This window comes from Sorex araneus, chromosome 3, assembly GCF_027595985.1.
Source record: "Sorex araneus isolate mSorAra2 chromosome 3, mSorAra2.pri, whole genome shotgun sequence".
Lineage (NCBI taxonomy): Eukaryota > Metazoa > Chordata > Mammalia > Eulipotyphla > Soricidae > Sorex > Sorex araneus.
The window spans coordinates 189896591-190165978 of NC_073304.1; the positions used below are offsets into that span (position 1 = coordinate 189896591).

A 269388-nucleotide genomic window follows, 5' to 3' on the forward strand; every position below is an offset into this window, starting at 1 on the left:
GATCAATTCCAGGATCTTAAAACGTGCACTCACTGTACCACTGAATCACAACCTCTTGCCACAGTAAAGTTAGACTCTTTTGTTTTGTGGAGTGACATCAGGCAATGCTCAGAGGCTACTAGTAGCTTGGTGCTCAGGGTCGCTCCCAACAGCGCTTAGTGTGCAGCAGATCCTACGGGATTAGGATCAAATCCGGAGCTTCCTCATGCAAAGTTTATGCAGTCATAGCAATGCTATGACTCAAAAATTAGCTTTTATTGCAGGTTTACTGCTTAAGTCTTACCTGTGTTCTGAATCCCAGACAACATCATTCTCCTCCAACAAGCCTCGCCCCCGCCTCCTCTCGGGCCGGCTCTAGCTGTCCTCGGGTTCCTCCGGCCACCAGGGAGCGCGGCGCGGAGGACAGTTTTCTAGCCCTGGTAGGCGACGCTCTGGGTAGCAGCGGCGGCTGCTCCGTGGCCCGTGGCGGCGGCGCTCTAGCCGGCGGGAGTGCGGGGCGGGCTCTCTGTGGTGCGGCCGGCGGGCGGCGATGGCGGCCGTACGGGGCCTGCGAGTGTCGGTAAAGGCAGAGGCGCCCGCGGGGCCGGCCCTGGGGCTCCGGCCCGCAGAGGCCGACTCCGGCCTGGAGCGTGGCGAGCCGGAGCCCATGGAGGTGGAGGAGGGCGAGCTGGAGATGGTGCCGGTGCGGCGCTCGCTGAAGGAGCTGCTCCCGGTAGGGCGGGGGGCGGCGGCGCGCAGGGGGTCGCGGGTGCCCCGCGCCGCTGCGGCCCGGGGCGCGGGGCGGCGGGCGAGCCGGGGAGAGTTGGGGCCGCCTCCCCGCGCTGCGCCTCGGAAGCGGGCTGTGCACTGGGTCGCAGCGAGCGCCGGCGCTGCTGGAGATAAAGGGGAAGCCGCGGGCGGGAACTCGGGTGGCGCTCGCCGGCGGCCGGGTCCCCTGGTGCGCTCGCGGGCCCTCCCGGGAGGGCTGGACTTGTCAACAGCAGCAGCTCCGTGTTGCTTGGGACTTGAGGGTCACCGCGTCCCCGCGCAGCGCAGCTTCGCTGCCGGTTGTATCGCGCCTCCACTGAGGTCCCAGCAGCTGACACTGAAATGAAACATGAAGCAAACCCGCAGCAGTGGACCCCCCTCCCGGTCCGTCCCCATCCAAGTGGGACTGGCGACGAGGTCAAGGTTTGCATTGGTTTGGTGGTCAGGTGCCCGATTCCCGGCTTCTGGGCTTCCCGCCTGGATGGCGCCTTAATTTCGCACTCTAATATAAACTGCTAGCTCTAAGCATAATATATCAATATGTCTGGCCTTTAAACTAAAATTGTGGGAAAAGGTTAAAGTTGGATCACTGAAGAAAGCAGACCATAGCATAGGACTTTGGTAAATTTACCATAATGACATTCCTTCTCCCTCCCCCCCCTCTCCATTTATATACCACTACAGTTGTGAAGTAGTTTTTGTCCAGGTGTTCATTTGGTTCGGCTTGTATTTATTGCATGTGCGGGGCATAGCCCTAAGCACTTGATGAAAATCAAGATCAAACTCTTCCTAGAGTTTCTGTTCCATTTGGGAGACACAAGTAAACAAAGCTTGTCTGAAAGTGTTAAATGCCATGAAGAAGGTAAAGCATGTTCCTGGGAGGGTGAATGCAGAAGGCAGGGAGTTGTGCAGAGGGGAAAACAGACTGACTGGGACAGGGAAGCTTTCAGGGATGGTGCCCTTTATACACAACCACTCCGAAATACCATTTTGTCGTTTATATCCTATAATGACAAAAAGCCAGCTACCTGCATCTTTGGAAGAGTATCTTCTCAGCAAGGGGAGCAGAAACACAGTTACTTTGTCTTAGAAACAATTCTGTTGCACAAACAGGAGGCAGCAGAAGGCCAGGAAGGCTGGCAAACACTACGGAGGAGCCTAGGCCTAAGGAATTCTACAGTTTCATGTAATGAATGACTGTCAGAAGTGTGACTTGAACCCTCGGCTTCCAAATTTCATCCATTTTTCATTGCACTATGCCACTCTCCCAAGGAGGTTTAGGTGAATCTGAACTTTTGTATGTCTTGGTATGAAGACTTACATTTGCACCTATGGCCTGGCATGGTATCCAGGGTTACATCTTGAGTATTTCCCCCAAAGCCTGTACATTTTCATTTATGTGGATACCTTCTGTAAGGGGGCTTATTTGTCAGTCACCCCCGGTAAGTGCGGGGAACAGTGTCTTCTCCCTCCTGTGCTTGCGAACAGTGGTGCTCAGAGGCTCTGGTGGTGTTGAGGATTGAACCTTTGGCTTCTGCATGCAAAGCTTGCGCTCCAGCTCCGTTGAGCTATTCCTTCAGCCCCCATATGAAATTGCTTAAGATTTTGGAGAGCTCCTGATGTAGATGGTAGAAAAGACTTTTTGTTATAGTGGTTGATTGCTAGCAGAGTCCATGAGGCAGGCCTTCTTATAAGAGGTTGCTAGGGGAAAAGATGGCTGAAAATAGCGGCTATGCTAAAGAAGTCATTTGGATCTGGGGGTGTGACTCAGTGGTTGAGTGCATGTATGAGGCCAGGAGTTTGAGAACTACTGTAAAAAGCAAGTCAAAGGAATCAACTGTTTTTTTAATCATAGCATTTCTCACTCTTCCCCTTCATGATAGGACACAAGCAGAAGATATGAAAACAAAGCTGGTAGTTTCATCACTGGAATCGATGTCACCTCCAAGGTAACATTTATTTATTTGTTTTAATATCACTGTCATGGTCATCCTGTCCCTCATTTATTTGCTCGAGCGGGCACCAGTAACGTCTCCATTGTGAGACTTGTTACTGTTTTTGGCATATTGAATACGCCCCGGGGAGCTTGCTAGGCTCTGCTGTGCGGGTGAGATACTCTCGGTAACTTGCCGGACTCTCTGAGAGGGATGGAGGAATTGAACCCAGGTCGGCCGCATGCAAGGCAAACGCCCTACCCGCTGTGCTATTGCTCCAGCGATATTTGTTTTAATAGGCAGATAAACATGATCTTGGTCTCTTGGACTTAATAGAACTGCCATTCCATGCCTCCTTTTTTCCTTGTTGTGCGATTAAAATTTCTAAGGACTGGAAAGATAGTTCAGAGGATTGAGCCCGCGCTTTGCTTGTGGGAGTCTTGGGTTTGATCTCTGGCACCACAGGGTCAAAATCTCCACAGCCCCATTGGGAGCAGTTCCCAGCACAAAACTGGGACTAGTCCCCAAGCACCCTAGGTATGCCCCCAACACTCCTCCCTCCCCCAGACACCAAGAACAACAGAACTTTTTTGGGGTGGCCCAGGGAGACTGGAGTTAAGGCAAATGTTTTGGGGCCACACTTGGCAGTGCTCAGGGAGTACTCCTGACTCTGTGCTCAGGAATCATTCCTGGCGGGCTTGGGGGAACATATGGGATACTGGTGATTGAATCTAGGTTGGCCTTGTGCAAGGGCGCCATATTTGCTATACTATCTTGTAACTAAATTTGTACTATACAGTTATGCCCTTATGCTTCTGAAAATATCTGGGCAGTATTTGTGTGTTCTAGAATCCCCTCATTTCCCATCCCAATTTACCATACCTAGTTGCCTCTGCTTAACCATATCTAAGGAAATTTCTACACTGGAAATTCTTTTTTTTTCTTTTTTGTTTTTGGGCCACATCCAATGGTGCTTGGGTCTTACTCCTAGCTCTGTATTCAGGGGGTGACTCTTGGTGGTGTTTGGGGAACGTATGAAGTTGCAAGGGTTGAATCTGAGTAGGCTTCACACAAGGCAAGTGCCTTTCCTTCCTTATTATCTCTTTAGTCCCAGAAGCGCATATTTAATGCTATGTACATTCCTGTTTTTGGTAAGGTTGGGGGGAGGAGGGTATATGGGGGCAGGCCACATCTGGTGGGGCTGATAGGCTGTTCTGATAGCTTAGTGCTCAGGGGACCATGTATGGTACTGGATTGTCGAGGTATAAGACAAGCGCCTAAACCGCTGTCCTATTTCTCTGGTCCCAATGTTATATCCATTCTTAAAAAGTTACGTATGGTGTTTCCACTGTAAATGAAACAAAGTATGGACAGTGCCTGGCCCATAGTAGGCCTTTAATAAGTGTCTTTATTCTTTTGTGGCTGGGAGCTTAGAAAAATGGGTTTCTTGAGTTTGTGACTGTAAACTTTAAAAACAGTGTAACTATTCTTAGACAGCAACTAAGTTACTGTTACTATTTTCCTGCTTTATTGTAACTCCTCATAGTCAAACCTATTACTTTTCGTAGTATAAACACTTGCTTTAATTGGTGATATCAGGTTTATATCTATTCTTTCTGTGCTATGTTTTGGGATTTGTTTTTGTTTTGGGGGCCATCCAGCAGCCTCAGGGCATACTCAGAGTTCACGGATCATTTCTGGCAGTGCTCAGGGAACCACATGGGGTGCCTAGGATAGAACCTGGGTCAGCATATGTAAGGCAAGCACACTACCTGCTGTACTGTGCTCCAGCCCTCAGAATTTTGTTGTTGGTTTGTTTTGCGTGTCTCCTAAGCAGTGTTCCGGGTGCTCTGAGGTTCTCTCCTGATGATGCTCAGCTAAGTGAGCTAGAGCTTCCATACCTGGTTTGGGGGCCTGTGGGACTGCATTCAGCATTGTGTGGGGTATCTCACATGCAGGAGATTGGACTCGAGTCATTGCACATTCCAGGGTTACTCCCCCTGACCCCAGAACTACCTCCCTGGAATAGGATTTTGAATTACAATGATAGGGTTTCCATTGGGTGTATTTGGGATAGCAAAAATAAAAATAGACCTGTCATGTTTACCTTATGTTTCATCTGGCTCTCAGTCTGGTCAGATTGCTTAAAGGTCACCAGAAAGAACTGATCACTCTATCTGTGTGGTTATATATTTATACATTTAGTGATGCTGATTGAACCCAGGGTCTCATACAAGCAAGTCATACACTCTACCACTGAACTAAATATCCTCAGTCCTGATCACCAAGAAATAGAAGAAAATGAAAATGCTTTCTTAATTGTAATGGGGGGGAGAAGGAATATATTTCTTTGTCCTCAGCAGTTTGCTCATATGAAACAAATACATGGAGGGAAAGTGTGGCACTCCCACAAAACTGGTAGCACTGTAGCACTGTAGCCCTGTTGTTCATCAATTTGCTCGAGTGGGCACCAGTAATGTCTCCATTGTGAGACTTGTTGTTACTGTTTTTGGCATATCGAATACACCACGGGTAGCTTGCCAGGCTCTGCTGAGCAGGAGGGATACTCTCAATAGCTTGCCAGGCTCTCTGAGAGGGATGGAGAATCGAACCTGGGTCAGCTGTGTGCAAGGCAAATGCCCTACCCGCTGTGCTATCACTCCAGTTATTACTCAAGGGAGGTAGATTTGTTGTTTGTGCTAATCTTGGGAAGGCCTTAATAAAGAAAATTAGCATAACTATTGGGGAATAATAGTGTTGCGGTTTACCAATCCCCATAAGGTTTCTATAGTGACTCCTTCAATTAGTGTGGTAAAGTCTGTACAATTATTAGCAAAGGGTTGCTCAGTGCCCTGAGAAACTCAATAGTGGACCTAGATTTAATTTAGCTCTTGAGAAAGAAAAACTTATGAAGCCAACTATTTTTTGTTGTTGTTGTTGTTTTTTGTTTGGGGGGGCACACCCAATGGTGCTCAGGGCAAACTCCTGGCTCAGTGCTCATGGATCACTCCTGGCAGGAGTCAGGGGACCATAGAGGGTACTAGGAATTGGACCCAGGTCTGCCATGTGCAAGGCAAGTGCCCTCCCAACTGTAGGAGGGCCGTGGCCCATTTTGTTTTTTAGTGAAGCATCAATGCTTCTTGTCACCAAAAGAGGAAAACTGGCAATTCCATGGACATGAGCCTAGAATTGAGGGGAGAGTTTCTTTCTCTCGGTGTTATTTTTAAAGCGGGAAAAAGCTTTAGGGAGTGGACTGCTCAGGCAGACATAATGTGGAAGCTGTGATGGGTGTGATTACCATACACAGAGATCATGTGAAATGGGGGTGTTAGTGGGGCTCCTAGAAATAGCACTGAGATCAGAACACCTGCCCCCTTACAAATAAAGTATTGCCACTAAATCTTTTAAATTTTTATTTTTGTGTCTCAGTTTCTGCTTCTGGAAAATTGGGATTTGGGATTATTTAGTTAGTTGTAATGTGTTCACAAAATTGCTAATAATAAATGAAATGCTTTTGATCAGAGGACCAAAGCATTATTCATTACTTAATTGAATGAACAAATAAATATTTATTAAGTTCCTACTATGCCCTGGCAACAGTGATAGTCATCATGGAGATTATTACAAATTATAGAGGTATCAGTGTACATCCTACCAGTCCTTGTTTTAATAGTCAGTTCTCGCAAAAATGGGTAGGCCAGAGAGGTAGTATGGTGGGTAGGATGCTCCCCAGGACCCCATAGGTTCCCCAAAGCCCCACCAGGAGTGATCCTTGAGAAAAAAATACCTTAGAGCCAGCAGTACACCCTGAGCATCTCCAACTGTGGCCCCCAAAACTGAAAAGGAAAAATGATTAAAGGCACAACGTTGCTCCTTTTTTCCTATTTATCTTAAGGTTTCACTAGTGCATCATGTTGTGTTTGTGATTTAACTCTCCTCTTCCATGTTTCATTCCTTTAATTTTTTCTGTACCTTCTAGGAGGCCATTGAAAAGAAAGAACAGCGAGCCAAGCGCTTTGACTTTCGATCAGAAGTTAATATTTCCCAAAGAAATGTAGCCTTGGACCGAGACATGATGAAAAAAGGTATTGTGTTTCTCTCTGCCATGGTGTGTCCTACTGACCTTTCCTTGCATGTCCAGCCCCCATGCAGATACATATCTAATCCCATCTAAGTGGACCTGTGGATTCTCCAGTCTTGAGGAGTTGCGCTGCAGGTGTGTGGTTGATGTCAGATGGCAGATGTCAGAAATGCGGGGCTGGGGATTGGCAAGACCGGTTGTCTTCTTCTTTTGTTGGTGGTCCCGCTGAGGTTTCGAACCTAGGCCCTTACTTGATGTTTGCTTTCATTACAGTGCTCACTTTTCTTTGCCTTATTAGTGGAGTATATTACAGCGAGACCTTTCAGGGGAGTCGGCAATGTTAGAATGGATGAGCGAAAGCTTTAGTACTTCTGTTGATAGAAATTTGTGATTTTATTTTTGTGTTCTCTGAGATTAAGTATTCTGTTTTTTGTTTGTTTGTTTGTTTTTGCTTTTTGGGTCACACCTGGCAATGCTCAGGGGTTACTCCTGGCTCTGAACTCAGGAATTACTCCTGGTGGTGCTCAGGGGACCATATGGGATGCTGGGAATCGAACCCGGGTTAGCCTCGTGCAAGGCAAACACCCTACCCACTGTGCTATGCTCCAGCCCCCGAGATTAAGTATTCTGTGTCCCAGAACTCACCTGGAATTAATAGATTACTCTGCCTCCACCTTCCAAAGCAATTTATAAATAAAAGGAAAAATGATTATTGTCTCTGTGTGCGTATGTGTGTGTGTGTGTGTCTGTGTCTGTGTTTGTGTCTGTGTCTCCACAGGCATATTTGTTATTCCCCTTGGGTTCCCTCTGTTGTATTAGGTGTGTGTGAAGGGTCTCATCTGCAGCCCACTGAGTGCATTTTGGAGGTCTGTGGTCTGTGTGTGGCTGTGTGGACTTCTCTTGAACTGCTTAGTTGATAAAGACATGTTGACTGAATGTATAGCTACTAGTTGTTGGAAACCTATTCTCTTTCCAGGTCCCTAATTGTTTCCTGTTCATTTCTCACTTCCCTGTAAGAAACATACTTATTCCTGTTTTACAAAGGATGAAAAAGGCTGAAAGATGTTTCATGAATTGCACGGGGTTACATATCTAATGAAAGTGGAACAAGGATTGGAATTCACATTTATCTGGCTAAAGTCCTGCACTTTGCTGCTTTGCCCTGTTGCCTTCTAGTACGTGATATCGTGATAACGTTAGCAGACTCAGACCACCTGAGCCCATCTCGGTGGCTGGAGCAGCCAGGATGCAGAGCTCCACTGTAGGTGTTGCTTTACTCTTTTCCCTGCATCAGGAATTCAGGTTGGAAATATGACCTTCCTTTCCTGGCGTGCCACTGTTTTAGTGGGTTTCTGTTTCAGGAAGAGTCCTGTGGAAGCCAGGGGCAGCTGTGCGGCCTGGCACTCCTGTTCCCGCATAGCCTGGCCCAGTTCTCTGAGGCATCTCTCCAGCTCCTCCGTTGGCTCACCATATCCGCTTCTTCTACTCCGCTGACATTCCCTGAGAAATCTTGCTTGTGATTGGGCCTGTGCCTTGCCCTCTGCTGATTTGTCCTTCTTTGTTCCAAGCTTCATCTTTTTCAAATGTCATTTCCTTTATGAAGCATCTCTGAGTTCTTCAGGATGCTAAACCCTCCTACAACCGAGTCTCAACTCCTGTGTGACTGGAGTCAGTTATTAAACTTCGCTAGGTCTCAATCTTGTTATTATAGAACAGGAATATGATACTGAATATAGTTACTTTGGGGGGGGTGTTAAACTTTTATCTGTTGTTTGTCCATTCCTTTATTAACTATAGGGCCCACTCTCAGTGGTGCTCATCACAGATGGCTGGCCTCTGCGTGCTCTCCCTCAGACTCAAACTCAGGGCCTGGCATGGCATCAGGAGTGTGTGCTCCAGGACTTAAGTTATCTTCCCTATCCCATGCTCTTAAATTTTGATGTAAAATTTATGGGGGAAAAAAAAGGTAGGAAAGCAATCCTAGTCTCACGCATCTAAAGATACTTCTTCTATGTCATTGAGGGGGTGCATATTGGCAGTGCATAGGACTTCTGGCTCTCTGCTCAGGGATCATTCCTTGTGGTGCTCAGGGAACCATATTCAGCACTGGGATGGAACCAGGCACCCTTCCTGTTGTACTATCTCTCCTATCAATAATTCTAAAAATATGCCTGATATGTCATCTTTGGGAAGCTGCTCATTTCAATTTGTTGGGTTTTGTTTTTTATTGTTTTGGGGCCACATTGGCAGTGCCCAGGGGTTATTCCTGGCTCTCTTACCCTGATGGACTCTGGGGACCAGATGGATGCTGGGATTGAACCCAGGTTGGCTGTGTGCAAGGCAAACGCCCTACCTGTGCTGTCACTCCGGCCCCTCATTATAGCCTGTTTTTCCTCGAGAAACTCCAGAGAACCCTGCTGCCTATCCCAGCTCAATTAAATTAGAATGGGGGTGGGAGGGGATAGGTCCCAGAGGTAATTACTATTTCTGTATCTACCCAAGTGGTTCAAATATGCAATATTGAGAGCCACTGCACTGTGGGTAAGAGCACTACCCATGTTCAGTTGCTGCCCATGTTCAGATACTGCCCGTGGTTTTCATCTCTGTGGCTTCAGGCAAAGTAGCCTCTAGGAACCTCAATTTCCTCATCTGGAAAGTCAGATACCAATAGTTATCTTACATGGTTGTTAGGAGGTTCTGGTTCCGGTTCTTAGAATGGTGTTTAGCACATAGTAAGTATCCTAATGAAAGTCATTATTAACATCATTGGTGTTTTCCGTGCACTGGCCCACCTCTGGGGAGAAGAGGGATATTGGAATAAGCATCTGCGCTCTTGCAACATGCCAGGTATCGAGTCTTTCTTTTTCTTGATACCAATGGCAATTATAAAATATGCCTTTTGAAAAGTGCTCACTGTGTGTTGGTCATTCTGCTGTGTCTTTCTTGTTTCCATTTTACTGATGTGCATACTATAGTGCCAAGAAACCAAGCAGCCAGAGAAGGAGCCAGGCTGGTGTGACGGACACTCACGCATGTTCTTGGCTTCCCTGTCCCCGTGGAAGCACACTTTTGGGCTCACCAGCCCATTCTGCCGTGAGTTATTTGCTCCTCTTGAGTGACTCTGCTTTAGGCAGCTTCTATCTCCCTAACCCCAAGATCAAAGTACCCATAGTTGGAAGGGATTTGAGATTTATGACTGTTTCAGGCATACAGTATTTCAACATGGTCCCTTCAGTGTGAGGCCAGCCTTCCTGCCCGTCACTGCAGGCTTGCTGGCAAAGCTCCTGACAGTCTCTTGGCCTCAGCCTGAACGTGATGGGAGACAGACTAGTTGTGTTGTTGTTTTGGTTTTGGATACTTATATTCAACAGAAACGGCTTTCTAGTAAAACCTGTTTGTTACTGTATGCTTGTCAGACAGCTTTGTTCCTTCCTTTCAAACAAACTTTTCAAGTGAGAGAATGGGCCACCTACCCATCCCATATGACTAATGAGCTCCCTTTCCTGGATTCTTTCCAGTTCCTAAGTTTCTTCAGGAATAGGCTGCAGAGTCCAGGTATGGTCAGCACATGAAGAGCAGGCAGAGGCATCACCATAGCCTTTTTTTCCAGCCATTTCATAATACTGTGCTCATTTTCTGGTCAACCAAAGTGCCAAGGTCTTTCCTCCAGAATTGTACTTAGCAAAATAGTCCCTCTTGGTTTATACTTGTCCCTTTAATTTTTTTTTAAATTTAATTTATTTTTTGGGTTGAGGCTCATACTTGGCAAGTGCTCAGGGATTGTTCCTGGCTCTGCACTCAGGGATCACTCCTGAGTGATCATATGGGATGCTGGGGATTGAACTTGGGTTGGCCGCCTTGATTGGCCATGTAGATGGCAAGTGACTATTGCTATTACTGCTTTTACTGCTCTGGCCCTTGAGTTACTTTTAAATCTCCTTATTTTTGAGATTTCTTCTGTAAGATACACACTCAGAGTGTTGGTGCAGGGAGCCTGTGGGGTGGGGGAGGAGGATTAGGGCTGGGGGAATGGCTCCAGGGACCATTCCTGGTGATGGTGGAGGTCACTAAGGCCATCTCAGCAGTTCTCAGTGGGCTGTAGGGGGTTGGGGCACCAAGGCTGTTCCAAGTGGAGCTGTGTACTAGCATCTAATGCAGGTTGTTGAGCCTGCCATGAATGTGCTCCACCCTTTGGAGCCATTGTCTCAAGCCTTTAGTTTTATTGTCGTGGGGGCTATACCAGGCAGTGCTGGGGGCCACATGATGTCAGGGACCTCACACACAAGACCTACCTTTTTTTTTTTTTATTGAATTGCTGAATTACAAAGTTACGCAGATATTTATGATTGAGTTTAAGGAGTACAGTGTTTTAATGCTAGTCCCTTCACCAGTGTCCACTACCCTACACCAATGTCCTCAGTTTCCCTCCTGCCCCAGGGGCACTTTTCCCCTCTCCCATTGTCCTAGTGTGTAAAAAATAGAAACGTGCGCACAGAAGGGTTTTGATGATGTGTGTTCGCGGGCTCTTGGGGCGTCTCTCTCTCTCTCTCTCTCTCTCTCTCTCTCTCTCTCTCTCTGTCTCTCTCTCACTGCTCGAGTTCGGTGCTCTCAAGCCGCTGTGTAGGACCAGATTGGGATGGCTCCTCCTTTGTGCTCTGCTTCTTTGTTTGCCACTGTGGTCTCTTCTGTCTGTCTCTCTATCTCTGACTCTGTCTCTATATTCTCTCCTCTGGTCCCTTCCAATCTCTCTCTCTCTCTCTCTCTCTCTCTCTCTCTCTCTCTCTCTCTCTGGAGCCCTTCTCGCCCTCACTTCTGACTCTGACTCTTACTTGTGACTCTGACCCTGATCCTGACTCTGACCCTTACTTCTGACTCCGACCCCCTCCACTCTAACAGTCTTAGTTTATATAGCAATCACATAGGGTGGTGATACGTGGGTTGAACATTAACTAATCAACAAAGAGAGGTAAGGCCACTCCTCCAGGAGATTAACTCAAGGATAAAATCTCATCTAAGGAGATTACTCCAGATTACTAGGAGATCCACTTAAGGGAGGATCCCATCCAGGGTGTGTCGCTTTCTTCTTTCCTCAGCTAGTAATCCACTTAAATAGTTGTAGTAAATCTACTTCTAATATTTCTAGCAATGTAATTCTGTATGAGCACAGTAAGCGATATATCAAACTTAAAAGTTTGGTTCTTCTTGAGGACATCTCACTGTATATTCCAGACCACAGTCCTTAGGCCAGGTGAGTCTTCCTAACCCCACCAGGGTCCTAGTCTCGTCGTTACTTTTGGATCACGACAACATTTGTCTATGACCATGCTCTCAACTTATAGTTGAGTATTGTGGTGCTTTGGCCTGGCCCATTTTGATGCCAGGGTAGCTCACAGCTTGCCCTAGGTCCATTCTGTCCCTTGTCAGGACCCTGCTTTGGGGGTGCTAGGAACTAAGGCCAACTGAGTTGAAAAAGCAGATGCTCAGGAGTAAATATTATTGGAGTCAATCAACTCCCAAGTTACAAAGCATAGTATTAACTGTCTTTCTGTGTCCATACAGAAAGGACATTGCTTTAAGGTAAACCAAGTTCCCTGTGGCAAGGCTGAAAGGACAAACTCAATGTTATCCTACACTAGTGCTCCCTTCCCTAATTTATCCCCCCCGCCCCCTCCAGCCCAGTGCCAAGCTTTCTACTGAAGACCAGTTCTCTCGCTCTTCGTTTCTGTTGCCACCTTTGGTATTTGATATTCCCCTAAGACTTTTTTTTTTGATATCTCACATATGAGAGAGAGCTCATTCTGAGTTTGTTCCACTCCTTCTGATGGATTTCACTCAGCATGACTTTACCTTTTCTTACAAGGCCTTCCTCTTGAGCCACTTGATCCTTTGAGACACTTAAAAAAAGTTTTTCAGGGAACAGAGAGATAGTAGAGCGGTGACGTGACGGTGCGTACTGATTTTTGCATGCTCCAAGCCATGGTACCATCCCTGGCACTGCTCTTTCCTAGGAGGCTGCCAAGCCCCCACCTCACAAGTAAACTGTTTTTGTTCCTTTTTAATTGAATCACCGTGAGATACAGTTACAAAGCTTTCATGTTTGAGTTTCAGTCATACAATGATTGAACACCCATCTCTCCGCCAATGCACATTTTCTGCCTCCAATGTCTCCCCAGTATCTTCCCCCTTCAATCCTAACCCTCCCTCTGCCTCTATGGTAGACATTTTCCCCCATTCTCTCTCCTTTTGGGCATTATGGTACAAGTAAACTTTTAAGTTTATCCCAATTTAACTGTTGATCTCAGGACTCCATTTTAGTCCATTGAGTTTATTTTCCTTCAACTCTCCCTTTTGGTATTTCATATATTCCTTACTTTGGTATGTATGACTGTTCAGTTGTTAAAACTTAAATGGCACAATTCTCCATTTTACCATGGAACTTACCCTAGAATCATGAATTAGAAGTCTTGTTCTATTACTAGTCCTGTATTTTATTTTACTGCCATGAGGAGCTAGATTATTTGCCTTTAATGAACTGAAATAGAATACCATCTGTGGTAAATTTTGAAATGTTTTGCTTGGTAATCCTATCAGAAAAGGAGAAGAGGTTAGCTTGGCTTCTTTTTAGTGAAATAATGTGATTTCCTATAGGAAAGACTTTTTTTTAAAGGTATCTTAGATGGTAATAGAAATTTTTGTAAGAGGTAGGTGTCCTATACTCAACAGTGCTCAGGTCTTCCTCCTGGCTGGGTGTGCAAGGCAAGTGCCCTATTCACTGTACCAGCCCTTAGAGAGATATTATGGGGTTAAAAGTGCTTGCCTTGCATGTAGCTGACTTCTGAGCACTGCCTGAGAGCAGAGCCAGGAATAGCTCCCAGCACTGCTGGGTATGGCTCAAAAACTAAAGCTCAAAACCCACCCCAAATAAATCTTTAATGTGGCTGGGATTTTCTCATTATTAAGAGAATCATTACAGGGTTTGCTCTGCTTAAAACGCTTTAGAGATTTTTACCTATCCAATTGGAGATTATTACTGCATTCTGAAATCATGTTTTTTTTTTCATTTAAGTTAGTTCAATGGAATATATTTTATGCTAGATTTATTAAAATGTATTCTTACTACTTTTCTTAGGCTTTGGTTCTTAGTAATAGCTCTATACCAATTAGTAGAAAGAAAAAGTAGATAAAAGTTTTTTCTTGCACTATCATTCAAGAGCAATGTTGTTCCAGATTCCTTACCCAAAAAAAAAAAAAAATTCCAAAAATAAAACCAGAGCCAGAGAGATAGTACAGGGGTTTAGGGCTAGCCTTGCATGTGGCAGACTTGTGTGATCTGAGCACAGCTATATGTGACCCCAAAACCGAAATGAAAAAGCAACAAGCCATAACTATTTTAAAAAGAAAGATAGTGAATTAGCATCAGCGTGATAGTACCATTATGGCAGAGCCTGGCAAGCTACTCGTGGCGCATTTGATATGCCAAAAACAGTATCAATAATGGGTCTCATTCCCCTGACCCTAAATGCGACAGGGACGAGAGGAGACGTTACTGACGCCCTCTCGAGCAAATCAGTGAACAACGGGATGACAGTGATACAATGAAGATAGTACCATGGGTAAGGTGCTTGTGTTGCCCATGACTGGCCCAGGTTCAATCCCTGGCACCCCACATTTGGTCTGCTCAGCAGTGCTAGGAGTTATCCCTGAGCAAAGAGCCAGGAGTAAGCCCAAGTATGGCTCCAAAACCAAACCAAAACATTGAATTGCACATCTTGTTTTACTTTATTTTGGGTTTTTGGCAGAGGTAGGGGCCCCATCTGCAGTGCTCTTACTCCAGGTCCTGTGCTCAGCGATCACTCCTGGCACTGCTCAGACATATGCCATGCCTGTGTGCAAGGCAAGTGCCTTTACCCTTGTACTATCTCTCTGACCCATATTTGTTAATTTTTTTTTGGGGGGGTGTGTCACACCCTGTGATGCTCTGGAGTTACTCCTGGCTCTGTGTTCAGGAATCAACTCCTTGTGGTGCTCAGGGGAACCACATTGGATATCAAGGATCGAACCTGGGTGGACCTGCTGAGTGCAAGGCAAATGCCTTACCCACACTATTATTGCTTGGCCCCTGGATTTTTTTTTTTTAAGCTACACTCCACAGTGCTTGGGGGACCATGCAGTACCCAGATCAATCAAATGGGTTGACTATTTGCAACGCAAGCTCTGTATTCCCTGTTCAAGCCCCCATTTCCTCCTCAACTTTTCAAGGTGTGGATTCATTCTTGTTTTTCCTACCATAGTCTCTTCCTTTTCACTTGACAGTCTCAGCGTCAGTATTCTTCCTATCATGCATCCTGATGTTGGGATGTTGGTGTTTCTGATGCATTTTTTACATTCTTACATTCATCATTAGTAATTTATTCCTTATCCATCCTTTATATGTAGTCTTTGGTAAGTTATGTTGCCTAAGTTTTTTTTCTATTATTATTATTAGTTTTTTTCTATTATTATTATTTTAATAGTAAATCACTGTGACGTACAGTTACATACTTTTAAACTTTAGTGTTTGTATTTCAGTCAAACGATGATCGAATATCCATCCCTCCATCAGTGCCCATTCTCCACCACCAATGATCCCAGTATCCTTCTCCCTCCATTTCCCCACCCCCACCTCGCCTCTGTGGCAGGGCATTCCCTTTTGTTCTCTCTCTCTCCTTTTGGGTGTTGTGGTTTGCAGTAGAGCATTGAGTAGACATTGTGTTCAATCGATAGTCTACTTTCGGCTTGCCTAAGTTTTGCTGCCTTCTCTCACACTACAGGTTCCTGTATTCAGTGTCTTCCAGGTTTTTGGATTTCTGAATCTCAAGCCTTGGGTTAGGCTACTTTTTCTCTGCATTCTTTAATATGCTTTCTTAAAGACTTGAGGTTGTATCCTAATACCAGTCTTTCATTTTCTTTCTTTTTTTTTCCCCCTGTTAGAAAAATCCAAGATGGAGCTCTCACCACCTTGCTCAGTAAATGTCCAGTCTTCATTTCCCAGTGATTGTGCATAAATCTAGGTGCCTTCTTCATTGTTTATTTTAAGCATTGACATTGTCAGCAAGGTGAGGAAGCATTGGGAATTCTCGTTCTTTAGGTGGGGGCGGGGTGAGGAGGCACTGGTATTTGGGCCAAGAAAACCAGCAGTGTGCAGGGCTACTCCCCGACTCTGTGCTCACTCAGGGGCCAGCTAGGAATCCAGCCACAGTCCTTCAAATTTAAGACGAATCTCTTAGGCCCTTAATCATCTCTCTGGCTCTGGACATTCTCTTTTGACAGTCTTCCATCGCATCTTGAGCTTAACACTTCCCATCTCTGAAACAGTTTGTCATTGTCAGTTTGGGTCTCTTTTGAACCAGAACTCTCTCTGCAGTGTTAAGAGTTATTCTAATGTCCACTTTCACATCTCTTTTTAATATCTTTACCAGGCTGTTTTATTTGTTTTTGTTTGGGGGAGCCACACCCAGCAGTACTCAGAGGCTGCTCCCAGGTTTAGTGCTTGGGGATGACTCCCAGTGGTGCTCAGGGAGCAGGCAGCACTGGGGGTGGGACTTGGCCTTAATGTGCAAAGCGTGTGTTCTAGCCAGCTGAGCTATCGCTCTGCCCCAAACAGCTTTTTTGAAAAGATTGTTCTTTCAAAAGCAACCGCTGTTGGAGAGGATGTGGGGAGAAAGGGACCCTTCTACACTGCTGGTGGGAATGTCGGCTAGTTCAGCCCTTTTGGAAAACAATATGGACGATTCTCAAAAAACTAGAGGTTGAGCTCCCATTTGACCCAGCAATACCACTGCTGGGAATATATCCCAGAAAAGCCAAAAAGTATAGAAGAAATGACATCTGCACTTATATGTTCATCGCAGCACTGTTTACAATAGCCAGAATCTGGAAAAAACCCGAGTGCCCTAGAACAGATGACTGGTTGAAGAAACTCTGGTACATCTATACAATGGAATACTATGCAGCTGTTAGAAAGAATGAGGTCATGACGTTTGCATATAAGTGGATCAGCATGGAAAGTATTATGCTAAGTGAAATGAGTCAGAAAGAGAGAGACAGACATAGGAAGATTGCACTCATCTGTGGACTATAGAATAACAGACTATAAGACTAACACCCAAGAATAGTAGAAATGAGTACCAGGAGGTTGTCTCCATGGCTTGGAGGCTGGTCTCTCATTCTGGGCAACTCAGAGAAGGGAACACCAAGTAAAATGTGATCGGAGGTCATGTGGGGGAAAGATGATGCGGGCCCAATATAGACTAGAGACTGAACACAATGGCCACTCAACACCTTTATTGCAAACCACAACACCCAATCAGAAAGAGAGAACAAAAGGGAACACCCTGCCATAGTGGCAGTGTGGGGTGTGGGGAGACAGGACTGGGGAGGGGGGGAGGGATGTTGGGTTTACTTTTGGTAGAGAATGGGCACTGGTGAAGGGATGGGTTATCAAACTTTGTAAGGGAGAAACATGAGCACAAAAATATATGAATCTGTAACTGTACCCTCACGTTGACTCACTAATTAAAAATGAACTATTAAATAAAAAAAATAAATAAAAGCCCCCCCCCCAAAAAAGAAAAGATTGTTCTTTGCCCAACTTTGGGTGTGTATATTCTTTTCACACTAAAATACAAATTACAACTATTTGAAGACAAAATATTTTTTCTTTCTCATTTTTTGGTCTCAGGGTTTACTTGGTTCTGCACTTAGGGATCACTCCTGATGGGGTTTTAGGGTACCATATGAGATGCTGGGGATTGAAGATGTGCAAGGTATGTGCTCTATTTACTATAACTATCTTATCCAACCCTGAGACCAGAAATTGATTCTTCATAGTCTTTTTTTATTTTTGAGACTTTTTTTTTTAATCTGTACTTTGTTTGCTTGGGGGCCACACCCACAGTGCTCAGGGGTATTCCTAGTTCTGTGGTTGGAGGAATAAAACCAAGGTCACACATGCAAAGCAAGCACTTTTAACTTTTGTACTATCTATCTTTCCAGGGGCTACTCCCCCACTGTGTGCTCACTTGGGCCAGCTGGGGTCTTTTGAATTTAAGGCAAATCTCATGTCCAACATTATTGTTACAATGTTTTCTTAGCATGATACTATGATGCTCTATATATTTATCTGTTTCTTTTGTATCTTTGTTTTTTTTGCTGTCTGCTTATAGATGAAAGTATCTCCTAGAAGGTATTTTCTCCATGATCATCTGTCTGTTCCTGTCATCTCCAGGAACTCACCCTGTTCTTGGGTCTTTTCTTCAGAATGACCCTAAAGGGTCTTTTTCTTCTGCAGTCATGGTTTTGGGGCTCGAGAAGGTACGACAGGTAGGGCGCTTGTCTTATACGCAGATGATCTGGGTTCGATCCCAACTATTCCATGTGGTTCCCTGAGCCTTACCAGGGGTGATCCCTAAGCACAGAGCCAGAAATAAGGTCTGAGCACTGCTAGGTGTGGCCAAAAAGGCGGGATGGGTGGGGGGACAAATCAATTATGACTTTTAGCTGAAAGACTGAGAAGATCACCTAGAGCAAAAACTTTTTGTTGTTGCTCTTGTTTTGTTTTGGGGCCACACCTGGTGGTGCACAGGGCCTACTCAGTGCTCAGGGATCAGTCCTTGTAGGCTCAAGGGACCATATGGGGTGCTGGGGATTGAACTCAGGTCAGTCATATGCAGAGGAAATGTATGGCCCTATCCTCTGGACTATCTCTTTGGCCCACCTTTTTCTTTTCTTTTTTTTTTTTTTTTTTTGTTTTTTGGGTCACACCCGGCGATGCACAGGGGTTACTCCTGGCTCTTCACTCAGGAATCACCCCTGGCGGTGCTCAGGGGACCATATGGGACGCTGGGATTAGAACCCGGGTCGGCCGCGTGCAAGGCAAACGCCCTACCCGCTGTGCTATCGCTCCAGCCCCCGGCCCACCTTTTTCTAAGTGGGCCTTTTTTTTAAAAAAACTTTTGTTAAAAAAAAAAATTGTGCCTTCAAGTAATGTTTAGGTGGCCTAGGTTTTGTACTGGCAATATCAGCCATGTGGGTGACTCAGTGCTTGGGCCCAGTGACATGGTGTAGGCGGCTCACAAGGGTCACTCTGGCCAAGATAAAAAAATCCTTGATCCCTTGAAAATCCCTTGAATTAGACTTGGGGCTTCTGTAGGCCTGACATGTTCTCTGACCATTTGAGCAGTCTTCCTGGCCCCTGGGCTACCTTTCTGTTTCCCAACCTGTCAATTAATTCTTGTCCACTGTAGGCTTCCGTTGCATCCAGGTTTCTGCTCACTGGTGCACTGCTGGGCACTGGACATTGTTATTGAGTTACTGAAGACAGTTTTTCTGTCTCCATCTTCACAAATCTGGCTGGCAGAAGGTTATTTATCTGATTTAATCTGGCCCCACCTAAGTGAGTTCTTGTTAAGCCATTCTTGCAGTTTAAAATGAAATAACAGAGTAACTATTAAAAGTTGTATTGATCTGAAAGTTTTCATAATTTTTTAAAGTTTATTTAACTTTATTTTAGCTAATTACTTTCTGGTTTGGGGGCTATACTTGGCGATGCTGAGGGATTACTTCTGGCTCTGCTCAGGAATTACTCCTGATGGTGCTCAGGGGACAATATGGGATGCCAGGATCGAACCCAAGTCAGCCACATGCAAGGAAAAATAGCCTACCCCCTGTACTATCATTTCAGTCTCAGTATTTTAAGTTTACTTTAAATAATAATACCTGACATTTAAACGTGCTTAGAAATAATGCACGTTGACTTCTTGGCAGAATTACTTGTGAGAGGGAGGGAAAGAAAGATGTGCAGAAATTACACAGGCTACAATTTCATTTGTGCCTTACTTCCTTCTCAGATCTTGTAGAGAATTTAAGTCTGGGCCTTACAGGTAGTACAGGGTTAAGGCATTCACCTTGCATCTAGATAACCCCAGTTCAATTTCCAGCACTGCATTGTCTCCTGAGTATTGCTGGGAGTGATTCTGAGTACCACTGAATAAGTTTGCCCCCTAAACAACTCCCACCCACCTCAAAAAGGAAATTAAGCATAAAGTTACATGAGTATGCAAAAGAAAAAAAAATGTTTGTTTGGAGTCTATACCTGGCTGTATGCAGGGCTTTCTCCTGGCTCTGTTGAGGGATCAGTCCTGGCGATGCTGGGGAACCATATGGATGGCAGGTATTGAACGGGGTTAGCCATGTGCCAAGCAAGCACCCTACCTGCACGGTAGTCTCCTTGAGGACATATGAGAGGGAGAGAGGAGAATTCTCCATGAAGAACATGGAAGGAATGCCAGTCTCTTGTTAGGGTGTAGGTAACCAAAATAGAGGATGGCATAAAGGGAAGGGTAGAGGCTCCACACAGAGCAGAAGGGAGTGTGGGCCACTCCAAGGTGAAGCACACCTACTTCAAAGTTAAATTTGTTTAATTCTTGCTTTTTGGGTCACACCTGGTGATGCTCAGTGGTTACTCCTGGCTCTGCAGTCAGGAATTACTGCTGGCAGTGTTTGGGGGACCATATGAGATACCAGGAATTGAACTCGGATCAGCCGCGTGCAAGGCAAATGCCCTACTCACTGTACTATCGCTCCGGCCCCTCGAAGTTACATTTTCTTATTGGCATACTTGCACATTTCTTTTTTTTTTTTAATTTTTTTTATTGAATCACCAAGTGGAGGGTTACATAGTTCTCAGGATTATGTCAGTTATACAATACTCAAACACCCTTCCCTTCACCAGTGCCCATCTTCCATCACCAACCCCCCCAGTATATCTGCCGCCCCCTCCCACCTCCCCAGTCCCCATCCTTGTACATGATAAGTTTCACTTCGTTTACGCTTTATCTCGATTACATTCCATGTTTCAACACACAACTCACTACCGTTGCTGGGGTTTCCCCCCAAAAAGAAAAAGACAGTCCTATTGCCAAGGAAGCATTTGATAGTTCTCCATTGCTAAGAATATAGAGATATTAAGTCCCGCTGTTTGTTACATAACTTTTGTTTTTCCCCCTTGCCCCGCGCCACCAAGTTCACACCTGTTTAGTAATCGCCACGCTGTCTGACAAAGGGAAAAAAACCGAAGAGGATGGTTATTTCCCGTCATCAGCTGGCGTGGGGCTCTGGCTTAGTTGATAGTCTAGTAGAATGTCTGCAAGCAGTTTCTGGAACCAAAGGTCTTGCGCTGGTATCGGCTCCGGCTCGAGATTCCACCAGCGTCCCGCTGTTTCCATGTACATAATTTTTCCCCTTATATCCCATTCCCACGCCACCAGGTCTGTTTGCTTAATGGACATCACACTATGTTTGACACCACACCGCGTTTCTTCCCGAGAAAGAAGGGTATTTCTTCTCAGCCAGCGTGGGGATATAGCTTAGTTCAGTCTAGAGAGATGGCTACCACTTTCATTGCCTTCAGTATTTCAGCAAAAGACTTACTATTCTTGTTAGGATCTCCCACAAAAGTCGGACCCATTAAGAAGGAACCATTACATATTGCTGATACTAAGATGACATTAGGTTGCGTGGCCGCTGCTGCGGCCGCGCGGTTTTGGATTTCTGTATAAAGTCCAGGGAAAGTACAACCAGAAATAACATCACTATAAACTTTTACCCTTTTATGGTGCTCATAAGATGGAGAAACCTAGAGAGAGGTTCTGCGTCTCCATTTTGCACTCAGAAAGCCGTGGCCCCTGCGTGCAGGTTGCTGGCGGGCTGCTGGTGTCCAAAGCAGCTCCCTTGTCCTCCTCAGTCATACTGGGGCTGCGGGCGCGGCGAAGTGGGCACTTGCACATTTCTAATTGAAAGATCATGTGAGATAATATACCCAAAGTATTCAATAAAAATATAACAATATCATAGTAAGGCCATAGTTCTTTGTTTTGGGGCCACATCTGGCTGTGCTCAAGGATCACTCCTGGTGCTGCTCAGGGGACCTTAAGTGGTTCCGGTATCAAACCCAGGTTTACTGCATGCAAAGGCAAATGCCATTTTTACTGTACTGTCGTCGCTCCAGCCCCAGATTATTTCTTGACAACATTAATTTTTCTTCGTCCCGACAGTACTTGGTGTGCTGTGAATGAAACCACACCATTTTATAGGTATTTGTATATAGAAGTATGTATCCTTAGAAATTGTATGCTTATATTAATTTTTTGTTTTTGTTTTTTGGGGTGGGAGGCCACACCTGGTGATATTAGGGGACTCTTACTCTGTGCTTGGGAATTACTCCCAGTGGTGGTTGTCAGGGGACCATATGTTACCCATGGAATCAAATACAGGGCTGGCTGCAGGTGAGACAAGCACTTTATCTCTTGTATTCTCTCTGGGTTGATTTTTTTTTTTAATCATCATTGTGCTAATTTTCAGCAGTTTGCTTATTTTTTCTTTTAACTCAAGTAATACTTGCTACTATCTTTCATGGCATATAATATATTCTGTCATTGTTTCTAACTATTCTATAATACAAATAAATCATGATTTCTTTCATATGGGAAAACTGTAATTGCTGATAGCTACTGTATTCATAGAAGTTGTGCTGGAATGGGCATTTCAATGTGGGCTACTCTGTAAATCCACAAGTGTGTAGGATTGTGGATCTCTAGGGTGTTCTAGGGTGCCAGTAAGGAGTGGTCTGGGAAGTGTGTTGGGTGACATGGTATCACACATCCCCAGTTCCCATGATCCCTGGCAGTGTGTTAGGTGACTATCAGACATCCCCAGTTCCTGTGCTCTAGGTCATGTATTAGGTGACATTGTATCAGACCGCCTCCCCTCCCCCCCCACACACCTTCCTGTGCTCTGGTGTGATAGGTGATATTGTATCAAATACCCTCAGTTCCTTTGCTCTAGGGGTATGTTAGGTGATATTTGTATCAGATACCCCGTTCCTATGCTCTAGGGCATGGGTTAGGTGACATTGTATCAGAACCCCCCCTTTGTGCTCTAGGGGTGAGTTAGGTGACATTGTATCAGACACCCCCAGTTTCTGTGCTCTAGGGCATGGGTTAAGTGACATTGTATCACACACCCCCAGTTCCTATGTTCTAGGGCGTGTGTTGGGTAACATGGTATCAGACACCCCGCCTCTGTGCTCTAGGGTGCTCTAGGGTGCTGTCTAGTGACACTGGTCTCTGTCACTGCATACTAGCTCTTCCTCAACACACTGCTGTGGTTAATCAGGAGGTTAATAAACTTTTAAAAAGATTTTTTTCCATTTATTTAAAAGATAATTTTTTTTTTACAAAACTTTTTCAGTGAGAAACTGGTATCCTGTTTACAGTAGCAAACTCTCCTTTCATGAGTCATGTGGGTATTGACTTTTGTGGGACTAGCCCTTTTCCCTTATTTTATTTTATTTTATTTTATTTTATTTTATTTTATTTTATTTTCCTTTTCCTTTTCCTTTTTTTTTTTTTTTTTTTGCCTTTTGGGTCACACTCAGTGATGCTCAGGGATTACTCAGGCTCTGTACTCAGGAATTACTCCTGGTGGTGCTTGGGGGAAAACATACAGGATACAGCCGCGGTGCAAGGCAAATGCCCTAGCTGCTGCACTATTATTCCAGCCCCTTAGTTTATTATTTTCTTACTGATTTGTAGGATTTCTTAACTCTAGCTTCATACTTTGCCTTATATCGCAGGACATTGTCTTTTTTTTTTTTTGCTTTTTGGGTCACACCCGGCGATGCACAGGGGTTACTCCTGGCTTTACACTCAGGAATTACTCCCGGCGGTGCTCAGTGGACCATATGGGATGCTGGGAATCGAACCCGGGTCGGCCGCGTGCAAGGCAAACGCCCTACCCACTGTGCTATTGCTCCAGCCCCACATTGTCATTTCTTTAATAATTATTTAATTAATTTGGTTTGGAGGCTGTACCCAGTGGGGTACAGAATGACTCAGTGTTCAGTGATGCTCAGGGGACCAGGTGGTATAGAGCATCAAACCTGGGCTGCCTGCATGTAGAGCATGCACTCCAACCTGTTTTGCTATCTTTCCAACCTTTTTTTAAAAAAATTACTTTTTTTTTTTTTTTTTTTTTTTTTGCTTTTTGGGTCACACCTGGTGATGCACAGGGGTTACTCCTGACTCTGCACTCAGGAATCACCCCTGGTGGTGCTCAGGGGACCATATGGGATGCTGGGAATCGAACCCGGGTCTGCCGCATGCAAGGCAAACACCCTACCCGCTGTGCTATTGCTCCAGCCCCTTAAATTACTTTTTAATTGCACATTTCTCTTTGACTTATATTTAGAAACTTTATAAAATCAAGGCTGAAGAGATTGTACTGGGCTTAGATGTGTCTAGCCTGCAGCTGAACCTGGTTCGATCCTCACTACCACATACGGTTCCCCATACTCTTTCAGGCATGATCCCAGAGCACAGAGCCAGGAATGAACCCTGAGCACTGCTGAGTATGTTCCCAAACCAAAAAGCCAAAACCCATGTTTCTCATGAACATGAGTACAGAAATTAAATTTTTATAATCATCTTGGTTCAATTAATAATCCTATTGAAGTCTGAGCAGATAGTGCAGAACTTTAGGTACTTACTTGCCTTGCATGTGACAGACCTGATTTCATACCTGTCCTGAGTCCCACCAAGAGTAACCTCTGATCACAGAGCCACAAGTAAGCTTGAGTATTGCTGAGTATGGCCCTAAAACAAAAATCCCATTAAATTTGATACCGCTTTAATTAGTTCAGGTTAATTGGGGGAAGACATATTATGCATTTTATCAGCATAATTTGTTTAATCTTTTCAGCCTGCTCTGCCTGTTCTAAAGTTCCATAATTAAAATCATTACCTTGTTGTCACATCTCATTTTCCTTGGAAGTAGTTGTCATCTCTTCCAGTGTCCTGCTTTCCTAAACACATTATCTGAACTGTTGTAAAGGCGTTCTAATGGAATATGCAGCAGCAAGTAGAAAAATTCATTTGTTTCTTCTGTGTCTTCTGTTTCCAGCAATCCCCAAAGTGAGACTGGAGACAATCTATATTTGCGGAGTTGATGAGATGAGCACCCAGGATATCTTTTCCTATTTTAAGGAATATCCTCCGGCTCATATTGAATGGTTGGACGATACCTCCTGTAAGTACACCCAAGTTTTCTAGTGAATTTTGTTAATGATTTTGAAAGGGTTTTTACCATGGCAGATGGTGATCGACTGACTCAGTTCACTCTGTGCTCTTAGCCCAGGAGAGAGAAGTTGGTTGGTGATGAGAATCAGAATGTCTTTCCCAGTCCGCCAGACCCTGCCCTGGGAGACTGCAGTCATTTCAGAGCCAACCAGGGCTCCGGGAGGCAGGGGCTGGCATCTGATTCTCGTGTCCATGAATAAAGTCTCTAACACTAAATTTCCTGCCAAAGGAGAGGATCCAGCTGTATTGTATAAAAGTTGGGGCTGCATTTCAGGGCTCTAGGCTTTGATTGCAACTTGGCTGCCTTGGTATCTCTGAGTCGGCACTAGACAGGAGCCCTCAGACAGACCAGGTTTCTCACCTCTGCTTGCTCTCCACTGTTCCTGGAACTTTTCCTGCTGGCCCTTGCTTTTCCTTCTTGCGCATACACGCACATACCAGGGATTGAACCCAATTTTACCACTGGTCTGTATCCCCAGTCTCCAGCTGTAAATTGTTTGGTTGTGTTTTCAGCTTATAAATTGGAAGTGGGGGGCGGGGGCTATACCCAGTGCTGCTCAGGAACTCTGGTATTGACAGTCAAGCCTGAGCTTCCCTCTCACGAAGATGTGCTCCAGCCCTTTGAGCTATCTCCTGAGCCCTTCACTCATAATTGTAGTTATTGCATTCTTAACTCTATATGTTTTCTTAAATATTTTTATTGTAGTTGCTGTATTCTTAACCATATGTATTCTTAAATATTTTTATTTGAAGCACCGTGATTTACTATATATATATATTTTTTTTAATTAAATCACAGTGCTACAAAGTTATAAACAGTTGCAAAGTTGTTTATGATTGGGTTTCAGTCATATAATGTTCCAACACCAGTGTACATTTCCCACCACTAGTGTCCCCAGTTTCCCTGTGGCAGGCACTTTTCTCCTCTCTCCCTCTTTCTCTCTCTCTCTCTCTCTCTTTCTCTCTCTCTCTCTCTGTCCCCCCTCTCTCTCCTTTCTTTTTCTCAGGGGTGGTGGCCATACCCGACAGTGCTGGGGTTCAGTGGCCATACCCAACAGTGCTCAGGACTTACTCTATGCTCAGGAATTACTTCTGGCAGACTTGGGGATCATATGGGGTTCTGGGGATCAAACCTAGGTTGAATGCATGCAAGGCAAGCTCAGTACTTGCATTACTATCTCTCCGGTCCCAGACTCTCTTTCAGTTTGTCTTGGTTACTCTGGTTTTACTTACTGCCAGCTCGCGGACCTTAAATAATAGATACAGTCAATGTTATAACAGCTGGATTTTCCTGTTGCTTGCTTGCTTTTTAAAAAATAAAATGAAATTTTAGGGGACCAGAGAGAGACATAGTACAGCAGGTAAGGCTTTTGCTTTGTATGCACCCAACCCAGGTTCAATCCCCGGCATCCCATATGGTCCCCAGAGCCTGCCAGGAGATAGTCCTGAATGCAGAGCCAAGAGTAACCCCTGAGCCCCGCTGGGTGTGGCCTCAAAAGAAAACAAGCAAAACAATAATAAAGATTTTTTTCCCCTCTTCCTCCGGGCTACAGTTTTGCATGACTAGGTGTCACACACATTCCTGGTGGGAGAGTCACCCTTTTCAAGGTGCTTCTTTCTGTTCATTTGCTTCAGACATATTTTCAGGGGGCACTGCATGATTTTTTTGGTTTGTTTGGGGCTACACCTGTCAGTGTTCAGGGCTTACTCCTGGCTCTGCACTCTGGGATCACTCCTAGCGGGGCTCAGGGGGTTCATATGGGATGTTAGGGATTGAACCCAGGTGAGCTGCATGCCAGGCAAGCCCCCTACTTTCTGTACTACTGCTCTGGGTAGCTTTTTGTTGTTGTTCTTATTGTTTTTGTTGTTGTTGTTGTTCTGAAAAGGTGGAGATAGGCCAGAGAATGTTTGGAACCTTTGGTTTAAAGGATAATTCAAATTGATTGGACAATAGTCATCAAGAACTGCTGACATTGCTGTGCCAGGCAGTTTCAATATACAGAATCGCATGGACTATTTTGTCATTATATTGTAAAATTTGGTTTTGAAAAGCAACTCCAGCCTAATTTTATCAGTGAGTTAGTTTTCAATGGGGGTGGGGGGTGGGCACAACCAGTGTTGCTCAGGGGCTACTCCTGGTGGTGCTGGGAATCCAGCCTGGGCCTCTGGCCTGCAGCACTGCCTCTCCAGCCCTCAGGAGTTTCCACCACTCTCTTGTGCCACTTTCATTGCATGGTTTATGCATTTACTGAGCCCGTCTGCAGCTAGATGATGCCTGAGTGAGAATGATGCACTCACTGCCCTCAAAAAACTTGCCATTTGGATGCAGTGTGACATTTTGTTTTACATTTGTGTTAGGTAATGTGGTTTGGCTGGATGAAATGACGGCCACACGAGCCCTTATCAACATGAGCTCCCTACCAGCCCTGGATAAGATTAGAAGCAGGGATGCCAACGAGGAGAAATCGTCGGAGAAAAGTAAAAAAGGTACTGGTGCGCTAAGGAGGAACTCTGGGCTGAGTATCTTGTTTCACATAGTTGTTGTGTCTTCACGCAGAGTGCTCTGTCATCTCTGCCTATTACTGAAGTGAGCTTTCGTGCTCAGCATCATCTACAACTCCGAGGCGAAAGTGCATTGTTGGCTTTTAGGTGCAATGAGGCGGGATTCCGTTGAAGTTGATCTTATCCCTCACTTTTCAGATAAACAGGAAGATAGTTCAGATGAGGAGGAGGCTGAAGAGGGAGAAGTTGAAGAGGAGAACACAAGTGATGTGGAGGTTAGTGAGAGGGTTGAGCTTTTAAAAAACTGCTACTGTCCTCTTTTCTCAGAGGCTTCTAGACTAAGGAAATTGTCTTCCTCTGGTGTTCACAGATTTCTGGAGAGGTCAAGGGCACCAGGCTCTTGTTTGTGAGTTCACAAAGCATGGGTGCTGGGATGCCTGCTTTCAGTGGCCGAGAACTACCTCCCTGTCTTCCCCAGGCCTCCCCAGCAGAACAAAGAGTTGGGCGAACACAGACTGACTGTGAAAATGACCTGTTTAATACAGAGCTGCTAACATAATATATAGAACATCTGAAGGAGTCAGAGATATAGGGCTGCATGTCCCTGTGATTGATCCTTTACAGAGGCAATTCCCTGGGGGAGATTAGCTCAGGAGATACCGTGTCTCCCAGGGATATCTATATTGCTTTTCTTATTCCCTCTAGTCATATATCAAACAATTAAGTCAAACAATTAATCAAACAATTAAGTCTACTTCTTATCAATACTTGGAGTTGTTTGGATAAACACATTAAGAGATAAAGATGGGGGTGGGTGGGGGGCTGGAGCAATAGTACAGCAGATAGGGCATTTGCCTTGCTTGTGATTGACCCAGTTTTGATCCCTAACATCCATATGTTCCCCCAAGCACCGCCAGAATTCCTGAGTGTAAAGCCAGGAGTATCCCCTGTGCATCGCTGGTGTGACCCAAAAAGCAAAAAAAAAAAAAGGAAAAAGAAAAAAGAGATAAAGGTCCCAAACTAAGTTCTCTGGGCTCTTAGTTCTCTGAGAGCTAGCAAGGCTTTTACTATAAATCCCAGACTAAGTCCTAAGGCCATTTCAGCTTGTCCTTACCCAAGGGGGTCCTGTCTCTTAAGTCATAATAGCTTGCATCAAAACCATGCATTTATGCTTTCTAGACTGTCCTATTTCAATGCCAGAGTGGCTTTGTCATTTGCCCCAGGTCCGTCCTAGTCCCACAATGGGACCTCATTTTTGGGATGTTAGGAATTACAGCACTGAAGCTTGAGTCAAGTAGTTATGATGGATGCACAGGAGCAGATATATTTCAGAGTCAACAAACTCCCAAATATTAGGAGCATAGCATTAACAGTCTTTTTGTGTTTAAGTAAAGAACATTGTTTCTATAGTAAAATATGAAAAAGGCTATAGGGGAGATAGAAAAGTAGGTACAAATACACAACACTACAAATACAAAGCACCACAAATACAAAGTCAAATTGCCAAAAAGTTTTGGCTCATAAGTCATCAAGATTGACTTGGGGAGTTGTGACAATGAGAGGTGAAACACAAAGGAAAGGTTAAAGATAAACTCAGGAGATTAGGGATGCTCACAAGAGCACTGTAAGCTTCTCTGGGGGAAGGAAAAGGGGCAGTTCACTGATGAAGCCTAAAACACTTAGGGTTAATATCCAACAGTGTTAGATTCATAGAGCGGTGATGAGTGATCCATCTAGGGATCTTAGAATAGTGTGCACATGGAAACCCGGAAAACAATCCCTAAGATCAATGAAACAAAGAATAGTGTGCACACTTCTGTGTAAAAGAGGACCATTTCAGTCAGAAATATTAATTGTTAAGATGAAGGAAAAGCAGGCATTGGCATGTTTCCAAATGGCTTATGTACTATTGTGGGACATATTAAATAATTTAAAAGTGACTTGAGTGCTGACTAAATATAGTCTCATGCCAGAGATAGAGTGTCAGGCCAAATTCTCTTGGAGCCTCTATTCTAGTGAGAGAGAGAGACATGGACACAGATGGGGGACCCAGAACATCATGTTTGGAGGAGGTGAGTGCTCCCAGGGAAAGTCAAGGGTCAGCGATAGGGCCTGGGAGACTGCAAACCCCTGGCTAAGAGCTAGAATTATCACCGGAAACTGTGATGCTAATGAATGTTATCAGAGGTTGAATATTTTTTTAACAGTACTTGCTACTGAAAAAAACAAGAAAAAGACTTTAAAATGATGACCATACTCTTTTTTTTCTTAAGTTGGACACATTGTCTCAGGTAGAAGAGGAGTCTCTGCTAAGAAATGATCTTCGTCCAGCTAACAAACTTGCTAAAGGAAATAGGCTATTCATGAGATTTGCTACAAAAGGTAATGTTTGTTTACATATATTTTTAAGTTTTATTGCTATAAAGTTGTTCACAATAATTCATTACATTTAATATTTGAACACCAATCCCACCACCATTGCACCTTCCCACCACCATATTTTAAATATTTCCACCCCAAATCCCAAACTGTGCCCCCCAAAGTAGAATCAAAACAATTAATTTTGTATTGCTTGTTACAAATAATCTGCTAAAAATGGTTCAGTAAGGTTTCCTTAGAGGAAATGTGTGAAGATTGTTGTATTTTATCCTGGAGCCATTAAGCCCTTGTAATAGATCGCTAACGTTTGTTAAACCATATCAAATGTTGTGTGCTTCTCTTGGTACATCAGTGGTGTAGAGTATGAGAGGTCACGAATACAGCCGTGCACCCCAGGAATTCTAAAATTTAGAATATGATTTTCAGCAGATCCACTCATGCGTGAGGCTCGTCTGAGCTGTGGAGAGCAGCTGTGAGCATGGCGGCAATTGAGTTCTGCAGGTTTTCATCTTCGGGGTCTCTGGCTGGCAGGGAGGGAAACTCACCCACCTCCCTCCAAATTGCCTCGCTTAAGACAGCCCTGGCACGGATCTGGAGGCATTTCTGCAGTGTATGGTTTTTAATTTAATCGTTCATTTATACCTTCAAAGCGGTGCTCAAGGAACCAGGGGCCACTACTGATGAGTCTAGGCCAACCAGGATGTGTGACTTTTGTGTTGAATTAGAGTGATTAATGATTGACGCCCTTCTCTTTTGAATTGTGAGTTAGATGGAGTAATCTCAAAGTCCCTCCAAACTTGAATATTCTTTGTTTATGAAATGGTAACTTGATGTCTGAGTTTTGGAGGATCTGACTTTGAAAGTCAGTACTAGCTTTTGGTGTACTTTCAAATTTCCAGCTAAAGTTATTTTCTGTTCAAGCTGGTTGACCCCATATGTTTTTTCAACGAGTTTATCATTTAAACTGAATACTGGTTTTGGTGAGGAGTTTGTGCAACACCCAGCAGTGCTCAGGGTACCAAGGCCTAACCAGGGTTGACTGCATGTAGGGCAGGCACTCTTGTACTTTCTCTCCAGACCATTGAGCCAAAACCTTTTTTTTTTTTTTGCCCCCCCTCCCCAGCCAAAAACTTTTTAAGATTACATTTTTTATACTGTGGTTAATGTGGTAACCTCCTCGACATTGTTGAAAACGTTATTCAGCTCTTGATTATCTAAGGACTTTAAGTTAAAAGGCTTATTATGCATAGTAATTTTTCGGTGTGCATCACATACATACAAGTTTTTTTTTAATCATTGAGAATTTGAGGTGACAGTGCTACTATGAAAAATAAGGAATTTGTCTTACATAGAATAATTGTCAAAATCAGAATTTTTTTTTTTTTCCTTTTGGGTCACACCCAGTGATGCACATGGGTCACTTCTGACTCTGCACTCAGGAATTACCCCTGGTAGTGCTCAGGGACCGTATGGGATGCTGGGAATCAAGCCCGGGTCGGCAAACACCCTACCCGCTGTGCAATCATTTCAGCCCCCAAAATCAGAAAATTTAACATTAACAGAATGCTATTACCTAACCCATATTGCATGCTTAGAGTTCATCAGTTATTCCAGTAAATTATCCACGCTATCACGTTAAACTGCCTGGCACACACAGCACAAGTGAGTATATATTTATGGTGATCACTGTTACCAAATTTTCGTGACTCTTTTTTACTTCTTCCCCCACTAATCTAGGACTGAGTGGTTACATATGACTTGTCTGTTTAGTCTATTTGGTCTCCTTAAATCTGGAACTAGGCCTCTGCTTTGTTTTCTGTGACTGAGGCATTTTTCAACATTGTTGGCTTTGTATTTTACAAACTGCCCCTTTGTTTGGGTTTGCCTCCTACTGATGAAATTTCTTTTGGGGCTGGAGGGATTTTTTTTTTCTTTTTGGGTCACACCCGGTGATATTCAGGAGTTACTCCTGGCTCTGCACTCAGGAATTACTCCTGGCGGTGCCATATGGGATGCTGGGAATCAAACTCGGGTCTGCTGCATGCAAGGCAAACACCTTACCCGCTGTGCCATCGCTCCAGCCCCAGGATTTTTTGTTTGATTAATTTTTTTGTTTGTTTCGGGGCAACACTCAGGGTTACTCCTGGGTCTGCGCTGCTCCTAGTGGTGCTCTGGGGACCATCTGGGATACTGGGAATTGAGCCAGGGTCAGCCTCATGCAAGGCAAGTGCCCTACCTACTGTACCATCTCTCCCGCCCCTACTATTATATTTAGATTGTTTAGGCACAGTTTCTACATAGGTGATGTGTCCTTTTCAGTGTGTCCTGTTAAGAAGCTCGGCTCGTTCTTCAAGTCCGTGTTCTCCCTTTGAATGTGCATCTTGCTTGCGTGCCTGTCTCTTTGCTTGTTAGTTTTCATTCTGGAAAAACCCATGTTCTCTCGTAAATACATACTTCTCTCTCCTCCTCCCCTCACATCTTTCTGAATAAGTTTCAGTAAAAACTATCTTGCTTCACCAAAAAAAAAAAAAAAAGTTTATGCTAACTGTACTATTCCTTGGGATGTTTGGGATGTTGGTTCACCACTTGGTTATGATGATGAGTGCTAAGTTTCCCCGCTGTAAGGTTATTACTACTTCTTCATTTGCAATAAAAAAGGGCGGGGCTGGAGTGATAGCACAGCGGGTAGGGCATTTGCCTTGCACTCTGCCAACCCGGGTTCGAATCCCAGCATCCCATAGGGTCTCCTGAGTGCAGAGCAAGGAGTAACCCCTGTGCATTGCCAGGTGTGACTCAAAAAGAAAAAAAAAAAAAAAAGAAAGAAAAAATGGGGCATACTTTGAGATTATGTAGATTGCCCGGTTGCTCATCAATTATTTGACATTAACTTTTCCAGCCATTACTGATGTTATTGACTTCATTATTTCTTCATCAGCTGACAGTCTACTTTCAGGAACAGTCTTTTCTCTTTACCCATTTATTTTTGCACTTACTCATTTTTTTCTTCTTTTTTTTCCCCCTTTTGGTTTTGGGGCCACACCCAGCTGTGTGCAGGGCTACTCTTGGCTGCATGCTCAGGGGCCAATCCTGGTGGGGTTCTGGGAACCCTTTGGGTTGCTAGGGATTGTACTTGTGTCGGCTTCATGCAAGGCCAGCACTCTGCCTACTGTGCTCTCTCTTCCTCAGTTATTTTAGATTTGAGTTATTCAGCAAATTTTTATTTTATCATTTACTTCACAGATTGTCTTGGACTTGTGGATAGAGTTTCTTCAAGCTGTGTTTTTAGAAATCTGTACGTAAGGTGCCAGAGCAGTCGTACAGCAGGGAAGGTACTTGCCTTGCAGTCAGCATGTACCTGAGGGCCTGTCAGACCTTTATATTATGATTATTTGTCTGATCACTGCCTGGCCCTCCTTCCTTTAGTCTGACTTTTTGAGAAAAAAATCATATTTTAGGCAACATGATTACAATAGTGATAATTTTTGTGGTTTTGTTGTACAAGATTATTTTCACCATCACCAAAGTGTCTTGGAAATTTCAGTTTTGTCCTCAGAAGCCAAGGGTTTGTGGCTTTTTTTTTTTCTCTTTTTCGGTCACACCTGGCGATGCACAGGGGTCACTCCTGGCTCTGCATTCAGGAATTACCCCTGGCGCTGCTCAGGGGACCATATGAGATGCTGGGAATCGAACTCGGGTTGGCCGCGTGCAAGGCAAATGCCCTACCCGCTGTGCTATCACTCCAGCCCCAGGGTTTGTGGTGTTTTAATGTAACAAATCAGATCTTTTCTACATTTACTCATTTGAGTGACAGTTTGAGTACATTCGAAATATATGGAACCATGCTGCTCTCTTTAGGCCGGTTTGAGGAATATCGGAAGAACTGGTTAACCAGTCTGTGATATTACAAAGGATAGTGGTAGTCTATTTCTTAAAATCTTAATGGAATATTATCAGTCAGAAATGAGTATCATGTTTCAGAGCTCAGCAAAACCACCTTGTCTAGAAATCCTTTTTGATTCTGAAACCTGTAATGATGGAAGTTTAGGTGCTTGTTGAAACTTTGTTTTTATCTGTTGTTTCTTTATTTTTTGATTTTTGACCCATACCTGGTAATGTTCAGGGATTACTCCTGGTTCCGCTTAGGGTTCACTCCTAGTCAGGCTTGGGGGATCATATGGATGCCGGGGGTCTAACCTGGGTTGGCTGCGTGCAAGGCAAGCACTCTACCGCTGTGCTCTCTGTCCTGCCTCTGTTGTTTGCTTGTTTGTTTGTTTGTTTGAAGTGTGAAGTCAGCTTCTTCAGAGCACCGGATCTCATTCCTCTCCAGACTTGGCCTCACTCCTCCCCACTGCTCTGCTTCACAAGCTTGCGGATTGAATGCTTACAATGCAGCTGTCTCTTTGGCTGGCTGATGGGGCTGATGTGTTTCTCACTATGGAAAACACTTGACCTAATTTTTGTTTTTGCAAGCCACTAATGTTGTCTTCACACCCACAGGAAATCCTTGGTAATGATTGTAATTAATTTTTAGATGACAAAAAGGAGCTTGGAGCAGCCAGGAGAAGTCAGTATTATATGAAATACGGGAATCCCAATTACGGAGGCATGAAAGGAATTCTTAGTAATTCTTGGTAAGTCCAAACCCTTCAAATGCAATAATTTATCGCTTGCTTAAGCTTCTGGTCATCCTTCTGTTGGTATTTTGCCTTGGAATATCAGCACCGTTTGTGAACTTGAAAGAAGACAAGAAGGAAGAATTCAAGATTCTGAACTGTGGTAAATGGTGGGAGAGGCCAAGTTTCACTTTCATGTAGAACATCTCTGTTTTGGCACCTGCCATGAAGTCAGTGTGTAATTGAGATTAATGGGTGGATTCCCTGTTGTTTTTGATTGTGTGCTTATTTTGGCAATGTTTCAGGAAGCGAAGATATCATTCCCGTCGCATTCAGCGGGATGTGATCAAGAAGAGAGCTCTGATTGGGGATGATGTTGGCTTGACGTCCTATAAACACCGACATTCCGGTAGTTGCCTGCTCAGCTCTTGGGTAGACACATGTTTGGCTCCCGAAATCATATTTTTATGCTTAATACAGTCTTTTAAGGTTCCAAACTTTATCATCCTCTCTTCCTTGCCCTCACCCTCTGCCAACATATAGGAAAGTAAGTCAAGTCACAGTTAATTTTAAATTGCCCATGCAAAGAGGTCAAATGATTTTATAAAAGCTATTCTAACCCCAAAAGTGAAATGTGAAATAAAGAGAAGTAAAATAAGACTTTCCTTAGGAGTCTTATTTTTCTACTAGTAATGTCAGAAGCTGCATGACAAAACTTTTTTACATTATTTGATTTTAATGAGCTGATTTTATTGTTCCTTTGTCTGATAATGAAAGTGGCTGCTCTGTCTACTGTTTATGCTTGTTGGCTTGTGCACATAATGCTTCAAAAAAGTGGGGTATCGTGACTTGGTTTCATCTTTTTCCTCTTTCTTCTCCTCCCTTACTTTCCCCTCTTAGACTCCCCCCCTCAGCTTCCTTTTCTTCTAATTATGTTATATAAAGATTTATTGTTAATTTGAATCTGACCTGTGGAATCTTCTCCATGCTTTATAGAACTAGCCCAGTAGCATACAAAAAATGGGATAATATGCATACCTATCTCTAAGTGTAACAGGAGTACAGAAAAGTGAACTCTGCAACTTTTATTTAATGTTCAGAATTGTTATTTGAAATCTCCATCATGAAATGTGATGTGATCTGTCACACAGTTATACTTTTTTTCCAATTTGTTACTTAATTTTTTATCATATAATTCTTATATTCATATTAAAAAGCAAATGTTACCTGATTCTAGCCCTCTGATACAGACTTCTCATATTTTGTCTCTTTTCATAAGAAGTATAATTATTATGAACCTATACTTTATATTCTGCTTCTTTCACTTAGCATAAGCATTTTGGGGAGTGAACTTAAAGTTACAGCTGAGTTTTATTATTTGTGCTTATGCTTTATAAAGTCACCATGGATTTTGATGTTATGCTGAGGACCAGAGCTCTTGTGGTCCCATTTTCTCCCCCCACCCTCCTTTTTTCTGGCCACAACCAGCAGTGCTCAGGGGCCACTCCCATCACACTTAGCAGAACTGTGTGGTATTGGGGTGGAACCTGGAGTTCCCGCATGCAAAGCATGAGCTTCAGCTCTTTGAGCCAAGTCCCCGACCTTGGTACAGTTTTCTTAAGTTGATCAATATATCACTTTGTTTGATGTGTTTCTGTTTAAAGGTATCTTATTTGACACATTGATTCATTAACATTGGGTTCTGGGCCAACAGCACTGTAACTCATGCCTGAATTAAGCTTATCTAACAAACTTTGCACTACTCTTGAGAGCCATCTTAAACACTGAAATTACCAACAAAAGCCGTTAAACCGTGGAAAACATGGCACTCAATAGACTGCAAAAAATGATACTTGTTTACGGTATGAGCCGAAACAAGAAGGCAGTGTCACCTGGTTCGGCCTCAGCTAAGATTATGCATGTCTGACTTAGATTTTGTTGCCGCTCTGCGCATGTCCACAAAGGACCATAAAAGTGCTGTGAGGATTGAATCTGGAGTTGCCAATGAATTTGGCAGAGTTTTAAGTATAGCTGCTGAATAATGATGATCAGCTATATTGTAGGTAACTTTAAAATGCTCCGTCGGGTCAATAGATCATACCTGGCCAAACTCCTGTGGCCAGTATCAGAATGGCAAGCAGATTGGGACTCTCTTGGGTAAAGGTTCCTATAAGATCTCAGGCATGGGAACCCAGTCATTTGAAAAGGTCGTAGAATAGAAGACTCACACTTGTTAGTTGTAATGCTTTTCTAATGTTATTCGGTTAAATTCCTTAGGTCTAGTGAATGTTCCCGAGGAACCCATTGAGGAGGAGGAGGAGGAGGAGGAGGAGGAAGAAGAGGAGGACCAGGACATGGACGCTGATGACAGGGTGGTGGTAGAGTACCACGAGGAGCTCCCGGTGCCCAAGCAGCCCCGGGAGCGGAGTGCCTCGAGGAGGTCCAGCGCCAGCAGCTCGGACTCTGATGAAATGGACTATGATCTAGAACTGAAAATGATTTCCACTCCTTCCCCAAAGAAAAGCTTGAAAATGACAATGTATGCTGATGAAGTGGAATCTCAGTTGAAAAGTATTAGGTAAAAAAAATCTTTTCTTTGAAAAATGTTAATACTTTCGGTCCACACTCAGCGATGTTCAGGGCTTACTCCTGGTGGTGCTTGGGAGACCATATGGGGTGCCGGGGATTGACCCTGGGTCAGCTGCTTTCAGAGCAAACTCCCAACCCGCTGTACTCTCTCCAGTACTGGTAAAAAGCTTTTTTCACAGTTATTTATTTTTTTAATGCTCCTGATTTCCTCTTGATTTCTTAATTGGATTATTTTTTTAATATACTTTTGGTAACAGATGACGGTGGTGTTGACATTTAGTCTCGTGTAAAAGTCACTGTACCTCCCACGAGAGTGCACCAGCCCTCCTCCACTGTGCTTCCATCAACTTCTGTTTGCCTCATCTTCATTTATTAACTTTGCAATCACTTTTTAAAATTTGTTATTGCATCACAACAGTTACAAAGTTGTTCATGATTAGGTTTCAGTCATAGAATGTTCTAATACCTGTCCTTTCACTAGTGTATATTTCCCATCACCAGTGTCCCCAGTTTCCCTCCCACTCCCACCCCCAGGGTCCCCAATTTCTCTCCTGTTCCCCATCCCCCGCTCCAACCTGCAGGCATTTTTTTTTCTTTCTCTCTTTCTCTTTCTTCCTGGGAATTATGGTTTGCAGTACAGGCACTGAGAGGTCATCCTGTATATCCTTTACCTATGTTGAGTACTCAGTTCTTGTCCAGAGTGATCATTTCCAACTCTTATCTTTCCAGTTATTTTTATCTGTTCTGATTTTAGTTCTTTTAAGAATTTCAATAAAAATGCCTGTTTTTTTTCACTTTAGTATGCAAAAATACCATCCTTAAAATAACTACAGATAATGTGAAGAGTGAAAAATCAGCTATTATCTTACCCTTTTTTGTTTGCGTTTTGGATCACACCTGGGGGTACTTAGGATTTAGTCCTGGCTTTGTGTTCTGGGATCACTCCTGGCAGTGCTCTGCTGTATGGGATGCCAGGGAACAAACCTGGGTTGACCGTGTGCAAGCGAGCCCCCGGCCCACTGTACTATCTCTCTGGTCCTGTCTTACCCTTTTCTAAGACAACAACTTTTAGCAGTTGGGTAATAGCCTTCCGTCTGATTTTATGAGCATATCAAACACATAGACAAATTAAAGATATACTTGTTTAAAGTGAAATGATGCTGGAGGCTGGTGAGATAGTACTGTGGGGGGAGGTTGCCTTGCATGCAGCTCACTTGAGTTCAAGCTCCAACGCTCTGTATGTGCCCCCAGGCCCACTAGGAGTTATCCTTGAGCACAGAGCAGAAGTAAACCTTGAGTGCCATGGTTGTGGCCCCAAGTCCCCCACAACCGCCCTTCTTACCCCCCCCACTAGGTATGCTCTTTTGGGGGACACAGTCTCCCAGGCAGTGCTCAGGGCCTGGGGTACTGTTCCCAGTGATACTTGACCTGGAGGCTGGCTGCTTTAGCCTAGTGCTGCAGTGCTGCTCGGAGTCAGCAGCAGAGGGGCACCAGGCACTGCTTCAGATGAAGCTCGAGACTCCACGTCCAGCATGCACTGCGGCCCTTGGATCCATGCCCCTGACTTGAGTTACTCCATCTAGATTATTTTACAAGATGCTTTTTCCATTTAATAAATTGTAAACACCTGCTGTTTTTTCATCTATATCTAGTTCAGTATTTGGAAGTATAGTGATTTAGTCAAATGATCTCTTAATGGGCCTATTCTATTTGGGTTGGGTTTTATTTATTTTTTTAGTTGTTGCACCAGGTTTATAATTCCTCAAGACCCTGAAATAGTATGCATGTTTTAAAATGTGGTAAGCTACATTACCTTTTCTTTTCCTTTTTTTTTTTTGCTTTTTGGGTCACTCCTGGCTCATGCACTCAGGAATCACCCCTGGCGGTGCTCAGGGGACCATATGGGATGCTGGGATTCGAACCTGGGTTGGCTGAGTGCAAGGCAAACGCCCTACCCACTGTGCTATCGCTCCAGCCCCTACATTACCTTTTCTTCTGGAAAGATTTTGTTCTTGCTACTCCTGTTACCTGAATTCTCAGTTTTTCCTGGTGCCACATGCAGAATAATCAGGTTCTTTCAATGCACATCTCTTTTGCTGGCTAAGTAGATTCCTGAGGATAGAGCACATATGCACATCTCAAAGGGTTGGAATCTAGGGGTATTTTTTCTAAGTGTTCTTGACGGTCTGGAGAAAGGGAAAAGTACAGCTTTGTTATTTGGAGATGTTTCTGGGGGGAAATCCAGTCAGGATAATTCTTGTTCCTAGCCAGGTAGAGATCCCATTGGCAGAGAAGTCCACCCATTTGAGGAAGACTGTCGGGCAGGGAACATAGCTCTGTGAGAGAGTGCATGTCTCACCTGGGTATGACTCTGGGTTCTAGCCCTGGCACTGAAAAGACAAATTTATATGATAGACTTCATTGCGTCTCGATGACAACCAACTCACAGCCTGGTGGGCAGAGCCTTTGCAGGTCTCTTCTTACCCTTTGTCCCGGAAGAAGGATCCCCTGGCTCTTGTGGTCATTCACAGACAGCTGTGGGGACACCCTGCAGGAACCTGCAAGCCCCCACTGGTCTAGCTGATCTCGTTAGTGCAAGTTACTAACGGTTCCCTCACCTCCCCGACACACTTGTTTAAAAGGAACTCCATGAGGGCAGATACCCTTTCTACAAGCAATATCAAAAACCGAATTGGAAGCAAATTACCCACTGAGAAGTTTGCCGACGTCCGACATCTATTAGATGAAAAACGTCAGCACACGCGCCCACGGCAGCCAGGCAGCAGCACCAAGTCAGGTATTGCCACTCAGTTGTTCGTTTCATGGGGCAGAGTTGGGTTCTGGGATAAAATGTTGCAGTCCCTGGACTGGTACAGTTCTTCTGGTTGGTCATCTCTAAATTTGAGGGCTGGCACTGAAACTTTTGGGATATGAAAAGCAGTCAGACTTTTGTAATCGTAACTATCAGTATTGTTGTTCCAAACAATTCTTCTGCTCTGTATGTTATTGTTATATTTTATGTGTAGCATAGTAGGGACAACAGACTGATTTAGTTGGGTTGTTGTATAAATATTTATAAACTCGGACTATGGGCTGGAGAGATAGTATAGCAGATAAGGTGTTTGCCTTGCATGCAGCAGACCCCAGGTTCAATCCCCAGCATCCAATATGGTCTCCAGAGCCCTGCCAGAAGTAATTCCTGAGTGCAGAGCCAGGAGTAACCCCTGAGCACTACCATGTGTGACCCCTCCTCTCCCCCCAAAAAAAGATAAGGCAGTTGGTTTTCCCTCAGAACTTACTTTCTGGTACAGTCAATTAAGGTGTTTTTTTGTTTTGTTTTGTTTTGTTTTTTGCTTTTGGGTCACACCCAGCGATGCTCAGGGGTAACTCCTGGCTCTGCACTCAGGAATTACTCCTGGCAGTGCCTGGGGGACCATATAGGGTGCCGGGGATTGAATCGGGTGCCAGGGATCAAACCTGGGTCACCGAGTGCAAGGCAAAACGCCCTACCCACTGTGCTATGGCTCTGGCCCCTAAGGTGTTTTCTTTTGAGAACATTTTCATTTTCCTAGTGGATTCAGACTCATCACTGAGGCTGCATGCAGAAGCCTGATTTCCATCAGGCCCTGAGCCCTCCCATGGGAAGGTAAGACCCCAGGTCTTTGGAGAGCTCAGGTCCAAAGCACACAGCCTCGGTCACAACAGAACCCTTTCTCTCCTTTTTTCTAGATATACGCCAGCGGTTAGGAAAAAGACCGTATTCTCCGGAAAAGTCTTCTGGCAGTGACTCAGTGGTTCGGAGAGAGGCCTTTTCAGATGTGCACAGCAGGCTTGGCATGCCCAGACAGGACATTAAAGGCCTCTACTCTGACACCCGGGAGAAGAAATCAGGTGGGTAACAGAAGAGACCTGATCAGGTGGGGAGCGGGTGAGATCAGAGGACAGTGTGTGAAGAAGCACAGAGTTGTTTCTTAGCAGAAGGCAGGAAAATAGCGCATGTCAAAAATAAATTAATCTCCTGTTCCTTTATCCTCCTCATCGTCATGACAGTAACATTATGGAGAAGTTAGAAAATAGGAAAAGACCTCACCCTCGCTTCTTTCTGCTTAGTACAGAGGAATTTTTCTTGTATGTATACTGTTTTCTATTCTTTGTCCATATATATGCAGCTTTTTTTTTTCTATACAGCTTATTTCTACATCGTTACCTTTTTAAATAAAATGTATAACAGTACTATAAAATCCTAAGTACATGGTTCTCTGTTAGATAGTAATAAAATGTATTTCAGACGTGAGTGGTTATTGGGCAGAAACCGCGCAAGTTCACAGCGTAGCAAGCCAGGGTTTGCAGCATGGGCACTGGAATGCCATGGGAATGACTGACCCCTGGTGGAGGCAGGGACACAGAGCAGGCAGGGGCCGCTGGAGTAGAAAGTCGCTTGGGTGATTTTTGTGTGGTGGGAACATGGCCCCAAGCTGACTCTAGACCCTGCAGTTTGTAAGCAGGGGGCGAGTGCCCTGCATGAACGACTTATTTCTCAGCACGGACGGCTTGAGACGCCTTCTCTCTTCCAAACAGGTAGTTTATGGACTCGCTTAGGATCTGCACCCATGACCAAAGAAAAGGGCACGAAGAAAGCGGAACACAGGGCGCTTGGCACCGAGGAAGACGACTCCGAGCTGCAAAGGGCATGGGGGGCTCTGATTAAGGAGAAAGAACAGTCTCGCCAAAAGAAGAGCCGGTTAGATAACTTACCATCTCTCCAGATTGAAGTTAGTCGGGAAAGCAGCTCTGGCTCCGAGGCGGAGTCCTGATGCCCGGGGCTCTGGTGGCAGCCGCCCCCTCCCCCCCAGCCTGCCATTCTGGCACACAGGGTTGGGCGCGCAGTAGGGACTCCCCCTCGGGACTCGGCGCCCCTCTGCTGTATCATGCAGGCACCCTCGGCTCTTGCTGCCTCAGCAAGGCATCTTAAGAATGTGATGTGTTTTGAAGGGCATCTATTATCTATCTATTGCTGCAGAATTAAGATTTCCGGGCCCTCAATCCTTTCCCCAGTACCCCACAAGCTTTTACCCTTTGAGGCAAAGGGCAACCCTCCAGATTTTATAGAGGTTTTTCTTAATATTTTAAACATTGTGTCTTTTAAAAGAAATGTTTTACACAGTTCATCCAAAGAGCAGAGAACTGAACTTCTCACTATTGCCTTGGCCCTGACAGCTGTTCCCAGCACCCCTTTCCCAAGAAAAGTCAATTCCCAGGTGCTTATTGGACAGCCTGCGAGGGGGAAGATGAGGGAAGCTGCCAGCTCACCCTTCCAGGGCCCTAGTGTGGGGGCCGGTGCTCCTGGACCCGACTTCCGAGGCACTCCAGTGCGGCCCAGGTAGACGCCAACGCAGCGGCGAGCACATCCCTTCCTCCCGGGGACCGCGTGGCGGGCCTGTCAGCTCTCAGCTCCAAGTGAAGATCAAGTTCAGTGCGGTGGGATTTTTAGGAACAAAAACAAACTGTGACTTCTGGAATTTGGGGTGGATTTTTACGCTAGGGGTGGGGTCATTGGGTTAATGTTGAACAATTTTTAAGTCTGTATTATGTTTTAAAATATTAATGATTTAAAAGTTTAAATTTTTAATTTTTATATGTGAAAGTACTTCTTTTGGCTATAAGGGAAGCTCAAGTGGTGTCTTCTTACGTGCTGTTAAATATATATTATATACTTTGGAAGAAGGCAAAGAGCGGAGTCTCATTGTTTTTTAAATGACCCTAATTGTATAGTCTGTTATACATAGAATTCGACTTGCGTCCTGGCCATCACAGGGAAGAATTCATCCGTCAGCGATGGGTTCCTGTTGCTTATCGTCACTTTAAAAGTGACGTGTTTTTATTTATTCCTCTGTCTCCCAGTTCTGGCACCCGAGGTCATCTACAAAACTGTCAGATAAGAACAGACATTTTCATTCATTGTTTTGCAATATCTTCCGACTGACCATGAGAAAGGTGGCAGGTTTTTCCCTTGTTTTTTGTTTTCTTGTCTGATTTTCGTTTTGAAATACTTAATGGTTAGTTTCTCTGTAGGCTTAAAACTTGACTAGTGTATTACTTCAGTTTGCTGGCACTCAGAGGTTCAAGATCCTACGCCTGTGTCTGTTTGGCCATGTCTGCTCGGTGGTGGCGGGAAGGGCCCTGAGGCCCTGAGCTCCACCCTCTGGTCCCTCACGGGTGGGGAGTTGGCTTCTCCCTCCCTTCCCAAAGACGGGAACCTGAGACCATATACCTTTCCCCTTCCTCACAGGGGTGTGGGAAAGAGACGGTTTTGCTGTCTCTGCCAGTTGAGACCCGAGCTTTCTGAGGTTGCTGGCATGTCTGGCCTTGTGAAGCCCAGTGCTGAGAACCAGGTTCTTAGGGAAGGGTCCGAGGTGGGGAGTTGGCAGAACAAGAAGTCTCAGGGCCTGAGCGTCAGAGACCAGCTGGATGCCAGGCCAGGGCCCGAGCACTGGGCTTGGATGGTGCATCTCAGTGGTGCATCACTCTCCCCAGAGTGATGGGTGCATGTGAGAAAAGGGTGAAGGAGACAGCTGGTAGTATGCCCGAGGCTGTAGCCCCCAGTCCATGCCGCCTCTGGGCTTACTGGTGGGTTTACGTGTCCCTGCTGACCTGGTTCTCTACAGTGCTCAGGTGTCCTTCCTTCTTACTCTTTCAGCCAAGAGCCCTTCCCACCCATGTGGTGGGCACATCTATCCCGTGTCTTTCAGTTATTGCCAGTTTCCTGTAGAAGACAGGAAGGACTTCTCCAGGGTGGTGGCATAGAGGCAAAAGTGGGTTTGAGACCAGTCGAACCAAAAACAGTACCTACTTCAGTCACCTTGCTGGATATTTTGTTTTTGTTTCTGTTTTTGTGGGCACAGCCACAGCCAGTGGTGCTCAGGGCTCACTCCTGGCGAGCTCAGTGACCATACGGGATGCCAGGAATCAAACCCAAGTAAGCCACATATAAGGCAAATGCCCTGCCTGCCATACTATTGCTCCAGCCCTGCCTTGCATTTCTTTTTACACAGGACCAGGAAAAAATATCTTGGCATTCAAAGGGCAGGGCTGGGATGTTGTTTAGCAGTAGAGCTCTTGTAGCTCTTGCCTTATAGGTGTGCTCCCCCCCTGGGTTTGATGCCCCACCCCCCCATGCCCAAATTCAAGTTTTCCCCAGTGTATTTGCTTTTTTCCTGCCTTCACTCTCCAGTCACACGTGGGTTCTTAGATCTGGCAGCCTTGTATACGGTGCCCTGGCAGGCAGCTCCAGGAACTCTTACCTAGGCCTGCGATGGGCACCATGAGTGTGCTACACATCCCACACATGCAAGGCTCTAAACAGAACCCTCTCCCAAGGGACACCAGCTTCTCAGGAGGACATGTGGCACTCACCACAAAGCCAGTTCTCCCCCACCCCCTTGTAACCTGGACCCAGAAATCCCTGCTTTCTCTTTCTCCCTGTCCATCCCTGCAGCTTCCTCACCTGCTCTCTGCCCTCTTTCTCTTGCACTCTGCACAGTGTAGCTGAGGGATGCATTCACTGTTAACAGCTTTATTGAGAAGGAATTCACACACCTTACAGCTCAGGCCTTCAGAGTATGCACATGCAGACCAGGGTGGTGGAGCTCAAGTGGTGAAGCACATTCCTGGCACTGTGGGGAGCCCCTGAGTACTGCTGGGGTGCAGCCCCGATGCCCTCCCTGCAGCACCACCAGGCCCCACTGCCCTGAATTGCCAAGCCTGCCTTGTTGAGAGTAGCCCCGGGCTCCCTAGCAGTGCCAGGTGTGGCCCCTTTAAAGTCAATGAGACGCACACTTTATTGGCTTCTAGAATATTCACTGCATACACCCATCACCATAATCAGTTTAAGAAGGAGTTTATCACATGGGGCCCACTGGCAGCCATTCTTTTCCCCACTGACCAGCCACAGCTTCTGTCCCTACAGTTTTGCCCGTTGGGAGCATTCTAGTCGTGTATGTCATGATTGTCTGTGACTGTCTTCACTGAACACGATGTCTGTGGTGTGTCAAGTGTCATGCTTTATTTCCATTACTCAGTCTGTAGTGTATTCATGAACGTTCGCGTGCCCACATTTTGGCTTCTCTGAATCATGCCACTGTGAACATTCATGTCTAGGTGTTGCGTGGCTGCACATCTTTGCCACTCTTGAATTGTATCCTCAGAGTAACAATTGTTGGGTCATATCATAGCTTGTCTTTTAAGATACAAGCAGACTGTCCCCTTTTCCCCAAGGGACGGCATCATCGTCCATTCTCCCCAGCTGTGTATGAGAGTTTCAGTTTTCCCACATCCCCACATTTGGTATTTTCCAGTGTGACTTGAATCTTATTTGAGTTTGGATTTGCATTTCTCTGGTGACCAGATGCTGGGTTTTGGTTTTTGTTTTTGTTTGTTTGTTTGTTTTGCTTTTTGGGTCACACCTGGTGATGCACAGGGGTTACTCCTGGCTTTGCACTCAGGAATTACTTCTGGTGGTGTTCAGGGGACTGTATGGAATGCTGGGAATCGAACCCAGGTCGGCCGCATGCAAGGCAAATGCCCTCCCCGGTGCTATCGCTCCAGCCCTGCTGGGTATTTTTTTAAAAATGTGTCTCAAAAGGAACTTTTTTGTGTGCTTCTTTGTGTGTCCGTTTTGGTTTTGGGCCTTCCAGGGTGGAGCTCTCAGAGATGCAGCTGTGGCAGATTCCAGGGCTCAAACTCAGGCTTGGTGCTAGTGGGCCTGTGCTCTAGCAACTTCGCACTGTCTCCCCAGGCCAGGATGGACTTCCCTAAGTTCTGCCTGCCATTCCTCTGCTTAGTCTTCCCACAGTGTCAGCAGTGTCCTACGAAGAAGTTCTGAACTCAATAATAGCAGGCCCCTCATTTCCTCCCACCTCCCCCTGCCGTCTCTTCACTATTTCTCTAGACTCCTCTTGATTTCACGACCCGCAAGGCTCTGTCCGTCCGATCCTGCCAGGCCCTCCCTTTTCCTTATCTTCAGGAACTTAGAGACCCTTCCAGAAGACTGCCTTCAGCTCCAGAGCCAGGGTCCTTGCTATGTGTCTCACGGGACTGCCCCAGTGTAGTCTTGGTTCAGCCTGAGCTTGGTTCAGCCCGAGCTAGATCTGAGAGCCAGGCCCAAGGTAAGAATCACGTGGGATCAGAATGCATCCGCCCTGAGGCAGGCGCCATGTTGGCAGGCAGTGTCCTGAGGTTCAGCCTCGCTGGCTTCTACCTGTGCGGCATCAAGCGTGGTCTCAGGGTTGAGCATTAAGTGAGCACCAGTGCCTTGGTTGGCATGCTCATCCCTGCGGGGCGACGTCGAGCAAAATGCTTATTTTCAGGTGTTGGAATCATCCTGATGTAAGCAACTCATTTGTGAAGAGGCTCTTGGTTTGCAGAGACCAGGGACGGGAGCAGCGGAGGCTCAGGCTCGCCCAGGCCCACCTGCATGACTGCCAGTGAGTGTGTGGGCAGCCGAAGTAGCTCAGGGGACTTAGAATTGTTCTCTTTCCCTTGTCTTTTCTTTTTTCTTAAAAATAAAAATAATAACAATAATTCCAGACATGTATCATTGTGTTAACCTAGGTGAAATGTGTGTGTGATGCCAAATCACTGTATCCACCCACTCCTCAGGCCAGACCCCCTGGACACTGGCCTGTGCTGGCCTGTCCCTGCTAGACTGTGAGCTGGGAGAGCCGGGACCCTGCTCCTCTTGGTGGGGAGGGGGGGGGTTCCCCAGTCCTCACACCAGGCCTGGCACTTGGCAGACTATTCAGGAATATGTATCGGATGCACGTGTCAGCAGGCTGCCTCCTGCCGAAATGGTTTCTCATCTTCCTGCCTTGTACTTATGACACTTTTTGTCATGTGTTCTAGCCTGTGAGCTCCTGATGAGCAGGTGTCTTCGTGTTTCTCTCTCTCTGTTGTCCCACCAGGCCAGCCCAGGGGCTCTCGCGCCGACAAGGTGTTGGGGTCTGTGGCTGGATTGTGATCCGACCAGCTCTGGGCACTTCTGGCCGCCGGCTTGTCTAATTCTAGCTGAGGCCACCAGACTCAAAAGGAGAAAAATCAGGCAGAAATGCATAAACTGTACTCATGTGTTTTTAAATAATCATGTTCAAGAGACCTCCATTAAGTTCCAATTTTGATGATCTGGTCATATCATACTCGTTGGCCAGAGAGTTTTGTATCTCGTCCAGTCTGTGTTTTTTAGGAAGCTGCCGTCTGCCCCAGGGGGGAGGGTGAGAGGCACTGCAGAGCCTTCTGCACTGCTGGACCTGCTGGTGTGGACAGTGCAGGCAGCCCGAAGGCCCTGGACAAACGCTCGTTCTGGGCAGTAGCTCTTTGGCTTAAAGCAGTGCCCCACCCACACGGCATTTTAAAGTCATGGCGAAGTGCTGACTGGCATTTGGGATTAAAGCTAACAGCAGATCATGACTTCACAGGTTTAATTAATTATTGCACAAATACGTTTGATGTATAAGTATTTGCTTTCAAATCTAATGCAACAAAGAAGTCAGACCGTTTCTTTTCAGAACTGAAAGGACAAAATGTTTTTGATAATTTTAAGAACACGCTTGCTTCCAAGCAGATTGTTACTGCATAACCTGACCTACCTTAATCTACAATTTTTCTTACACGTTTATAAAATAAATCTTAGAATTAAAAATATGTATATACCATGGCATTTAAATAAATAAATAAATAAAAGTTCTCTAAACACATGGATGTTCCTTGGAGCACTTCGGGGAAATACTGGTTAAAAAAATTTGTTCCAAATGGCTCTGAGGCTCTAGGTGGGCCTTTGCTCTGTGAACCATATTCAGCCCACCCACATCCATACCCAGGTTCACAGGCCTCCCCGGGGGACTGCAGGGGTCCACAGCGTTGTGGACCACAGCGTTGTGGATGTGCCCTTTGAGTGCTTACTGAGGTGATGTACCCTCTCTCCTCCTTGGCCCTCCTGGGAGGGCCCCTGAGTAGGTGTCAGCACCTCCGACAAGTGGATTGCCTGGTAGGGAGAGTCAAGGAGGCCATGATGGTGCCCAGCGGGGGAGCATTTGCTGGCATAGGTGAGCCCCGGGATTCAGTCCTAGGTATAGGCCGCACCTCTCTCTCTGAACCTCCGTTTCCTCATCTGTCAAGTGAAAGGTTCCCCTGGAATGATTTCTAGCTTTCCTTCCAGTGTTAATGTGAGTTCTACAATCTTTATTCTTATTTTTTATCGCTGTAGTCACCTGGGCTAAGGCCAGGCCTGTGATGGAGATTGGACCTTGGGCCTGAGATGTGCTGGGTGCATATTCTACACTTGAGTCCCAGGTGTTCTGGACTAGATTTCTAGAGTTTTCTGTACTCTAGCATAAGGGGTGTAAGTTGGATAGGAAGGAGGTTGCAGCAAGCCATAGCCCCCTTAGATCAGTGACTGAGTGCAGCACCCCTGCCTCAGCCCCTCACTTGTGAGAGGACAAGGAGGTTCTCCCTTTCCCCACTAAGGATCCCTTCTACCAACACACGCGCTTCATTGTTTTCTTTGGGTAACTTGATGGTGGAGAGCTGGTTTTGGTTGTCCACACTCTTGTTTTCTTGGGGTAATTTGATATGGGTGAGGAGGTAGTTTGGGCTATCTCTGACCTGTGCTCAGGGGTCACTCCTGATGATGCTTAAGGAGGGGCCATGTGCTAAGGATCCATCCGGTGTCACTCACATGCAAGGAAAATGCTTTAACCCCTGTACTGGCCCTGGTTGGTCTTTGCAGTGCCAGGAATTGTGCTCAGATCTCATTTTGAACTTGTGTTTGAAAGGTACTCCCTTTAGCACTGAGCCATAGCCAGGCCCTTATTCAATGATTTTTAGGATGTAGCCCCATATAATCAGCTTGACCTGCCGTAACAAAATACCACATATTGGGTGGTTTAAGCAGCAGAAATTTGGGAGGCCAGAATCCATTCCTAGATGAGGGTGCCTGTTTGGTGGGGTCCATGGCCTCTGTTCTAGGCTGCAGGCAGCAGCTGCCTTCTAACATGCAGCGTGAGAGAAGTGGTGCATGCACCCAGAGAGAAGTCATTCTTTCAAGAGCCCCAAGTTTGGGACTGGAGAGAGCACAGCAAGTAGGGCACTTGACTTACCCAACTTGGGTTCATATCACCCCTCTAAGCCTGCCAGGAGTGATCCCTGAGCACAGGGCCAGGAGTACCTCCTTAGCACTGCCAGGTGTGGCCTTTAAACAAAAGCTAACAAAAAATAAACCCCTTTCTGACTGTAATCATGTTGTTGCAGGCAGGAAGATAGGGGAGCCCTGGTAATGTATTTTGGGGAAACCTGTCTGGAACCTGAACCTGTTCAAAGGCATGGAGGCCTTTGACATAAAGGACTCGTCTCGTCCTCAAAGCCATTGAAATGCAGAATTCTAGGCCTGAGCAAGGGGTTCCCTGAGAGGAGAGGAGGCTGGAGCCAGGGGAGGAGAGGCTGCTACAAAGGCCACGTGAAGAATGTCAAGACCATCAGCTGCTCCCAGCTCTCCCTCTTGGCAGCCACCCTAGTAATGGACTGGGGGAAGAGGCAGTTTGGGGAAAATGTATAAACTGGGCAAAGGATGCTTGCCCACATGTGTCTGCATCCATGCCACCTCATCTCCTCCCTGGGATATGGGCTTGGGTCTCTCCCCCATCTGCAGAAGCCCATATTCTCTTTTGAGCATATAACTTAATATACCCCTTCTTACCTCCCTTTACTTTCCAACAAATGGTTCTATTTTGCTGTGCGTCTCCTACTGAAATTCTTTTTTGTGTGGGAAAAGCAATGGATCCAAAATAAAGTGATTTCCAAATAAAGCAGCTTTATCTGCTTTATCTGGAAATAATTTCAAGATTAGGGAAAGCATTAATCCTTTCTTATTTGATCACTTTTTGCTTCCCTGATCCCTAAAGCATGGGTAAGATCTAGGACTGACTTTCCCAAGAGCGGTTCCTTACTCCAGCCTGAGTCCATGGCTCTCTGAGAAATCAGGTGGCAGGGGTCCTCTCCCACACCGCACAGAACAAGTGGATATTTGGTGCAGCTTGCTGGTTACCTTGTGGGGCTGGCATGGTCTTGACTTGCAGGGGTTCACCGCAGATGTCTCCAATCCTACATTTCCCAGGAATTCTGGGGTGACTGAGGTGGGCAGAGAGAAAGCAGGTAGGTTTCCTTCTCAAAGCTACCACCTCTCCAGAACTCTCCATGACATTGAAACTAAAAGCATCTTTAAGGATGAAACAGCACTGACCATGCAAGTGGAAGCAAACATAAACAAATGGGATTACATTAAACTAAGAAGCTTCTGCACTTCAAAAGAAACAGTGACCAAAATACAGAAAGAGCCCACAGAATGGGAAAGAATATTTACCCAATACCCATCTGATAAGGGATTAATATCAAGGATATACAAAACACTAGTAGAATTGTATAAGAAAAAACCTCCAACCCCATCAAAAAATGGGGAGAAGAAATGAACAGAAGTTTCCTCAAAAAAGAAATACAAATGGCCAAAAGGCACATGAAAAAATGCTCCACATTGCTAGTTACCAGGAAATGCAAATCAAAACAAGAATGAGATATCGTCTCACACCACAGAGACTGGCGCACACATTCAAAAGAACAAAAGCAACCATTGCTGACGTGGATGTGGGGTAAAAGGGACGCTCCTTCACTGTTGGTGGGAATGCCGACTGGTCTAGCCTTTCTGGAAAACAATATGATAGTCCTTCAAAAACTAGAAGTTGAGCTTCCATATGACCCCGCAATACCACTTCTGGGAATATATCCTGAGGATGCAAAAAAGCACAGTAGAAATGACATCTGTACCTATATATTCATTGCAGTACTGTTCACAATAGCCAAAATATGGAAACAACCCGAGTGCTCTAAAACAGATGACTGGGTAAAGAAACTTTGGTACATCTACACAATGGGATACTATGCAGCTGTTAGGAGAGATGAAGTCATGAAATTTGCTTATAAATGGATAAACATGGAGAGTATCATGCGGAGTGAAATGAGTCAGAAAGAGAGGGACAGACATAGAAGAACTGCACTCATTTCTATAGAACAACATCACATGAGGCAGACACCCAAGGTCAGTAGATACAAGAGCCAGGGGGATTGCCCAATAGCTCGAAGACTGCTTCATGAGTGGAGGGGAGAAGACAGATGGAATAGAGAAGGGATCACTAAGAAAATGATGGCTGGAGGAACCAGTTGGGATGGGAGATGCATGCCAAAAGTAGATAATGGACCAAACATAATGACCTCTCAGTGTCTGTTGCAAGCTATAATGCCCCAAAGTAGAGAGAGAGTATGGGGAATATTGTCTGCCATAGAGGTAGGGGGAGGGTGGGAAAGGGGGGAATATACCCAGAATATTGGTGGTGAGGAATGTGCACTGGTGGAGAGATAGGTGTTTGATCATTGTGAGATTGTAACCCAAACATGAAACTTGTAACTTATTTCACAATGATTCAATAAAATTTTAATATATATATATGTATATATATATATATATATATATATATTTTTTAAAGGCCTCTCTCCTCTCCACTTGGCATAAGCCAGCCAGGGAATCTCCATCAGCAAAAATGTCTAAAAGTCCTGTTTCCAAATAAAGTCATAATGGGGTTGGCGGGTTAGACCTGAGTTTGTGGGCAAGGGACTTCACATAATACAACCCTTAGCATCCAGGAGTCCCAGCTGCCTGGTAGATGTTTGTGGGCAGAGGACCCTGCTTTTTAAAAAGCTCTGGAACTGGGAGGAATTCAATTCTAGGGATGTGAGGGCAGTTGGGTTTGTCATGTTTCAGATACCTCTTTCTTTAAAAATCTTTGCCTCATCTGAACCTTCCACAGTGCTGAGACAGATGCCTCAGCTGCTCGCTCTGAGCTGCATCTCTGAACTGAGATGGCTGGGTAGGTGAGGGGTAGAAGAGGGGTTTGCATGGAAAGCCCATGGCAGAGCTGGTGCTCTTTCCTAGGCTCAGCCAGGATGAGGGACCCCTGTGCCAGTCTCTCCCTGCTGCAGCCCCACTCCTCTGCGCGCTGCAGAAGCTTTCCCAGATCCTAGGACTTGCATGGGAAGGAGGAATCAGAGCTAGTCCCAGTGTAGGACAGCCCTTGGCCTCCCATGGATCGTAGTTCCTGTTGCCTGTAGCTTTATCTGCTTTATTTGGAAATCAGTTCAAGATTAGTGATAGCATGAAGAACCCTTTTCCATTTGATCACTGATTGCTTCCCTGATCCCTCCCTTGGCCACTTTTGAACCGTGAATGATTCCAGTTATTTCCCTTTACCCCCTAAATTTACTGGTGTATGATTTTTAAGAACAAAGGACTTTCTTTCATAGGATTATAGAAGTAAATGTGTCACTTGTCATGTGTCAGGAACTGTATCATTTCATCTTATCGGTACATAAAGAGCCACTCTTTAGTTCGTATTTCAGTTTTGCCAGATGTCCTGATAATTTTTGGTTTCGGGCCCACATAGGCTGTGCTCAGGGCTTACTCCTGGTTCTGCGCTCAGCATTCCCAACAGGCTCGGGAGACCATCTGGAGTGCCGGGGATCCATCCCCACCTTACCGGCTGTGCGCTCTCTCCAGACACGTTTAATTTATTTCTTTATTGGGACATAATGTGTATACTCATAAGTTATGTGTATATACAGCATTATGGTTGATATTTGTATATACTAGTTAGACCCTGTTAACACAGAGTGCTCTTTTCCCATTTTGGGGGCCCAGGGACACATAGCAGTGCTCAGGGGTCACTCCCGGCTGTGCCAGAGGACCCTAACCCTGGTTCTCTCTAGCCTTCTCCCATTTTTTTTTTTTTTGGTTTTTGGGTCACACCCGGCAATGCACAGGGGTTACTCCTGGCTCTGCACTCAGGAATTACCCCTGGCGGTGCTCAGGGGACCATATGGGATGCTGGGATTTGAACCCGGGTCGGCCGTGTGCAAGGCAAATGCCCTACCCGCTGTGCTATCACTCCAGCCCCCCTTCTCCCATTTTTTAAAAAAAACTATTGCTTTATCTCATCTAGCACCTAAACCCGCATTGTGCCACATGTTTAGTTACTTTTCTCTTCTCTCTTTCATTTGGAAATTCTTACTCTTTGTCTTTAATGATTTTAGGAGTTTTTTTTTTTTAAATCAATCTACTTGTGCTATAGAATATTCCTGTGCTAGTGGTTTGAAATGAGTTAAGAAAGCCATTTCCCCACCCTTTGGCTCCTGTGCTTGCTAGATACCCACCTTCACACCAGACGCTGGGAGGGGTCTTCACACAATGCATCTTGGTTCAGCCCTGGCATCTCAGTGAGAGGGTTTGTAAGGAGCAGTTTCAGCTGGGCCGGAAGTGGAAGGGAGCTTCTGTTCCAGCATGCTGGACTGGGAGCTGGGCTGAGATGTCAGTTGGGTGCCAGGTGCTGGAGTCACAGGCGTGGATGATAGATGGCGACCAGGCTGAAACACCTGTGTGCCAGGTTGGCATGGGCATCCACCCAGTATTCTGTGCCCGGGACCCAGCTGTCCACCGCCCCCACCGCTGGGCTAGAGCAAGGCTAATGATTTCTCTAAGCACCAAGCCCCAGCCCCCATCGCTAAGGAAGCCACGAAAGCCTGTGGGCCCGTGTCTGCCTCTGCTGCCTGCTGTCCCCGCCTCCTGCCTGCCTGTGGAGGGGAAGCTGAACCCAGGAGGTCACTGCCGCTGCCTCTGCATCTGTTAACTACCATGTGGCTCTTCTACACTCTGCTCTGCGTGACCAGTAAGTCAGCCTCACCCCACCTTGTCTGTCTGTTGAGATCTGTCTGTGCCAGCGGCCAGGAGAGCATGGAGCATGTCCAGGGACGTTCCCTGGCTCTGTGGGCTTGCAGGCAGGTTTCCAAGGCTGTTGACGGCTCAGATCCTGCACCTTCACCCTGCCCAATGCTGCCCCTTGTGCGTCCAGCTCTCCGTCCCACCTTGGGTCGGCTCCTCTGGGCAGGTCTTCAGCTTTTGGTCACCTTTGTTCTGAATGCTTTCCATTACAGACCTGGCTTCCACTGCAGAGCGGGGAACCCCTGGGAGACCACCAGGCGTTGAGACTGGAGAGGGGGCGCGTGCGTGTGGTGGAGGGGAAGGCCAGGGAAGTCATTTTCTATTCCTGCCGGTAGGGAACCTTCTGCCTGGGGAGGTGGGTGCAAGAGTTTCCTCTTACCACAATCGGGGATTCCTTCAGCCTCCGATCCCCCAGGAAGCCATGGGCACTGCTGGTCAGCCCGAGCACAGGGAAGGGACAGAACGCAGTGGGGGGCGCTGGAGAAGATCCCGTCAGGCTGAGGCTGGGCTGGGCTTGTCTGGGAAGGCTCCTCCCCACTCACAAGCCTGGGAGTGAGAAGGAGTGAGTACAGGGAGCCCCAAAGCTCCTGGGAACTGAGTGAGTGCCCGTGTCCAGTGCTCACCTGGTGCCAGGGGGAGAATGCAGGACTAGCATTCACTCTGGGCAGGCCCCAGAAGGCCTGCTGACCTGCGTAGGGCAGCTGCAAGGCAGGTTCTTTTCGTTTTCGGGTTTTCTCAGGGAAGCAAAATAATTTTCACTGAAATAAATTTAGGGAGATGTGAGGAGTGTTCAGGAGAGAAAACAGGCTTCTCTAGAGTAGAAGAAAAGTTATTTGTTTTTGAGCCACACCCAGAGGTGTTGGGGGCCACTCCCAGCTCTGTTTTCAGGGGTTGCTTCTGGCTGCACCTGGTGCTTGGGGGACTGTGGGGTGTGGGTGATTGAACCCCAATCTCCTGCCTGAAAGCATGTGCTCCAGTTCTTTGAGTCAACCTTCCAGCACCAAAGGTGCCTTTGGGACATGTTTTAATATTTGATATTTCAAGAGCATCAAAATATTTATGGGAAAGTCAAACCTTGGTTGAACTTCCTTTTCTCATTCTATAGTTTACACTCACTTTCCTATTTGTTGATCCGGGGAACAAAGAGGGTCTCACACTTTTAATGACTTGTGACTTGGATTCTCCACCACCAAGAGTGTCAGAGAAAATGCTCAGACAAGGCCCCAATCTGCCTCCTCATGGTGATGACAGAGGGACAGTGGCTGCTCAGTTTTAGAGCAAGTCCCAGCAGACAGAACTCAGCATTTGTCCTGCCTCCTGGCTCTCAAATGCCCCAGACCTGGGAACCGAACCTTGTGTCCTGGTGGGCTCCTCTTGACTCTGTCTCCCGTGGCCTCTGGAATGACCCACTATTTCCTTAGCAATTTTCTTTTTTTCTTTCTTTGGTTTTAAGCCACACTCAGCAGTGCTAAAGGGCTTACTCCTGGCTCTGTGCTCAGGGACCACTCCTGACGGGCTCAGGGGACCCTCTGTGGTGCCTGGGATTGAACCCTACCTGCTGTAACTCTGGCCCCAGCACCTTTTCTTTAGCGGATGCTGTTTCTTGAGCCCCTTCTGGTACGTGCTAAGCAGTGTGCAGCAGAGAGCAAGATGGGGCCAACTTGTGAGCAAGCCTGCTAACTTAGCCCACAGCTGGGCTAGGTGATAGGAAGTCGGGTGTGGGGAGTGAGAGGAGGGGGGAGGGTCCCAGACACTCTTGTGGGGGGGGGGGGAGAAATTAGAGCTGGGTCAACTGTCCCAAAGAGCTTCCTGGAGGAAGTGAGATTGGCTCTGAAATTTGTGGTTTTGTTTTCTTTAATTACACCCGTCTGTGCTAAGGGCTTACTCCTGGCTCTGTGCTCAAGGATGTCTCCTAGCGGGCACTGAGGGGAAGGGGCGGATAGGATACTGGGAATTAAACCTGGGTTGGCCATGTACTAGGCAAGTGTCCTACCTGCAGTGTTGTTGCTCGTGCCCTGGCTCTGAGTTTTAAGGGATGGGGAAAAAATCTAAGTGACAAGAAAACCCCAGGGAGAGACCCTCAGATCTGTGCTGGCCAGGACTCCCTCCACGAGAGACTCAAGACCCTCCTGTGCCTCCACCTTGCCCAGGCCTCCCATGATGGTGTGTCACCTCTCTTGTCCCTGTGTAGAGGGCTGTCCCCAGCGGTGTTCACCCCGACCCACTCATTCCTGGCCCTCAGGTTGCATTTGGTCCCTCTAACTCTCCTCAGCCAACTAAAGTACACAGTGGGAAGGAGCCAGAAGCCCAGGGTCTGTGCTGCCTCCCGGAGGAGGCCCCGTGGGGAGGAGATGGTGCGGTGGGGAGGAGACAGCCAGCTCTGTGTGTGAGTGCAGAGCCATCATGCTGAGTCAAGGGCGCCGCCCCGAGTACAGGGCCAATTCCCGAGTACAGGGCCAATACCCCAAGTCAGGGCCACTACCCCAAGTCAGGGCCACTACCCTGAGTCAGGGCCACTACCCCAAGTCAGGGCCACTACTCCGAGTCAGGGCGCCACCCTAAGTCAGGGCCACTACTCCGAGTACAGGGTCACTACCCCGAGTCAGGGCCGCTACCCCGAGTCAGGGCCACTACCCCGAGTCAGGGCCGCCACCCCAAGTCAGGGCCACTACCCTGAGTACAGGGTCGCTACCCTGAGTCAGGGCTGCCACCCTGAGTCAGGGCTGCCACCCTGAGTCAGGGCCGCCATCCCGAGTCAGGGCCTATACCCCGAGTCAGGGTCAATACCCCAAGTCAGGGCCACCACCCTGAATCAGGGCCAGTACCCTGAGTCCACGGTAGTCATGAGGACAGTGGAGAGTGTGGCAGCAGCATGGTGGCCTGTGCAGGACAGACAATGGCAGACACTGGTGTAGGGGGTCTGTCTACAAAGAGCTGTAAAAGGCACTCTACTCTGGCCTCGCCCATCTCTGGACAATTAGACTGCCTGGGCAAGAGGCGACACCATGGTGACAGTCCTGGGTGTCCTGTGGAGGGGAGCAGGCCACACCCTGCTGGAGGCCCACTGAGGCTATGTGGAAAGGGTGTGAGAGGCAGCGGAAATGTCAAAGAAGGAGGGTGTGAGGTGGGCTGGGTGGGTGGGGATCGGCCTGTGGGAGCCTCGCCTCTCGGCCTTTTTGGGGACAGGATGTATAGAAAGTGATGGGCCACTCAGATTGCTGGGATGGCCCAGGGTGGTGATGCAGAGAGGGGCTGAGTCCAAGGGCAGTGCTGAAGGAGCTGGGGCCTCGGTCCAAGGCAGCGAGGAACAGTGTGTGGTGCTGAGCAGAAGGGGGACCTTGAAAGGGACAAGTTGTGTGGAAAGGGGAGAGGAGGTAGGTGAGGAGTCTCTGCAGTCTAGCTGGCGGTGCTAGAAACAGACAAAACAGAACTAGCAGGGCTGGAGGCTGGGGATGTGGCCAGACTTGCTTCTCTAAGGCCCTGAGTCTGAGTCCCAGCACCACCAATAAACTTGGCCCCAGGGGCTTAGGGGGGTTTCTGTGGGGTGGGGCACATGCTTGCAGAGAGGAGCCCTGGTTCTTTTTTTGGGGGGGGAAAGGGGCCACACCCTACACTGCTCAGGGGTTGGTTACCCCTGGCTCTGCACTCACTGTACGATCGCGCTGGTCCAGGAGCCCCAGGTCCTATCTCCGGTACTACAGGGTCCTCTGAGTTCCCCCAGAAAAGGACACATGAGCACCAAGCCGGATGTGGCTGCAGAAACCAAAAATGAAGGGTATTGAGATGGGTGGGCAGGGGAGAACAAAACACTCAAGAGACACATTTTGGAAGAAGTTTGGAGAACTGAAATGCTTAGCACACGGCTTCACATAGCCAGCCACAAGCCGCAAGATCAGTGTTACTGGATGTGTTGGGGGGTTGGGTGCTAGGGTCCAGCTGCTCCTCAGCACAGACTGTTGGCAGCTCCTCTGAGGCATGACCTCTCCCCAAGGCCTTCCTGAGGGTCCTGGGTTGATTATCAGGATTCCCCCTTGTCTAGTTCTAGGGTTGGGCTTATTTTTTGCCAGTGGTCAAACCCTGGGCCTCACACATGCAAGTCCTGTGTCCTGCCCCTGATTGCATCCCCATCCCCGGCAAAGGTTAACATTTGCTTTTCTGTTTTGTTCTGTTGGGTTTCCCCAGCAATGCTCAGGGCCACCAAAGCCACACCTGGTGGTATTCGGGTGTCCATGTGGTGCTGGGGCTCAAACCCAAGCCCAGGGCCATGTGTGAGCCAGACCTCAGAGCCATAGTGTGTGAGCCAGACCTCAGAGCCATAGCAGTGCTGGTCCTAGCACTGCAGTGGTTCCCTGTCTCATTTGGGGGAGCCCCTCTCCTGCCCCACCCCTTCCCGTAGCAGGGCATAGTGTGCCACCAAGCTGGGCATGGTGCCAGAGACTAGATTTGATGCTGAGTGCAGGGAGTTGCGTGAGGGCTCGCAGTGGCTGGCAGGATGAGGTGGTCTCAGTGCAACTTAGCGGGCCCACCCATGTGTCTAGAGTGAGCCCGAGGAGAAGGCCTGTGGGCGGTGTGGTGACAGACTCTGGTTCAGTTCTGAGCTCCTGTGTGACAGTGTGGTGGGAGCCACGTGGCAGACAGGGCTGTCAGAGAGAATGTAATAGAGCGAAGCTTGTGGTTAGGACATCAGCCCCCACATACACCATGGCCTGCAGCCCCGGAGCCTTTAGTATATAAACTCAGGGCTAGACAGTGCTTCGTTCAACAAGCTAGCCACAAGCTTCAGCAACTCTGGCTAAGCAGGCCCTGTTCCTGCTCGCCTCCTTGGAAGCCTCAGCATCATGGAGGAAGGGAAAGGGGGCCTGATGGAGGGACCCGAGCACAGGTCAAAGGTCTGCAGGGAGTTCCTGCTTAGCAGACTTGCACCAGCTGTCTCGGGGTTGCCGCTGGTGACAGGAAGACTCACAGAGTGCCCACTCTGCCTGCACAGAGGCTGTCTGGCCTCATTACCAGTCCCCTAAGCTGTGCCTCCAACGACTCCTACCTGGAGTTGATAGCATCCCAGGAGCTGTGCCCAGCTTCCGGGATCACTTGTGACTCTGCTTTCTCCACTCACCTGTCCCTTGAGGCTAAAGGCTTTGGATCGGCCAACTTGGTCCCAGATACACATATTCAGTGTACTGATGGGGCAAGCACTCCTCATGGCACTGGAGATGCAGGCTGAGCAGGGGGAGGGACTATCCCCTCATCTCTTCCTGCCCATCAGGGATCTGACAGCAGGAAGCCACCTTTGGACAAAAAAGAATATGGGGTGTACTTTGGTGAGGAACAGGAATCTCTGCCCTGGCCTTGCCGTTTCCAGGATTCACTGAGGGGCTGGCCCTGAGCTGAGCCTGAGCTGAGCTGGGCTTCACAGCGGGAGACTGGGGTGAACTTGATGACTCATCCCCGTCTGCGGGAGAGAGATTTTATTGCTGATCTCTGACTCAGACAGTTTAGTCAGAGCTAGATGCAGACATCTCTGGAAGCCAAGGGCTCAGGACCTGTGTCTCGCTCTCCACTGGCTCCTGGGGACAGGGGTGACTGAGCAGGACCCCAAAGGACAAGGTGGGGGTGGGGAGCAGCAGGGGTGCAGGTTTGGCTGAGGGAAGACTTGTGTGAAGTAGAATGCATGTGGACGTCATCCAGGGAGCACATTCAAGGAGTACCTTCGAGGAGCACCTTTGGGGAGCATGTTGGAAAATCACTTTGGGGAGCACATTTGGGGAGTATTTTGGAAAGTGTGTGCAGGGAGCACAGAGCAGGAGAGCTCAGTTCCCGGGGTTCAGGGAGGGTCCCCAGGTGCCCTGTGAGCTCACTGGACTTGTTTCAGGGGTTCCTGTCAGTTATGCAGACGTTACACAGGGAGGGATATGCCCAGTGGCCCCACAGCAGCTGTGACCCTCTCATCTGCATGCCCTGTCAAGTCACTCGGCCCAGCCTCACCTCTAGGCCAGGGTCCGACTGCACAGCCCTGACCTGCCTTGTCTAAGCTCAGTACGCAGGGGCCGCCGCTCCCCTTCCCCACTTTACCCTGCACCTTCTGAGGAAGTGGCCATGACAGGCCCTGGGACCCAGGGGGTGAGGCAGATGCTGGGGGGCTCCCTGTGTGGTGAGGGGGACAGTCACAGGCCTTAAGTAAACAGTCCAGCAAGTGGTGTGAAAGGCTGCAGGGTACACAGTGGGACCTGGGGGTCTGGAAAGCCTCTTGAACGAGGGTGTCAGAGAGAAATCAGGAGGCAAGCTTGGAGCAGGCCTTTGAAGGGAGGTAAGATGAGCTTAGATACACCCTTGGGGGGTGTGTGTGTGTGTATCAGATCTGTGTGTATATGTGTGTATATGTGATTCTGTGTGTGTGTGTCCGATTCCGTGTGTGTGTGTGTGTGTTCGATTCTGTGTGTGTCTGATTCATGTGTGTGCCTGATTCTGAGTTTATCTGAATCTGTGTGTTTGATTCCATGTGTGTGTGTGTGTGTGTGGGTGTGTGTGTGTCTGATTCTCTGTGTTTTTGATTACGTGTGTGTCTGATTCTGTGTGTCTGTTTGATTCTGTGTTTGATTCTGTGTGTGTGTCTGATTCTGTGTGTATGTGATTCTGTGTGTCTAATTCAATGTGTGTGATTCTCTGTGTGTATGATTCTGCATGTCTGATTCTGTATGTATCTGATTCTGTGTGTAAGATCCTCTGTGTTGAGTTTGTGCATGTGTTTCTGATTCAGAGTGAGGCTGTTCTCTGTGTGTGAGTTTGTTGTGGTGTATTCTGTTCTCTCATTCTCACAAGCTGCCATGTCCCTAAAACGGGAAGAGCTCACTGTTTGTCACCTTTGCGAGCTGGACTAGGAATGATGGTGTGTGTGTGTGTGTGTGTGTGTGTGTGTGTGTGTGTGTGTGTGTAGACTTGAACAAAACTCCTAGTTAGTGTGGCTTTGTTAGTGTTTTTTCACAATTTTATTTTAAATCCCAACCTGCCTCCTGACTCCGTTCAGTGTTCATGCTAAGGAGCACTCAGAGGATGTTTTTATCTGTCTTTCTGGTTTGGTTTTGTTTCTTCCCTGCTTCACCAGAATAGTTTTCACAACGTCCCTTGCCCTTCTTATTTGTGTTTTGTGTGGGGGCCACACCTGGCTGTACTCAAGGTTTACTTCTGGCTCTGTGCTCAGGGATCACTTCTAGCAGGGGTTGGGGGATCAGTTGAAACAGCATTGGCTGCATTAAAGCATGAGCTCTACCCACTATGCTCTCTTTCTGGCCCCTTCCTATTGTATTTGGGGCACTCAGCTGTCATGAGGCTTACTGGCAGAGTGAGAGTCATGCCCAGCATTAAGGTGGGACTGTGCCAGGAAAGCCAAAGCCTCACCCCTACAAGGTTCTAGCACTGACCTACATACCTGGGTCAGAATAGTTTGAGGGTATTTTGTTCTCTCTCAACTTTGTGAACATTAAATGACACAACCATAACTCATCCTTGTATTGGCTTCAAGAAATTTTTAAGGCCACACATGAAAAAGTAATAAAATTTATTTATCAATGCATTTATTCGATGGTGCTTAGTGGCTGTCACATGCCAAGGCTGTGTCAGCCCAATGGTGGCCCTTTGTAGAAAGTCTGAGAATTTATTGATGCACAAGTTCACTATTTTTTTTTAATAATGTAGGAGTACTGCTATTTATTCAGCCATTGATTAAGCTGATTGAATTGGGCATGAACTCCACATTACTTTTTTAAGTTCTATTCTGAATGTTAACTTTGTTTTATTATTTTATTATTCCCCCCCCCTTTTTTTTTGATTTGCCATGAGATACAGCTACAAAGCCTTTATGTCTGAGCTTTGGTCATATAATCATCAAACACCCATCCCTTCACTGATACACAATTTCCACCACCAAAATCCCCAGTATTCCCCCCCACCTCATTCCAACCCTTCCCCTGCTTGTGTGGCAGACAATTTCCCCCATATTCTCTCTTTATTTTGGTTACATTTGATATATTTTGACACCAGTCTCATCACCACTCAAACCTGCCGAAAAGGCAATGCTAGACTATTTGTTTTGTATTGCCTGTTATGGATAGAACATAATGTCCAGGAAATCCTGTTTCATTCTCTTCCAGGAGCTTTAGTTTATAGTCTCTAAGTCTTGGCCATTGATGAGATTCCATGATGTCAGGGGCAATTTGTGGGTGTGACTGCCAAGCTTCTGGAAAACTGGGGACCTGTGGGGAGGAGGCCTAGTCCCAATCCAAGCGGGCTTGGAGATCTCAGTCATGGGTTCCCGTATATCTGAGTTTTCCTGCCGGTCCACTCTCTGGTGTGGTTCATCCCGTTTTGGTGAGGCTCGTCCGAGCATGTGGAGATTGGTCTTGGGCATGGCAGTGGTTGGGTTCTGCAGGTTTTTGGCTGCCAGGGTTCTGCTTGGGGCAGGGAGGGAAACTCAACTCACCCCCCCTCCGAGGTGCCCCTGTGAAGACAGCCTGGTTCGGGGTCAGGGCATTCTGTGGTACTCTCTTCTGGGAGCTTTAGTTTATAGTCCCTGGGTCTTGGCCATTGAGGAGATTACATGGTGCCAGGGGCAGTTTGTGGGTGTGACTGCCAAGCTACTGGAAAACTGGGGATTTGGGGGGAGGGGCCAAGTCCTGATCCAGGTGAGCCTGGGGTTTTCAGTCATGGGTTCCCACCTACCTCTTTGCTACAGACCCTAACTGCATCTTTTGATCTCTTTCAAGATTTATGGGTCTTTGAAATGAGGTCAATAAATGAGTTTATATAGCTGAGCCAGAGGTGGTTTGTGGGTGTGTTTCCCACATACCTTTTGGCCGTTTAATTCTTGGTAAACTTGACTCCAAGTTGTTGGGGTCTGGCCAAAGGCACAGCAGCAATTTTGGGGTATCTGGAAGTCTGAAGGCATCATCAAGTTGCTGATGTACTCGCTCCACAGGTACAGTTTTACCTGCTGGAGGCATGATACCCCCTTCACAAGTTCACTTTTAAACTCCTGCCAGATTAATTGTGCACCTCCTTTTTCATACCTCTTTTAAAATTTCCCCCCCATTTTTTTTATTGATTCACTGTGAGATACAGTTACAAAGCCTTCATGTTTAAACTTTGGTCATACAATCGTCAAACACCCATCCCTTCACCAGTGCACACTTTCTACCATCAAAATCCCCGGTATTTCCCCCAAACCCTCCCCTGTCTTTGTGGCAAACAATTTCCCTCATACTCTCTCTCTACTTTGGTTACATTTGATATTTCGACACCAGTCCCACCACCACTCAAACCTGCCGAAAAAGCAATGCTAGACAATTTGTTTTGTATTGCTTGTTATGGATAGAATATAATGTCCAGGAAATTCTGTGTTGTTCTCTTCCAGGAGCTGTAGTTTATAGTCTCTGGGTCTTGGCCGTTGATGAGATTAACATGGTGCCAGGGGGCAGTTTGTGGGTGTGACTGCCAAGCTACTGGAAAACTGGGGACTGGTGGTGGGGAGGCCCAGTCCCAATCCAGGTGGGCTTGGAGATCTCAGTCACAGATTCCCGCTTACCTCCGCACCTCCGGCTCTTTGTCTTTTGACCACTTTCGAGATTTATGGGTCTCTGAAATAAAGCCAATAAATGAGCTTATATAGCTGAGCCGGAGGTGGTTTGTGGGTGTGGTTCCCACATACCTAACTTTTGGCCATTTAATATCTTGGTAAATTTGGCCCCAAGTTGTTGGGCTCTGGCCAAAGGCACAGTGGCAATTTGGGGGTATCAGGAAGCCTGAAGGCACCATCAGGCTGCTGATGCACTTGCCCCACAGGTACAGGTTGGCCTGTTGGCGGCACCATACCCCCTCATGCATTTTTTTGGGGGGGGGTGTTGGGTCACACCTGGCAATGCACAGGGGTTACTCCTGGCTCATGCACTGGGGAATTACTCCTAGCTGTGCTCAGGGGACCATACGGGATACTGGAAATCAAACCCAGGTTGGCCGTGTGCAAGGCAAATGCCCTATCCACTGTGCTATCACTCCAGCCCCTCATGCCTCTTTTTTATACTATCATTCTGTCTGTGTTTTGCCAAACTCACTGTTTTCAAGCAAGTCTAATCTTAACCTAGTCTGTATTTTTATTTTTAATCATTTTGCTTTGTTTTGTTCTGTTCTGTTTTGAGAGCCACACATGATGATGCTTAGGGCTTACTTCTGACTCTGCACTCAGAATCACTCCTAGAGAGCTGAGGGTCAGTATGGGGTTCCAGGAATCAAATCCAGGTGGGCTGCGTGCAAGGCAAGTGTTCTACCTGCTATATAATCTCTCTGGCCTCAATCAATTTTGATTTGTGTGTGTATGTGTGTGTGTGTGTGTGTGTGTGTGTGTATGTGGGGCCTCAGCAGTACTGAGGGAAAGAGCTGAGTACCAGTGCTTCTGAAAAGCACTGGGAATTGAGAGCCTGAATGCACATACTCTGAGGACCCTCACCATTAACCTTTTTTCTGAGCCTTTGAAAGGTTGCTTTTAAAAATTGGTAATTCTTGGGGGACTGAAGTGATAGTACAGTGGGTAAGGCATTTTATTTGCACGTGGCTGACCTGGGCTGGATCCCTGGCATCCCATAAGGTTCCCTGAGCATAGGAGTAAGCCCTGAGGACAACCAGGTTTGCCCCCCCCCAAAAAAAATAATAAAGCAAGTGTAATTCTGCTTTCTTCCCTTCTATTGTTGTGTTTTGGTGACCATCAAAGCTCTCACACACTCAGTGGCAGTGTACAGGAGAGCACACTGTGGTACAGGCTGGTGGGGGATCTCAAGAAGCAGTGCCATAGGAGCTTGCTGGGCAGATGTTGGTGCATAGGAATCAAACCCTTAGTCTTACACTCACAAAGCAAATGGTTTTGCCACTGAGCTATGACCCCTGGGAGGGTTGCTCTTTATTATTTGTTTGTTTTGTTTTAGGAACACACCCAGCAGTGCTCGGGGATTACTCCTGGCTTGTGCTCAGGGATCATTCCTGGAGGGACTCGGAGGACCCTATGGGGTGCCGAGGATCAACCTCCAGACAGCCACATGCAAGACAAATGCCCTACCTGCTGAACTATTGCTCACTCCCAATATTTTTTGGTTTTATCTCTTTGTTTTGGGCTCATACCTGGTGGTACCCAGAGGACCATGTGGTGCTGAGGACCACACCTGGCACTCATGAATGCAGAGCTTGTGCTCATGAATCATCTCCCTGGTCCCTTTACTTAGTGTTAGAACTGTATAAAAGTAAAGAAAATAACAATAGAGCTAGGCCAGGATGATGACTCAGTGGCAGAGCACACATCTTACCTAGGCGAGACCTGAGTTGGATTCCCTTATAAGGGAAAACAAAAAAAGCCCTACAAAGCTGATGTCAATCACGTCATCCAGATGGCACAGGGAACTCATCTTTTGCCACACTTACTGTTTTTATCTCGCTGTTGCTTTTCATTGCCTTTGCCAAAGCATTTGAAATTTTGCTGACCAAGGGACTGGTTATGTAGCTCAGCAATAGAGGATACACACATTGTATCCATGTGTGACATGGATACAATTCCTGATACTGCACAACAATTTTTTTAAGTCATCACTGTCATCACCGTCATCCCGTTGCAAATCGGTGAGCAACACCGATTTGTAAATGATAATAAAAACTTGTTGATCAAATTTTTGTCTGGGGACCAGCAGTGGCATTGCTTTGATACTTGGTGGAGAAGGATCTTGGCCCTCTTCTTTTTTTTTTTTTTTTTTTTTTAATTTTATTGAATCACCATGTGGAGGATTACATAGTTCTCAGGATTATGTCAGTTATACAATACTCAAACACCCTTCCCTTCACCAGTGCCCATCTTCCATCACCAACCCCCCCAGTATACCTGCCGCCCCCTCCCACCTCCCCAGTCCCCACCCTTGTAAGTGATAAGTTTCACTTCGTTTACGCCTTATCTCGATTACATTCCATGTTTCAACACACAACTCACTACCTTTGTTGGGGTTTCCCCCAAAAAAGAAAAAGACAGTCCTATTGCCAAGGAGGCATTTGATAGTTCTCCACTGCTAAGAATATAGAGATATTAAGTCCTGCTGTTTGTTACATAACTTTTGTTTTTCCCCCTTGCCCCGCGCCACCGAGTTCACGCCTGTTTAGTAATCGCCACGCTGCCTGACAAGGGAAAAAAAACCGAAAAGGATGGTTATTTCCCGTCATCAGCAGGCGTGGCGTGGGGCTCTGGCTTAGTTGATAGACTAGTAGAGTGTCTGCAAGCAGTTTCTGGAACCGAAGGTCTTGCGCTGGTATCGGCTCCGGCTCGAGATTCCACCAGCGTCCCACTGTTCCATGTACATAATTTTTCCCCTTATATCCCATTCCCACGCCACCAGGTCTGTTTGCTTAATGGACATCACACTATAGTTGACGCCACGCCGAGTTTCTTCCTGAGAAAGAAGAAAATTTCTTCTCAGCTGGCGTGGGGATATAGCTTAGTTCAGTCTAGAGAGATGGCTACCACTTTGATTGCCTTCAATATTTCAGCAACAGACTTACTATTCTTGTTAGGATCTCCCACAAAAGTCCAACCCATTAAAAAGGAACCATTACATATTGCTGATGCTAATAACCGCGGCCGCGCGGTTTTGGGTTTCTGTATAAAGTCCAGGGAAAGTACAACCAGAAATAACATCACTACAAACTTTTACCCTTTTATGGTGCTCATAAGATGGAGAAACCTAGAGAGAGGCTCGGCGTCTCCATTTTGCGCTCAGAAAGCCGTGGACCCTGCGCTGTGCTCAGGAGGAAGGAGTTGAGAGAGAGAGGTTAAAAGAATTGGGGGATGCCCGGTTCCCACTGTTTCAGCCCGCCGTGGGGTCTCTGATCCCGTGCCGGAATTAGTTCAGTGGGCTGCTTGGAGTCCAAGGGCGCTTCCTTGGGCTCTTCCATCATGCTCGCTCCGCAGCAGGGTCCAAAGGGCTTGGCCCTCTTCTAATGGCAAGAATCTGCCTTCTGGAGTTGGAGCAATAGCACAATGGGTAGGGTGTTTGCCTTGCACGCGGTCGACCTGGGTTCAATTCCCAGCATTCCACATGGTCTCCTGAGCCAGGAGTTATTCCTGACTGCAGAGCCAGGAGTTAACCCCTGTGCATTGCTGGGTGTGACCCAAAAATTAAAAAAAAAAAGTTAAAAAAAATAGAATCTGCCTTTTAACAAGACACTTGGATGATTCATTTGCACATTAATTTCCAGAGCATTTTGTCAAAGTCCATTTCTGAAGAACATCATGTGGGAGTTTCTTTCAGTCACTATGTTCCTATCACCTAACCAACTGAGCAGTCAGTCCCTGGTGTCATCTGATACTCAGTCCATATTCAAATCTCCCTGTCTCTTTTAAACTTGTTCAAATCAGGTGTCAGACAAGTCCAGACATTCCATGTGTTTGCTCAGCCTCTCTTGCTCTACACCAGGGCTTCTGAAACTTTCCCTCTTACTACCCTTTTCCACCTAAGAAATAGCGATGTGATCCTGGGTATATAAATTAGGCATACCAATCAAACATTTCACTGTATCACTGTCATCCCATTTCTCATCGATTTGCTCGAGCGGCACCAGTAACGTCTCCATTGTGAGACTTGTCACTGTTTTTGGCATATCGAGTACTCCAGGGTAGCTTGCCAGGCTCTGCCATGTGGGTGAGATACTCTCGGTAGCTTGTCAGGCTCTCTGAGATGGGCAGAGGAATTGAACCCGGGTTGGCTGTGTGCAAGGTGAACGCCCATCCGCTGCGCTATCACTCCAGACCAATTAAACATTTACTGACATGAATTTATTTTAAAACATATTTTCGTGACCCATCCAGGTCCCACAGTTTGTTCCTTTTTTTTTAATTGAATCACTGTGAGATAAACTGTTACAAAGCTGTTCATGATCACTTTTCAGTCATACAATGTTCCAACACCCATCCCTCCACCAGTGTACATTTCCCACCTTCAATGTCCCCAGTATCCCTCCTACACTCCCCTTCCCCTTCAGCCTCTCGCCTCTCTCTATGGAAGGCACTTCTCTTCTCTTCTCTCTCCGCCCCCAACCCCTTTGGAGCATTATGGTTTTGCAATATAGATACTGAGAGGCCATCATGTTTGGTCCTTTACCTTTCAGCACACATCTCCCATCCAGAGCGATCCCTTCCAACCATCGTTGTCATCAAGTGGCCCCTTATCTATCCCAGCTGCCCTCTCCCCCAGCACTTGAGGCTGGCTTTCAGCTGTGGACCACTCCTCCTGGCCCTTATTTCTACTGTCTTTGGGTATTAGTCTCATACTATGGCCCCACAGTTTTAAAAAGCTATTAGCTTTTTTGTCACACTTGACTATGAAAGACTTCCTATCTTGATGGAACAGAATGGCTTATTTGAAAATCAAGGCAAAATGGCTAGCTATTCTAGAAATACCATGCCATGAATGCTTTTTGAGGGAATGACTGTTCTCTAGAAGAAAATGTTTGTTCTAGTTTTCAAAGTAAACGCTGTGATTTTCTGGCAAACTTAGTGACCACATCCACAGTTCTGAAGTGCTTTTTATAGTTGGGAAAACCCTAGCAAACTTGAACATGTGTCAGATTGATGACTTAGGTACAGGTAGTACCTTTTTTGGAAATGCTTTAACAATGTCTGCCTGATTTATAAGAAATTATCTCCTTCAGCTTTATTGTTTGTTTCAAAGAAAGTCAAACCTTTCTCAAGAAGTAAGCATATAACTGGAGTAAGCATAGTACAGGTGTTTAGGCATTTCACTTGCCTTGCACATGGCCAGCTTCAATTTGGTACCCAGGCACCACATGATGGTCCCTGAGCACTGCCAGGTGTGGCCCACAATAAAAAGAGAGAGAGAGATGCTTATTATACCGAATAAAATATATATCCTGAATCTAATAAAATATTTTGGCGGTCTTCTTAAAAGTGGTTATTTTATAATTTTTTCATCAACCCTCCCAAATGATTAACTTTAATAGGGCTGGAGCGATAGCACAGCAGCAGGGCATTTGCCTTGCATGCGGCTGACCTGGGTTCGATTCCTTTGCCCCTCTTGGAGAGCCCGGCAAGCTACTGAGAGTATCCCGCCCACTCAGCAGAGCCCGGCAAGCTACCCGTGGCGTATTTGATATGCCAAAAACAGTAACAAGAAGTCTCAAAATGGAGATGTTACTGGTTCCTGCCTGAGCAAATCGATGAGCAATGGGATGACAGTGACAGTGACAGTGACAGTGACAGGGACTAGAGCAGAGGATCTCAGACTCATTTGGCCTACTGTGTCCTTTTCAGGGAAAAAAAAATACAAGCTATCCCTGGAAATCTATCTTCTTTAAGTGAATAAACAGAAAGTGCTCCTGGCAGGCTCTGGGGACCATAAAGTGTGCTGGGGATCAAACCTGGGTTGGCCTCGCTATCTCTCTAAGTTCTTCTGAGATATTTGTATTACAAATGCCTTTACTCTTTGACTTGCCTTTTCACTCTCTTGATCTTATCCTTTGAAAAGCAAAATGTTTGAGGCTGAGAGTGAGAGTACAGAGGCAGGGCTCTTGTTTTGCATGTGACCGACCCAGGTTTAATCTCTGGCACCCCATATGGTCCCCTGAGCCATCCAGGCATGATTCCTCAGCACTGCCTAGTGTCTCCCCCCAAATGCTTATGTTTATTTTATTTATTTTGGGGCCATACCCTGCGATGCTCAGAGGTTACTTCTGGTTCTGCATTCAGAAATCATTACTAGCAGGGCTCAGAGGACCAAAAGGGGTGCCAGGGATCTGCTACGTGCAAAGTTAAGTGTTCTACCCACTGTACCACTGCTCCAGACCCTCAAAATTGCTTACGTTTAATGAAATTTAGTTTATCAATTCTTTCTTTATTCTTAGCATTCTTGTAATCTGTTAGAAAATGTTTGTCTACCCAATATACCCAAGGTCCTTTGTTTTCTCTTTGAAAGCTTTGTTGTCTTATTTTTTTTTTTACATTAGGTACACCGTCCACCTAAAATTACATTAAAAACTTCAGCTCATCAAGAATTGTATTTTTGTGTGTAGATATTTTTATGTTAGGAATCAAAATAAAATTTTTCCAGTATTGGTATTCAAGTGACTCTCACCATATATTTATTTTGTGTGTGCTTTGTATTTGGAGCCACACCTAGGAGTGCTAGGGCCTTCACCTGGCTCAGTGCTCAGGATCACATCTGGAGGGGCTCAGGGGACCAAATGCAGTGCTGGGATTGGAATCAGGTTATGGCAACCACAGCTGCATGTAAGGCAAGCATCTTAACTTTTGCTCCATCTTTCCAGCTCAAACCCCAACACCATTTAAGAAAATAATCATTAAAGATAAAAATAAATAAATAATAAATAAGTGAAAATACAGGTTTTTTTAAATTAGGGTCCAGAGTGATAAAACAGCAGGTCGGGAATTTGCCTTACTCACAGCCAACCCGGGTTCAATCCCTGGCATCGCATATGGTCCCCTGAGCACTGTCAGGAGTAATTCCTGAGTGCAGAGCCAGGAGTAACCCCTGAGTAAGGCAGAAATAAATAATAAACATTTTTAGATAAAAAACTAAACTTTTCTTTCATTACTGTTTTTTTTGTCATAAAGCAAGAAGGTTGGGCTAAAGAGTAGCTCAACGGACGGGAGCACTTTGCATGAGGGGATGCCTGGCTTGATGCCTGTCTCTGCCTGGCATCAAGCAGAGACAGGCATCAAATCCTACAAGTTTCTACAGTTTCTGTAAGCCTGGTGGCACTCCTTCAAGTGCTCTATGCATTGTCATGTAAATGTTCTCATTGGCTTAACATTCCCCTCCCTGTCTATAATTGGAGGGTATTTTTATTTGAATTATATTGAAACTATAAGGCAATACAGTGATAACTAATAACAATATTGAATAATGGCCATAGTACAGTGCAAACAGACAAATAATATTGAGTTACAAGCATTGTCTATCCCTTCATTTATTTACACCTTCTTTAACATCTTCTAATAAATATATTTATTTTATTTTGGTTTGTGTTTTTTTTTTTTGAGGATGGGTATAGGGCCACATCTGGTTGTGCTCAGGGCTTACTCCTGGCTTTGTGCTCAGAGATCATTCCTGGGAGGTCTTGGGGGGACCACTTGGGGTGCCAGGGATCAACATGCAAGACAAGTGCCTTACTTCCTGGACTATCTCTCAGACCCTATTCTCTCCTAATCCTTGAATTAGATTAATTACCCCATGAAAGTCCCAGGGCACAGTGGCCAGAGCCACATTGGCCAAGTCATGTGTCCATCTGTGCCAAGCTGCAAAACAAGAAGCCTGTGATTGAGGCTCTGGGCCAAGTTCAGGTTCCCGGGATGCCAGAAAATCCAACTCTAAACCCTGAGGATCACAACAAAACAAACAAATATACAAAAGAAAATTTAAAAAACCCTTTGGGTTCACATGGAACAATAAGCCCCCATGAATATTCCACTGTGTAGATGTGCCATAGTTTCTTTATCCATTCATCTTTCTTGCACATTCAGGTTGTTTCCAGGTTCTGGCTATGGAGAATAGGGGTGCTGCAATGAGCATAGGGGTGCAGATGGTGCTTCTGCTGTGCGATTTTGATCCCCCAGAGTATATTCCCAAGAAGTGGTATTGCTGGGTCAAATGGAAGTTCAATTTCTAGGGGTTTTTTTTTTGGCTAAAGCTAAAAGCAATTCTTGGGGGGAAAAGATGGGATGCATCACCTTCTCCAACTTCAAACTGTACTACAAAGCAGTAATAATTAAAACAGCATGTTATTGGAGTAAAGACAGACTTGCAGAAAATGGAATAGGGTTGAATATCCTTACACACACCCTCCAATATATGATCATTTAATCTTTGATAAGAGAGCAAGAAATATGAAGTAGAGCAAGAAAAGCCCTTTAATAAGTGGTGCTGGCAAAATTGGACAGCTACATGCAAAAATGGGGGGAGTGGGGAGGGCTCAGACCTCTACCTAACATCATGCACAAAATGTCGGATCAAAATGGATTAAAGACCTTTGGTACTGGAGCAATAGCACAGTGGGTAGGGCATTTGCCTTGCATGCAGCCAACCTGGGTTCAATTCCCAGCATCCCATATGATCCCCTGAGCACTTCCAGGAGTAATTCTTGAGTGCAGAGCCAGGAGTAACCCCTCTGCATTGCTGGGTGTGACCCAAAAAGCAAAAAAAAAATGGATTAAAGACCTCAGCATCAGACCAGAATCCATAAGTTATATTGAAGAAAAGGTTGACAAAACCTTCCATGATACTGAAGTCAATGATATCTTCAAAGATGAAACACCACTAACCAAACAAGTGGAAGTAAAGATAAACAAATGGGACTATATTAAACTAAGAAGCTTCTGTACCTCAAAAGAAACCATGACGAAGATACAAAGACAGCCTACGGAATGGGAAAGGATCTTCACCCATACGCCCCCCCCTTTTTTTTTTTTTGCTTTTTGGGTCACACCTGGAGATGCTCAGGGGTTACTCCTGGCTCATGCACTCAGGAATTACTCCTTCTGGTGCTCGGGGGACCATATGGGATGCTGAGAATTGAACTGGGGTCAGCTGTATGCAAGGTTGTATGCCCTACCTGATGTGCTATCGCTCCAGCCCCACCCATACCCTTTTGATAAGGGTTTAATATCAAATATATACAAGGCATTTGTTGAACTCCACAAGAAAAAAACATCCAACCCCATCAAGAAAATGGGATGATGAAATGAACAGAAACTTTCTCAAAGAAGAGATTTGAACGGTCAAAAGTCACATTAAAACATGCTCTTCATCGCTAATCATCAGGGAGATGCAGATTAAAAAAAACTAGATATCATTTTATACCACAGAAACTGGCACACATCCAAAAGAACAAAAGCAACCACTGTTGGCATGGATGTGAAGAGAAAGGGACTCTCCTTCATTGTTGGTGGGAATGCTGACTGGTCCTGCCTTTTGGGAACATTTCTCAAAAAACTAGAAATTGGGCTGGAGCGATACTACAGTGAGTATGGCATTTGCTTTGCATGTGGCTGACCTGGGTTAGATCCCCAGTATCCCTTATAGTTCCCTGATCACTACCAGGAGTGATTCCTGACTGCAGAGCCAGGAGTAACCCCTGAGCAACACCAGGTGTGACCCAAAAAAGCCACAAAAAATCCCCCTAGAAATTGAGCTCCCATTTGACCCAGCAATACCACTTCTTGGGAATATACCCTGGGGGACCAAAATTGCACAGCAGAAACACCATCTGCACCCCTATGCTCATTGAAGCACTATTCTCCATAGCCAGAGCCTGGAAACAACCTGAGTGTGCAAGAAAGATGAATGGATAAAGAAATTATGGCACATCTACACAATGGAATACTATGCAGCTGTCAGGAAAAATGAAGTCATGAAATTTGCCTATAAATGGATGGACATGGAGAGTATCATGCTGAGTGAAATGAATCAAAAGGAGAGGGACAGAACAGAATGACTGCATTTGTGGTATATAAAAAATATATAGTAGAAGACTAATATCCCATGGCAAGGGAAAACAGGGGTTAGGAGGACTGGTCAATGGTTGGAATTAACCATAAGTGTGTAGGGGGCTGAGGGTAGGTAAGATAGAGAAGAGACCAATATGACAATAATAGCTGGAAATGACCACATTGGACACGATCTGAGGGTTAAAAGGAGGTAAAGAGATATTCTTGTTAACCTTTTGATGTCGATATTGCAAACCACAATGCTCAAAATGAGAGACAGAGTGGGAAGAAAAGCCCCTGCCATAGAGGCAGGCTGGGGGGTGGGGTGGGGGTTGGAGGTGATGGAAGGGAACCCGGGGACTCTGATGCTGGGGAATGTATACTGGTGGAGGGATGGGTGTTAGAAAACTATGTGACTGAAATATAATCATGAACAGCTTTGTAAGGGTCTATCTCACAGTGATTCAATAATTTTTTTTGTTTTGCTTTTTGGGTCACACCTGGTGATGCACAGGGGCTACTCCTGGCTCTGAACTCAGGAATTATCTCTGGCGGTGCTCAGGGGACCATATGGATGCTGGGAATCGAACTCAGGTTGGCTGCGTGCAAGGCAAACGCCCTACCCGTTGTGCTATTGCTCCAGCCCCTCAGTAAAAAAAATTTTTTTAAAAAAACACAAAACACGTTGGTCTATTTTAACTAATTCGCAAGACACAGTATATATGTGCTATATGGGGTACTGGGACTCTTAACCTGAGATACCCATATGCAAGGCAAGTGCCCTACCTGCTGTACTATCTTCGTGGTCCTGACATTACAGGATTTGATGAAATAAAAGCCTGGTCGTGGTGCCTCTTTGGTTAAAATGTGTGTCTTGATCCTTCAGGTCTGACTCCCCTGGTCGCCTTCAATGTGGACTTGGCCCGGACATGGGTGACTTCCACGGAAGGCCCTTTCGTGCTCAGTTCCCTCCTGCACCAGGACTCCAGCACCAAGAAGACCTGGTGAGTTGGGGGCAGATAAGAGTAGGAGGGAGGGTCTCTGGGGTGTGTTAGGCCTGGAGAAGACCTTGGCACCTCATCCGCATGTCTGTGAGAGCTTTTGTTTTCACTTTCAGAAGGGAAAGCTGGATGGGCTGGAGCGAAAGTACAGTGGGGAGAGCATTTGTCTTGCACGCGGCTTACCTGGGTTTGATCCCTGGCATCCCATATGGTCCCCCGAGCACCTCCAGGAATAATTCCTGAATGCAGAGCCAAGTGTAAGAGTAACCCCCTGAGCTTCACTGCATATGACCCAAAAAGCAATAAAGAGAAAGAAAACAAAGGGAAAATTGGAGGGATGTGGAGGTGGGAAGAGAGGATGAGGGCCAATCTGCCCAGCCCCTACCCCTCTCTACCTCAGTCTCTCTCCTCAAGGAGCAGGTGGGAAATTGAAGTGTACTAAGGCTGGGGAGGTGGCCCAAAGGGCTGGGGCACATGTTTTGCATGGAGAGGCCCTGGTTTGAACCCCAGCCTCACATTGTCCCCAAGCACTGCCAGGAGGGACTCTCAGCACAAAGGCAAGAGCAGCCCCCAAGCACTGCCAGGTATGGTTCAAAATCCCCCAAATAGTTCTGATAGTACAGAGGTTTAAGTGCTTGCCTTGCATGGGTGGACCCCAGTTCCATCCCTGAAATTGCAGATGTTCCCCTGTACACCACCAGGACTGACAACAACAGAGCCAGGAGTAGCCCCTGAACACTGCTGGGTGTTCCCAATGCTGCCACCACCTCCAATACAGAAGCAGGTCGAATGAATGAATTGAGTGTAATGGTTAAACTGGATCAGTCTTGAAGCATATTGTAAGGTGAAAAGAGACAAGTTGTAGACGCCCAGGAGAGAGTCAAAGGGCTAACGGATGCACTTTGTATACGGGAAGCATGTCTGGTCCCTAGCACTGCATGGTCCCCTGAGGACAGTCAGTAGCCACCCAGGAGCACTGAGTCAGGGGTCTCCCCCAAGGACTACTGAATGTGACCTCAAAACAAAAGCAATGATACAGCGGGTAGGGCATTTCCCTTGCACACGGCTGACCTGAGTTCAATTCCTAGCATCCCATATGGTCCCCTGAACACCACCAGGAGTGATTCCTGGCATGAGCCAGGAGTGATCCCTGAGCATCACCAGGTGTGATCCAAAAAGAAAAACAAAACAAAACAAACATAAAACCAATCTTGGAACCCAGCAGCTTCTGGCAGAAATGTATCTGGACTAAGCATTAAACTATGGTGCTGTACCACCCCAGGTGGGAAAGGGTATTGTCCCTTCCGTCTTTCCCCCCACCCATGGCACGGTGGGCTCCATCTTTCAGAGCCAACTGGACAGTCATGTAGGAGCCTGGCAAGACATGTGGGGCCTCACAGGATGGGGGGTAGAACCAGCCCTTTTCCCCACGCCGACAAGACCCCGGTTGCCACCCACGAATGGCTCCTCCGGCTCCTGAACAGCCATGATCCCAGAGGCACACAAATCAATCTTGGAACCCAATGACTTTTGGCAGAAATTCCTCCAGTCTTAATTACTAAAATATCAGAAATCCAAAATTGCGCGGCCACAATAGTGTCTGTGCAACATCATATGCTCTTCATAATCAGCAATAGAAAACAAATTAATGATGCCTTTTTGGCGGTTCCGATTGTTGGAGGAAAATTCCAAATAATAATGGTGGGACTTTTGCCGAAATATTGAGTGTAATCAAAGTAGAGAGAGAGTAAAGTGGAAATCATCTGCCACACAGGCAGGGGGAGGGGAGGATGGGAGGTATACTGGGGTTCTTGGTGGTGGAAAATGTGCACTGGTGAAGGGATGGGTGTTTGATCATAGTATCACCGAGACTTGAACTTGAAAGCTTTGTAACTGTTTTCACGGTGATTCAATAATTTTTTTTAAAAATGCGAAACAAAACCAAAATGTAAAAGGAAAGCTGTAAATGGCACTTCACCATAAAGTTTCACGGTAGCAACTAGTCTGGGCCAGGCCCCGAGGAAGCAGGAGTGAGCAAAGCAGGCCAGAACGGCTCTGCAGGGAGACAGACAGTGAGGTGAAAGGCTCTGTCCAAGAGCCTGGTGGGGCTAATGGAGAGGAGTCTGGTTTTGGAAACTCTGGTATGTGTCACATTGCTGGTTGGGACCCAGAGAGCCAAAAAAGAAAAAATTAAAACTAAAGAAGTTTTGGCAAGCTCGGGGGAGTAAGGTGCTTGCCTTGCACATTGTGACCTACCCAGTGTGATCCTTGGAACCCCGAATGGTTCTGTGGGCCCCACCAGGAGTGATCCCTGAGTGCAAAACCAGGAATAAGCCCTGAGCACAGCCAGGTCCCCCCACCCCCAGTAAAAGCTTTTGGCCCTGGAAAATGAATTAAAGGTCAACATATTAATATTGATGTTTCTTTTCTTTTGGTAACATTTTCTTTTTTTAATACTATTTATTTATACTGTTCTTACAATTTAAAACCTTTTCAGTGCTAGGGAACCAAACCTGGGCCTTACATGTGCAAAGCAAGTACTCAACCACTAAAGCCACATCCCCAGCCCAAGGGCTCAACTTTATATATTTTTTCTTTTCTTTTTACCCTCAGGGCCTGGGATTGAATCCTGTGCCCCATAGTGTGGTGCCCGGAATCAAACCCAGGTTGGCCACGTGCCAGGCAAGCGCCTGACCCGCTGCTCTGCCTCACTCAGTGCCACAAGGCACCAATCACCGCTGGGAGGTTTTCAGTGTGTGACCAGTGCTGGTGGCGGGATTTGGGCAGAATCCTTGGGCTTCTATGAGTGGCACTGCTCTGCTTTTTCTTCTGGAGGGGAGGGGTGAACACATTTAGTGGTGCTGGAAGCGGGGACAGATGTGGTACTGGCATTCTAACCATGGTGGGGCCAAGGCCACATGCAAGGCAAACGCCTAGACCTCTGGACTAACTCTCCGGCCCTCTGTTTACCTTTTTCAACATTTTTGCTCACACCCACTGGTCCTTGCTAGGACACCCAGTGCTGAGGCTCAAACCTGGACCTCCCCCATGCCAAGCGCGTACTCTAGCCCTTTGGGCTACCTCCAGAGCCCTATGCATTTTTTTCCCTTTTTGGGCCACACCCGGCGATACACAGGGACTACTCCTGGCTCTGTACCCAGGAATGACTCCTGGAGGTGCTCAGGAGACCATATGGGATGCTGGGAATTGAACCTGGGTCAGCCGCGTACAAGGCAAATGCCCTACCTGCTGTGCTATCGCTCCAGCTCACATTTTTTTTTTATTCTTTTATTGAATCACCATGTGGAAAGTTACAAAGCTCCACATTTTTTTTATGATGAACTGTGCACTTCCTTTTATCAGGCATCTGCCCAGCAATGGAAATACTAGATTGGGATTTATGCTTTGGATTGATATTGTGGTCCTATCATTGCTGTGCACATGCTGTCTGATCACTTCACATACTCAGAAAAGTTGGGTTTAAGTCTGAGTTATTTGTTTTTTGGTGTTTGTTTGTTTGTTTGTTTGTTGCCTTTTTGGGTCACACCTGGCTACACTCAGGGGTTACTCCTGGCTCTGCACTCAGGAATTACTCCTGGTGGTGCTCAGGAGACCATATGGGTTGCTGGAGTTTGAACCTGGATCTGCAGCATGCAAGGCAAACACCCTATATGTTGCACTAAATCAAGTCTGAGTTATTTGCGATCCTCATTTGCCCTGTTCTCACATTAATACCTGGACAAAAGCTAGCCCAGCTCCAGGCCCCATGAACACAAACACACCACTCCCCTCCTCAGAAGCTAAGCAGTGGTGCTGGGGGCTGAGGGGGCCTCACCTTGTATATGTGAAACCCTGGGTTGAGCCCCAGCATAGCAGAACAACAATAAAAAGGTCACGCTGCACTGAAAGAGGGGTGTTGAAGGACCCCCATCCCCACCCCACCCCCATAGGAACAGCAGCTCCGAGCCCACAGAAGGTGGGGGGAAAAAACCACCAGGGTCACGAAAACCTAAATACCACCTGAAGGGGAGTGTGGAGGGGATAAAGTTTAAATGTGCCTTGGGGGAGGATGTGGTGGAGGCACGCTGGGTTCCTGTAAAGGAAGAAGTTGAGACCATGCGCCTTCAGAAAGGCAAGAAACCTAGGCCACTGGCCACCACTAGGCCTCCAGAGAGGAGCAGCTGGACGCCTGGTGCAAGGGCAGGTGGCCCTCACACTCTCCTGTGGCTTCTCCCCAAGATCAGATAAGCGTTGCTGGCAGCTACAGTGGTGGGGCAGGGGAGGCGGCACACATGATGAAGGCCTGTCTGCCAGCCCACGGGAGACTTAGAGGGGTGAGGGGACCAGAGACAGGTGAGAGCTGGGGGACTTCAGAAGTGAACAATGTGGGGCCGGAGGAATAGGACAGTGGGTAGAGCGTTTGCCTTGCACATTGGGGACCTTGACTCGATCTCTGGCATCCCACATGGTCCCTGAACACGGATAGGAGTGATTCCTGAGTGCAGAGCCAGGAGTAACCCCTGAGCAAAGCCTCGTGTGGTCCAAAAACAAACAAACAAACAAACAAACAAACAAAAAGGGAACAATGTGTCCCTGGAGTATGGGCTGCTGGTGGAGTCAGTCTTTGGTTACTTTGTCCCTCCTTCAGCCAGCAAACTTGGAGATGAGGTGGCCACGCCCCACAACAAGAGTGAGAGGAAGGACAGTTCAGACCCTGGATCCTGTGACCGTGATCAGAGCTGCAGTGGGTTCCAGGATGGGCGAGGGAGCACTATGGGGATTCACAGTCCAGTTGGAGACAAAAGCTAAGCCTGGCAGTGGCAGCCCAGCACCTGGACAGGGCTCCCTACAGGATGATGTCAGGATGACTTGGCCACCGGAAACACAGGCAAAAGTCAAGGTGAAGCAACTTGAAAAAGTCCTGACAACGGAAAGAGCCTGTACTGACCACACCTAAAGAGGGCGTGGGTGTAGCCGGGGCTGATCTGGGGAGCAGAAAACTGGGGGCCCTGCCAGAGGCGGGACTTAGGCTGGGAGGATTCTGTGGACTGAAGCTAGGTTGTTCAAGAACTGACCTAATTTGGGGGCTCAGCTGCAGAGCCCAGAGAGCTGAGCTGCACCTGACCCTCTGCATCTTAGCCCCAGATGAGCTCCTCACAGAGGCCCGGGCTGTCACTCAGCAAATGTCACTGTCTGCCAGGCCCTGCCCCAATGTCCCAGGAATAATGCGCTGAACGAGACAGACAGGAACCTGGGGGAACTTGGTGTAATTGAGGAGGATGATGTAAGCTGGTAAACAGGAACATGTAAATGAATGAGTAAGAATCTGTCTGATGGGGACAAGCCCGAAGAAGAAATTGAAAAGATGAAGTTGGGCAGAGTAATGGCCGAGAGGTGGGGCTGGGTGCAGGAAGCTCTGGGGAGGAGGCGAACGGTGGCGGGAGAATGAGCCAGGCTTAGGGAGACGAGGATGCAGGCTGAGAGCACACAGGGCAGGGGTGGAGCAGGGAGATGTAGGAGATAGAAGTTGTGTTCATGGGGGCTGGAGCGATAGCACAGCGGGTAGGGCATTTGCCTTGCACGCGGCCGACCCGGGTTCGATTCCCAGCATCCCATATGGTCCCCTGAGCACCGCCAGGAGTCATTCCTGAGTGCAAAGTCAGGAGTAACCCCTGTGCATTGCCAGGTGTGACCAAAAAAGAAAAAAAAAGAAGTTGTGTCCAGGTGGAGGTGGATGGGAGGTCCGAGAGGAAGGGGCTGGGTGGGGCCAAGTGCTGTGAGCTACAGCAGGGGGCGTGGGGCACTCGGGCCTTTAGTATCGTTATTACTGCTGTTATTGTTGTTATCTGGGTGGTCGCCGAGGCAGGGGAGTGACACAGAATGAATTGTAAGAGTAAATTTCAAAACCAAAAATTAAACAGACCAGAAGCGCCTGGTGGGGAAAGTGCAGAGAAGAGATGCTGTAGAGACAGAAATCAGGAGCAGAGCCGACAGGGTCTTCTTGTTTTGTTCTGGATTTTATTTGGGGGCCACACTCAGCAGTCCTCAGGGGTTACTCCTGTCTCTGTGCCCACAGGGCTTTCCTGATAGCTTTGATGCAGGGGTTGGGAGAAGAGATGAAGAAAGGTACACCGGGCTTTGGCTCTGGGTGCGGTGGTCACTGGAGGCAGCTGCAACGGCGGAGATGGACAGGTGCAGGCTCAGGAGCACGACACCTCCAGTTTTGGACATTCTCAGTTTGAAGTGCCTGTCAGGAAATGGGCAATAATGGTCCTGTTACTTTCCTACTGTCACTGTAACAACCATGGGGCTCACAGTGACACACACTTATCTTAGAGCTCTGGAGGTCAGAAATCCTAATGGGTCTGTTTTTTTTCTTCTTTTTGGGTCACATCCAGCGATGCACAGGGGCTACTCCTGGCTTATGCACTCAGAAATTACTCCTGGCAGTGCTTGGTGAATAATATGGAATGCTGGGCAATGAACTCAGGTCAGCTGCATGCAAGGCAAACGTCCTACCCACTGTGCTATTGCTCTAGCCCTCTATTGGGTCTTACTGAGGTAGAATTGAGATGTCAATAGGGTGGTGCTTCTCCTGTAAGCTCCTTTTTTTTCCCCTGTCCTGTTTAAGCTTCTTGATGTGTCCTGTATTTGTTGGTTTGGGGGCCCTTCCTCCCTCTTTCCAGCCAGGAGAATAGCATCTTCAAGCATCTTCAAATCTTTGTGTGTGTGTGTGTGTGTGTGTATGTGTATGTGTGAGTGTGTGGTTGTGGGGAGGCCATATTCAACGATGTTTGGGGTTTACTTCTGACTCTGCACTGAGGAATTACTTCTGGTGGTGCTTGGGAACCACATGGGATGACGAAGATCAAAACTGGGTTGGTACCTTGGGGCAGGAGTAGGGCTTTTGCCCTGCACATGGCCTGCATGGCTTCGATCCCCGACATTCCATATGGTCTCCTGAGAAGAGCCAGGAATGATGCCTGAGCATCCCTAGGTATGACCCAAAAGACACACACACACACACACACACACACACACAGTTGGCTGCATGCAAGGCTAATGCCTACCCTGCTGTACTATGGCTCCAGTCCAGCATCTTGCCTCTCTCCCCTCCGGACTGTATTTACATTATTGGGCAGGCCCAGATAATCCAGGACAGTCTCCCTATATCAAGCTCCCTCATCACATCTCTAGTTGTCCCCTTTGCCTATTCAGGCTAGCGTAATAGCTTGATGGTGGAATTAGTAGGGTATGTGCTTCCTAGGCATGGAGTCTGGGTCTGTAGCATATTCAGAGGGTAGGGGTTTCAGATAAGGTAAGTCTGGGCCTGGGGGGAGAGGGTCATTGTTTCATGTCCCATAGCTCTGCTGCTCTGAATTCCACAGTTCTTCTGAAACCACAGGTGAAAAGGTAGGAACAGAGCTTTGACAGGAGTATTGAGGCGTGGGATGGATCGCCAAGGAGAATGTGCTGGCCGGGAAAACAAAGCCCAAGGCCCAGGACTCTAGGAACCTTGAGAAGTCAGACAATGAAGGAGTCTAAGGAGTTGTGAGACAAGAAAGGAGAGACTCAAGGAGGTGATGGTGCCCTAAACGCAGGGCTGCTGAGAGGCTGAAGATGAGGACAGAAAGGTGTTCACATGGGCTAGAGAGATAGTAGAGGGCGAGGTGCTTGCTTTGCACGTCACCAGTGCAGGTTCAATTGCCAACACTGCACCCCCAGAGTGATCCCTATTCCTGAGCACAGAGCCAGGACTAAGCCCTGAGCATCCAAAAACTAACAACAACAACAACAAAAAGACCACTGATCATTCTGACCAGGTAGGATACAGAGAGCTTTATTTATTGTAGTATTCTGCAAGCCAGGGCAGTCGGCAGATGATATGCTTTATACCTTGAACAAGCAGCAGATATAGTAGTTGCCAGAACTGTGCTTTCGAGTGCTCCATGCAGCCTCCTGCCTCGGCTGCCACTGGGACCCGAGCCCCTGTTACCAAGCCCAGCCAGAAGCCCCTTCCCCATCTGCCCTACTCATCCCTGAGAATGGGGAGCGCATTCCCTTCTCATGGGGTTTCCCAGTCCTCCCAGATGGGGATGGGAGTCATGGAAAGTGAGAACATTTAGGTAGCAGATGTCCTCATAACACCTTTGGGTTCATGATGTGGCTGGGAACCGCATGTCCTGAGTCTTTTGGAGTCTGTTTGCAGTGTCCAGCTGCCAGCCTTCAGTGCTGGCTGACCCAGGGGCTGGGGGTGCCAGGCTTCTCTTCAGATAGGCTCTGGAAATGCTTCTTTTCTCCAGAATACTCACCGAGGCATGGCAGGACATGCCCCTGGTGGCCTCTGGGAAACCTTCATCCCCTTCCCCCCTGCGGTCAGCCATGCTGCAGGTGACTTCCTGCACCCCACTGTACCCCCAAGGCTGAGCAAATGTCTTCTGTAGATGAGTGTTCTCAGTTGGCCAATGACCTGCCCTGCATGCATCGTTTCCTAGTGAGCTTGTGGCCTGGGACAGAACATCCCGAGGCCAGGGAGGCGAAGGGATCACCAGCAGTTTAATGACTGCCACCTCTCCCACTCAGGCTCCTGGTCACCAGCCCCAGGACCAACAGGACGGCGCAGCTCCTGCATCGATGTTCCCTTTCCAGCAACGAGCTCCACTGCCAGACCGTGGGTAGGTCACCTCAGCAGCAGGGGTGCTTCCAGGATGATGCCCAATTTTCCAGCCCAAACCATCCCCGCCACTGTCCCTCCACCCATGACGCTATCCCCCGCCCACCAGCCCTTCCTTCTGTCCAGTCCTGACCCAAACCAACCTGAACTCACAGCACACCCTCCCTGACGACAAAATCGTTATGCCTGGTCCTCTACTAAATGCTTCCTTTACTGTCCATTCTCAGAATGAAACCAACCAAACCCAGAAACCCACACCATTTTACAGAAGGGGTGAGGGGCTGTAGTTCAGAGAAGTCCTTGGGTTATCTGTATGACTAACTCACCCTCAGTCGTCTAGTCTGGCCTACATAGTCTCTACTCAAAATCAACCCATCTCAACTTATTACACCAACAGAATCCGGCCCGAATCCCCCCCTCTCATTCATATTTACCCACCTAGTGGCTAGCACATGGCCTGGTATTTACTAGGTGCTCAATAAATGCCATTACAAAATATTTTGAAATGACTGTATTAGGGAAGAAAAAAATGTAATAGAGGACGGAGAAGAAAGAGATAGAGAAGGAGGGGGAGGGAGAGATAGAGAGAGGGGGAAAGAAGAGGGAGAGGAGGGGGAGGGAGAGAAGGATGAGGAGAAAGAAGAAGAGGAGGAGGAGAAGGAGGAGATGGAAGCCATAAAGAAGAGAAATTATGCATCCTGATGAATGACACTAACTCATTAACCAAACTCTAGCCACCCACCCAAGGCCCACATTTGTTGATGTTGTACCTGAGTTTTCAGGTCACTGCGTGAATGGACACAGAATCAGAGAGACAGTAATGCAAGTGCAAAGGAGTTTTATTCCAGTTAACTGGGGTCAACTATCTCACCCACAAAGTAGTCTCTTGATAGTGACCCCGACCTCTAAGTGCAAGCAGTGTATATAGGTTCCAAAGTTGAGCAAGCACTATGATAGCAGTGATCAAGCAACAGTCATCAACTATTAGTCAACATTTGATAACAGTCAGTTTCTGGTTGTTCCAAAAAACGGACATAGTAACAGCTAGCCAGTTTGTGGTTGTTCCAAAAAATGGACACAGTGACCAGTCAGATGAACTAGCAGTTCCTTACCAGAAATTACAAGTTCAGTTTCTGGGAAACAGAAACTTAGGCCTAGTCAAAACCTAATGTTAGATGCAGCCTGTCATGACTGCAGTCTGGCTCTAGGTCTGGCTTTGGGGTGCCTAACAGCTAATGGCCCCTCAGCTTTGTGAGAGAGGTGTGGGATTGCCTCAGTCACTGCCTCAGAAGACTACCCAGTCCAACAGGGCGCCTGGGGCCTGTGTTTCAAACATTAGAGTTTCCTGAGCCCACACTGGGAAGGAGAGGAAGAAGTTCCCACTTCTGCCTCTGGGGTTAATCCCGGGGGGCTCGGTCCATCGAGCAGTCCCTTGGCCTCTGGCAAACCTCATGGTATTGTCCACCAGCTGATACCTCTCAATGGTCCTGCACCTCAGACCAGGAGTCCCTGGAGGGAAGGAACCAGGCTCCTTACTTCTGAATCATCCTAATCCACACAAGGCTGGGCACCACACAGGCTTTAGGGGGCATGAACCAAAGAGCAAAGGCACTCCAGAAGGGCATTGGCCCTGGGTATGGCCAGACCTGTCCTTGAAGGGCCCCATTTGGCTTCTGGAGGCTCCCTGACTGCCCAGGGTGACCCTGACTCCATTCAGCAACCGCCGCCTTTACCTGGTCTTAATCATTTCAGAGCATGTTCCCATCCCAAAGGGCCAGCACCGGGGGGTGACAGTTGTCCGGAGCGACCACGGTGTTTTGGTGAGTGCATGAGGGAAGGGAGGTTGGGAGGTCTCCGGGAGGCTGGGCCAAAGCTCTAGGACTGAATCAACTTGATACCAGGGCTGCTTGGCTGATGGGCTGAGCCCAGCTCTGCTCTGTCCCTGGAGCTATCTCCAGAGCTGACTACAGATCTGACCCCCTGTACTGCTGCCAGGGCTCACCCATACTCTCCACATGACCCAGTACCCCTTGCGGGGGCTGGGGGGCTAAGCTCAGCTCTGACTCCTGACCTCTGGTCAGTTCCTGTGTTCCCAAGAGAGTTGAGGAACTTGATTCTGGGATAGGATGTTTGGTTCTGTGGCTGGGGCAGGGGTACAGATGGAGGAGAGCCAGCTTTTCACTTCCCTTTCTGTCCCTTCCCAGATCTGTATTCAAGTGCTGGTTCGGCGGGCCCATAGCCTCATCTCAGAAGTCACAGGCACCTGTGACCTACTCAGCCCAGACCTCCATTCCCAGGCCCAAGTTCACTTCTCCAACATGGGTAAGGTCCACGTACCCACTTGCCTTGGGCAGCTCGGCTGAGATTTTCCTGCATCTCAAGAGAGAGGCACCAGACCCAGGCAGATGCAGGGATCACTGAGGCCCAGCAAGGAGGCAGGCCCCGGTGCCTGTGAAGAGAATCGTGGCAGAGCTAGGTCAGGGCTTGCCTGGAGGTGAACATGGAGACTGTCTGAGCCCTTCTGTGTATGTTTATTGAAGAAAATCTCCTGAATCCGGATGTGGACCCTGGAGACTGCCTCAGGAGCCGACTAGAGCACACAGAGAATGCAGCCAGGCGGCGCCGGTCTCTGAATGCTCAAGAGGAGATGGAGGATGAGGAGGAAGCTGGTGAGGAGAGGCGGGTCTAGGGCACTACTGGAGGCTGCCAGTGCTGACCCCAAAGCTGATGACTTCTAGAGTGCTCAGGTGTGGGAGACGGGGAGTAGTAGTTGGACTCTATAGGTCTAACCTGTCCCAGCTCTGCCCTCCCTTACCCTATCTAATGAGGAAACGGAAGAGAGTCACTTAGATCTCAAGTCAGAGTCTGAGCTGCTTCTGACTCTCTCTGCATCTGAGATAAAGCATCCCGAGTGATGGGTCTTGGGGAGGCAGGGGCGCTGCAGTCCAAGATGTGTTCCCCTAACTTCCGCCCCAATTCCAGGCCCATTTCTGACCTGCTCCCTGTCTTGGTCCAGGCACTGAGATCGCCATCGTCCTAGATGGCTCTGGCAGCATTGATGCCCCCGACTTCGAGAGAGCCAAAGACTTCATCTCCAACATGATAAGGACCTTCTCAGACAAATGCTTCGAGGTGGGCTCTCCAGGGCGCTAGACGCACGTGGTCTCTCAGGTCCCTGTTGCGATTTAACAAAACACCTCAAAATAGTCAGCCACAGTCTGCGGATCTGTAATGTGGGCTGAGCTCAGCTGAGGCACTTCTACAGGTCGCGCCTGGAGTTAGTTCTGCTGCTGTAGGCAGCTGGGATGGAGCAGCTTATGAGGGCCCCACATGTTTGGGCCATGTGTCTCCAGCAGGCCAGCTCAGCTCTTTCGTGCTGCAACATTCCAAGAGGGCAAGCTCCAAAGCACTCTTCAGCGCTCTCACCAAGTCCCAATGCTGCTACCTTATTGGCTCATCCTGTAGGCGGCATGGGGCAGGGACTGCCTGGGGACATGATTTCAGGGAGAAGTCTGGGGTTCCTTGGAGCCATTCCAGTCACACCTTCAACCATTATTTGATTAGAGTTTTCCCATGTGGGGCAGCGGGGGAGCATCCCAAGAGCAGACTAGCCCTGGCCTTGGTCACTCTGCCAACCTCCTTCCCATCTTGGCCTTCTTCCCCAGTGCCGCTTTGCCGTGGTGCAGTATGGAGAAGTGATCCAGACTGAGTTTGACCTTCAGGACAGTGAGAATGTGACAGCTTCCCTAATCAAAGTCCAGAATATCACTCAAGTGAAGAAAGTCACCAAGACTGCCTCCGCCATGCAGCATGTCCTGTGAGTGTGAGGGTTGAGACCAAGGACCTGCTGGGTGCTGACTTGGGGCCCTGAGATGCTGAGGCAGCCTGCCTGGAAGAGGTGGCTAAACAAGAGGTGTGAAAGACAGAGGGTCAGGGGTTCAGCTCTTCTCCAGTCATAAGGAAAGAGGAAAGCCTTCCATACAAGTTGGCTGATAGATAGCACTGTGGGCTAACCTCTGAAAAGTCTAACAAAGACTCCTTTGGGAGCTATAAAGCCCAGTGCTTAAAGGAATGGGCTCAGGGCCCAGGCAGCTTGATTTTATTTCCCAGATCCAGTTTTAACTTGTAGGACCTGGTGTAAGCTGCCTGTCTCAGTTTAAACAATGAAAATAAGGAGCTGGAGAGATAGTACAATGAGTAGGGCATTTGTCTTGCAAATGGCCAACTTGGGTTTGATCCCCAGCAATCTATAAGATCTCCCAAGCACTGCCAGGAATAATTCCTGAGTGCAGAGCCAGGAGTAAGTCCTGAACAATGCCAAATGTGTCCCCCACTCCAAAAAATGAGAATCAGGGGCTAGAGAGATAGTATAGCAGTTAGGGCACTTGCTTTGCACTTGGCTGACTTGGGTTTGATCCCCAGCACCCCATGTGGGTCCCCTGAGCTCTTCTAGGAGTGATTTCTGAGTATAGTGCCAGGGGTAAGTCCTGGGAACAGCTGAGTGTGGACACAAAACAGAGATAGAGAGAGAGAGAGATAGAGACAGAGAGACAGAATGAGAGAATGAGAGAATAAGCAGGAAGACAGCTAGCTCAGTGGACTGAAGTGCAAACTTTACATGCAAGAGACTTGGGTTCGATCCTCAGTTCTTCATGGTCCCCCAAGTGCTACCCAGAGCACTTATCCTGGAGTAACCTTTGAGTAAACAGTACAGTCACATGAGTACCATTTGACCAAAAAAATTAAAAAAGAGAGAGAGAAGAATATTTGAACTGGAGGATTCTGAGAGGATTAAGATGGTTAAAATATGTACCAGCAGCATCTGGCACAGAAGTGCTGTGCAAATAGTAGCCATTATTAATAATATTATAATTCCTATACACAGAGAAAGAAAAGAATTATTTCCAACCTTCCTTCCTTTCATTTACTTTTTTGGTTTTCAGGCCATGCTTATGGCTATGCTTGTGCACTACTCCCAGTGGTGCTCAAAGGACCATGTTGTGCTAGGGATTCAGACCCAGGGCTCCCACATGCAAAGCATGTGATCAGCCCTTTGAGCCAACTTCATGGCCCTGTCCAGCACTTTCTGTAGGGAACAGGCTGCTAGGTCGCCACCTCTCTTTGAGTCTTTGTTCCTCTGGAAGGGCTCCTTCTTTTCCATTTTAAAGCAGCTCAGTGAATAACCTCTCCTCTGAGCTTAGTCATCCCTTTGGCCAACGTCTCTCTTCATTTCCATACCAGGGACCACATCTTCACGCCAAGCCAAGGCTCCCGGAAACAGGCATCCAAAGTCATGGTGGTGCTCACCGATGGGGACATTTTTGGAGATCCCCTTAACCTCACAACAGTCATCAACTCCCCACGCATGGAAGGCGTTGAGCGCTTTGCTATTGGGGTAAGAGTCGGAACTAGGGAGCACCTGACCCAGTGTCTGGGGTGGGGAGAGGCCAGAGGCCCTTGAGGAGCACCTCCAAGCACGTACTCAGTTCACACAAGCTCTGTTCACACACACTTACCATCTTCTATGCTGCCAGCCCCTGTGTCCTCTCCCCTCTCCTTCCTGACTTGCCCAGCGATGATAGGCGGGAAGGGACACTGAGTGATGAGAGGGAGCTGGGCATTCAGGAAATGCTTGTAGGCCAGGGCTCAGAGTGTGCCTGTGCTTGGTTGGGATGGGGATGAGGTGGGGAAACAGGAGCTGGAAAGGAGGAGGTTCAGGGCAGAGGGTCCCTATCCTCTCTCTGGGCCTGGAGAACTGGGAACTGGAGTGCCATCCAGTCCCCATAGTGCTGACCAGCAACCCAGGGCCTCTGTGCAGGTGGGAAGCGCATTTAATAACACCAAAACTGACAAGGAACTGAGATTGATTGCCTCGGACCCGGATGAGACCCACACCTTCAAGGTGACCAACTACATGGCACTGAATGGGCTCCTGGAGAAACTGCAGCAGAAGATTATTCGCATGGAAGGTGAGAGCACCAGGGCCCAGGTTATGAGGTGGCAGCCCTATCGCAGGAGGCCCAAGGCCCCAGACCTGCGCTACAGCTCCCCAACCTCACCCCCCAGCCCCTGCACCCCTCTCCCTGCATAATACTACTTCCATGTGGCACTCTGGACAACTCCTGTGACCTCTCTGGGTCTCAGCTCTTCCAGCCCTGAAAAAGCAACAATATCCCCAGTCCTCCTCACTTCTGCCAAATCCCAGAAAGGTCTGAATCAGCGGAGCTGCTGCTGGAAAAATAAGGGTGACTTGGGGTGGGCTTCTGCTCCTAGAGCTCAGGGATGAGGAAATGGGTGTGTAGAGAGAGGGAGTGAATGGCCCAAGTGACTTTTACTATGACATGGAGCAAGGGTCCCTCTGGGGGTCAGGCCGGAGGGCCCTTCCCTGGCTTGGGGGGCTCTCCTCTCCTCCCCCACAGCACTGTCCCACTGGACTTCCCGGCTTCCAGGTACCGTTGGCGATGCGCTCCATTACCAGCTGGCACAGATCGGCTTCAGTGCCCAGATCCTGGATGAGGTATGTGGTGCCCCTAGCTTGTACAGGCTCGTGGTAGCAGAGGGGCCCAGGCCACCCTGGGCCATGGAACTTCCGGCTCCCAGGGCAGGAGTGGTGACATTTCAGAAGAAGCTGTGCGAGAAAGGACAGGAGAAAGGAAAAGAAAGGAGAAAAGAAAACACTTGTTTGCTCACCCTGATTTGAACCTTTGCCATACACAGAATGACCATGTTTTTTTTTTTTTTTTTGGTCTTTTTGTTTTTTGTTTGTTTGTTTGGGGGGAGACCATCCAGCAATGCTCAGGGGTTAATCCTGGATGTGCACTCAGGGATTACTTCTGGCAGGACTCAGGGAGCCATATGGGATGCTGGAGATTAAACCCTAGTCGGCTGTGTGCAAGGCAAACGCCCTACCCTGTTTACTGTCGCTCCAGCCCAAGAAGGACAACCATGTTTTTTTACAGGAGACAATTTTGTTGTGTGTGCCTGACTGAGCAGCTCCTTAACAGAGGAGTCACATAGGCCCTGCCTGGGCGAGCCCCCAGCCCCTCACCTGGGGGCAGAGACAGGCTCAGGGAAGAAGCCTGCCTTCTGCACAGGAAAAGCAGAGTTTGCACCTGCACTGAACAGTGGCATGCAGACGGGGTGGGCATCCTGCAGGGAGCAGTGCTGCCTTCCTCAGCCCTGCTGCTAACAAAGTTCAGGCTCAGAGCCCTGCTCCGTGCTGTGCTCTAGAACTGGCCGCTGCTGCAGGGAGCTTGCCCTGCGGGACCTGGGTTGCAGGTAGGAACCCAGGGTTTGTCATCTCAGCTTCCTCTTACATCTCTGTCCAGTCGGCTACGATGAAGGCCCTCCGACACCCAACAAGGTTCACTGGGCTCCCAGTTCACTCAGGACCTGGGTCCCTCTAGCTTAGGTGTTCTCCAACCCTCACCTCCCGCAGAAGCAGGTGCTGCTCGGTGCGGTCGGCGCTTTTGACTGGTCGGGAGGCGCACTGCTCTACGACTTTAACCGCTGGGAGGGTCGCTTCCTGAACCAGACGGCCCAGGACGCCAAGGCGGCTCCGTACAGCTACCTGGGTGAGGACTGGCCCTGGTGGTTACCGGGTGGGGCAGGCCCTGGAGCAGGTGGGGGGCGGAGCCTGGAGGCTGCAGGAGGCGGGGTCTAGAGTGGTGGGAGGTGGAGCCTGGAGGCTTTCTGGGGCGGGGCTTGGAGCGGTGGGAGGCGGAGCTTGGAGGCTACCGAGTAGGGCGGGACCTGGAGTGGGTGGGGCGGGGCTTGAGGGTTACCGGGTGGGACGGGGCCTGGAGGTTACGGGTTTGGGTGGGGCTTGGGTGCTTCCTGGGTGAGGATGTGTTCGGACTCGGGCTGCATGTTAGGCTGCACTAGTTTAGTGCGAACCCTGGTGGGGTAGGGTCTGGTTAGATAACCCCGAAGTTAAGAATTAGAGTTCCCTGGATGGATGCAGAGCCTGTCAGTCCAAGCAGTAGGCGGCCCTATGTGGCTGCCTGAGAAGGCTAAGAACGAACGGGGGTAGGGGTCCTGAGCCATCTGAGCATCATCAGGTGTGGCACAAAAAACAAAAAATAGACTGGAGGCTGGTGATCCTTCACCCCCCTGTCTTCAGCTCCTGGGCGGGGCGTATGGATGACCAGGTCGGTGAATGTGACTGAGAGCCGTGTGTGTGTCCCACCTGTGTGATAGGCTCAGGTGTGTGGTTGGTGTTGGAAGGTAAGTGGGCACACTCACTGATGTGGATTTTCAGGAGGAGAAAACCTGCTCCTCCTAATGGGGCCCCCTGCCCAAGCCCCTTTAAAGGTGTCTAGAAAGATGGAGTCTGCAAGGAGTCTGAGGGGAACCTCCCCTCTCCATCCCACCAGGTTATGCAGTGGCTGTGCTGCACAAGGCCTGTGGCCTCTCCTATGTGGCAGGGGCCCCGCGGCACAAGCAGCGGGGAGCCGTGTTTGAGCTCCAGAAGAAGGCCAGGAAAACCAACTTCTTGCAAGTGCTGGCTGGCGAGCAGGTACCTGCTAGGGAAGGACCCTGTTCCCAGTAACTAGATCAGAGACCTAGAAGAGAACTGAGTAGGCTCCAGGGCACCCCCAGGGGTCGAAACCCAGCCAGAACAGAAGTCAGCATCTCTGCTGGGCTCTGAGGTTGGGTTGTGAGTGGTTTCCCCTGTGGGGGCTGTGCTAGTCACATCTCCTCCCTTGTTCTATGGACAATTGGTCTGGGCATCCAGGGAGAGCAGTGATAGGAGGGGGGTCCCCTCAGCACCAGTGTGAGCTGAGTTCCTTCTGGGTCTAGATGGGGTCCTATTTTGGCTCTGAACTGTGCCCTGTGGACATCAACATGAATGGAACCACGGACTTGTTGCTGGTGGCGGCTCCATTTTATCACGACCATGGAGAGGAAGGCAGAGTCTATGTGTACCGTCTGAATGCACAGGTGGGAGGCTCACCTCACCAGCTTGCTGGGTCCCCATCCAGCTGCTCAGGGGAGATAGCTCTGGGTGCAGCAGCTGTTTCACTCCCTTCCATACCCACAGGCTTTCTCCTGTCCCCACCCTGTCACCTCCTACCCCCATAGCTGTCGTGTTGGCAAAGTGTATTTAGTTTGTGATCTCACTTGTTTTTGAGGTCACTCTTATTCCCATTGTACAGACAGGTAAGTAGAGGGCTCGGGATGACTGGAGCTTGCCCACATTTACCCAGCAAGTGTTGATAATGCCAGGACTAGAATGCAGGTTTCAATAAACCTTTTCTTGGTCTCACTTTTAGCAGATAACAAGCAATACAAAATAAATTCTTTCCGTTCTGCTTGGGGGGGAATGGTTTGGGGTTCAGGATGGAAATATGGTGGTGGGAAAGTATAATGGTGGTGGTATTGGTGTTTGAATATTAAGTGTAATCAAATATTGTGAGCAATTTTATGAAAATAAAATAATAAATAAATAAATAAATAAATAAAATGCAGATCTCCCACATGCTACCAGCCCTCAGTGTGGGAGCAGAGGGGCCAGTTCTGGGTCCTGAATCCACTTTCCCTTGTGCTGACTGTGTGCCCCCAGGCCCGAGTCTCTGTTGGGGATGAATAAGCAGGTTTCCTGCCGTCGCCTCTGTGTTCAGCTGCCCATTTGCTTTGCAGGATGGCTCCTTCTCCTTGGCACATGTGCTGAGTGGGCACCCCGGTGCCGCTAATGCCCGTTTTGGCTTTTCCATGGCGACAGTGGGGGATATAAATCAGGATGGATTCACAGATGTGGCTATCGGGGCCCCCCTGGAGGGCCTGGGGACTGACCACAGTGCTAGCTTTGGCACTGTTTACATCTACAATGGACGTGAGGATGGTCTTGATCCCAGACACTCACAGGTGACTGCACTCTCTCCTGTTTCTGCTCTGGGGCTCTGACCTTGCCTAGGTGTGAGCCCCTAGCCCTAAGCCAGATGATTTCCAGGTGGCAGGGGGTTGGGGGATTAGGGGGTCTTGCCTGTAGGATTCCTGGCCATTGCCTTCCTTGCGGCCTTCTGGTGTGAACTGAGGCTGCCAGAACGACCTTCTACTTCCCTGACCTAGAGTTCCTCTTCCTTTGCCATTCCTGACCGCAGAACCCACTAGCTATTGCCTTTCTCTGTGTCCCTTCTCCAACCTCCCTCCCCCAGCCCAGTGCCTCTGCACCTTCTCCCTAGTTCCCCAGCACTCTGGAGCTAGGCTCTCATGTTATATCTCTTTTATAGCGGTGCTGGGGATTGAGCCCAGGGCCTGACACAGGCAAAGTTTGCACCGTGCCACTGAACCGCGCACCCAATTCACCCTCCACCTTTCCTGGGCACTGATGCCACACCTCTTAGCTCTAATCCCATATTTCCAACCTCAGCTGGATGGCCTAGCTGCCTCAGTCACCAATCTGCAGTGTCCTTCCCCGCTCAGACCTGGCCTGCTCTGGGCCCCCCAGCTGGGATAATCCTAGCGCCAGCTCTCAGCCCCCTCATCCTAATGATTCCTTTTTTGTTTGTTTGTTTGCTTTTTGGGTCACACTCAGCATTGCACAGGGGTTACTCCTGGCTTATACACTCAGGAATTACTCCTGGTGGTGCTCAGGGGACCATATGGGATGCTGGAATTGAACCCGGGTCAGCCGCGTGCAAGGCAAACGCCCTAACCACTGTACTGTCGCTCCAGCCCTCACCCTAATGATTCTTGCTCTCTCTAATTCATCCCTTCTCTTTGTGCCTCCCTGACTCGTGCCCCTACTCCCACTATCAACCTGCCCCTGGCCTGCAGCCTTGCCCAGCTCATGCCCTGCTCTGCCTCTTCTGCCCTGGTCCTTCATGGCATTTCTAAAGCACTTCTGATCAAACACAAGCACCTCCAGCCCCACTCAAGGTCTCCCAATACCCCCATCCCTCCTGTTCCAGCCACACTGGCCCCTGGCTGTTCTCTCCTCCCTTTGTTCTTCCCCAGCCACCGCCTGCCTCACTTTTCCCACCTGCCTCCTGGGCTCTATTTAAATGCCACTTCATCCAGGAGAACTTGTCCTTTCTCCCTCAGTTCCACTTGAAGACTGAGGGCTCCTTGGGGGTGGCAGTATTGGCTGATTTGAATGAGACTGAGTGGATTGTAATCTTCTTCTCTCCATTTCCTTCCACAGCGGATCCAGGCCTCAGCCGTGGACTTGGGACTCCGCTACTTCGGCGTGTCAGTGTCTGGTGGCTTTGATTTCAGTGGTGATGGCCTGGTGGACATTGCTGTGGGCACGCTGGGCCGGGCAGCTGTACTCCGGTAGGGGTTTGCCCTGCCTTCTATGGTTCTGGGTCCCAGCCTCTCCCAGTGACCCTACCTTAAGTGACCCTGTGTCACACTTCCCCAGCTGAGAGGGAGGAAGGTCAGCAGGCAAGGTCACCAGATGGGGAGTCAGCCCATGGGGGTTCCAGTGACCTTGAAAAATTCATTGAATTCTAAGGCCCCTGGAGCTGGAGATATAGTACAGTGGGTAGGGTGCTTGCCTTGCATAGCCGACCTGGACCTGGGTTCAATCCCCGGCATCACATATGGTTCCTGGAACCCCACCAGCAGTCATCCCTGAGCACTGCCAACCCCCCCCCCAAAAAAAGCAAAATAACAAAGAATTCCATCTGAATTCTAAGCCCCAGTTTTCTCATCTGTAAATGGAAGCAATAATATTTATTAATTGACTAGTGAGAATTAATCGAGAAAATAGATGTGAATTATTTAGCACAGTGCTGAGTGATGATGGCTATTATCCTTATTTTTCTGTTTCAGAGCCTCAGTGCTCCTAGTGAATGATCAAGTCCATAGCTCTATAGAAGCCGACCTTTCACTGCTCTGTCCCTGAAGGTCCACATTTGGCTGTACAGCCTCTCAGAGGCATCTCTATGTCCATCTGTTTTAGGACCCCCCTTCCTCAGCGTCCTCAATCTTGCCCTTTCTGCCCCTCCCCAGCCCCACCTCAGCAGACAGTCCATTGGGCATCCCGGAGTCCTCTTTCCTTCTCTCCTACCCTCAGCCACACATTCTTTGCCATCTCTGTCTCCCAGACTGAGTTACTCCCACTTCTTGCCTGGGCCCTGACCCCACATGCTGCTTCCTCTCTCTCTGCCCCTTCTCTGGATGGCAGCCTCCATTCCTGTGCTTAAAGCCCCATCCATGGCCCTCTTAGAGGTCTCCCTTCTCCGTGGTGGGACCTGTCTGCCTGCCCTCCCTGTCATCCTCTATTACTGCCTGTGTCTGGCTGACAAACTTATGGTGTGTGCTCCTCACACCCACTCGGGCCCTGTGGCTGGCCCTGCTCTCTGCCTGGCTTGTGGTTTCCCCAGAGTTCCTCCTAGCTGCCTCATTCTTGTTGGCAAATCTCAACCTCCACACCTCCATGTCAGTGAAGCCATCCTTCACCACCTGACCTAAATAGCCCATCTTTATTTTCTGCTCCTATTTATTTTGGTTTTGGGGTCAGACCTGACAATGTTCAGGACTTACTCCTAGCTCTGTGCTCAGGGATCAGTCCTGGCAGTGTTCAGGGGACTTCGTGGGATGCCGGGAATTGAAACCAGGTCAGCTGCAAGGCAAAGTGCCCTGACTGCTGTACTATCTGGCCCCGCCTGTTCCGGTTGTAGGAACATTATTTGCATGTGGCATTATCATCATGTGGCATGTTCCTGTTTCTCATTTGTTTCCCACCAGAGCATCTGATTTCCCACCAGAGCATCTTCCCTCCCTTGTCACTTTCCCTCCTAACTCCTGAAGATTCAGAGCAGCACTTGACTTACGAGAGATATTCAGTAAATATTCACTGAATGAATGGATCCAGCAGGCATGAGCCCAGATGTCCTCTGATCACTTCTCATGGGCATTTTTCCTGTCTTGCTTAAGCACCAGACCCGTGGTTCGTCTCTTGGTGTCCATGGCCTTCAGCCCCCCGACCCTGCCCATCGGCTTCAACAGCAGCGTACATGTGAACCTGTGCTTTGAGCTCAGCCCTGAAACTCCAGCTGCCCAGACAGGTACCCAGCCACTGAGCCTCCACACCCAGCATCTGGGCTATTCCCTCTTGACATCAGCAAGGGCCAGGGGAGAGGACTAGGCTGGGGAGTGGGTTGGGGTGCTACTACTTGAAGCCCCTCTGTTAGCTTAGCTCCTTTGATGTGCCCTTCTCATTAAGGTGAGCACCTCAGAAAAACAGTGATCTGCTAAGTGCACACCCTCACAGGAATTCTCTGCCCAGCCAGGGAGGAGGGACGTTGGAAGGCTGGCTCAGAGGGAGGTGGCGTTTCTGAAGGTGACTCAGGAAATGCTGCTGGCTCCCCACCCCAGCTATAGTGTTTCTGTTGTGAGTGGTGGGGCTCCTGGAAATGACCTTTCTCTCCCTCTGATTTGCACCTTTTCTCCTCTTCTTCCCTTGCTGTGTCTCCTGGCCTGGCTGGGGTGGCACCGCCTGCCCGAGGCCTACCTGCTCTTTCCCCTCAGCAGGCACTGACTAAGGGAACTTTTCCAGAAGGCAGAGGGTAGACATGGCTTTCCCAGCCCAGGCACATATGACAACCCAAGAGCTCCCTCTCAGAAGAATCCCTCTGCCAAGTCCCTTGAACCTTAATCTTGGCCGCACTCCTGGAGCTGTCTCTGCTTCCATAGGCCAGAAAGCTGTCTCCCAGCTGAGTGGCTCTTCCACTGAAGAAGACCGTTATCCAGCCTGGGGCTTGGAAGTGACAGGCTTGGCCTCTCCTGCAGAAGAGGCTGAAAGGGTCATGCCACAGGGCCTAGATACAGTTGCTGTGGAGCTGTGTGCCACTGGGCCAGTGTCTTTCACTCGCTGGACTCTGTGCTGACAGTAGAGGAGTCCACAAAACATGGAGCCAGCAGCCCTATTATCCTCAGGCATTACTGTCTGGTCTGTATTCTCTTGCCTGTATTCTCCTTCTCCTGAGTTCCTCCACCTCCCCCAGGCACCTGCTGCTCTTGGCTGAGTCACCCGGGGACCCAGGAGAGTGAGTGCCTTTGACATGAAGAGGAAACTCTGCCTCCATCCCCAGGGAGAGGGACGGGACTCAGGAGCATCAGGCAGGCTTCGGAGCCTCTGTCTGGGCTTTGCCCGTCTTGGGCTCATTGGCCTGGTCTGCCCTTGATTGCCAGACCTCAGAGAGACGTCTGTGAGCTTCACATTGGACGTGGATGTGGCGAAGGAGAGGAAAAGGCTTCAGTGTTTGGACAAGGGAGCTTGTCAGAACTTCCTTAGGAAGTGGGGCCCGGAGCCCTGTCTCTGTGAGTCCCTCCTGCTCACTCCCGTGGACACAGAGGTAAGTGGCACTTACAGGAGTGTGTGTATAAGAGTTGGGCAGCCACGGGAAGTGGGTAGGTCTGCACTGTTGAGAAAAGATAGGCAGCAAACCCATACATACAAATTAGACAAGTACAATAGACCAACAACAGCATAATGTCATGGTAGGAAGAGCTAATGGTGCCGGAAATCTAAAATTTCTCTCCTCTCCCTTTGTGGTGGCTGCTGCAGTGACCAGGGGTCACACACAAGCCTCATTGTAGTGCTTGCTGGATGTCACGCACTTTTAGTTGTGGTGCTCACACACGTGCTCATTGGGAATCCAAATCCTGGCTGTGGTGCCTGCACATCTTTCATCTATAGTGTTTGCCAGGTGTTATGTGATTTAGTTGCTGCTCACACATACCTGGCTATCAATGCGGATCCCACACCCTGTTGCTGCATCTGGGGTCCCAGGCAGCAGAGTTGTCAGGACTGCATTCAGTGCATGTGGGCAGCACTGAGATCCAACTCATGGCCTCATGCTCGGAAGGCAGGTGCTTCTACACCACTGAGCCATCCCCAGGCCCTCAGAAATCTAAATGAAAGAAACCGATCGCAACTTAACACGAAGTCTATCTCTGAGCTTCTAGAAGCTGCAAAATTCTGGAAGCTGGAAATGCTCTGATTGCTTTCATTTTTCTTGCTAATAAGCCAGAATAAATGGGATTCTTCACCCTTCTCCTTGTTATTTTACCACCGCTGATAAGAAATAGTAGGGCTGAGGGTCCTTATTTTAATCAATATCAGAAACATTAAATGTGGGAAAGCAGAACAGAGAGACCAAAGTTGCATTGATAAAAGTTTTCTCCTGACCAAGGTGTCAAGAGACATGATCGTAAATGTATTTATCAGGATTCAGAACCTAGAACTCTGACTATAAAGATCAGTTAATCTAAAAAGAGCACAAGTTATACCCCTGATTATACCTCTCTTCCCACATCTGCTCTGATTGTCAATTGGAACACATACCTCTAGTTATATTTTAACTACTAATTGAATTAAGAAAGAGGTATTTTCATTTTTGTTTTTGTCACACCTGGCAGTGCTCAGGGCTAACTCCTCTGCATTCAGGCATCCCTCCAGGCAGTGCTCAGGGGGCTCTTAAGTAGTGCTGGGAATTGAACCTGGTTTGGCTCCATACAAGGCAAGTACCTTAACCCCTGGACTAGCTCTCTGGCCTGAGAAAGATCTTTGTAAACACAGATGTTTACATTTTTCCCTTGGAAGAAAGTCTGAGTCATGTTTTTAACTTTGATGGTCAGAATCCCTTGGTAACTGGGGCTGAACCTCCAAGGTGCTTTCTGAGGCCTGAAGCCAGAATGGATCAAAGGAAATTCTTCCAGTGTTTTTGGTAGCTTGGTAGGAGAAGCTGCCTTTCAGAGAACACTCTCCTTGTCATCTTGTCACCCCTGCAACCCACTCAACCCTGCGCTTATGGGCTTGCAGCTCTCAGAAGAGGACCACTTCTCCAACATCAGTGTCAAGGTCAGCTACCAACTCTACACCACTGAGGACTCCGGAGACTCTGCCCACCTCATCCTGGACCTCTTTATGAAGCCTACTGCCCTCTTCCAGGTGACTACCCACAACCAGGCCCTCCTGGGGAGCCAGACTACCCCGGAAAACCTGTGCCTTAACTTCTTAGAATGGAAGTGGAGGGAGGGCCTCTGACAGCTTCGGGGTCACTCACCCTAGGAAGGAAAGGGAGCTTGGAGATAGTGGCTGTTCCCTTAAGCCCTTGGGGCTGGCCAATACAACTTTCCACCCTGTGTGTGCCATTCTGCCGATGAAGCATGCAAATGTGTCCTCTTGGCAAGGGTCTCTGATGGTGCGTGGCAGGAACTGGGCTGGAGTTCACCTGTCAGATACTCTACACCTGCACCTGAACCAGGTAGAGGGACATTTAATCAGAGGAGGAAGGACATAGTCACAGTTCCTGACTCTTAGGGGGATTCATACAAGCTGGGGAGAGTTAATATACTAAGGTTGCATCAATGCGTAGATTTTTTTTTTTCTTTTTGGGTCACACCCAGCGATGCTCAGGGTTACTCCTAGCTCTGCACTCAGGAATTACTCCTGGCGGTGCTTTGGGGACCATATGGGATGCTGGGGATCGAACCCGGGTCGGCCGCATGCAAGGCAAACACCCTAACCCCTGTGCTATCACTCCAGCCCCAATGCATAGATTATTAATTAATTAGATATATTATGTTTCTTACCAGCACTACATGGTAAGAAGCTGAGCTATCTGGCCACCCTTTATTTTGGGGTGGGTGTTTTTTAATTTTTTTTGCTTTTTAAAAAAATTTTTGTTTTGGTTCTTGATTTTTTTGGGGGGGTTGGCTGGGAGTAGGCTATGCTTGGTGGCACTCTGGGGCTATTCCTGGCTCTGTCCTCAAGAGTGGCCCCTGAAAGTGCTGGGGATGCTGGGGGAATGAGGCAGGTTCAAGGTATGCAAAGCAACCACCTTACCTCCTATACTGTCTCTCTGGCCTCACTTAATTTTTAATTATTATTATTATTATTTTTTGCTTTTTGGGTCACACCTAGTGATGCTGAGGGGTTACTCCTGCACTCAGTTACTCCTGGTGGTGCTGGGGGGACCATATGGACAGCCAGGGATGAACCCGGGTCGGCTCCATGCAAGGCAAATGCCCTACCCACTATACTATTGCTCCAGCCCTGGCCTCACTTATTTTTTTAATTGAATGACAGTGATATACACAGTTACAAAGTTGTTCATGATTGGATTTCAGTCACACAATGTTCCAACTCCTGTCCCTTCACCAGTGTACATTTCCCACCACCAGTGATGCCAGCTTCCCTTCCCACCATCCTTGCCTCTATGGCAGGCACTTTTCCCCTCTCTCTCTCTCTCTCTCTCTCTCTCTCTCTCTCTCTCTCTCTCTCTCTCTTTTCCTCCCTCCCTCCCTCCCTCCCTCCCTCCCGCCTGCCTTTCCTCTCTCTCTCTCCTTCCCTCTCTCCCTCCTTCTCTCCCTCCCTCCCTTGTCTGTTTGTTTTTGAGCCATATCTGGTGATGCTTAGGGGTTACTCCTGGCTCTGTACTCAGGGATCACTCCAGGTAGTGCTCAAAGGATTATATATGGGATGTTGAGGATCAAATCCAGCTGTGTGCAAGGCAAGGACCCTCCCCTGTAGTATCACTCTAGCCTCACATTTTTTTTTTTGGTGTGTGAGTAAAAGTATGTGTGTGTGTGTGTGTGTGTATGTGTGTGTGTGTGTGTGTGGTACTGAGCAGTGAACCCAAGGCCTCACACAGGCGAGACATTTTCCCCTCCCACTGAGCCATATCCTGGCCACATTCTCAAAAGACTTTTAATTTGGAAGTACTTGGCTTACTACAAAGTTCTAAGAATAGTTCAAGGAATTCTCATGTGTTCTTTACACTGGTTCTCCACATGTATCTATATTCCAGAACCACCTGAGAGTAACTTACAGATATGATGCTCTAATTCGGTACTGCAGTATGTTTTCTAGAGAACAAGTAAAAGGTGCTTAACAAGAACATGGTGCTCTTTTAGTTTACATCTCTTTTTGTTTGTTTTTGCTTTGGGGTCACACATGGTGGTGCTTAGAAACTACTCCTAAATGTGTTCTGGGGTCACTCCTGTCAGTGCTGAGGTGAGCAGCAGTCCTAGAGCTAAGAGCCCAGGCCTCTCCTGGGTGGCATGCTCTCAGCCTGTTGATCTGAGCTATCTCTCTGGCCCCTGTAATTAAATCTCTTAAGGGGAATTGCTTTGGGATTATTCACTTATCCTATGTATCAAGATTCTGGTCTTTTTGTTTTGTTTTTTTTTTTTGGTTTTTGGGTCACACCTGGTGATGCACAGGGGTTACTCCTGACTCATGCACTCAGGAATTACTCCTGGCGGTGCTCAGGGGACCATATGGGATGCTGGGATTTGAATCCGGGTCGGCCGCGTGCAAGGCAAACACCCTACCCGCTATGCTATCACTCCAGCCCCAAGATTCTGGTCTTAATCAAGTATTTCTTTGATAATTTGTCAAAGATCTAAAAAGAAATTCCACCAATAAAAGGGGTAAGGAGAAATTATTTTGTGTTAGGTCACTGTCACTGTCACTGTCATCCTGTTGTGCATCGATTTGCTCGAGCGGGCACCAGTAACGTCTCCATTGTGAGACTCGTTGTTACTGTTTTTGGCATATCGAATATGCCATGGGTAGTTTGCCAGGCTCTGCCGTGCGGGCGAGATACTCTTGGTAGCTTGCTGGGCTCTCCGAGAGAGGCAGAGGAATCGAATCTGGGTTGGCTGCGTGCAAGGCAAACACATAAATTTTTTTTTCCCCCCGGAGAGTTTGTTCTAGCTCAAACATATGGCCATTTCACCCCAATCCTGTTTCACTGGGTTTGGGTGAAAAAAAGCAGTAAATGATGAGGCTATATTAATAACAAAACTAAATAAAACTTCTCTAAACTGTTAACCCAATCATAGGTCATTTCTGACTTCTGAAAATTCATCTTCCTTTTCCAGCAAGTGGGGTTCCTGTCTAGCTCTGGATTCCCTTCCAACTTAAGCCATGGTAACAGTCTGTATAAATAAAGTTGCTAAGGTGATCACTGTCTGTGGGAAAGAGATGTACAGAGAATCCTCAGCTGACAAGGTGCCTGTCTATTCTTCATAATAAAAATAGACCCAGCTCCTTTCAATCCAAAGCAGATCTTTTCTACCTGGGTATTTTGGACTCAGTGTGACTTTTTTCTTTTTCTTTGGTTTTGGATCACACCCAGTGATGCTTCAGGGCTTACTCCTGGCTCTGTACTCAGGAATTATTCCTGATGGTGCTGGGGGGATGCTGGGGATAGAACCCAAGGTCTGCTGCACCCTACTTGCTGCCCTCTCTCTTCAGCCCCTCAATGTGACTTTCTGAATTTGTCTGCTTTAGTGTGGGCCCAAGTATAAGGGGAAAAGTTAGCCTAAAGCCAATGGTAACTGAGGGCTTGGCAGGCCTGTACCTGGACGATATTTCATTAGGTATCCTCCATTTATGCGCATGTGCCAAGGGGTGAGGCAGGCAGGAATGATGAGTGCCTCGGCTGATCCTGCCTTCTCTGTCTATTCACAGCTGCCTTATGAGAAGGACTGTGACAATAAGCTGTTTTGCGTCGCTGAGTTGCAGTTGGTCACCACCATATCTCAGTAAGTTGGGTCCAGTCACTACAGTTTTGGCAATTCACTTTCTCCTGGGCTTACTTAGGCAAATCCTCATCTGGCTCCATTGCTCACTTGCTCCCTTTCCCTCAATGACCCAAAAAGGGCTTTTGTACTATTTTATTAAGACAACAGACTCAGTAAGCAAGGGCCGGGAGGGGTCACGCTGGTCACCTGGTCTACCGTGCTGAGTCTTACTCCTGGCACTGGGCTCAGGGATTACTCTGCACTGGAGATGAAACCAGGGTTGGCCATGTGCAAGGCAAACACCTTATCCCCTGTACTATCTCTCTGGCCTGCTAGATCCCAGGTCTTTTAAGAACCCAGACAATACTCTTTCTCCATTTTCTTGGTTTATTTTTGGTTCTCCCAGTATTCAGGGGCCAGTCACTGCCAGCAGTACTCCACCTGGGCTGCTCAAGCCCAGCAGTGCTGGAGGACCTCAGGGCCACCCCAGTGGTGGCTTGGAGGACCATGCAGTGCTAGGAGCTGACCCATATGCCAGGCATGCGCTTCTACCCTTATAGCTTCCCCTCTGGCTACTGACAATATTCGCAGATCCCTGCTCTGATAGCTTCCTCAGAAGTTATATTTCCCCAGTTTAGCTCTTTGCCAAATGATTTATTTAATTCATGAAACATCTGCTGAATATCTACTCTGTGCCAAGCACTCTAGGTGCTAGAGATTTGTCAGCGAATAACGCAAACACACTATCTGCCCTTCCTGTGCTTTTAAGGGACAGAGATTCTAAATTCTCTGTCAATGAGATATACTCAGAAGAAAGACAAGGCAGAGAGATGGCAGGGAGGGCAGTTAAACCGAGGGCTCACGAAGGGCTTGCTGAGGTAACATTTTGGCACAAGGAAGAGAAGATAGAAGAATGAACTCTTCGGGTTTCTTTTTTCCTTTTTTAAAAACCATAATAGCCACTTAATTTAATTTTTGGTTTGGGGTTATAACTGTCAGTACTCAAGGATTACTCTTGGCTCTGTGCTCATGGCAAACTCTTGGCAAAGTTTGGAGAACCATATGTGATGCCAGGAATTGAACCCAGGTCAGCATGGGCAAGGCAAGTGCCCTACCCGATAAACTATCTCTCTGGCCCCCGCATGGGTTTCTGAAGGGAAAACAACTCCAAATTCCCTAAGATGGGCAAAGGGGGTGGAGGTGGAGGAACGATCAGTGTTTGCTGTGGGAGGCAGAGATGGGGGGAGGTGAAGCAGCCCTCCAGAAGGGCTTTTACGTGAGCTGCGAGGGCAGAGGGATGACGTGATCTTACACTGGGGCACGATTAGGGTTGTTGCTGTGTTAAGAAAAAACTGCAGGAGCTCCAGAAGAACAGGAGGAATGTAAGGAGCTGGTATGGTAACGCAGTGGAGGGGGCCAATGTGGAAGTCTTGCCTTACAAAGGCTCAATCCTCAGCACCCCATAGTGATCCTTGAGTTCAGTCAGAAGTAAGCCCTGAGCACAGTCTGGTGATCCCAAAATAAGAAACAATAATAATAATAATAATAATAATAATAATAATAATAATAATAATAATTCAGTGGGGAAGTAATGGCAACTTGGGCAAACCTGAAGGAGGTTGTATTTTGATGCATTGTAGGATGGGATGATGATTGCAAGGGGGAAGTAAAAGAAAGGGTTTCAGAAGCCTTCCGTAATGCCAACCTGTCAGAACTCTCAGGATCTAGACCTCTGAAGGGTTTTCAGTGACTTGACTCCTTTAGCAAAGATAATAACCACCATCACCAAATGCAACTACATCACATTAAAAGGGATTTTTTTATTTTTTGCATAGCAAAAGGACTTTTCTGGCTAAAAGAAAAAGACACCCTGCTGAATGGGAGAAAATATTTGCACACAAAACATCAGATAAAAGACTAATATGTATTAAGGCTAGTGGGAAAATAATTGCACACACTACATCAGTTAAAAGGCAAAAAGAGAGAGTGCTCAGAAAGTTCAACAACAACAATCTAATAAGCTCATTAAAATGGAGAAAATAGATGAACAAACACTTCCAAAGAGGACATTTGGATGGCCGGTAGGCATATGAAAGTGTTCATAGTCATTTATTATCCAGGAAATGCAAATCAAAACAATACCTCACACTAATGACAATGACATATATCAAAAAGACCAGAAACAACCAGTGTTGGTGGGGACATGGTGAAAAAGGACCCGCATTTACTGTTAGTGGGATGTCCTCTGGTTCACCCTCTATGGAAAACAATATGGAGATTCCTCATAAAAGTATATAAAAGAATAGAGGCCAGAGAGAGAATACAGTGAGTAGGGTACTTGCCTTGCATGCTGCCAAAATGTGATTCCTGGTTTCCTGGTACTCCATATGGTTCCCCAATCCCCATCCCCCTCAGAGTGATCTGGGAGAATGTGAAGAGCCAGGAGTAAGCCCAGAGTACTGCCAGTGTGGCCCCAAAATAAAAACAAACAGAAAGATAAGAACAGAGGACTAGAGAGATGTACAAATGTTAAGATGCTTCCCTAGCATGTAGCTCTGACCCAGCAGGTGTGGCCCCTTAGCACAGAGCCAGGTGTGGCCTGGGATGTGACCTAAACCTCCAACCCCACCGGAGCGATAGCACAGCGGGTAGGGCGTTTGCCTTGCACGCGGCCGACCCGGGTTCGATCCCCGGCATCCCATATGGTCCCCCAAGCACTGCCAGGAGTAATTCCTGAGTGCAAAGCCAGGAGTAACCCCTGAGCATTGCTGGGTGTGACCCAAAAAGAAAAAAAAAAAAAACCTCCAACCCCAGCTTTCATATGACCAACCCATTTGGCATCTACCTCCAAAACACAAAAACAGTAATTTGAAAAGATAGTATAGTAGGTAGGATGGCTTGCCTTGCATGCAGCTGACTGGGGGTTCATTCCCCAGAACCCCACATGGTCTTTCAAGCCTACCTGGAATGATTCCTGAGTGCAGAGCCAGGAGTAAGCACTGCCTGATGTGGTCAAAAAAATAAATAAATAAAAAGAAAGAAACCAAGCAAGGGCATGAGTGTGTGTGTGGAGGGTGAGGAGTGGGAGGGGTGAGATAGTTTCAGGGAGGGGGGTGAAGAGGTAGACTGTAACATAAGGACACTAGTAGAGGGTAGTTTGGTGGTAGTAGAATGTGATAACCATATATATCAAAATCATAAGTATTAACACTAAGCATATGATCTAAACTATAATTTTTTTAAATAATAAAAATTTTCTTTCCACATTATCTAAAACGATGCTGTCTAGTACAGCAGCACTGGCTACATGTGGCTCTTTAAGTTAATTAAAGTGAAGTAAAATGAGAAACTGTCTCCTCAATTGAACTAGGCAAATTTCAAGTGCTCAGTACTCATATATGGCTAATGATATCCAACAGCACAGATAAGACCTTTTCTGTTACTAAAAATGTCCTGTAGGACTACACTGAATTCTAGAGTTGCCAAGAACTGAGTGGGGAAAGACATCAAGGAAGAATGTTTTGCTGGCTGTCTTTTTCATTGTTTGGATTGTGGAGGGTCAAACCTGGCAGATGCTCAGGGTTTACTCCTGGCTCTGTGCTCAGAGATCACTCTTGGTGGTGCTCGGGCACCATACGTAGTGCTAGGATTTAAACCCAAGCCAGGTGGGTGCAAATCTAGTTCCCTACCCACTGTACCATCTCTTCAGCTCTGGGAAGAATAGTTTTTGGAAGGCAGTATAGGGAGGAAGAGATCTTGTTTGGCTTTGAACCCGTGCGTGTGTTTAAATGTCTTCCTAGCTACTAGCATGGAGTGTGTTAACATGGTTCTGATGGCCAATTGGCATCTGTGGGAAAGTTGACTGTTCTCTGAGTCCAGTAAATCTGCTCAGAGGCATTTGCAGCACTTGTATTTCAGTTGTGTCCAGCTTAGCACTGCTCATCTGACTCACTAAGGATCCAATTGAAGACTTCTGAGTGCTCTGGCACCCAGCCTAACAAGCAGATGCAGCTGCTTCCAACAGGGAATTAATTACAGCCCAGGAAGGCTTGCAGTCCTGTGAAACAGGTCCAGCATCCACAGCTGGCCCTCTGTCTCCCCTTAGTGGGCAAAGTATAGGTTCTTTTTTCCAAAGTATTGAGCCTGATCATTAATAACCAATAGCCTTGCTGATTTTTCACCTCTTTGTGGACATCGGTCTCCTAAGGTATTTAAGGAAAATGACAGCCCCTTCTCTGAGAACATTATACATGTATATATGAGTTTTTGCATTTGGGGCTCTCTGAAATCATGTGCAATTCTTGGGTTCAGCACCCTGTTAAATATCTGGCGATTCTCGGTGTCTTCTGCACCCTAGAACAGTACGACCCACTGACAGTGCAGATGTCTCCTCACTGACCTCTAAGCAATACTTGTCATGTCCCAAACTTAACTCATTGGCTACCCTCTGCCCTTGCTCCTGGGTCTCCTCTCTTATGAAAAGTGCTACTTGGTCACCTATGCTGGAAACTTAGCTCTCCACAAACTCCACAGTCTTTTTTTTTTTTTAGCTCTGCTAGCAAGTGCAGCTGGACCACCTCTGATGTCTCTCCTTCCTTTCCTGTCTCATCATGAATGTCTTATTTCAAGCATGTGCCATCTCGTTGATGGGTTTCACCACAGCTGACTGCTTCCTGGGCACTCTGATCAGTCTGTGTGCTTCACATCTGTGAGAAAAAACCACAACCAACTGCATCCCGTTGTTTCCCAGAGCTGCACATGCCATCTCTGAACATTTTGTAAGAATAGGAAGTAATTTGTCTGGTTAATATGCTTTCCTGTAGGGGCTGGAGCAATAGCACAGCGGGTAGGGCGTTTGCCTTGCTCGCGGCCGACCCGGGTTCGATTCCCAGCATCCCATATGGTCCCCTGAGCACCGCCAGGAGTAATTCCTGAGTGCAGAGCCAGGAGTAACCCCTGTGCATCGCCAGGTGTGACCCAAAAAGAAAAAAAAAAATGCTTTCCTGTAGATGTCAGTACTGGGAGTGCTTCTCTACTCAGGAGCCAGAGTATTAGCCTGTCCACAGAGGGTGTTTCTTCTCAGGTTTGAGCAGATTCTTTTTTTTTTTCCTTTTTGGGTCACACCCAGAGATGCATAGGGGTTACTCCTGGCTCATGCACTCAGGAATTACTACTGGTGGTTCTCAGGGGACCATATGGGATGTTGGGAATTGAACCTGGGTTGGCCGCATGCAAGGCAAACGACCTACCCACTGTGCTATCACTCCAGCCCCAAAGATTCATATTTTAAATCACAGCTTTTTTGTTTTGTTTTGTTTTGTTGTTGTTGGGGGAGTGGCTGTGTGTGCTTGGTAACACCCGGAATTGCTTAAACCAGTTTCCAAATGGAAGGGCTTGGGGCTGGAGCGATAGCACAGTGGATGGAGCATTTGACTTGCACAGGGCAGACCTGAGTTTGATCCGTGACCCCCTAGATGGCCCCTGTGTCTGCCAGGAATAATTCCTGAGTGCAGAGTCAGGAGCAATCCTAGAGTATTTCTGGGTGTTGCCCCAAACAAACAAGAAATAAGTAAAATGGAAAAGCCTGAAGTTATTTTGTGTGTTTCTGTTTGGTTTGGGGGCCTTCCCCAAGCAGTGGCCAGCAGGTCCTGGGACCTCTCACAGCAATTGGCCAACCTCAATGTAAGGGCCTGAACATGCAGTGTTACTTGGGCCTTGTGGGGGTGGGAATAATCCAGGCCACCATGGCAGTGCTTGGGGACCACCAGGGTTATACTTGGCATACTTGGGGGACCATGTGGTTCTGGGATTCAAACTAGGGTCAGTAGCCTACAAGACAAGTGCTTGAACCCTTGTACTACTCTCTGACTTGAATTTCAATGGGAATGCAGAGGTTGAGAGGGCGGGAACAGTGTCTCTCTCCTGCTCTGCTAATCTCCAGTGATAGAGAGAGCATCTGACGGAGAATGTTCCCATACATACATGTGAAATGGATAAAGGCATGTGATAAGGTACCTGATCCTGAGTGGTCATAGTGAATTGGTGGTAGAAAGAGAATTTAGTGCCCAAAGGCCATAGAAACCAAGAGCATGAGAATTGGACTTCATTAGCTTGCCACTGGAAGGGGGGGTCGAGAGAGTACAGACAGGGAATGCAACACAGGTGGAGGGAAGTGGACAACAGTGAAGGGATTGGTGTTGGAACAGTGTATGCCTGAAACTTAATCATGAATAACTTTGTAAATCATGGTGCCTCAATAAAAAAAAATAAAACAAATTGATATATTTCTTCCAACTCCTTTTTGAGGCTTCAAGACACCAAATAATAGGCTCCTCTTAACTTCTGTTTTCCTTCTCTTTGAAATGAAGAGTTGGGGGCTGGAGCAATAGCACAGCGGATAGGGCGTTTGCATTGCACAGCGACCCAGGTTCAATTCCCAGCATCCCATATGGCCCCCTGAGCACCACCAGGATTAATTCCTGAGTGCAAAGCCAGGAGGTAACCCCTGTGCATTGCCGGGTGTGACCCAAAAAGAAAAGAAAACAAAACAAAACAAATGAAATGAAGAGTAACCAGGGGCCAGAGAGATAGTACAGCGGTAGGGCACTTGCCTTGCACACAGCTGACCTGGGTCCGATCTGGCACTGCATTGATCCCCCAAGCCTGGCAGGAATCACAGAACCAGGAAGATGTGTTCTGTGAGCACAGAACCAGGAAAATGCCAGGTGTGGCCCCCAAGCCCCTTTTACTATTTATTTATTATTCCCATCAAATAAGGAATAATCATTTCAAATTATTATGATTAATTGAGCCCAAGAAGCATTTAGCATAGTCCCTGGCACACGGTAAGCATGGGGGGGGGGGCATTACTGGCATATCACATAGTAGCTAAAAGTGATAATCCAGAGGTTTGCTAAATTGAGGGGGAGAAAATCTGGGCTAAATGTGTTCTTTTAGCAATTTATTTAAGAGGTTAGTGAAGAATGGGCTATTGCTTTGCATCAAGTTTTTTTTATAGATGAAATCAAGCAGTAACATGTGTCTGTCTGTCTACTGTATGCAGGCAGAAATTGGTGGTGGGTCTCACAAAGGAGCTGATCATGAACATCAGTCTAACTAACTCTGGGGAAGATTCCTACATGACAAGCATGAATTTGAGTTATCCCACAAATTTACAGTTTAAGAGGATACAAAAGGTAACCAAGCTTTCTAGCCCCTGTCTTTTGTCTCTTATCTTTTTCTTTTCTTCCTTCCTCCTTCCTTTCTGGCAACGCTCAGGGTTACTCTTGACACTGCGCTCAGGAATCACACTTGGTGGACTTGGGGGACTATTTGGGTTGTGGGGGGTCAAACCCGGGCTAGCTGCATATAAGGCAAACATCCTACCTATTGTACTCCCTTTGCTCCCCTACCCTTGCCTTTTTAAGGTTTCCCTCCAACTGGTCTCTGCCTCCAGCCTCATTTTGGTCTGTTCAATAAATGCACATTAACTACATGAATCCCTTCCAATCCCAACTCTGCACTGTTGACCCACTTGTGCCAGTCACAGACAACTTCAGAGGGATCATTTTGCTGCAGTTATCTTCCCTGCCAAACTTTGGGACACATCCAGCTTTTCTTGGGGCACTCAGTGCCAGGGATGGAACTAAGGCCTCTTGCTTCCATGGCAAGAACTCTAGTCCGTTGAGCACTCTCTGGTACCAGTGGCCTTGTATTTAAATCCAACCTGTGAGTGCGACAGGAACCAAGTTTGATTTATTTGTGTCCCAGCAGTGTTTCTGGTGTTTAAAAAAAAAAAAAAAATCAATGAATATTTGCTGAACTGTGTGCATGAAATGCCCCCGCTCTTTTGAAGAAGTGTCTTCTTTGTTAACCACCTTCTTTGTCAGCCACCTTCTCCAGACATTCAGTGTGATGATCCTGAGCCCACTACATCTCTCCTGGTCATGAACTGCAAGATCGGTCACCCAGTACTCAAGAAGTCATCTGTGAGTGTGTATTTTATTTGGTTTTTAGGCGACATCCATGGTGCTCAGGAACTCTTCCTGACTCTGTTCGAAGTGGATCATATGTGGTGCTGGGGATTGGAACCAGGGTTGGCCACATGCAAGGCAATCACGCTAACCTCTGTGCTATCCAACCCCCGTTAGCCTACTTTGATGACCTGCTCTTCTCATTACCATGGAATCAGTGTCTTCTCCATCCATCTCACTGAATCTCGAGTTGGGGTCTTCATGTTTCCATTTACTATACAGTCACTCCATAGAACTGCCACGTGTGCCCTGCAAGTAGGGGGTGGCAGGGTGAGGAGCAGCCCCAAGCATACTGCTAGTTCCCTCCAGGGAAGCAGTGAAGTGAATGGGCGTGTGGAAGGAACATTAGATCGAGCTTTTATTCCCAAGGTGAGTCCCTAACCTGTCAGGGATGATCTCTGTGCAACAGGGCATCCCAAGTCTAAATGGGGGAAGATGCCATCTGCCCTGCTTACTTGATATGTACATCCTGACTCTTGGCATGGAATGAATGGATATGAAAGCATGCTCTTACAGAAATATCAGGAATATAAATTATGTTTCCTAGGCCCATGTAGCTAGTTAAGAAGTTTGAATTTGAAGTGGAATCAAGTGATCTTTTTTATTTTTTGTTAATAGGCAGACATCTCAGTAGTCTGGCAGTTAGAGGAAAAACCCTTTTCAAGCAGGACTACTGACATCACAGTGACAGTGACCAAGTAAGTAGTGCCTGGGTCACTACACGCCCAGACTCTGGTGGGCCTGAAATAAATCTCCCTTCTTCTGGAGGCCTGAGAAGCCTCCCTCCTGCCCTGGAAGGAGAGCACTGTTCCCTGTATTGACGTGGCTTTTCCCTTCCTGTTCTCAAAAAATCTAAAATTTCATTTACATACAACTAAAAATATGGTGAAATCTGGTAGCATTGGGCTGAAGTTGTAATTCTGATCCAATCTGTAAAAGCAGCTTTGTCATCTGCAAAAACTGTGTTTGTGGGTTAGGGGGTGGTTTTGGAAAAAGGTTCTCAAATCTTATCTCCTGGGGGCAGTGCCTAGACTCTCTAGTGGGGAGATGTTTCTGGGCCATACTAAGTGGGGCAGGGGCAGGCCACAACAGGGCTACTTTAAAGCTCAGTGCCCAGGGGCTGTTCCTGGCAGTGCTTGAAGGACAACACAATGGGGGTGGGGAGTATATGAATCCAGGGACGGGAGCTCAGCCCTTTGAGTCAACCTGGAGACCTTTGATCTTGAGACGAGCTACTAGAGGTGAGTGGGTAGATGTCAGGTGAGTTGCTAAACAGTTCACAATATAAAGTACAAAGAATTATCTGACCCTAAAGCTCTTATTGAAGCTCAAAAATCTTTTAAATTAAGACCTTTTTTTGTGATTGTTTTGGAGCCACCCCCAGAGATGTTCAGGGCTTACTTACTCTTGGCTCTGTGCTCAGGGATCACTCCTGGTAGGACTCAGTGGGCTAGGGATCAACCCCAAGGCGGGCTGCATTCCGGCAAGCACATTACAAGGCTGTACTATCTCCAGCCCTGAGAAGCCCTTTCTAAAGTCAATTATTTCTCCAAGTGTGACCTAGTAATTTTTCTGCATTCTGCTTATCTTCAAGATTCCTTTAGTATTATTTTTAAAAGATAACTTTGTTTTTAACATTTTAATTTAACAAAATAATACAATCGCCATCCAAAATCTAAATTCTGTCCATCACTATACACCCTGCCCCCACGAACAATCGTTAAAAGGTCACACCCAGTAGTGCTCAGAAGCTACTTCTAGCGCTGTGCTCAGGGGCATACTTGTAGGACCAGGTGATACCTCTCACATGCAAAGCCTGTACCCTGCCCATTGAGTTATATTTCCAGGCCCCCAGTAGTCCTTTCTCATCTGACTGCTAATGAGTCTGGCTAGCAAGTGGCTGTGCTCTGAACTGATATTCTTATTTCTCAGTTCCAACGAAAGAAGTTCTTTCGCCACAAAGACCCATAACCTTCAAGTGCAGCATGCCTTTGTTGCAGTTCTTCCCAAGTAAGTACCTTCTAGGGCAAACACCTGGGGCAGCTTCAGGCATTCTCTTCTAGGTGGAACTAGTGGTTGGGTGGATAGAACATCTCTGAGAGGAGCTTCCTATTGGTTTCTAAGCGCTATTCCCACACGGCATCCACTAAAGGAGAAATAGTGCCACCAGTCTAACTATAAAGGGGTGCTAATATGATACTAAGGCACAAGGAGAGGGGCCCAGGGACGGAAAGGAGGAAAGTAAGGCTACTCAGAGGAGTAATTATTGAACACGATAATAACCAGCCCAAGTACACAGAATTCAGATATCCCACCTGATCCCAACTGCCATTCCAACACTTTACATATTGATATTGTTCTGATTCCTCTTAAGGATCTGGTGCCTGTTCTAACGTATATAATGGACAGCGTTCAGTTTTTCTTTCTTTGGTTTTTGGGATTTACTCCTGGCTCTGCACTCAGGGATCACTACTGGCAATGCTCAGGGGATCACACAGGATGACGGGGACTAAACATAGGTCGGATCTGTGCAAACGCCCTTCCCACTAAACCATCACTCAGGCCTAACAGCACTGTTTGATTTAAAACAAAGCAGCTTTGGTCCCCAATGTGTCTTCTCAATTACAGACCAACAGTGATGTACATGAACACAAGCCAGGGGCTTTCCGAGCACAAAGAATTCCTCTTCAGTGTAAGTGCTTACTGCATGTTTTCTTTTTGGGAAGGGAGGGGGGATGGAACCACACCCAGCAGTGCTCAGGGATCACTCCTGGCGGGGCGGGGAGGGGGAACCATAAGTGGTGCCAAGAATTGAACCTGGGTCGGCTGCAAGTGAGGCAAGTGCCCTGCCTCTGTGGTATCACTGTGCCTATCAATGCAGAGGCTCCAGGTGGCAAGGCAGCAGTGACTTTGGGTTTTGGTTTTTCTTTTTGGATCCCACCCGGCAATACACAGGGGTTACTCCTGGCTCTGCACTCAGGAATTACTCCTGGCAGTGCTCAGGGGACCATATGGGATGCTGGGAATTGAACCCAGGTTGGCTGCGTGCAAGGGAAATGCTATCACTCCAGCCCCAGCAGCAGTGGCTTTGACTCCCCAATCTGATCTTATTTTGCAGATACAAGGGGAAAATCTCTTTGGGGCCCAATTCCATCTGCAAATTTGTGTTCCAATCATATTATATGGCTTCCAGATTGTAAAAGTGAAGAACCTGACAAAGACACAGGTACTTAAAGGCGTTTCTTTTTTTTTTTTCGGCATCTTTTCCCTAGATCATAATTCCCTCTTTCCAACTGACTAGATTCTCAAAAGCATAGAAAACTAACATTCTAGAAAAGCAGTAAAGGCAAGATTATTTAGAGACACATTAGAAATAAGTCACTAAGGTCATGTGTAGAAGAAATTATCAACCATCCTATATTTAAAAAAATATCAACCATTCTGTATTCAAAGCAACTTTTCCTTCCCTTTAGAAAAAAAAAGACCAACAAAGCAAAAATTCAGATCTTTTCAGCAGCCATGTAAACATTTATTTTTCCCATTGAAATTGAATATTCTGCTTCTCTCTGTGATTGGCAAATAAGCTTGATAAACACAAGGCATTTCTCCAACTTCTCCCTGTAAACTGTCTACCATCATCCTTCCCTCTCTTCCCTACAATCTACCTTGGCTTCTGCTTTGCTCTTTATTGACTCCTTGATCTCATTACCTACAGCTTCAGGCTCTAACTACTCTGACAGTTGAAGCCTTGGGCTTTATTTTTGTGAATTTTGTTAACATCACATAAATGCCAAGGCTCAAAACTGAAAATGTGTAAAGAGACTGGTGGACTGGATTCGGCAAACAGGAAGAAGGCTTAGAAGTTGTACACATTTGTTGTACCCATTTTTTTTTCCAATGTGTAACTAGTTGACTTGTTAAGAATGTGTCAACAGTTGGTTCAAACATCTTACCAAACACCTCAGTTTCCACTGGGAAGCAAAATTCTTGTTCAAAAAGAACGGGAATTCCATCCTGCTGTGGGGAGAGTGAAAGCGGGCACCTGGGCTTTGGGATGGTGTGTGCTCTTCAGTTTGTGGCAGTAGGTCCCTTCCTTATTGAAACAGGCAGTGTTGGCAGAGCAGGTCAGTGGCAGAGCTGAAGTTCAACATCGTCCTATGAAAATGCTGGATCTTCCTCTTCATTTGCTTCATAGTAGAGCTACTACTCTTGGTTTTGTAGGTCATTTCTTTCAGAATCTTGTCTGTGAGGTAATGCAGCCAGAGTACATTATTATACGGGTGATACTCACCCCAGCGGTTGTTGTTCTCCTTCCTCATTAGTCTATAGATCTCAAACTGGTAGTCACCTTGCCCTGTAAATAGGTCCTCATCCTTGGAAATGTCACAGAAAATCACAATGCCATCTCTCTCTAAGCGTGACAGGGTATAGTCAATGATGTTGACCTGCAGCCCCTGAGTGGGGATTGATCTCGTCTCCCCATTCAGGGTGTAGTGGAGTTCTTTCAGCGGGGTTTTCTTCAAAAGCACATTCCCCCAGTGTAAGTCTCGGTGTTCAAAGTGCAGTGAGGCCTCTGCCACCGCGAGGGATGCAGTGATCTGGTGGAGAATGCTCTTGGCAGTGGCCAGGGAGGATAACTTTGACTTCATTTGCTCTAAGTCTGTTCCCCCAAACTCAAATTCCAGCACAATGAAGAGCTGATCTACCTCAAAAAAGTCAGGTCGATCATTTGCAGACCCTTTGGTTGAGTTGTACTTATCCCAGGCTCTAAGGAGCAAGGGTGGGTAGGACCCTTGAACGCAGTGCACTGAGTTCAGCCCAATAAAGCCTTCCGTGCGGTTGACTAGCTCATCAGACAACAGGCTCAACTCCTTAGAGATGATGATCTCTGGCAGAATTTCCTCAAAAGTTTTCTGATGGGCCCCATTCACTAGACATGGTCCTTCAATAGCTATGATTTTCAGGGCTACCAGCGTGTGGTTAACAGTTACTTCAAACACCTCACCAAACACCCCTTCCCCAATCTTCTGACAGCATTCCAATTTTTCTGTGTAATAGCAAAAGGGGACTGGGCCTTCCTGGTTGCATTCCCTATAGACCTTTTCAGCATCGGATGCCTTTTTGTCTGCAACACACAGCATCTTGATGGGGGATAGCAAATACATGGAAGAGGAGCGCCAAGAGGCCAGAGCACTACTTCTTCCACTTGAGACAGGAGGGTTGGAGAATTCTGACAGGAGGGTGTTAGAAGAACAATTGGCAGCAGTACTGCTGCTGCACACTTCAGAGGTGGCAGTCACAATCTTCTTCTTGTGGAAACTGAAGGACGCCCGAGTTTTGACCCATGAGCAAGCATTCTGCAAAGGAGTGAGGTCCTGGGTGGAGCGGGCCTCCTTTTCCATACCTTGTTCAAGCTGCTGGCAGTGCAGAGGCGGTGAGGTTGCCATGGTCTCCTGTTTCCTTTTCCGGCAGGACCCATTTCTTCGAGGCCTGTTGCTTTCCACAGGTACAGTGCAGTTCCTGCGACCCCTGAGCTCCTCACAGTCTCTTAGGGCAGCCCCCTGAGAGTCCTCCTTTGGACAGGGTGCGGGGCCCTTGGCCCTTTTCTTACAGTGGCTTGATAAACGGGGGCTTTTCAACCTCTTGCGTGACGGCTGTCTTCTCCAACCGGAGCCCCTCCCAGTCTTCCGCTGGGGGCGCAACTCAGAATCCGCAGTGTCTTCTTCCGAGTCCCTGGAATCAAAGAGAGCTGACCTGAGGCTGCCACTGGTTTGGTGGTCCAACCTGGATTCCAGGGGGCAGGGGAGAGGTGACGACAGGTCCACAGTGGCCGCTGGGACTCTGGGAACGTCGGAGGCTGCGTCCAGCGTGGTGGAAGGGGTCGTGACCATCCTGACACTCTCTCCTAGCGCTGGCGATCCACGGCGCGGGCCCGGAGAGGCCGGCAAGCTGAACAGGGAGGTACTGGTGCCCAGCTCGCTGCCGTCCGGGGGCTGTCCGCAGTCGCCGAGGTCCGGGCCGGGGAAGGGCGGCAGTCGGTGCGGGCCGCAGGGGGTGCTGCAATTCTGCGGCGGCCGGGCTCGCAGCCTCGCGCGCTGGGGGGTGGCAGCGGGGCTCGGCGTGTCCTTGGCGCCGCGGCCGCCAGCTCGCCTGCGCCGCCGTGCTCTCACCGGGCTGCCGAGGAAGTCGGGGTCCGCGTCGAGATCGTCCGCACCGCCGGACGGCGAGGAGCCGCTGCCGCTGGTGTCGTTGCCGCTGCTGCTGCTGAAGAGAAAGCCGCGGCCGTTCGGCCGGAACCACTGCGCCGCCGTCCGGCCCGGCAGCCGCCGCGGCTCCCGGCCACCCGCCCCTCCATACGTTCGAAAGAGGCGGCACGCAGGTCGCGGGAGCGACGCCGCCATGGCCGCCACCCGCCAAGCCGTTCAAACACAAACACCGCGAGAGCCGCGCGGCGTCCGCGAGCGCGGCGCCGGCCCGCCGGGTCCTAGCGCCCGGCCGCGCGCCTGCGCAGGCGGTGCCCTCGGGCGCCGTCCCCAGTTCCCACGCACTCTCTCTGCAGGAGCTCACCGAGTGCGAGCAAACGGTCCGGACGGAGTGCGGGAGCCACCGCGTCCAGGTGAGCGCGGCCGTTGCGATGGGGCGAGGGCAGGAGGAGGGCCCGCACGGAGGGACGCGGACCCCGTGCTATCCTGGAATGCACTTGCGGGACGGCCGGGTGTGCTTCGGAACTTCTGCACCGGGTCCCCTTTGCCCAGCTTGCGGCTTGGCTTAAGCCCCAAGGAGCGCCGAAGGTGCCCACACCTTTTGTGGAACTTCGAGGTGCTCTACGTGCCAGATGTTAGAGCCCTTTCGCACGGAAGGGCATGGTACCAACCAGACTTTCCTTTTCTAGCATGTGAAGAAATGGCATTCAGTGAAGTGCAACATCACTACGGCTAAAGAAAACGTGACCGTGGCGGCAGAGCTCACCTTGGATCCCTCCAAACAGGTACTGGAGATCTAACTGCTGTGTACCCAGTCGCTCGCGGGCAGCTCCTTCTACTAAGGATAACCAACCGCATCTCAGAAATAACCCGCTCAAATCTCAGAAACAACGCGTCCAAATCTCAGAAATAACATGTCCAAATCTTGACCCTTACCAGATTCTTCAGGGTCATTTCCTCCATTCACTCACTGGGGATTACCTGTGACTCCCCCTTTCCTGTATCCCTGTATCTGGTCTAGCCTTAAGCCTTCCCATTTCCCACCTGCACCCCTCACCAGTACATCCGAAATCCGTTCACTTTTTGACATTGCTTTTCTTACACTTCAGGCTGCCATCTCTAACTTGAGCTGTTGCTGTGATCTATCCAGCCCTTTACAAACATTGTTCACAGCCAACTTTTGGGCGCGGGGGCCTCCCCAGTGGTTTAGAGGACCACCCCAAGAACATTCCCAGTGGTTCTCAGCCAATCAGTCAACCAGACTGGCGATGACCTGGATCACCCGGATGTTGCTTAAGGGCCACCAGGACCTCACCTACTGATGCTGGCTGGGAGTAGGGGCCCTACAGGGCTGCACCTGATGGTATTCTGGGCTTGGGAGCCATGTGGTGCTGCTAGGCATGCACTCACCTCTATGCTATCTCTCCTACCCACAGCCAGCTTTTAAAAGTTTAACACTGTGGGTGGCTGGACTGATAGCACAGCGGGTAGGGTGTTTGCCTTGCATGCAGCTGACCCAGGTTCGATTCCCAGCATCCCATATGGTCCCCTGAGCATATTATCTCTCAGGAGTAATTCCTGAGTGCAGAGCCAGGAATAACCTCTGCATCGCTGGGTGTGACCCAAAAAGCAAAAAAAAAAAAAAAAAAAAAAAGTTTAACACTGTGTGCTAAACTGTGTGACAACACAGGGACTAAGACACTTGCCTTGCATGTAGTTGCTTGTACTTTATTCTCCAGCAGCACATATGGTCCTCCTGAGGACAGCTAGAAGTGATCCCTGAGAGTGGTCTCCCATGGGTCTGTCACCCCCCCAAGCATATAACCCCCCCCCCAAAATAGAAAAAGCATAACCACAACAACAAATTGTCAGGAACTGATTTATGACAGGCAGGTGAGTTTGGGATGTGGCACGAGGCATATGAAGGGTAGGGAAGAGAAGTTGCTTGGTACTTGCAGGTTCTTAAAAGTTCCTGCTTGAATAATTCAGCTTGATGAAGTCATTAAGTAGGTTAAGTGAGGAGTACAGGGAAGGAACGCAGGTTCAAAGGGAAAAGCAATGGTAAATGAATGAAAGCGGAGGTGGGGAAATGGTGAGTGCCCTTCAGAAACAGTAAGTTCTGTCTAAAATATGTTTTATTCCCCTTTCTCCCACTCATAGATATTAGCAAAATTAACTGAACTTGAAGTCCTTGGTGAAATATCCTTCAACAAATTTCTGTACGAGGGACTGAATGTGGAGAACCACAAAACTAAGGTAACTCCTGGCTGTGTTTTGGGTGGTATCCTGGGAAAACTCTGCCTTACCCCTGAGCAGATGCTCTTGCCCTTTTCTGTTCCCCATTCCTGTTCCAGTCTTACCACCTCTGACCTTCACTCTGCTACCTATGACCTGGAAGTAATCTTCTTCTGCCCCACTTTTTCCCCTATCTGAAGTGAGGCCATAGATTAAGAGGCTGAAGCTGAAAGAACTAGGTGGATTAGAGATTTAAAAAAAAAAAAATTACAAGTGAGATAATTTTTCTTTTTACATGAACTCTTCTCCTAGAATATAAAATCAGTGTTAAACAACTGTTCTTTAGGACTTGAGGGGTTGGAGGGATAGTATAGCAGGTCAGCTGCTTGCTTTGTATGTGTCTGACTCTGGTTTGATCCTTGGTGCCTCATATGGTACTCACCTTGGTACCAGAGGTGATCCCTGAGTACAGAGCCAGGAGTCAACCCTGAACACTTATAGGTATGGCCCCAACTCCTCACCTCCCCACCTCCAAACATATGTAGGAATGGTATGTGTTGGATAATATTGGTTTGTTCTTGCTCCTCCCGCAGGGAGCTTGGGTTTATTTATTTATTTATTTATTTATTTATTTATTTATTTATTTATTTATTTTGCTTTTTGGGTCACACCCGGCGATGCACAGAGGTTACTCCTGGCTCTGCACTCAGGAATCACCCCTGGCGGTGCTCAGGGGACCATATGGGATGCTGGGATTTGAACCCGGGTCGGCCACGTGCAAGGCAAACGCCCTACCCACTGTGCTATTCCTCCAGCCCCCGAGCTTGGGTTTATTGAGTTATTCCCACCAACACTGCTCCTGAGGCACACCCAGTTCCATCAGGCACTAATAATCCTATAAGGATTTTCTCTTTCCTTTATGTTCTCAGCATGGTTTAGCAACGTCCTTTTTGTATAGACACAGGAAGACGGTTAATGCTATGCTTTTGTAACATGGGAGTTAATTGACTCCAAATAATATTTACTCCTGGGCATCCATCATATTTACTTTACTTAAGCCTCAGTTGCCCTTACTTCCTAATACCCCCAAGAAGAGGGTCCCGGCGAGGGACAAGGATGACCCAAAGCAAGCTGTAAGCTACCCTGGCATCAAAAAGGGTAGCTTTGGGGCTGGAGCTATAGCATAGCAGGTAGGGCATTTGCCTACCAGCATCCCATATGGTCCCCTGAGCACCGCCGGGGTAATTCCTGAGTGCAGAGCCAGGAGTGACCCCTGTGCATCGCCGGGTGTGACCCAAAAAGCAAAAAAAAAAAACAAAAACAAAAACAAAAACAAAAACAACCAAAAAGGGAAGCTTTTCGATAAATTTCTTAAGTTTAATATATCTCTTACTAGTCACTTACAAAATGACTAGAAGTATTTGTAAAAAGTAAATTTACTATGATTTTTTTTTCAATGGGTTACTAGCTGAGGAAAGGAGAAGGCAATACACCCTAGATGGGATCCCACCCTTGAGCGGATCTCCTATTAATCCTATTAATCTAGAGTGCTGAACCCCCAGATGAGATTTTTTCCCTGAGTTAATCTCCTAGAAGAACTTCCCTTGAAGGAGTGCCTTTACATCTGTTTGTTATTATGATAATGTTCAACCCCACCTATGTATACTCCCACCCTTCATGATTTCTATATAACTACTCTGTAAGAGAAAGGGAAAGGAGAAAGGAGAAATAACTACATTGTAAGAAAGTAGTAGGGAGAAGAGGAGGAAGAAAATAAATAGTCATAGGACCCTGTTCCTCCATCCCTTCATTCCCTCATTCTCCTTTCACCTCTGGCAGCTCTGGGGAGGCGGTTCTTGGCTACTGAATGCACTCCCACGCTTTGGAAGTAAGGACTGTACTTGGTGCTGTACTTGGTGCTCAGGGGCTATTGCTGGCCCTGTGCTTAGGAGGACCCCTAGCGGTACTTGGGATTTGAACCAGTGTCCAGTGCCTTACCTCCTGTACTATCTCTCCACGCCCTGCATGTTTCTTTTGTAAGTCTTAATAAATACTGGAACTGGATGCATTTTTTAGCAGTATAGCATTGTAGCACTGTCATCCCATTGTTCATCGGTTTTGCTCAAACAGGCACCAGTAACATTTCCATTGTGAGACTTGTTACTGTTTTTGGCATATTGAATATGCCACGGGGAGCTTGCCAGGCTCTGCCCTGCAGGCGGGATACTCTCCGTAGCTTGCCAGGCTCTCTGAGAGGGACAAAGGAATCGAACCCAGGTCAGCCGCATATAAGGCAAAAGCCTTATCCGCTGTGCTATCACTCCTCCATTTTAGAAGTATAGAAAGTGAAAATGTCATCAGTGACTCATGGACTAAAGAGATTGCTTTTGTATTTGCTAAGTGAGTTGACATCCTTGTGCTTTCTCTTTTCCGGGGAGGATATTTTTCCTAAACTTGCCAGCATCTTATTAGTGAGAGCTGATCTTCTGTGTCAGTCACTGGCAAAAGAGAAGCTAGCTTTGTCATGTTTAGCTTAGAATAGTCATGATTCCTAAACAGAACCCTATTTTTTCCCCCTCTTTTGGGCCACACCTGTGGCAGTGTTCAAGGCTTTCTCCTGGTTCTGTGCTCAGGGATTGGGGTACAATATGGGGTACCAGGAATTGAACCCAGGTTAGCCACATGCAAGGCATGCTCCTTACTTTAGGTCATTTAAAACATTGCACTCAGAAATGTTAACTTTTCACTTTTAATGTCATAGGTCTTGATCAGCACACATGATATGGCCAAGTTCTTCTATTTTGCTCCTGAAAATAATGTGGAAGTCTTACTGGGTGGTCTCTTTGTCTTGTTCTAGATTATTGTCAACTTCCTGAAAGATGACGTATACTTCTCTCTGCCTCTCATCATCGGTAGCAGTGTTGGTGGCCTTCTGCTTTTGATCGTGATTATAATCATCCTGTTCAAGGTCAGTTCCACTCCAGCCCTCAAGGTGAGAGGTCAGGCTCTGGGCTGGACACTGGGATTCCCAACTGGTTACCCTGGTTTTGAGGCCACTTTCCCCTCTTTAGGCACCCACTTCCTGTTAAGGTAGGCAAGTGTCTGTCTGAGAAAAGATAAAAATCAAATTGAGGAGCTGGAGCAATAGTATACTGGGTAGGGTGTTTTTGCCTTGCACATGCCAACTTGGGTTTGATCCCTGTTATCCCATAAGGTCCTTTGAGCACCACCTGGAGTTATTCCTGAGTGCAGAGCCAGGAGTAACTCCTGAGTATCGCTGGATGTATCGCTGGCCCCCAAACAAACAAAAAATCAGATTGAGTTATTGGAGTACAGAGACCTTTTCCTGAAATAGATCTCACTGTTGTTCTCCTATTTAAATTCTTTCCTTCCCCTACTTTAATATTCAAAATCTTTTACTGTTTTGCAAAATTCTATACACTCTGGTGTCTGTCACTTTTAACTTTTAAGTCTTGTCCTCCACCTGCCAGTCCATGTACTTTGAACTATTTCCTGACTTGGTCCATGTGCTCCACCAGCCAAATGCCCTTCCCCACTTTTTTACCTTGCCTACCACTCTTCCTTTCAAATCTAGTCCAGAGATTGCCGAGTTGGCTGCACTGAGTTTTGTGCTTTTCCCCTGAGGTCCTTCTGTAAAGACTTCTCTTCCTGCTGTATTGTTTCTTGGTATTGATCTTGATCTCTCTAACCTCAGCCTAGTTTGCTGGAGACTGGAAGGACCCAGTAGAGCCCAAACTCCAGCTTGCTTAGGATTAGTGAAGTTGGAGGGAGGACAGTGCCTTGGGGATTCAGAGGAAAATGGAAAGTAGTTTCTGAGTGCGCCTTGGGAGAGGCTCAGAGGAAGGCTGTGTGACGTTGGATTATCAGGAGACCTTCAGGGGAGCTTGAAAAGCAGGAATAGGCTGTTTCCACAACATGGGAATAAAGAATTTTCTAAGACAAATGGATGTTTTGCACCTATAACTGGATTTCCCTTCCTTTATTTCAGTGTGGCTTTTTTAAAAGAAAATACCAACAGTTGAACTTGGACAGCATACGGAAGGCCTCAGTGGAGGTGGAGACGCTGCTTGCTGAGAACCCTCAGGCCCAGCCTCCTCCTCCGGTGGAAAAGAACAGCAACGAGGCCTCGGAGCACTAGAGCGCTGTATCCTGATCACTTCTTCCTTTAGAATGATCCAGAGCCGAATCTAACAGTTGGTTGTAGTGTCTTAAAGACAGAAACTATGCATTGTCCCCAAACTATCTCTGCACTGGGCAAAAAAATAAATCTGTTAAGTATTTGGTAATAGAGAGCAAGTGGTTTTCTTTACAGAAGTGCCTTTGTACTCAAACCCTTCTGAAACTTTATAGGCAAATATCGTAGACTCAGATTCTCCCTTCCCAAAAGGAGATCATACAGCATTTTCCAGAGCATTCTTTGCCTGGTTGCTTTTTTCTTGAAATTTCTATAAGCACCTGCTAAAATGATGTTCTGAGAAATTTATTTGTAGGGACATTGTGTCAAAAATGATGCCTAGGGGCTGCACAGGGGGTAGGGCATTTACCTTGCATGTGGCCAACCCAGATTAGATTCTCAGCATCCCATATGGTTCCCCCAGCACCTCTACAGTAGTAATTATTTTTATGACTTCCTGCCCAAGACAGATTTAAATCTCCAACCTCTAGGCATTGCCCTAGCACTCTCTTTTGAGGGGCAAAAGAGAATCTTGTTCACTCGGTGTCAGAAGCATTTGAATCTCTCCAGGTACCACTTTATTTTACAGATTTCTAGAGATCTTGGGTTTTGACTCCTCTGATTTTGGGAAACACTCTCTGATGAGTCTATTAGTCTCTTAGGTTAAGGGAAAACTTTGGCTGGAGGAGAAACTGTCACTGACGCTGAAGAGAAGAGGAACCCAGGACCAAGTGCCACCTCCAAGGCCTTGGACTAACAGTTATGTGCTGACTGTCTCTGGGAGCAGTCTACCTGCATCTCTAGCCACTGTTTTCCTCTGCAAAGATCCCCTCCATTGAGAATGGGAATTTCTCTTGAAGGATGATTCTCCTTGTAATTCTGATTTTAAACATTATTTGGGCAGGGAGTGGGGAAGACCACATCTGAAGGTGCTCAGAGCTTACTCCAGGCTCTGTACTCAAAAGTCACTGCTGGCTTGAGGGATCATTTGGGGTACTGGGGACTGAATTCAATGCAGGCGAGCCACCCACCATGCTATGTCTCTCCTTGGGGCAGGGAATGTGGCTCAGGTGTAGAACACAGAGATGAGAGGGTAAGGGAGGGTGTGAGAGAGAGAGAGAGAGAGAGAGACAGAGGCAGAGAGAGAGAGAAGAAAGAAAGGGAGGGGAAAAGGATGGAGGGAAGCAGGCACTCTGGTTGTGGATGTAGTCTTGGAACAATATATGCATGAAATATGTAATAGTATTGAAAAATCACAGTACCTCAATAAAACATTTTTTTAAAGGAAGGAGGGAATGAAGAAAGGGAAGGGAGGGAGAGAGGAAAAGAAATACCACAGTTCTTATAAACGATAAAACATAGAAAGAAAGGCACAGAGAATAGTTTGGAATCAAAGCTAGGAGGGTCTATTTTCCCTTAGTATTTCTTTTTTGTTTCCCACATCTCTTTATGAGAAGGGAGTGTGCCTCAACTCTGTGCCTTAATTCCTGGCCCTCAGGACCCACCTTTGTCTTAGGACCGTCCTAGGACCAGAGCAGATCAAGATGGCTCCAAGAAGGTATCCATGCAAATTCATACAGAGCAATAGACCAAAAATGATGACAAGTCTCACAGGAGCAAGTGAAATCATGTAAAATTATAAGCTCTTGTTATAGTTTGCCACCACTTCACTGCAACTCCCTTAAACTATCCCACTAGAGTCTCGGAGCCAAATAAGAGTATTCATTTGTGAAGCTGGAGATGTAGCATAGTGGGAAAGACATTTGCCTTATATACGGCCAACCCAGGTTTGATTCCCAGCACCCCATGTGGTCCCCCCAGTCCTGACCAGGAGTGATTCTTGACTGCAAAGCCAGAAGTAAGGACTGAACACAAGTTGAGTGTGGTTCCATGAAGGAAAAAATGGAATATTTGGTAGGGGGGCCCAGACCTGGTGCTTAGGCCCTACTCCTGGCTCTGTGATCAGGGATTACTCCTGGCCAAATACTTGTGATTTTGTATTGTTGGCGTGTTCATTAATCTCTGGGGTTGCTACTTTAAGTTGCTGTGACATGTACTAAGATGAAATCATGCAATTTGCTGCTACACAGATGGATCTGGAAAGTATTAGGCTGAGTCAGAAAGAGAGGGATAGAGCTAGAATGATCGCTCTCACTATGGGATGTAAAGATAAAAATATGTAAGGGAATGACAAATGGCCAAAGGCTACAGAGCCTGAAAACAGGCTGAGCTTCAGCCTGTTTATAGAACTGAGCTTCCTGGGGTTGAAGGAGTGGGTGGGCTGAGAGGGGGAAACACTGGTTGAGTGTGTGATGTTGAAATACTGTATGCATGAAACTGTGTCATTAATGGTATGGTAAATAATGGTACCTAAAACAATTTTTAGCCCTGAAATAAAAAAGCACCACAGGACAAGAGCTGGCATGAGATCAGAGATGCCATGAGCATCAAACACATGCAGGCGCTGGAGCACAGTGGGTAGGGCATTTGCCTTGCACGAAGCCAACCCAGATTCGATTCCCAGCATCCCATAGAGTTCCCCGAGCATCACCAGGAGTAATTCCTGAGTGCAAAGCCAGAAGTAGCCCCTGTGCATTGCCAGGTGTGACCTAAAAACAAAACAAAGCAAAACAAAACAACAAATAAAAACCATGTGCAGATTTCTACAGAAACCATGATTCCACAAAAGATTTTCAAGGTGAAAGCTGGTATCTTGCAGTGTGTAAAGTGTTTCTGTAAATTGTTTGGTTTTCTTTGAGGCCACCACACTCAGTTTTCTTTTGACCTGACACACAATTGTTCCACAATTCCCAGGGCCCCGCCTCTTGGACTGTCATGCTGTAAATCTCATCTGTCAAATCCTGTCTTGCCCCTCACAGACTGCACTGTGAGGATCTCTCTGAGGCTGGCCCTGGTCTCTCCTTGCTTTGGGGCCACGTCAAACAACTCTCGTGCACGTCTTCTCTCCAGGTATAACATCAGGACAACCATCTTGTCCTCAGACCACCATTTTGCTTATTCATTTTTTGCCTTAGAGCGGATTCCAGAAATAGCCATTCACAGACACATCCTGTGATTGTGACCAGTGACCTACACTGCATGAGAACTGTAGCTAAAACTGTAACACTTAAATCATCTTTAAGACTAGTGACAGGATTTCATGAGATAGTAGACTCCAAAAATAAACCCTATTGATTAAGACCAGAGACAACTATTTCCCAAATTGCTGACTGAAGAAAATAATAATGCAGTTGCAGCTAGATTTCCCAGCATTGGTGCATTTTTTTTTTTTTGGCAGGTGTGGGGGGTGGGGGGCTGGGGGCAGGGTGTGTTCCACACTCTGGTGATGCTCAGAGGTTACTCCTGGCTCTGTATTCAGGAACTACTCCTGGTGTTTGGGGGACCATATGGGATGCCAGGGATGGAACCAGGGTCAGTCACATACAAGGCAAACACCCTACCTGTTGTGCAACTGCTCCAGCCCCCAGATTTTCCACTATTGTGACCAAAGTGTAACTCTGACCAAATCACTTATCTGTGCCTCTGCTATTCAACTGCCTGACTTCCAATAAGGGATGTGCAAAACCCTTTAAAAGTCGGGGGAAAACTGATCGGGGCTGCAGGATTTGGGTCTGGGACCGGTGCAGACATGAACTAATAAACTCAAAATTTCTCTGTTCTGAGTCTCTGAATCTATGACCCCCACAATACAAGTATGATCACTATTCAGAGACACACACCCCCGCCCCCAACCAACCCAAGTTATCCAGGGACAGATAACTCTTCCTGCTGGCTAGATCTGTTTGACCCCCAGCTCTGAAGCGTGCAATTGCAAATGCAAACCTGCCCCAGTGTCAGTGTTCACAGCTGACTTGGGGGCCACAGGGAAGAAACTGTGACTATGGAAATCTAGGTCTTTGTGTTTTTCTGGGGGCAAAAGATATAAATAAATAAAAACTTGTATAGATGGCCGATGGATGCATTTTTGTTCGGGGTGAGGGTGACACACCTGCCTGTGGGTGCTCAGGGCTTAACTCCTGGCTCAGGGATCACTCCTGGTGGGACCCTATGGGTGCCCGGGATAGAACCTGGGTAGGCCACGTGCAAGCAAGGGCCCTACCCGCTGTGCCGTCCCTCCAGCCCTCTAAGGATGCTTTTTACTCCTCTTAACCTCCACTCCGGGTTGTAGGTGTCACCTCCTGAAACCTGTCCCCCTGTATTCAATTCACCAGGAGGAATTCCGGGGAATTTCCCGGGGAGCGGGGAAGGAGCGGGTGCGGGGAGGGCTTTCAAAGGAGCGGGTCATCCCTCCCCCTTTCCATCTGCTGCTCCTTAGGGCAGCGATCTTCTCCCTGCGGAGGCGGCCACACGCGTGCTCCAGCGGGCTCCGGGGCGCCCTGGTCCGGCAAGAGGAAGAGGTGACGGCAAGGTCGCTGGCGGACGCCGAGCCGCGGCTGTGGGTCGGAGCCCCGGGAGAACCCGCCGCCGACCACCTCCCGCGCGCCCCGAGCCGCGCCCCTCAGCGCCCCGCAGGCCCCAGGCCGGAGCGCGGGGGCGGGCGGCGCGGGGCGGAGGCGGCGGGCCGGTGCCCATGCGGCACCAGCCCGGCTGCGAGCGAGCGCCGGCCAGGGCAGCAGCATGGGGCAGGGGGTCGCCAAGCAGACGAGGGCTCTGCTGGATTACACCACGGAGAAGTACGTGGTCACCAGGAACAGGAAGGTGGGCCTGATCCACCGGCTCCTGCAGCTGGGCATCCTGCTCTACATGCTGGTGTGAGTTCTCCGGGCTGCGGCCGGTTGGCGTGGGCTGGGGTGCCAGTGGTCTTGTGGTTGGGATCACCTTATTTGGGGAAGACAGCCTCCCGCCCCCTCATCCCCGACTCAGCCCTTGGGGGTAAGGGTGGGTGGGGTTCAAGGGTGAGACCTCTACTTACCTCCCAACCTCTGGAGATGAGTTGTGGGCGGGTCTTTTGGCTTCCTTAGCCTTCCTTTGGGGGCTTTCTGCGGGCAGCCCCTTCCTCCGGTGGGTCCACAGAGTTGCGTCCCAGGGTCCCTAGGCCCTGGCCTGGCGCTGGCTGGCCCAGGCACTCCGCAGGTTATTTATAATCACTGAGTTCAGTGCCAAGATCCGGGGCTGGCGCTACTCAGTAAATCCTGCACGTCCTAGAACTCTCTCTCCCGCTAACTTGGCTCCCGCCCCCCACCCCCCCACGCGGAGGCTAGCCTCGCTGATACCCAGCTGGGGGTCCTGTTCAAGGGCCCTTTCCCTGAAGCCCACTTTCACACTGATCTCCTCTTTCCTGTCTAGTCTGACAGGACTTGGGGTTGCTCTCCGGTGAGGCAGAGGGAAGAATGGGCTGACCAGAATGTCCTCTCCCTCAGTCTCTATGCCTCTTGAGGGGATCAGGTGCATGATTTTTGAGTCATATTCAGTCATTTTTTGGAACCTAAGAGGGCAGAGCCTGGCATCACCGAAATGCATAAGGAATCAGTATGAAATGTATGAGGGAATGGATGTTATCCCTTCCCTACTTGCCAGATGTTTCTGTCCAGGCCCCAGTGGTCGCTGATTTGTGCTAAAATGGCTAATTGGGCCACAATCCTTTCTGAGTTCCTTAGAGATGGGCAGCCTGAGCCCAGGACCTGCCCCAGAGACTGAGAATGGGTGTACCTACTCTACAGTGAACTACTTCTGGTGCCCTGGGAGATGCAGCTGCATACCACTACTGCATGACACCTCGCCTGGCCTCAGTTTCCCTAGGGGAGTTAAACTGGGTCAACTCCAACACTAGCGGCAACATCACAACAAATGGCTGAGAGTTGTATTCATTGAGCTCTTCCTCCAGTACAGGCACTCGCTGTGCTAAGGAGTTTACATGCACCATCTCAATTAAACTTTAGGGGGTGTTGTGGGGAACTGGGGGGCCCTGAGCCCCATCTCCAAGCACTACCAGGAGTTTCCCTCAAGCATCTCTGGATACAGCTCAAAAACAAATAGGAATACATATATATATATCTATACATATCTATCTATCTATCTATCTATCTATCTATCTATCTATCTATCTATCTATCTATCTATCTATCGCTGTCATCCCATTGCTCATCAATTTACTCGAGTGGGCACCAGTATTGTCTCTAATCCTCTCGGCCCTGAGATTTTAGCAGCCTCTCCTTACTCGTCTTTCCCAATGATTGGAGGTTCTTTCAGGGTCAGGGGAATGAGACCTATCATTACTGTTTTTGGCATATCGAAAACGCCATGGGTATCTTGCATATATATACATATATGTTTTGTTTTGACATAATTTTGGTTATATAAAAAAACTTTCATGGGGCTGGAGCGATAATACAATGAGTATACCCACATTTCCAACTCAAAGGGGAGTCTTTAAAAGCAGGAGATTTGGGCCAGAAACACAATGCAGTGGTGGGGTTCTTGCCTTGCATGCGATTCAACCCCTGGTACCACAAATGGTCCCGAGTCTGCAAGGAGTGATCCTTGAGCACAGAGCTGGGAGAAGCCCTGAACACTGCCAGGTGTGGCCCCAAAGCAAAACAACAACAAAAAACCTTTTCAGGAGTAGTACAAGAACATTTTTATTCCTTTTACCTCTACTTCCCAAACATTAATATTTTGGGCTTTTTAAAATTATAGTTTAGGTAACTTGGTTACAATAATGTTTACATTTGTAGTATTGCTATACAAAGTCACTGCCCACCACCACCACTGCCATCAACTGTCCAAGATTCTCCCCCACTGTCCTTTAATCACCTTATATCTCCATTCCCTCCACTGCTCCTCTCCAAACATGAACACTCTGTTAATATTATCCTCCCTTTCTTTCTCACATTTCGTGTATGTGTGTGTGTGTGTGTGTATACTAAACCTAGGTCTCATATATGCATGTAAGTTGACATTTATGAAGACTATGGAATTTATTTTTTACCATTTCTAAATTGAGGTAAAACTAACACAGCATGCACTCCACAATTTTTAAGTATATGGTTTTAAAAAATGTGTTCATAGTGTTGCACAACTATCTCCATTGTTCAATTCCAAAACAATTCTATCACCCCTTCAAAAATCTGAATTTATTAACAACCATAATTCACCCCTGTCAGACACTAAATTATTTTGTGTCTCTGGATCTGCCTGTTCTGGACAGTTCAGATAAATCATGTCATCCAATATGTGGCATTTGCATTTGCAGGGTCTGGTTTCTTTCCCTTACTATAATGTTTTCAAGGTTCATCCATTTTGTAGCATGGACCAGTATACATCATTCCTTTCAGTTTTGTTTTTGTTTCAGGGCCATGCCTGGCAGTGCTCAGGGGCTACTATTGGCTCAGTGTTTGTGCTTCAGTCAGTGCTGCTCAGGGCACCCAGCGTCATCATAACTGACCCCCCAAGTGCCTGTGCAAAGCCTGCACTACAGTTCTTTGAGTTCTCTGGCCCTTATTGCTGTTTTCACAGAATAGTATCTCATTTGTGTGAACAGGCCACATTTTATTTACCCATTTGTCTGTTGACAGGCATTTGATCTGTTTCTTTTTTGCCCATTATGAATAATGCTGTTAAGAACTTTTCTGTACAGATTTGTAGTCATGTTTCCAATCCTCTTGGTATGTACTTTGATGTGGGATTGTAGGATGACATAACTTTTTGAGGAACCACCAAATTATTTTCCACAGCAGTTTATTTCCATCAGCAAGTATCAATTTCTCCATAACCTCATCAATTGTTTTCTTTCTTTCCTTTGTTTCTTTGTTACTTTCTTTTGTTTCTTACTGTGGTCTTTAGACATGACTAATGTTGTTGAATATCTTTTATTGTTTTTAGTCACACCCAGCAGTGTTTTGGGGGCTACTCCCAGTGTGTTTCTTGGGGGTTATTCACAGATCCGTCCCAATGGTGTTTAGAGGACCAGGAGGTGCTGGGGAGCCAACCCAGGCCTCCTGCGTGCAAAGCATGCAGACTGGTCCCTTTGAGCTATCTCCTTGGCCCAATATTGAACTTTCCCCCCATGTATTAGTCATTTATGTATGTTTTTGAGAAATATCTTCAAATCCTCGCTCAATTTAAAAATTGGATTATTTGAGACTGGGATGTAGCTCAGTAGTAGAGCACTTGCCTTGTATGTATGAGGTTCTAAGTTGATTCTCAATACTGCCCCTCTTAATGTTATCAGTTTGAGAACCCTCAAATTGGGTCATCTGTTTTTTTTTCTAGTTATATGTGTTTATTGTATTTCCTGGATATTTTATTTACAAACATTTTCTTTTAGACTGTGGGTTATCTTTTTCACTTTTTAAATTTTGGGGTGTGTGTGTGTGTGTGTGTGTGTGTGTGTGTGTGAGAAAGTGCTTAGGGAGTCTGCAGCCACTTCCAATGATACTCAGACAATGGGGCCAGATTATGTTTTGGGCCAGTTGGGATTGGGGGCCAGCAGGACCACACCTGGCAGTGCTTGGGATCTATGTGGTTCTGGAACCGAACTTGACATACCCCTGCCCCCTGAGCCATATCCTTGGACCCTCTTTTCATTTTTTTTTTATTAGGTGTTGGGTTTTTTTGGAGGGGAGAGAGGTTTGGGTAACACCCAATGGCGCTCAGGGGCTACTCCTGACTGTGCTCAGGAGTGAGCCTCGCAGTGTTCACTGGACCATGTATGGTGCAAGAGATTTGAACTTGATGCAGCTATACACAAGGCACATGCCTACTTCTTGTACTCTCTCTCCAGCCCTGCTTTCACTTTTTAAATTAGGTCCTTTTTTGTGCACAACAGTTCTTTTTAAAACGGTTTTTTATTAAAACACTGCGATTCACAAAGTTGTTCATAATTGAGTTGTTTCAGGCATAAAATGTATCAACACCAATCCCACCACCAGTGTCTCCTTCCCTCTACCAGTGTCCCCAGGTTCCCTCACATCTCCTCATGTGCCCCCTTAACAGGCATACTAGCAAATTTATTTCACCTTATTTGCTCCGAAAACACATAAAGGAATAGCAAGTAGAATTATTGAAAATGAATCAATAAAAATCAATCCATGATGATTGCTATATGTTTTTAACCTTTCTTAATCTGGTAAAGAACAACCATTTGGTGTGCAAAAGTTCTAAATTCTGATGAAGTTTGGTAAATCTATTAATTTGGGGGAGGATGGGATACACCTGGCAGTTCTCAGGGGTTACTCCTGGCTCTGCACTCAGAAATCACTCCTGGCAGGCTCAGGGACAATATAGGATGCCCAGGATTAAACCCAGGTCTGCTGCATGCAAGGCAGGCACCCTACCCACTGTACTACCTCTATGGCCCCATCTATTTTTAACTAGTGTTTTGGGTTTCAGTGAGGATAGGGTGTTGTACTCTTTTGCAGAATGGGTTGGGGGTCTCTCCTGATTAGTTTCAGCTTCTGCCCCTCTCCTTTAACTTTCCTCCCAGGGAGTGGGCATGAGTGAGCCTGTCAATCCTGGGAGTTCATTGGCTCCTGCAGTCACATGGCCAGTTGATGGGTGAGCAGTTTTCAGCCAGGACTGCTGACAAGGGCCTCAACCCCAAAGACATAGCTTATCCTCTTTGCCACTGGCAGGGATGGTTTTAGGATTTCAGTAGCTGGAGAATTGTGTCCTTGCCCAGAAGCTGGTGGAAAGGTGGTGCCCCAAGTCTGCACCCACTCCCTCCCTGCATGCTCCTTCACCTGCTAAAACATCCCTGCAGCAATAACCTTGATGACCTTCCCCACAGTTGGGTCTTCCTGGTGAAGAAGGGCTACCAGGAAACGGACACCACCCTGCAGAGCAGCGTCATCACCAAAGTCAAGGGTGTGATGTTCACCAACACCACAGAGCTTGGGGCGCGGCTCTGGGATATTGTGGACTTTGTCATTCCACCTCAGGTTTGAGCCCCACCCAGCATGGGGGTCTAGGCTCTCAGGAGCTGGTGGAGGGGGAGGCAAATAAGGGAAGTTGCTTGGGATTTGGAGACTTTTGCATGCACGTCTTCCTTGCCTAAGCCCCACACCGAAGCCCTATATGCTCCTGCCTGCGCCTCATGCTTCCACTCCGTTCCCAGCCAACCTGGAGATCTTTCGAGATCCAGTGGCGCTGAGAATCTGCAGGGTAGTAGGAGTCCAGGGGGCTGGTGCAGACCACCCTCAATTTAGCCCCGGGGCTCTTCACAGTCACCCTTCCTTCCACATCTGGGCCAGAACCTGTGTGTGTGTGTGTGTGTGTGTGTGTGTGTGTGTGTGTGTGTGTGTGTGTAGGGGGGAGTGAGGAGTAGGGGGGAAGCTGGGCATTTGGGGTTCTGAACCTGGCCATCTGCTCCAGGGCTCTAAGATTGGCAGATGGATGGCATCCACCAGCTTTGCGTCCCATGTCCCAGCACCCTGCAGTGACACTGCCTTTTCTAACATCTGTGGGAAAGCAGGTGCCCAGAGGGCGGGAGGAGGTGCCTCACCTTTCTCTGTCTGGCCCCTCAGGGAGAGAACATGTTCTTCATCACCACCAACCTCATCGTGACCCCCAACCAGCGGCAACAAACCTGTGCAGAGGTTTGGTTTGGTGTAGAGAGGTGGGCGCAGGGGTGGGGCCCATGAGTGGCTGGGCCCCCTGGCTCCCTGCAGTGGAGCTTCCGGCCATCCAAGGCCACGGGGGCTCTCAAAGGTTGTGTGGCCCTGTCCTGGGTGGTTGTGCGGCCCCATCCTGGGTGGGACTGGCTCCGAGCTGGGGCCATGCGGGGACATCTTTACCCCATTGTCCTTTCTCTGTAGAGTTCAAGCATCGAGGAAGCTAGGTGCCATGAGGATAGTGACTGCCCTCCCGGGGAGCCTGTGCTGACTGGTCACGGTGAGGCTGGTGGTGGTCCTGGTGTGGCAAGAGGGGCCTTAGAATGGGAGGTTCCTGGGGCTGGAGTGATAGCACCGCGGGGAGGGCGTTTGCCTTGCACGCGGCCAACCCGGGTTCGATTCCCAGCATCCCATATGGTCTCCTGAGCACCACCAGGAATGATTCCTGAGTGCATGAGCCAGGATTAACCCCTGTGCATCGATGGGTGTGACCCCCCCAAAAAAAATGGGAGGTTCCTTGCCTGACTCCTGTTCTGCCCTGCAGGAGTGAGGACTGGCCGCTGTCTGCCTGCAAAGAACGAGACTGGGGGCACGTGTGAGATCTTCGGCTGGTGCCCACTGGAGTCGGAGTGTGTGCCAGAGTGAGTGGGTTATGGTCTCAGGGCCCTCAGAAGGTTCCCAGTCCCGGGCCCATGCCAGACTCTCATTCTGAGGCCACCTAAATAGCCAAACGAGTGGCCTTGACAGAGACTCATGCGGAGGGGAAATGCAGGGAGCAGCCTTGGGGGACCGGGAAGAGAGGGCGGGGACTCCCGGACAGGCTGACCTGGCTTGATTTTTCAGGAAGCCACTCCTGAGCAATGCTGAAAACTTCACTGTTTACATAAAGAACTACATTCATTTCCCCAAATTCAACTTCTCCAAGTATGTGAGGTTTGGCTGCTAGGGGTTAGGGCTGTGCATGAGAGTCCCCAAGCATGTGCACAGGGTGCATGTGCATGTGACCTTGGTTCGAGGCACCTCTGGGGGATGGCTCAGGGCACGGGCAAGACTCACCCAGTGGGTAAAGCCCAGTGTCTGGGCAGGGACAGTGTGTCTCCCTTCATTTCACCGGATGTGATGGCCTCCTCCCAGGAGCAATGTGTTAAATACCCAGGACACGCGATTCCTGAGGACCTGTCGCTTTAATCCCGAGAACCCCTACTGTCCCATCTTCCGACTGGGGTCTCTGGTCAGCTGGACGGGGAACGACTTCAATGAGCTGGCAGTGAAGGTAAGTGGTGTGCAGGCGTCTGCAGTGAGGCAGGTTCAGGGGACTCCTGGCGTGGGCTGAACCTCCCAGTCACCTGCTTCGACTACTCTTTCCAGAATGATCAGTGACCTGGTGAGAGATGCATTCAGCACTATGTTGTTCTTAGTCCTTGGGGTGTCAGCTAACATTCAGCGCCCCCACATTTTCACTGCTGTGGAAGGCGCCTGGTCCATGGCAGGTGCTCCCACACTGGCCCCTTCTTCCCAGAGCATGAAGGCAGGCAATGGGTGGGGACTGTAGGAGAGGTACTTTTTTCAGTCTTCCAGAGGTGAGGCTAGGAACATGGGCCTTCCACTGTCCTCCGAGGACCCTGTTCCAGCTGGGCATCTCCTTGTACCAGCACTGATCCTGTCCTGTAGTGATGTAACAAAATGACTGTCCTCAGAAAGTTCTATTTGCTGGTTCTTATCTTTTTCTCCATCCAGGGTGGTGTGATAAGAATTGAAATTCAGTGGGACTGTGATCTTGATAAAGGGCCGTCTAAATGCAAACCTCAGTATTATTTTAGCCGCCTGGATAAGGTTACTTCAGAAAACACCATCTCCAGTGGGTACAGCTTCAGGTAACCAGGGCTGACCCTGCTGAACTGTGAGCCCCCAACTCTGCTGTGTCTTTTCCTGGGTTTCAGCAGAGTGGAATGAGCATGAGAGGCACTGGGAGAGAAGGCTGAGGAGAGGGGAGTGGGTACTGAGAGGGCCTCTGGGTACCCTGGCCTCACTAACTGACTTCATTCTGTGTCTGTTCCTTTGGTGGGTTCAAGTTGGCCTGGTGGTGGTGACAAAGCCCTTGCCTCTTGGGGAGTGTCTGTGAGGGTTTCAAAGATCTAGATGAATCTTGAATAAGGGTGTCAGCAGGAGACTCTGCAAGCACTCGAGGGCTGCTGAGTCTTGGGTCCTATAAATCTCCGGAGTCAGGTCTGTGGCCAAAAGTAAGGCCCAGGCCACTCCCTCAGGGTCGTGTCTCCGCAGATACGCCAGGTATTACCGTGATGAAGCTGGGATGGATTTCCGCACCATGATGAAAGCTTACGGGATCCGCTTTCATGTGGTCGTGAGTGGCAAGGTGCGAGAGACCTTTCCTTCCTTCCTCAGGCTGGGCAGGTGGGAGCCCTGGGGATCCCGTCTCTACCTTGCCCTGCTTCACTCACCTTTGTCTCTGTGCTCCAGGCAGGGAAGTTCAGCATTATCCCCACAGTCATAAACGTGGGCTCTGGACTGGCCATCTTGGGTGCTGTGAGTATCTTTCCCATCCTCCCACTTTCCTCCTGAGCTGACAGCAGTGTGGCAGGGTAGAGGGAAAGGCCCAGGGGATGCGGGTCTGGTCTATGAGCAGAGCTGGTGAAATGAGCCAGGAACTGGCTGAAGAAAGCCCTTGACTCCCACAGGCCCACAGTCTCTTTTGGGGGGTGTGGGGGGGGCAGTGACTGACTGGTGGAGTTCCTCTTTCCAAAGTCAGAGAGGCATTTGCCTGGCGCTCTAGAGCTGCACCCAGAGGGGCTCCCAAGGGAGAGAGTGGTGCTTGGAGGGAAGTTTCCTCCAATCTCTTCATGCCACTTTTTTATTTTGAAAATGTTTTAGGGACGTGCTCCAGGCAATCCCCAAGCCAAGATTTCTGGCAGCCTCTTTCCTTATTCCCATGCCTTGGAGCAATCACTCTACTGGAAGCATATGGCAGGACCTAGGATAGACTTTTGGTTGAGATCAGGAAAACTGTTAGTAGGGGGCCATGCTCCTGAGAGGGGACAGATGAAAGTGAGTCCAAAATACTTCCTTCAACTGCAAACAATCATTGTTAGGTAACCCTATAGATCTGCATATGCATCTTTTCCAGAGGAGGCATCTTTAGCCACCACCCATTTTTTACTGGGTGGGGGGGGGGGGTGGTACTGTGGTGACTGGGAATTGAACCTGGGGTTCCTGCATGTAGAGCATGTACTCCAGCTCTTTGAGCCATTCCCTTGACCTGGAGCAATCACTTTTTCCCCACTTTTGGCATTTGGGCCACACTTGATGATGCTCAGGAATCACTCCTGGCTCTGCACTCCAGAATTACTCCTGGCAGTGCTTGGGGGACTATATGGGAAGCTGGGGACAGAACTGGGTCAGCCTTGTGCAAGGCAAGTGTCCCTGCTGTACTATCTCTCTGGTCCTGGGAGCCATCACTTTTTAATGTGGGTAGCTTTGAAAAACAAGGGCAACTGGGGGCTATGCCTGTGAGATGAGGGTCATGGAAAAAGTGGTGGGTGGCCATGGAAAGAATGCTTCCTGTGGAGCAAAAAATTGAATAAGAATTTTGGGATCAAGGGAATAAAAGACATGAATGGGCCAGTGGCAGAGGCAGATCCATCAACTCCTTGGGGTGTGCACCCCACCCACTCCAGGGTCTGCATTGGGTGAGGTGAGGGAAACCTCACCTCCTCGCCTCTGAGGTGGGTGAAATTGCCCTCTGGTGGAGGAGACCTGCATTTACACAAGACAGTGAGTAATTTAGGCTGGGCCTCAGGCTCTGTGATAATCTCACAGTCCACTCTAGTTCCTCTCACTCTCACTCTCTGGAAGGATCTTCCTAAAGTGCCTCAATTCCATGCCTAGTGTGAAGCCCTTCAACACCTCCCCTTAAAGGTCCAGAGCCAATGCTTAAGAGACACTCTAAAAATTACAAGCCAGTGCTCCCTGCAAGTGTCTACTTCTCCACCACATGCCACATGGAATTTCCCAGGCACAGCAAGTCTGTGGTGTCTTTTTTATGTTTTCCTCTCCCCCCACCCCCACAAGCTTTAGGGTGGGCTGGGCAGCCTATCAGTGATCTCACAGGCTGGCCATTGATCCAATACAATATTGCCCCCCACCCAGGCTCTCAAATGTCACCTGCAGAGGACTCCAAGGCGCAGGAAAACAAGCAGAAATGAAGCTCAAAAAAATCAGGAAGTACCTAACACTCAAGAACATCTATCTTTGGGCTGGAGCGATAGCACAGCGGGTAGGGCATTTGCCTTGCACACGGCCGACCCGGGTTCGATTCCCAGCATCCCATATGGTCCCCTGAGCACCGCCAGGGAGTGATTCCTGAGTGCAGAGCCAGGAGTAACCCCTGTGCACCGCCAGGTGTGACCCAAAAAAAAAAAAAAAAAAAAAAAAAAAGCAAAGAACATCTATCTTTTGGGGCTGGAGCGATAGTACAGTAGGCAGGGCATTTACCTTGCATGTGGCCCATCCGGATTCAATCCCTGGTAACCCATATGGTCCTCTGAGCATTGCCAGAGGAAATTCCTGAGTGCAGAGCCAGGAGTAAACCCTGAGCATCACCAGGTGGACCCCCCCTCCCCTAAAAAAAGGAACATTTATTTTTTAATTTTTAGTTTTGCGAACACATCCACTGGTGCTCAGGGCTTACTCCTTGCTCTGTGCTCAGGAATCACTTCTGGTGGTGCTTGGGGGACCATATGAGGTGCTGGGGGATCAAACCTGCATCGCAAGGCAAACAGCCCTACCCACTGGCTGTACTATTGCTCCAGCCCCAGAACATCTATGTTTAGCCATGATAATATTATACTTCCTTTTTGCACTCAGCCTGGGTGTCACTCTGGAGGACTTGGTTGAGTCCAGTATCTCTCTGCTCCTCTCCCCATCACCGGACATGTAACTCTGTAAGATGCTTATCCCCAGATGATAGTCTCAACCCCCAAGCACTCAAGTGCAGCACACACTCTGTTGAAGAGGTGGTTCAGTGAGGTCAGGGCAGGGTGAGTGTTTGACCTGCCCCAGCTGGTGGGCTCCAAGCTAACTCTGCCATGGACCAGGCTGTGCTCTTTGACAAAGGTACCTCTTTCTGTGTCATTTTCCCAACTGTAAACTGGGGTCAATAAAGCCCTCAGAGGTTGCTGCAGGATCACATAGGAAGTCACACATCAGTGCTCTGATACTTCTGGAAGAGTAAGATTCTGAGTCAGGGACTCCAACTCTTTTGCAGGCCTCTTTCTTCTGTGACCTGATACTCATGTACTTAATCAAAAGACGTCACTTCTATCGCAACCAGAAGTACGAGAAAATGAGGTTAGTTATGTTTCTCCCCCTGCAATCTGAGGGGCTCTGTGGACATTTCCCCCCTCCCCCAGCTAGTCAACATCACCCTTCTTGGCTTGGGACCTTTACCCTGATATTCCTAGCACTTAAGATTCTTTTATGGGGCTGGAGTGATAGCACAGCAGGGAGGGTGTTTGCATTGCACGCGGCCGACCCGGGTTCGATTCCCAGCATCCCATATGGTCCCCTGAGCACCGCCAGGGGTGATTCCTGAGTGCAGAGCCAGGAGTAACCCCTGTGCATTGCCAGGTGTGACCCAAAAAGCAAAAAAAAAAAAATTTGTTTTATTTGAGGGGTGGTGGTGGTAGGGGTGTCACACCCAATATGCTACAAATTACTCCTGGTGGTGCTTGGGGATATGGGATACCATGGATTGAAACAAGGTTTGGGTGCATGCTAAGCAAATGCCTTACCTGCTATACTATTTCTCCAGTCTCATGTTTTAGGATTCTTGAACTGGGGAATTCCTGGTGGTGGGTTATGGTTGAGGGAAGCTGTGATGGAAGGGAAGGTAAAAATGAATTTGGTTTTGGGTCATGGATATAGTTCAAAACATTTGTCTTGCACACATGTGGCCCTCAATTCAAGTCTCAACACCTCCAGGAAACAAGCTAGACCGACCAACCAAACAACAAAGAACAGATTTGTTTTCATTATGGCAACCAATTTTTAGGCTCTCTTAGGCTGGGTGTGTGTATGTGTATGCTGTGTGTAAATATGCATATTCAAAGCAGAATACAGTATGAGTGGTAAATTGCTGTGGGTAGACAGCAAGGGAAAAGCCCTTGGAAGCTTTCTGAAGTTAGGACGAGGATGGAGAATTACTGGTGTACTCCAGGGTATCCCAGCCCCTTTACCTAAGAGTAACTTAGGGGTTACTCTTGGCTGTGCACCCTGGAGGGCTTGAAGGTCCATATGGGATTCCGGGGATCAAACGTGCATGGGCCTTGTACAAGACAAGGACCCTACCTGCTGAACTGTCTCTCTGGCTCCAATCCCAGGAATCTGGGATAGTGGGCTGAGGGTCAGCCTGAATTATCTCTGGCCTGCACTGAACCCCAGCCCTGACCTCACGTACTGGAGAACTGAGCTGCTGGTGGTAGAGGGGCACCCTCTGAAAGGTGTTTTTTTGGAATTTCAAAAATTCCAATTTTGAGGGAGGCTGACCAAGGCTAACAGGGTGGTGTCCTGTTCAGGCTTCAAGATAAAAAGTCCTCGAAGGGAAGGGAGGCCACGGTTAAGTCTGCAGAGCAGCCCACGATGCAGGACCGACATGGCGGCAAGAAGGAACTACTAGGTCTGTCAAGCACAGAGCAGCAGGGCAGCGGTCCGGACCCAGAACCTCTCAGTCAGCCAGCAACTCTGGATGCCAGTATGATGTGGCCACAAGACAGTCTGTCAAGGTTCCTAGATAGTACTGAATCTTCCACTACGCTCTGAGGGGGGAAGGATCCAGTGATCTACATCTCCACAGTCCCCATTTTATCCTGAGTGACCACAATGCAGTCGTCTTGCTGTGCTATCCCAGCTTAAGACAGCATCATTAGCACCATTTACTCAGTCTTACTCCACCCGGCACTGTTCTGAGTTCAGTGGCTGCAGAGCTCTGCTACTCCAAGTGAGTCTGTGGACCAGCAGAACCTGCATTGTTTGGGAGCTTTAGTTAGACAGGCACGCTCAGGTCCCTTCCATATTCCCCTAAACTGGAACTGGCGTTTCAACATTCCCTGGTGGCTCTTTGTGCATGTTCAAGTTTGAAAAATACTGGTTTGAGATATGCAGAGCCCTGGGCTGGAGCAATAGCACAGCGGGGAGGGCGTTTGCCTTGCACGCGGCTGACCCAGATTCGATTCCCAGCATCCCATATGGTCCTCTGAGCACCGCCAGGGGTGATTCCTGAGTGCAGAGCCAGGAGTAACCCCTGTGCATTGCCAGGTGTGACCCAAAAAGCAAAAAAAAAAAAAAAAAAGATATGCAGAGCCCTGGTTCAGAGGTTGACATCAATTTCGAAGGCAAGCTGATACATATGCCTTGAGGAGAGGACCCTTCCAACCTCTCCACCGCAACCTGTAGGAAAATGGCACCATGTTCAATGTATTAAAATGAAAATATTTTTGTTCAGGTAAAATTTAAGATTCAAAATTTACAGTGGGTTGGACATTTGCCTTGTGTGCAGCTAACTTGGGTTCAATTCCCAGTATATCATTAAAGTCCTCTGAACCCGCCAGGAGTGATCCCTGAGTGTAGACAAGGAGAAATCCTGAACACTGCCTGACATGGCCCTCAAACCAACTGCACTCAAAACAATCTCACTGACCTGTTTCCTGAGGCAATCTGTGCTACCAATTCTAAGAGTCTCCCTTGTTTTGTTGAGATTCCAGTGGTTGTGTCCCACCTCAGAAAATTAACGTTTCCTGCTGTCTCTAAGTCAGATCATGTCTCCCAATCAGAAAGGATCAAAATGGAATATGCTTTCAGACTGGCATGTAGGAACCATCTCACCAGTTCTGGTGAAACTAGATAAGTATGTTCCTTGGAACAAAATTACTTATACAGCAAGCAACTCTCTCTTGCCTGTAATCTGTGAGCAAATCCAGTCTTCAATTCTAACTGAATTTGGGTAATGTACTGTGACATTTCACTTTCTCACTAAAGCAAACCTCTGAATTATTAAAATATTTTTTAGGTGTTTGGGCCACACCTGGCAGTGCTCAGGGCTTACTCCTGACTATGCTCAGGATCACTCCTAGCTGGGCCCCATTAAACTGAACCTCCATAACAGATTTATCAAATTAATTTTTTAAGTCCAGAAAAGCCTTCAAGATAGCCTCTCTACGTCAGGACCATGCTCAGGAAATCCACCTAATACTACTTTTGGATAGTATACCTAAGTTTCCTTGGGAAGGAGGAGTTGGTCACACCTGGCAGTACTCAGGAGTGACCCCTGGAGTGCTCAGAGGAACCACAGGTGGTACCGACGATTGATCTGTGTCTGCTTGCAGGGCAAGTGCCTTACTTGCTGTACAATCTCTTGGCATTTCCTGGCTTTTATAAATACCCCTGTGCCTTACCTGCTATAGTCTCTTCAGCCTTTTCCTTGCTTTTATAAATCCCCATGCCTCAGTTGTTGTAAATCTCTTTTGCCATTTCCGTGCTTGTATAAATCCCACTTATTTTTATGAGTGGGAAACTCATTAATCTAGAAAACTGGCTGAATGACAAGGGGGCTTAAAGCCTTTAAGTGTGGAAAGGAGTGTTTTTCTCTTGGAGTGTTGGTTGTCCCATTAGGAAGATGAGCACTTTAGCTTCTTGGGCTCTTCTGTGCTTAATCTAAGATTACATGCATTGTCAGGTCAGGCCAGGGCCTAAACATAAGATTTCCTACATTTTATTCTCCTCATGAGTTATTCCATGCCTTGGATATAGCATGGTGCTGACCACTGGGATATTTGCAAATTAGTTACTATCAATTGAATCAGCTGTGAAAGACCAAATGCCCTATACTGATGCAGGAATCATCAGTTGCCTTTTTGAGCCATAGCCTGCCTTCTCCACCCGTTTCCCAGGGCTGGCTGCTCCACAGGGAGAACACTGTTAAAGGGCAATGTGACTTCCTCCAGTGCCCTGGAGGAATTAAACTTGCAATGTAAGTTTGCATGATAGGCAAGTCCCCATTGGTTCTAACCTGCCCCCTCCAGGTATTACAGCTTTCCTCCGAATATTATAGCTATGATCAAGGTGTACTTTTTGGTAAATGACCAGAACTTTTCCATGAAATTACTGGAAATCTCTGTTTTCTGGTCCAGAGGTTGAAAATCACTGCTACTAGAAACAAGAATGTTCCTGCTCAAAAGGCATACCTTTGTCAGCTCTTTCCCCTTAGTCCAGTACACAGAATTAAGGGCAGGGGTTGGGTGGGAGATGAAAGGCAGATGGTTAAAAGATGTCTGGGATCTTTTCAATTCATGTATTCCCTGACCTTCTCCTCCCCCCGCTTATATTTTGGGGGATACATTTGGCTTTGTTCTTAGGAGTCACTCCTAGTGGTACAGGGATCCAAAGCATGCACTCAGCCTATTGAGCCATCTCTCTGATCTATTTGTTTGATTATAAAATAAAATTTATTAACTTTAAATGTGTCTTGACTTTCCCCTTTTTATTTTCATGTTCACTGCTTTAATGACATGTATATTTATATATACACATACTTATTAATATATAAGCATATATAAAATATTTTTTTTTGGTGGTTTGAACCTGCGATTGAACCTGGGGTCTCATATATGCAAGGCCAAGTGTTCTACTGCTGAGCTACATCCTTGGTCCTCAGTCACTGAGTTGTTTTTTTTGGGTATACTTGGCTGTGCTCAGGGCTTACTCATGGCTCTGCACCCAGGAATCATTCCTGGCAGACTCAGAGGGCCATGTGGTGCCAGGGATCAAATCTGGGTTGACCACATGCAAGGCACTACCCAATATACTATCGTACTATCTCTCAGCCCCTCCCCCCGCCCCGTGAATTTTAAAAGAAAATTTAAGACATGACTAAAGTAGGCTGACACAGGAAATAATCAGTGAAGAATTTAGGTTCCTTATTATTTTTCATAGAAATTCAAGAGAAACTCTTCTAAAATGAGCAAATATGCCTGGAGAGATACTATAGTGGGGAGGGCACTTGCCATGCACATGTGACAAAACTGGGTTCAATCCCTGGTATCCCATATAGATATGGTCCAAGTCCTGCTAGGAGTGATTCCTCAGCTCAGTCAGAAACACTGTTGGGTATGGCCCCCAAACCAAAAAGATTAAGAATAAGCAAACACTTTCACAAAAGACTAGGACAGCATAGATAATAGTTTTCTATTTTTGCCAACCCAGATATGCTCACCCAGGTTTGCTCCTGGCTCTGCTCAGGGATCACTCCTAGCAGTGTTTGGAGATCACATGTGGTGCCAGGGATTGAATATGGGTTGGGTATATGCAAGGCATGTGCCATACCCACTGTACTATCTCTCTGGTTTTAAACTCATTTTCATTGAGTGTAATCTGATAAAACTCTTCAAAGCTTAAAAGAAAAAAATTCAAACAAATAAATTTGATCACATTACTCCTAAAACTTCTAAAGGTTTCCTCCACTTGCTCTTAGGATCAAGGACAAACTTCCCTCTGAGACCCTTCATGACTGGGTTTAGGTTGACCTCAGGGATTCTTAAAGCTCCATAAAACAGATCAAACTCTTTACTTCCAGTGGCCCTCACACAGGCATCTTCTGCAGGTAACCTCCTTCTCCCCCTCAGCCACTGGGTCTCAAATGTTATTCTATCAAAGAAATTTCCCTTTATCCCACTGCCAAAACTGGGCTAGATTTAGGAATCTATATACTTTCCTCAAAGCATTCCCCTTAGTTAAAATAGTTGTAAAATTATGTAATTCGTATATATACATACCTCTCAGAGAGCCAGAAACTTCCTAGAGTAACTCCCCCCCACCCCCAAGGCAGAGCCTGGCAAGCTACCCGTGGCATATTCAATATGCCAAAAACAGTAACGACAGGTCTCATTTCCCTGACCCTGAAAGAGCCTCCAATTGTTATGAAAGACAATTAAGGAGAGCCTGCTAAAATCTCAGGGCTGAGTGTAATAGAGACATTACTGATGCCCGCTCGAGTAAATCGACGAACAAGGGGATGACAGTGATACAGTGATGTAATTCTATTCTTCCCAGTTAGGCGGCAAATTCTACAAGCAACACGTTCATCACAGCAATTCAAAGCATTTTTATTTCTTAAGTAATCCCTCACAAGAAAGGATCAAGATTAGTCAATCAACAGAGGCATTTACTCTCTATACATGCCCCCAATTTTTTCCTGGTGTGATATTTTCAAAGATTGAAATTAAAAAAAAATTGTATAGTTTAGGTTACATGTTTATAACAGCATTAACAATCATGGTTTTGATATAGTTATCACACCTCATGCCCACCAAAGTGCCAATGACCCTCCACCAATATCTCTATGCTACTTCAAGTCCACCTCTTCATTCCACTCCTACCCATAGGGGGCCTTGCTTGGTGATCTCAGTTCTGTAATCCAGGGTCAAGGGCGTGTTATCATTTGACACTCTCTACTCTCATTTTCTTTATATACCACAAAGTGAGATCAGATGAGTGAGATCATTTGGCATTTGCTCTTCTCCCTCTGACTTATTTTATTCAACATGATACCTTCCAGCTCCCTCCAAATTGCCGGGAATTAGAAGATCTAATTTTGTCTTAAAGTTGCATGGTGTTTCACAGTGCATGTGTGATACCTGTTAACATACCACAACTTCTTGATCTGTCCATCTGTCACTGGCCACCTATTCTGGCTATTGCAGTAAGAGCTGTCATGAATTACGGGTGGATACATATCTTTTTTAAAGATGTTTTTGTATACACACCCCCATCCTGTGGGTTTCATATTCAACAGAACTTTTTTTGATGGGAGACAGCAGTAAATAGTGAAAAAAGACTTTAAGTCGCACCTTTCACACCTGAAAATCATGGTTAGTGGGAGGAAAGGCAGGGCTATAAAAGGATACTCTCAACCAAGAATCCCAACTCCTGGAATGAAAGGGCATAAGGGTGCGAAAGACAAGGCGCACTGCCTGCCAGACAGAAGCCAGAACTGCCACACCAGGTCATGTCAGCTTAGGAAGCCCTCCCTGGCTGGTGTCCACGTAAATCCCAGGGAACTACTCGGGAGGCCCAATCGCAGCACTCCAGGGGTCAAAGACTTGGCGATTCTGCCCTCATGCCAACGGCGGGGTGGGATGGGGGGGAGGGGGTAGAAGTAGCGGTTAATGCATTAAGTGGGAAAAACCCTCCACACAGTGCCTGACGCTTCCTCTAATCTGAAGATCATTACAGGCTCGTCGTCTTCTGATAGAAATGATAACGTGACAGGTGGAGCAGTGACGGCGGAGACTTAAAAGCGACGTGGGCACGGTGTTCCCTTGGCGCAGCCGGGTCAGTAGACGTGCACCATGCCATAGAGGAAGGTCCAGAAGAGAACGTAGGTGAAGAGGCCGCCGACGAGTCCCCCGGTGAAGAGCGGTCTCCGAGACTTAAAGTATTTGTTCCACCTCCTCCCCGCCTTGAGGATGAGGAGCAGGGAGAGCAGGACGGAGGCGAGCAGGTAGAAGATGAAGCCGTACAGGCCCGTGAGGCCCAGGATGCCGGCCGTGGCCCCCGACAGCGCCGACACGGAGGTGCGGCAGTAATCCAGGACGGCGGCGTTGCCGCGCACGGCCGGCTCGCTGATGAACGGCGGCCCTTCCCGCTTGGCCACCACCGCGGCCATGGCCCCCGCCTGGGCTCACGCTCGGCGTCGGCGCGGAACCACGCGAAGCTGCGGAGAGAAGCGAGTTACCCGCGGCGCCCGGAGCCCGGCCAGCCGGCTCCACGCCGACCCTCCCCCGGGGCTGCCGCGACCTCGCACCGCTCCGGGATCTTTAAAGAGACGCTGAGAGGTCTCGGGCGTTCCGCGCCACGGTGCCCGGTTACCTGGAACTCGGCGGCGGTCGGTCGCTCGTGTCCCCTCAGACGGCCGGGCGCGGAGACCCCCGTAGCGCCATCTTGCGCTGGAGGCTGCTGGGAGGCCCGCGGCTGCGCAGGCGCCGAGCTCGCGCTCCCGCAGCGTGGCGCATGCGCTGTCGGCCCGTCGGGCGAGATACCACACCCTCCCCGCTTTCCGACGCACGCACGGAGACTTCCGAAAGCCCGACGGCGCTCCGGCCGGTTATTGGCTGGAAGCATTTACTTATTCATGAGGAGGCGGGCCCAGCCGGACAGCCTTTGTTAACCGGGGAGGGCGCGGCCGCGGGGATTTTGGCTGCGGGCTTCGCTGGCTCTACTAGCTCACCAGCTTGGCGTCGAGATGTCCTACATCCCGGGCCAGCCTGTCACCGCCGTGGTGGTGAGTGCACTCGCGCGGGCTCCTCTTCTAGACTTGCCTCCACTTTGCAAACTGACACCCGAAACAGGTTGATTAAGTGCGGTACCTGGCGCTTCCCGCTACCCGGCATCCCGGGCTTTCTGGTCCAGTTCTGCGGGAGCGAGGCCGCGTCTCCTCCAAAGAAATCAACAGATGGCCGCGGTTCTCCGGAACCTCCCGCGACCGTGCACTCGCCCCGCCGCCGCTCTCCGCTGCTGTCGGCCGGGCGGGGCAGGGCGCACTGCGGAGGAAGGCCGGCTGCGGGAGTCGGGGCCAGCGCCCCCTTCCTGGCCTGTGTTCCCAGCGGGGCAGCCGCGGGGGGCGGGCGCCGGCCCCGCGTCCGCCAGTGAGTCGCCGCTTCAGGAATGAGGAAGTGCTTCCTTGCTTCGGCCGCCGCCGCCCCGAGCGAGATTTGAGGGGTGGCCGTGGCCGGGGTCCTGTCGAGCAGCCGCTCACCACTCTTGTCCAGTCTTGCCTCTTCGGACCTCTCCCCTCCCCCCTCTCCCTCCTCCTTGCCGCCGCCTGGTTCAGAGTAAAGGCTAGAACAGCTGACTCGGTTCTGCTCCAAACTTTTTCTTTGTCCCAGCCTTTTAGGAAAAGTTCAGGTTCCCCGCCTGATACTTGGGCCCCTTTGGTGCTGCTCGGGTCTCTGGCTTGCAGATGCAATAGGTAACGGGAGTTTCTCATTTTTTGTGTGGTGCTGGTGTTGGGAATCGAACCTGGATTTCACACATGCAAGGCAAGCAAGCCACATCCTTGTCCAGGTTAGGGAATAGGACGGCAGGGACATTAGACCCGGAAATCAGTGGCACAGCGGGATGGGACCAGCAGGTAAATTTCCTTGTTGGAAGTAGGAAAACTGAGTCTCAAAGAGCACCTCCACGAAGTCCTAGTCCTTGGGAAGAAATGTCTGCTGGACACGGCTTTCCTGTGGGAAACCCTGGGTTTGATCCCAGGTGTCCCCAAGCACCACTGGGCGTAGCTGGGTAATAAGGAAAAGGAAAAAGAAATGCCTGTGGGGCAGGCAGTGGTTGAGATGGCAGTGCTGGGTTGGCAGGACGTCAGCCAGGCGCTCCTGCCGTGGGTGGAGGTGGTGCGCAGGCACTGATAAAGGTGGCATGTGAGGGCGTGCTTACAGCAACAGCTCAGGCCTGGGCCGGCATTCATTGCTGGACCTGCTGACATCTTTCAAGTTTTACCCTCGCTGCCTGAGCCTGGCCTTTCCAGATTCCTGGCCTCCCCAGAGAGGAGGGCCAGATTTGCTCCTTAACAGTAAAAAGGGAGCAGGGTCTTTAGTTGAAGAATCAGAGGGACACCTTACCTTCAGGACTTAATAATGAGGCAGTGATAGGGCCTTGCCTACTCCCTAAGGTCTGGACTCTGTGACCTTGAGGGTGGGGCAGAGGGAGTGGAAGGGCTGTGTCACAGAAGTGGAGGGTTGGAGGAGCTCACACTTAGGGTTGAGGTACATTGGGCCTGTGGTCCCCTTCACTCCTCGCATCTCCTGGCTGACCCATGCAGCCTGTCATGGCCAGAGAACTCTGATCTCTCAGTTCTTCTCCTAGTAGGATTGAGTCTGAACATGGGCATGGTCTGGCCTCTGCCCCTGGAGTCAAATTGGTGATGCAGTCATTTTCCTCCAGAGCTCCTGCTCTCACCCTAGCAGTTACTCAAGATGAAATCATTCTCTGAACTCGGGCTGCATCCACCCAATTGCCCATGTGCCTGTATGGCTCCTGGAACTCCATTAAAAATGCATCTCCTTCAAGGTCTCTGTCCAGGTGCTGGTTGTATGGCCCTTGAGTGCTCTGCACCATTCACGAGCAATCTACTTTCCACATCGTGCTGCCTTTGACCTCCACAACCCTCAAAACGCTCCGATGAGGGTTTTTTATTTGATTCACTGAATCATCACACATTACAAGCTTCTGATTGTATCAGGGGTACAATGTTTGTACTTTCCCAACTGGGTGCCTGAGGAGTCATTCTGACATCAGACTTGGCCATGATCACCCCTTCTCCCCAACTTCTGAGCTCCAGTGGGCCTAGAATCAAGGTCAGGTGACCAAGCACCCGGTTCCCCCCTCTGCCTCCCTCTCCTCCTCTCTTAAGAACTGGTACAGATGATCCACTTTGTGAAGTCCCTCAGGTTCAGGTCAGGTCATGTCACTTTTTCTTGTTAAAACTCAACTTTTTGCCTGCCAGAGAGGCAGGATGGGGGGTTAGGGGGCAGGAAGGAAGCTGGGGACATTGGTGAAGGGATTGGTGCTCAAACATTGTACCCTGATACAATCATAAGCTTGTAATCTGTGGTGATTCAGTGAAAACCCTCAACTTTGAGGGCTGTGAGAGTGGCTCCTGTGAGCACAAACCTAGTATGTGTGAGGCCCACAGTTTGACACCTGGAATGTGGCCTCTCTGAGCATCACCTGGATAGTCCTGTGAATCCCCATCCTGCGAAGAACCTCATATTTTCGGTCTCATTGCAACAGCCCCTCTGATCCTATGCTGTAACGCTTGTGTCCAGGACGTGCAGCCAAGCATCTTCAAACCTCTGCTTGTTCTGTCCTCCGCCAGGACAGCCTCTGTCTACTTCCTGTGAAAGTTTGTTCTCTACTTTGCCTAAGTGTCTGTTTTTGTCCTCAATGGGGCTGGCTCAGCAATCTGATTGGACTCAGCAGGTGCCTGGTCTGAGGACCAACCTGACCCTTCCTAAACTGGGTGGACTCCTCTTTTGGTCGATGGCAGCCATAGTAGCTGGCTCTTGGACCAGAAGTGGTTTGGAGGACAAGTTGACAAAAGGTGTTGCTGAGACAGAAGGTGGTACCTAACAGACAGGAAAAGGTTGGGACAGAAGTTTTGTGTAGGTAGATGTGCTTTTGATGTGCTGAGTTCTGAATCTCAACCCCTCAGCCTTTCAGGCTGGTGACCATCTGGACTCAGTTTGTTGTCGTTTTGGGGGCTACTCCTGATGATTCTTAGAATTTACTCCTGGCTCTGCACTCGGGGATCATACGGGAGCCTTGCTGGGCTTGGAGGACAATGTAGGATGCCAGGGATTCAACCTGACTCAGCTGCTGTACTATTGCTTCAGCCAAGAGCTGGATTTTTAGGAGGGTCCAGTACATAGTACAACGGACAGGGTGCTTGCCTTGCATGCAGCTGACCTGGGTTGGATCCCCAGCACCACAATATGGCTTCTGAGTCCACCAGGAGAAATCCCTGAGTATAGAGCCAAGGGTAAGCTCTGAGCATCACTAGTTGTGTTTTAGCAGCCCTAAAGCTAAACAAGTGTCCAGGGTCTGGCTCCTTGGCATGACCCTACTGGACCCCTAGTGGCCTGAAGCTGTTATTACAGACAGGCTGATTAGGATTATTCTTTTGCTTTTTCTGTGGAGGGGGCGCTTGTCACACCCGGTGATGCTCAGGGGTTACTCCTGGCTCTGCTCAGGAATTACTCCTGGCGGTGCTTGGGGGACCATATGGGATGCCAGAGATTGAACCCGGGTCAGATGCGTGCAAGGCAAATGCCCTGTCTGCTGTCCTATTGCTTTTGCCTCCTGGTTAAGATTATACTTAACAGTCGACCCCAACTTCTTTTATTTTTTTTGTCAGCAAAGAGTTGAAATTCACAAGCTGCGCCAAGGTGAGAACTTGATCCTGGGCTTCAGCATTGGAGGTGGAATTGACCAGGATCCTTCCCAGAATCCTTTCTCAGAAGATAAGACGGACAAGGTGAGGGGTGGGAGACCAGGCTCCTGAGATCTCCATGAGATCTGCTTCCTGGTCCACTTGCTGTACTCCAGCGCTCTACCTGCTGTACCATCTGCTGGACCCTCTGAAGAATCCAGTGCTGGGCTGCAGCAATAGTACAGCAGGTGGGGCTGACTCAGGTTGAATCCCTGGCATCCCATCTCTCTCAGTCCGAAGGTCCAAGGGACAACCTGGTGGGATGATTAGGGTTGGGGTAGCAGTGGGGCAAGGGTCTTAGCCTAGGGAAGGCCTGCTCACACTGAACCCAGGTGGTAGCTGGAACAAGGCTCCCCATATCTCCTTGGCCCTCTTGCACTGCCTGTGCTTTGGGGAGGAGGCTGGGTGTAGGGAAGGACAGGTGACTGGGCATATGTGGACTGGGCTTTACTTTGTGCTTAAGTCTGGTCTTGTGTCTCCAGGGCTTGAGTGACGTGGGCCGTCTCTTTCCAGGGCATTTATGTCACACGGGTGTCTGAAGGAGGCCCAGCTGAAATTGCAGGGCTGCAGATTGGAGATAAGATCATGCAGGTAATAGACTTCGGAGGGGATAAAGAGGCTAGGGTCTTGCCTCCTGGGGTCCCTGTGGACCTGGGGTCCCTGTGGGAGACTCACCACAGGGCTGATCTGGCCTCCAGAGGAAGCTGATTCTTTCCTTTGGGTATCTCAGCTGTGGTGTTTCCAACCCCCACCCCATGGGACATCAGCCTGGGCAGGATGGGGGAGGGGGACCGGAGGGTTGCAGCTCTTCACGTGACCTGGGTCCCCAAAATCTCACCTGCTTGCTGATCGCAGAGGTGGAGTGCTGAGGTGGGCTGTGTTCTCTTTCTGGGCCAGGTGAACGGCTGGGACATGACCATGGTCACACACGATCAGGCCCGGAAGCGGCTCACCAAGCGTTCGGAGGAGGTGGTGCGCCTGCTGGTGACTCGGCAGTCACTGCAGAAGGCCGTGCAGCAGTCCATGCTCTCCTAGCAGCCCGCTGGTCCAGTCCCGGCCTGCCCGCCGCCTCTGTGTGCAGTCACCCCACTTCCATGGGCTCTGCACCGCATCCTGACTTCTGCTGACTGCGGGTCCCAGCACAGAAGGTCCAGCGTTTGTCCCCAGGCCTGATCAGCTCTTCTTCCTTTCTTGCACCTACTGGCCCTAGGCTCCGGGGCCAGCTCTCTCCCTTAGACACCGAGTGGAAACGAGTACCTGCAGCTGAGTTCTAGTCAGTTTGTAGTGACTACAGGCTCGCAACCCCCCCAACCCCCGGCAGTGCCCAGGCAACAGCTGGGCAAGGGCAGTGAACTGGCCTCACCCATACTGTGCCCAGGTGCCCCAGTTCTGTGTGCCCTGTGTTTCTCGGCACTGCCCAGAGGAAGCTCGACACACTACCAAAAGCTTGCCTGGATGAACACCAGACAGGCACACAGTTCACTCCATCACATCCTCACTCCTCCGAGGGGCGCTGGTCTCCCCCAGATTCCCCCAGCATTAGACAAGGCTAGAGGCTGCCATTTCAGGGTGGTTCTTAGGACTGCCTTTCCTCTAAGCCTGTTGGTTTAACTTTTGTATTTTTGTAATCACAACTTTGATACAAAGTGTTTTTATTAGACTGTTTGGAGATGCCAGTTCTGCTTTTGAATATCTCTCATTTCACAAGCAAATGGACAAGCCTTACTTTAGAGCCCATAGAGATGGAGCTGTGGAGCTGCCCCACACCTAAAATCTTACATTTAATAAATAGTGCTGGAATTCACAAGGGGTTTTTGGTGGGGCCCGGATCTTTGGGGGTGGGGGGGCTGCAGAGAGCATTGGTAAGGCTGGCTAAAGTGGTTTCTGTCACTCTCGGACAAAGCCAGACTATTTCCACATCGACCTGATACTGCTTGACTACAGCCACATCTTAGGAACGTCTGGGAATATTAGCTTTACTAGAACTGGGTCCGGGAGCCTCTGTCTTCACAGTTAACCAAGAATAGCTTACAGCAGAACAAGCTTCATGGACCCTAATGGGCTCATGGGGAATACCCCTCCCTAATACTCATAAGAACATTCAATTGATGGGGTAGAGAAAGTACAGGGGTTAAGGCACTTGTCTTGCACATGTCCTACCCTGGTTAGATCCCCAGGACTCGTGGTCACCCTGAGCATCACAGAGTGTGGCCCTACTCTCAGGCTCCTGAAAAAAGGTCTGTGGGCTTAGGCTGAAGTTCCTGTTTCAGAGAAATATGATCCTAAGCATTTGTTAATCTATTGCAACCAAAAAAAAAAAAGAAAAAAATCTATTGCAAGTGGATGAAAAATCTGGAAATTAAGACCTACCCCCCAGTCTCCCCTGCTCGCCAGGGATGGCGTGCCCTTAAAGACCACCTAATCTGTGTGCACAGCCACAGTGGGTGCCCTCAGGAGTACAGAGATGTGACCTGTGGGACCTCCCTGGTCTTGAGCATCTTGTACAACCTAAGAAGGCTTCCTGCTGAAGTGCTGGGGCAGCTGGCATCAGTGGGCTTCACAGCCCGTTGCATCTGCTCACGTGTCTCATGTTCCCAAGCCCTTGCTGCTATGTCCTGTAGCCTGCAAATGTTCAAGAGTGTGAAGCAAGGAAGGAAATCCAGGTTTAAGACTCAGTGGCTCTGGGGCCGGAATGATAGTACAGCAGGTAGGATATTGTCTCGAATGTGGTTGACCTGGGCTTGAGCCCTGGCACCCCAGATGGTCCCCCAATCAATCTGTGCCAGGACTGATTCCTGAGTGTAGAACCAGGAGCAACCCCTGAGCACTGCTTAATATGAGCGGAACACAAAAAAAACTGAGTGGCCCCTCACACTAATCTCATATAAAATGTTGGGGACCCACTCAATCAAGGCTGGTTCAAGGCACATCCTAGGATCCACTCCTGCCTCTGCAAGGGTGACTGGGTGGGAAAGACGAACTAGGGATTCGGGTTTAGCCCAAGAGAACTCTGCAAGGTGGTCTCAAGTCCTTATTTAAGCCTCCTGATCTGACAGGTGAGTCTCACGCAGGGTTCTGGGGAAGTGAGAGATGGGCCTGTAACTCCAGGGGAGCTTCTCGCCAGTGGCAGGACAGGCTTTAAGGCATGGACGGGGCATATGTGCATGTCTTATACTGAAGTACAGTGAGAGGAGCAGCTGGAGAAGTTCACGTTGGATCCTGGATTCTGGGCAAGTGAAGGGACTCAGAAGGCAGAAAATAAGGCACTCACAGGTCAGGGAGATCCGGTGGCTCAAAGGGCTGACGTGCATCCTGTGCTCCTGGGAGCCCTGGGTTCCATCCTTGTCTCCCAGCACTGCTGGGTGTGGCCAAAATACAAGAAACAAACAAAAAAGACCCCAAAACAGAAAAAACAAACTATACCAAACCAAACCAATTCCAGAAAATCCATAAGGGGTTAGTGTGCGAAAGATCCAGAAAGTGCTGGGCATGGGTATAGTTCAAAATCCATCCACTGAGCACCTCTCGTCTCAGTACTGCTTGTACCATGCTCTGCACTGCCCACCTGGGCTTGCAGTCGTGGAAGCTGTTAGGTAGTGAGTGTCAGGAATGAGTTGATAGCTCAGAGAATGTGGGCTGCGGAGGCGGGAGTCCAAGGTCTAACCCCCATATCCTAGTACCCCGCCACCAGCACCAGCACCTCTGAGTCCATCGGTCACAGCACCGGGCTGCTTGGTCTCTGGGAATACAGCAGTGACAGCAGCAAACACCCTTGACTCTCCCAGCTGCAAGGTCAGTCTCTCAGGTTGCTGCCAGGAGCAGTGGTCACTTAGGGCAAGGCCTTTGGCTCCAACCTCAGCTTCCAGTCCTGCCTGGGATGGCTGGCAACTTGTGCGTGCTTTCTGATGCCTTAAAGAAGACAGAGATGAGGCATCAAGATGCAGGAGGGCCCAGAGGCCTGAGCAGTGAGGGCCAGGAAGGGCTCAAACGTCTGGGGAGGTTGGGAGGGATTGCGGCCATCTGGCTTTATCTTGGAGCAACGGTGTTAGCTGTCTGTCCCGGAGGGAGGCTCCTCCCTGGCCAGGAGTGTCCTGGAGGAAGACAGGCTGTTGTGTGTTTAAGGCCGTGGCTCTGAGGAATAGGGTGCTACTCCGGTGTCAGCACCCCAGCCAGCCCAGGGCTCCGGACCACTTCTTCCGCCTTCCTACTACAGCCTTACCCACCAGGGCACAGGACTGGACACAGGACTGGACACAGGGCCTCTGGGTGCTAGTTCATCTGCTCATACCCTGGTTTCTTTCTGTACAAGCAGAAGTGCTGGACGAAGAAGACAACGTCGAAGAAGATGGAGAATACTCCGAGTCCAAACTTGGTTGGGTCGCCAAAGATCAGTGTCCATTGGTCTGTGAACAGGCAGAGGGAACTGAACCGGGCTTTAACGTGGCTGCACCCTCAGCTGCTGGAGCATGTGGGGTCGGGGTGGGGGACCCTGGGGGTCAGGTCCCCAGGAAACCACAGAGCCTCAGTGGGTCTCACTTGGGGTGGGGGATGGGGAGGTTGAAGCTGGAATCAGCGTTGATTTCCAGGCTTTCCAGGCGCCCTGCCCCTCCCACCCAGCCCTGCCCCTCCCACCCCGCTGGGCAGCAGGGGCTCGCTGGCTGACTCACCATTGTTGTAGGACTGGAGGAACATCTGGAGGAGGCTGAAGCTGCCCCCGGTGAAGTCCAGAAGCACATTGCCAATGCTCCAGCCCTCAGTGCTTTTGAGGCTAAAGTTCATGTAGGCCTGGGACAGAGGGACAGAGGGAAGCAGTGAGGGGGCTGAGGCTGCTATTCTGCACGAGGGCAGCCAGGGGCGTGGTCAGCACCAAGGAACACCGTGTCCTTTGGACTGGACAGGCCACTGTGCAAAGAGCAGTTTGGTTGGGTTCTGGGGGTCTCATCTGCAGGCTCAGCCCACAGGCGCCCCTCCCCGCCCCCCCCACCCCACCCCACCCCTCACAGTGAGATGCAGCTCCTTTGTCTGCAGCCTGCCTGCCCTGCTCTCCGGGATGAAGCCTTTCCTGGGTGGCTGGTCCGCAACAAGAATGTTCCTTCTCCAGTGAAGCCTCTCCCCAAACTGCCTAGAATCCAGGAGGCTTAGAGCCATGACTGGCAGCCTGGCTTGGCATCTCAGTCACGGGCGCCAGGTTACCTGGGAGGAGTTAGTGAGTTCTCGGGCCTCAGTGGGCCAAACAGGGCTCTGGAGCCTTCTCGCCCTCCTGGGGCAGGCCCTAGTCAGCAGGATCTCCTGCACCTTTCCACCTGGCCCTGTGCAGACTGCCCCCACTCTGGCACCCCCACCCTCCTGAGACAGGATGAGGTGCTGTTCATCCTCTGGGTGATTGGCCTGCATCTAGCGGAGGGCTGCTTCTTCCCGAGCTGGGGAGCGAAACAGGTCCCCTGTGCCAGGGACACTGCAGAGGGGCTTTTCTTCACCTTCTCACCGAGGATGGAGACGGTTAATGAGGCTGTAGTTTCTGGGGTGGGGGTTGGTGGGTGGTAGCTCTTTTATCCCTGTCCCTGCCCTGGCTGCCCTTTCTGGGTCTGGGGGAGGATGTTTGACTCAGCTCCTGGATCTGAATCGGACCATCTGAGCACTGGAGCAAAGTGCCAAGGGCCCACCAGGAGGACCCCACAAAACATCTCTAGACAGGCAGTGGAGGCTACGGTGGGGGGCTCCCTCCTCTCAGTGGAAATAGAGGCTGGGGCAGGGGCTGAGCTGACGTCACTAGGAAGGAGTGGGACAGTGACAGGGTGGTTGCTGCTGGGTTTCTGACTGAGCTCAGTGGGCTCTGAGCCGCCTCTGCCCACCATGCTGTGAGCCCGGCTCCTGGAGGGCAGGCCCGGCTGGTGGCCGATGTGCAGCCTGGCCCTGCCCCCCTTGGCTCCTGGCTTCTGCTCGGCCCTCCGGCCACCTCTCCTCGCCCCAGCCCTGAGGGGAGCAGCACCCAGGGACTAGATCCCAACCCCCTCATGCTGACATACACGTGACGGGCAGGCCGACCCTGGAAGTACCTGTGGAAAATACTTGATCAGTGTCACTGCGAGCTTGATGTAGGAGAAGCAGAAGAGAAACTGCAGCCAGGTGGTGACCCCAACTGCTGCCACAATCAAGGTGATGAGTGTGAAGAGGCATGAGAGCACCAGGAAGCAGATGGCAGGCCGGGACACGTGCTGCTGGCCCCGCTGAGGAGGAAGTGGGGAGAGGCAAGGGAGGGGAGAAGATGGGCTGGGGGCAAGGGCCTCAGCACCCACTGCACTCTTCACTCTCAGGGTCTCTAACTCAGGAGTGAAGGGCCACACCCATGTCAGGGGCCTGGTGCCTTCTCTCAGGCCAGGCTGCTCCTGTAACCCACTGGCGGCCCGGTAACCTCTGGATTTGGCTTTTCACCCCTCCTGTTCCCTGGAGCAAGCCTCCTGCATCCATGCCTCACAGTGGAGGTGAAGAAAAACCAGCAAGGGGCACGTGGCCATTCGCCTCTCCTGCTGCACCACCAATGAACCACCTGCAATGGACTCATAAACCAGGCACTGCAGCCCCCAGTAGCCAATTCCACCCAGCGCCCTAAGCCTCCAGCCCCTCCTATTGGCTAATCCTCTCCAGCGCCCTCTCTGCTGCCGCTGTCACTGTGAGGCCCCTCCCAGGATGCCCCACCCTGGCCTCTTCTCTCTCACCCTAGGAACTTCACTATACTGACCACAGCTGTACCGTTTCCTTCATGCCCGCATGCCTGTAGCTGGGGCCTGGGTGTCCCTGTGCCGAGCATGGGGGTGTGGCCCATGAGGCTGCCCCACATGAGGCTGGCGAGTCAGTGAGCACATATCCCTCTGAGGCTTTCTGGCTTCTGGAAACAGCAAGTGTGGGTGGTGTGTGGTGGTGGGTGTGGGCCTGGGCATGTACAGCAGGGCGGGTGCTAGGCACCGTCTTACCTCATATATGAAGCACTGCACCAACGTCACCAGCGTGAGGACCACAGCGTGCAGGCTGAAGAAGACATCATTGTTGTCAACGGGGTTCACTCCGTTGGGGTGCTGGAGGAGAAACTGCTCCTGTGGGGGATGGGGGGAAGCTGAGGGCTGAGGGGTGGCCAGGCCACGGAACACCTTGTGATGGGTGATGGTGGGCAGTGCCATACCTGGATGTAGGGCACCCAGAGAAGGCCGATGTTGAACACGCTGTATGCCACGAAGCCCACCAGGTTCAGGGCCACAAAATCGAAGCTCAGGCCAATGACGCTGGGGAGCAGCAGGGCAGAGAAGCAAAGCAGAGACAGTACAGTGGGTAAGGCCCTTGCCTTGCACGTGGCCAACCCAGGTTCAATTCCCAGCATCCCATATGGTTCCCCAAGCCCACCAGGAGTGATTCCTGAGTGCAGACTGCCAGGAGTCGCCCCTGACTGGGCACAGCTGGGTATGGTTCAAAGCCAACACAAACAAAAAAGGTAGAGCAGAGGGTGAGAGCAGCTCATGGTGGTGATAGGAGGCTGGGGAGCCCAGGAAGGACGGCCTGCACTCCCCAGGGGCAGCACTGGCTTCTGGCTCTTTTTTCCCCACCACTGGTGCCAACCAGTCCAGCAATTAAAACCCTCTTATGAACTGGTTTTCCTCTTCCTCCCTCTGCAGACTTATGCTTCCTTGGGGCCTGGAGGGGATAAAGCAGAATAGCTCCCAAGAGGGTGACTGCAGGGGAGTTTATGTCCTTGCTGTGCCAGGACACAACCTCAGGACTGGGGCAGGGAGAGCCTAAGGCCCCAGGCTGAAGGCTCCATCTCTCCCGCCCCATCCCATGTCTGGACACGGCTGGATGGACCAAGAGCAAGGCAGATTTGGTGGAGTCTCCTCTGGTGTCCCAGCTTATTCTGCACATCTCAAGGAAGCCCCATCTCTTTGCTTTCACAGGGAGTTGCTGAGCTGGGCAAGAGACCAAATGCCCAGCAATGCAAGTCCCACAGAGGTGTCCCACAGCAATGCAAGTCACACGGGACGGCTTTCTAGCAAGGGTCCGAAGAGAGAGATGCAGAGGAGGAAGTGTTTGTGCCCAGCCCCCTTCAGCCACCCTCAAGCAAATCCCACCATCCCCCCTGTAGCCCCGCAGATTACCTCTTTCGCCTCCAATTTTTGATCACCTGAGGGTAGAAGGAGACAGACCAGGCGACAAAGTAGATCCAGCCAATCACTTGGTTGATGATGCTCACAGTGTGACTGTGGATCACCAAGAAGATTATCCTCGTGCTGGAAGGAATTTGGGACAGGAATGAGTTGGGCTTCAGCAGGCACCCGACTCTCCTTCCTTGTCATTGAACATCCATGTGGGTGATGTCAGCCTACCTGGTCTGGTTGGAATGGTTTCCATGTAGATAAACGGTAACCTGCCCAACGTTTTCAGATGTCACTTGGAAAGAGGAGTGTGTCACTCCAGGAGGCACCACCACCTGTTAGGAAAAGCCTGTATTTAACTGGGACCTCACTGGGTGCCTCCATCCCAGCCTTCCAGAAGCTTGCAGAGATCCACCAGCAATGGCCCTGCCCTGAGGCCCTGCCAGGCTTATCTCCCAGAGAAGGCAGGCTGGGCTTTCTTCCTCCCACCCACTCTGCCTGTCAAGGCAAGTCATTCAAGCTCGGTTGCAGCCTGCTTACATATAAAATGGGGTCATGAAAATATCTATCCTTGTAGGCTCCTACGAATGACATAATGCTCACAAAGCTTAAGGTTGTTCCACACCTGGCACAGAGCGAGCTGTGAAGCATTTACCATCAACTACATGTCTATGACTTCAACTACCGCTAGTACAAAGACCTGTCTTTTTCTGGTTCATGACTATTTTTAGCAGATTTTTTTGACCATGTCTTTTTTTGTAAGTGGCTGCTAAGTCTCTTCTGGAACTACGTAGGAAAATTGATCAATCTGGAATGAACTACAAGGCAAATGAAAGCACAAGTATAACAATTTTTTAAATTAATGATTATTTTAAGGGATCGTATTTTAGCTCAGCAAAATTTATCATATTTTACTGAGTACTTGGTATAGTCCTACTTTTCAAATTTTTTTTTTTTGGCTTTTTGGATCATACCTGGCTATGCTCAGGGATTATGCCAGGAATTGCTCCTGGTGGTGCTCAGGGGACCTTAAGAGATGTTGGGGATGAAACCTGGGTAAATCAGGTGCAAGGCAAACACCCTACCTGCTGTACTACTACTCCTACCCCAGTCTTACATATTTTAAACTTGTTATTGCTTTTAATCCTCACAACTCCATCAAATGGGCATTTCATGGTCACACATGAAAAAAGTGTGATGCATTAGGGTGAAATACCTTGACAAAAGCTTACATGTCATGTCCATGGACTGCCTGGCACCCAATTTCTTTCTTTTTTTAAATTTTTTTGGGTCACATTTGGTCATGCCCAGGGGTTACTCCAGGCTCTTCACTGAGGAATCACTCCTGGTGGTGCTCAGGGGACCATATGGGATGCTGGGGATCGAACCCGGGTCAGCCGCGTATAAGGCAAACGCCCTACACCAGAGTAATTGTCACTTACTTCATTGGGGAGTGTAAGGATAGTAACATTTTTGGAAGAAAATGTGATTTCAAGGGTGATCACCAAGGTTTCGTTTAACGGGTGCCTGTTGGAAAGAAGAGTCTGATTAACTCCTGAGAAGCTGGACCCTCAGATTTCGACACCCTGGCTCCCACCCCCCTCCCCCCATTCCTCCTTGTCCCATACAGGCACAGTCATTTCCCAAGCAATTAAGGCATGGAAGTAGCTAGAGAGGAGAGTCCTTCCTCCTCAGTGCTTCTGTCTCTTTAGCATGGGCTAAGACTTCCTGTCTTAGAACATGAAAAGCGGGCAGTGGGTGGGGAAGGTGGGTGAGGAGTCTGGAGGCCAGGGTCAATGGCACCTTGGCCTCTGCTCTGGTGAGAAAGGCTTCCACAAGGCTCAGGACTGAGCAGGTCCTGGGAAAGCTAGGCGAGGTATCTGGCAGCCCGGGCAACCTCAAGGCCTTGGTGATGTCAAGTCAATGCAGAAACCCTCAAGGGTTCAAAGGAGTGGGAAGCTGGGAGGGGATAATATGGCAGAAACAGGGAATGCAACACGTGTCTTCCCAGGAGTGTTGGTATCAAAGCTTGGACCAGAGATCGGATTTCCCAGGTGAAGAAAAGGAAGAAATGTAAACAGTAAAGGACATGGACCAGAAGGTTCAATGCCTGGAACCACATATGGTTCTCCGAGCCTGTAGGAGCAATCCCTTAGTGCAGAGCCAAGGGTCAACTCTGAGCACAGCTGGGTGTGCCCCAAAAACAAAACAAAAAAGACCAAAGACTGGGCTTGTAGCTCTTCACTGGGGGAATCTGCATGGCTGACATGAATCTGCATGGCAGGCAGCCGAGGAGCCAGGCAGGAGTTCTTGTGTAGTCTGCTCTAGGGCTGCACCCTCACAGCCAAACCAGCAGTCAGCACGAGCAGACAAGGCTGAGCAAGAAGGCCACAGGAAGGGGACCCATGGAGACCCGTCTCTTCTGCAATGGGATCTGCTCTCAGAACTGGTGATTTGCTCAGGTTCTTGCCCACTGACTATCAGGGCTCACCTCAAATATTCAGTGCTTTGAGAAGGACCACTCTGAAATCTGACATCAAACTGCCGGTCACTTAAGGACCTTATCATAAGATGGGGGAAAAGGCTCCTCTCCCCTAGGAACCCATCCCCAATGCTTGAGTTCCTCCTGCCCAAAGTAAGGATTCAGAGTTTGGAGGGACAGAGACCGAGATCTGCTTGCAGCCTAGGGCCAGTGCCTCTGTTCCCGAGCATCACACTAGAAATACCGACTGGTGAGCCACGGATCAGCCCTGAGCCCACAATGGTGAGGAGGAGGCCGGGCCTGAGAACTCACTGAAGATCAATGCTGACATTGGCTGATCTTCTTTCTTCCAGCGTCACAGTGGGAGGAGCAGTGAAGCTGACCGTGGACTCTAGAAAAACCCAAAACAACAGTGAGTCACTAGGTCAGAGAACTCAGGACCATGAGGAGATAACAGGGACAAGGAAGTGTTCCATCTCAACTCAGCCCCGACTCATGCCAAGCCCTGTCTTCTAGGGGTGCACGTGACAGTGCTGAGAGGCTCAGGGCATGGTTGGGAATGGGCACAGAGCCCTCTTCCCACTCATTTCCCTCCTGCTGCTGGAGACTCAGCCCAAGCAGAAACTCTGATGCTTCCTCCTCTCCCACACCAGCAGGCTCTGACCATCTGGGACCGAGTTGCATAGCAAAACTTTTACGATCAACGAGCTCAAAAGGTGTCATGAAGGAATGTAAGCCACAGCTGGACTCACAAAAAGGGACTTGAAAGAGCAATTCTTTTTCTTGGTTCTTGTTTTTTGTTTTGGGGCCATACACAGTGGTGATCAGGGGTTACTCCTCGCTCTGTACTCAGGAATCACTACTGGTGGGGCTTCAGGGGCCATAAGGGGGTGCTGGGATTGAACCTGGGTCAGCGGCAAGGCAAGTGCTCTATCCATTATACTACCTCTCTGGCTCTGAAACAGCATTTCTGATGAAAAGTGCAGGTGTCCTCTGTTTGTGGAGCTGAAATGGTCCTACAGAGCCTGTTCAGTCCTGTTTTGAACTCTGGGAAAATACCTGGGGCGCAGCTCACCTCTCTAAAGAACCCTTTGGGCTTCTGCACTAACCCAGCGCAGACCATTCCCAGGGTCCTTTCCTGAGCTGAGTGTGCTGGAGACTGGGGATCAGGTTGAGGAGCACACATACTGGGTGTTGGGAATTTCTTGGAAGCATCAGGTGGTAACTTGGGCGAAGACAAAGAGGCCTCTGGAGTGAGGGAGGAAGTCAGCTTGGGAGGCCAAATACCTTCAAGAGTCGGCCTCTCTCTGACCTCTTCTGTGTCCTGTGGGCAGCTTATGCTGTCTCCACCCCTGCTCCCAGGTGTGCTCAGAGGCCCACAAACCTGTCCACCTTCCTCCCTTCACTTCCTGGCCTTCAGGGTTCCGCACACCTGCAGCACACTCAGGATGCTGGTATGAAGTGGGCAGGGGACCCGTGGGGGAGAAGTGGCTGAGGACTTGATGAAGACCGTCTTGGGAGTTGGGGGCGGCCGAGGGCCTGCCCAGGTCTCTCTCTCCCAGACCCTCCCTCCTCCCCTGAAGCAGAAGCAGGAGAACTGAAATCCACTGTCAGGTGCCCCTTGGCTGTTCTTTTCCTCTGCCCAGCCCCTGCCAAGGAACACAGGCTCAGGAATCGTGCTCTTGGGCTGGTTCGGCTAGCAGGAGCCTCCCACACCCTGCCTGCCACCTCCTCGTGTGTGGACACAGACTGACTGCACTGCATCTGCAAGTCTTCAATCTGGGTCTCTCTGAGCGGCATGGTCTCGGCTGGCCTGGCCCTGGCTCAGTGCGGAGTGGATTGTGAGGCTGGCCTCAGGCCTTGCAAACATCTTGGACAATGAATTGCCCCCTATGAACACCTCCCTACCTCCCCCTGCCCCTCACGCCCCTCATTTTCACATGTACCATTCTGAGGCTCTGCTAAGAGCCAGCACAGCTTAGGGGCCCTACAGCTGCTCTTGACCTAGAACGGAACAAAGGGCACACCAGGGAAGCACGACCCTTTTAAGATGGAGGTCAGACAGGGACAATGAAAGTGCAGCCAGCGGCCACCTGCACCTCGGGGTCCCCAGGTCCTCTGAAGCTGTGGTTGGGTGAGTGCGTAATCCATGTGCTCTTTGCTTTCCCATTCTCTATCTATATATCTGTATATTTTATCTATATATTTATCTATATATTTTTATCTCTATCTATATAATTTTTGGTGGGGGGTACACCCAGTGGTGCTCAGCTCTCTGCTACTCCTGGTTCTATGTCCGGGAGTTACTCCCCTGGTTTTCTTTTTTCCTCCAGGGCTCAATGTACTTCACTGATGGTATATGACAAGGCAGGGCACCCTAAGCGCTACCCCTCGCCTCCCGCACCAACCCCTTCTCCATGGTTTATGGGATGGAAACGGAGGAGACTCTCTGTTGGGTGAGTCCTCGCAGGGGGCTGCTGGGCCTCAGGGTGCTCACTCTTGTGAACTGGAGGGTGCAGTACCCTCTGGTTTGGCTGGAGTCAAACTCATTGTCCTACCAGGAAATGAGCTTGTCAACACTGCCTTTGCATCTTGAAAGAGAGGAAGTTGGGGGCTGGAAAGATAGTACAGCAGTAGGGCGCTTGCCTTGCAATGTGACAGACCCAGTAGATGGTCGCCCAGCACTGTTAGGAGTGGTTCCTGATTGCAAAGCCAAGAGTAAGTCCTGAGCATTGCTGGGCATGGCCTAAAAACAAACACGTTAAAAAAAAAAAACCAACAAAAGTGAAAACAAAAACAAAAACAAAACCCCAAAAGCAAGGGCTAGAGCAATAGTACAGCGGGTAGAGCATTCGTCTTGCACATGGCCGACCCGGGTTCGATTCCCAGCATCCCATATGGTCTCCTGAGGACCACCAGGAGTAATTCCTGAGTGCAGAGCCAAGAGTAACCCCTGTGCATTGCCGGGTGTGACCCCAAAAGAAAAACAAAACAAAACAAAGCCCAAAAACCAAAAAAAAAAAACCCAAGAAAAAAAGAGGAAGCTGTGTCTCCTCACGCAGCCACCTAACTCTGGCAACCATCCTTGCAGGGTGTGAAACTTCCAGCCACTGTTTAGCCAACAATGGAAGGCAATCGGGAAGCTGCCATTATACCCCTAGAAAAGGGTATACAATTAAAGTTCCCCTTGTGGCAGGAATCTCTGGACACATCAGAAATACCAAATGAGATGTTTTTCTGTGTGTGTGGAGTCCCTCCTGGCAATACTTGGCCTGGCCTGGGGTATTCGGGAGGCTGTCATGGCCATATTTTGTGGTACTGGGGATTAAACTCCAGGCGTTGCAGGGGCTGGAGCAATAGTATGGGGCGGGGGGTAGGGCATGTGGCTTGCACCCAGGTTCAATCTCTGGCATTCGATATATATACCCCCGAGACTGCCAGGAGTGATCCTGAGCACAGAGACAAGGAGTAAGCACAGTTGGATATGGCCCCCAAACTAAAAAAACTAAAAACAAAACAAAAACATAAGCTCCCCCTGCCAATTTAAGGCATATACTCTACCACTTAAGTCACATGCTTGGCACCCAAACAAGGATTTTGTTGGTTTGCTTATGTTTTGTGATGGTGCTGGAAATTTAATCCAGGGCCTCACACATCCAAGGCAAGTGCTCTACTGCTGGGCTATATCTTCACCCCCCTTACCCCCCTGCACACACACCCCATTACATTCTAATGAGACCACCTCCAGTTTTTCTTCAGGGAAGTCTGGTTTTTCATCTACTACTTACTGGCACTTACTACTTTGTGCCATCCTGACCTCTGCACTAAACTGCCAAGTCCCATTCCCTGGTTGTCACAGTTGTGAGAAGAGGGTCTTACGGTTCCTATTTCAGATATAAATAGAATTCTAAGAGGAAAGTGTCTTGCACACACAGCTTAGACATGATGGTGGCAGAATTCAAACCTCAGCCTGTCTGTTCTGGAAGTTTCACCCAAGGAAGACAGGACAAGACTCCAAAAGTGGGGACCAAGGATCTGGCCCAGGGGCATAGCACAAGCCTTGCAAGCATGAGGCAAGGCTTCCCCTCCCATTACCCCCTAAGCACCCAAACAAACACTCTGAAGGCCGATCACCAGAGCCACAGTCTTGCAGATCACTACCCAGAGGACAGGAAGAGCGGAAACTCAGTGACTTCACTGGCATTTCCTCCTCCTCTTCCATAAGGACAGGAGACTAAGAAGGGAACTGAGCAGGGACCCCACTTAGGCTTCGTCTTTTACTTTCTAGCCCTGTGACTTTGGGGCAGGTTTTTTTTTTTCTTTTTGGGTCACACCTGGAGATGCACAGGGGATACTCCTGGCTCTGCACTCAGGAATTACTACTGGCAGTGCTCAGGGGACCATATGGGACGCTTGGAATAGAACCTGGGTTGGCCGCGTGCAAGGCAAACGCCCTATCCGCCATGCTATTGCTCCAGCCCCTTTGGGGCAGGTTTTGAGCCTGATAATTGAGTTAGTGGTGGTTGGATCTGTTTTTCTCTAGAACTGAGCACTAGTGTTACTAATGAAGGTTTTTGTTCTGTTTTGTGGCCTTCTTGGGGTGGTGCTCAAGGCTTGCACCTGGCCCCGCACTCAGGGATCACTAATGTGGGGGTGTCAGGGACTGAACCCAGGTCAGCTGTGTGCGAAGCAAAACTCTAAACTCTCTAAACTATTACTAAACTCTCCAGTCCCAGCTTTTTAAAAAATCTGCCAATGTATGTCTGTGATCCTTGCACACTTATACCTTACTCCCAAAATTCAGCACAGCGAGTTTGCGTGGGTTCTGTCTTCTGTATCGGCAAACACAGGGGTTCATGTCCCAGAGCACCTTTCTTTCCTCAGAAATTACGTCCAGGTGTAAAGCAAACAGTGACTGCTTCACAAGCTTGGAGGGATCGATCCAATGACCACTGCTCTCTCAAGAAAGTGCCTTTAACTGTCCCCGGGCAGCACTGTGTATATGGCTCGTGGGCCACGTTCACAGGATCTGTTTGTCATTTTATAGACAGGGTCATTTGAAACACTGAGAAAGGGATTTCAAGGTGTGGTTGATTTTTGATAAGGGCAAGCCAAAGATCAAAATCCAAGGTGTCCTAGAGTTTGAGGCAGAGAAGCGTTTTATGGAAGGAATTTGAACAATGTTTTGGGTAGGGGGAGAATAGCTGGAATGACCCAGACCTTGGCAGGCTCTGCTCTAAAGCTCGGGCCTCACAAGCATGAAGGAGCCCTGAGGTGCTTTCTGTCAACATGTGTGTGTGTGTGAGGCCCCTAAGTCCTGTTTGGGCTGCTGCACTCTATTCCTTCATCCCTCTCTGAGGAAGGGGTCTGGGCCTAGCAGAATAGCCGGAAGGTGGCCACCGCCCCTCCCCAGAAGGGACTCCCAGGACTCAGAGCTCATCTGTGGGCCTCAGGGCAGGGACACTGCCCTTCTTTATTGCTATGATCCCAGACTGCTGGAGCTCCTCAGGCAGATACACTCAAGGTGGTGATATAGGGCTGGAGAAAAAGCTTCCAGTTCCCACACCCTCAGGTCCCCCAAAAGGCAGGTACATGTGGTTTGGACAATCCCCAACTTTTTTTTTTTGTTTTTGGCTATACCCCATAGTGCTCAGGGATCACTCCTGGCGAGGTTCAGGGGACATGGGGTGTCAGGGATTGAACCAGGGCAGGCTGCATGCAAGGCAAGTGCCTTATCTGCTGCACTATCTCTGGCCCCAGGCATAAACTCTTTTTTGTTTTTGGTGGTAATGGTGGTGGGGGTTATACCTGGAGATGCCCAGGAATTACTCCTGGCTCTGCACTCAGAAATTACTCCTGGTGGTGATACTGGGGATCAAATCCAGTTCAGCCACAGGTAAGGCAAGTGCTCTACCTGTTGTACTATCTCTCCAGCCCCTAAAAAGAAAAAAAGCCTTTTCTATTTTTGGCTCTACCTGGCTACACTCAGGGCTTGCTCCTGGCTCTGCGCTCAAGGATCACTCCCAGGGGGCTCAAGGGACTATATGGAGGTCTGGGGATTGAACTTAGTTCAGCTGTATGTAAGGTTAATGCTCTACCAGTTGCATTAGAGACAAGAACTCTTGAGTGTAAAGAGGTCAGACTGACAATTGATTTTACGGTAGCTAATTGCTCAACAAGAATGACTGGGGCTGGATCAGTAGCACAGCGGGTAGAGTGTTTGCCTTGCATGCGGCCGACCCGGGTTCGATTCCCAGCATCCCATATGGCCCCCTGAGCACTGCCAGGAATAATTCTGAGTGTATGAGCCAGGAGTAACCCCTGTGCATGGCTGGGTATGACCCAAAAAGCCAAAAAAAAAAAAAAAGAAAAGAAAAGAAAGAAAGAATGACTATCTACTTCTGCTTCTTTTGTTTTTTCTTTTCAGTTTTGGGGTCCTATCTAATAGTGCTCAGGAGATATTCCTGCTGGTGCCTTGGGGGAACTATGAGGTGTCAGGGATCAAACTTAAGCCTCCTGCAAGCAGAGATGTGTGCCAGTCCACTGAGCCATCTTTCTGGCTCTAATGACCCATTTCAAAAACTTACCACATTTCTCTATGAGCATCAGGGGAAAAAGAATGAAAATAATCAGCCACCTTCTTATCATGTTCTCAACCTTGAAGAACTAGGAAGAAAACAAAACAGCAAGCAAAGTTTAGGTTGAACCATCTGTGGGGAGGGCTCTACAGCTCATAAAGCACTTCCCTGTCACCTGTGACCTCATGGGCTCTGCATCACCAGCCTAGAGTGGGGACCTAAGGAGCACTCATCTGTCTTGGCAACCTGGGGAAATGGGATCAGAAAGGCTAAGTGGGTTGTGTAAGTTGTCCACTTCCATACTAAGGAAGTGGACAAACACTGTATTTTTCTCTTTTCAACTGCTCCTTGATCCCTAGTTAAGAGAAAGAAGGAATGCAGTTTGATTGGCTGGGGGCTCTTTTTTGACAAACAGAGTTACTAAGACTCTAATCAGATTTTCCCCCCTTTGTGGTGTCAGGCATTGAACCCAGGGCCTCACAGAGATAAGGCAAGTGTTCAACTGCTGAGTTACATCCTTGGCCCTGTGACTGGATATTTGATTTTGCAAATCTACAAGCCTTTAGGATGGTTAGTTTGGGCCAACAAACTAGCTCGCTAGGCTGGAGTGTGTGCTGAGGCTGGGTTCCATGGGAACTACCATAAGCAGAGCCGGAGCACTGGTGTATGGTGTAGCACCCAAGCACCACCTGGTGTATACCAAAACCCCTCCCTAAAGAAAATAAATTCCATTTCCTGAGCTAGGATGAGTCTAACAGTTAAAATCAACAACTGGACCTTAGTTGTTTATCGTTTGTTTGTTTTGAGGCCAAACTTTGTGAATGTTCAGAACTCAGGGATCACTCCTGGTAGTACTGGGGGACCACATAGGATGCTGGGGATTTGGGGAATGAATCAGGGTAGGCTATGTGTAAGGTTAGTGCCCTACCTGCTGTGTGGTCTCTCTGACCCAAGGCTTCCCCCCCCCCTTTTTTTGCCACACCTGACCGTGCTCAGGGCTTCCTCCTGGCTCTGCATTCAGGGATCACTCCTGGCAAACTTGGGGGACCATATGGGGTGCCAGGATTGAACCCAGGTCAGCCATGCAAAAAGCAAGCAACTTACCTGCTGTACTATCTCTCCAGCCTCTCAACACTTTTTCTTTTGACAAGTGTCACCTCTTCAGGACTGGCAGAGAGGTGACAAAAGGATAAGGGGGAGCCAGTAAAGGCCAAGGCCTAGTCACCCATGGGTTAGCTCACTACTTTAGTCAGGAAGGCCGACTGCTGCCTATCTCTAACCCCCACACACAGCAGGTGACCTGTGGAGCCAGGCTGGGCAGTGAGCATTCTGGAACTTGTTCTGCAGATATTACAGTGCTCAGAGCCTCCCAGGCCTACCAGCCCTTGAGGATTCCTATGAGCTCCAGGAGAGCTAAGAAAGCTCTGCGTATAAACACCCCTGCTCCCACTCTTCTTCTCTTTTCTTTTTTGTCCTCACCTGGTGATACTTCTGACTCTGCACTTTGCAACCACTGCGAGTAGTGTTCAGGGATTGAACACTGGGAGCCTGAGGATTGAACAGGGTCATCCATGTGCAAGGCAAGTGCCTTTCCTGCTGTACTATATCACTCCAGCTCCAACTACTTTTTGTTTTCTCAAAAGGCCTGAGAGGGTGGCTGGAGAGATAGAACACTGGGTAGGTTGTTTGCCTTGCATGCGGCCAACCTGGGTTTGATCTTCAGCATCACCTATGGTTGCCAAAGTACCACTAGGAGTAATTCCTGAGTGCAGAGTCAGGAGTGACCCCTAAACATTGCTGAGCGGGGCTCCAACACTAACTCCCTCAAAAAAAAAAAAAGGCATCACCAGGTGTGAACTAAAAATAAAGTCAGAAAGACTTCTAACATTCTCCCCCCTCAGAGACATCTCCTCAAAACACCCCAGCTACCCGCTTCTCCAACAGTCAGTCGCCCTGCATGCTGGTCTGCCAGGCCTCTTCCCACTCCTTGCTGGCACTGACCTCCCCACTCTCTGGCTTCCTCTGGGGTTACATCCTGAATGCTGCATTTCCATGGCACAGAACCAGAACTGTTCTGTATCTATGTAGAGACTCCTTTTCACTCTTGCCACTCCTGCTTCTCACACATGCCTGAGTTAGGGGGTTTGTTTTTTTCCCCCAGGGCAGAATAGGCAGAATTGTCCTTGAAAAATCAGATATAGAAGGAGACCTAATCAGCTCCTCTCTCATTCCACAGGGCGTGCAATCTAGTCTGAGGAGCGCAAATATGAGGTCAACAAAATGCCCTAAAGATGAAAACATGTTGGAGGAAAGTTGTTAGGGCAGATCCAGAATCTGAAAGTCCAGTACAATGGGGGCCAGAGAGATGGTACAGCAGGAAAGGCGCTTGCCCTGCACATAGCCCATATAGATCCATGGCATTCCATATAGTCCCCTGAGTACTACCAGGAATGAGTCTTCTTCTTCTTTTTTCTTTTTTTTGGCTTTTTAGGTCACACCCAGCATTGCACAGCGGTTACTCCTGGCTCATGCACTCAGGAATTACTCCTGGCGGTGCTTGGGGGACCATATGGGATGCTGGGAATTGAACTTACCTGCTGTGCTATCGCTCCAGACCCCCCTCCTTTTTTTTTGCCAGGAGTGATTCTTGATTGCAGAGACAGGAGTAATCTCTGAGCACTGCTGAGCGTGCTCCCCCACAATCCCCCACCTTCAAAAAATATAAGTCTGGGTTAGAGAGAACCTAAAGTGGTTGAGCACATGCAAAGCCTGTTCGAGGCTCTGAGTTTGACCCCTGCACTGCATGATCCCCTTCCCCAACTTCCTGAACACCACTAGGAGTGGCCCAGGGCCCTGAATATGGTGAGGTGTGGCTCTATATGAAATAAAAAGGGAAAAATAACATGGATAATTATATACTGCAACTAGAATCTCATGAAAGCTATAAGACAGAAAGGGAGAATTTTGTATCTGTATTCACAGGACACCTGCTTCAGGAAGAGCGGCCCATTCCTGTTCCCTCCTAGGAGCAAGTTGGGGTCAGGCATCTATTGCAACAGTTCCTCTGTCAGGAAGCCCAGTGAATTATGTTAACTGTCCCACAACTTGGACAGTTGTGCAGCTCTTTCTTTTGGGGAAGTGATACAAAGAGTAGCAAGTGATGAGGGTCCCAGGCAGAAGCAGAAGTACAGCTCCTTGCACTTGCCTTGCATGTGGCCCACCCAGGTTTGATCCCTGGCACTCCATATGGTTTCCTGACCCTGCCAGGAGTGATCCCTGAATGTAGAGCCAAGAGTCAGCTCTGGGCCATGCTGGGTGTGACAATAAAATAAAACAAAAACTACCCCTTGCAAAAAAACACCCAAAAAGCAAACCCGCCAAACCCAAAAAGGAATATGTGTGCCTGTGACACGCTACAGAAGATTAGGTCTGAAGTCCTCATTTTTAATTAATTAATTTATACATATTTTTTGCTTTTGGGGTCATATCCGGCGATGCAAAGGGTTACTACTGGCTCTGCACTCAGGAATTACTCCTGGCGGTGCTCAGGGGACCATATGGGATGCTGGGAATCGAACCCGGGTCAGCCACGTGCAAGGCAAACGCCCTACCCACTGTGCTATAGATCTAGGCCATGTAGTCCTCATTTTTAAGTTGACTCCTAGTACTATTTACTCTGCCTTGGGCTTCAAATGTCCAACGTGCAAAAAGGAATAGTTAAAACAAAACAAAACAAAACAAAAAACCCTGATCTCATAGATCTGAAAAGCAATGGAATGGAAAGCAAGAGTCTGCTACAATTTCACGGTTGTGGTGGTAATGATGAGGTGATAAAACGTTGAGAAATAACGCAAATTGAGTGGCCAGGGATGGAGCTCCCTGGTGGAATGCCTGTCTCTGGATACCCTGGGTTGACTGATCCTACCCCCGCAACCTCTACAGAGCCAGGACTCACGTAGAGCTATCTTAAAATTTTTTTTTAAGTTTATTTTTCTCAATACCCTGAAAGAAAGTAGGGCGCAGTAGTCTTTTCTACCTCGGGTCAGAAAATTGAGGGCGGCAGGGCAAGGTCTTAGACTGCCTAGTCCCCTGAAAACCAGAGTGGCGCGCAGGACGCCAACAGGAGTTCCTGGTTCCTTGAACGGTGCTCTCGCAACCGTCCGTCCTGTCCAGAGCAATCTGCAAACTCCGTGGCCCAGCCTAGACTCAGGCAACAGCTGCAGCACCAGAGGGGCTCCGACACGGATGCAAACTATACAGCAATCACATCACCTCTCTCGGCAGCCCAGTGCCCCCCGTCCCGGATCCGTCAACCTGTCAGGGGCTGGTGGCAGGGGCTGGGACCCTAGCGCGGCTACAGAGGCATCAAGAGCGGCAGCCTTCCCGGTCCCTTTGCTGTACGCGTCTCTCGGCCTCACAGGCGACCTGGAAATGGGACAGGAGGAGGCTGTCGGGGCCGCGTCGTCTCTGACTTACCTCTAAAGCTCTCCAGTTCAGCCGCTCTCAGCCACCCCGGGTCCCGCAGGAGGTGCCGCTGTGGCAGGCTAGATTTGAGGGAGGGCGGGCCAGAAGCCACCTGACCTGAGCACGTGATTCGCCGAGCGTAGACCTCGGCGCGATGCACTGTGGGAGTTGTAGTTTCGCGGGTCTTGCGGGACAATTTGGGCGAGGCTGTCGGATACAGGAGCCTTGGCAAGGAAGAGGGGACTCGGGTGTGGGCTGGAATTAAGTCACTCTTAAGGACACAGAGGCTCTGGGATATCCCAGGACCTGTGCGCAAGTATTCTTGAGCAACTTAATGATCTACGGGGCGGGATCTCCAGGACCCGCCTTCCCCGGCCTCTCAGTCGACAGCGGGCCGCCATGGGGCGGGACTCTGCTTCCTTCCACCAATGCGAAGACGGGAACCGCCATATTGATTGTGGCTGACGGCGCGTCCTACGAAGCCCCGCCTCCGGACCGGTGAAGGACGCGGGAGTGGGCGTTTCGTTCTCAGAGGCACGCCGCGAGGGTCCCAGCTGTCATGACTTCGCGTTCTGTCACTCTCGGCATCGACCTGGGCACTACGTCTGTGAAGGCGGCTCTGGTGGAGGCCGCGCCGGGTGACCCATCCGGCTTCGTGGTACTGGCGAGCTGCACTCGAGCTGCGCGGGCCGAGACGGCAGCCCAGAGCGCGGCGGCCGAGCCCCAGGTGAGGCAGCGCCCCAGAGCCGCGCCGCCTCCAGGAGCCTCCCGAACCCCCTTAGAGAAGGCTCCCGGCCTGCAGCTGCCTGCTGCGGTCTGCTGCAGCTCCCCCTTCCACCCAGGAGCTAGCTTACTCGCTGACACCCATCACCCCACTTTCTGGCCTCTTCCGGGGACCTTGATCGCGGCTCTGTGTGCCAGAACTCTGCCCTTGGGTTTCTGTACCCTAGTCTGCAAGACCTGCCCGCCCGTGTACACGCACATTCAGGCCACCCGGCTCCTCACACCTGGCCTCAAATTTAGGGTTCAGTTTCTTCTCGGGGAGAGTCTGGGTTTTCCTCGGGAAAGCCCCAGCAGAATCGGGCTCTAGCTGCTTTTCCCTTGGTTTTCTTTGCTCCATTCCGGCTCCACACGCCTAGCATGTCCAGAAAGTTCTGAATTCGCTCTGTTCTCAGGGCAGAGTGGAAATGAAAAGGTAGAACCAGGTCTAACTGCTCCACTTTCATTCTCTAGGGGCCAGAATAGGGACTGAGGATTTTAAACACTTGGGCAGCAATGTCCCCCTGCCCCAAAGGCTAAGAAACTGCAGAATAAAGACACCAGGACACATAGTCTTTGGGAGAAAGGCAATAGACATATTAGAAAGATGAAAAGAATAGTTTTGTGTCTTGTGAGTGCTGTAGTGTGGGAATGGAGAATTACACCACAGTGGCTTCTGTTGTGACATGTGTGTTTGGGAAAAGATTATGGATCCTCTGAACTGGAGTCTGTTACACATTTCCTGAAAGAGACAGCTGTATACTCAGTTAATTGAAAACAGAAATTATGGGGACAGAGCTCCAAAGGTTGGGGCACATGCTTCTTCTGGGCCTTAATTTGTTATAGGTGAAATAGGTGGTCCTCAAAGGCCTTTCAGCCAGAGACTTTGGTGTTCTGAGGCGAGCTCCACTCTCCAGAACTTTGCTGTTTACATGTCCACGTAATCTGGATTCCGTGCTTGGGGGTTTAGAGTCCTTGCTTTGCAGGGGATAAGGATTTCTGGAGCTTCGAATTTTCCACAGAGGATTTTAGTACTCTAAAACTGGGGCATCGGGGTATGTGAGAATGATTATTTCATGTTGTGGATGGAATGAAGGCGGAGTAGGGTCTGACTTGGCGTGAGAGAGAGGCGGAAGCATAGCTGGATGACTCAATTTCTCATGCTAATTTGGCATTATAAAGGCAACCTAGGACAATTTCTCTTTCTTTCTTTCTTTCTTTCTTTCTTTCTTTCTTTCTTTCTTTCTTTCTTTCTTTCTTTCTTTCTTTCTTTCTTTCTTTCTTTCTTTCTTTCTTTCTTTCTTTCTTTCTTTTTGCTTTTTTTGGGTCACACCCGGCGATGCACAGGGGTTACTCCTGGCTCTGCACTCCGGAATTACTCCTGGTGGTGCTCAGGGGACCATATGGGATGCTGGGATTTGAACCCGGGTCGGCCGCGTGCAAGGCAAACGCCCTACCCGCTGTGCTATTGCTCCAGCCCCGACAATTTCTCTTTCTTCTTTGGAGGATTGGGCCACACGGAGCAGTGCTCAGGGTTTATTCTTGGCTCTGTGCTCAGGGTTCACTCTTGGCAGTGCTCAGGGGAACATGTGGGGTGCTGAGGATCGAACCTGGGTCAGCCGCCTGGAAGGCAAGCGCCATACCTGCTGAACTCTCTTTCCAGTCCTCCAACTTGTCTTAAACGTATAAATTTGCTTAAATTACCAAATGTCTCTGAATTCCTTAGGGACAAATATTACTTACACCGGGGCAGGGGCGATGATTCAAAGGGCTGGAGGGTGCCCTTCACATGTTAAACTCTCCCTGTTTTGGGGTTCCGTCTCTGCCACTGCGTAATCACTGAGCACCACCACCAGGTGCACTACCCCTCTGTCCTAATTAAAACCAAATCAAATAAATATTACACAAGGATGACTCTTTTTTTTTTTTTTTTTGGTTTTTGGGTCACACCTGGCGATGCACAGGGGTTACTCCTGGCTCTTCACTCAGGAATTACCCCTGGCGGTGCTCAGGGGACCATATGGGATGCTGGGATTCGAACCCGGGTCGGCCGCGTGCAAGGCAAACGCCCTACCCGCTGTGCTATCGCTCCAGCCCCCAAGGATGACTCTTTTAAAGACATATATTTAATTATCTTCCCACTTTAAAATTCACTTTTCATCAAGAAAAACAGCGATGTCATTTGGGTTACTTTTCAGTTCCTATTTTTTGTTACTGATTTTATTAGGGTACCAAACTTAGAGACATCTACTGGGATAGGGTGTGATTTGGGCATCATATTCCTAGTCTCTTACAGGAACTTTGTAGATTTAAAGAGGCGGTGAGCGAACCTAAATTTCTGTTTTAAAAAATATTTTCTCCCCCTTCCCTTCCCTTTGTTGTTATTCTTTTTTTTTTTCTTTTTGGGTCACACCTGGAGATGCACAGGGGTTACTCCTGGCTCTGCACTCAGGAATTACTCCTGGCAGTGCTCAGGGGACCGTATGGGATGCTGGGAATCAAACCTGGGTCGGCCGCGTGCAAGGCAAACACCCTACCCACTGTGCGATATATCGCTCCAGCCCCCTGTTGTTATTCTTGTAATGTATATGTATACGTGCGTTGAACACACATTTGACTGTGGTGCTTGCGTATTTAGTTGTGGAGCTCAGTGACTGGGGGATGAGGAAAATCTGGTTGAAATGCTCTCACACTCAGCCAGATGGTCACCAGGGGTCCCTGTGGTTGTGCATCCCTATAGGCACCACACCACTACAGTCGCACATGTGCCCACCAGGTTTGTCAATCTCTTTATTGTGCTCTCTCCATACAGCAATCATACATGTGTTTGTCAGGGGCCTCATTCCTGACCTTGGTGCTTGAACCTGCCCACTAGGGGGCGAATGCACTTATGTTGTGACGCTTGAACATACCTTGAGTGTGGTGTTTATACCCTTGCCATCTCCAGGTGCCAGAGAGCCAGTACACGACTGAGCTCAGTGCACATAGACCTCACTGGGGTCTCACAGCCCAAAGTTTTTTTAAAAAAAAAGCACTTAAAATTATGAAAAATTTAAATAACCTAGGCATTGAGCAATAGCATAGTGGGTAGGGCATTTGCCTTGCACGTGGCCAACCCGGGTTTGATTCCTTTGTCCCTCTCGGAGAGCCTGGCCACCTACTGAGAGTATCCTGCCCGCACGGTAGAGCCTGGCAAGCTACCCATGGTATATTCAATATGCCAAAAACAGTAACAAGTCTCACAATGGAGACGTTATTGGTGCCCACTCGAGCAAGTCGATGAACAATGGGATGACAGTGACAGTGCTACAGTGCTAAGGTATTGTGATTTGTAATATTGTTAATGAAAGGGTGTCTTGCACAAACCTTCCAACACCACACCCTCCACAGGTGTTCTTCCAAGGCAGTTGCTTTAGCAACTGCTGGATCCCTTCCTTGGCCCCAAGTTGAAAATTTCTTGTTTGCCTACTGTTGAAGTTACTGACGGTTCGTGAGGTCACGAGCAGTGCTTTTCTCAGCTCATACAGAGGAGGGCACAGTGGAGGGCAGAATCTGAGCCATCCCTGCAGCAGCACCTGGAGAGTGAGATGTGCAGCCACATCCCTCCTCTGGCCCCGTTGGGAGTGGTGGAGACCCTCAATGCTGTTTCTTGTCCAGGTCAGCCAGCAGGTCCCAGAAAGTGGCTGGGGGTGGGGGAGGACTTAGTTGTATAGTCACCACCCAGAAAATCCCTAGATGCCTCTGGACTCCTCTCCCCCACCCCCCGCTCCGATTGTATGTGCCCCTGCTAATGTGTCCTTTTCTGGTTTCAGGGCCGGGAGCAGAATGTGAGTCAAATCATCCAAGCCCTAAATGAATGCCTGGATGCCCTTCCCCGGGAGCACCTCCAGAAAGTCTGTGGCATCGGTGTGTCAGGCCAGATGCATGGAATCATGTTTTGGAAAACAGGACAAGGTATGTTGGGCTCTGCGATGATCACATGACGTTTCTCATCACTTTGGAACTAGAATAGTGCTGCAGGTTCCTGGGAAGAGTCACATTGTCCTGTGGGAGAACAGAAGGGTCTTTCTACCTCTTGTATTGTGTGCATGATTTGTGCCTCATGGGATGATTTTACTCACACGTTTTTGGGAAAGAGTGAGTGGTGTTTGATTCTCTGTGGTATTGCTTTTCCATTTTTTTTTTTGGTTTTTCCAGTTTTCTCTTTATCAGATCAGCAGTTCAGAGCAGCAGTACCAGAGACCACCAAAAGATTAGTGTAGCTGAAGGAGTTACCAGGAAACTTGGATTTGAGCAGCAATTGTGTATTTAAGATCATCACAGATGTTTGTATTAATTAATTTTTGGGGGGTGCAGAGGACACACCTGTCAATGCTCAGGGATTATTCCTGGTTCTGTGCTCAGAAATTACTCCTGGTGGTGATTGGGGGAACTATATGAGATGTCATGGATTGACCCAGATTGGCCACATGTAAGTCAAATGCCCTACCTGCTGTACCATCGCTTCAGCCTCAAATGTTTGTGATTTTTAAACTCCAAGTCATTGTTTTCTCATGGGATCCAGTGCTCAGCACTGTTTGCTCAGCTTCTGTCAGTGCAGAGGTGACCTGCTTTGTTTGGGCTCCAGGTGGAGAATGCAGCCAGGAAAAGAGCAATGAACACTAATATGCCAGATCCTGGGCCAAGGACATTACCTATGTGAGCTCATCAGAACTTTCCCAACAGCTTTATGATGTAGGTTATGTAGCTCTCCCCACTGTGCAGAGAAGCGGAGGTTCAGAGAGGTTAGAATAATATGCTCAGGGGAAGATGGTAGGAAGCAGTGACTCCAGCTTTGAATCCAAGTCTGTCTGACTTCAGATTCTTCGCTTTCAAAGGCCTCTGGGCAGGTCAGTGCTATAAGAGGGCATAATGGCTCTCTGAAATGAGCAACTTGCACACGATATCCAAAGAATGATCGGGTTCCTGTGAAGAATTGTGAGTTCTCTGTTATGACAAGCATTACAACTTTTTTGTTTTGTTTTGTTTTTGGGTCACTCCTGGCAATGCACATGGGTTACTCCTGGCTCATGCACTCAGGAATCACTCCTGGCAGTGCTCGGGGAACCATATGGGATGCTGGGAATCAAATCCGGGTTGGCTGCATGCAAGGCAAATGCCCTACCTGCTGTACTATTGCTCCAGTTCAAGCATTACAAATTTTTTTCTTTTTGCTTTTTCGGTCACACCTGGCGGTGCACAAGGGTTACTCCTGGCTCTGCACTCAGGAATCGCCCCTGGCGGTTGCTCAGGGGACCATATGGGATGCTGGGAATCGAACTCAGTTTGGCCGCATGCAAGGCAAACGCCCTACCCGCTGGGCTATCACTCCAGCCCCCAAGCATTACAACTTTTAAAAAATTATAAAATCTCTGTAGTAGGTAGGACTCTTGTCTTGCATGCTGATCTGGCTCAGTTCCCAGAACTGCATGTGTCCTCCTGCCAGGAGTGAAATCCCTATACACAGAGCCTTGAGTAAGTCCTGAGCATGGCATAAACCAAAATTAAACCAAACCAACTCCCCCCTCAAACACAAGCAAAACTAGAGACATAAAAGTAGGGAGAATAGTCTTATGAACCAGCATAAACCTATGTTCCAGCGTTAGTAATATCAGCATTTGACTGCAGGTGTTTTTTATTGTTTTAGGGCCACACCTAGAGGTGCTCAGGGCTTACTCCTGGCTCTGTGCTCAGGGATAATTCCTGGAGGGGCTTGGGGACCATATGGGTTGCTGAAGATTGAACCCAGATAGACTGCATGTGAGGCGAATACCCTACAATAGCACTGTGCTATTGCTCCAGGCTCCCTCCGTGTTTTAAGCTGAAGTTGGATGGTTTCCTAGGAAGGTGGAGGCTTCCAGTTAGAAGATCTGAACATTGCATTTACCCCTTTTTCCAGGAAACTCAATGCTTTTGAATCCCTGGTGCCAAGTGAGTGGTGATTTGCCTGTCAGTACTAGGGCAAGGACTAGTGCTGAATTCTTTGATTCTCCCCAGGATGGGCCTGGACAACTGTAGAAACAGGCTGTCTTTGATCCTAAGCATTGTCAGGAGTGATTGTTGAATACAGAGCCAGGAGTAAGCCCTGAGCACCCAAACAAACAAACAACAAAACAAAATGCAAGGGGAAAAAAAACCCCCAAATACAAGTATCACTGGCTTGCCAGGAAGATATTACAGAAGGAAGGCACTTTCCTGCCTTCCATGTGCCTGATTCAACTTTGATACCTGATACCACATATGGTCCCTCAAGCACTGCCAGGAGTAGCCCCAAATGCAGCTAAGTGTGACCTGAATTTTACAACTACGAAAAAATATATTTAAAATATAGTATGTAAGGTGCTTGCCCAGCTGACCTGGGATCAATCCCTGGCCCTTCAAATGGTCCCTTGAACACGACCAGGAGTTATCCCTAAGAACAGAGCCAGGAGTAAGCCCTAAGCGCTGCTGGATGTGATCCAACAACAAACAAAAAATATTTAAAAAATAGTCTTTCTCTTCTCTCCTTCTCTCTCTGTCTGTCTGTCTCTCTATCTTTCTTTGTCTCTCTGTCTCTCTTTGTCTCTGTCTCTCTTTTTCTGTGTCTCTCTCTGTGTCTGTCTCTCTCTCAGTGGGGATTGATCCCAGGTCCTTCACACATGCAAGGCCAGTGCTCTTCTGCTGAGCCACATCCTGGCATGTTTTTTCCTCTTGTCTGTTATCAGGCCAATTGGGACCACAGGAGCTACTTGACTCCAAGCAGTTGGAGCAGAAGGTCAGTTGGAGTGTTAGAGTTGACCTGTTCGAAGAGTTTAGGTTGTAAAAGCCTTTTAAACTCCTTAATTTTGCTTTAATGAGAATAAATGTCCTTTTAATACTAAAACCTGTCCCAGAGAGGACAGCAGAGATCTAATGATTGTGGTTTGGTTGACTGCCTTCCTATCTGCCTGTCTCCTGGACTTTGTAGCAACCACACAAACCATCTCTACATCATCGGAGAAGGATGCTTAATATTTTATTGTCCCAGCCCACCTCCTGTCTTTTTTTGTTTTCTGTTTCTGGGAATGGAAGGGAGCCATCGCTTGATGATGATGATACCAGCCTAGCAGAGTCGAATAAAGTCATCTTCGAGATCAAGTTGTTCTGATTTTTAATGGTGGTCTTAATTCAGTTTGGTTTCAGTATTTACAAGATACAAGGCTGTGCTGTGCCCCGTGGGAGACATAGAGACTAGCAGATGAATCCCCCCATTTTCCAGGATACACTTATGGCAGTTGGCATGGCCGGGCACCAGTAACCAGAGTGGAGAGCTAAGTGCTTCAGCGAGTGTTCAGGGGAGCCAATTGGAGGAGAGGAGGGGGAGTGTCTTCTGAGAGGCCTGTGGTCACACCTGTTTCCAAATTCCATTTTCAGGCTCAGTATTAGCAGGAGAGCAGTGGGGATCATAAAGCAAAGCTAAAAGGCCAGAAGTAGATGAGCGAAAAGGCTTTTGTAGTGTGCAGTAGACAAAGGATGAACTTGGGTACAAATAAAGATCCAATAACAAAGAAAGGGCAAATGGCCCTGTGGGAAAAATGGGCTTGGAGAGGCAGACAGTTTCTAGAGGAGGAAATATAAATGACTAATAAGAATATGAGAAGATGATCAGTGGCATTAAGGATTAGGGAAATGCAGATGAAAACAAGGAGAAGCAATTTTCTCATCACTAGATTCTAAGAAATCAGCTTTGATGATGTCAAAACTTGGCAAAGGGGACAAAAAATTGATTATTTTTAATGCTTCTGCTGCTAGAATGAATTAGCATAGCCAATTTGGAGAGCAATTTGTTGGATCTTATTAAAAATAAGTTTGCTGTTATGACTCAGCAGCTCTACTAGTTGGAATCTGTTTAGGAGAAATACTTTGACATGTGTGTGCTTAAGAAAGCATACTCCTTTACAGTGTGCTTGCTTAGTGTAATAGAACAGTGACATTTATCTATAAGGGATTGATTAAATGTTGGTATACCCATGCTGTAGAATGACAAATAGTAATTAAAAAGAATAAGATTCATGCATATTGACTCAGAACATTTGTTTGAGTGCTATAAACAACCCCAACAAAACTAATGACAGCACAGTCCTCTTTGTTTTTTTAAAAACAGACAAGACCATGACTACTGGAATAAACTAAACCAAAAAATGTAATAAAGTGTTGAAAGTGTGAATTTATTTATTATAAGTATTTGATTTTATTTATTGGGGGTGATGGTTTGGGCCATATCCAGTGTTGCTCAGGGCTTGCTCCTGTCTCTATGCTCAGGGATCACTCCTGGTGGGTCTGGGGACCATATGGGTGCTGGGAATTGAGCCTGGGTCTGTCGCATGCAAGGCAAGCACCTTACCTGATATACTATCTCTCTCCTATCAATGTGATCAATTTAGACCCAGCAAATGCTTAGTGATAAGAGATGATAAGTCTTTGTTGGAGACAACCAGGCAGACCTTTTGCTTTATCTGTAATAGCTGAACATTTTATATGCAAATCACATTTACTGTGAATTTAAAAAGTAAATATACCAATTTTTGCTAAATTTAGACTCAGTAATAGCAGGAGAGCAGTGAAAGAAGAAAAAAGTTTAAAAAATTATTATTTGGACTAGACTACCTAAATTTGAATCCTGGTTCTACTAGCTGTGTGACCTTAGGCAAAAGTTTCTGACGTGGTACTTCATTTTTCTTATGCATAGTTAGGGATAGTGCTCACAAAAAGAATACAGAGAGATCAGGGAGATAAAATGAATTAATATTTTTAAGGTATATACCTGATATATAGTAAAGACTGCCCCCTTAAAAAGATAATAGCTTGGGGCTGGAGCAATAACACAGCGGGTAGGGCGTTTGTCTTGCATGCGGCCAACCCAGGTTCGATTCCCAGCATCCCATATGGTCCCCTGAGCACCTCCAGGGGTAATTCCTGAGTGCAGAGCCAGGAAGAAACCCCTGTCCATCGCCGGGTGTGATCCAAAAAAAAAAAAAAAAAGATAATACCCAAGTGTGTGTGTGGAGGGGGTGGAGAAAATGAGTCTAATATTTTTTAAAATGGATCAAGAAAATTTTGAAGCATATAAAAAGGGTAAAAAAGCTTCAGAGATCCAGTTTAAAGTCTGGGATAAGAATTCCAGCTTTAGGGGATCAGAGAGACAGCTCAACACTGTGGAGCTCAGGCTTTGTATGCAGCATGCCAGGTATATCAGCACCTCCAGTTGTAGCTTCAAACCAAAAAGAATCCAGGCTTTAGGGTCATCAGGATAACACAGGGTGCTTAACCCCTGCAGAGGAGGCCCAGGTTCATCCCTGACACAGCATGGTTCCCATCCAGCACAGAGCAGGGATTGGCCTTGAGCACTACCAGTGTATGGCCCCCAAACCAAGAACAAACTAAAGAAAGACTCCCAGCTCTAGTGGAAACGTAGTGGTGGTGGTAATAGTGAAGTGCTCTCCTGCTATTACTCAGTCTGAATTTAGCAAAAATTGGTATATTTTAATTTTTAAAAATTATACAGTAAATGTGATTTGCATATAGAATGTTCAGCTATTACAGACAAAGCAATAGGTCTTCCCCAACGAAGACTCATCACTTCTTATTATTGAGTATTTGCTGGGTCTAAAGTGATCGTATCGGGACCAAAGAGATAGAATAGCAGGTAAAGTGCTTGCCTTGCTTGTGGCAGACCCAGGCTCAGTCCCTCTCCTTTCCTATGCACAGCCCCCACAGCCTCTTCTAGAGGAACCCTGATGTGCTTGAGTTGCCTGCATTTATTACATGTCTCGTTGCTGCCACAGGTACCCTGCTCTGCTTCCTTGCTCTGACTTGTGGCAGTCAAAGGCTTCCAGCGGGATCTGCACCGGTTTTTGTTTCTGACTTAGTTGTCAGTTGGTCTGACAAATAGTTTTATTTTTCCAGTCTAGGCAGGTGTAAAGAGGTTGGAAAACTGCACATGAAGACACTAGTTCAGTTCCCCAGCACCCCATATGGCCCTCTGAGCCCTTCTAGTAGTGATCCCTGAGCACAGAGCCAGGAGTAAGGCCTGAGCACCGCCAAGTATGGGCCAAAAATTAACGAAAAAAACAAGTTGAGAAATACTATTAATCTCTATTAGCAGATTAAATGTATTATTTTTTATTTTAATTTTTAAATTAAGATACCACGAGTTGCAAAGTTATTTGTAGTTAAGTTTTAGGCATACTATGTTTTGATAGTATGAACAAGTAGTGTCAACTTCCTTCTACCAGTATCCCAGGTTCCCACCTACCTCCCCACTTCTACCCTCTAGCCTGCTGTTAATGGGAATTTATAAGACTAACAAAATCCCATGGAGCCTTTGTCCTTTGCCCTTTGCCCTGTTTGTGGGTCTGCAATGTGAGTCCTCAGAGCTATCTCCCCAGACTCCATATAGTCTCTTTTCACATTGTCCAAAAGGCATGTGATTTATGCAGGTTTTCAAACTCCAGTTTGGGACTTAGTTATGGTAGAAGGGAAGTGGGGATCATAACACAAGATTCAAAGAAAAATCAAACTAGAGAGAGTAGTTGCTGATGGATATAGATACATTTAAAGAACGAATAACAAAAGAAGGACAAATGACCTTGTGGGAAAATGGGCCAAGGATATGGAGAGGCGTGATTTCTCATGTCCTCTAGTTGCTTTCATTTGGACTTTCTCAGAATTTCTCTTGTTACCATTGACCCCCCTTCCAACAGTCTCACACTGTTTCCTTCCCTTCTATAAATTTCTTTTTTTTTGGGGGGGGGGGTAACTCCCGTGATACTCAGGAGTTACTCCTGGATCTGCACTCAGGAATCAGTCCTGGTGGTGCTTGGGGGACCTTATGGGATGCTGGCAATTGAATCTGGGTTGGCCATGTGCAAGGCAACTGCCCAGCCCTCTGTACTATAGCTCAGGCCCCAAGTTTCTCCATAACAACTGTGTATTTGCTTGTTTACATTGTATCTTTATCCCTAGTATATAGCTTTCATGGAGGTAGTGACTTTTTCTTGCTAGGCTTTTCTAGGGGCTGGAGCGATAGCACAGCGGTTGGGCTTTCACCTTTCACTCGGCTGACCCATGTTCGATTCCTCCGCCCCTCTTTGGAGAGCCCAGCAAGCTACCGAGAGTATGGAGCCCGCATAGCAGAGCTTGGCAAGCTACCCATGTGTATTGGATATGCCAAAAACAGTTAACAATAAGTCTCTCAATGCGAGACGTTACTGGTGCCCGCTCAGACAAATCGATGAGCAATGGGATGACAGTGACAGTACAGTGACAGAGGTTTTTCTAGACTAAATGACTAAAATATATTAGATACTCAGTAAATAGATCATTGATTCATCCATTAAAAAACAAGTGGATGTTTCATGACCTGGGGCTCAGCAAGAAGGGCAGCTAAGTCTGTTTTTGGTTCTTCTTGTGCTTAGAGCTCTCAGGTTTCTGGGGCTGTCCTTGGAAAGCAGTTAGTTGCTCAGCCCCTTGAACTCTCTCTGGCCAGATTCTCATCTCATGTTCTTTGATAACTTTGCTGATAAAATTTTTCTCTGATACAAAAGTTACTGATACAGGGCCTGAGAAAGCACAGCCAATAGGGTACTTGCCTTGCACACTGCTGGCCCTGGATTCAATCCCTGACCTCCTGTATCATTCCAGGAGTACCATCAGGAGTGATCCCTGAGTGCAGAGCCAGGAGCAAGTCCTGAGCACTCCTGGGTGTGGCCCAAAATCTAATAAATAAATTTTTAAAAACTTTCTAATAAATTTTCTTTATGTCAGCATTTTTCTTTGTCCTTGTCTTTTTTGGTCATACTTGGTGGTACTCAGGCCTTCTCTGGGCTTTGTGCTTTGGTGTTGCTCCTGGCTATTTAGGGCACTATGTGGTGACAGAGATTGAATCTGGGTTTATCTCCCTGGCCTAATGTAGACATTCTTTCCCCATTCCACTTCAGCGATTATGTTTATATTATAGGGAGATATGGGAAATATCTCAGATGTTGACTAGGATAAGAGGGAACAAAAGATAGGTAGAGAGATATATTCTCTTTCTCAAAGACTGCTGTAAAAGTGTTAGGACCATGAACAGGATGGAGACAGTCACGTTCCATCCCTCTCATTCGTGTAGAGCTTTCACTTTGTGTCAGGTACGATTCTAAATGCTTTACACATGGGAACTCAGTACACACAGCTCCACACAACATGCACAGTATATAACCCAACCCCCAATTCTAACTCTTCTCTTGCTATTACTCTGAGAGTAAAGTGGGCACACAGGAAGAAAAGGTTGCCAGGACCTGGGAAACAGTTACATGCATCCTCTGCTTCTAGACTCCCAGATAGGATTATCACTGAGATCCTGAATGGGTTTGCCTGCTGGCTGTTTCCACCGTTACAGGTTTCAGAGAATTAAAAGAAAAACACCAAGATAAGGGGAGAACAGTTTGAGAAAGACTGGCAGAAGAGGCCTGCTTTGAGTTAGAGTGTGTTTTGACAGTATTTGCCTGGGGCAAGATAGGCTGCTTTGGCTGTGGGAGGAAAAATCTGGAGGTGAACTGCAGGTTCCCTGGAATCTTGGCATCTTTACTTTGGGACAACTAGCACATGTACATTTTTTGTTTGTTTTGGGCCACACTTGGTGGTGCTCAAGGGCTACACCTAAAACACTGTTTAGGGGTCATTTCAGTCCTGATGGCATTTGGGGCACCATGCAGTGTAAAAAATAGAACCTGGGTCTCCTACATTCAAAACATAAACATGAGCTCTTTGAACCTTCTCTTTGGCCCTGTGTGTCTTAACTTCCTTAATATCCATAACCCTATGCATACAACACACAGCATACCTGAACTCAGGTGTCTTCAGGAATAAAAGCAAGGTCTTGGTGTTTCCTCCTCAAAGGGCTGGTGACCTATGATCTAAGGATCCTCTTAACACTGTTACTTCTTGGTGAGCAGAAAAAAATCACCTGTTTTGCGTGGTGGGGATCCCCTAGCTGTGGACTTATTTGCAATTTGCCCCAGAATTCATCCATCTTTCCTGCCTGCTGGGGATGGCAGAGTTTGAGGTCTTGCCTGATAGAGTATATTCTCAGAGACATGAATTCACAGGCCAGGATGGCAAGACATTTGAAAAGCACAACAGTTTCACAAGAACAATGTTTTGCAGGGCTATTTGCAGATCCTATCAGACATGGAAAGATATTTTTTTAAATACTTTTTTTTTCTTTTTTGGTCACAACCAGTGATGTACAGGGGTTACTCCTGGCTCTGCACTCACGAATTACTCCTGGCAATGCTCAGGGGGACCATATGGGATTCTGGGAATCGAACCTGGGTTGGCTGCATGCAAGGCAAATGTCCTACCCACTAGGCTATCACTCTAGCCCCTTTAAACAACTTTTAAATAGATTATACATATGTATATATATACACTAAAAGATATCAAAGGAGGATATTCATAAAGAAGCAATAAGAAGAGAACATAAAAAGAACCAAACACAAATAGTAGGTCTGAAAACATACAGTAGTTTAAATAAATAGCTAAATATAGGCAGTCAGTAGCAGAGTGCACAGAACTGGAAAACAGAATTGAGATTCTGAAGATTCAAATAGAAACTTTAACATCTGAATGATAGGAGACCCAGAAAGGAGAGAATACAAGTGGTAGTGGGAGTATATTTTTGAAGAATTAATGAAGAAAATGTTCTCACAATTGACAAAATTATATGAAATGGCCCAATCTGAAAGCGATTGTGTCAAAGACAACAGAGAAGGAAAACCCTGCTGCTCGTTTAACTCTAGTGAACTGTTTTTTGTTTTAAATATTTTTATTAAAGAATCATGATTTATAAAGATAATGATGATTAAATTTTAGGCACATAATAATTTAACACCAGTCCCCCTACCAGTGTTACCAGATTCCCTCCCCATCCTTACCTTACTCCACCACCTCCCGTTACAAAGTTTCAGTGGTCGCCACTTAGATCTCATGTTTTCAGTCCTATCAAATCTATGTTTTGGGCATGTGACTATACCCCTCATATCACTGGTATAACTGAAGCCCTGATACCTGTTAACCCATTACTTGTTCTCTTCTCCCCTCTTGATTTCTTTCTTTCTCTGTCTCCTCTCTAAACATTGGGGTCAAGGATGATCTAGGCATCCCCCTTTTGCTACAGTACAGTTTCTCATTCAACATTCTGTATTGTATAGATAAATGAGATCATCCTGTGTTTGTCTTTCTTCTGACTTACTTCACTCAACACGGTAACTTCCAGTTCCAAGCATGTTGTAACAAATGGCATGATTTCTTCGTTCCTTATAGCTGCATAGTATTCCATTGTGTATGTATATACACCAACTAGTGAACTTTTTTTTTTTTTTTTTGCTTTTTGGGTCACACCCGGCGATGCACAGGGGTCACTCCTGGCTCATGCACTCAGGAATTACTCCTGGTGGTGCTCGGGGGACCATATGGGATGCTGGGATTCGAACCCGGGTCGGCCGCGTGCAAGGCAAACGCCCTACCCGCTATGCTATCACTCCAGCCCCCCCCCTTTTTTTTTTTTTTTTGGTTTTTGGGTCACACCTGGCGATGCAGAGGGATTACTCCTGGCTCTGCACTCAGGAATTACTCCTGGCGGTGCTCAGGGGACCTTATGGGATGCTGGGATTTGAACCCAGGTCGGCCGCGTGCAAGGCAAACGCCCTACCCGCTATGCTATCACTCCAGCCCCCCAACTAGTGAACTTTTAAGGCTTGTAAAGACATAGATCAAACTCCAAAAGTTGACAGAACAGAATATTAGATCATACATGAGAATGTAAGAAACAAATTGCCATTATACTTTTGTAATTTAGCCTTGTGTGTAAAAAGGATGGAGTTTTAGTTTTTTAGTGCTGTATGCCAGATTACTTCCAAACTCAGTGATTTAAAATAATAACTATTTTTATCATATCTTAGGATTTGTAGGGAAGGAAATAGGGCTGGGAGCAGCTGACAGTTCTTTCACTCTTCATAGGAATGATAAATATTGTTTGGGAATATTTATTTGGTGAACTGCCTGCTGCTATGTTGGGTGAGACCAGAAATTTTGTCAGAGCTGGGAACTGTCTGCCAGACACCTGCATGTGAATTCTATACATGCTGGTATATGTTGGCTTTAGGGCAATTGATGTCTTCTGAGAAGACTAGCAGAAGCAGCAAAGGGTGTCCCTAGCCTGGGGAACCCCAGGATGACTCTGCCACCATGTTCTCTTGGTGAAGGGATTCACTTAGCCAGTCCTAATAAGGAAAGGAGCTAATTAATTAATTAATTAATCAGGCAGGTTTTAGTCCACACACCAGTAGTGCACAGGCCTTACTCCTGGCTCTGTGCTCAGGGATCACTCCTGGCAGTCTTTGGGTTATATGGGGTGCTGGCCATGTGCAAAACATGTGCAAAACAAATGCCCTACCCATTTTACTATTGCTCTGGCCACAGGAAAGGAATAATTTAGATTCAACTTTTCTTGAGAGGAGTAGGAAGGAATTTGTTGTTATCTACCACAATTACACAAATACTGCTATTACATAATATTGAAGAACAGGAACTTAGAATCTAAAATAGTGTGACTGATCAAACTGTTGTTCAAAAATGAGGCTAGGAGGGGCTGGAGCAATAGCCAAGCGGGTAGGGCGTTTACTTTGCACGTGGCGATCCGGGTTCAATTCCCAGCATCCCATATGGTCCCTTGTGCACTGCCAGGGTTGATTTCTGAGTTCAAAGCCAGGAGTAACCCCTGTTCATTGCCAGGGTGACCCAAAAAGCAAAAAAAAAAAAAATGAGGCTAGGAAGAATGTTCTGGGGCCTGCAGATGCTTTGCCATAGAAAGATATCAAGGAACTGGGAGATTGCTCAATAGGCTGGAGTGCATGCTTCACATTCTGGAGCCCTGGGTTTGAGCTCCAGCACTGCATGGTCCCTTGAGCACCATTGGGTGGTGCTGAGTCAGGAGTGGTCCCTAAGTGCCCTCAGGTGTGGCCCAGCCCTCCTCAGATCAAAGGAGAAGGTAAAATACAGTCATAATCATCCAGAATCCAGCATAAATAATATCACCATGATGAAAGTTGGAAGGACAGAGACCAGTGAACTTGAGAGTGTGCGTGCTGAATTTCTTTTATCTTATACAGTAGAGGGAGAAAATACTATTATCTTCAAATGAAAAAGAGGAAACACAGAAGTGGGAGACGTGAGCGATGTGCCCAGGGTCACACGGCTGTGGGTGGTGGAGCCAGGTGGAAGTCAACACAGATGTTCCGATATCAGAGTGTGTGTGTTGGTGGGAATGAAGCACCATCCTGGGTGGGTGTTGAAGTCTGAGCTAGACCCTCAGGGTGGAGCAACGAGGCTTGTGCTGCTCGGATGCTCTTCTAGTTTGGTAATTTATTTTGATTTTTTGCAGGCTGTGACTGGACCAAGCGAGGGCCCAGTCCTGTGTTTGAACCTAGAGCTGTGAGCCACCTGGTGACATGGCAGGATGGCCGGTGCAGCAGCGGGTTCCTGGCTTCGCTGCCGCAGCCAGACTCCCATCTCAGTCTGGCCACAGGGTTTGGCTGTGCAACCATATTCTGGCTTTTGAAAAACAGGTATGGATGTCTATTCTTGAGCCAGCTGCTGGATTTCCAGGGCGTGGAGTGAACAGGGCTGGACCTCTCCCGGCTCAGCACACACATGATACTGTCCCTCAGTCAGTGTGGCCTGGCACAGGGTGTGGTCATTAGCTCTAGATTTGGTTTGGAACTGCTTCCTGTCACTCAGGGCTTTCCATTGGCTGGCGGATTCTAACCCAGAGGGAGGAAAGAGGAACCAGAGAGGGCAGGGGTCTTCTCAAGGTTCACGTGATGAGTTCATGGTGGGGGTGAGGCCTGCTGAGAATGGCTGCCATTCTGCTTTCCCAGGCACTGTGCTTCCTTCACTTTGCCCTCTCTCCTGAAGACTGACTGTGGTCAGCCTTACCTGGAGTAGCCAGGAGAGTGTTGCCCCAGGAAGTCTAGCAATGGGGAAACCACGTAGGTGGCAATCTGGGTCCCACCTACCTATGCCATGTCTTAGTGTCCACTATCATTAGCTGTAGCAATGCTTTGAAGTCTATATTAGATCCCGTTGAACTGTTTTTGGTATGAAAAACAGCCCAGAGTTCCTGAAGTCTTATGATGCAGCTGGCACCATCCATGACTACGTGGTTGCCATGCTTTGTGGCTTGCCAAAACCTCTGATGTCCGACCAGAATGCTGCTAGCTGGGGCTATTTCAACACTCAGAGGCAGAGCTGGAACCTGGAGATGTAAGTATGAGCATGCAGGCGGGCTCGGGTTGAAGAGCAGAATCTCTGGATGAGAGAGCTTCAGGCAGGCTTTTCAATTTGGGATTAGGAGAGGATCCCCCAGAGGTCAACTCCAGTTGTGTCCTGTCTGTTCCAGTTGTTCTTGCTGGCAGCCCCTGGGGAGGGCTGCACCACCCACTTCGTGCCATCCTGCTCCATCCTCAGAGCAGGCTCCCTCGGCCTCTGTGGCCTCAGGTGCAGTCCATGGATTTCAAAGAAGGAAGGACTCTTGTTCTCTAGTATATTTTAAAATAAGAGTAAGGAATGCAAGGTGTAGGCTGAAGGATGTCTTTGAAGTACTTTTTAAATAATCATTTACCTTTTCAGGTCCAGAGTCTGGTGTCCTATAAGTTCACTTTCTTCAGGGCCTAAATTCTGAGTTGTATAATAAACTCCTGATAGTTCAGGTAAAGGACTTTCTAGCATGTTTTATAAAATTGATAGCCCATTGTTCACTAACTCTGAGCGGTGAAGGTGTTTGGTATTTGTCCCAAAGCTAGGATTTAACTTTGGTTTGGTTTGTGCTAACCAGTAGTAAGTTTGCGCTGAAATGCCTACTGTCTCCCTTTGAGAAATATTTTCCTTGGAACACCAGAAGCTGAATGCTGCTATCTCCCTTTTACCTAATCCTTTCCAATTACCCTGGCTTAAGCTACTTGTTTCTTCCCTGTCAGGTCAACCTCAAATGTTTGAAAGTCAGTTTTCACTCTTTTAAATAATCTAAGCCTGCAGGGCTGGAGAGATAGTACAGGGGCTAAGGTGACTGAGGCTGATCCTGATTTGATTCCCCAACACATGGTCCTCCAAGCATGCCTGGGAACAGCCCTAGAAGTCCTGGAGCTCCTGGGTGGGATGGGGGTGTGCAGGGTGGCCTGGGAAATCCCTGACCCCACAGGGCCCATCCTCAGCCCTCACATGCCAGGAGTGGCCCTTGGGCTCCTGGTATCTCCTAAAATCCCAGACCAAGCCTGTTATTCTTGATTTTGAAAGCATTCAAGAGGTCCCTCAGTGGAAATACTAAAGTCCGTTCCCCCTTCCTCTGTGCATCCTTGAGAACTTTCTTTTGCTGTGTTTTCTGGAAACGACAAAGCGGAAACCCCAGCAAGAGCTAAATGTGGTGTCCACTTCTGCCTTACAGACTGAGGACCTCTGGCTTTCCTGTCCACCTGCTCCCTGACATCGCTGAGCCTGGCAGTGTGGCAGGCAGAACTTCCCAAGCCTGGTTTGAAATCCCCCAGGGCACTCCAGTGGGCGTGGCCCTGGGCGATCTCCAGGCCTCTGTCTATTCCTGTATGACCCATAGGACAGACGCAGGTAAGTCTTTCTTTGTTCACTCCTCAGATGTTTACCAAAGCCCCTTAAGCCCCAACTCTGTATGAGGGGCTGAGGGCACAGACAATAGCTGTAGCAATCTGTATCCAGTTATTTTATGAAGATGAAATATAACCTTATCCTATGCTCCAGGAGTTTACAAAGTAAAATTTTTGTTTTATTTTGCTTTTGGCCTGTACCCAGAGATTGTTAGGGTTACTCCTCGCTCTGTGAGGAGAAAACATGGGGCAGCTGTGTGCAAGGCAAGTGCCCTACCTACTGTACTATCCCTCCGGTCAATAGCTGTGCTCAGGAATTACTACTGGTGGTGTTGCAGGGGCCATATGGGATGTTGGGGATTGAACCCGGTATACCACATGCAAGTCAAGGCCTTACTTGCTGTACTATCACTCTTGTCCCCAGGAGCTTATAATTTTTGAGGGCATATTCTGTCCTTCATCAAGGTTTGTGTTTTTCTTCAGGGTCAGGTGGAGGAATGCCTCTTTAGTAGGCTGGTTTTCTTGTGATTTTGTAGCCAAGTAAATAAGTAAAACAAGGTTTGCATTATTGTGTGTCAATGAAAATTTTATCAGATCTTATTACAAATATAGACTCTCTTCTGTGTTTGTGGGAATGGTCCTAGCTAGGCTGAGGCAACAGTGCAGGATAGGACATGGCAAACTTTTCCTACAAAGGGTCAACTGGCTTAGGCTTTGTGGACAGTATGATTTCAGTTGAAACTACTTAACTAGGGTGGAGCATGGAAACAACCAAAGCAACCAAAACAACCAATTCATTCATGAATGAATTGGCCAGGGCTGTGTCCTAAGGCAACTTTATGGACCTACGCATGTAAAATTCACATAATTTTCATGTCTTGAAATATAACATAAAATATAGCTTCTTTTCAGATAAGATAAAGCTATGAGGTGGACTCGGAGACAGCCCAAGTGTTAGAGCAGTGGTCCTCAACCACCAGGCTATGGACTGGTGCTGGTGTACAGTGTAGAGCGTTGAAAATGACCAGTCGGCTTCAGTGTTTCTGACAGCTTGTCAACAGACTGGTCTGCAGATAGGTGCAAAGGTTGAAGAACACTGGACCACAGCACATGCTTTGCATGTGGGGGTCCTGGGTTCAGCAATCCCAGGTTGTTGTCTGGTCCCTAAGGGTGGCCAGGAACCACCCTCGAGCACAGAGGGTCCTCTGTGCTGCCAGATCTGTCCAGTCCCCAAGGCACTCCTGAAGAAGACATAAGAAGATGCTACAGGACATTCACAGTGCCCTGCATTTTGGGCCTTCCTCAAATGTTAACCATGGAGTTGCCATATCCAACAATCCCACTTAACGGTTTTTCAGTTCTCTCAATCCCACCCAAGATAACTGAAAAAAAAAAAAACACAAAAACAAAACATGTTCACACAAAAATTTCCAGCAGCATTATTCATAATAGCCAGGAAGTAGAAACAACCTAAATTCCTAGCAACGGAGGAAAAGTTTACCAGAGTTTAGCCACAAAGGAAAAAAGTACTAATAAATGCCACACTTGTGTGAGCAAGGATGAAAGAATGAAAGCAGGGACAGTCTTGTTGCAGAAGAGCCACAGCTGGGATTCCGCTCTGTGAAATGTCTAGAATAGGGAGAGGCAGACGAATGGTTCTTAGAGCTCAGGAGTGGAGAGCAGTGCAGTTTCTTTCTGGAGTTTGAACATGCTCTTGAGGTAGAAGATGGTGATGGATGCCCAACTCAGACTGAAAACCCCTGAGCTGTGCATTATTATTATTATTATTATTATTATTATTATTATTATTTTACACAGTCAATAGCTGTGCTCGTTAATGCACGTTATTTCACGGTGAATTTATGTGAACTATATCTTAGCAATACAATTGTTTGAAAATATAAAAGCTATTTTTAGGGACTGGCTGTTTAGAAACAGATGGCAGGCTGGACATGCCCTGTGGGCAGGGTGTCATGTGCTCTGGCACCAGGAGGGATCTGGGCTTTCCTGCCTGGGCAGGGTGTTTGCGGGATACATCTCCAGTTGGCTCTGAAGAGAGCCTGGCTGAGAGAGTCTGCTTCTTGTTTTTATTTTTTTTCTTTTATTGAGTTAAAAGGACTTATAGTTATTTACAGCTGAGTTTCAGGCATATCATGTTCCAGCACTAATCCCATCACCAATTTCAGCTTCTCTCTACCAATGTCTCCAGGTTTCCTCCTACCCACTAGCCCTCCTCCTTGACAGGCATTTTTGTCTGGTTGTTGTAGTTTGGATCTCCTGCGTTCATTGGTGCTGTGACTGAGATCTATAGACATGTTACAGCTCTACACTGCCCATGTGTCCAAGGCTCCTGTCCCCTACCTTCCTCCTGCTACCCCGTATTTTTTATTTTTGGGGCCACACCCAGCAGTCCTCAGAGGTTACTCCTGGCTCTTTGCTCAGGAATCACTTCTGGAAAGGCTTGGGCAACTATATGTTGTGCTGGGGGTTAGATTTGGGATGGCCATGTACAAGGCAAGTTACCCTACCTGCTGTACTATCTCTCTGGCTCTGGAAAGAATCCACTTTGGGAGCTGCTCCTTGTTATCAAAGATTCCAAGAATTCATTGCATCCATTAGAATTATCATAGTTCAGCCTTGAGTTAAAAAATCTTAATCTGGGGGTTGGAGCAATAGCACAGTGGGTAGGGCGTTTGCCTTGCACGCAGCTGACCAGGGTTTGATTCTCAGCAACCCATATGGGATTTACTCAGTGCATGAGCCAGGAGTAAGCCCTGTGCATTGCCGGGTGTGACCCTAAAAAAAAAAGAAAATTTCAATCTGGCTCAAAGGACTGAGCACACACTTTGCATGTGGAAGCCCCAGGTTTGATCTTCAGCACCACAGCATCCCCCAAGCAACACCGGAAGTGGTTCAAATAAGTAAATGAATAAACAAAATAATTGCTATATTGTAGCACTGTAGCACTGTCATCTAGTTGTTCATCAATTTGCTCAAGCAGGCACCAGTAATGTCTCTGTTGTCTCTGTTGTTGAGACTTGTTACTGTTTTTGGCATACCGAATACACCACGGGTAGCTTGCCAGGCTCTGCCGTGCAGGCGGGATACTCTCGTAGCTTGCCAGGTTCTCCAAGAGGGGTGGAGGAATTGAACCTGGGTCGGCCATGTGCAAGGCAAACACCCTACCCACTGTGCTATTGCTCCAGTCAATTTAAAGTTGCAGTTCTAGGTTTTATTTTATTTTATTTTTTTGGTTGTTGTTCAGTTTGTTTATTTATTTATTTATTTATTTATTTGCCACACGTATTGGTGCTTGGTGGCTATTCACCAAATGCCTCAGCATTCAAAGCTGAAATTATCTCCTTGAGCTATCTCAAGGACCTGCTTTTTTGACTGTTGATAGTAATTCCTCTTAATTCAAGATTAAGTGGGGAAAGGTGAATTTCTGCCAATTTTGTTTGCACACATATAATAAAAAGACTTGAGGGGGTTGTCTCGCAGCCATGCTCAGGGACCCTGAGAGCTATTCGTGGAGATGCTTGGACAGTGGGGCTGCATGACTCAGTGCTATGGTCAGTGGCCGTGCTGCTTGAGCCCAGCGGTGTTGGGGCCAACAGGACCACATCCTGTGGTACTTGGGGGCCATGCAGTGCTGGGGATTGAACTTCGGTCCCTGTGTGGGTGAGGCATGCAGCTCTCACCACTGAATTAACTTCCTGGCTCCTAAATAAAAATTTCGGCGGGGGGGGGGGGCGGGAGGAGGGCACACCCGATGGTACTCAGAAGCTCTTGTCATTGTCTTAGTTGTGGTGACAGGCTCGGTGGAATAGGGAGAAGAGGTTATAGGCTTTCTGAGACTTGCTTTTGCCCTCCCGTAGGAAGGAAAGAGAACGGCGGCCTCAGTTTGGCCCAAGTGGACTGCGAGATCAGACTTTTGGGTCAGATCCTGTGAGCAATGGCGAAGGGACTCCTGGAACAGTTGGTGGGCCCTAGCCTCTGTCCAGAGGAGGAAATCAGCCCTGTGTGTAGGTCTGGGGGGAGGTTAGGAACACCCTGGGTATGACGAGGTGGGACTGTGCCGAACCAGTGAAACCTCAGTAAATTTAACACCAGGGCTGAGGTTTTAATAGTTTTCTAGAGCAAATCACCCTAATACTTGGTAGTTCCAAACAACAAATGCTCATTATCTCACACCATGACCTTCCTGCCTTTTGTTTTCCCCATACAATCTCTGAGAGTCAGGAATCTGGGTGTGATAGTCTGGCCAAGGGCCCTCAGGAGGTTGTTGATCCATTCCCTGCCTTCCCTCATCCTGGACTTCCTTGGCTGCCTCTTGTGTTGCTCTAGCAGGAAGCCTTAGCTCCATGGACACGGGCTTTTCCCTAGGGCGGCTTAGGCTGCCACCTGCCATCCCTCCTCCCTGTGGTCCCCACTTTACCCCTGTAGGTGAACCAAGAGATGCTGCGCTGCCTTTCTGACCTGGTTTCCGAAGCCACACACTGTCTCTTCTGCTGTATTTTCTCTGTTAGAGCAGGTCAGATCCCCCTCACAGAGGGAAGGGGAGGAAGGTTTCACAAGAGGAAAGGAGTTAGACTCCATCTCTTGACAGTAGTCGCAAGGTATCTGTGGGCACATGCTGAAAACCAGCACACTCTCCTCTTGACTGGTGGTGGGTGACCTGTGACCTCCGAGTTACCCCAACAAATTTAACTAACCTTTGCTTTCCCTCGACTGCAGTTCTGAACATCAGCACCTCACTGCAGCTGGTGGCCTCCATGCCACTGGGATTCCAGCCGGCTCAGACTCCAGACCCTGCTGCTCCTGTCGCCTATTTCCCGTACTTTGACAGGACATATCTGGCAGTGGCAGCATCACTCAATGGGGGCAATGTGCTGGCCACCTTTGTTCACATGCTGGTCGAGTGGATGGCAGATCTGGGTAAGTGTAAAGAGAAGAGCACCCGTGCTCTCTGCTCCCTCCACCTCCGCCCCCCCCCCGCCCCCAACCTGGCAGTATCTTGGAATTGAACAGAGTGTTGCAGCTTTTAGATTCATATTATAGTCCCAGCCAGTTTCAGCATATTTCTTCCTTACTTTGGGATCTGAGCTTAAAGACTTCCCTCTCATTTTAAGAGCTGCCTAATCTCTCTCTCTCTCTCTCTCTCTCTCTCTCTCTCTCTCTCTCTCTTAAAAAGGGGTAGCTTCCCCCTCACCTTAACTGTGCTGATCATAATAGTCTTCCAGCTCTGCCTCCCCACCCAGTGTCTTACCTTTTTTTTTTTTTTTCAGAAGAGCCACACTAATGCTGCTCAGGGCTTCCTCCTGGCTCTGTGCTCCGGATCATTCCTGGCGGGCCTGGGAGACCCTCTGTATTGTCAGGGACTGAACCTGAGTTCGCAGTGTGCAATGCAAATGCCCAATCCTCTATACTATCACTCCAGTCCTCTTTCTTACTTTCTTCGTTGATATATTCCTGAGTCCCTTGCATTTGAGGTTTTCCTTCTGGTGACCACAGAGAGCTAAAAATAAAAATGATCAAGCATAAATGAGTAATAAGACTCCTGGGTACTTTCACAGTGTTTTGAAATCCTCAAGGCATATATTGGCAAGTAGTTCCCTTTCTTGGTGCCTGGAAACTGCAGTGCCCACATGCTCTCTCCTTTAACCCCCAGGAAGAGGGGTCAGGCCACTTCTGCTCTGTAGTTAGAAGGAACCGTGAATCATCCTTCCAGGCAAGGGTCCTTTTCCACACCCGGAAGGTAGAAATGAAGTTTCTCATTCATAGAGGACCAAGGAAATTATGTACTGTCACCCTGTATATATGCTGGTCACCCTGTAGCAGCTCAGAGTCAGACTTTTCCAGAAAGAGTCCAAAATAGTGAAGAGGTTCAGCACACGCAGCGCAAGGCATGTGGGGTGCTCACGCTGGTGGTGCAGACCAAGAGCTGCTGACCAATATTGTTCATTCAGATGTTGGGATTTGAGGGGCATTCTGCCTCTGGCTGAGTCTTGGAATGCTCTAGTGGAAAAAAAGGAGCTCTGATATTGTTGCCTTGCATCAGAAAAGGTTTTCAAGATGCATAAGCAATTCCCAGAACCTCCAGGCAATCCTCCTGTGGAGATTAGGTCTGTCCATTGTTTACAGAATTGGCCAGTGCTTGTCTTTAAGCTAAAGCAACTGAAGTTTCTTAGCTCTGAGAGAAGTTTCTCTGGAATATCCTTTCTAAAAGAAAAGGCTTTTGCCTTTTCCATAGCTTTGATTTCTATGAAACACAATCTTGAAGGTTAATATTTTATGTAACGACCTTTTATGAAATGTCATTTGAAAAAATAACTAGATATAAGTAGGATAAATTTACTTAGATAAAAATATTCCATTTAACAATCAGATATGAAAATATTAAAGTATAAAAAGCCTCCTGGGGCCTGAGGCTCACTCAGAGGGCCACTGTACATGCTCTGCATGAGGGACGCCTGGATTTGATCCCAGGCTTCTCAGAGTCCCCTGAGCACCAGAAGTGATTCTCCAGCACCAAGCATGGAGTGATCTTTGAAAACTGCTGGCTGTAGCACCGCAGAAAACAGAACAACCCCTCCAACAGCTCCCCTAAAACTTGTTCCACTCAGAGTCCCCAAAGTTTGCTTTGTATCTTCCTCAGGTTTGAAAACAAGTTCCATCTTCCTATGGTAGAACAGAGTAGGGAGTCCCATCTGGGTGCTTGGGTTTGCTGTCGCTTCCTTGACACCTTTGGGCAGATTCCTTAGCATCTCTTCTCTCATCTGGAAGGAGAAATTTTCTTTCTATATTCTTTTTTCTTATTATTCCAATATTTATTTTTGTTACAGACTAATTTATTGGGAAAATTTCTTTTTTAAAATTTATTTATTTTTTAATTAATGAGTCACAGTGAGGATACAGTTACAGATTCACACATTTTTGTGCTTGTTTTTCCCTCATGCAGTGTTTGAGAGCCCATCCCTCCACCAGTGTCCATTCTCCACCACCAATAAACCCAGTATCCCTCCCACACCCAATCCCATCCCCCCATCCCACCCCGCCTCTGTGGCAGTGCATTCCAATTTGATTTCTCTCTTTCCTTTTGGGTGTTGTGGTTTGCAATAGGGGTATTGAGTAGTCATCCGGTTCAGTCTCTAGTCTACTTTCAGCACGCATCTCCCTTCCTGCGCGGGATCTCCAATCACATTTTACTTGGTGTTCCCTTCTCTATCTGGGCTGACTTTCCCCCAACGTGTGAGGCCAGCTTCCAAGCTATGGAGCCAACCTCCTGGTATTATATACTACTATTCTTGGGTATTAGTCTCCTACTCTGTTATTTTATATTCCATAGATGAGTGCAATCTTTCTATGTCTGTCCCTCTCTTTATGGCTCATTTCACTTAGCATGATACTTTCCATGTTGATCCACTTATATGCAAAGTTCATGACTTCATCTTTTCTGACAGCTGCATAGTATTCCATTGTATAGATGTATCAAAGTTTCTTTAACCAGTCATCTGTTCTCGGACACTCGGAGTTTTTCCAGATTCTGGCTATTGTAAACAGTGCTGCGATGAACATATAAGTGCAGATGTCATTTTGACTATACTTTTTAGTTTCTCCAGGATATATTCCCAGCAGTGGTATTGCTGGAACAAATGGAAGCTCAATTTCTAATTTTTTGAGAAGTGTCCATATTGTTGGAAGGAGAAATTGTCCTACATCACTTATTTATTTATTTTTGGTTTTTGGGACCACAGCCCGCAGTGCTCAGGGCTTCCTCCTGGCTCTGTGCACAGGGGTCACTTTTGGCGGGCTTGAGGGACCAGATGGGATACTGAATATTGAACCCTGGTCAGCCATGTGCAAGGCAAGTGCCCTAGCTGCTGTACTATCACTCCAGCCCCTTGTCTTACTTCGAAGGACTATGAAGATTAAATGACTTAACACAATGAAGCACTTAGGGCAATGTCTGGTCCATACTAAGTGCCACGTAAGGGCTGCATTGCAGAAAGTGGTGAGACCACCCCAGGAGAGCAACCTGCTTCCCAGCTATATTCCTTCACTGTTCTTTGACCTTTCACTTCCATGTTCCCCAAACTCTGATCTTCTGTTGTTCTAAGTCCATGGAGTGGACACTTGGCAACTGGCAGCATCTGGGCAATAAAGTATTTGGTTATCGCTGTTGGAGAGGATGTGGGGAGAAAGGGACCCTTCTTCACTGCTGGTGGGAATGCCGACTGGTTCAGCCCTTCTGGAAAACAATTTGGACGACTCTCAAAAAATTAGATATTGAATTCCCATTTGACCCAGCAATACCACTGCTGGGAATATATCCCAGAGAGGCAAAAAAGTACAATCGAAACAACATCTGCACATGTATGTTCATCGCAGCACTGTTTACAATAGCCAGAATCTGGAAAAAACCCGAATGCCCCAGAACGGATGACTGGTTGAGGAAACTTTGGTACATCTATACAATGGAATACTATGCAGCTGTTAGAAAAAAGGAGGTCAAGAATTTTGTAGTCAAGTGGATGGGCATGAAAAGTTTCATGCTGAGTGAAATGAGTCAGAAAGAGAGAGACAGACATAGAAAGATTGCACTCATCTATGGTATATAGAATAACAGAGTGGGAGACTAACACCCAAGAACTGTAGAAATAAGTACCAGGAGGTTGACTCCATGGCTTCGAGGCTGGCCTCACGTTCCGGGGAAAGGTCAACTCAGAGAAGCGATCACCAACTACATTGTAGTCGAAGGCCATGTGGGGGAAGGGAGTTGCGGGCTGAATGAGGGCTAGAGACTGAGCACAGCGGCCACTCAACACCTTTATTGCAAACCACAACAGCTAATTAGAGAGAGAAAACAGAAGGGAATGCCTTGCCACAGTGGCAGGGTGGGGTGGGGGGGAGATGGGATTGGGGAGGGTGGGAGGGACACTGGGTTTACGGGTGGTGGAGAATGGGCACTGGTGAAGGGATGGGTTCCAAACTTTGTATGAGGGAAGTATAAGCACAAAAGTGTATAAATCTGTAACTGTACCCTCACGGTGATTCTCTAATTAAAAATAAATAAATTTAAAAATAAAAAAAAATAAAAAAAAAAAATAAAAATTAAAAAAAAAATAATAAAGTATTTGGTTATGGTGTAGGTGGGTGGATAGAAAAGGGCCCCCAGGGTAATGGAATTCTTGGCAAGTAATAAAACCAGTAGCCTCTAGGGTACAAAGCTGACCTTATGAGATCAAGAGCCTGATGAGACTTCACCTCATGGGCCCAGAGAAGGCTGGAGAGAGCCTTGGAGAGAAGTTTGGGCAGGAACAAAGGCCAGGGAAGGAATTTCAAATTTCAACCACTCCCAACTCTACCCCTTTGGCATTCACTCTAGCAATGAACTCTTACCTAGGTAGAAGCCACGTATGGGGCAGCTTGGGAAAACCCCAATAAAAGCCACCTTAACAAAGGAAGTGCATACATCTGCTGCCCGAGCCCATGTGCTGCTTGTGACCATGTGACTGAGCACATATGTTGCCTAAACACATGTGTTGTCTGCATGTCCCCTCTTGAGGTGTGTACTGAACCTCTCTCCATCTCTGGAGAAGCCCACATTCTCTCTTAAACGTGTTATTCCTTCTCCCTTTTCTCTCCTTCCTTCCTGTTCCTAAAACCCTCCAAATAAAATCTGTTTTTCCTTCACTGCTTGTCTCCTTTCTTTTCTGTGAGGTAGGATGATGAACTGGAAGGCCTGGGTAAGACCTAGACCTGTCTTTCCTTTCCTGCAAAGAACAATTCCTCACTCCAGCCTGAGTCCATAACTCCTGGAGAAACCGGGTGGTGGAGATCAGCTCCCAGGCCTAGAGGTCAAGTGGGCGTCAGGTGTGGCTCGATGGCCACCTAGTGGGGCTGGCAGGGCTCTGGCCTGTGCTGCATGGGGCTCATCCACAGGCTTTATCAGTCTTAGCCTTCCCAGCCAGTCCTGGGCTGGCAGAGGTACATCAGGGGAAAGTGACCATCTCTCTCCTCTCTGCTTCACATAAGCTACCTGTGGGGACCCACCAACTTCAGAGGTGCATATAGCTTTTTGAGCTACTGTTTTCATGTTCTTCAGATACATACCTCGGTGGTATTTTTGATCTTTTGTGTTTGGGGGATATACTCAGGGGTACTCAGGGGCTACTCCCTTCTCAGTGCTTGGGGGTTGTTCCTTGTGCTGCAATATTTTCAGCCTTACCCACTGTCTAAGGGACTGTGGGCTCAAACCCAGATCTTCTGCATGCAAAGTATGTAACTGGTTTTTTTTTGCACTGTCTTTCTGGTTCCTCAGCTGATTCTTATACTTTTTGGTGTTGATAAGTACTGACCTAGACCCCCCCTTTGTTTTTGCTTTTTGGGTCACACCCGGCAATGCACAGGGGTTACTCCTATCTCATGCACTCATGCATTCAGGAATTACTCCTGGCAGTGCTGGGGGACCACCATATGGGATGCTGGGAATTGAACCCAGGTTGGCTGCATGCAAGACAAATGCCCTAACTGCTGTGCTATCTCGCCAGCCCCAAGTGGTTCATTTTCAAATGTGAAAAGCATTTGGGCTGGTGGTTGTCAGCCTCTACCAAGGGGTGGGCAGTCCTGTAGTACTGGGATTTCTATGAGACATCTAATAAGTATGTATTGTACTGATGTGCATTGATCATCAAGTTATGATATTTATTAATCAGTGTGATGCGTTTGGTTCTTTTAGGACCACAGATTCCTTTGCAGTGGTATGGTCAGAGTGCTACCACTCCACAAACCCAACCATACTGTCCCTTCGGTAACACTTTTCACATCTCTCCAGATGTCTGGATAAGGGCCTGCAGTGAGAGAGCTGTCTGGGCTCTGGGACAGAGCATGGCTAGCCAGTCAGAGGATACAAGACCCCGAGCCTGGAAGCAGCCAGCTACCAGAAAGGATTGCTCCACCCTAACCAAAAAGAGGAGCAAGGAGACCTTTCCCCGCTGCCTGGGAATTCTGTACAGTCTCACCCAGCTTCACGGGTTGCAGGAGCTGACACATGTCTATGTCCCTGGCAGGTCTGCAGGTTGAAGAATCCACTGTGTATTCACGCATGATCCAGGCAGCTGCACAGCAGAGAGATACCCACCTAACCATCACCCCGACGGTGCTGGGTGAGAGGCATCTGCCCGACCAGCTGGCCTCCGTGACCAGAATCTCCTCCTCTGACCTCTCCCTGGGGCACGTGACCCGGGCGCTGTGCCGAGGCATCATCCAGAACCTGCACTCAATGCTTCCATTTCAGCAGCTCAAAGAGTGGGGTGTGGAACGGGTTATCGGGAGTGGAAGTGCACTGTCTCGGAACGAGGTGCTGAAGCAGGAGGTGCAGAGAGCTTTCCCCATCCCAGTGTCCTTTGGGCAGGATGTGGATGCAGCCACGGGGGCAGCTCTGACTATGCTCCAGAGAAACCACAAGCAGCAAAAGAGTTAGACAATAGGTTCTTTGGCCAAAGGATGGCTGAAGACTTTTATCAAATGAGCATTCCTGACATGATTTGGAATCAACCTCATAGACGGCCCTATGGGCAGCTTTTAAATCATGCTTGTTTCCAATGGCGTGCCCTCTTGAACAAGAACCAATCCCGAGAGAACACTTTCAATTTTGCAGCCAGGAAACACCAATCAGATCTTATATCATTACCTCCTGAAAAGCGCTCACTTTGGAGCTGGTTGCAAGTGCAGTTGTAGGAAGAAAATAGAGTGAAAAAAAGGAAGAGGGATTCTGGTTCCCAGCATCTCAGCCAGCAGGCTGTCCTGTGACAAAGTGAAATAAGAAGAGATTCCAGACACCCATTTCTGGTGGTTGTGAGGCTCAAAGTGAGGGGGGAAAAATCCCAACCATCCCCTCCTCCATAGCTAGACTTTGCATCAGTTGTTATTTTTAGGACATGGATCTTAGACTTAGGACTGTTGGAAAATTCCTTCCCACCTGGGTGGGAGCATGTAGCTCTTTGCCATCTCATTCTTCCCTTCCAGATAGCTTGGACAGCAGGTGACCTAAGGACCATGAAACAGCCTGGCTTGCACGGGCCCATAAACATGCAACCTCTTGTGTGTACTTCCCTGCCCCTCACCCAAGGAGACCCAGAAGTACTCTGGCTGCTCTTGATCCTCGTAATATAGCTCACTTGAAGGCACAAAACAGTGAAGGAAGGTGTGACCAGCAAAGCGGGAGGGATGCTGCATGCCCTGTTTCAAGCAGGACCCTTTTCCGGGAGCGTGTCTGTGCAGAAGTGGGCTTTTGTTCCTGCAGGTCCTTGTGAAGCGTTGCTACAGAGCATACTCCTGCCAGAGGGTGTGGCCAACGGAATTCCCCAGAACCCTTAATCTCTAGCTCTTTCTCTGGGACAGGCCTTACCGGCTCCTTGTCTCGGGCTTGCAAAAACTTCCTATTTGAGATGACATCTTAGGGTACCTTGTTAGGGATGTCCAAGGATAGGGAGAGCCTAGCTCTACCCTTACCCCAGGCCCAGGCAGGCCTGACTGGAAGGCATCAGGGAAATAGAAGGATTGTTTGGGAAACTGACATCTTTTTTCTTTGTCATGGTTACTTTATCAATTATGTGATTGTTGAAAATTCTTAAATGTATCTTCCTGACTGTGCTGATTGAACTTCAGATCATAAAGCTGCCGCTTCCAGATTATGTTCCTTTACTTAATTTTTAAAAACAGTTTTATTTTTTAGTGAAGCAAGGTCATTTTTATCGAATGGAACTTACTTAGAGTGAAAGAAAAAAAAAAGTGTTCCACAGAGTGGAAAAAAACCCAAAGAAACATAGAGACAAGCAAGCTAGATACGTGTCCAAGGGGACCCCAGGCTGAAAGAGCAGCCAAGTCCCTTCCTTTAGCAAGGCCCAGCCTCTCTGTTCCCAGAAGACTACAGGATACAGCATGGCTGCAGAGCGAGGAAGGGCTGGGGGATGCATCTGGTCTTGAGGATGGTTTGTAAGTTGTTCAATGGGAGAGCCTTGCCCCCCCCGGCAGTCACACTGGGACAAGTGACAGATCACTCAGGAAAGTTATAGAATTTGTCCCCTCAGAATGAGTTAAAATGCACTGTTTTGGAAGAGCTGAGGAAGGCTTGATGGAAGAACTGCCCCCACTCCTGCACCTCTTTCACCCCCAGAAAGACTGATAATAACAGCCAAGTCCATCAGGAGGAACTGGCTTGCAGAAACCAAGGTTCGAATCCTTGCATGTGGCTGACCCCAATTTGAATCCAGGAGGCTGTGTGTCTTGCTCTCTCTGATGCAGTGTATGGAGTCTATAGGGTAAAGGATTAGGAACTGGTGGTTAGTTCCTGCAAACCTGAGCAGCCAAGACAGCCCAGAGCACCAGGGCTCTCTGCTCTCTCTACGGACCAGAAGCCCTTTCAGCCTCCAATGCCGGAGCCTCCCTCACCTTGTGTGTGCTTGTCAGGGAACGATTCTGATGCAGTTTCTAGTATGCGTAGAATTTGAGGGTGTAGGGCTGCATTTCCCAGCCTAAAGCCACAAACCACTTAGAGCAGGGGTTCCAATAAGAGTCGGAGCGGGGCTGGAGTGATAGCACAGCAGGTAGGGCAGGTAGCGTGTTTGCCTTGCATGTGGCCCACCCAGGTTTGATTCCCAGCATCCCATATGGCCCCTGCGTACCGCCAGGAGTAATTCCTGAGTGTAGAGTCAGGAGTAACCCCTGTGCATTGCCAGGTGTGACCCAAAAAGAAAAAAAAAATAAAATAAAAATAAAAGAGTCGGAGGGATTGGAATAATAGTACAGCATAGAGGGCACTTGCTTTGCTTGAAGAACCTCCAGGTTTGATTCTCAGCATCCCATACGTTTCCCCGGAGCACTGACAGGAGTGATCTTTAAGCACGGAGCCAGAAGTCAGTCCTGAGCACTGCCAGGGGTGACCCGAAATACAGAAAAAGAAAAAAAAAAAGAGTTTGAGATGAGACCAGCATGCACATCAAGGGAGGAACTGGACTCCTGTTGCACTTGCCATTGTACTATCTAGCCACATGCGCTAGGGACAGTCCCAATGTCTTGATCTCATAAGCATGAGACACGCTTGTATTTCCTCACCAAATTTGCCTAAATGCAAACAAGTGGGTCGTGGCTGTGTAGAAGCCTTTGGAGGGCTAGTGAGAGATTTACCACACTCTTTCCTTTGCACAGTGACTCGTGATGACTGAGAGAGTAGAGACCCTGTCAGTCAGGGTTCCCCATGAGGGCAACGTAATGTGGCCCCTCACCAGTGAGTCTTACAGAATGCAACAGAGTAACAGTGATAGAAATATCTAAAGCCGCTGAGATTTGGAGGTGGTTTGGGATTTGGAAGTGGTGTGGTTTCGTGTGCAAATGTAGCTCAGACTCTGAGAGAGGGGTGGGGGGAGGAGAGAGGAGAGAGAGAGAGAAGAGAGAGAGAAAGAGGAGAGAGAAAGAGAGGAGGAAAGAGGAGAGAGAGGAGACAGAGAGAGGGGAGGAGAGAGGAGAAAGAGGAGAGAGAGAAGAGGGGAGGAGAGAGGAGAAAGAGAAGAGAGAGAGAGAGAAGAGAGAGGAGAAAGAAGAGAGAGAGGAGAAAGAGCACCCAGGTTTGAACCCCTGGCACCACATATGGTCCCCTGAGCATTGCCAGGGGGTGCAGATCTGACCTCAGAGCCAGGAATTGTCACTGAGCATGGGGAGGGGGTGCCCAACTTTCCTCCCCCATAAAAATACAAATGAAACACTTGGTTTATCCTGCTGACTGCAGCCACAGTCAATACTGTACCCAAGAAGTCTCATGTGTGCCCCGCAGATGTCTGCTGGGTATGGTGAAGTGCAGTGGAGTTCCTGTGAGTTTAAGAAGTGCCTAGAGGGTCATGCTTGGTCTCGGCCCTCAGCCACACTTCCATGCACACACCACATTTGTGAGAGTGAGAGATTCTCAGTACAGACACGCACTTGCATGACTCATGACTTATGAAACATTAAGCAAATCTTTTTTTTTTCCATTAAAAAAACAATTAGACCCTCCAGCTAATGGCCGGATACAGCTCAGCAGTCAGCAAAAGTGGTTCTTATTCTGACAATAACAATGAGAACAATGATCTCTTATGCCCGCCTGAAGCTTTACTGGCTCACATTCACTCCCACTAACCTTTCTAATCCCCAGAAAAGCCCTGCAGAGCAGGCAGGGCCAGTGTCTCGACTATTTGGTGGATAAAAAACAGGCGTAGAGCTTCAGCGATCACCCCAAAGGCAGCCAGCCAGCCAGCGCCTGGTCTGTCCTGCCGCTTTGACTACAGGCCTTGACTTCTCACTGCTGCTTCCCGGCTCCCTGTCCCTGCCCTGGCCAAGCTCTGCAGAGCAGGACTCAGCCATCTGGAGCGGAGCGGATGCCACATCCCTCCTGCTTCAGACAGTCTGCTCCAACGAATGTCGGTGGGCCCCACTTGTGACATATGTGAAGCGGGGAGGAGTAAGACGGTCACTTTCTCCCCATCCGCCTCTGCCACCCAGGACTCAGGGTTACTGGGTTTTTGTCTCTCCTCGCAGAAAAGAATTTCAGAAGTAGACAGACAGTGAAGTAAACATTTTATTTGGAGCTTTTGAAGTGGAGGAGGAAGAGAAAGTAACATGCTCGAGAGAAGGCAGACTTCTGCAAGGGTGGAGAGAGAGAGAGCCCCATATACATCCCAACATTAGATATGAAAGCATGAAAGTACGCATTTCAAGAGGGGAGATGTGGGTAAGGCACTTGCCTTGCACGTGACCAACCTGGGTTCCACCCCTGAACCTGCATATGACCCCTTGAGTCTTGTCATGAGTGACTCCTGAGCACAGAGCCAGGAGAAAGCTCCAAGCATAGCCAGATGTGGCCCAACAACCAAAAAATAAAAAAGCTCAAGTTGTCCCTGTCTTTGGATGAGTTATAGACACTTAGAGAACTGAACTGCTTGTCCTGGGGCTTGGTACTACCAGGCCTGATTCCCCCTCGTTCTTCCAGTTGTTCCAGGCTGACAGTTCCTGACTTTGGTAATCAGGTCTTTTCAGCACATGGTGATGTAGGCAGGTAGGTTAGGGAAGGCTCCCCCTGCCCCCATCACAGCAGTGAAACTCCGGGGAAGTAATAAAGCCACCAGTGCTAAGTCTGACCCACCTTGAGGATACAGAAAGCAAGACCTGATAAGACCTTCTCCAGCAGCAGACCCTGAGGAGACTGGACCCCTCCCTATAGAAAGGGCCTGAAGGAAATCACTGGAAAACCCTCAATTCCTTCCTTTAATCTGATTAACTCTCGGCTAGCCCAGACCAGAGAAGGCTGAACCCACCCTCCAAGAAAGATCCTTAAGGACCAAAGGTCAAGAAAAGGAGTTTCTTTTTTTAAAAATAAAATTATTGAATCACCGTGAGATAGTTACAAGCTTTCATGTTTGGGTTACAAATCACACAATGATCAAATACCTATCCCTCCACCAGTGCACATTCCCTGGTATACTAATATATCCCTGGTATACTGCCCCCCCCTCACCCGCTTTCTCACCCCCATCCTGCCTCTATGGCAGACAATATTCCCCATACTCTCTACTTTTGGGCATTATGATTTGCAATACAGATACTAACCACTCCCAACTCTACCCGCTTAGCAACAACCTGAGCAAAGGACTCTTATCTAGCTAGAAAGCCCTATGCGGGGCAGCTTGGGAAAACCCTATAAAAGTCACCTTGAACAAAGGGAGGACATGCATATGCTGCCCGAGCCCATGTGCTGCTTGTGCTTACGTGGCCGAGCACATGAATTGCCCGCATGTCCCCTCTTGATATGTGCACTTCTTTTTTCTTTTTTTTTTGGTCACACCCAGCGATGCTCAGGGGTTACTCCTGGCTTTGCACTCAGGAATCACTCCTGGAGGTCCTCAGGGGACCATATGGAAATCGAACCCGGGTTGGCCGCGTGCAAGGCAAACGCCCTACCCACTGTGCTATCACTCTAGCCCCAGAGAGGTGCATTTTCCTTCTTTCCTATCTAATGCTGGGGTGTGTGTAGGAGCTCTCTGCTGTGGGAGAAGCTCACTTTCTCCCTTGAGCTTGTTACTTTCTGTCTCGCTTTCCCTTCCTCCTCACCTTGAAAAACCTCCAAGTAAAATCTGTTCTACTTCACTGCTTGTCTACTCCTGAAATTCTTTTTTTTTTTTTTTTCTTTTTGGGTCACACCCAACGTTGCACAGGGGTTACTTCTGGCTCATGCACTCAGGAATTACTCCTGGCGGTGCTTGGGGGACCATATGGGATGCTGGGAATTGAACCCAGGTTGGCTGCATGCAAAGCAAACGCCCTACCCGCTGTGCTATTTATTGCTCCAGCCCCAACTCTTGGGATTCTTTTCTGCGAGGCTAGACAAGAACCAGGTAACCCTGGGTACGATCAAGGACTGTCTCTCTTTTCTTGCAAAGAGCAATTCCTCGTTCCAACCTGAGTCTGTGGCTTCCCAAGAAATCGGGTAGTGGGAAGACCAAGTGGACATCAGGTGTGGCTTGGTGGCCACCTGGTGGGGCTGGCGGCAGCTCTGGCCCATGCCAAACGGGCTCATCGCAGACCCTATCAGTCCTAGTCTTCCTAGCTAGGTCTCGGGGTGGCAGAAGTGGATCAGAAGAAAGTGATTGTCTCTTTCCTCCCCGCCTCACATAAGCCATCAGTGGGGTCCACTGACATCAAAAGGAGTCTGCTGGACTTCAGCTATGCTGGGATATTTAACTTCAAATCTATGAGGAGCCCAGGTGGATGAAAATAATAAATTTGGCAGGGTCAAGGGCTCAGGTTAAGTTACTGTGCCCCCTGGTGGTGACTGGAAAAGAGAACTGTGGCCGTGAGGGATACTGTGTGTGCCTGCTCCCCCACCTACGCTTGGCCCACCCTCTGCTGTTTATGCTGTCAGAGCTGAGCTCGGAGAAGCACCCATCGCAGAAATCACCTTTACAGCACCATCTGCTTACAAGAAATGATAATGAGCACAGCATATCAGGAGCAGCCTGTTTCAATATCACACTGATGGCAGCAATGCCCAAAGCTGCAACCTCGTCCCCAGCACTGTTTCTGAAAGGTGAGCTGGAGGAGACACTGGCGGAGGAGGCGCTGTGCGAGAAAGCCAGACCCATTGGTATTTACCCTGCCTCTTGACTATAGCGATGGAAGGGTGCCCCAGTCACCCCAGGGCCACGGAAACCTCCAAGACACAACACTCGGGAAGGTAGAGTCAAGCCGAGTTTGAGAAGTGCCAATGAGGCTCGAAGGTCATGTAGCCTGTTGAGGCTTTACTTTCACTGAGAAATGGGGACAAAGTAACACTCAGATGAGAGAACATATTTAAGGTTGCTGTCACCTTGTGCGTGATCCACAAATACCACTTCTGTACTGTTATTGCAAATACCACTCTGTACTGTTATTGTGGTCACATGTACCAGGAAGAACCAGGTTGAAATTTCTGTAGCTTAGAGCAGCTGCCTTCAGGTGAAAACTTTTTAGCTCTGCGACAGGGGAAAACAGTAGAAATATTTTGTGGACTGGCTGATGCCTAAGACAGAGACAAATATCGATACAGATAATATTTTATTTATTAAATCTAATGTTATAAGATGACAATTATTTTTTTTTTTTTGCTTTTTGGGTCACACCCGGCGATGCACAGGGGTTACTTCTGGCTCATGCACTCAGGAATTACTCCTGATGGTGCTTGGGGGACCATATGGGATGCTGGGAATTGAACCTGGGTCGGCCGTGTGCAAGGCAAACGCCCTGCCCACTGTGCTATCACTCTAGCCCCAAGATGACAGTTTTTATATATTATTATTTTCTTTTGGTTTTTGGGCCAAATCTGACAATGCTCAAGATTTATTCCTGGCTCTGCACTTAGGGATCACTCTTGACATGTTCAGGGGACATATGAGTTGCTGGGGATCGAACCTGGCTTGGCCATGTGCAAGGTTACCCTACTTGCTGTACCACTGCTCCAGTCCCAGGGAAGCAGCAAGTTTTAGCTAGTGTGACATCTGCTGCTGCTTTCATTGTAAGGAATGTTTTGTCAGAACGCAGATTGAAGAACAGGGCTTAGAGGGAGGCTCCTTAGGCCTAGGGACTCAGGCAGGGGGGCTGTGTGAGGAGGGAGAATTTGAAAGAGACACCTGGGACCCAAGAGGTATTACAGTGGGCAATGCTTGCTTTGCAGGTGGCCAACACAAGTTCAGTATCCAGCATCCTGAGCACTACCAGGAGTGATCGCTGAGCACAGCCAGGAGTAAGCCATGAGCACCACTAGATGTGGCTCCAAAACTCCCCAACATAAAAACCCAGGCAACAACAATTACAAAAATGATTTGAAAGCTAGAATCTCAGTATCCACAGGACCCCCACTGGGGTCTGAAAGAGGTTAATGGGGCGAAAGGTATAGGCCATGAGAGTACAGAGAGAAGTGGGGGCAGGTTCTATGAGCCTGTCTAGGTCTGAGCTGCCTTTTCTCCTCCTCTATCGAATTCCTTTATTGAACCCAGGACCTTCCACATGTAAAGTCAAGGTCTGTATCACTGAGCTCTAGCCCCAAATCTGAGCTTCTTCAACTGGGAGTGGCAACCACAAATTGGGGTCATGTAACTACATATGGGTGTTGAGAAATATTTCAGATATGTTTTTGACTTACTGGTAAATACTTGAGTTATATTTGATGTTCCTGGGGTTGCATAAAAATTTCCTGTGAGAAATGACATCAGTCATGAGTGCAAAAATGTAGAAGAAGCCCTGGCCTAGTGATGGGGGACTGGGGCTGTGTCCTTGGGGTTCCAGGCCAAGATTAGACCTCATTTGGTACCTGATCACGGATGGTGTTTGGGACTGTGGATTGGGAGACGGGCTTTTGGTGGGTGCTGGACTTGACAGGGGCCATCAGTGGCTGCCAACTGCAAGAAAGGCTGGCTATGAGCCTTGGAAACCTAGGTCAGAAATCAAGGACAGAGGTGAAGGTGGGGATGACAGAATCAGCTGCTCTGGTGACTAGAAGGAAGTAGATCTATTCATAGGCGGGGATGAAGAGGGGCGCATTGAGGGTGCTAAGAGGAAGGACGGTGTGGCCTTCGCCTTGAGGTTCAGGGTGGCAGGGAGGGAGTTCAGGGAGAGGGGGGCTGTACTGGACACCTGAGCTGGCTTGGAAATATCAGAGAGATCCCAGAAAGGGTGAGGGTCACTGGGAGGGTCAGGTGGAGGTCAGACCCACAGCCTGGTTCTGGGGAGCCCCTTTATGTAGGGGAGGCCTGGGAGGAGAGGCAGTGTGGGAAGGAGCCATCAGAGGAGATGGGCCAAGATTCTTCCCACAGTGCCTTGGAGGCTCTGGAATTGTCACCGGCACCTAGAGGTTCTTTTGACTCAAGGTGCTATGTGTTGCTTGCCGGAAGCAGAAAGTACCTGGGAGGGAAGATAAGGGGCTGGTTCTAGTGCAGCCCTCCCCTTTCCCGGATGTTGCTCCTGGGCCGGCTCCTTCTCTCTGTGTCTTTCTCAGAGATTTCCTGTCTCTGTCTGAGCACTGCCCTTATTGAAGCAGGGCTGGTCCATGTCTGTGTGAGTGAGGGGCTGTCCTCAGACTGGTGGCTGCAGGTCACAGACTCCTGACCCAGATGCTCTCTAAGGCAGCTTTAGCCCACAGGGTTGGAAGGGGCCTGTTGATTGAGGAATCTCTTGTGGTGAGTTAAAAATGTAGATCAAACAGATTGCTGCATAATGAAGAAGAACGAATTCCATAAGCCAGCAATCCCATTTCTGGGTAGGTATCCAAAGGAATTGAAAGCAGGAATTCCTTTGTATACCCAGGTTTGTTGCAGCAATATTTATAATGGCCCAAAGCTGGAAGCCACGGAAGTATCTTTCAGTGGATAAATGGAGAAGGAGAACGTGGTGTATGTGTGCAATGTGATAGTATTTGCATTCAAAAGAAGAAGATTTTGACATATGCTACAGTGTGAGTGTGGATGAACCTGGAAGACTGTGCATTAGCCCTGCGGGATTACATTAATATCATGTTCTTAGAAGAGTCAAAGTCATAGAGACAAAAGATTGGTTGTGGAGATTTTGTGTGTAACGGACACAGAGGTTCAGACCTGCACGATGGAAAGCATTCTTGCAGTGGATGGTGGTAGTGGGTGCACAGGCTTGTGAATGGACTTGATGCTCCTGAACCAGGCACTTAAAAAACGATTTAAGCAATAAAGTTTAAGTTTTATATCTATTTATTTATTTGCCAAAATTGAAAATGAATAATTTCAAATTGCACATGAATTAAAACTAAAATGGCACATATATAAAAAGTTGTCCTGGAACCAGAGCAGTAATGCAGCAAGGGTACCCTATATGGTTCCCCAAACCCTTTAGGAGTGATTCCTGAGCTGAGTCAAAAGTAAGCCCTACGTTACTAGCACGCTCTCCACCCAGACGAGACCCCAAGTGGCTGCACATGAATGTCTCCTTTGCTCCTAAAAGACCATGATCCTGGAGGCCCACTAACTACTTTTGGCATCCAGCGGCTTCTTGCAGAAATGCCTCTAGACTATGAACTGAGCTATGACCCTATGCCGTCCTGGGAGGGGAAATGTTTTTCTCTCTCGGCCCTTCCTTTTGGTGGCGACGTGGCAACCGCCATCTTATAGATCCCACTAACTGGAGTTACAAACTTGCAGTGACTTGACTTCTGGCAGAAATTTCTCTGGACTTAATTACTGAAATACCAGAAATCCAAAACCACGTGGCCGCACAACCTCATATGCTATTCATTCTCAGCAATGAAAACAAATTATCAAATGATGCTTATTCGACAGGTCTGATTGTTGGGGGAAAATTCCAAATAATAATAGTGAGTTTTCTGTTGAAATATTGAATGTAACCAAAGAGAGAGTAAAGTGAAAACCATCAGCCACACAGTGGGGTGGGGATGGGAGGTATACTGGAGTTCTTGGTGGTGAAACATTTGCACTGGTGAAGGGATGAGTGTTCGATCATGGTATGACTAAGACTTAAACATGAAAGCTTTGTAACTTTTTTCATGGTGATTCAAATAAAAAAAATAATAATAAAAGAGTAAGCTCTAAGTGTACCTGGGTGTGGCCCCAAACCTTTTCCTCTTCAAATAAAATAAAATAAAATAAAATAAAATAAAATAAAATAAAATAAAATGCTGCCCAAAGATGCGGGAGGGCTCAGTGATGGAGCACTTGCCTTGCTAGCTTGAGACTGTAAGTTTAATCCCTCACACCCACCACATGTCAAATCCCCCACACCCACCACTTGTGGCTCTGTTGTTTGGGATCCCCCATCACCATGATGACATGTGTGACCTCTCCAAATGTGCACGTACCACAGCCAAGTGTGTGACCTCTGATCATAGCAACAGCGACCCCACCACCAAAGGATGGGGAGGGAGGGGGAGTGCAGGGGAGGGAATGGGAAGGAAGAGAAAGAAACAAGCCAAGCAAGCAGGGGTGTGGTGTGGCAGGATGGGATGGGCCTGACTTCCCTGCCACACCAGTGCTGACCCTGCCTTCCTCTCATTCCTCAGTGTCCTATTCCATATCTATGACTGACAGTCTCTGCCTCTCTCTGCCCAGCCTGCTGGTGTGGCCGAAAGAGCGGGTCTGTGAACTGCTGAGTACGTGCCCGACTTGGGGGTTGGAGCTTGTCAGTGGTGCCAGGCAGGGCTCTGGCAGGCTTTCCTGGCTTGGGGCTGCTATATGATCTGAGATCTGTTGAGTTCTGGAGGGTTCCCATGGGTGGCTCTGGGATGGATCCCATGGGACCTTGGGGCTGAATGGTATCCACAAACACCTGGCAGCTTTCCTTAGCCAAGTGTTTTGGGGGGAATTAGGCCTTGTGAAAAAGTAGCCTTTCTCCTGTGCATTAGGCTCATTGCAGTAGAGATAAGGAAATGGCCGCTTACAACTTTCTGTGTTCTGATTCCATGAGGAACCCCAGTTTGAGAAAGGCTGGGATTTCTCTGGTCTCTTAGCTCAGTCCCAGCCCAGTCCCCACCCCAGTTTTGGGTACATCGGGAAGGCGAGGTCCAAGAGAGCTGACTCTTGAGACCACACAGAACTGGTGACCAAGCCAGTCCCAAGAAGCCAGAGCAGAACTGAGTGAGGGGGTGACATGTGATTCGAGAATCTTCTGCATTTGGAAAGCCGTGGTTTCAGGGCGCTGGGATTTGCCTCTCTGGTTGTGGAAGTGCTTTTCGCTGAGTGGCTTCTCCAGACCGCCCTGTCTCTGGGGTGGTGGGTTTGGGCGGTCTGAGAGGCACGCTCCTACTCATAGAGATGAGGTACCCGAGTGGGCTGGCTGTGGGCTGTGTCTGGCTAAGTGCCTTGTGGCCCTGGCATGGGTGGAGGAGGGGCAGTTGGCTAAGTGGTTTCTGAAAAAGGGCAAAAATGATGGGAAAAGCTTTGGGATCCTTTGGGAATCAGAGCCGCAGCGATAGCAGCTGCTGCCCTTGCTGAAGGCATTTTCCTTCAGTGCTGCTGTGCCCACAGCCCAGCCCTGACGCTGTCCAGCGGCTGGCCGGGAGGGGCCGAGGACCCTCACGGAGCCCAGGGTCCCTCTTCTCCCCGCATCGGCCTGACTCTGCCTTCAAGCCCAACAGCTTTCAAGTGCACAGGCTCCTGCTGGGCCTGGGGTGTGTCCCTGCTGCTTGCCGGTGAGTTCACTTTTGTTTCTGGGTGGCCAGAGCAGACGAGCTTTTAGAATGACAGAGTGAACTGGTCAAGCTAGGGTCCGGCTTCATTCCAGAGGTGACAATTCAACTCGCCTCTCAGACCCTCAGTCACCCCATCAGAAAATTGGGGGTGTTGGAGAGCAGTGTCTGCCTCACAATTCCGGGGAAGCGCCACACCTGGCTGATGGCAGCCACTTGGGAAGTGATGGTGGCGTGGCGGCTGCTCTTACTGGTGATAATTTCCTGCACAGAGCCAGTCTGGGGTGAAGAGGCTGTGACTGCCATGGAGGATGGAGCCTGTTGGTCTTCTCGGGGGTAAAGGAGCAGTGGGCTGGGGCAGGAGTGCTTGGTTCTTGTCCACACTCCACTTTCCATGGAGTTAAAGTGGTTTTTCATCCCTAGGCTGGGAGCCTCCCAGCTCTTTACTCCTGCTAAGGGTACGAGAATGGTCAGGGCTGGGTCAGGCAGCGAGACTTTGGACAGAGTGGGACAGGGTGTCTCACCTATGCTTCGGGGTGAAGATGTGCCTTCTCTGAGGGCAGTGTCTCTCTTGGCTCTGGAGTTGAATGGGACCCACGGGTCAAACCAGGTCTTTGCTGGACAGAGCCATTTCCTCAGGACTGTCCTCCTCCCTAGATTGATGAGTTTATGTCTCTTGGGCCAGCCAGCATCACTGTCTCCATCACATACCCAAATCATGGATTGCCCCAGCACTGCCGAATGTTCCCCTATGGCAATTGCATTGCTCTCACACCCACACACTGGGCACAGCCCAGGTCTGGCAGAGATGAACTATGCTGCCCTGCCCACCTTCTCAGGACTTTCACCTTTGCCTTGGAAGAAACTTGGGTTTCAGTAAAGAGTTAGGTGCAGGGCATGCAGTATGGATTAGGGTTTGTTGACTGAATATATGATGGTACTCTGTGGGCTGTTTCATACTTGACTGGGTTAAGTCAAATCTGACCACAGAGCAGGAGGCAAGGCTGCCAAGAAAGAATACAACTGATGGCTCCTGATACGTCAGTGCCCTCTTGTTGGGCTAAGAACAGGTTTTATTTGTATGTTATGGTGGATTTTGAGCTTCCTAGCATGCTTGTTTGGGGAGTGTCTTATAGGGCTGGCACTTCTAGCTTCTGTTTTCCTTTTTATAAAATTGATGATCTTTGCAGTTGCCAAAGATTCAATCCAGGGCTTTACACATGCAAGACAAGTGCTCTACCACTGAGTTACACTGCCTCTTCTCCCAGAGCTGGGGCTTCTGATCAGAAGAAGATTGCCCCACCTGCCAAGTCCAGGAGCTAGAAGGGCCCAGTCTGAGGCTGGTGTGAGGACTGGCATTGAGTTCTCTGAGAGGCGCTGAGCCTTCAGAGAGCTGGCTGACTACTGGCGGGTGGTGGGGGGGGGGGGCGTTGCAGAAATGGAACAGGATGCCTGAGAGCCATCCCAGGGGCCACTTCAGAGCAACCCTGTGGCTTTGCATGCAGTCAACCTGGGTTCGAACCCCAGCATCCCATATGGTCCTCCAAGCACTTCCAGGAGTAACCCCTGAGCATCGCCTGGTGTGGGCCCCAAACAAACAAACAAAAAATCTTGTGGCCTCTGCAAGCTATAAAATAGCTTAGTGTCTCCTTCCTGATTATGAAAACGAAGGGAGTGGATGCTTGAAAGGACTTTGCATGGCACAGACTCTAACAGGTCAATGAATTGTGCCCTCCCCAACCTCCTTTCAAATGTCCACAGGCTCCCCAGGCTAGGAACAGTCCTGCACAGGAAGTCCGCATCCCAGTGCAGACTAGCTCTAGTGACCAGGCTTCTTCTGAAGCTCCTTACAGCATTCTAGTGTCCATGCCACGATGCCCACAGCCTGCTCCTTGGCACTGGAAGCTGACAAGTCATCATCTTCTTCAGCATCTTCCTCCTTCTGAAGCCTAAGCCACAGCCAATGCTCGATTTCTGTCTTGGGTGGTCTCTGGGTTCTCTCTGTGTCCCCAGCATGGTACCGGACCCCTAGTGGACCCAGTGGATAGGTGTTGCTTGATGGGATGAGTGGTTGGAGACTGTCTGAGTTTCCAGGAACACTTCTCACTGCAGGTTTCCCTCTGATAGATGCATCAGAGATAGACTCAGGCCTATGAAAGCAGAAGAGGAAGGAAGTTGGAAGGCTGGTTGTTCTCTTCTGTTCACAGGGCTGGGAGATTGGGAGCTTTGGGGCTGCCTCTTCTCATCTGTGTTCCAGGGATCTGGGGGCATATTGTAGCTGAATTCTTGCCCGTGTCCTGGCCGTGTGCTCTGAGCATTCACTGCTTGACCTTTCCCATGAAACAGATGGGCCTTGAAAGAAAGGCCTCCAGCGCCACGGAAGGCTGTTTTCTGGAAGTCAGCCAGGACTGGAACATTAATGTCCTCAATTTCCTTCAGAAACATGAATGAGGAGGGTCTGTATCTGATTTCTCCCATTCCTCTCAAAGTAATTAGCATTTTCTTTTTTTTTTGAAAGATCAAATTGTTTGATTTAGCGTTGGTTTGCAATACTTAGTGGATTTCAGGAGTCCAGCTTCAGCCCTATCTTGTGTCTATCTTGCTGCACCACCAACAATGTTCTAATGCTCAGTGTTCAATGTTCAATTGATCTCCCGTGTCCATCCCTCCCACCTGAAACTCTCTTCTCTTATGACCTCCACATTTTTCTCGACATCTGAGCATGATTTATTATGGGGGGGGAGGTTGACTTTACTTATAGTCTACATATAAATAAAACCACCTGATGCTTTCACAGTCTGACTTATTTCCCTGAGGACAACCACTTCATGTTCTATCCCTGTTGTTGCAAAAAGCATGATTTAACCTCTCAAGCACATTCCACTGAGGATATCACTATCACAGTGTCCTTGTCTAGTCATTTGATGATGGGCATTCCATGCCTTGGCTGGTTGTAAATAATGCAGTTATGAACATAGAGTTGCATGTATCTTTTTTAAAAAACTAGTACTTCCCTATTCTTCAGTTAATACCTAGGAGTGGTATTTGCTGAATCATATGGTATTTTTTGGGGGGAGCGCTACACCCAGTGATTCTCAGGGGTTACTCCTGGCTCCGCACTGAGGAATTACTCCTGGCAGTGCTTGGGGGACCATATGGGATGCTGGGGATTGAACCCAGGTCAGCCATGTGCAAGGTAAACTGCCTATCTCTCTGGCCCCAGGATCATCTGGCATTTCTCTGTTTAGTTTTTTCAAGCGATCTCCATACTGTTTTTCACACAGAGGCTCCATCTGTCTACACTTTCACCACTAATGTCCAGGACTTCTTTCCCTCCACATCCTGTTCATTCTCTTAGGTGTGAGGTGGTATCTCTGGTGGCTTTGACTGGCATTTCCCTAGTAATAAGAGATGGCAAATATTTATAGTGTGCCTTATCCCCTTCTTTGGAAAAAATTGCCTGTTGAGATCTTCTGCCTATTTTTGGACAGGATTATTTGTTTTTGTTGTTGACCTACATGAGTTTGTTATATATTCTTTTGTTTTTATATTGTTTTTGGGTCACGCCTGGTGATGCTCAGTGATTCTGACCCTACACTCTGACCCTACACTCAAATTACTCCTGGTGGTGCTTGGGGCACCATATGGGCTGTCGGGCATTGAACCTAGGTTGGTCACATATAAGGCAAGCTCCCTACTTGCTGTACTATCTCTGTAGCTCCACAGTTCCTTATATATTCCTGACATTACCCTCTTGTCAGACAAATGATGTGCATATATTGGGTGGGATTATTTTACTATAAAAAGAAAACGTAGCTTTAATCCATAAAGAGATGGAACAGGCTTGGATCCAGGAGGAGGGAATAGCACATGAAGGACAGAGATAGACAGACAGACAGACAGACACAGACACAGAGAGACAGAGACAGAGCAACAGAGAGGGGGGGGAGAATAAAGAAATCGAGGCGAGTCTAGTCTTGTACAATGTACACTGTGCTCTGGTGGCATCAGAGATGGGGGTGGGGAACATTAAATGGGACCACTCTGGAGAGTGAGGGCCAACAAGGACCATGGATTTGTGGAAGAGGGAGATGTGAGAGGTGGTAGGATTTGTGTTAGAGCAGAAGGATGAAAGGCACCCCAGGTGGAGATCATAAGGAGGCAATAGCCCCTGATGTGTGGGACAGATGGATACTTCCCCACACGATGGTGGGAAGGGTAGGAGGTGAGATTAGGAAGGGAATGGAAATAGTATCAACACCAGATTGCTAGCGCTAGCTTTCTCCTTATCTCCCCATGTGTTGGCCAGGAAGGTCTAGCATCCCCAAATCACTTCAAGTACAAAATTTTAGAGATGCTTGAAATATGCTAATTTCACAAAACTCTAAAGATATGTAAAATGTCACAAAACCGAAAAATGTGCAAAAAAAAATCCCCTCTTAGCTCAGTGCTTGCAGCAGCCAGGTTGAAGGCAAAGGCCTCTGGCTTATGGCTGACAAGGAATTCCTGGTTCACAATTGGTCTGGGAAGTATAGGCTGGAAGCGGGCTGGTCTCTGCCAGCCATCCTGCTGGGGGTGTACACTGCTGGCTATTTGAGGCTGAGCTGTTCTCTGGGTTCCTCCCTGCATGCTTAACCAATGGCAGCCACTCCCACTATTTCTCTTGTTCTCATTTTGGAGGGAAGCCGAGAAGGGCTTTCATTCCACTCTGCAAATGAAGTTACTTAGGTCTGTGAAAAGAAGCAATCAGGGGCCAGAATGATAGCACAGCAGGCAGGGCACTTGCTTTGCATGCAACTGACCTGGGTTGGATCTCCAGAATTCCATATGGTCCCCTGAGCACTGCTAGGAGTGATTCCTGAGTACAGAACCAGTAGTAACCTCTGAGCATTGCCAGGTGTGTCCCCACTCCCCCCAAACCCCCCAACCAAGAAACAAAAGAAATAAATAAAGAAAAAGAAAAGAGAAAAAAAGAAAGGAAGGAAGGAAGGAAGGAAGGAAGGAAGGAAGGAAGGAAGGAAGGAAGGAAGGAAGGAAGGAAGGAAGGAAAGAAGGAAGGAAGGAAGCAATCCATTTGAGTCTCTTGAAATCTGACCGCTGTCCATGCCTGGAGGTTGATGCCCAGAGGGGCTGCTAAACCTGTTAACATCTGGGGTCTCTTGTTTTTTGTATTTGTGACTGTGGGTCACACCTAGCACTACTCAGGGCTTACTCCTAGCCCTGTGCTCAAGGATCACGCCTGGCAGTGCTTGGAGGACCATGTGTGAGGCAAGGATCTAACAAGGGTGGCATGTGCAAGGCAAACGCCTTAAACCCGCACTATTTCTTCAGTTTCCTGGGTCTCTTGGGTTGAAGGAACAGCACCTCTAAAAAGTTCTATTCGGGGGAGCTAGGGGAAGAAGCAATAGAAGCTCTGGGGTGTCCTGTTTCACAGGGCTCTTTGCCTGAGAACACGCAGGGGTTCAGGTCAAGTAGGGTTCTAAGTGGGAATGAACCTCATCTTCGTGGCTGCCTGCAGGTTATCTCTTGAGCCATGGAGGGTCTTGCAAGGATGAAAAAATGGGAGAGTTCAGACTTTGAAGAATCTGAGGACCAACCCCAAGAGGACTCCGGCCCAGACCTTGTGGATGGAGACCCTAACTCCAGGCTAGCTGCAAACAATCCCCACAGCCTCCCCAAGAACCAGAGCCAGCGATTTGGGAAGTGTGACTGGGAGGGAGCTTCTGCCATCGACTGTTCACATGAAGAAGGCAAGTTGCCATCCTGCCCAACCATCAGAATCAGTCCTGCTATCATCATCCAGAGGTCTACGGAGGGCCCTACCTACTCCAGGTAAGCACGTCTGGAGCTGGACTCCCGTCCCTAGTTCAGCTGGTTCAGATTCCAGCCACAGCAAAACCTGTGGTGTGTGAAGGTCCTGAAGCCCAGGAGTCAGAGAGCATCTGAGTCCGCTGGTCCAGTCCTTTGAGCATCTCCCTGTCCTCAGAAGCCTCTTTTATTTAGCAGGGGCCATCCAGAGCCTGGCCTGCGTCTGCTCCAGGCTGCTGCCTCTGTGGTCCCAGGGTTTGAGATAGGTCCTGAGTCAAGAATTGGCTGGGTAACAGAGGAAATGGTGGTGGTAAGGGGTCCCCATAAAGGGCATAAAGGGTAGGGACAGAATGGCGGTGCACTTACCTTCCTGTTACATCAGTTGCCCAGATGCTAGGCTGGATGGAGAGGTGCCTATTGCATCCTGCTTTTTAACTTTTTTCTTTGTCTTGAGGTTTATACTCACTGATGAGTTCTGAAGACCTGGGGGCTGGGGGAAGAGCAGAGTGTGAGATGAGAGTGTTTTCTGACCCACAGGCTGCTGCCCCAGAATTCGGTCCACGTGGGGACCAAGAAGAACCTCCAGCTCTATGATCGCAGGAAGATCTTTGAAGCTGTGGCCCAGAATAACTGTGAGGAGCTGGAGAACCTGTTGCTCTTCCTGCAGAGGAGCAAGAAACACCTCATGGACAGCGAGTTCAAAGGTGGTCCCGAGACAGTGGGCTGCCTGGGATGGCTGGGCTGTGCGTGGCGCTGGCTCTGACCCCCTTTGTGTTGCAGACCCGGAGACGGGGAAGACCTGTCTGCTGAAAGCCATGCTGAACCTGCACGACGGGCAGAACGACACCATCCCCCTGCTCCTGGAGATCGCCCGGCAGACCAACAGTCTGAAGGAGTTCGTCAACGCCAGCTACACGGATAGCTACTACAGGGGTGAGGGGCAGCTCTCCAGGGTCCACCACCTGCAAGGCACTGGCACTTCTGGGTGAGGCTGAGATTTCTATTCCCTGTCCCAGGCCCTGAGCCAGCACCCTTGGTCCCAGGGCCCAGCTATCCCCTGTTGGCTCAGTTTCTCCTGGATCCACCCTCTGCTGTCATGGTGTCCTTTGCTCCTTAAAGTCAATCTCTCACTTGGCTCTTTCTCTGCTCTTGCCTTTGGGTGAGTTTGATCCCCTCAAGTTCTCAGTCTGTTCCCAGGGGTGTCTGGACATGCCAGGCTTCCTTTGAGGATCCTGACTTGGCCTCCTGGGGGATGATCCAGCACCTTCTGTGTGGGACCCCCCACGGGACAGGGAGCACCAAGCCCACGGCATGCATCCTCACAGGCCAGACGGCGCTGCACATTGCCATCGAACGGCGGAACATGGCTCTGGTGACACTCCTGGTGGAGAACGGGGCAGATGTCCAGGCTGCAGCCAATGGCGACTTCTTCAAGCAAACCAAAGGGCGACCCGGCTTCTACTTTGGTAGGAGACAATGCGGAGGCAGTCTCTCAGCCTTTCTGTTTATTTCTTTGGGGCTCACACCTACTCCGGGCTACTGCTGGGGTGGCTCTTGGCAGTGCTGGGGGACCACGTTGGCCTGGAGATGGAACCGGGTCTCCAGCCCTTTGAATCATCCCTTGGGCCTCCTGTGCAGCTCTTTGATGAGTCTGAAGGTGGCGGTGTGGGACAGAGACAGAGGGAGCTGGGGGTGGGTCGGTGATCTGCACAGTCGCTGCCTGAGGCCCACCTTGTGCCCCTGCCGGCTGCAGGTGAGCTGCCTCTCTCCCTGGCCGCGTGCACCAACCAGCTGGGCATCGTGAAGTTCCTGCTGCAGAACTCCTGGCAGCGGGCGGACATCAGCGCCAAGGACTCGGTGGGCAACACGGTGCTGCATGCGCTGGTGGAGGTGGCTGACAACACGGCCGACAACACCAAGTTTGTGACGAGCATGTACAATGAGATCTTGATCCTGGGGGCCAAGCTCCACCCCACGCTGAAGCTGGAGGAGCTCACCAACAAGAAGGGGCTGACGCCGCTGTCTCTGGCTGCCAGGAGTGGGAAGATCGGGGTAGGGAGGGGGCTTTGGGGGATGGGGAAGCCCCTAAGTCTCCCAAGGGGAGAGTTTTGTTTGTCTTTTAAATCTTTTAGTTTAATTTTATTAAAATAATTTTTTTGTTGTTCATTTGTTTTGGGCCACATCCAATGATGCTCAGGGATTACTCCTGGCTCTGCACTCAGAAATGACTCCTGGTGAGCTCAGGGGACCATATGGCATGCTGGAGTTGAACCCAGGTTGGCCACGTGCAAAGCCAGTGTCCTACCTGCTGTCCTATCTCTCTGGCCCCTGTTTTTAAAAATTTCATAAGACACTGTGATTACAAAATTATTCATGAGTGAGTTTCAGGCATACAGAGTTCACACACCAGTCCGTTCATTAGAGTCTGCTCTCATCCACCAATGTCCCTAGTTTCCTTCCCACCTCCCCAGTCTGCCTCTATGACAGAGATTTTTTTCTTAAACATTTTTATTGAATCACTGTGAGATAGACCCTTACAACGCTGTTCACGATTGGATTTCAGTCATACAGTGTTCCAACACCCATCCCCCCACCAGGGTACATTTCCCAGCATGAGTGGCCCCAGGTTCCCTCCCATCACCCCCCACCCCCACCAACTGCCTACCTCTATGGCAGATGCTTTTTTCCCTCTCTCTCTCTCTCTCCCTCTCTCTCTCATTCTTTCTCTCTTTATCCCCCCCCTCTCTGACAGATACTTTTTAAATTAAAAGAATTTTGGGGGGGTTTATAATACTATTAAAATGGTTTCTCATGGACACAATTCCAACACGACCCTTAAAAGATATTTAGGCACTATGATTTATTATTCCGTTACTGATAGGGTTTCATAGCACATTCCAGCTCCACACCCTCCCCAGAGTGACTGCTTCCCTCACCATTGTCAGTGTCCCCCTCCTTGTTCCAGCCCTTCCCCTGGGGTCTGCTTCCTACTGAAGGCCTAAGGGGAGAGTCTGGGTAGGGCCAGCTCATGCCGAAACACGGCCTGTGGCTGATGTCTGTTGCTCAACAGAAGGTTGCTGGTGGGCGAGGCAGTGGGAAATGGAGGGTCAGGGATGGCTTCGTCCCAGGGGGATTTTCAAAGCTGTGTCTGTTCCTACTGAGCCTCTGAGGGTGAGGAGCCTGGGATTTTTGCTTGCTTTTTTCTTGGATTTCCTTTTTCATTTTCGTCTGACTTGAGGTTTTCTAGAATAAATCACTGCAGTCCCTTACCACAAGATGGGAAGCAGGGGCCCAGGGGTGATCTGTCACGGATCTGATGGGGTTGTAGGGGGTCTGAGGAAGTAAGCAGCTAGATCTGAATGGTGGCAGGAAGATCCTGGGTGGGGTGGGTTCTCCAGACACTTGGGTGGGCCTTCTCCTGGGAAGCAGAGGTATTCCCTGAGCCGAGAGGGGTGGAGGGTGGGGGGGAGAGGGGTGGTGTTTGCTGGGTGAAGATGAAGCCTGTGACTGGGCTCAGGACTGACCTCTCACAGGCTCTGCACCCCCGCCCCGGGCAGGTCCTGGCTTACATTCTGCAGAGGGAGATCCGGGAGCCTGAGTGCAGGCACCTGTCCAGGAAGTTTACCGAGTGGGCCTACGGGCCTGTACACTCCTCGCTCTACGACCTGTCCTGTATCGACACTTGTGAGAACAACTCGGTGTTGGAGGTGATCGCCTACAGCAGCAGCGACACACCTGTGAGTGGGCTGGACTTAGGAGGGCTCCTGTTTTTCTACCCCAGTGTCCCCCACCCTCTGGCAGACTCTGTCCTTTTAAAAAAATTTTTCAAATTTATTTATTTTTCTTGAATCACCATGAGACCCACAGTTACAAAGTGGTTCATAGTTGGGTTTCAGTCATACAATGCTCCAACACCCATTCCTCCGCCAGTGTACCTTTCCCACCACCAGTGTCCCCAGTTTCCCTACCACCATTGCCACCCCCCATCCCCTCAGCCTGCCTCTGTGGCAGGCACTTTTCTTCTCTCTCTCTCTCTCTCTCTCTCTCTCCCTCTCTCTCTCTCTCTCTCTCGGGCATTTTGGTTTGCAATATAGGTACAGACAGGTTATCATTTTGTTCCTGTACCTCTTTTCAGTAGCAGTTCTTATCCAGAGTGATCATTTTCTACTGTCTTTGTTGAGGACACTCTGAGGACAGAGTGTCTGTCCTTTTATCTTATTATATTTTATTTTTTTTTCTTTTTGGGTCACACCTGGCAATGCACAGGGGTTGTTCCTGGCTCTGCACTCAGGAATTACTCCTGGCGGTGCTCAGGGGACCATATGGGATTCTGGGAATCGAACCCGGGTCGACCACGTGCAAGGCAAACACCCTACCCGCTGTGCTATCACTCCAGCCCCTGTCCTTTTATCAATGAAAATCTGCTGCCTGGGGCTGAGGCCTGAAGGCTCATATCTCATTTATTCTCTCTGAGGGCTTTAGTCACACAATAGGTATGAAATGATGTCCCCAGGACCAGAGAGATGACCCCAAGGGCCAGAGCACATGCTTTGCATGCTGCAGCCCTAGATTCAATCCCTGGCACCATTACGGTGCCCTGAACAATGACAGGAGCGACCCCTGAGCACTGAGCCAGTAGCAGTCCCTGAGAATCAGGGCCTCACACATGGGACACATAGGAGACTGTGTCACAACAAAGCCTCATCTCCTGTTCCTGTTGTCCTTCCTTCCTTCCTTCCTTCCTTCCTTCCTTCCTTCCTTCCTTCCTTCCTTCCTTCCTTCCTTCCTTCCTTCCTTCCTTCCTTCCTTCCTTCCTTCCTTCCTTCCTTCCTTCCTTCCTTCCTTCCTTTGTTCCTCTCTCCCTCCCTTTCTCTCTCCCTCCCTCCCTCCCTCCTTCCCTCCCTCCCTTCCTCTGTCCCTCCATCCCTCCCTCTCTCCCTTCCTCCTTCCTCCCTCCCTTCCTTCTTCCTTTCTGAAGAGCCAGAGCAATAGTACAGTGGGGAGGCTTTTGCTTTATACATGGCTGATTGGAGTTCCATCCCTGCATCCCATATGGTCTCCTGAGCACTGCCAGGAACAATTCCTGAGCACAGAGCCAGAAGTAACCTCTGAGCATCGCTGGGTATGGCACTGCCCCCAGCTCCTGCCCCCCGCCCCCTCCCCCAAGACACTCAGCAGAGACATTGCTGGGGGAGATTGGGCTGCGGGTGTGGCTTGGGTTCACTGGCCTACAAAGGCTAAATGACCTGATTTGGGTCCATCTGCCTGAGAGATCTCCTTTGACCCTAAACCACACATGAAATGGTGCTGTTCTAGGCATTTGGTTCGCCCACTCCAAAAAGGCTTCTTGATTCTCTTAGCTCACACATGTAGGTAATCATCTACCTTGCCAGAAGGATGAGAGCTGGAAATGAGAGGTATAAGGATCCCAGGCACCCCTTTCTGCCTGCCTCCAACTTCTCTCGAGTGGCCTCATGCCTGGTTGTGCCTAGACCGGCCTCCTCCCATTATTGAGGGAATAAAAGGATGGAGGCTCTTGGGACAGGTGTTAGAGATAAAGGGCATAGAGTTTTGGGCAAGAGTTGTGAGCCCCTAAGAGTCAGCAGGAACTCACGATCGCTGGTCCACTCCCATTTCTTGTCTGTTCTCTGTAAGAGCCTGGGCCTGCTGGTTTGGGCCTGGGGCCCTCCAAGGCTGGACCAGGCATGGTGGGTGAATATGAGAGCGTGAGTGTGGTTATGCAAGCTGGTTCCTGGTGGGGAAGTGAGACTCCCCTCTCTCTTTTCCAAACCAATTATTTAATCTTATTTTTTAAATTCTATTTTTCTTTTGAGTGAGGAGGGCAGTGGGGCTCAGGGCTGGCAGTGCTCAGGGCTTAGTCTTGGCTCTGTGATGAGGGATCACTCTTGGCGAGGCTCAGGGAGACCATATGTTGTGCCAGAGATCAAATTCAGGTCAGCCACATGCAAGGCAAGTGCCCTACCCACTGTGCTATCACCCTGCCCCTTCTTTTAAAACATTTTTTTCTTTTTGGGTCACACCTGGCGATGCTCAGGGGTTACTCCTGGCTCTGCACTCAGGAATTACTCCTGGTGGTGCTCAGGGGACTATAGGGGATGCTGGGAATCGAACCTGAGTTGGCCATGTGCAAGGCAAACACCCTACCCGCTGTGCTATCACTCCAGCCCCAACATTTTTTTTTTTTTTAACATTTCTGTTTGCTCTCCTCAGAATCGCCATGACATGCTCTTGGTGGAGCCACTGAACCGACTCCTGCAGGACAAGTGGGACCGATTTGTCAAGCGGATCTTCTACTTCAACTTTTTTGTCTACTGCTTGTACATGATCATCTTCACCACGGCAGCCTACTACAGGCCTGTGGGAGGCTTGGTGAGGCTCCAGGTTCAGGGCTTGGAGGAAAGGGGAAGAGAGGAAGGACCTGAGTCTCCAGATCTAGGCTGAACCCTGGACCTCCAACTCTCTGGAGACAAGGAAGGGTCCCCAGGCGATCCTAGTCTGCCCAGGACTGGCATTTCCTCAGGTCGCCCCGGTGGCTGATGCCTCTGCTGTTCTCAGTCCAGAGTCTTAGTCTCAGGATTGTGCTAGGCTAAGTGTAGTCAGTCACTGAATGAAGATAGGGAGCATCAGGTCAGAGAGGACTAGGGAATGAGAGGTCAGGATGCAACCGTCCCCTGCACTGGATGTCCAGGGCATCATGGGACAGTAGAGGGTCATGCCTGTGCCCCACTGATTCTCTCATTTGCTCCTGGCAGGAATCCCTCTAGTAATGTCTTGTCTTCATTTGTGTCTCCCTGGGCTGAGGCGGAGTCTCCCAGACAGGAGCTGGGGCTCCCTCCCAGGGCTGTGTACCTGCTCAGTGTTTGTCAAACCAAGGCTGGAACTAAGGAGCGGCATCACTAACTTCTCTGCACCTTGCAGCCTCCTTTTGAACTGAAACACACTGTTGAAGACTATTTCCGAGTCGTTGGAGAGATTCTTTCGGTACTGGGGGGAGTCTACTTTTTTTTCCGTGGGGTAAGCACTTCTTTTCATGTTGTGAGTTTCTGCTGTCGTTAGAAGTCACAAGGCTAACTGGGTGTGCCCTCACACCTGAACTCACTGGACAGGCAGTGGCCCTGCTGAGTAGCAGAGAGGGTGCAGGTGAGAAGGTGGGATCTCAGTCTTTCGCAGACTTCCAGTGTTGGGGAGTGGGGTGGTCCTGCTTAGTGGGTTCCCACAGGCCCAGAGTCCGGGTTTCCATGTGACAGCTGATTACAGAGAAAGAGGGGATGTCTATTAAGGGATTGGATCTTGACCCATGACTGCTTAATAAATTGAAACTTTCAATAAACTGAAAGTTCAGAATAATAAAAGAAATCTGCACATATTGGAACCATCTTAACAAAAAACTCATAATACATATTCCTAGGCTAGTCTTCAAATATATCAGCAGGTGCCAGAGATCTAACCCAGAGCCTTAGACATGTAAAGCCTGGGCTCTACCATGAGCTACATCCCCTAAAATCCTGTTTCTGGAACAGGTTCAAAGGACCCATCTATATATTTTTTGTGACCCTAGGGATTGAACACAGATCCTCCCACCTCTGAACTACATTCCTAGTCAGTCTCTTTTTTGCACAGGGGGCCAACTATCTATAGATGAGTTAGAAATCTGAGCGCAGATTTGAGATTATTGTGTTTCTCTTCTAAATCCTTTTGATCTAAACTACACCCCACCCTGGTTTTCTCACTACCTTCCCTTTATGGAGTTTTTTCAGATGGTCAGACTTTCTTTACATAAACAACTCTCTTTATTTTTGCATGCACAGTGATGAAAAGTCACAGCAGGTAGGGCAGGGTGCAGAAAGCAGAAAGCATCTAGTTAATAAAGACAGGAGTAGTTAATAAAGAGGGAGGGAGAGGAAGATGTGTGTGTGTGTGTAGGAGAATTTAGTGGGTCCCAGAATGTTCATCTGGAAAGTTCCTATTGTGGAGATTGCCTATTTGTTTTTATTGTAATGCATACTTGAGGGAAACAAGGGATAAAAGCACAAATTAAAAAGACAAAAAAGGGGGCCGGAGCGATAGCACAGCGGGTAGGGCGTTTGCCTTGCACGCGGCCGACCCGGGTTTGATCCCCGGCATCCCATATGGTCCCCCAAGCACCGCCAGGAGTAATTCCTGAGTGCAAAGCCAGGAGTAACCCCTGAGCAGCGCTGGGTGTGACCCAAAAAGCAAAAAATAAATAAATAAAAATAAAAAGACAAAAAAGGCCCAGTCTCATCATTCAAACCCAACAATTGATAAATGTTTTGGATTTCCTTTCCTATTTTTGCTTCTAGGTATGCCTTCCCACTCTACTTTTCAGAATTTCTCCTGACTCAGTTAGCTAGCATTTCCCCGTTAGCCTGTCCCCTGCTGTTCCACTCGCATCAGCATCTGGGCACTCATGCTATGGTATTGCTGTTTAGGAAGCATTTTGGGTGCTCTCGCACCATTACCCACTCTTAATTTTTTTTTTTTTTGCCTTTTACTCTCTTTACCTGCAGATTCAGTATTTTCTGCAGAGGCGGCCGTCACTGAAGTCCTTGTTTGTGGACAGCTACAGTGAGATGCTATTGTAAGTGACGTTTGAACTCTACTGCCTCAGTAGTGGAGAGCATCTTTTGGCAGAGTCTAGGCCTAATATGTGAATGTGAATTAGTTGTTAATTGTTCAATAAGAGTTTGGTGAGTGAATGGATATAGAGGGCTCACCTTGTGCCAGATATCCAGCAGATATTGGGGAATGACAGACCCATTCCCAGACTCTTGGGGTGTTGAGTCTGAGTTATATGTTCCTTGTTCATTTTCCTTATCCATCTGGCATTCACTGAGTTGGCACTGGAATAATGAAATAAAATAGACTTGGTTCCTGTCTTAAAAGAATTTTAAATCTTATGGGGCTGGAGCGATAGCACAGCGGGTAAGGCATTTGCCTTGCACATGGCTGACTTGGGTTTGACTTCCAGCATCCCATATGGTCCCCTGAGCACCACCAGGAATTATTCCTGAGTGCATGAGTCAGGAGTAACCCCTATGCATCGCAGGGTGTGACTCAAAAAAAAAAAAAGCAAAAGAATTTTCAATCTTAGAGAAGAGTTTTTTCAGCTTTATGGCATTTTGGACTGCATGATCTTTTTTTTTTTTTTTTTTTTTTTTTTTTTTTTTTGCTTTTTGGGTCACACCTGGTGATGCAAAGGGGTTACTCCTGGCTCTGCACTCAGGAATTACTCCTGGCGGTGCTCAGGGGACAATATGGGATGCTGGAATTTGAACCCGGATTGGCCAAGTGCAAGGCAAATGCCCTACCCGCTGTGCTATTGCTCCAGCCCCTGCATGATCTTTTTGTTTGTTTGTTTGTTATTGTTTTGGGCACTGTAGTACTGTAGTCCTGTTGTTAATCGATTTGCTCCAGCGGGCACCAGTAACGTTGTAACATCTCCATTTTAAGACTTGTTGTTACTGTTTTTTTGCATATCAAATACTCCACGGGTAGCTTGCCAGGCTCTGCTGTGAGGGTGGGATACTCTTGGTAGCTTGCCAGGGTCTCTGAGAGGGACAGAGGAATTGAAGCCAGGTCAACCATGTGCAAGGCAAACGCCCTACCCATTGTGCTATCCCTCCAGCCCATAGTCCTTATCACTAGCCTCATATTATTGGTTCACAGATGTGATATTTTCTTTTGTCCCCCTAAGCTATTAAGATAATTTTTCATAGACTTTTTTTCAAGTTATTGGGTTTTTTTTTGCATGGACTTTCTTTTCAAGTTATTGCTTCCTGTTTGTTTTGCTCTCTTTCATATAAGAGGCTATTTTCAGGATATCTGGAAATCTCTAAAGTCTAATTAATAGTGATGAGCTGAATAGCTACTTGGAGGCTTTTAGTGTGTGAATGAGGGTTTTCAGTATTGAACTTTACTGAAGACTGGTCTAGACAAGCTGTTCATTAGAGACTGTCTAAAGTCAGTCTATTGAGTTCTTTCTTCCTGGGTTTGTGAGATATCATGGAGAACATCTTTTCACTGGAAGGAAGCAGTCGGGCTTCTAGTTTCTGACAACTAAGTAGAGAAGAGGGCTTTCTGCCATCTATATAGCACATGAACAACATAATTTTTTAAGATCATGCAGCAATACTTTTACAGGGGCCAAATGCCCTGTGTTTCATCTTCTTCAGAGGCAAAACCTCCACTCTGCATATTTTTTGTCCTTCACCTGCCCTCAGCATTGCTGAGCATTTGAAGACGCCCTGATGCAGAGAGTTGACTCTCAGCTTTTCTCTCTTCTGGCTTCAGATTTGACTTTCTTGTGTCTGCTAAAATAGTCTCTGTTTCCCCTGCACTCCAGATTCCAGGGGACTTTATTTGCCACCCAGCAACCTTTTACCTATTTCAACTACCATCAGTTCTTGTTTGGTCTGAGACTCTACAAAGGCAGAGGAAGACTTTTCCTTGGCCACAGAACTCCAGTTAATGAGCCGCTTCATTGATAGACTCATGTCAGCACACAGCTCCTCATGCAGAGAGGAGGGGAGGTGGTGGGCAGGGCCTTCAGTGGCAACACAGCCGGGGTCCCTGAGGAGGAGGCTTTGATGAACAAAAGATGTGAGGTGAATGGGTAAAGAGGGGAGCACTGAGCAGGTCCTGTGCTAGGATGGTGCCGATTCCCTCCACGCCGCCTGGGCCTTCCCCTCGGGCAGCCCCCTAGACTGAGGCATTGAGGTACATTTCCCCAGGCTGTGTTCCTGAATTTGAGGACAGGAGCTACGAGCCTATCTGTTGATTTTTAGGGAGCATGATCGGTCCCTTCTCACAGCTCCGTCTCCTAGAGTTTCTTGGTCTCCTAGAGTTTCTTTTGTCCAATGAGGCCATTTCTGGAGATAAGGCAGGGAGATAATCGGGGTTACAGCACCTATTCTTCAGTCTTTCATTTCTGCTTTTTAAGTTCCTATTTTCTCCTCTAACTCTTCATGCATGAAATACAATACACATATATATGGACAAGCTTTTTTTTGCCTGATATTTATACCCGTGACATGTAGAGAATAAGCTTTTGCACTCCTACCCTTCCATCTTGGGAGTGATGTTGCTTTCAGCCTCACCCGGCACCTACCCTGGCTTGGGGTTTCTGAGGACAGATCCAGGCAGTGGGAGCTGCCTTTTCTGAAGGGGTTCCTGGCTTCTGACATGCCCTTACACTAAACTTCCTGTCCTTCCACCTTCAGCTTTGTGCAGTCACTGTTTATGCTGGGAACTGTGGTGCTGTACTTCAGCCACTGCAAGGAGTATGTGGCCTCCATGGTGTTCTCCCTGGCCATGGGCTGGACCAACATGCTCTACTACACCCGCGGCTTCCAGCAGATGGGCATCTATGCTGTCATGATTGAGAAGGTGGGTTCCGTGTGGATTCCACAGTCTGTTCACTTATGTGTGCCTGGGGCAGGATCATATGACCTCTGTCCATCCTCAGAATTGACTGGGTAGGTGCAGGCTTCATTCATCATCCACTTTCCCAGTGAATTCCCCATGAATCGGATAACCTGGCCTTAAGCCAGGCTTGAGGGTTCACCTGAAACTTGACTCCCTCTACAGGTCCTCCTCACCCGTCAGAACAAAGACTGGGGCTGGGTGGGAAACTGAACAATGACTCCTGCGTGACACTGAGAGCCAAGGAGCCAAGTCCCTGTGCATGCACTCTGGTTTACTTGAGCTCTAGATGGACCTCTAAGGCCAGCAGTGTGGGTTTGCCTTGTGGCCCTCCCGGGCTTAGCCTTGGTTCTCACAGGCCTGCTCTCCCTTGCAGATGATCCTGAGAGACCTGTGTCGCTTCATGTTCGTCTACCTCGTTTTCTTGTTCGGGTTTTCCACAGGTAATGAACTTTGGGGGCCGGTGGAGGGGTGGCTTTCTGTTAACTTCAGCTTCAAGAGGTCTCCGCAGGGACTGTGGGTGAGGTGGGGGTTGTCTGAGGTCACAGAGAAGATGGACAAGGGACACATTGGAAACAGTAAGAGGACCTGGAAATGTGACTCAGAAAATGTTGGAGTAATTTTTGAGGGATAAAATGCATTTTGCTTAAAAGATAATGACATTTTGGGTCATTTATTAAATTTAAAATTTATTTATTTATTTATTTTGTTTTTGGATCGGACTGGAGTGATAGCACAGCAGGTAGGGTGTTTGCCTTGCAAGGGGCAGACCCGGGTTTGATTCCTTCATCCTTCTCGGAGAGCCCGGCAAGCTACCGAGAGTATCCCATCCACATGGCAGACCCTTGCAAGCTACCTATGGTGTATTGGATATGCCAAAAACAGTAACAACAAGTCTCACAATGGAGACGTTACTGATGCCTGCTCAAGCAAATTGATGAACAATGGGACGGCAGTGCTATAGTGCTACAGTTTTTGGGCCATACCCAGATGTGCTCAGGGCTTACTCCTGGCAATGTGCTCAAGGATCACTTCTGGTGGCATTTGGGATTCTGGAGATGGAACCTGGGCCAGCTATGTACAAGGCAAGCACCTTAGGCATTGTCCTATCTCTCTGGTTCCTGGATCATTTATTTTTAACTTTGAACTTGGACATCATTTCAGACTTTCATAAAGGTTGCAAGAACAGTCTAGATAACTCCTCTATAGCCACACTCCCCAATTTTTACATTTAAATGGACTTAGCCTTTCCTTTCTGCCTTTTGTTATTGTTCTGATTGGGGCTTGCACACACTTGTTTGTGAGGCTTGCCAGGGGACACCCATGTAGTTGTGGCACTTGCATGTGTGCTCACGACTCTTGAGTTGTGGCGTTTCCCACAGACACACTGCTAGTTAAGGTTGTATACTTGGTTGCGGTATTCGCATGCTTTCGTTGTGCTGCTTGCCAGGCTTCTCATACTCCAGCAAACCTTTGGCTGTAGGGTACTGGAGATCACGCCAACACTTGGTTATGGTTCTTGGAATCCCAAATGGCAGAGCTGCTAGGATCATGCTGGGTGCACGTGAGGTAGGGCTGGGAATTGAACTCTTGGTCTTCTGTTTGTAGGCAGGTACTGTCCTTCTGAGCTATCCCTGGACCCTAATTATGTATGTATTGTTAGCCCATCCCCAGCAGTGCTTAAAAGGTACTTCTGGCTTGGTGGCACTTAGCAGTGCTGGGGGGAGTCCTGCAAGGCAGGGGACTAAACCAGGTCACTTGCATCTAAAGCATGTGCTCCAGTCTTTTGAGCTATTGCCCAGACCCCTAATTTTGTGTTTTAAAAACATATTCCCTCAACACCACCCCAGTATTTTAATTAAAAAATAAAAAAAACTTAATCAAAAAATTTAAATTGAGGTGTTATGGTTTATAATAATATTATTCATTTGTCTTAGGCCTTCAATACTACACTCACCACCAGAGTGCCAATACACATCCCCATTGTCCTGAGGGACGTTTTTGGTTTCCACCCTCATCTGCCATCTCCACCCCTCCCCCTGCTTGGCAGTCAGTTCTTTTGACAACAGTTTGGGGTTTGCTTTCATTGGCCATTGGCCATTCCCTTACTTGTTTATTTATACTCCATGTGTGAGTGAGATCATCAGGTATTTGACTTCCTCCTTCTGACTCACCCCACTTAACATGACACTGTCCAGTCCATCCAAGTTGCAGTGAATTGAAAGAGTTCATCTTATCTTTGAGCTGAGCTGTATCCCATTCTGTTTATATGTACCATAGTTTCTTTATTCACTCATCTGTCACTGGACACTTGCCAATCCCATTCTTTGAAACAAACAAACAATAGTTTGGGAGTAAATTGCGAATAGGATCAGCTCATTATTACCGGTTCCATGGAGCTCTGGCACCTGGTCTGAAGGAAGGGGTTAGACCAAGAGGGTTATGCCATTTTCTGCTGTGCCGGAACTAGGGAGGCACAATTCCTCTGGAAGTTTTTGGGCATCAGACCGCTTGTGCAAAGAAGGGTGTGGATTTGGAAAGAGGCCTCTTTGCTCTGAGCTTCTCAGCAGTGTGGCCCTCAACTCTGAGGGGCACAGGTTGACAAGGTGTGGCTGCAGACCTCCGCTGTCAGTTCAGATCCAGGAGTGACAAGCGAGTTTAGGCACGTCACGCACTATACCAAGCCTGCATTCACATTGTACATTTATATTCATTTTAATGTTGTTTTTTAATGATAAAGTTGATATTGTACCAAAGTATCTTATGATGATCCTGATAGTTTTGAAGAAGGCAGTGCCTCTTTAAATGTCAATGTGGTATGTACCACCAGTGGCTCACATTGGAGGTGGCCTTTTTGTTTTGATTTTGAGGGACACCCCAGAAGTGCTCAGGACTAATTCATGTGTCTGTGCTCAGGGCTCACTTCTGGCAGGCTTCAGGACCATATGATCGCACCTGGGTCAGCTGTATGTTATGCATACTTTCTTTTCTGCCACATGGATGTGGCTTAATTAACACAAATTTCAGTATTATTGTCAACATATTAAATAAAATTTCCTACAAAGGCACTTCCTGGTTGAGCAGCTTTCCTGCTAAAACCCATCCTGTGGGGTCCGGGGGAGTATGTAGGGTGGGGTGTTTGGGAGAGGGTCTTGGATCCCCCATAGCTCTCCTCTGCTCCCTGCTCTGCAGCTGTGGTGACGCTGATTGAGGATGGGAAGAATACCTCGGAGGATGGGAAGAATACCTCGGTGGTGGTGGTGGACACCGCCCCGTCGTTCAGGCGAGGGACTGGATGCCGGTCCCCCAACAGCAACTACAACAGCCTGTACTTCACATGCCTGGAGCTTTTCAAGTTCACCATTGGCATGGGGGACCTGGAGTTCACGGAGAACTATGACTATAAGGCTGTTTTCATCATCTTGCTCCTGGCTTACGTGATCCTCACCTACATTCTCCTGCTCAACATGCTCATTGCCCTCATGGGCGAAACTGTCAACAAGATCGCGCAGGAAAGCAAGAACATCTGGAAGCTGCAGGTGGGTCAGTTGCTGGGGCGGGAGGCTCGGGTTGCTGTTTACTGTCCTATCCAGTTGGGTACAGGCAACCTAGAGGGGTTAGGGGACAGGGCAGGAAGCACTATGGGCTGGGGGGTTGGGCACCAGCCTGCCCTTTTGCTGACACCTTTCTGGCCCTTCTGATGGGTTTTCACCATCAATTAGTGTTCACAGCCACTAATTTTGACTGGGGCCAGTCTGAGGCAGGAGGTGGAGAACTCAACTCCAGGGAATGCCTACCTCAGAGAACTTTGGTCTGGGATGGTCTCTTAGCCTAGATTTAAGGGATAAGCCACTATGAGGCAGGCCCTGAGAGCTGCATTTAGCAACCAGCAGGGTAACGAAACCGCTGGATCAACTAGGAGGTGCTGGGGGTGGAAGAGCCTGGGAAGGGGCATTTTGGCAGCCAGAGCCAGACAGTGAGGGCACCCCCTGCCTTCCGCAGAGAGCCATCACCATCCTGGACACGGAGAAGAGCTTCCTTAAGAGCATGAGGCGGGCCTTCCGTTCAGGCAAGCTGTTGCAGGTGGGGTACACACCTGACGGCAAGGACGACTACAGGTGGTGCTTCAGGTAACCTCCATGCGGGAACCCAAGCTTGGGGAACTCTGGGGTTCAGCTCCAGGCTGAGGGACCTACCTCCAGCCAGCTCTGGGTTTCAGAGTCCAGTGCAGAGCTGGAGCATTGGGACCACCCCGGAGCTACTTGTGGGTAGAGAACCCACTTTAGAGCTCTAGAGCCAGCTATAACTCCAGGGGCAATTGCAGAGCTTAGCATGGATCTGGGGACCTGCCTGGAGCCAGCTGCAGTGGCAGGCTTGATTGCAGACACAGGGGACCCATTAGGAAATGAGCTCTCCAGAATGATCTTCCGGTTCTCCAGGTCAGAACCAAGGATTCATATCGAAAGTCCTGTGGCACTACAGTCTGATTCAAGAACAGCCTGCAGGGGCCAGTGCCCATTAAGCAGGCACCCTGTCTCTTACCACTTTAGCCCTTGTCCTTATCTCCCCTTTGATGGGGCCAAGCCCTAGACCTAGAAGCAGACCATGGCACCTCAGTGACCTGCTGCCTGCTCCCACTTTGCCTTGCCTTGCAGGGTGGACGAGGTGAACTGGACCACCTGGAACAATAATGTGGGCATCATCAATGAAGACCCAGGCAACTGTGAGGGTGTCAAGCGCACCCTGAGCTTCTCCCTGCGGTCAGGCAGAGGTGAGGTGTGAGGGAACCATGGCATGGAGGTGACGTGATGTTGAGTGAGTGAAGCCGTGGGGTCTCCTGCTCCTCTGTCCCCACAGCCTGGGTGCTGGAAGAGTCTCTCCCCGACCCATCCCCACAATCTCCTGCATGTTTGCACGTGCCCATACCTGCTGCCTGCCATTGTCCTGGTCCAGGCACCTGTCTGGAGTGCCCTAGAGGAAGCAGCTCAGCCCACATTTGCCACCTGGACAGCAGTCCTGTGTCCTCTGTCCCACTCCTTACATCATGGACTCAAAATAGGGTCACATGACCCTCAGCTGTGTGGGCACATAGACAGGCAGAGGAGGGAACGGTGGGAGTGTTAAAAGCAGAAAAGCCCCATGAAAAAACACTACAGACAAGAGTCCGTTAATAGTCACTGGCAATTGGGTCAGAGTAATAGTTAAGCAGGTAGGGTGCTTGCCTTGCACAAAGCGCACCTGGGTTTAATTTCGGCAACCCATACAATCCCCTGAGCCCACCAGGAGTGATTCCTGAGTTCAGAGCCAGGAATAAGCCCTGAGCACCACAAAGTGTGCCCACCCCTCCTCCACCCCCCCCCACCCCTCCCACACACACAATAAAAGCTTACTGGCAATCATTCAGCAGGAGCTATCAAATTGAAGGTCTACCCAAAGACATTTACTTATAAAGGAAACAAACTTAGTGGATATTGACCATGTTCTGAGCTGTAGTTATATTCCTGCACTGTCTTTATTTTTGTTTCATTTTAAAATGTGGTAGAGTGAAGCCTGGCGCTAATCTCAAGAAGGTCCCTTGCCTTGCATATTGTTGACCCAAGTTTGATTCCCGGCATCTTGAATGGGTCTCCTGAGCCCATCAGGAGTGATTCCTGAACACAGAGCCAGGAGGAAGTCCTGAGCATTGCCACTTGTGGCCCCCAAACAAAAATAAAAACAAAAAATGTGGTACAGTGTATTGAACATAAAATTTGCTATTTTGACCATCTTTTAGGTTGTTACGGGCACACACTTAGTAGTGTGGTGCTGTGGGCTACCAGGACCACACCTGGCAATGTAGGGATCAAACCCAGGGTCTCATATCTGGGAGACATTTGTTCTACCACTTGAATCACCTTCCCAGACTCATTTGAACCACTTTTTTTTTTTTTTTTGCTTTTTGGGTCACCCCGGCGATGCACAGGGCTTACTCCTGGCTTATGCACTCAGGAATTACTCCTAGCAGTGCTCAGGGGACCATATGGGATACTGGGAATAGAACCCGGGTCGGCCGCATGCAAGGCAAACGCCCTACCTGCTGTGCTATTGCTCTAGCCCCTGAACCACTTTTGAAGTACAATCTTACCAGATTGTACCTGGTGCTCCAGGCTAACACCAGACAGTGCTCTGGATGCCACGTAGTGTCAGAGTTCACACTTCCCGAACAGTCATTTATATATAGATGCATTTTGGAGAAATACATTTTCAGATCATTTGTTCATTACATTTTTGGCATAATAGTTCTTTATATATTTTAGACTCTAATTCTATATCAGATATATGGTTTGTAAGTATATTCTTCTGTGAGTTGTTTTTTACTCTTTCCATAAAGTCCTTTTGTACAAAACTTTTAAATTTTGATAAAGCCTGATATATCAATTCTTAAGCTTTGTTGCCTGTTCTTTGGTGTCATATCCAATAAATAATTGATAAATATCATGAAGATTTCCACCATCTTTCTCTAAGAGTTATGTGTAGTTTTAGCTCCCTGTCTATCTTAGATGCCTTTTTCTTGGTTCAGCATTAGTTTGCATGTTTTAAACTCTAGACTATTTCCCAGAGTTCTGTCAATATTGGTTTCGAAATTTCTGCTTGTTTGAGGAATATTTTTGTGGAGACCTGGGTGTTTGCAATCACTTGCTCTTGCGTGTGTGGGGCTTTTGTTGGGGGTGAAATGGTTCTGGGAATTGAACGGATTTACATTAGCTTTTATTAATGACTAAAAATGTCAATTTCCTCCTCATATTTAAAGATATTTTATTCTTTTTAAAAATTATATTTTAAAAATAGTTTCAGTAATAGGGTTATACTAGTGTTTAAGTTTATAATATTGGTGTACTGTAAAAAACTAAAGCACGCTGAGGGGCGCGCACTTGCGGCTCTCCAGGCTGCTGTGTCTCACTGCCCGCGTTCGGTGCTCTGGAACCGCAGTGTATGGGCTGGATCGGGACGGCCGTTGGCCAAGGACAGGCTAAGGAAGAACGAGGACCAAGCTGGTTGCTGGTTAGTTACCATTTATTCAATCTTCCATCTTTCTCATCTCCTGCACTCCCAGCTCCGGTCTCTCTCTGGATCTACTGCAGCATCTCTCACTTCTCTAGTCTCTCCTCCTACTTGTCTCTACCACCTTGCCCTCTAGGCTACACCCCGCCAGGTCGCAAAATCAACATAAGAAAGCCCTTCCTGAGGGCAGGGCATTCCAAAGCCCTTCCTGACTCTTAAGGATTTTTTCCTTTCCTTAGTCCAAACACTTATTAACATCTTAATACTAGTTATTTTTGTATGGACATAGCAAGAGATACATTGAGGCTTGCAAGGTAGCTCTCCTGGCAACATCTTGCCACAGGCTCAGACTACAGCACTCAGGCTAGATTAATCACTCCTAACCCTAGCAGGGTCCAAATCTAGTTTTCACTGTTTGGATCATGACAACATTTGTCCATGATCAAGCTCTTAACTTGTAGTTAAACATTAGGCACTTTGGCCAGGCCCATCTTGATGCCAGGGTAGCACATAACTCACCGCTTGCCCTGGGTCCGTCCCGTCCTTCGTCGGGGACCCTGCTTTTGGGGGTGCTAGGAAGTAAGGGCAGCTGAGGCTTAGGTTGAGAGAACAGATGCCCAGGGAGGAAAATATCATGTAGAGTCAAATGACATAAGGTTACAAAAGCATAACATTTGCTAAGTCTTCCTGTGTCCATACAAAAAGGACATTGCTCTGAATAAACTATGCAAAGGACTCAAGGAGAAGAGAAAAACAATATTTACAAGTCAACAGAACACTAAGAAAGAAGATACAAATAAGCAAAGAGGAATGGGAGCACTGTAACAGGAGTAACCCCATAAACCTAAGCTACCTGAGGCTATGTTATCCTACAGTGTACAACGTTACTTGCACCCCACCACTGAAGTGCCCACGGCCTTCCACCCGTTCCTGTTGTCTCTGGTCTGACCTTCCTCCTCTTGTACCCAGCCTCATTAGTTGTTGATTGGCAGTAAGGTTTTGGGTGCTTACCCTTAACCACCACCCCCATGCTCATGTGTTACGGAAAATTTGCCCCCATCCTGGCAGTCTCAGGTCTGTAATCTGGTGCAAAGGTTTATTATCAATTGTTGATGCCTTGATTTGTTTCTCTACATATCACAAGTGAGTGATATCCTGTATTTGTTCTCCTGGCTCTGGCTTATTTTGCGTGGCCAGATATCCGTCATTTCCAACTAAGTTACTACTGAGCTCATGACTTTACTTTTTCTGTGGTCACATAAGTATTGCATTGTATATAACTACTGCATCCATGCATTGATTTTTGTACATTTGGGTTGCTTCCATATCCTGACTGTTGAACTAAGAACTGCAGTGAATATAGGTGGTGTGCATAGAGCTTTTTGAATCAATGTTTTTGTGTTTTGGAAGTAGATACCTATATATGGGAGAGCTGGGTCAAATGGAAGCTCTTTACCTACTTTTTTGAGGAATCTCTATATTGTTTTCTTTAAAGGCTGGTCCAGGTGACATTCCCATCAGCAGTGAAGGAGAGTTCCTTTTTTTGTCACACCCCCACAAACACTTGTTTTCAGTTTTGTTTTGGTTTTGGGCTACACCTGGAAGTACTCAGGGCTTGCCCCTGTACTTGCACTCAGAGATTACTCCTGGAGGAACTCGGGGGACCACATGTGGTGCCAGGGATCAAACCTATGGTTAAGTCAAGAACGCTGCCTACTGTACTATCTCTTCAGCACTTGTTTTTCGTTTTTGGGATATATGCCATTGTCACTGGTATAAGGTGATACCTCTTTGTTGTTTTGGTTTGTGCTTACCTTACGATAAATTGATATTGGGCACTTTTGCTTATTCACCTTTCTTATGTCTTCTTTGTGGAAATGTCTATTCATCTCTTCCCATGTTTTCATAGTTATTTTTTGTTGTTGTTGAGCTTTCTGAGTGCTTTATAGATCTTGGGTGTTAGTCCTGTATTTGAAGTATTCTCCCAGTGTTTTTTTTTTTAATTTTAGCTCGAAGTTTTATTTATTTACTTATTTATTTTCCCTTTCTTTCTTTCTTTCTTTCTTTCTTTCTTTCTTTCTTTCTTTCTTTCTTTCTTTCTTTCTTTCTTTCTTTCTTTCTTTCTTTCTTTCTTTCTTTCTTCCTTCCTTCCTTCCTTCCTTCCTTCCTTCCTTCCTTCTTTCTTTCTTTCTTTCTTTCTTTCTTTCTTTCTTTCTTTCTTTCTTTCTTTCTTTCTTTCTTTCTTTCTTCCTTTCTTCCTTCCTTCCTTCCTTCCTTCCTTCTTTCTTTCTTTCTTTCTTTCTTTCTTTCTTTCTTTCTTTCTTTCTTTCTTTCTTTCTTTCTTTCTTTCTTTCTTTCTTTCTTTCTTTCCCTTCCTTCCTTCCTTCCTTCCTTCCTTCCTTCCTTCCTTCCTTCCTTCCTTCCTTCCTTCCTTCCTTCCTTCCTTCCTTCCTTCCTTCCTTCCTTCCTTCCTTCTTTCTTTCTTTCTTTCTTTCTTTCTTTCTTTCTTTCTTTCTTTCTTTCTTTCTTTCTTTCTTTCTTTCTTTCTTTTGTTTTTGGGTCATACTAGTGATGCTCAGGACTTACTCCTGGCTCTGTGCTCAGGAATTACTCCTGTCGGTGCTTGAGGGACCATATGGGATGCCAGGATTGAACCTGGGTTGGCCACATGCAAGGCAAGGCAAATGCCCTGACTGCTGGTATTATCACTCCAGCTTATTTATTTTTCCATGCAGAAACTTTTCAATTTCATATAGCCCACTTGCTTATGTTTGATTTTTTTCCTCCTTATCAGTGAACTCAGGTCATAGAAAACACTTTTGGAAAGTTCAGCCTATATTTTCCTCAATTTTATGATTTCTGGTATAACCCCTAGGTCTTTGATCCATTTTGAATTCATTTTTATATGTGGTGTGAGATATGGATACAATTTTATTTTTCCATGTGGTTATAAAGTTTTCCCAGCACATTTTGTTCAAGAGGCTTTATTTGTTTTCTTTCACACACCCAATTCTTTCTTCATAGATTAATTTTCCATATACCCGAGAACTTATCACTGTGATTTCATTTCTAATTCATTGGTCTGTCATCCTATCCTTAGCCCAATACCATATTGTTTTGATTACTATAGCTTTATAGTATAGTTTTAAGTCAGGAAACGCAATATACCCCAACTTCTTCATTATTATTATTTTTTAGAATGGCTTGGCTATTTGTAGGATTTTATGCTTCCATAAAAATTTTAATGTTCATTCTAGTTCCTTGAAGAATGTCATTGAGATTTTCATGGGAATTGCATTACATCCTTATAATGCTTTGAGTAGGTTAGATATTTTGACAATATTGATTCTTCCAATCCATGAACATAGAATTTTTCCATTTTCTGACATCCTCTGCTATTTCTTTCACAAGGGAGTTGGAGTTTTTATATTATAGGTTTTTCACACCCTTTGTAGATTCCTAGAAATTTTCTATTTTAAATGATACTGACCTCCTTTTTTGCTTTTTGAGTCATACCTGGCAATGCACAGGGGTTACTCCTGGCTTTGCACTCAGGAATTACTCCTGGTGGTGCTCAGGGGACCATATGGGATGCTGGGAATCAAACCCGGGTTGGCCGCGTGCAAGGCAAACACCCTACCTGCCATGCTATCGCTCCAGCCTCTGATACTGACTTTCAAATCTCTATCTCTTCTATTTAATTATATGCATACCAAAATGCAATATATTTTTATTCATTGATTTTGTAGCCTGACACTTTGCTGTACTGTTTTATTTTTTTCTAAGAGTTTTATAGTGAAGTTTTTAGAGTCTTCTATACTTAATATTATGTCATCTGTAAATAGTGCTAATTTGACTTCTTTTCCAATTTGAATCCTTCTGATTTATGTTTACTTGACTAACTGCTATATTGAGAACTTCTAAGACTATATTGAACAAGGGTGGTGAAAGTGTTTATCTGTTCCTAGTGCCTGATCTCATGGGGAAGATTTTTAGTCTTTTTTTACATTTAAGTATGATTTTGGCTGTAGGTTGACCATTACTATTTGAGGTCTATTTCAATTTTGTGGAGGGTTTTTAAAAATCAAGAATGGATGTTGGATTTTGTTAAAAATCTTTCTTAGCATCAAGTAATAAAAGGATTTTTCTTATCTTTGATTGATATGGCGTATTAAATTAATTGATTTGCATATATTGAACCATCCTTGCGTCCTTGGGATGAATCCCACTTTGTTTTTGGGCCACACTTAAGTTACTCATGGCTCTGCACTCAGGTTACACATGGCGATGCTTAGGTTACTCATGGCTCTGCACTTAGGAGTTACTCTTGGTGGTGTTCAGGGTACCATATAGGAAACTGGGGATGGAACTCTGGTCAGGTGTGTCCAAGGCAAGTGTCCTAACCACTGTACTATCTGTCTGGACCACCATTTTGTTAAGGAATTTGTGCATCAATTTTAATTACAGATAGTGGTATGCAGTTTTCTTTCTTTTTTTTTTTCTTTTGTAACATCTCTGTCTGCTGTTGGTATTAGGTTGTTGGCTTCATAGAAGTGATTAGTAAGACTTTTTGTTCCTTTGATGTTTTGGAAGAGTGTGAGGAATATAGGTAGTAGGTCTTTGGAGGTTTGGTTGAACACAATAGTTAACCCATCTGGACTTGGACTCTTGTTCTTAGGGAGATTTTACATTACTGTTTTAATTTTCTTACTTGAGATTGGTCTGTTCAGGTTTTTTGTTTCCTCTTCATTCAATCTTGGGAAGTTATATGTTTCTAAAAACTTGATCCATTTTATTTAGATTTTCTAAATCTTAGTGGCATAGAGTTGTTTGTGATAAGTTCTTATGATCGTTTACATTTCTGATTTATTTGTTGTAATTTCTCCCCTTTCTTCCCTGTAGGATATTTTCAATGGTTACAGAAATATTGATTTATAATAATTAAAAAATTTTCTTATTAATCCACAAACTTTATGTTTTTCTGATGATTCCTGGCCTCATGAATTCTGATGGGAAGTTGCCCTTTATTTGTATTGTTGTTCTTTTCCATATTATCTTTTTCCCCCTTTGTTATTATAAAAATAGTCTCTTTCTCTTTTGGGTTTTTTTTTTGTTTGTTTGTTTGTTTGTTTTTTGCTTTTTGGGTCACACCAGGCGATGCACAGGGGTTATTCCTGGCTCTGCACTCAGGAATTGCTCCTGGCGGTGCTCAGGGGACCATATGGGATGCTGGGAATCGAACCCGGGTCGGCCGCGTGCAAGGCAAACGCCCTACCCGCTGTGCTATTGCTCCAGCCCCTCTTTTGGTTTTTTGACAAGATGTGCTTAGGTACTTGTTTTTGTTTTCTTGTTTTGATTTTGTGGTACTGGGGATTGAACCTAGGACATCATACACACAAGGCAATCATACACTCTACTACCAAGCCAGATGTGACTCCAGTGTTCTTTGCTCTTGTTCTGCTTGAGGTTTCCTGAGATTCTGCAGATTACTATGCGTCATCAGCATATATATATATATATATACACACACATACATGTGTATATGTGTATACATATATGTATATGTAAATATATACATATATATTGCTTCCCCTTTTAGAACTACACTTGCTATACCATTCCATTTAATATTGTTGCACAGGTTTTTGAGATTTTGTTATTTTTTTCTCAGAGTTTTTCAAATTTGATAATTTCTACTTCTGATATCTCTTCATTTTACTGATCCTTCCTAAATTCATCTTTAAACTGTTAGCAAGTCCACCAAGAGAATATTACATTTTAAATATTGTGTTTTTTGGTTTTAGGAATTTTTAAAAAACACTTAGAAATTTTTTTTATGACAAGAAAAAATATATTTTATTTTTTGTTGATTTTTTTTAAAAAATCAGATTTTTTAAAATTAATTAATTTATTTTTAATTCGTGAATCACCATGAGGGCACATTTACAGATTTATACACTTTTGTGCTTATGCTTCCCTCATACAAAGTTCGGGAACCCATCCCTTCACCAGTGCCCATTCTCCACCACCAGTAAACCCAGCATCCCTCCCACCCTCCCCGATCCCATCTCCCCCCACCCCACCCTGCCACTGTGGCAGGGCATTCCCTTCTGTTCTCTCTCTCTAATTAGCTGTTGTGGTTTGCAATAAAGGTGTTGAGTGGCCACTGTGCTCAGTCTCTAGCCCTCATTCAGCCCGCAACTCCCTTCCCCCACATGGCCTTTGACTACATTATAGTTGGTGATCCCTTCTCTGAGTTGCCCTTTCCCCAGAATGTGAGGCCAGCCTCCAAGCCATGGAGTCAACCTCCTAGTACTTATTTCTACAATTCTTGGGTGTTAGTCTCCCACTCTGTTATTCTATATACCCTAGATGAGTGCAATCTTTGTATGTCTGTCTCTCTCTTTCTGACTCATTTCACTCAGCATGAAACTTTTCATGCCCATCCACTTAAATACAAAATTCATGACCTCCTTTTTTCTGACAGCTGCATAGTATTCCATTGTATAGATGTACCAAAGTTTCCTCAACCAGTCATCCGTTCTAGGGCATTCGGGAAAAACACTTAGAAATTTTTAAAAAATGGATTTTATTTATTTCCCGAGATTCCTTAGTTGCCTCATTCTAATCACTTTTGTCTTTGGTTCCTTCAATCTATTATAATAATTTATAAATAATTCTTTAAATTCCCTGCTTACTAAATCCAACGTCTGGTTTATCTTGGAGTCTGTTGCTTTTTGCCTTTTGCTTTCCCCCGCCTTTTCCCTTTCTTCTTGCAGCACTGGGGTTCAAACCCAGGGCTTCACACATGCAAGGCTCTACTTTGATCCACATGACACATCCCTGATTTTTTTTTAATTGACTGTGAGTAACATTTCCCTGTTTCTTGGCGTGCTTAATAACTTTTAATTGTATTCTGAGCATTATAGATAATCTGTTGTAGAGTCTCTGTCCTAATTGGCAGCCTAGTTACTGATGAATCACTTGAACTTGTGTAAGCTTAGTAATTTTGGTTTCTTTTTGCTTTTGGGTCACAGCTGGTGGTACTCAGGGGAGTACTCCCAGTTCTGTGCTCAGGAGATAATGATGTGCTGGGGACTGAACCCAGGCCTTCTGCATGCACACCATGTACTCAGCCTATTGATCCAACTCTCAGGCCTGTACTTGTAAATCTTTAATGGTAGATATGTGGAAACACTGAGGCAGTTGCCAAATCCCACCAGACTTGTGGGAGTTAACCTTCAAAGTGTTTCCATTTTTTTTTTTTTCATGGGGAGGGACATACCTGGCAATGCTCAGGGATTGTGCACTCAGGAATTACTGCTAACGATGCTCAGGGGACCATATGGGATACAGGGATCAAAACCTGGGGTCCACTGAGTGCAATGCAAGTGCCTTATCACTGTACTATCTCTCCCGCCCTTCCTTTGAGTGTTTTATAGGATTTGATTTTAGGCTTTGTCAAGGTGAGACCTTAATATACCCGACTCAAGGGTGTATAAAGTAACTGACATTTTAGCTTGATCTTCAGAATTCAAAGAGGGTGTTAGGGATTCTCCTCTCTAGCTGAGCTGAACTTCCAATATTCCTCCAATATCTCCACATATTGTTAAACTTATCAGATCTCTGTCCAACACCCACTGTAGCTACTCTCTTGTAAGCCTCTGCAATCTTCCCATGTGCACACAGAGCCCAGCTCAGCTTAGGGCATGGGGCATCCTGAGCCCTTTACCTGGGTAATTTCCTTTCTTCCTTTATTCTCTGTGTCCTTTCCTATTGAATTCCCTGCTGGTACTGCTCTCAAACCATCTGCCCAATGCTGCCTTGTTGATTATACACCGGGGGTTCTCCTCAGAGATGAGAGAGCTCTGGAGACATTGCTTCAGAGACAGAGGACAGTACCAAAAGGGGCTCAGGCTCCTCTTAATTTGTGATCATTGCTCCTCTATGATGAGCACTTTGGCTTGGCTCAGGTCTGTTCCCCTAGCTAGGAGGTTATGTTAATTGAGTTACCTGCCACCTTTTGTTTCAACCATTCCATTCAACTCCTTAGGGATACTCACAATTCCCTGTGCCCCTATTAAACTTCTCCTTTGTGCTACACATCCTCTGCTTTGTTTCCCAGCCTATCACTGTCCCCCGCCCCTCCTCACTCTCTAGCGGTTGCTCTCCCCTATATCTAGTCTGTGAAATTGGAAATAAAGGCTGTTGATTGTTGTCTGGTCATCTGTCTGCAACCCATTCCCCATTCTATCAGCTGGGGAACGTGTATGGCTACCAAATGCAGCAGGGACCCCCATTCCCGTGGGATGGTGCCTCTGACTCAGACACTGTCCCACTGACTCTAGCTACTTCAGCTTCCCCTAAGTCTGATCTCGTTTTCCTTATCTCAGACACATTGCCTTGCTCTGCTTGGACTCCAATTCTGTGTAGGTCCACACTGTGCTGCAGTTAGAGAAATTGCCCCTAAGCAAAACAAGTAGGGTGTTTCTGTAATTTGTAATTTGCTCACTTTGTAATTTTTCACTTCTCTAAATAAGTTGCATATTTGTTTGTTGTTATGCCCCTAAACACTGCTGCATGTATTTTGTTCAGTTGTATGGTTATTTACAGCAGGAGAACTAGCCCAGTACTGAGTTCATCAGACAGTAGAAATCTATTTTATCAAGAGATTGTATTTTTAGAAAACAATTCAAAGGCCTTATCAGTTTTCCCATGGACCTTCTGCAATCTTGTGGTTTTACCATGTGTGTCCTTGGAAGCACTCTTTTCAATGCCATACATTGATCTCTTCTTCAAGGACTGCCTGGTCTAAGGTCACCTTAGAGTCAGCTGAAGATGGTTTTGCATATGATTTGAGCAGCTTTCCACCATCACTCTTACTGATTTCATGAAATCTTCCATTTTCCAGAGGATTTCACTTTGCATTTGATTTATACTATGTTTTCATGGCATTGTTGACTGTTTACAACATTGCACATTCACTGTGATATATGTAAAGGATAGTTATTAACAAAGATGAATTAATTGCACCAGTGACAGAGAAACATACATTTCATATTACTTGGGCTGAGAGTAGGAGAGGTTTAGAGGTTCTCTGACCTCAAATTTATAATTACATAGTGTGTCTTTCCAAGATTTTGATTATTTTCTACAATTTTGTAGCAGTGGGAACTTGAGTGATGTATAGACAGGTAATTTCAATAACCATGTGCATATAATGGAAAGGGGTGAGAGAATGCACGAGAGAAAGACTGGAGGAGAAAAGTGGTCAGTAAACAGCCAGGGAGAGCAGATGAGAGGGTTGGCATTGGGACTTTGGAAAGTGGACATTGATTGCATGTTCCTCCTGGGTCGGAGGGACTGGGTCAGGCAGAGCAGAGGATGGGTGTTCCAACCATTCAGCAAGCCAGAACATAATATGTCAGTGAGAACTTGGCCTATGTCCCCATGGAATCCTCCAGGAAGCTCCTAATCCCAGGCTCCCCAAAGGATTCTCCTTCATCTTTTGGTGCCTGGTATCAGACTAGGGCTGCGAGACAGGCCAGCATTAGCCTCCCACATGGGGAAAACCCAGGACTTGCAGTGTTCTGCTGTAACAGCCACAGGGGGCACAACTTTGAGTATTCCTGATACCTTTGAGATATATTCAGTGTTGGACACAGAAGAGGGGCTAGAATTGTTGCCTGGAGGGGTGTGTGTGTGTGTGTGTGTGTATTTTCTGGAAAGATTAGATGTAAGTTCTGAGGGCCTGACTAACTGAGACTCTGGGAAGTGGGAGAGAAGCAGGCTCAGCTTTCCCTGTTCTCTGTCATTTATCTAGAGGTCATTTAACCAGGAGGCTCGTGATAGCTATCAGGGAGACAAACAAGTCATCTCAAAGTCTTTCTAGTCTTTTTTGTCACATTTGAAGGCTTGCTTTGGTGTCATCCTGGTTCCTTGGCATTGTTCTCAAAGCGTGCTTCTCTTGGTGGAGCCTGGATCCCAAATCCTAAGTCTTGGATTAGAATTGGTCACTCTAGAGCCAAGTTGAGGTGGTGTCACTCACATGACACAGCATGGGTCTGTGGGCAAGAAGGAAATGAAGGCTAAGAGGCAAACATCAAATCAAAAGTCAGGCTGGGCTAGAGGAGGAGAACGTAGAGCTGCCAGAGTAGATGAGGCTTCTTGAGCAGATGAGGGAAGAGGAGATGGTACATATCTGTGTGCCTCAGGGAACTTCCGAGAGCTCCTTTTCTCTAGAGATTGGTGGGAACATCAAATTAATATGTTTGTTTTGCTACCTACATGGAGTAATGATGCTTTATCTTTCAGTTTCAGGGAGAAACTGGAAGAACTTTGCCCTGGTTCCTCTTTTAAGAGATACAAGTACCCGAGAAAGACAACCTGCTCAGCCGGAGGAAGTTCAGCTGAGGCACTTTGCAGGGTCCCTCAAGCCAGAAGATGCTGAGCTCTTCAAGGATCCTGCTACTTTAGGGGAGAAGTGAAGGACACCTCCTCATCTAGGGGGCTCTCAGCTCTAATGGGTCTTCGGATATCCATGTTCTTAGGGGGCAGTGCTGGGAAGCCCAGTGCCCTCCCCTGCCAGCACTCTCCTAGACTATAGTGGGCAGATGTATGTGTGTGATCAGGGGAGCCTTGTTTGGTGAATGGGGTGAGGGGTTCACCTAGTCACACTGTCTCCAGGGCAACTTCCTCAGAGAAAATGACCTTGCTTTTATGTTCTTACTCACTTTATCAAGTACTATGTGACATCTCTACTAGGACATAGCCATGGTATTGTTGCATTTTCTTTGGTTTTGTATTAATGGCAGTAAAGGCAAATGATGGTAAGAGAACACTTCTAAAAACAAAACACTTCTTTTGGCATTGAATGCTGGAACCCTTTTAGCTTTGTCACCTGTCCAGGGTGGTCTGGAGCAGGAGGTGTCACTTGCTCTTCATTAAAGGGGGTGGTGGACGTCAATCCCAACTCTGCCAGAACCCGGTTTTTCCAGAATGACTGCATCATTTAGCGTGATACATCAAAGCTGCAAAAATATTAGCCTCGATTGTTGTTCCAATTAAAGCATAGAATCATATCCCTAAGACATATGGCAAGAATTTTTAAAATCCACCTTTCATTTGTAATGAAGACATAATCCTGTAGTGACTCATAGCTCTGCTCCCCTGCAGTATTCCAGCTTTCCACTTCCATCTGCCATGTCATCCATCAAATAAATAAATAATAAATAAATAAATAAATAAATAATGTTAAATGTGAACTCTGTGCTAGTCAGTGGGCTGTCAGAGCTATTTGGCTCTGTGTGATCTATGAGTGTGTACACACGTGTTCATGTATATGCATGTATGAGTGTGTGTGTGTGTGTTTGCGTGTGCTAAGAGCTTCTGGTCACCCTTTATCACAGTGAGGGCATTCCTTTGTATATATATATATATATATATATATATATATATATATATATATATACCTATCATAATCAGAAAACTATGGGCCATGAGCCAAATTTGACCTGGCACATGTTTTTGTGAACATCTCTTTATTGGACCTCAACATGGCCATTCATTATGCTGTTGTCCAGGGATGCTTTCATAAGCAGTGTGGAGTTGAGAGGCTGCAGCAGAGATTAAGTAGTCTGAATGGCCTAAAACATGTACTAGTTGGCCATTTACAAAAGTTTTCTATCCTCTGCATTATGACAGAGCTCAAGAGCAACGATCAAAAGAGGGCTCTATTCCAGACTCAGACCAGTTTATGTTAATGTTCATGTCTGTGGAGTATAGAATGAGCTTCCCAGTCATAGAACTATTAGGTATTGGTTATCAAGGCCAGGGCTTTGGCCTTTTATGAGAAGTTCCCAGTAGAGGAGCCCAAGGTCTGGTTGACCAGATGGCTAAAAGTGAAGTAAGCCATGTCAGACCACAGCAAGTGGATAGAGAGGAGAAATACTACCAGTTGGAAACATTGAATACTTATCTAAAGTTCTTGATGTGCATTATGCTATAAGCTTTCTAACAGCCTACGAAAAGCTATTATTAGCTCAATTTTATAGATAAGATAACTGAGTCTAGAACAATGGCACACAGCCAATAAAAGCATTGCTTGGGTCTCACCTCAGTCTGACTCCAAAGGCCCAAACTTCACACTGGAGCCAGGTTGCATGACAGAGTAAAAATTTGGGGCAGGGTAACCCATTTCTGGGCCAGAACAAAGTCCTGAATTCGAGGCTTCTTTCTTTCCTTGGAGACCTTCCTCAGGAAGTGTGGCCTGAGATAGATCTCCTCAAACTGCTCACTTGCTACCACTTTTCTTTTTAAATTTTTTTTATTGAATCACAGTGATACACAGCTACAAAGTTGCTCATGATTGGGTTTCAGTCATACAATGTTCTAAACTCTTCTCTTCACCAGTGTACATTTCTCACCACCAATGTCCCCAGTATCCCTTCCAGGCCCCCTGACCACTGCCCCCCTCTCGCCCCCATCCTCTCCAGTCTGCCTCTATGGCAGACTCACTCTCTCTCTCTCTCTCTTTCTCTCTCTGTCTCTCTCTGTCTCTCTCCCCCCTTTTGGAATGATTTGCACTACAGGTACTGAAAGATTATTATGTTTGCCCCTTCACCTCCTCTTAGCACTCAATTCTTGTCCAGAGTGATAGAGTGATCCAACTATTCCAATGATTCCTACTATCATTTCATAGTGATCCCTTATCTAACCTAACTGCCCGCCCCCCCACCTGCTCCACTGTGGCAAGTTTTCAACTATGGACCAGTCTTCCTGGTCCTTGATTTTTATTGTTCTATACTGTCACCACCCCTTTTCAACCAAGAAATATTTACATGACCCTAGCTACATAAGTATACTGATAATAAGTTATAGACAAATTTATTTTATTTTTATTAAATTAAAAAATAAATTTTATTTTAGCCTTATACTTCACAAAATTATTTGTAGTTGAGTTTTAGGCATACAATGCCCTAGCATTGGTCAGCATCAGCATCAACAACCCTCCACCAGGTTCCCAGGTTCCCTCCCATACCCCCTACCCCTGCCCTAGTCTAGAAAAATTTATTTTAAAACATTTTTAAAAAGTTACGTGACCTCGCTTGGGGTCATATAACTGAATGGGAGGGGTGTGTATTCAAAAAAGACTGAACAATGAGTTTTCTGAACAAGCAACAACCAAAAGTTAATTTAAAGTTAACCATGTAATGAATCTGAGGTGTTTCTGGCAGTGTTGGTTCATGCTGCATTTCTCAGGTGAATAGAAGTCATCAGTGGTAAGTTTAAGAACCCTGAAGTGGAAGGGGTTAAGGATACTTAACTTTGATCCCTGACACCACATCTGATCCCCTGAGCACTTCAGGAGTGATTTCTGAGCATAGAGCCAAGATAAACCCTGAGCACCACAAAGTGTTACCCCCGAACCAAAACCACAGCAGTAATAATAAAAAAACTCTGGACTAGGCAGTGACTTTCAACTTGACATGTATTGGTTGACGGGTGGAAAAGGGTAGAAACCTCTGCCCCTACTGATCTAGAGTTGGTTAACTGCAAGGAGCCCATTTTTTCATGTCTCTGCCCCTTGTTCCTCCATCTCTCCTGGAGGCAGGAGGCCCCAGCCCAGCTTCTTGACAGAGCAGTTGCTCAGCTTCCCTGGACCAGGACAAGTGTGACTCTGGGGTGCAGACAGAGCATCTCTGAGACCCAAGATTGTCAGTGTGTATGTGCTCCTGACACTGAGTCCCCTCCCTCTCTACTGCACCAAGAAGATGCTTCCTGGACTAGACCAATGGACCCCACCCCTCAGAGAACCCTTTCTCTCCATCCTTCCTTTGGAGGCCTGGTATCTACAGGGCACGGGAGGTGGCAGTTCTGCCCAGTGCCACCAGGGTGGCTCTCTGTAGAGCAGTTATAGCCCACAGTAAGCAAAGCTGGTCAAGACTCTTGAACTGACCTCAGTCGGGTTAGAAGGGATGCTCATGGGCTCTCTTAGGAATATCTAATTCTAGAGTGGGGTAGGACCATGCAGAGGCTGCCCTCTCCCTCTGCCTGCACCCACCCAGCCCCCAGCTCCATTTCCACTCCTGCTGTGACCCACATACATAGCCAATTTGAAAGAGACCCTTGGGGACCATTGCCTCTACTGGTTTCCACCCCCATCCTAGGTACTGAGGTGACAGTGATAAAGTGGGGTTCAGCACGGCTTGCAGCATCAGTCAGGAATGAGGAGCAGGGGTGAGGAAAGCGAGGGTACTTTCCTTATGAGAGGGTGCTCAGGGTAAACGTGGTGTCCCAGGCTGGGCCAGCTTTGCTAGGTATGCAGGCTGGAGAGAAGGAGGAGGGCCAGTGTGCTGGGGGACCCTCTTACCTCCCCCAGCCCACAGGTCAGGCATCCTGCCAGGACAAGTAGCCACCTGGCGCAGGGGGACGGTGATGCCAGCTTTGAGGTGCTGACTCAGTGCCCTGCCTGACCACAGTCACACCAGCTCTCCAACAGTGTCGTGTGTCTCGTGCCTCCAGGCCGAGCCAGCACAGCTTGGTGACTAGGAAACTGGGCTGACTCAGCGGCCTGGGGCCCGGCTCCCCTGAGCTCTGACGAGGCAGCTGTCACCATGCAGGCCAAGCCAAGTCCCTGAAGATGGGCTCTGCCCTGTAGACTGGAGTCTTCTCTCCTTCCACTGCCTCCTCACCCCTGAACATGCCCAGGTCCTCGGTGGATGAAGTCTTCCTGTCCTGTCCAGGGGAATGAGGGGATCTGCCTGAGCCTGTTGTTCCTGGGGCTTACACGCTGTTGGAGGGTGGAGACCCCCCATTTCCTGTGGCTCTCACACAGTCCCTTCCTTCCCTCACAGTTTCTGCCATGCGCTGGGTGATGGGAGTGAAGGCAGATCAGTCCAAGTTGCTGAAGCTGCTATTTCCAGGAATCTGGGGCTGGGGGGCTTGGGGGGGACAGAGGGGTTACTGTTAGGGGTCTGGCATCTGCTCCCAGGTACCACAGAGGGTGTCTCCTGGACACCACGTTGGGCACAGTATGTTCCTTTGGGTGAGGCACAGGGTTTTTGAAAGCAATTCTAGCCTGGTCTTTGAGAATTTTCCCAAGGCAAGCTGAACTCAGACATTCAGCAAGGGCCATCATTCCCTCTGGGTTTGGAGGCCATCAAGGATGAGATGCAAGTTAAGAGGGTGAGGGGTGCTGAGTCATGAGGGGCAATTAACTGAGTAAGAGAGGGAGGAAGACGCTCCCATGGAGGTGGCTCCCATGGACGCTCCCACTAGATGAAACTGAAATGTGTGGAAGTGTTGGGACTCCTTTGTTCTTTGCTGTAACAGCCCCCAAACTCCCTCCCTTCACCCATCCCAAGTCCATTGGGTCGGAAGCCAGACTACCTGCCCCTTCCTGGTCCCTCACCTGCCTCTCCTGGCCCCACAGGTTGTGGCCATCAGGAATGAAGAGCTCACCTCCAGGGCCAGGGAAGTCCCTGTGCATCTGTCACTGCTCCATCCTGTCCCATCTGGCCCTGCGGGAACAGGTGTGCAATTCCCCAGTGCCAGGAGACGCACCTCCAGCCTGCCCTGCCCTCTCCTGAGCCGGCTGGGCGGGAAGCACTGTCTCCCTGTGGCTGGGGAGACAGGTGGCCCAGGAGAAGGGAGAAGGGAGAAGGTGTCACAGACAAGCGTGGCCCAGAGCTGCCAGGTGATGCTGTTGTTCTTCTCCTGGCCTGTTCTGAGCCTCACTCCATTTTCATCCTCTCTGTGGTTCTCGTTCATGCCTCACAGGGACGCTTCCAGGACATTGAACCTTATTCATGAGGTTCACGCTGCATTCATGAGGCAAGAGGCGCAGAGATGAACCATCCAAGGCCACAGAGTCAGAGAAAGAGGGGCTGTCTGGCCCTGGGTTTGGGGTGAGAATCCTGGTGGGTATTCCAGGATGGGGGTGGCCTCTATCAACGAAGGCTTGATCCTTGGCTTTGAAGCATAGATAACAAATCTTGGCGCTGGCCATCTGCGGATCAGTCAGGCCAATCCTTGTCTGTGACCTTGCCTCCCAAGGGTCAGAGCAGAGCACGGGGACGTTCATTGCTGGCCTGCCTCACACCTCCTTGGGAAACGGGTATCCTGATTCCCATGTCCCTGTTGGGGAAATGGGGGCCATGCCAGGAAGCATGGAATTCAAGAGAGGAAATAGTTGGCTGGGCCCAGACCCCAGACCCTCACCTGTCCTCTGCACCCTCTCTCTTCCCTGGGGGAGAGGCTGCTGTGTGGGTGTGGGGGTGACTCAGGCAGGGCACGTGGGCGGGCGGGCGCTGGAGCCACGGCGGTGGGTGTGGCCTGCCTGGCGCCGAGGGCAGGTGGCCCAGCCAGTTCTGCCTCTGATGCCTCATTCCAGCCAGCCCTCTGCCTGCGATGGGAGCCTCCTGCCGCCTCAGCCACAGCCCCGCTGGGGGGCCTTGGGCCTGGGACATGTGGTGATCTGAGCGCGAGGGCAGGCACAGCCACCCGGACTTCACCAGGTAAGTCCTTGAGGTGCCAGGCAGCCGGGATGATCTGAGACCAGGAGGGCAGAGCCTGTGTCTCAGCGTCCCTGGAGCCCTGCCTGCCCTCTCCTCTGGGCCTCGGGGCGAGTGGGGCCTCTAGAGGGGCAGGAGAGCTGGCCACAGGAGAGTGTGAGGGGCCGGAAACTCCCTGATGTGGGAGGCTGTGGGACGTGAGAAGGGCACACAGCCCCCGGGCAGAGATGAGGCTCCTGCAGCCCAAGGACATGGCTGGGGCACGGAGATGGAGTTCAGGAAGGGGTGAGTCTGCCCTCGCGCTTCAGAGGGACGGTCCTGATGTTTCCCAGGGTGCTGAGCCAGCATCCCCGAGGACGGCCTGGGATCCCTGGGCTTGTCCTGACTCCCAGGAGGGGCCCTTCCTGTCAGGCCCAGCAGCCCACCTGCCAGGAGAGGAAGCTCGATGCAGGGAGAGGGAGGGCCCGGCAGTGAGAGAGTGTGAGGGAGCAGGACGGCTGCCATGACTCAGGCACTAATTACAGCTGCCGCAGCCCCAGCCCAGAGGTTGCCTGACCCTCTGCTGCCCCCGCTGCCCAGAACGGGCCCCATGCTGCAGGCGCAGGGCAGGAGGATGGAGAGCAACCAGCCGGGGCCCACCTCAGTCCATTTCTCAGGAGGGAAAGGAGACGTGTTTCCCGCCCCCATTCCCACCCCTGCTCCCAGCCCCCCTGCCTCCATGCTGGCATCTATCTGGGCTCACATTGCCTCCTCCTGTGTGGCCTCAGTGCTCGGAGCTCCCTGCTCTCAGGGCCAAAATCCTCCCCTGGGTGCCGACCCCCGCCAAGGGCTGCTCACTTTCCACAGGGAGGGGCCTTGTCTCTCAGCTTCGTGCTTTGGTCAGGCCACTTCCTCCAGAAGCTCCCCGCCCTCGCCAGGCTCTTGCAGAAACCCATCCTCTCCATGACTCTGAAGGGTGCTCAAGCTGAAAGTGCCAACCACCCTCCAGCTGCAGCCACCTCCCAGTCCATACCTCCATACCCTTCTCCCCCACCTCATCCTGTGTAGCCCCCCTACGCTTCCTAGTCCCATCCCCACGGTCCCCACTGCACCTCTTCCTGGCCCTGCCACTGGCGCTTTTTTTTTTTTTTTGGGTCACACCCGGCGATGCTCAGGGGTTGGTTATTCCTGGCTTTGCACTCAGGAATTACTCCTGGTGGTGCTCGGGGGACCATATGGGATGCTGGGAATTGAACCCGGGTCGGCAAGGCAAATGGCCTACCCTCTGTGCTATCGCTCCAGCCCCCACTGGCACTTTCTAAGAGGGCCTCTCTGAAGCCCTCTCGGAGATCCATCTCAGCTCCACGCCTTACATGCTGCCAGCCTCTCACTGCCAGTCCTCCTCAGAGACCCCCAGAGTTTCCAGCTCCTGCCTCTCTGGGGCTCTCCTGTTTCCCTCCCTCTGGACTGCCCAATACACAGCCTCTCATTCCCCTCCCGGTGTTGCTCTCCAAGCCCAGCACAGGGTCAGCCCCTGGGCCGCAGCAGTGAGGCAGGGGTGGAGGGAGACTGAGCCCCGTGAGGTAGGAAGAGAGGCGGCCATGGAGGGAGCGGGTGGTACTCAGCTCTGGGGGATGAGGAAGCTGCAAGACAACCAGGATCCTGGGAAACCCAACAGCTGGGGGGGGGCTGGTGTCAGAAGCATGAAGATGAGAACCCCACTCTGACCCCCAAATCTGAGATGGGCATAGAGAAACCGGGGGTCATTCCTAGGAGTTCATCGACAGGTGGGGACAGGAGGTGAGGCCAGGCAGGAAGCTCAGTGTATGGCTTGTCCCGGGCCCAGCAGATTGGGGTGCTAGAGGAGCCGGAAGCCACGGTGACACTCCCATCTCCTAGGAGGCCTCGTGGCTCCCAGTTAGGGGGAGGAGCTCTCTGTCTTGGGGGATGTGAATGGGGCCGCAACAGACTCCTCCAAGACTGAGAACTGTGCTGTATTGTGTTCCAGTCATGAACACCATCCCCAAGGAGATGGTGCCCCTCATGGGCAGAAGGGGCGCAGTCCCCAACGTGAACCCTGGGGTCCTGCAGGAGAAGAGACCGGCGGAGCTCACTCCCACCAAGAAGAGGTAGGCTGGACACTGCTTGGGGCTTTGTGCAATGAGGTCGGGAGGGGTCCTGGGGTCCACCCCCAGGGAGTCTTTGCCATCGCCTCGAGTGTTTCTGTGGGTGTCCTGGTGTCAGAGCCTCGGGTGTGGGCAACAGCAATGCACCTGCAGAGTAAGCTGGGGAGTTTGTGATGATGACCCCCTCCCTCCGGAGAGATCACTGGGGTGCAGACGGTTAGGAGGTCCCCCTGAGGAGGCAGGGAATGCACTCCCGCTTAAGACATGAAGCAATAAGCAGTGGGCAGTTCAGATTTCTGTGAGACTTTACCTTTCAGATCTGGGTCACTGGTGCCTCATCCCCTTGGTGTGAAGGGGTCCGTCAGAGTTAGATTGGAGTGGTGTTAGCCACACCTATGCTGTGCTGGTTGCATTGATGTGGCCGCTTTCTGGAAGCTTCTTTTCAGTGTCACTCCACAGAGCCCCAGGGCACTGGGCAGGGTTGAGAGAGTTAGGACCAAGTTTTGTCTAAGGGCATGAGGAGTGGGAGCAGGAAAAGGACTTCTTCTGTGGTGCTTGAACCCTGAGTTGACTCCATGTGGTCCCTCCAGCCCCAAGGCCCTCAGAGCCCTCCAGCTTGAATGCTCCTCTCCCCAGCTGTGTCTCTCATGGACCCAGCTGGATCCCCGGCCTAGATGAGCCCATGGGTGAGGTGAGCTTGGCGCTGCCATGCCCTTCTTGGTTGGTCTCAAATAGTTGCTGACATAGAAGCACCTGTCCTGGGTAGGGGGGTTGGGAACAGAATGAATGGAATGACCGTGACACAGGTGAGAGGGACAGTCAGGGGCATGTGAAAAGTGAGCAGGAGAGAGGGAAAAGTAGGCAGGTCAGGGTGTAAGGAGGGCAGAATGTAAGGAGGGGCAGGGCAGTCTGTTTCTGGGGGCAGTCTTGGGTCCTTCCTGTGGGAGAAGGTGCTTAGAGCACGGGCCAATGAGGAGGCCCTCACAGTGGAGGTGCTGAGGAGGTGGAGGAATCTTCAGGAGAATGATTCCATGTGCACTTGGCTTAGAGTTTGCCTATAGAGCTGAGGGCCATTGGGGCAAGGCAGGCTCTTGAGAGAGGGAAGGTTTGCTGAGTACTGAGCTGAGTACCATTCCTGGTGATCTGTATGATGATGAGCTAGAAGGGTGTAGGGGGCTGTTGGGAAGCCCAGGTGATAGGGGGTAAGGTCTGACCTGGCTGGTCAGGAATGAAGAAGAGTGGGTTGGTCAGGGCATGGAAGTATTAAGATTGGATTCAACTCTGGGATGTGAGAGAAGAGGACCAACAGACATCCCTTTTCCTGGCTTTGGAGGGATGATGGGGTATTCTCTGAGGACATATCAGAGGAGAAGGCCCAGGGTAGTGTAGCAAGAACCAAGTTCAGGAACGAAATGCCAGCTCGGAGAGCCAGAGCCTCCATCCCAGAGCACAGCAGAGCTGGGCCACAGGGAAATGTATGAGGGCATGTGGCCAGTCTAGGTAGGAGCAGAGACTTGAAGCCAGCAAACATGGCATCTCTCTCTCTGCCCCCTCACTCACACCTCTCATTTATTTATTTATTTTTAAAAATTGAACCACCATAAGATACAGTTACAAAGTTGTCCATGATTGGGTTTCAGTCATACAATTTCCAACACCCATCCCTTCACCAATGCAATTTCCCACCACCAATGTCCCCAGTTTCCCTCCTGCATCCTCCCTCAACCCCCCAGCCTGCCTCTATGGCAGGTACTCTTCTTCTCCTTCTCCTCCTTCTACTTCTTCTTCTTCTCCTCCTCCAGCTCCTCCTTATCCTCTTCTTTCTTCTTCTTCTCACATTCTCTCTTTCTCACTATCTCTCTCCACTTCTGGGCACTATTCACTTCTCACTTCTGGGGAACAGGCTTGCACTCAGGATGAACTAAAGTTTCTCCTGTAGTCCTGTTGCCCTTACAAGCCCATCTGTGCTGAGGAGCTCAGCTACAGGCTTGCTCTGCTCATGGCTTTGGCCTGGAGTGAGGTGACCTCTTTGTCCCATGCAGAGGTGGCTTCTTCTCCTTTCAAAGGGTGATTTAAGGGTGTTCACATGCTTTGGGTGAACAGGAGATTTGGGTATCTCCTGCATAACTGAGTATAGCCTGACTTAGGCTTAGGAAGAAAAATAGAAAATAAATGATTGATGTAAGCAGATAGAGAAGGGAACTGAGCACTCAGTGAATACACACTTGTGTGTGTGTATGTGTGTGCATGTGTGAGTGTGTGTCTGTGTGCATAGGTATGTGTGTGTGCACGTGTGTGTTTGAGGTGTGTAAATTCATGTGTACATGAATGTGCATGTCTGTGTGAGTACATGTATGCATGAGTATAATTATGTGCAATGTGCATTTGTGATTGAGTGTCTGAGTGTGTGTGTGAAAGACAGGGAGAAAGAGAGAGAAAAGAGAAGAGAAAAGAGAGGAAGAGAGAGAGAAAGAGAGAGAAGAGAAGAGAAAAGAGAGGAAGAGAGAGAGAAAGAGAGAGAGAAGAGAAAAGAGAGGAATGGAGAGAGAAAGAGAAAGAGAGAGAGAGAGTGAGTGCGTGCGCGAGAGAGCACTGGACTGGGGAGAAGTTTGGGCTTGGGTTTTTTTCTTGGTCTCTGTGAGTTGCTGCCCCTGAGACCTGACTGGGCCCTGGGGCCAGGGTGCCCAGAACAGACACAGCAGATAAAGTTATGGAGTGACCTGGAGTGCTCAGAGCACTTGGGCATTGTGGGGAAGAAGACAACTGAGATAGGATTTCCCTGACCCTGAAGTGGTGCAGGGATAGTTCTTTGCCATCAAAGGGGAAGAAATTCAGGAGAAACTGTTACTAAATGCAAGTTTTGGCTGTTGCGACCTTAGAGCCAGTGTTCAGAAGACAAATTTTAGTGTGAGGAAAAACAGGTTTCATTCAGGTGCCTGCAACCTGAGAAGATGGGGTGTAAAAAATATCTGCCAGGGGGCAACCAGGGAAGAGCCCCCTGGGTTTCAGGGGGTCTGTCCCGGGCCGCTTGGCCAGCCACAGTGGCCCGGGCCATGGGGCAGATGGAAGAGGAAACGAGGGCCAAGCCGGCTGATTGATCAGTTGCCATTTATTCCATTCTCTCCATGCGCCTGTTCCAGTCTCTCTGAGCTCCCATTTCTCCTCTCTCCTCTCTCTCCCCCAGCACTCTTCCTTCCTAGCTCCTCACTCCTCCATCCTGCTCTCTTGATCCTCTTCTCACTCTGGATCCTCTCTCTTCACTAGTCTCTCCCACTCCTTGTCTCTCTCTCCCTTGCCCTCTAGGCTACACACAGTCAGGTAGCAAAATCAACATAAGAAAGCCCTTCCTGAGGTCCAGGCATTCCAAAGCCCTTCCTGACAGCCAGCAGGCAAAATACCTCTTAATGTTTTTTCCTTTCCTTACTCCAAGAACTCATTAACATCTTAATACTAGTTATTTTTGTATGAACACAGTAAGAAATACATTGAGGCTTGTAAGGCAGCTCTCCTGGCAACATCTTGCCACAGACTAAGACTGCAGCACTCAGGCCAGATTAATCATTCCTCACCCTAGCAGGGTCCGAATCTAGTTATTACTTTTTGGATCATGACAGCATTTGTTCATGACCAAGCTCTTAACTTATAGTTAAGCATTAGGCACTTTGGCCAGGCCCATCTCGGTGCCAGAGTAGCACATAACTCACCGCTTGCCCTGAGTCCGTCCCGTCTCTTGTCGGGGACCCTGCTTTTGGGGGTGCTAGGAAGTAAGGGCAGCTGAGGCTTAGGTTGAGAGAACAGATGCCCAGGAGGAAAATATCATGTAGAGTCAAATGACTCCCAGGTTACAAAGCTACAGTCATCCTGTGACCATACAAAAGGACATGGCTCTGAATAAACTATGCAAAGGACTCAAGGAGAAGAGAAAAACAATATTTACAAAGAAACAGAGCACTAAGAACGAAGTTACAAATAAACACAGGGGAAAGGGGCACTATGATGGGAGTGACTCAATAAGCCTAAACTACCTAAGGCTATGTTATCCTACAATGGGGAATTTTTCTCGCCCACCACCACCAAATCTTGCTCTCAGGCTGGGGTTTGGGGGTTCTTAAGGGCTGTTGAGGCGGCAGGTCAAACCAGAGAAGGGTATTGAGCTGGAGAGATGGGGCCATCCCGCAGTGTCTGGTGTCATCTCTGGGACACACGGAATTGGGCATGTGCTGTGTGTCCCGCTCCTCTCATATCTGATGGGCTCCTGGGTTCACACTGGACACACAGTTCATAGGCCGTTTCTTAGCATTGAGGAAAGGCAGAAAGAAAAGACGGGCAAAAGGTCGACAAGTTCTGTGGAGAGCAAGATGGAGTTTCTGGGGCCTGCTCACTTACACAACGGTGCCCAGCTGTCTGCTCACCTGAGTTAACAACACGAACTCAGTGTCCTCTGGCCTGGGTCAAAGACAGGAATAAACAAACAGCTGTGGTGGCAGGTCAGGAGTTAGGCGTCACATGGCTGAGACCAAGTCATCTGCTTGTATGCAGTGGCAAACAGGGTGTCATGGGGCCGACTTTATGGTGTGGAGGCTCCCCAGCCCACAGTAAGGTCCTTGCTGCTGTCAGGTATGTCCTTCCTGACCACGGATCATGATTGTCTGCAGACACAATCCTGCTGGCCTGCCACCTGGGTGTTTCTCAGGTTGCTTTCCCTGCTTCCAGGCTTTTCCCTAACCCATAGGCCCCCTTCAAACCAGACCAACCCCCACCTGCCAGAGCACAGACTCCGGAATCCTGTCTTCCCCTGAGCACCGCAGGCCAGTTCCTCCCTCAGGAGGTGAAGGACGTTATTGCTGATATTTTGTTCTGGTCAGGATCATTTCTTCCTTCTCTGCTACCCAAATTCCCTCAGAACATTCAAGTCATGTTGGAGACTGTGGGTGAGGCTGTGGAAGCAGGGGTGAATAAGCAGCTGGTGGTTCCACCTGGATCCTCAGAGCCAGTGAGGCGACTCTGCTGTGAGGAGAGGACATTCCTCCCCTTCCCTTGAACTCTCGGTCTCCAGGTCTGGAGTACACAGAGACTGTCATGAATGAGTTTCCTGGACCACCCTTTCAGCCCCTGTGGGTTCTGGGAGGAGGCCTGCAGGAGCGGAAGGGCTTAGCTTCTTAGCTTCTTGGGCAAGGTTGGGAAGAAGAGTTGAGAGTTTGGGGAAACTGAGAGCCCAGTAAGAGTCATTAGAGGAATGCAGCCTTCCTCGACATGATAGGTTAAGGCTGATTCGCTCTGCCTGCTAACTGGTGCAGTTCACTGGTCTCCCCCACCATCCTACCCCAATTAGCATTCCTCAGTCATGCACATCTCCACCCTTTCTTCCTATCTATCCATCTTGCTTTCCACAAAATTTGTAGAACTTTCACTTGCTCCTTGCTTTGCCTTTCCCCCTAATGCTTCCCATCTGTCTATCTATGCATTCATTGTTTCATCTATCCATGCATCCAATCAGCCATTCTTTTTAATAATTTATCTTTTATTCTTCACCTATCCATCCTTATACCCATCTTTCTAGTTTGTGCTTCTGAATGTCAGGACCACTCTTGGGTGCTGGAGAACCAAGGGCAATGCAATTAAAAGTTTCTGCCATTGAAGAACTTGTAGCAGAAGGATAATGTATTATTGATAGCAGGCAAAGCCACAGCTTTACTGTATGAGGACGTGATCCCTGGCGTTGAGAATCCCAGGTTTGATCCCTGGCATCACCTGAGCATAGCCAGGAGTGAGTCCTTATTGTAGAGCAGGAATAACCCCTGAGCATCACTTGGTGTGGCCCCCAAACAGAACAAAAGACAAAAACAATCAAACAAACAAAGAATCCTTCTGGTCTTTGAGCATAGTTTATGTAGCCCACTGGTGGTACCTACTGGTGGTAAAGGTTTTTGCTCATGTATTCACCTTTGTATTCTCCACTCCCAGAGCTGGGCCTGTCACAGCAGAGATGCTCAATAAATACTGATTGGGTACCTGGGTTGCTAAAGATTCCAGATAGGCAAGAACAACTTTGGGATGGCCGTTCCGGGGCCCGCAGGAATATTAAGGAGTGGGGATTATATTGAATGACCTCTGACATCCATCTCAGCTAGCTAGTTCATCGACAGATAATCTGAGTGCTGTCCTCCTGGCTTTGGGGAGAACACAAGCTTTGGGGATGATCCGGTCCAAATATTTCCCTTGCACTTGAGGACACTTGACCCAGAAATAACAGAAGGCAGAGGCAGACTGAAGCTAGTCCTCAGGCTCCCAGTCAGGGCCTTGCTCCTTCCTTTGATTTCTTTTGGAGGAAGGATTTGATTTAGGTCAGGTCAGAAGCCTTCTCTTGAGTGGAAGGTGAGGACCAATATGTCCTTCAGCCCTGTCCCCATCCCTTCATGCCCCTACTCTGGATTATCTCTGAGTTTCCCAGGCTTGCTTGTGTCTAGAGGAGGACAGTGAATTCCCCAGCCAGCAGAGGGCCACCAGCCACCCCCGGACAGGCTGTGATGGGGCCAGCCTATGTGGCTAGACCTCGAGAGCAGGCCTGGCTGGAAGGAAATGCAGAGGGCTGAGGGGACAGTGTGTGAGCTCTGAGCCAGGACCCTAGGACTTAGGTTCTTGGATCCATTGGCTTCTACCCTGAGTTTTGGAGGGCGGGACCTGAGGATGGGCTGCTTCTCCATACCCGACCTCAGAGCCTGGCCCCCTGGGCGGCCCCCGGAATGTCCTTTGGAAGTTCTTATAGAAGAAGATTTGGGGAGGAAGGGTGAAGGTGTGTTGCTGCTTTTAGCCCAGACAGGAGGTTGCAGCCTTAGTGGCTTCTGAGGGATTCTTGGTCCCAGGCCAGGCTAGTCACACAGTAGCTTCAGTCCGGGGGAGCATGGCTGCAACTGAGGCTCAATCTTCTTCCTGCTCACTCCAGGCTTGTCTCTGAGTGTGTGATTGTGGGATTTCGCGTTTGTGGGTGTGTTGGTGATGAGGCTGCGGTGTGACATTTGGGCTTCTGCCTTTCAGGGGGTAGTGAATGTCTCTGCTTCCCTGGGGCTGTGCCAAGTCACAGAGTCTGGGCCCCTGTGGCTCCTCTCCCAGTCTGAGGTGAGAGCAGGCCCTTCCTCCTCCCACCTCACTCTGACTCCTCTCCTTCACTCTTCACAGTGAATTCCTGGTTATTTTTCTTTTTTCTTTCAAGGTTCCTTAACCCTGTGTCTCCCCCTAGGCCCTCCCTACTCCAATACAGTATTTATTATTTTCTTTTCTTTTCTTTTTAATCGAATCACCATGAGATACAGTTACAAAGCTTTCATGTTTTGGTTTCAGTTATATAATGATTGAACACCCATTCCTCCACCAGTGCATATTTTCTACCACCAATGTCCCCAGTATCTCCCCTCTAACCACCCCTCCCCCTGCCTCTATGGCAGACAATTTCCCTCCTACTCTCTCTCTACTTTTGGCATTATAGTTTGCAATAAGATACTGAGAGATCATCATGTTTGGTCCTTTATCTATTTTCAGCACACATCTCTTATCTTGAGCGATCCCTTCAACCATCACTGACTTAGTGATCCCTTCTCTATTCCAGCTGCCTTCTCCCCCAGCTCATGAGACAGGCTTCCAACCATGGAGCAATCTTCCTGGCCCTGTCTCTACTGTTCTTGGGTGTCAGTCTCATACTGTGTTATTTTATATTTCACAAATGAATACAGTCATTCTATGTAGGTTCCTCTTTTTCTGACTCATTTCACTTAGCATGATGCTCTCCATGTCCATCCACTTATAAGCAAATTTCATGACTTCATCTTTCCTAACAGCTGCATAGTATTCCATTGTGTAGATGTACCAAAGTTTCTTTAACCAGTCATTTGTTCTCGGGCACTTGGGTTGTTTCCAGATTCTGGCTATTGTGAACAGTGCCATAGCAGTCTTTCTGTGAGGAGTTTCTGTGCAAAGAGCTAGATGACAGAAGGAAAGGGGCAGAGTTGGGGGGATGGGGACTGAGGTCAGGCAGCCAGAGTCACTTGCCCTCCATAGCCCACAAAGGCCTAGTAGATCTCAGGGTCTCAGGGAGAGCCCTGGAAGGGCTCTTGCTTCAGACCTGAGGCTGGAGGGCCAGTGAGTGAGGGTCAGGGGGCCTGACCATGGGCACATGACTCATCTCTGCTGAGTCCTTTGCACCTGTTGTCAGTTGTAAAAAGACCCCTTCAGGCACTAGGTCCCCCTTGCACCCTAGTAGAAACCCCAGTTCAACCATCCAGCCTTTCTAGTGACACCAGCTTTGATATAGCCTGTCAGCTGCCTGCTGTGTGACCTTAGGCCAGCATGCATCCAGGTGCGAAAAGAGACTGATAATGGCAGTGCCACTCTAGGGGGCATCTGTGAAGGTCATCTGAGGCCACAGGCATGAGAAGGCCTGGAGCAGGCAGAGGTCCTATGCTGTGTCATGGGTACCCTTGGTGGCAGAGCTTCAGGACAGTCCTAGGCCTGGCCCCAGCTCCAGTGGCCTTGCTTGGGTGTCTCCCCAGTGCCTACTTCTTCCTGGAGATAGAAGGGTTCGAGCCCAACCCTGCAGTTGCTAAGAACTCTCCACCTGTCTTCTCCAAGCCCATGGACTCCAACATCCGCCAGTGGTGAGTAGGCCCCACACAGCTGCCACTCTAGGGGGTGGGCAGTGACCTGCAGAGTCATATGACCAGGCCCGGCTGAGACTTGCTGCCAGTGTCTAATTTTGGTCCTGTCCCTCTTCCTCCCTGTCACCCCTCACCCCCTACTCCAGCATCTCCGGCAACTGTGAAGATATGGACTCCCCTCAGTCTCCTCAAGACGACGTGACAGAGACTCCATCCAACCCCAACAGTCCCTGGTGAGCCTGATCCTCCCCTTTCTTCCCCTCTGTCAAGGTGCTGAGGGATAGGCCAGGGCAATCGACAGAAAAGGGAAGGAAACCTGTGGGTGCTGAGACAATGTCTGGACCCACAACGATGGGAAGTAGGAAAATTTGGCGGCGGGAAGAGAGACATGGAATTTTATCAATTTACTTACAAAACTTATAAAACATTCTGCATGCAGCAGAATCACCTCAACTACATATAATGAATATTTAATGCAGCTGTGTAAATTGAACATACACGCAAAAAAACTCTTAAGCACCAGTGTGCATTTTGCCAGGACACACAAAAACAGAGGTCACATGGCTACACATTGCTGTGGCTGCCTAGTGGGAGTGTGGGGTTGGAGTGTGGAGGAGGGAGAGAGAAAAAACATATTCAAGCAGCATAATTATGAAACTGACATTTCCCCCTTCCCTCCTCCCATATTTGATGGTCATCACTATTTGGGAGACTCTCAAGCAAAGTCCAGGCATCCCAGAGCCTACTCTGGCTGTCCTCAGCCAACAGGACTTGTGTCTGGAGATGAGAATCTATTCTGGCCCAGCAGCACTGGCATCACTAAGGCCACCCTGGGGGAGCTCAGGGACCATCAGAGCTTTACCCGCTGGTATTGGGCAGTCAGTCACTGCCCAGGACTGGCTCAGAGCCTTGCCCATGGACTCCAGTGCCTTTCAGCTACTTCCCTGGCCTGAGGTAGTCACTATGAATATAGGTATATACCCTCCCCAGTAATCCAAATAGTTGCTCATCCAAATATCATCTATATACATATGTATATATATATATATATACATGTGTGTGTGCATGTGCATGTGTGTGTATATATACATATATACATACATACATATGTATATGTGTGTATATATATATATATATATATATATTTGGGTTTTGGGCCACACATGCTGGCTATACTCAGGGCATATTACTGATTCTGTTCTAGGGTCACTCAAGGTAAACTTTTTAACCCTTAATCCCTGACATATCTTTTTGTCCAAATATATGCATGTACATGTATATGGATATATTTGGGGGGCTATACCCAGAAGTTCTCAGAACCTACTCCTGGATTTGTACTCAGGGATCACTTCTGGTGGGACTCAGGGGACCCTGTGTGGTGCTGGAAGTTGAACCCGGGTTGGCCATGTGCAAGGAAAGTGCCCTACTATTGCTCCTGCCCTCCATTATATTTTTATTTTTATTTGTTTGCTTTTTGGGTCACACCCGGCAATGCACAGGGGTTACTCCTGGCTCATGCACTCAGGAATTACTCCTGGCAGTGCTCAGGGGATCATTTGGGATGCTGGGAATAGAACCTGGGTTGGCTGTGTGCAAGGCAAACGCCCTACCCGCTGTGCTATCACTCCAGCCCCCTGCATTATATGTTTAATGAAATGTGTTGGTCAAATGGATTAGAGGGGGAACCTGAAGAGAGCAAAGCAGACCTCAGGGCCTGGAGCACTAACAGGGAAGTCCAGTCATTGAGCTAAGCATTTGGAAGGGGTAGGAACTGGCAGTGTCCTACAGGTACAATGACTCTTGGGGGTGCAGGGGAGAGAGAGGATCGTGGTTCATGTGAATTAGTGGGTCAGAAGCATGTTCTGCCTCAGTGCAAACCTGGCTAAGGAAGAGCAGCGGCGGAAGAAGAAGCGACTGAAAAAGCGCATCTTTGCGGCGGTGTCAGAGGGCTGCGTGGAGGAGCTCCTGGAGCTGCTGGTTGAGCTGCAGGAACTTTGCAAGCGGCGCCGTGGCCTGGATGTGCCTGGTCAGTGCTGGGCTCTGGGACAGGGTGCAAAACTGTGGGGGTCCTG

The 269388-nt window shown here is 48.1% G+C and overlaps 10 protein-coding genes across 16 annotated transcripts in view; 7 read left to right on the forward strand and 3 right to left on the reverse strand.

Annotated features, from left to right (window-relative positions):
* The first annotated feature begins 330 nt into the window (after window positions 1-330).
* On the forward strand, window positions 331-47756 carry NCBP3 (nuclear cap binding subunit 3). Of its 2 annotated transcripts, none has more exons than XR_008629086.1 (14): window positions 331-712; window positions 2631-2696; window positions 6661-6766; window positions 24760-24885; window positions 27294-27422; window positions 27636-27712; window positions 29711-29819; window positions 34348-34447; window positions 34735-34838; window positions 36707-37007; window positions 39661-39815; window positions 40748-40909; window positions 41069-41146; window positions 41597-41728. XR_008629086.1 is itself a non-coding variant. In XM_055129818.1 (14 exons), the coding sequence occupies exons 1-14, from the start codon at window positions 530-532 to the stop codon at window positions 42342-42344; spliced, it is 1890 nt and encodes a 629-aa protein (XP_054985793.1). In that variant the 5' UTR covers window positions 344-529; the 3' UTR covers window positions 42345-47756. The 2 variants fall into 2 exon arrangements, 1 of the variants encoding a protein (XP_054985793.1); XM_055129818.1 differs by lacking the exon at window positions 41069-41146 and adding an exon at window positions 42236-47756 and having other exon boundaries at window positions 344-712; window positions 41597-41759.
* Window positions 46230-123374, forward strand: ITGAE (integrin subunit alpha E). Its single transcript, XM_055132213.1, is given in 31 exon segments — window positions 46230-46293; window positions 74303-74420; window positions 83001-83092; window positions 84844-84911; window positions 85296-85413; window positions 85632-85781; window positions 86108-86223; window positions 86757-86908; window positions 88333-88486; window positions 88910-89060; window positions 89541-89608; window positions 90530-90665; window positions 91467-91609; window positions 91894-92034; window positions 92734-92958; window positions 94238-94368; window positions 95977-96107; window positions 97234-97397; window positions 98867-98995; window positions 102527-102600; window positions 109643-109775; window positions 110469-110567; window positions 111231-111310; window positions 112545-112622; window positions 113241-113304; window positions 113731-113838; window positions 117172-117228; window positions 117505-117600; window positions 118976-119071; window positions 121908-122042; window positions 123060-123374. Coding segments are annotated over 31 exon segments (3621 nt in total). The 3' UTR covers window positions 123210-123374.
* Window positions 114154-117125, reverse strand: HASPIN (histone H3 associated protein kinase). Its single transcript, XM_012931950.2, has one exon. It carries the CDS (start codon window positions 117011-117013, stop codon window positions 114707-114709), a length of 2307 nt encoding a protein of 768 aa, XP_012787404.2. The 5' UTR covers window positions 117014-117125; the 3' UTR covers window positions 114154-114706.
* A 4378-nt stretch (window positions 123375-127752) lies between the features above and the next one.
* P2RX5 (purinergic receptor P2X 5) lies at window positions 127753-143398 on the forward strand. 3 transcript variants are annotated; one of them, XM_055129819.1, is made up of 12 exons: window positions 127755-128017; window positions 132994-133144; window positions 133730-133801; window positions 134021-134096; window positions 134361-134457; window positions 134660-134740; window positions 134951-135089; window positions 135554-135690; window positions 136097-136190; window positions 136295-136360; window positions 139098-139180; window positions 140407-143397. In XM_055129819.1, exons 1-12 carry the CDS (start codon window positions 127884-127886, stop codon window positions 140648-140650), a joined length of 1374 nt encoding a protein of 457 aa, XP_054985794.1. In that variant the 5' UTR covers window positions 127755-127883; the 3' UTR covers window positions 140651-143397. The 3 variants fall into 3 exon arrangements, with proteins under 3 accessions (XP_054985796.1, XP_054985794.1, XP_054985795.1); XM_055129821.1 differs by lacking the exon at window positions 134660-134740 and having other exon boundaries at window positions 127753-128017; window positions 140407-143398; XM_055129820.1 differs by lacking the exon at window positions 133730-133801 and having other exon boundaries at window positions 140407-143398.
* A 1568-nt stretch (window positions 143399-144966) lies between these two features.
* EMC6 (ER membrane protein complex subunit 6) lies at window positions 144967-146892 on the reverse strand. The gene is made up of 2 exons (XM_055131964.1): window positions 146753-146892; window positions 144967-146597 (listed from the first exon to the last, which is right to left on the reverse strand). The coding sequence occupies exon 2, from the start codon at window positions 146547-146549 to the stop codon at window positions 146217-146219; it is 333 nt and encodes a 110-aa protein (XP_054987939.1). The 5' UTR covers window positions 146550-146597; window positions 146753-146892; the 3' UTR covers window positions 144967-146216.
* Window positions 146893-147031: 139 nt separating this feature from the next.
* On the forward strand, window positions 147032-154147 carry TAX1BP3 (Tax1 binding protein 3). Its single transcript, XM_004604959.2, has 4 exons — window positions 147032-147164; window positions 150798-150917; window positions 151386-151463; window positions 151770-154147. The coding sequence occupies exons 1-4, from the start codon at window positions 147126-147128 to the stop codon at window positions 151905-151907; spliced, it is 375 nt and encodes a 124-aa protein (XP_004605016.1). The 5' UTR covers window positions 147032-147125; the 3' UTR covers window positions 151908-154147.
* A 126-nt stretch (window positions 154148-154273) lies between these two features.
* Window positions 154274-172623, reverse strand: CTNS (cystinosin, lysosomal cystine transporter). 3 transcript variants are annotated; one of them, XM_055131962.1, is made up of 12 exons: window positions 172547-172623; window positions 170665-170780; window positions 168080-168158; window positions 161805-161883; window positions 160453-160537; window positions 159242-159345; window positions 159014-159145; window positions 158050-158149; window positions 157844-157963; window positions 156929-157099; window positions 155540-155657; window positions 154274-155275 (listed from the first exon to the last, which is right to left on the reverse strand). In XM_055131962.1, the coding sequence occupies exons 3-12, from the start codon at window positions 168138-168140 to the stop codon at window positions 155142-155144; spliced, it is 1104 nt and encodes a 367-aa protein (XP_054987937.1). In that variant the 5' UTR covers window positions 168141-168158; window positions 170665-170780; window positions 172547-172623; the 3' UTR covers window positions 154274-155141. The 3 variants fall into 3 exon arrangements, with proteins under 3 accessions (XP_054987937.1, XP_004605018.2, XP_054987936.1); XM_004604961.2 differs by lacking the exon at window positions 170665-170780 and having other exon boundaries at window positions 172547-172618; XM_055131961.1 differs by lacking the exon at window positions 172547-172623 and having other exon boundaries at window positions 154274-155295; window positions 170665-170775.
* A 420-nt stretch (window positions 172624-173043) lies between these two features.
* Window positions 173044-206484, forward strand: SHPK (sedoheptulokinase). The gene is made up of 7 exons (XM_055133929.1): window positions 173044-173261; window positions 177106-177247; window positions 189777-189960; window positions 190505-190657; window positions 191835-192010; window positions 196744-196944; window positions 203079-206484. Exons 1-7 carry the CDS (start codon window positions 173094-173096, stop codon window positions 203489-203491), a joined length of 1437 nt encoding a protein of 478 aa, XP_054989904.1. The 5' UTR covers window positions 173044-173093; the 3' UTR covers window positions 203492-206484.
* A 14804-nt stretch (window positions 206485-221288) lies between these two features.
* Window positions 221289-250536, forward strand: TRPV1 (transient receptor potential cation channel subfamily V member 1). The gene is made up of 15 exons (XM_004604963.2): window positions 221289-221569; window positions 222083-222249; window positions 222326-222478; window positions 222871-223011; window positions 223299-223597; window positions 225103-225282; window positions 227777-227935; window positions 228485-228580; window positions 230095-230165; window positions 232807-232972; window positions 233385-233451; window positions 236201-236547; window positions 237011-237138; window positions 237664-237779; window positions 250364-250536. The coding sequence occupies exons 1-15, from the start codon at window positions 221289-221291 to the stop codon at window positions 250534-250536; spliced, it is 2544 nt and encodes an 847-aa protein (XP_004605020.2).
* Window positions 250537-258552: 8016 nt separating this feature from the next.
* Window positions 258553-269388, forward strand: part of TRPV3 (transient receptor potential cation channel subfamily V member 3) — a 33871-nt gene continuing 23035 nt past the window's right edge. For both annotated transcript variants that reach the window (XM_004604964.2, XM_004604965.2), the window contains exons 1-4: window positions 258553-258671; window positions 267212-267316; window positions 267463-267549; window positions 269188-269342. In XM_004604964.2, coding sequence (XP_004605021.2) covers window positions 258553-258671; window positions 267212-267316; window positions 267463-267549; window positions 269188-269342 — 466 coding nt within the window. The remainder of the gene's footprint in view (window positions 258672-267211; window positions 267317-267462; window positions 267550-269187; window positions 269343-269388) is intronic.

What these genes read in the sequence shown, in the direction of transcription:
- NCBP3 (XM_055129818.1), top strand. Translation starts at nt 530, where the DNA reads ATGGCGGCCGTACGGGGCCTGCGAGTGTCGGTAAAGGCAGAGGCGCCC. An exon ending in CCGAGACATGATGAAAAAAG is followed by an intron (nt 6,767 to 24,759) that starts GTATTGTGTTTC and finishes TTCTGTTTCCAG; the next exon opens with CAATCCCCAAAGTGAGACTG. An exon ending in CATGAGATTTGCTACAAAAG is followed by an intron (nt 29,820 to 34,347) that starts GTAATGTTTGTT and finishes ATTAATTTTTAG; the next exon opens with ATGACAAAAAGGAGCTTGGA.
- HASPIN (XM_012931950.2), bottom strand. Translation starts at nt 117,013, where the DNA reads ATGGCGGCGTCGCTCCCGCGACCTGCGTGCCGCCTCTTTCGAACGTAT.
- P2RX5 (XM_055129819.1), top strand. Translation starts at nt 127,884, where the DNA reads ATGGGGCAGGGGGTCGCCAAGCAGACGAGGGCTCTGCTGGATTACACC. An exon ending in TCAATGAGCTGGCAGTGAAG is followed by an intron (nt 135,090 to 135,553) that starts GTAAGTGGTGTG and finishes TTCTCCATCCAG; the next exon opens with GGTGGTGTGATAAGAATTGA. An exon ending in ATGTGGTCGTGAGTGGCAAG is followed by an intron (nt 136,191 to 136,294) that starts GTGCGAGAGACC and finishes TCTGTGCTCCAG; the next exon opens with GCAGGGAAGTTCAGCATTAT.
- EMC6 (XM_055131964.1), bottom strand. Translation starts at nt 146,549, where the DNA reads ATGGCCGCGGTGGTGGCCAAGCGGGAAGGGCCGCCGTTCATCAGCGAG.
- TAX1BP3 (XM_004604959.2), top strand. Translation starts at nt 147,126, where the DNA reads ATGTCCTACATCCCGGGCCAGCCTGTCACCGCCGTGGTG. An exon ending in CAGAAGATAAGACGGACAAG is followed by an intron (nt 150,918 to 151,385) that starts GTGAGGGGTGGG and finishes GTCTCTTTCCAG; the next exon opens with GGCATTTATGTCACACGGGT. An exon ending in TTGGAGATAAGATCATGCAG is followed by an intron (nt 151,464 to 151,769) that starts GTAATAGACTTC and finishes TTTCTGGGCCAG; the next exon opens with GTGAACGGCTGGGACATGAC.
- CTNS (XM_055131962.1), bottom strand. Translation starts at nt 168,140, where the DNA reads ATGATAAGAAGGTGGCTGATTATTTTCATTCTTTTTCCCCTGATGCTC. An exon ending in GATGCTCATAGAGAAATGTG is followed by an intron (nt 161,884 to 168,079) that starts GTAAGTTTTTGA and finishes GGGTTTTTCTAG; the next exon opens with AGTCCACGGTCAGCTTCACT. An exon ending in AATGTCAGCATTGATCTTCA is followed by an intron (nt 160,538 to 161,804) that starts GTGAGTTCTCAG and finishes TCTTTCCAACAG; the next exon opens with GCACCCGTTAAACGAAACCT.
- SHPK (XM_055133929.1), top strand. Translation starts at nt 173,094, where the DNA reads ATGACTTCGCGTTCTGTCACTCTCGGCATCGACCTGGGCACTACGTCT. An exon ending in GACCCATAGGACAGACGCAG is followed by an intron (nt 192,011 to 196,743) that starts GTAAGTCTTTCT and finishes CCTCGACTGCAG; the next exon opens with TTCTGAACATCAGCACCTCA. An exon ending in CGAGTGGATGGCAGATCTGG is followed by an intron (nt 196,945 to 203,078) that starts GTAAGTGTAAAG and finishes TGTCCCTGGCAG; the next exon opens with GTCTGCAGGTTGAAGAATCC.
- TRPV1 (XM_004604963.2), top strand. Translation starts at nt 221,289, where the DNA reads ATGAAAAAATGGGAGAGTTCAGACTTTGAAGAATCTGAGGACCAACCC. An exon ending in CTTGTTCGGGTTTTCCACAG is followed by an intron (nt 233,452 to 236,200) that starts GTAATGAACTTT and finishes CCTGCTCTGCAG; the next exon opens with CTGTGGTGACGCTGATTGAG. An exon ending in GACTACAGGTGGTGCTTCAG is followed by an intron (nt 237,139 to 237,663) that starts GTAACCTCCATG and finishes CTTGCCTTGCAG; the next exon opens with GGTGGACGAGGTGAACTGGA.